Source organism: Hypanus sabinus, chromosome 6 (genome assembly GCF_030144855.1).
Source record: "Hypanus sabinus isolate sHypSab1 chromosome 6, sHypSab1.hap1, whole genome shotgun sequence".
In the NCBI taxonomy this organism is placed as follows: Eukaryota; Metazoa; Chordata; class Chondrichthyes; order Myliobatiformes; family Dasyatidae; genus Hypanus; species Hypanus sabinus.
Window position 1 is genome coordinate 88,778,141 of NC_082711.1, and position 246,648 is coordinate 89,024,788.

At 40.6% G+C, this 246,648-nt stretch overlaps 1 protein-coding gene across 3 annotated transcripts; it reads right to left on the reverse strand.

Annotated features, from left to right (window-relative positions):
• Nucleotides 1-27,220: 27,220 nt before the first annotated feature.
• LOC132395679 (cytoplasmic dynein 1 intermediate chain 1) lies at nt 27,221-232,408 on the reverse strand. Of its 3 annotated transcripts, XM_059972583.1 has the most exons (18): nt 232,262-232,399; nt 197,466-197,536; nt 195,787-195,904; nt 189,645-189,759; nt 185,709-185,799; nt 172,793-172,852; nt 172,295-172,407; nt 111,241-111,327; nt 100,780-100,942; nt 99,403-99,502; nt 97,299-97,424; nt 84,379-84,525; nt 80,165-80,278; nt 68,014-68,147; nt 56,901-57,045; nt 47,203-47,343; nt 35,016-35,141; nt 27,221-27,854 (listed from the first exon to the last, which is right to left on the reverse strand). In XM_059972583.1, exons 2-18 carry the CDS (start codon nt 197,480-197,482, stop codon nt 27,735-27,737), a joined length of 1,917 nt encoding a protein of 638 aa, XP_059828566.1. In that variant the 5' UTR covers nt 197,483-197,536; nt 232,262-232,399; the 3' UTR covers nt 27,221-27,734. The 3 variants fall into 3 exon arrangements, with proteins under 3 accessions (XP_059828566.1, XP_059828567.1, XP_059828568.1); XM_059972584.1 differs by lacking the exon at nt 197,466-197,536 and having other exon boundaries at nt 232,262-232,408; XM_059972585.1 differs by lacking the exon at nt 197,466-197,536 and having other exon boundaries at nt 232,281-232,403.
• Nucleotides 232,409-246,648: the final 14,240 nt, after the last annotated feature.

Consider the following 246,648-nt stretch of genomic DNA (forward strand, 5'->3'; position numbering starts at 1 on the left):
TCAGCCTCAGAGATGACCAGGTTGCAGGTTGTAACAGTGGCTTTCCTTGGAGGCTCAGAGTTAGTAAACTGAGCGTAAATACGATTGAGCTCATCTGGGAGAGAGGCCGCAGTGTTGGCGACACCACTACGTTTGGCTTTGAAGTCTGCGATGGTATGCAGCCCTCGCCAGAAGTCACACGTGTTATTTATTGTGAATCTTGACTCAGTTTCGCAGCCTTGACAGCTTTGCGCAGATCACAGCTGCTTTTCTTGAGCTCCAGCTGACCACCGGTGATGGAAGCTCAGATCACAGCTGCTTTTCTTGAGCTCCAGCTGACCACCGGTGATAGAAGCTCAGATCACAGCTGCTTTTCTTGAGCTCCAGCTGACCACCGGTGATAGAAGCTCAGATCACAGCTGCTTTTCTTGAGCTCCAGCTGACCACCGGTGATAGAAGCTCAGATCACAGCTGCTTTTCTTGAGCTCCAGCTGACCACTGGTGATAGAAGCTCAGATCACAGCTGCTTTTCTTGAGCTCCAGCTGACCACCGGTGATAGAAGCTCAGATCACAGCTGCTTTTCCTGAGCTCCAGCTGACCACTGGTGATAGAAGCTCAGATCACAGCTGCTTTTCTTGAGCTCCAGCTGACCACCGGTGATAGAAGCTCAGATCACAGCTGCTTTTCTTGAGCTCCAGCTGACCACCGGTGATGGAAGCTCAGATCACAGCTGCTTTTCTTGAGCTCCTGCTGACCACCGGTGATGGAAGCTCAGATCACAGCTGCTTTTCTTGAGCTCCAGCTGACCACTGGTGATAGAAGCTCAGATCACAGCTGCTTTTCCTGAGCTCCAGCTGACCACTGGTGATAGAAGCACAGATCACAGCTGCTTTTCTTGAGCTCCAGCTGACCACCGGTGATGGAAGCTCAGATCACAGCTGCTTTTCTTGAGCTCCAGCTGACCACCGGTGATGGAAGCTCAGATCACAGCTGCTTTTCCTGAGCTCCAGCTGACCACCGGTGATAGAAGCTCAGATCACAGCTGCTTTTCTTGAGCTCCAGCTGACCACCGGTGATAGAAGCTCAGATCACAGCTGCTTTTCTTGAGCTCCAGCTGACCACCGGTGATAGAAGCTCAGATCACAGCTGCTTTTCTTGAGCTCCAGCTGACCACCGGTGATAGAAGCTCAGATCACAGCTGCTTTTCTTGAGCTCCAGCTGACCACCGGTGATGGAAGCTCAGATCACAGCTGCTTTTCTTGAGCTCCAGCTGACCACCGGTGATGGAAGCTCAGATCACAGCTGCTTTTCTTGAGCTCCAGCTGACCACCGGTGATAGAAGCACAGATCACAGCTGCTTTTCCTGAGCTCCAGCTGACCACTGGTGATAGAAGCTCAGATCACAGCTGCTTTTCTTGAGCTCCAGCTGACCACCGGTGATAGAAGCTCAGATCACAGCTGCTTTTCTTGAGCTCCAGCTGACCACCGGTGATAGAAGCTCAGATCACAGCTGCTTTTCTTGAGCTCCAGCTGACCACCGGTGATAGAAGCTCAGATCACAGCTGCTTTTCTTGAGCTCCAGCTGACCACCGGTGATAGAAGCTCAGATCACAGCTGCTTTTCTTGAGCTCCAGCTGACCACCGGTGATAGAAGCTCAGATCACAGCTGCTTTTCTTGAGCTCCAGCTGACCACCGGTGATGGAAGCTCAGATCACAGCTGCTTTTCTTGAGCTCCAGCTGACCACCGGTGATGGAAGCTCAGATCACAGCTGCTTTTCTTGAGCTCCAGCTGATCACCTTTGATAGAAGCTCACTGTCATGTGGTAAGTGCTGCTCGCATGGAAATATTGATCTAGAGTTTCTGGTTCAGGAAGACCCTGACCGACTTCCGGGGGACAACATCGTCGATGCACTTCTGGATGAAGCACGAGACTCCATCCGTGAACTCGGAGATGTCCTCATCATGAAGACATTGCAGTTGACGTCATCCAAGCAGTCCTACAGCTTGGAGACCAATTGGTCGGACCAGCAGTGGATGGTTTTAACTATGGCTGCCTCTCGTTTCAGCTTCTGCCTGTACGTCGGCAAAAGCAGGATTGAAGGGTGATCTGATTTTCCAAAAGCTGGGCGAAGGAGAGCTTTGTAAGTGTTGCGGAAGGGAGTGTAGCAGTGGTCAAGTGTGTTACCTCCACAAGTGCTGATAAAACTTCAGAGCAACTTTCATCAGTGATGCTCGATTAAAGTCAGTGGCAATGATGAAGGCAGCCTCTGGGTGTGCAGTCTCCAGCGTGTTGATGGTCTCGTACAGTTCCTTGAGAACCAGCCTGCGGTGGAAAGTGCACTCACCACTGTGATGATAATAGCTGTGAACTCCCTAGACAGCCAGTAGGCTCTGCACAGCAGCACCGGCTATTCCAGGTCTGGGGAACAAAAGGGTTTGAGGGCATGCACATTCTGGGGGGTCACACCAAACATTGTTGACCATGAAGCATACCCCTCCTCCTTTACTCTTCCCAGAGAGAGTTTTCGACTTGGGACGGGGAGAGGGCTCGATGGCATGATCCAGTATCTCCTCCGTCAGCCAGGTCTCCACGAAGTACAAAACATTGCATTCCTTTGTTTCCCGCTGATAGGAGATTCCGGCTCTCAGTTCACAAAGCTTGTTATCCAGGGACTGAACATTGTCCAGGTGTCTGCTAGGGAGCAGCGGTCGATTCGCCCGCTGTCTTAGTCTCAGTATGACACCGGCGCTTCTTCCAAGGTAGTGGCGGTGCAAGAGATGAGTCTCCCATGGATCGCGCAAGCAGGGGATCCCAGTGTAGGAAGGGCGGCACACAGTGGGTAAATGCTGTCATTCCAATGTTCAGAAGGGTCAGTCTGTCGTATCTGCTGTGACTATTTAACCTAGGTTTGCAATATTTAAACACTAGGCATGGTGCAATAATATGAATATTCCTCATTATTTTTGTTCTTTCCTGCATGACAGCAATTGGATTCATCTTGATGTATTTATTATTATTGGAAAGAGTGATGTACTTGTACTCTTTTTGTCACTGAATCTGCCAATTGTGCTTACAGAGGTTCTCAGAAATGCACTATTAGCTGTGACTGTGCCTGTAAAAGAACCACAATATATACACTCTAAGTGTAAAACATGTTTGCAATTTTGAAGATCTTAATGGGATTTACTTCAATATTGGAAAAAGATTTGCCAAATCCACAGTAGTTAAACACCATTTCAGTCTTGCCTGGATCAAACCAGAAACAACACCTGGAATTGACTTTCTGAAACAAGATGCTTGTTCAAATTTCAATATTCAAAGACTGGGAATATTAGAAAGAAAAATCCTCAACAAGAATTTGATGCTTTTGAAATATTATCTCTCAGAAATCTTTCTGGTTTACTGCAGAGGGCAGATTACTACACTTAGCATGCTATGACAGGAAAGATCTTTACTCTTTCTTGTTATTCACCTCAGTTAAGACAGATTTGTTATTGATTTTAAATGGCTGCACAGTTTTCATTGAATCATGTTGTATTTAACCAGGCCATTCTGTCCATTCTGGCCACTGTGCATCCTTCTGCTTTAACCCTATGGCCCAGCATTTGATCTACGGCCCTCAAAGCTGAGGGATCTAATTGCCCATCTAGGCACTCCCTAACTGCCATCAGTGACCCAGATTCAACCACTCTCTCACACAGGACATTCAATGTACTTTACCACACTCAAAGCAATGAAGGTTTAGGGTAAAAGGGGGAGAGATTTAATGGGATCTCAAGTGGACCTCCTGTATGTCCTCTAGTTTTATCCACCTCTGATGTGGGGAAAAGTCTATTTAAGTCTCCCCGATTCATACGCTTTGATTTTGTCTACCTAAGTCATGTCGTTCTCTGGCATCTCCCCATCCACCCACTCCTTAACCTCCTCTACTCCAGTGAGTAAAGACATAGTTTTTTTTTTCAGTATTTCCTCATAACCAAACTACTCCATTCCAGACAATATCCTGATGTATCCCCTTTGTATCCTTCCCAGCACTGTTATGTCCTCTCTACACCTCAGTGACCAGAACTGTATATCAGGCTGAAGTCTAAATAAGTTGGAATGTTATCTCCCTCCATCTGTACTCACTGCCCCAACCAATGGAGGCCAGTATCCCATACACTCTTCTAGTCACATTGTCTACCGGTGCTGCAATCTTCAGATGTGTACTCCAAGGAGTCTTTGCTCTCCAATACCCCCTAAGAACCTAGCATATCCTAGCTTTATTAGTACTCCCAAAATGCTTCAACTAATTTGTCTGGATTAACCTTCTTCTGTCACTTTTCCAGCCTATTCCACAAAAATATCAACCCAAGACTACATTCCACATGATAAGCAGTTCTACCAATCTTCATGTCATCTATAAACCTATTCTTCTTGCCTTCCAAGTTACAACCTGGTCATTCACTTATATTAGAAACAACAGTGGCCCCTGTGCCAGCCCTTCTGGGACACCATCAATCACAGGCATCCCTCTACTACTAAAACAACTGTCTACTATTATCCTCTGTCTTCCTGTTGCTAAGTCTCCTTTGGATTCAGTTTGCCAACTTGCCTTGGATACCTCTTCAGCCTTACATGTGAACCCACCAGACATACTTTTCACCCAGAGAGTGGCCAGTATATGGAATGAGTTGCCAGAGGAATTGGTTAGGGCAGGTACATCAACAACAGTTATAAAGATACTTGGACAGGTACATGGAAAGGGAAGGCTTAGAGGAACACGTGCAAATGGGACTAGCTGAGATGGTCAGCTAGATAATTTTGGTCAACTAGGATTTACTAAACTTTAGCCTTAATCAAATCACATCAACTGCCCTGTCATTGATACTTTTGTTACCTCTTCATGGATTACAATCAAATTGGTCAGGCAGGATTTGTCCTTGACAACACGATGTTGGCTGTCTCTAAATAATTAACAAAAAACTTGGAAATGCAGGAACTACTCTTATTTGTTCCAAACTTAAAACTGCTATGGTGTCAGGTACATGTTCTCTCACTCCCTGTAAGTATTTTTCAATTTGTTTGGTGACACCTGCTGACATTATCAAAACACGATGACAGGTGACTGTACAGTATGTGAAGGGCGAACCACGTACATTGGATTGGTGAAATGTTTTTGTAAAAATTCTACAACAGGAAAGGAGCAGCAGGTTTGCAAGTAAATCTCTATTTTTATTTGCCTGGAGTACGTTGATCTTAGTAACAATTATTCCTTACCTTCAAAGCTTGTGTGTTCTGATCTTCATCTGAGTTTGCTGTTATTTTGTCGTCTTATGAACTTTTTCAGAGTTGGTTCCATATTTATTATGCAAGTAAGTATTATTGGTACTCTGTTCCCCCAAACTCTTCTGGAACTTATATTCTTGTGTAATTAATTGTATGTTAATTGGTAGAGGATTCAATATTCCTGAATTTTAACTTTTAACCTAGCACCTGGCTCCCTCCCACCACCTTCTTTATAGAGCCCCTGCCCCCTCCTTCTTCAGTCCTGATGAAGGGTCTCGACCCGAAACGTTGACTGCTCATTTCAATGGCTGCTGCCCGACCTGCTGAGTTCATCCAGCTTGTTTGTACATGTTAAATTGATGCCACCTGTCTGAAGTTGGAAAATGCAATTTGTGATGGAGAAGCTTTAGATCCAAAGATGCTTAGCATTAGTCAATTAAGCCATAATTTGCTACTTTTAAGAATAGTCCATACAAGTCAAGATACAAGTAAAGTGATGAAAACTAACTTACGGGGAGAGATCCTAGCAAAAACATTTTTGCAATTGTGGTCAGCAACTGGAATGTTGGCAAAGCCGTTATTGGAGATGGAAATGTTGAATTCAAATGGTAGTCCGGATATTTGTTGTTTGGAGAGCAGTCTGGGGATATATCTCCTCCCCAGGCTGCTTTCCAAACAACATATATCCTGATGTATATCCTACATAGAAGGACGAGGGGTGATTGATAAGTTCGTGGCCTAAGGTAGAAAGAGTCAATTTACAACATAGTCCCCTCCTACGTTTACACACTTGGACCAGCAGCCCTGGAGCATACAGATCTTGGACCTATAGAAAGTGTTCACAGATAGGTGATTGTTAAGTTTGTGGCATCAGGTAGAAGGAGATGAGTTATACAGCTCTCGTTATAAACACTTGCAGTTCAACTCCTTGAGTGATTATGCAGGAAGTTAGTAGTTAATAACGCATCCGGGTGATTGATAAGTTCATGGCCTAAGGCAGAAGGAGATGAGCAGATGTCAGAGGCAGCTGACATAAGAAAGCAATGGCTGGAAATGGCAGGGCTGAGGGACAGCCAGAGGCGCTGCTGATGAAAACAGGCCCAGAGCACAAGAGCAACAGAAGCTGGGTCTATAACACCAGATAGACCCAGGATGCAGACTGTGCAAGGAACCTGCTGAAACCATCCAGCACATAGTAGCAGGGGGCAAGATGCAGGCAGGGACAGCACACATTGAATGGCACACCCAAGCTGCAGGAAGTACAGGAGCATCTGCGCTGAGTGTGGATATGATTTTATTTGTTTCTTACACTTTAAGTAAAGCAGTTGCACAGTTGATGAATTTCTTTTGCTATGGAATTTATGTACCCATCATCTAATTATTATGTCCCTTTTCCTTCCTGATGCGAATACAACACCAAACACACAAAGGATTAATTGCCTCATTCACAATTTAGTTTACCTGCTCCAAATCCAGACTAAGTCAATGGCTACAAATCAGCCATTATCACATTTGCTGGAATTGAATGCAAATTTGGACATTATGTTCCATGATTTTCACCATCTGATGCATGATCAGGCAATCTAAGAGCAGCACAAAAATTAACGAACACTGAGAATTAATAATAAAAGAATGATCAAACACTTCATTTAAAAAAAAGAAATAATCAATTTATCAGCTTTTACTTGAATTGAATTGATTTTATTACTTACATCCTTCATATACTGGAGGAGTAAAAATCTTTATGTCTCCATCTAAATGAGCAATGTGCAATTTATAGTAATTTATAATAAATAGTATGTACAACATGACAGTCAATATAACATAGAAATACAATTGTATCAGCATGAATCAATCACTCTGATGGCCTGTTGGAAGAAGCTGTCCTGGAGCCTATTGGTTGGGGTTGAGTCAGGTCCCCAATTATCGTTCGGGCCCTTTTTACACATCTGTCTTTGTAAATGTCTGAATAGTGGGAAGTTCACATCTACAGATGTGATGGGCAGTCCACACCACTCTCTGCAGAGACCTGCGATTGAGGGAAGTACAGTTCCCATACCAGGCAGCAATGCAGCCAGTCAGGATGCTCTCAATTGTGCTCCTGTGGAAAGTCCTTAGGAATTGGGGGCCCAGACCAAACTTCTTCAACCGTCTAAGGTGAAAGTGGCGCTGTTGTGCTTTTTTCACCACACAGCTGATATGTACAGACCACATAAGATTCTTAGTGATATGTATGCCGAGGAATTTAAAGCTGTTCATCACCAGGTCCATTGATATCAATAGGGGTTAGTCTGTCTTCATTCCTCCTGTCATCCACAACCAGCTCCTTTGTTTTTTGCAACATTGAGGGAGAGGTTGTTTTCTTGACACCATTGTATCAGGGTGATGACTTCTCTGTAGGATGCCTCATTATTAATTAAGATTAGGCCAATCAGTGTAGCCTCTTCAGCAAGTTTAATTAGCAGAATGAAGCTGTGGGTGATGACACAGTCATGGGTATACAGGGAGTAAAGGAGTGGACTTAGTACACAATCCTGAGGGGCACTTGTGTTGAGGGTCAGAGGTGAGGGAGACCACTTTTATCACCTGCTGGCAATCTGACAGGAAGTCCAGGATCCAGCTACACAAGGCAGGGTGAAGGCCAAGGTCTTTAAGCTTCTTATCAAGCCTAGAGGGAATTATGGAGTTGGATGCTGAACTGTAGTCCAAGAACAGAATTCTCACATAAGACTCCTTCTTCTCCAGATGTGTAAGGATGGTATGTAGAGCCGTGGCTATTGCATCATCTGTTGATCAGTTGTGCCAGTAGGTGAATTGTAGGGGGTCAGGTTTGTGTGGTAGCAAGCTGCAGATGTAGACCTGGAACAGCCTCTCAAAGCATTTGCTTGTTATTGAGGTGAGTGCAACAGGACGCCAGTCATTCAGACGTGTTATCTGGATCTTTTTAGGTTCAGGAACAATAGTGGATGTTTTGAAGCAGAAGGGCACTCTACACTGGGAGAGGGAGAAATTAAAAATGTAACCACTCCTGCCAGTTGTGCCGCACACGCTCTGAGTACCCGCCCTGGGATGCCGTCCTGTCCTGCAGCCTTGCGACTGTCCACTTGTTGGAAACACCAGCATACTTCAGCCTCAGAGATGAGCAAGGTGCAGGTCGTATCAGCAGCTCTCAGGGGCTCCGTGTTGGCAACATCGAATCGAGTAAAAAAAGATTTAGCTCACCTAGAAGAGGGGCAGCAATGTTGGAAACACCATATCATCATTTACATTGTTTATTTCTGATTTATGTAAACTACTTGTCTATTTCCTGCTGTTGTGTAGATTGTAAATAGCTAAAAGAACTTGATTTAATATATTGATGAGATTTGAATTGCTTGAATTAATAGTTCATTAAAGGAAATTACAGTGGTCCAATTAGTGGAAATATTGAAGGTTTACATGTTGAAATGATTTGGTTTATATTTTGTTACGAACCCCGTAACTGGGTCACTTACCAGCAAAGATAGAGAGGCCCGTTGAAGTCTGATGGTACTATTTTTAAAAGTCTTTATTTATAAAGGGGCACAAAAATAAGATTAATACAGACATTCGGATAAAATACGTCGTCAATACTCAATCTAAAATGCGGGTATAATAATAATCATCAATTAAGCAATAGTTCTATCGTTTGTCTAGGGGATATTGTATTGTCCGATGGAAAGATAAAAGTCACTGTCCTTTCAAGCCGCAGCTCTTTGGGTTAAAGAGAGACGGTTTTAAACTTGCCCGGGTCTTTATGAGGCCAATCCATTGAGTCGGGGGAGTTGGTTCCCCGTTGTTAGTTCCAAGTTGTTTTCCGTGGTACCAGCCACCAGCCCCCAGGCAAGGGAACCGAACGCACATGGCTTCCTTCAAATGGCTTCCCGCTATTACGGGATCACTAGCGTTTCTTCTGGTGTGTCTGAGGGGCTGTCCCTACAGCCCCCCACCTTTTACCTTAACTCACCGGGTAGTAGATGTCAATCAGGTTGGGGTGATGCAATCTCTCTCTCAACCAGCCCACTTTGCCCGAGGACTTGCACATAGCATAGTCCCCAATCCACAAACGTTGTCTCCAGGAGACAATGGCCAGGTCTTTCTCTCTCATTTCCTGGGTCCTCTGACACAACCCAATAACGCTCTTGCGATTCTCACAAAGGAGGGGGCTCCCCCGCACCCTTCGGCCCCTCAGAGCTGTGGTACATTCATAACACCTCCTTTCTTCAAAGCGTTTTCACCAGTGGTGAAACGAAGTAGTACAGAGTCTTACATGGTTTTAGAATCTAACACAATACAAAAGTTTTTTTTTCTACAGAGTAATACAGTGATACATTCAATTCAGCATCCAAATGGTTAACGATTACAGAGGCATTTCTATTAATTTTTTTAACATCTTGTACCTTACTAAAGTCTTGTAGCATCAGACTTCAACTTAATAACCACCTTTTTTTTCCAGCAACAAAACTAAGGAGTTGTGATCTTAGCTTATGTGCATCTACAAAAGTTTATGTGAATACTAATCATTTCGGTCGTTTTCACTTAACAGGCAGGCTTCCAAGGGGATTGTCTTTATTATTCACAGGCTTTGGCAAAATCCCGTACAACCTGCTTTGCTATTTAAAATGGCATCCGCATTAACCGTCGCCTCTTTTCCGGTGAGTTCCCACGTGGGGAACTTGAGTAATTTGGTGTGGTAAACTCCCGCCCGCCTTTTTCATAGGGGTTATTTTATCAACACCGTGCCCCAAACTTAGACTATTTCCATCCAATTCTTTAATTTTACACAGGTGGCTAGCCCTCTCGTCAGGACCCTTCAGGCTATTGGTTTTTAATTTGAACTCTTTGTTCAAGTAGCATTTCGAATTTGGCCTCTTCACACCACATCCTGGCATAACAATAGAGTGGGGGGCCCCGCTATCCCCTGGCTTACTCTGTAAGCGATCTGCCGGGTTTAAAATTTCTTCATTTGACTTGGGAACTACAGACTTTCCGTTTCCTTCAATAATAATTCTTATCTCCCCATTCTTAAATTCTGCATTAACTTTAAACACACCTTCGAGCACAAACACCTGGGAACTCTCACTTCCCACTGTTACCAAGGTTAACCCTTTTTCCACTGAACCAAGTCTATCTGACCCACAAGGACGGCCACTGAATCAAATATCTCAGACTTTTTCTGAGCTCCGTTACTAGATAGTACCACGTGCATCCCCATCTTGGACACACTCAAATGGGATATTGGCCTCTTCCAGGCTTTCAATACCCGTACCCTTTTCAAATTCTAAGTTCTCCCGTTTCTCCCAGGTACTGTCTGGGCAACTCCCTTCTGGAGTAAACTCAACCCCGCGGGCTGAAACAACCTCATCTGCCAACCCAGCAGACTTCTTCGAGGTAAGGGCACCCTTTTCATCTAGGGCTGCCCTCATTTCATTATCGGGAACACCTTTAGAAGTTTCAACTTCCTCAAACAGTTCTGTCAAACCAGACAGATCATCCCTGTCCAACTCTGGACCTCTTAACCACTCTATCGGTTCCTCATCATTATTTTCTGCCTCTAGGACCTTTCTCCTTGCTAAGGGAAGATCTACCTCCGCTCCCTTACCCTCTTTCACTTTACTACTCTTCATTTTACCACCCTCTAAACCCTCATGGTACAGGGTCGGTAGAAACGTCTCGGCCAAATCAAAACTGACCAGATTTAAACTGCTCTCGTTCTCAGCTGCCTGTCTCGACATGCTGCGAGTGACCGCGCATGCGGGATAGATCTGGGACTCTAGGGTCGGAGCCTCAACACTCACCGGCTGGCCGGTCCTCGTCATTGCTGCCCAAACCGTACCACCTGCTAAATCATTACCGAGAAGGACGTCCACGTCAGTTCTCGGGAATTCTGATGGCACCCCTATTTCAACGGGTCCAGACACCAGCTCACAATCCATAATGACCTCATGTAAGGCCACCATTTCTATCCTTTTACTTTTTCCGCTCACCACTACCATTCCCGTTTTCCAACCAAATTCTAGTACCTTACTGCTGATCAACGACAGCTCAGCCCCCGTGTCTCTCCAGATTCGTATGGGAATTGGTGGGTCCCCCTTCCTCAAAGACATGGTTCCGTGTGACAGACAAAGCTCAGACCCTTCTCGTACTCTGTCTCTTGTCGATTTACTGATTACCACAGCACATCCAAGAGGGACTGCTGCTTTCCCTTTTCCCGTCTCCCTCCTCAGAGCATAGCACCGAGACGCAACATGCCTGCTCTTCCCACAATTAAAACAGGTCAAGCCCTGAAATCTCTGGCCGTCTGGCCTTTCCTCCTCAACCTTACCACTAGCTCCCGGTGGGACCTCTGCCTCAGTTGGCGGACTTTATTCGAGGAAAACTTTGTCTTGTGGGTTAGGGCATATTCATCTGCGAACCTAGCGAATTTTGAGATGGACTTATTTGGCTTCTCATTCAAATACATCCGGATCTCCTCCGGAACACAACCTTTAAATTCCTCAATCAAAATTAACTCCCTGAGATGCCCCTAATCCTCGCCCACTATTTCTGCAGTGCACCAACGGTCCAAGAGCACACCCTTCTCATGGGCAAACTTGGTATATGTCTGATTCCACCATTTCCGTAAATTTCTGAACTTTTGACTATAGGCTTCAGGTACTAGCTCGTAACCCCAGAGAATGGCCGCCTTTACTTTGTCATAACTCTCCTCCTCCATGGACAACACCGCATATGCCCGCTGTGCCTTCCCTTTTAACACACTTTGTAACAACGCCACCCACTGTGCTCTGGGCCACTCCTGATTCACTGCCACCTTTTCAGAAAGCAAGAAATAAGTATCAACTTCCGTCTCCTCGAATGGGGGTACTAACCTCAACGCCCGACTAACATCAAACCACTCCTCTCGGTCTGACCCCTGACCTCGTTGCTCTTGCTTTAACTTCTCCATCTCCAAATCATGTTTCCTCTGTCTCTCTGCCTCCTTCTCCTTCTCAGCTGCTTCCAGCTTTTTTAACTGAAGTTCATGCTCTCTTTGCTTCTCAGCTCTTTCCTGCTCCCTTTTCACCTCTAACGCCCTTAGCTGGAGCTCCTGATCCCGTTTTACCTCTAACTCCTTTAGCTGGCGTGCATGCTCCCTTTGTTTGTTGGCCCCTTCTCTCTCTCTCTTGGCTGCTTCCAGCTGCTTTAACTTGATTTCATGTTCAAGCCTTAATTTCTCCAACTCTAACTGAGCCGTCCCACTAACCGATACCTTTTCAGGGATATTTTCCAATACCTCAGCTGCAAACACATTCTTCCCAATATAATACTGGGTTATTGCCCTTCACACCTCCTGCTTTTTCATGGACGACCTCACCTCTGCGAGGTTTAACCCCTTTGCCAAATTTACCAAGTCTGATTTGGTGGCCGCCTCTAGCGCCTCCAGAGTTGGGTTTTCTATAAATTCATCCACATCCATCTTTGCTGGTTTCCCATCTGGCTACCCGCGTACCAGATCCAAGTTTGGACTTACAAGCCCGATTCACTGGCACCATAATTAAGTTTCAAATCCCGGATGAGCCCCCAATTGTTGTTACGAACCCCGTAACTGGGTTACTTACCAGCAAAGATAGAGAGGCCCGTTGAAGTCTGATGGTACTATTTTTAAAAGTCTTTATTTATAAAGGGGCACAAAAATAAGATTAATACAGACATTCAGATAAAATACGTCGTCAATACTCAATCTAAAACGCGGGTATAATAATAATCATCAATTAAGCAATAGTTCTATCGTTTGTCTAGGGGATATTGTATTATCCAATGGAAAGATAAAAGTCACTGTCCTTTCAAGCCGCAGCTCTTTGGGTTAAAGAGAGACGGTTTGAAACTTGCCCGGGTCTTTATGAGGCCAATCCATTGAGTCGGGGGAGTTGGTTCCCCGTTGTTAGTTCCAAGTCATTTTCTGTGGTACCAGCCACCAGCCCCCAGGCAAGGGAACTGAACGCAGGTGGCTTCCTTCAAATGGCTTCCCGCTATTACGGGATCGCTAGCGTTTCTTCTGGTGCGTCTGAGGGGCTGTCCCTACAGCCCCCCCTTTTATCTTAGCTCACTGGGTAGATGTCAATCAGGTTGGGGTGATGCAATCTCTCTCTCAACCAGCCCATTTTGCCCGAGGGCTTGCACGTAGCATAGTCCCCAATCCACAAACATTGTCTCCAGGAGACAATGGCCAGGTCTCTCTCTCTCTCATTTCCTGGGTCCTCTGACACAACGCAATAATGCTCTTGCGATTCCCACAAAGGAGGGGACTGCCCCGCACCCTTCGGCCCCTCAGAGCTGTGGTACATTCATAACAATTTAAACAAGAAGTTGTTTCAAAACGGACTGTTTTTGTTGTGAAACTTGTAGTTTGATTTCTTAAGTTTGAATAGCTGGAACATAGATTCAGCCAGTTATATAAAATTTACTGTTCCTGTTAAGTTGAAAACAATGTTGTTGAAGCCTTTTATATAAATTATGATGGATTGCAACCAGATAAATATTGTGAAGATTTCTGATGTTGATTATAACATGAAAACTTGCGTAGCATATACTTTTCTCCTGGTGATACCTTATCCACCTGTATGTTTCAGGTTGAAGTTCTTTTTGAATAATTAAATATAAGATTAGGCAGATTTTTTAAAATATATATTTTAATGCCACAAGTACTCTTAGCCTTCACTCTAACTAGATAGGAATACATGCTCTAAGGCTTTTTCAGCTGTGTATGAACATTTGTTATTGATGTGTAACAACGTTATTTTCAAGATTAATTCCATTTGTCACATGTACATTGAAACAGTGAAGCATGATGTTTGCACCAACAACCAACCAGCCCACAAGTGTTGCTATGCTTCCTGCATCAATATAGCATGCCAACAATTTAACCTTAAGCTGTACGCCTTCAAAATGTGGGAGGGAACTAGAGCATCGGGAGAACACACAATTTCCTTATAAGCAATAGCAGAAATTGAACTCTGATCTTCCAATCACTGGTCTGTAAAGTGTTACCCTAACTGCTACACTATCATGTCTCTCTTATCAGAAATTCCTTTTGCTCCATCCATTGCCCTTCTCCATTTTCTCTGCACATCTCTTTCTCAGATTCTCAGACCTAAAACATTAACTATTTCTTTCCACAGATGCTGTCCAACATGCTGAATTAGTCCATCATATGGCCTTTCTTGCCTTTTGCACAGAGAAATTTATCTACTTTTTAACAATAGCATTTTATTGGGTACACCTGCTCGTTAATGCAAATCTCTAATCAACCAATGGTGTGGCAGAAACTCAAATCCATAAATGCATGCAGACATGGTCAATAAGTTCAATTGTTGTTCAGATCAAATGTTAGAATAGGGAAGAAATGCGATCTAAGTGAATTTAACTGTGGAATGATTGTTGCTGCCAGACATGGTGGTTTGAGTTTCAGAAACTGATTTCCTCAGATTTTCATGCACAAGTCTCAAGACTTTACAGAGAATGGAGCAAAAAGTGAAAAAAAGATTCAGTGAGTGGTATTTCTGTGTGCCAAAACATCTTGTCTATGAGGAAGGTCGGAAGAGAATGGCCAGTCTGGTTAACGCTGCCAGGAAGGCGACCCTAACTTAAATAACCAAGCAGTACAACAGTGATGTGCAGAAGAATGTCTCCTAACATACAACATGTTGCACTTTGAAATGGATGGGCTACAACAGCAGAAGACCACACTGGTTCCACTCCTATACTTCATAAAGTGGCCACTGACTGTATTCAGGATCTGGCCTCTACAGTCTTTTGCAGTCTGGTAGCATTGACTAACATCCCTTTGATTTAAATTTTTGCTCATCTCAGGGCCCGAACCTCTGCCCAAGTTAGTGGCACTGAATAATATGTCATAATTATATATATTTCCATAAGACCATAAGGTATAGGAGGAGAATTAGGCCATTAGGTCCATCAAAATGAAAATGAACAAGGGAAAGCCAGTGGATGTAGTGTACCTGGACTTCCAGAAAGCTTTTGATAAAGTCCCACATAGGAGATTAGTGGGCAAAATTAGGGCACATGGTATTGGGGGCAGAGTACTGACGTGGATTGAAAATTGGCTGGCTGACAGGAAACAAAGAGCAGTGATTAACGGGTCCCTTTCGGAATGGCTGGCTGTGACCAGTGGGGTACCGCAAGGTTCGGTGCTGGGACCGCAGCTGTTTACAATATACATTAATGATTTAGATGAATGGATTAAAAGTAACGTTAGCAAATTTGCTGATGACACAAAGCTGGGTGGCAGTGTGAAATGTCAGGAGGATGTTATGAGAACGCAGGGTGACTTGGACAGGTTGGGTGAGTGGGCAAATGTATGGCAGATGCAGTTTAATGTGGATAAATGTGAGGTTATCCACTTTGGTGGCAAGAACAGGAAGGCAGATTACTATCTAAATGGAGTCAAGTTAGGAAATGGAGAAGTACAACAAGATCTAGGTGTTCTTATACATCAGTCAATGAAAGCAAGCAGTGAAGAAAGCTAATGGCATGCTGGCTTTTATAACAAGAGGAATTGAGTATAGGAGTAAAGAGGTCCTTCTGCAGCTGTACAGGGCCCTGGTGAGACCCCACCTGGAGTATTGTGTGCAGTTTTGGTCTCCAAATTTGAGGAAGGATATTCTTGCTATTGAGGGAGTGCAGCGTAGGTTCACAAGGTTAATTCCTGGAATGGTGGGACTGTCATATGTTGAAAAATTGGAGTGACTGGGCTTGCATACACTGGAATTTAGAAGGATGAGAGGGGATCTGATTGAAACATATAAGATTATTAAGGGATTGGACACACTGGAGGCAGGAAGCATGTTCCAGCTGATGGGTGAGTCCAGAACTAAAGGCCACAGTTTAAGAATAAGGGGTAGGCCATTTAGAACAGAGATATGGAAAAACTTTTTCACCCAGAGAGTGGTGGATATGTGGTATGCTCTGCCCCAGAAGGCAGTGGAGGCCAAGTCTCTGGATGCATTCAAGAGAGAGTTAGATAGCGCTCTTATAGATAGTGGGGTCAAGGGATATGGGGAGAGGGCAGGAACGGGGTACTGATTGTGTATGATCAGCCATGATCACAGTGAATGGTGGTGCTGGCTAGAAGGGCTGAATGGCCTACTCCTGCACCTACTGTCTATTGTCTATTATCAAGTCTAATCTGCCAATTCATCATGGCTGATCCAATTTTCCTCTCAGCCACAATCTCCTGCCTTCTCTCCATACCTCTTTATGTCCTGACCAATCAAGAATCTGAATATAGAAAGAGAATTTCTATTAGATCTCCTGTCATTCTTTGCTCATATAATACAAAACTTACTCAACCTGGTCTTCCCTTTCTTGTGAGTCCCAGCAGTTTTAGAATCATTCTAAATTTCAATTTTCCAGATAGCAAAAGCAAGTATCGTCAGATTCCCTAGTATACTGTAATTTATATGGACATCAGAAGAACTACAAGATCAGAGAAGACCCCTATAAAACAACATATCTAGAAATTCCTCACTATTTCGATTAAGTATGGGGTATACTACCGTCTCCCTTTGATATTTTATTTTTGTTATTTATTTACTGATAGAATGATAGAACAGTTCCTTCTGGCTCATTGAATTGCACCATTCTGCAATTTCTATTAAGCAGCATTTTATTTCCCTTTAATGTGCGACCAAGTATTATGCAATGGCAGCAAAGTATTCAAAATAAGACATGGAAAGGAAACCAATAGATCACAACAGTAGCTGCATATCGAAACTATTTGAATTACCAGGGACATTTAGGAAGGTATGTAAAAAGGAGAGTACAAATCCGATAGTCTTTTCCTTCTACTTCAAAAAGACCCCAGGATCGCAGAAAATTCATACCATTCCACAAATTGCCAGCATTGGGAAAATAAACATATTCTCCAATATTGAAGTAACATTGGTGATTTTAAGTTGCCAAACTGTAGTTTGCCAGTTGGGAAAGAGACTGGCTCCCAATGCAGCTCAGGTGGAGGAGAGTTGAGTGAGGGATGATTTTGAAAACCCTGCATTCCTCATACCAACATCACTACGGACCTCAAAGAAAAATCTGAAACAGATACAGTGATAAGGATCCAGTGAGCATCTTCTGTTCTGAGGCCTGGTATCAAGCCATGGTATCACCAAACTGCCTAACAATCAATCATATTAAAGCATTCTAACAGGTAGCAGATGACACAGGAAAAAAAGTAGATAATTTATAAGATATTTTATGACATCATTGTGCTCAATGAGTTGGAATATAAAGTGATTAAATGTTTATTTTTTTCACCATCTGACTTAAAATCTAAGAAAAACAATCAAGTCATAAAATTAGATTTTAGATCCAGAAACTAATTATGGCTTAGTGATAGTCTTCAGCACAGCCTAACAGTTTTAGGGGATTTTGAAGTCAAACTATTTAATAGCTGTCTTGCATTTGCCCCTCCAATGACACAGTGGTGATTATAACTGTCACATGCAAGTGTTTCATTTGTAGCTGGCTTTCCTCGCTAATCATGACTTTTTAATCATGACATTGAAGTCTTTCAGAAAGATCAGTTTGTACCCTCCAGAACATGACTCACAGTTTTAAGGTTAGAGTAGAAATCCTCATTCCTTAAACAATTGGCTTCCAGAATTGGGACACGGTGTTCTAATAACTATAGCATGCTGGCTCTATTAGTGATCCTGAGGATCAGTTGAATTTGCTTATAAGACCATAAGACATTGGAAAAGAATTAGGCCATTCAGCCCATTGAATCTGTTCCACCATTCCATCATGGCTGATTTATTGTCCACTCTCCTGCTGCCTTCCCCCTGCAACTTTTGACACCCTTTCTCGTTCTCAGGATCATTCTCATTAACCTCTTCTGGACCCTCTCCAATGCGAGAGAAAGTAAGGAGTCCAAAACTGGTCACAATACTCCAGGTACAGTCTTATAAAGCCTCAGTAGTACTCACTTGCTTTTATATTCTAATCCTCTCTAAATGAATGGTAAAATTGCATTTGTCTTCCTTATCAGTGACTCAACCTGCAAGTTAACCACAGGGAATCTTGCACAAAGACTCTTAGGTTCCTTTGCACCTCTGATTTCTGAATTTGCTCCCAGTTTAGAAAATATTTCTTCTACCAAAGTGCATGATCACTTATTTCCCTACACCATATTTCACCCACCACTTCCTTGCCCAATCTCTTCTTCAGACTCCCTGCTTCCTCAACACTACTTGCCTCTCCATCTATATTGTATCGCCCACAAACTTGGTCACAAAGCTATCGATACTGTCATCCAAATCATTGACATATAATGTGAAAAGAAGCACCAATACCAACCCCATGGAACACCACTAGTAGGCACCAGAAAAGGACCCCTTCATTCCCACTCTTTGCTCTTGCCAACCTTCTATCCATGCTAGTATCATTCCTGTAATACTGTGGGCTCATACTCTATGGGCTCTTGCTTAGCAGCTTCATATGAGGCACCTTGTCAAAAGCCTTCTAAAAATCCAAGTAAATAACAGCCAGTGGCTCTCCTTTGTCTATCCTCCCTGTTAATTCCTCAAAGAATTCCAACAGATTTGTCAGGCAAGATTTTGTCTTAAGGAAACCATACCGACTTGTGCCTCAAGTACCCTTAAATCTCATCCTTAATAATGGATTCCAACATCTTTCCAAACACTGAATGCAGTGTAGCTGGCCTATAACTTGATTCCTTTTGCCTCCCTCCCTTCCCAAGGAGTGGAGTGACATTTGCAATTTTCCATTTCACTGGAAGCATTCCAGCATATAGTAATTCTTGATAGATTTCACCTAATGCCTTCACAATCTCTTCAGCTACCTCTTTCAGAAGTGTAGGGTGCTGTCTTTCTATGAGACTTATTTACTGTACCTTAAGACTTGGCAGCTTCCCAACATCTTCTCCTTCATAGTAGCAACAAAACTCACTTCTGGCTGACACTTGAATTTCTGGCATACTGCTGGCATCTTTCACAGCGAAGATGGACACAAAATACTTAAGTTTGTCCACCATTTCTTTATCTCTTATTATGACCTCTCCACTGGCATTTTCCAGCAGTCGACCATCTACTGGCACTTCTTTATTCTTATATACATGATAAAATGTACAGTATCCTATTTTACATTGTATTACATCTTTCCTTATTGCTTTCTTATTTGCCCTCTGTTGGTGTTTAAAAACTTTATAGTCCTCTAGCTTCCCATTAAAGTTTGTTAAATTATATGGTTTCTTTTTTTGCTTTTATATTGTCTCTGACTTTTCTTGTCAATCATAGCTGCCTTACCCTCCTTTTAGAATACTACTTGTACTTTGGGATGTATCTATTCTGTACCTTCTGAATTGCTCCCAGAAACTCCAGCCATTGCTGTTCTGCCAACAACCCTGCCAGTGTCCCCTTCTAATCAATGTTGGTCAATTCCTCTCTCGTGCCCCGTCATTCTGTTTACACTGAAATACTGATACATCTAATTTTAGCTTCTCCCTCTCAAACTGCAGGGCAAATTCTATCATATGATGATTACTGCCTCTTAAGGGTTTCTTCACCTTAAGCTTTCCATAATTGCAGTGGTGCTAATCTACAAATAAGAAACTATTGAACCTCCAATGTCTCAGTTCTGGAACGAGAATGACTTCAACCTTGGCCATCAAGCTACTGTATGCAGCTGATCTTCGTGTCTGAACACATTGAGAAAATGCTCAAAGTTAACTTCAAGCTTGTGAGAGAATGGCTCTTACATTAAACAATGCTCCTCTACCAACCACTGCACAACACTTCCCTCCAATGGAAGAGGTATACAAAGTTCTGGAAAACATGAAGCTACAGCATAAGTGAAGCAGACATCGATAAGAAAATTCACCATCTCCAGTACACCAGTATAGCCTCACCTGTCAGTCTTATGATTTATTCATCACAGTTACAGAAAGTCTATGATTCATAGTAGGGCAGTAATCCACATCTTTCATGAAGCTTCAAAAATGCAAAATAAGCTAAATGCAGGAGGCACCTGGGAAGGTATCACCAGCACTGCAATATGCTCTAAACTCTAGTTACACTTAGCAGGCCACACTGGATACAGGTTCAAAACCAGAATCCCAAAGCAGGCACTGTTCCAAGCTCCACCACATGAGATTACTAGCACAGAACCTAGAAGCCTTTGAAAAAAGTAAAAGTATGCTATTCTCAGCAACTTGAGCAAATCCCTGCTGTGTCCAGATAAGGTGGAGATGGAACACCTGGGAGATGCCTTGATTCTATTTGTTGAAGGAATGCAGAAGCCCAGTAAATTCACACCTGTCAAACTACTGACCTATCAAATTCCTCATGTTGCAACTATAGCAGGATCAGGTCACACATGGCCTTCTGAACTATCTTAGAACTCACAGAACTGCAATGGGCGTAAGTCATTGTTGACTCCAAGAAAATGGCTGAAAAGGCTAGTTACTAAATGCAAAAAGTGTATGCCAATTTACCCAATTTCTTTCATTGTGAAGGAAGCTTTAAATAGTTTAGTTAGTGGAGGAGAACTCAGTAACTGACAGCAGCTTTGGTATTTCCAGGAAAAGAATGGATACACAGAAAGGTTTAAGTTGCTGCAATTTCCCTTGTGTTATCCAGCATCAAAAGCTGTGATGCCAAAAAGCATTTTGTAGTTTTGTATAAATAACGTGTGGTTTTGTAAATGAAATTAACATGACTGACTCTATCCACTATAATAATCCTGCTTTAATGTTTTCACTGCTGTAAATTTGACTCATTAGGTTGAAGGGTCACCAACCTGAAATATTAACTCCAATTCCTTCTCCTGATACTGCTGGATCTAGTCATTCAAGCTTCTTCTATTTCTATTTTAGACTTCCAGCAGCTACAGTTTTTGTCTTTTGTAATCATTTCTATAAGGAGTGAACACCAATAATAGAGCAAAAATTAGTGGGAAGTTAGAAGACTGGGAAGCTTTTGGAAACTAATAGAAGGCATCTAAAAAAGTTAAGAAGAAAAAGATGGAAAAAGGTCAGATTGCTAATGAAATTAAAGAGGATACCAAAAGATATATAGAAGTGTAAAAGAAAGGCAAGGGTGGACACTGGACTGCTGGAAAATGATGCTGGAGAGGTAGTAATGGGGGACAAAGAAATGGAGGAAGAACTGGATAAGTATTTTGCATCATTCTTTGCTGTGGAAGACATTAGTTGGGTACCAGAAGATTGAATGTGTCAGGGGGCAGAAGAGTGTGCAGTTGCCATTACTAGGGAGAAGATACTTGGGAAACTGAAAGGTGTGAAGGGAGGCAAGTCACCTGGACTGATGGTATGCACCCCAGGGTACTAAAAGAAGTGACTGAAGGTATTAGTAATAATCTTTCAAGAATCAATTCATTCTGACATTGTCCAGAGGAATAGAAAACCACAGATGTCACTCAACTCAAGAAGGGAGAGAGGCAGAAGAAAGGAAATTATAGGCCAGTTAGTCTGACCTCAGTGGTTGGGAAGATGTTGGAGTCAATTGTTAAGGTGGAAGTTTCGGAGAATTAGCTGACGGATGCAGAGGCTGGTGGGGTGGTATGAAAGGACAAGAGAAGCCCTATCCCTTGTAGGGTGGCAGGAGGATGGGGTAAGAGCTCCAAAACTTCCGCCAACTCCAACAGGATCCCACCACCAAGTACATCTTTCCCTCCCACTTTCTGCATTCCACAGGGATCACTCCTTCTCTGACTCCCTTGTCCTTTCGTCTCCCTCCACCAGGATCTCGCTCCTATACCTGCCCCTACACCTCCTCCCTCACCACCATTCAAGGCCCCAAACAGTCCTTCCAGGTGAAGAGACACTTCACCTGTGAGTCTGTTAGGGTCATTTATTGTGTTTGGTGCTCCTGCTGTGGCCTCCTGTATTTTGATGAGACTGAACATAGATTGGGAGACCACTTCACTGAACATCTACACTCCATCTGCCAAAACAAGCGGCATCGCCCGGTGGCCACCCATTTTAATTCCACTACGCATTCCGATATGTCCACCCATGGCTTCCTCCATTGTCATGTTGAGGCCACACTTAGGTTGGAGGGACAGCACCTTATATTCCATTTGGGTAGCCTCCAACCTAATGGCATGAACATCGATTTCTCAAACTTCCAGTAATGACCCCCCCACGTACTTCTCCATTTCGCAACCCCTTTTCCCCCTCTCACCAATCAACTTCTCAGCTCTTTACTTCATCCCCCCTCCCTCAAGGTTTCACCTATCACCTGGTGGTTCTCCCTCCCTTTCCCGCCACCTTTTAAATCTGTTCTTCAGCTTTTTTTTCTCCAGTCCTGCCAAAAGGTTTTGGCCTGAAACATCAACTGTATTCTTTTCCATAGAAGCCACCTGGCTTGCTGAGTTACTCCAGCATTCTGTGTGTGTTGCTCAATTGGGACTTGGGACTCCATGTGCAGGTTTTTCTAAATATTAAATTGCAATTTGAGTTGGTGGCGACAATCTTGTCATATGAAGAGCATTTGGTGGCTTTGGGGCTGTGCTCACTGGAATTCAGAAGAATAAGGGGTAACCTCATTGAAACCTGTCAGATGTTGATAAGCCTTGATAGAGTGGATGCGGAGAGGATGGTTCCTTTGGTGGAGGAGTCTAAGACCAGAGGACAGCTTCAGAATAGAGAGGCATTCTTTTAGAATGAAGATGAGGAGAAATTTCTTTAGTCAGAGAGTGGTGAGTCTGTGGAATTCATTGCCACAGGCAGCTGTGGAGGCAAAATCATTGGGTATATTTAAGGCAGAGGTTGATAGCTTCTTGATTAGTCAAGGCACGAAGGGATAGGGATATCAGGAGATGGCAGGAATATTGGTGTTGAGACAGAAAATGGATCATCCATGAGAAAATAGCACAGCAGACTAGATGGGCCAAATGGCCTAATTCTATTCCTTGATCTTATGGTCTTAAATAGTGCAGTGTTTCTTATTTCAGACATCTAAGTCTTTGAAGAGCATAAATTAACTTTCTTCAGTGTGCACTAAACACATGCAGTAAAGTACAGGCATTCCTATCAGCCTCAGCAGAACATGGCCAATACAAGTACGTTGTTGCATCTGGTGTTTAGCACTTGCAACAGAGGATGAATTTCAACTCCTAGCTGTGATAATATGCATGCTGGTTTTAGTTCCTGAATAATAAATTTTAGCAAAGCTTTCAGGAATCAAAATGCAGCTCAGTGTGATGCCACGAATTCAATCACAAAATTGTAATTAATTTTTGCTAAAGACATGAACAAAATCCTGTCAATATTCAGCAATTCGGACAGCACCTGTAAAAACACAAGAAATGTCAACATTTGGACCAGTGATTTGTTTGTCTGAACTGACATATCTACAAACACCAGAGATTCTGCAGATGCTGGAAATCCAGAGCAGCAAGAACAGAGAAACTCAGAGGATCAGGCAGCATCTATAGAAATAAACAGTCAACGTTTTGGCCAAGACCCTTCTTCAGGACTGAAAGGGAAGAGAGAAAGACACCAGAATAGTAAAGGGGAGGGGAAGAAGAACTAGCTAGAAGGTGATAGGTGAAGCCAGGTTGGGTTTGGTAAAGGGGAGGTGTTAGGCAGGTGAGGAGAGTGGCCAGAGTGGGGAATAGAAGACAGAAGGAGGAGGTTTAAAAGAAAATTACTGAAAGAAGTAATCAATGTTCATGCCATCAAGTTGGAGGCTACTTAGACGGAATATGAGTTGTTGTTCCTCCACCCTGAGAGTGGACTCAGCATGACAAAAGAGAAGGCTGATGTGTCGGAACCAGAACTGGGGCAGGAATTAAAATGGCTGGCCACCAGGAAATTCCATTTTTGGCAGATGGAGCAGAGGTGCTTGACAGAGGAATCTCCCGATTTAAGTTGGGTCTCACCAATTGTAGAGGAAAGTGCAGTGGATCCAACAGACTCACAGGTGAAGGCTGCCTCACCTGGAAGGACAGTTTGGATCCCAGAATAGAGGTGAGGGAGGTGGTGAATAAGCAAGTGTAGCATTTCTGACACATACAGGAATGTGTCAGAAAGGGACAAATGGACAAGGGAGTCATGGAGGCAGTGATCCCTGTAGAGAGTGGGGGTAGGGGTATGTTTGGTGGTAGGTGAAGAGCAACTCCATTATTGTTAAAGGCAGCTGGAAGACGGGGGTGAGCGTGGATGTCCAGGAAATGGAGGAGGTTAAGTTGGAAGACTGCATCAATGATGGAAGAAGGGAAACACTGTTCACTGAAGGAGGACATCTCTGATGCTCTGGAAAGGAAAGGAAAGCCTCATCCTGGGAACTGAGTAGAAGCTGAAAGCAAAGTTGATGTAATTAACGAACTCAACATGGATGCATAAAACAACATCAAAGTAGTCATTGTTGCAGCGCAAGTAAAATTGGGAAGCATCACCAAATAAGGCTTGGAACATGTACTTTTCTCTTAGGCACTGAAAAGGCAGTCATGGCTGGGGCCCATACGGGTGCCTATGGCTACCTATTGAGTTTCAAGAAAGTCAAAGGAAAAATTGCTAATGGTGAGTACCAGTTCTTCCAGAATGGAGGGTGCTGGAGGAGAACTGATAGGGTCTTTAGTTGAGAAAAAAGCAGAGAGCTTTAAAACCTTCTTGATGGGGGGGTAGAAGTGTACAGAAACAGGACATCCATGGTGAAAATGATGTGGTCAGGGCCGAGGAATTGAATGTAGTTGAGGAGAATGAGAGCATGTGAAGTGTCATGGATACAAGTGGGGAAGGACTGAACCAAGGGGGCTAGAATGGAGTTGAGGCACGTTGACACAAGTTCAGTGGGGCAGGAGCAGGCACAAGCAGGAATAATGGGCCCACCTGGACAGCCAGGTTTGTTAATCTTGGGTAGGAGGTAGAAATGAGCAGTGCAGAGTAACAGAACTGTGAAGTTGGTGGCAGTGGATGGGAGCTCTCCAAGGTTGATGAGGTTAGTGATGGTGTTGAAGACAATTTTCTGATGGCCCAGAGTGGGGTGCCTATCAAGGGGCAAATAAGAGGTGGTGTCTGAGAGTTGCTACCTGGCTTCAGTAAGGTAGAGGTCAGTCTGTCACACTACATTAGCACCCCCTTTACAGGTTTGATGGTAAGGTTGGGATTGGTGCAGAAAGAATGCAGGACAGTGTGTTCCACAGGGGCAAGTTTCTAGGAGGAGAGAGGAGTGAAGTCAGGCTAGTTGATGCCTTGTGGGCAATTAGACATGAAAGGATCCAGAGCAAGCAGAGAACCGGAGTGGGGTGTCCAAGAAGAGGAAGAGGGTTGGAGATGGGGAAAGAGGTCATAGTAGTGAGGTGGGGTCTTCTTGCCAAAGTGGGCTCAGAGATGGAGGCTGCAGAAGAAGAGATTGGCATTATGGCAGGTGAAAGACTCACTGAGGTGCAGGTGAAGGGGCAACAAAGGAAAGGACCTTGCTGAGGACAGAATGATCTGTCTCAAAGAAGGGAAGGTTAGAGGGGATGGTGAAGAGAGGGCAGGGATTACAGCTGGGGTCTGAAGGGGAGTGCTGGTGGCATCAAAGGAAGGCAGCTGGATTGTGTGTCCAGGGAAGGAAGGTGGGAGGACCCAAGAAGTGACAGGGGGTCTGAGTCCAAGAAGAGAAGGAGAGTTGGAGATGGGAGAAGGGGGGGGGGGCACCTGTATCAGTTTCTTGTACCTTGATGGTACCAGGCCTGCTGAAATTTCAAGCATTTTCTTTTTATTTCAATTAGAACACCCAACATACTGATGTTTATAGACTGGCTGATATCTACAAGTAACACATCTGGGAGCATGTTTTCATATATTGAACTCAAATTCTTATTATAACATCCTACAATACTGCCTAATTTGTCAAATACAATAGCCTGCATGTTGAATACTTGTCACTAAAGGTGATGATAGCTTAGAAGTTGAATTAAACGTTTGAATGAAGTTGTTTCTAAACCTTGTCTCCCTGTACTGCTCTTCAACAGAAGTGCATATAGGAAGAGGCATTATCCATATTGCAAGGCCTATTAGGCCATAGTTTACTACAATACTACCAATTGTATTTAGATATTTTATGAAGTCCTTATAGAACCAAGTTCACTTTTATAAAAGTCAGTGCATATTTTTATATAACCACTGCTTAAAGTCAGACATTTTTATCATTTTCCTTCTCTATACACTGACCTCACATGTATTTCAATTAGGAATAAGCATTTTAATAGTATTGTGAAACCTTAATGTACAAAGAGAGCATGTAACTTTGGAGGAGAATTGTACATAATTAAATTTACCATACGTTTCCCTGAAATATGCAAAATTCTGATAGAACTAGACAGACAGCAAAGAGGTTGTTTGCCCTGGCTGTAGGATCCAGATTAAGTAGTCACAGTCCAAAATTACAAGAACAATGAGAACAAATATGAGGAGAAAATTCACAGAGTAGTGAACCTGACAAATTCCCCAACACAGAAGGCATTAGATGCCAGGATATCATATATAATGGGGTAACATTTCTAGAAACAAAGGACGTAAAGGGTAAATGACATTAAAACAAGGATCAGCCAAAAATCATATTGGGGTCGCGAAGCTAGAAGGGCTGAATTGAAAACCCCAACATCCACTTTGTGTCTTCATTTAACCACAGCAAAACATGTTTAACACAAAAAGTCAGATTCCATGAGAGATGGTCATTAATATTCAAACCTTGAAGTAGATTTAGGTCACGCTGTTAACTCAAGCCACAGTATTAGTTTATTCAGTAGAATGTAGATGACAGTGATGGTACAGCAAATATACTGGAACCTTTAAAACTCCTATTTAAATGAGAGCTACTACCATATGATTTGGGTGATGGTTTGAAGTGTTCTCTTAAATGAAAGCTAAATATTTCAGCTGACTGAGAAAAACTGAAAAGCACAGAGACAACAAAGATGGCACATGTTCTAAATTAGTTTAATCATTTTCTAGTATTTCCATACAGTAGTTTAATAAATATGAAGCAACCTAACTCAGTACAACCATTCATAATGTGTGCACTATGAATGCACATTTCAAAACACCACATTTGAAATTCTTGGCTTACTCTTTTACAGCATGACTTGCTACATCTGCACATCATATCTGGCATCATATGGATTTAATAGATCTATAGCATACAAGCCTGCCAACACAAAATTTAACTATTGGTTCATATCATTAAATAAAAGCATCTAATTACAACTCATTAATAAGTATTTACTGTATAGTTTTAGAATTTAACACCCATTTAACAACACAGAACCCAGAAGTTTATTTCAATTTGCAATATGGCTTTTGAACACTTAACATTTTATAAAGAAGTGCGAAACAGAAAAAAATAATAGCAGCAGCTTTTAATCTTAAATGGCACTTTACACTGGCATATCTCGGATGGCATCATTGGGTGAACAAGGCATTGGTGTAGACAAATGCTTACAGCTGCGCAGACAGTTCAACTACACTTTCTTCTTCAGCATCTGCCCGGTTAGCCCGGATTTCCACCAAGGTCCGAGCAAAACGAGCCCATTCATCACTGTGAGGGATTGCCAATTGCTGTGAATGAGAATAACGTGGAAGAGCTTCACCTTTTAAAAAATCTCAAATTTTCAAAGCTTCCTCATTTCCTGTTTTATTTTTATTCTGTGCACTGAAGATCAAATTGTAGTTTATAAACTGATTAATTACCGTATAACATGAATTACCGTATAACATGAATAAAAGCACATTACAAGAATAAAACATTTAAGAGTTTAATTACTATATCTTGGCACATTGCTAAACCACTGGCCTTAAATATATGTAGCTTAACAACCATAAGTTATCAACTATATAATATGTCAGGAAACTTCAGGATTCTGCACTTTCCTGTTATGGAATTTAGACAAGAAGCCATTCTTTCATTCTTATGGAAGCAAATTTAGCAGAAACAAATAGGACGATACTCCGGAGGCTTGGTGTAAAGGTCATATATGATGCAAGTTTGGCTAGTCTTGACCTACTCCCTAGTGGATGTAGGCCTGCAGGCCAAAAAAATCCCCATAATTTGACACAACTTAGTATTTGTATTCAAAAGAGTACCCCGAAGATGGTTACTGCAGGAAACTAAAGGCAATGCGGAGGGAAATAGAGATGGCATTGAAGTACACTAGGCTTAAATTTCTCTTAATAGGTAAAACAAAAAACAAATCAAAGCTCCTCTGTTTAAAAAAAAGGTTTGATTCCATAGTCAGTGGAATAGAAGGATTTAACTGTGGCTCAGTTTATCCAGCAGCAGAGATGTGGTTATATAAAACCACTTGCATTTTGTCAGCATTTCTGGTCATCTCAGCAGGAATTGTACGTTGTTTTAAAATTTGCCAAGAAGCCATTACCTAAGCCAATACACTAAATGCAAGGGCAATTCGCCTCCCAGAACTCAAATTTATTAAGTGAACTCCATTCAAACTTACCTTTGAAGATAGGACATTTATGATTGCATATGGTGACAGTGCTATAGCTTACCAGATGACTTGAGTAATTCCTGTCAATCAAACTTGAACATATTCCTATAATTAACCGAGATTTATTTTTCATATAAAGCTTACAGTGGAGTAGTCCTCATACACCGCATTTTCCAGAGGAGGTACCCCACTTTCATTATGAAATTGTAATAATTTGTCTTCTCTGCTCCTTAAAGAAGCTATTTACTGAATTAGACTGATATACAATAAACTTATTGTTTGCTGAGAGTCATATTTATTCATGCCCCCACTCCCAACTACTCCTTTACTATTAACCAGTCATTGGTTGAAATGCTTTATCAACCATCCCATGCAAACTAAGATAGCAATGCCAGACTTTGTTGTACTCTGAAGCATCACAGACAGGCCCGATTCTATCTCACTGATAAGATCAGTAAGGACACTGAAATGCTGTCCAACAGGAATCCCCCTAAGAATTCCCCCATCACAATCCTGTAATGGCTCAGAAAATGCTATATCTCAACAGCAGTTAAGCTAATTTGAGAGTGAAAGTTATGATATGCTTATATTAGGATCACACAATAATGTACCTGTCATTAGAAAGCGAGTCGGAATGTGCAATAACATTTCCGCTGAAATTATGCTGAATTTAATTGCTTCAATGTACTGTATTTTAAATGAAGATTCTCATACAACAGTGAGTGATTGAGAATCAGATTTTATTGTGGCCATTAAACTGCTGATCTATAGCTTCAGATGTCTACATTTGGCCACCATCTGCCTGACCAGGTGGTAAAGATTACCTTACAAAGAGTTAGTGGCTATCTTCTCTTCATAAACATGTGTGCTAAGAGTTGCATACAAAAAAATCTAAAACAGTTCTATTCCTCCTCTACACCTACGCTAAAGTGCAGTCTGAAACATTTATTTCAAAAATTACAAGCTAACGGAGTTGTGAAGAAAGTTCTCGTGATGACTTTGACACCTGTATAAGAATAATGAGAAAATTGCCGAGCTTAGACAGTCAGCGCAGTGGAATGGAAAATGCACACAATGCCCAGGAAAACAAATTCAAGGGAATGGATAGCTGTATACCAAAGGGGCAATTACTTCAGGTGAGATTGGGTGAGGTCAGAGAACGTGCTAGCATCTGGTCAGGAAGGTTTGATAAGGATGTAAACATTATTAGATTCGAGGCCATGGAGAATGACTTGTCCTTTGTAAAGCCAAGTGAAAATGCAAAAAGAAGGAAGCCAGTGATCTTTGCCCTACTGGAGATACTGGAAGTAGATTAGCATAGCTAAACCTGGATGGTGAACTACTTGATGCAGGTTCAGCGGCATCCCACAAGGAGACAGAAAAATAATAAAACATCACCACTACTGATTTACACCTTCATAGACGTTGGCCAATATATGGGTAATCATTCTTAAATACAGAAGGAAACAAAACCAGAACTTACTGGCAGACAGACACACACCCACACTTAATTCATTCAAATAAATTATTTCCAAAAGGCATCACAAATCAACTACTTCTAATTAATAGAGAAACAGGGTTGCTTATTTACAATGTGGTTAAAGTTTCAGGAAGATATTGCAGGTGCAGAGTTTCGACCCGTAAAGTCAACAATTCCTTTCCTCCCACAGATGCTGCTTGATTCGCTAAGTTTCTCTGGCAAAATGTCTGCTGTTTGTTTACAATATTTATAATGTAAGCAGTCGAAGAATAGAAAACCCAATATCTGGCTGAATGTGAAATTTGGACATGTGGCTTACCCAAAAATTGGACAATTTGATATTTACATCACTTGGCTGGAAGCTGCTTATTGCTTTTAGCCTCTCCAGAGTAATGGAGAAGACTGTGGATAGAGAGACCGGTGTGAAAGTAGTAAGGAATTAAAATAATGTGCAACTAGAAATTCAGGCTGAACATTGCAGACAGAATGCAGATGCTCTACAAGACAATTACCTAACCTATGCTTAATTTCACCAGTGTAGAGGCAGCACATTTTGTGCACCAAGTGGTTTATGAACTCAAATTTCCATTTTCAATGTACCAAAATAACTTCATTCCATGTCATAAGGAAATACAAAAAACAATAAGAAAACTGTTCTGTAGCAATTCAGATTTGGTCTCAGCCACACTCTGCACAGTTGTTGAATGACGTCTATGACTTTACATTCCATCCTGATTGAACAACTGATTATGATAGAATTCTCTGATGTAACTGTCTCAACTGTTAAAAAATTTGATGGAAATGGAGACCCAGGATGTAGTTTTACTCTAGATCAATTCATCACCTGAGTCTCTATTACACAAGTTTTATTTGCATTATAAATTTATATATATATATACTGCTCCAGGTTTCAGAAATTTTAATTCGGAACAATTGTCCCAGACTAAGATCATACTCTCAGAAAATTGCAGATTTTCATCAATAAATAGGGCAAGAATTTTTAAAATTAAAATGCTTCTCTATCTACACATCTCAATAGTAATTATTTCTATTAGTCACATACATTTTTTAAAAAATGAATAGGGAGAAACAGATTGGAAGATATGCTTGCTATTTAGCACAAAAATCATTATTCTCTAGCTAAACTCTCTGCAGCAGGGTTGGAGGACACAGTTCTGAAGGAGGTTAGGGGTTCATGGACAGAGATCTTAGAATGTACAGTATGTACAAGGGAAGATTGAGAAAATAGTTAAAGTAGCATCTGGAAGGCCGGATACAAAAATAAGATCATAATGAAACTTTATTACACACTGATTAAGCTACAACTGGAGAATGGTCTAGTTTTGGCATCATAATTCAAGATACATGAAAGCTTTGGAAAGGGTGCAGAATTATCCTCCAAAACGATTCAAGGAATCATTTATTTAAATACACACACTAGAGAAGCTGTTATACAAAGCAAAGCCAAGTTGGTGGCCGATGGGAAATGGAAGTGTTTTTTAAAGAAAATGGTTTATACATATATAACCTTCCACATCCTCTTCTATCTGCTCTTTCAAGTCCTGGTATTTCTTCAGTTTCTCATATTCTTTCTTGCTGATGTTACTGCCATTCAGGATTGCCACATCTATCACTATTGCTATATAACTAACTAACACACACACACACAATAAAAGGAAAAAAATTATTCCTACCTCATTTTCTTTTATGATATTTGATATTAAACAGCTTAGGCATTAAAATTAAATTTTGCTATTGAGAAGTAGTCTTTATAGTGTCACTTATTCTACACAATTGCCCCTTCATGCTAGTATTTTCTCTGATAAAATCTGGACGTTGATAGAAGACTGTTTTAAATCAGGCACAAAGTAATGCCAGATCCTGTTCCATAAAGACTTTGAAATCAGGAGGAAAAACAAAATTGAAAGGCAATGCATATTGAGTACATCATAAAATGCATGTCCAAGTTTCTATAGTTACTAAAAATGTTTGGAGAAACTTTGATTTACAAAATTTTGTATTAAATTCCAACGAACAGATCCCCATTTCCTGAATCTATCTTGTTTATCATGATTACTATAAACATAATGAGGATAAAGGAAGAAATACAAAATTAAAATTAAAACTCTGAAAATTTCTGTTTTACACTGTCAATTACTTTTATTTTCAAATGCATGTTATTAATTATTGTATTCACTTAAAATCAATCTTGATAAAACATGACAGGCACTTTTATCAGATTTATAAAACTCATCTAAATGCTGAAAGGAACAATCTTCTCTCATATTTAATAAAATGAAAATGATGATACAAGCTCCCAACTCCAGGAATCTGGGTTTGATCCTGACATGCATGTGAAGTTTGCATGTTCTCCCAATCACTATGCAAGTTTGTTCCCACGTCCCCAAAACTTGCTAGTAAGTTCATTGCCAACTATAAAAGTACCACAATGTACGTGGTAAAAGAATGAGAGGAAATTTACTGGGCATGTAATAAAGAACAAATTGCAAGGATATGGTGAGGTTGGTGGGGTGGGGGTGGTGATGAGATTCATCTGTTGGAAGCCAATAAAGGAAATGGCCTCATATGTCAGAATAGAGAAAAGCAGAATCTTTTTAAAAAAAATGTACAGAATGAATTCTTAAGAAATAGCTTATATCCTCTACATCAAAGAGACCCGATATAGACTGGGGATGGATTCATCAAACAGCTTCGCTCTCTCCACAAGAAAAGGTGGGCTTTCCTGGTGTCTACCCATTTTAATTCCACTTCCCATTAATATTCTGCCATGTCAGTCCATGGGCTTCTCTACTGCCACGGTGAAGCCAGTCTCAGGTTGGAGAAGCAACAACTCATATTTTGTCTAGGTACTCTCCAACCCAACAGCATGAATACTGATTTCACTAACTTCTGGTCATTTTGAAACTACCACCTTTTCCATTCTAGCTCCCCTCTTACCCCTTGTCTTCTCCACACCTACCCTACACCTTCTTCTGGTGCCCCTCCTCCTTCCTTTTCTCCCATGGTCCACTCTCCTCTGCTAACAGATTCCTTCTTCGTCTGCCGTTTACTTTTTCCACCCATCACCTTGCAGCTTCTCGCTTCATTCCCACCTCCCCCCCCCACCTACTTTTCCCCTAACTTGGCTTCATCTGTCAGCTTCCAGCTTATTCTCTTTCCCGCCCTCCCACCCTCTTATTCTGGCTTTTTCCACCTTCCATTCCAGCCAGGTGAAGGGTCTTAACCTGAAAGGTCAATTCTTCATCTCTCTCCATAAACGTTGCCTGACCTACTGAGTTCTTCCAGCTTTTTGTGTTTTGTTCCTCTTAAAAATAGGGTTGGGGTTAGGGTTCAAGGATATAGTCAATGCATACAAAGTTCAAAGTAAATTTACTATCACCACATACAATGTTGAAATTTTATTTTCTTGTTGGCATTCAAGTAAATACAAGAAACACAACTGAATCAATGAAAGACCAAACCCAACAAGACGGACAAACAACCAGTGTGCAAAAAACAAATTGTGCAAATACAGAAAGAAAGAAAAAATAAATAATATTAATAACAAATTAATAAGCAATAAATGTCAAGAACATGGGATGGAAAAGTCCTTGAAAGTGAGTCTGTAGATTGTGGGAACTGTTCAGTGATGGGGCGAGTGAAGTTATCCCCTCTGATTCAGGAGCCTGATGGTTGAGGGGTAATAACTGTTCCTGAACCTGGTGGTGTCAGCTCCTGCACCTTCCTCCTGACGACAGCAGTGTAAGGAGAGCATGGCCTGAATGGTAGGTGGGTCCTTGATGATGTATGCTGCTTTCCTGCAACAGCGCTCCACGTGAATGTGCTCAATGGTGGTGGGGAGGGGGGAGGAAACACTTCACCAGTGATGGACTAGTCTGTATCCACTACTTTTTGTACGTATTTCTGTTCAAGGGCATTGGTGCATCCATACCAGGACATGAAACAAACAGACAATATACTCTGCATCACACATCCACAGAAGTTTGTCAAAGTTTTAGATGACACCCTGAATCTTTGCAAACTTCTAAGGAAGTAGATGTGCTACCCTACTTTCTATGTAATGGCACTTACTTGCTGGACCCAGGACAGATCTTCTGAAATGATAACACTGAGGAATTCAAAGTTTCTGACTCTCTCCACCTCTGATCCCCCAATGAGGACTGGCTCTCGGACCTCCAGCTTCTTCCTCCTGAAGTCAATAATCAGCTCTTTGATGCTGACATCGAATGAGAGATTACTGTTGTGAAATGCAACATTCCTATTGATTCTCAGGAACCTCAATCCTCAATTCTCAAATTTGAGAAAGAGCATTTGGACTAGTATTGAGAGACCTCGAGGCCATGCAAGGAGGTTCTACAGGAGCCCTGTATTATAGTGATAGGATACCAGTTCAAAAGCTGTCTCATAGGCCATTTTTATCTACACTGTTGAAGGGTCTGCAATTGCCACATTATCCTCATTAGCTAGCTCAGCCAAAATGCCATCCTCAATCCAGAGGGACTGCCCAAGAAGAGAGCAAGTGGTAACCTGTAGTCATAGCTGATTGTCAGAAGTGTGTACATAAAGTGTGGCATTAAATCAGCATATATAAAAACTTGGTGTGGGTATATGCAAACATACTTGTCCTTTGTATTCGAGTAGAACACAAGTGTAAAAATGCTTTTCCAAGACTTAAGATGTGAAATGTCAGAAATTCAGAGACGTACAAATAACAGGAAATCAGACTTACTAAAATGATTTCAAAGACATTATAAAGAAATGTTTGTTAGTTACCTCACTGACATCATAAACCCATACATGTCCTTCTGAATCTCCAACTGCCACCTCTCTGCCAGTTGATGCCCATCGAACTCTATTTAGTGCAGAGGTTCCCTCCACTGCTGCACTGGCTGTTGGCACCTAAAATGAAATAATATTAAAATGATGTTTTTATGAGAAATATAGGTCATTTTTGATTAGCTTTCTTTAAGCAGCAAGTTTTCATGATTGAATTCAAAAGTAAGTTAAATGTATCCAGTGAATTGCAAACAGGTAAATAAAATGTCTACAGTGTTATTTTGCTTCATCACTGCAGATTCCACAACCCCCCCACCCCACCTCCAGTGTTGTTAGTGGACTCATTCTAACAAGCATTTGGGAGACCAGCAGGATGGATTTTTCTCTCTACCATGGGACTGCAAGCATCTTCTGCCAGCGCTTTGACGTGCTGCCTCTCTCTCTCCCACACAAACCTCATCCCCCAAACCACAAGGGGTTGAGCTGAGCCGAGCAGAGCTGAGTACTGAGCAGAGTCACTCGTTCACTCGAGTCAGCCGGCAGCTGCTCTCCCTGTACCGGCTTACTCTCCTGGCACAGCGGTTTGTGTGCTCCTCTCCCACATGACGATTTTTAAAAATTTATTTCCACCTTTTTGGTTTTAGAAATGAAAACACCATCATAACCTGGGGGCTGCCTGTATAAATTATAAACCTTTCTTTTCAAACTGCTGTGACCAAACTTGTCCCTCGTGAAAACCTCGGCAGAGATCTATCAACCTGTATTTGATACACGAAAGAGAACAGCCATTAAAAAATACCTGAACATTCAAGCAACATCTTCCAAATAAGTCACATTATAAAAAAGAGAAAACCGTTGCATATAACAAATTGGGATGAACATAAATGACCAGCAATGTTGGTGCTAATTTGAATTTATTAAATTGTAATTAATACATCTTGTTTTACATAATGCAGTGACAAACATTTAAAGCAACCTAAAATGTACTATAACACAAGGAAATCTGCAGATGCTGGAAATTCAAGCAACACACACAAAATGCTGGTGGAACACAGCAGGCCAGGCAGCATCGATAGGAAGAAGTACAGTTGACATTTTGAGCTGGAACCCCCCCGAAATGTCGATTGTACTTCTTCCTATAGTTGCTGCCTGGCCTGCTGCGTTCCACCAGCATTTTGTGTGTGTTGCTAAAATGCACTATAATAGCTCTGAACTATTTATCTCACAGGTTACAAAGGGATTTTCTATCAAATACATTCTGATCACATTTAAAAATTTGTCTTCAGTTTTGATTGTGAATTTTGACACTCAACAATATAAAGAGAAGTTATCCCATTTTGGGAAGCTTGTGGTAACAGAAGATATTGCAGTTCAAGCTGCTGTAGCTGGGATTTAAATTGTGTCCTTGGAAGGACTGGATAGGGGGTTCAAGGCTTCTCTTGTCTTTTCCTCCAATCAGGCTGTTCATAGTTGAACAACTCAATCCATTCTCCCACCTGTTTCCATAATCCCCAATTCTCCTAGTGTACAAATTTTGAATGATCCACAGTTTTTTGGAATAAAGCAGTCCAAAGATTTACAATCACCTCAGTAATTTCTCACAAGGTTCAAATTGTGCTCAGCAACTTTTCCCTACTTTTAAACTCTGCAACTAAGCCACAAAACTCAGCCTTTTAGGAGCTCGTCATCCTTAATTCCTGCACATTCTGTGAGCCAACTGTCATTCTGAACTTTTGTCAGTTAACATATTCTACTCAATCTCTCTTCAAAGGAAAAATCTTATTGCAGGAATCTGCTAAATTTAAGCTACCCCCTCAGAGGTAAGCATTTCTTCAGCCATCAAGTCAAAGCTCCACAAAATATTGTAGATGCTGCCAATATGACTGATCTATATTTGTACTCCAACCCTCTAGCAAACTGGACCCACAAACAACTTGACTCGTAAACCCTTTGCAATAATTGCTGTGGATGGCACATAGCACAGCTGTTAGAGCTACTGCTGCCCAGCCCCTGTGGGTCCAGGTTCAATGCTGATGATGCTTGTGAGAAGCAGGCGTGTTCTTAGTAAAGAATTAGTCAAGGTAAAAGACAAATACATACAGAACAGAAGCAAAAGAGGATACAAGTTTTTAGAAATAGAAAGAGGAAAGAGTGGCAAGACAAATGCTGCCTCTTACAGACAAACATTGGGGAATAGGAAACACCAGAGGATTAAACAATTACCCTGTGTTTGTCTTAATGGTAGAAGCCACACAAAATTCCTGCACTTTGTCTTTTCAGTAGCCTTTACATTTTATTGTTTTACCTTATTCTAGCTCAATGTACTGTGTAATGATCTAATCTGTATAAACACTACACAAGAGAAGCTTTTCACTGTATCCTGGCACATGTGACAATAATGAATCAATGCCATTATACATATTGGAAAGGGGTCAGAAGCATGAACTGAAATAACTATACATCAAAAAAAAATTAGAGCTAAAGAATTGATGAGCTAAAAAGCTTATGTATTCCAAGGACCTGAATTTTGATAGAAGTGGTTTTAAAAACAATAGTGGTTTGGGTGTCACCTTGCAGGGTTCTGTAGATCCCACATTTGTTCTTGCAGGTGGCAAACACACCCTGACTATTTTTGAACTATATGAGAGAGAAAACAGGGAACTATTGATTTGGTAGCCAAACATCAATGGGAGGGAAAATGCTGGAAGTTAAAACAGAAGTTATAACACACTGACAATAATAAAAGGATTGAACAGATTCAATATGGACTAATCAAGAAAAAAGCTGACATTAACTTTAAGAGTTTAAGAGCTATTTCAGGATATAATCTGATTAAGAGGGATGTGGTGTACGTGGATTTCTTGAGTGCTTTTGATGTGTTTCTGAACCAGAAGCTGGTTTAAGATGGAAGCACAAAATCTGGAGTACTGTAATGATGCAGATGGAGAACTGGTTCTTGGACAGAAAGGAAGGAGAGGAATAAATTGAACTTTCTAAGGAAGTGACAGGTCTGCCCCCCCCACCCGCCCCCGAGGTCGGTGGGCCTGTGGGGCTGAGGTCATTTAGCAGGTCCAGGGTGGGATAGGGGAACAGGGCCCTGGCAGGTCCAGGGTGAGATAGGGGGATAGGGCCCTGGCAGGTCCAGGGTGGGATAGGGGAATAGGGACTTGGCAGGTCCAGGGAGGGATAGGGGAATAGGACCCTGGCAGGTCCAGGGAGGGATAGGGGGATAGGGACTTGGCAGGTCCAGGGTGAGATGGAGGAATAGGGCCCTGGCAGGTCCAGGGAGGGATAGGGGGATAGGGACTTGGCAGGACAAGGGTGAGATAGGGTAATAGGGCCCTGGTAGGTCTAGGGAGGGATAGGGCTCTGGTAGATCCAGGGAGGGATAGGGCCCTGCAGGTCCAAGGAGGAATAGGGGAATAGGGCCCTGGCAGGTCCAGGGAGGGATAGGGGAATAGGGAGGGATAGGGGAATATGGAGGGATTGGGCCCTGGCAGGTCCAGGGAGGGATAGGGGGATAGGGACTTGGCAGGTCCAGGGTGAGATAGGGGAATAGGGAGGGATAGGGGAATAGGCCCCTGGCAGGTCCAGGGCAGGATAGGGGAATTGGGCCTTGGCAGGTCCAGCTTGGGAATGGGGGAATAGGGCCCTGGCAGGTCCAGGGTGGGAATGGGGGGATAGGGCCCTGGCAGGTCCAGGGTGGGAATGGGGGGATTGGGCCCTGGCAGGTCCAGGGTGGGATAGGGGAATAGGGCCCTGGCAGGTCCAGGGTGGGAATGGGGAATAGGGCCCTGGCAAATCCAGGGACGGAAAGGGCCCTGGCAGGTCCAGGGTGAGATAGGGGGATAGGGCCCTGGCAGGTCCAGGGTGGGATAGGGGAATAGGGCCCTGGCAGGTCCAGGGTGGGAATGGGGAATAGGGCCCTGGCAAATCCAGGGACGGAAAGGGCCCTGGCAGGTCCAGGGTGAGATAGGGGGATAGGGCCCTGGCAGGTCCAGGGTGGGATAGGGGAATAGGGCCCTGGCAGGTCCAGGGTGGGAATGGGGAATAGGGCCCTGGCAAATCCAGGGACGGAAAGGGCCCTGGCCGGTCCAGGGTGAGATAGGGGAATAGGGAGGGATAGGGCCCTGGCAGGTCTAGGGAGGGATAGGGCTCTGGTAGATCCAGGGAGGGATAGGGCCCTGGCAGGTCCAGGGAGGGCTAGGGGAATAGGGCCCTGGCAGGTCCAGGGTGGGATAGGGGAATAGGGAGGGATAGGGCCCTGGCAGGTCCAGGGAGGGATAGGGGAATTGGGCCCTGGCAGGTCCAGGGAGAGATAGGGGAATTGGGCCCTGGCAGGTCCAGGGTGGGATAGGGGAGTAGGGCCCTGGCAGGTCCAGGGTGGGATAGGGGAATAGGGCCCTGGCAGGTCCAGGGTGGGAATGGGGGGATAGGGCCCTGGCAAATCCAGGGAGGGATAGGGGAATTGGGCCCTGGCAGGTCCAGGGTGGGATAGGGCAATAGGACCCTGGCAGGTCCAGGGTGGGAATGGGGGAATAGGGCCCTGGCAGGTCCAGGATGGAAATGGGGAGATAGGGCCCTGGCAGGTCCAGGGTGAGAATGGGGAGATAGGGCCCTGGCAGGTCCAGGGTGGGAATGGGGAGATAGGGCCCTGGCAGGTCCAGGGTGGGAATGGGGGAATAGGGCCCTGGCAGGTCCAGGGTGGGAATGGGGAGATAGGGCCCTGGCAGGTCCAGGGTGGGATAGGGCAATAGGACCCTGGCAGGTCCAGGGTGGGATAGGGCAATAGGACCCTGGCAGGTCCAGGGTGGGAATGAGGGAATAGGGCACTGGCAGGTCCAGGGTGGGAATGGGGAGATAGGGCCCTGGCAGGTCCAGGGTGGGAATGGGGAGATAGGGCCCTGGCAGGTCCAGGGTGAGAATGGGGAGATAGGGCCCTGGCAGGTCCAGGGTGGGAATGGGGAGATAGGGCCCTGGCAGGTCCAGGGTGGGAATGGGGGAATAGGGCCCTGGCAGGTCCAGGGTGGGAATGGGGAGATAGGGCCCTGGCAGGTCCAGGGTGGGATAGGGCAATAGGACCCTGGCAGGTCCAGGGTGGGATAGGGCAATAGGACCCTGGCAGGTCCAGGGTGGGATTGAGGGAATAGGGCACTGGCAGGTCCAGGGTGGGAATGGGGAGATAGGGCCCTGGCAGGTCCAGGGTGGGAATGGGGAGTTAGGGCCCTGGCAGGTCCATGGTGGCTCCTGATGTCAGTTGGCAAATTGAGGGGGAGGAGACCCCCAGGGTCAATTAGCAGCTCGAAGGAAGGGGGAATCTGAGGTCAGAAGGCAGGTCCAGTTGAAATCCAACGGAGGTCAGGTGTCAGCTGATGAAGACTTGAGATCATTGAGGTTAAGGACTGCGGTCAGCAGGCCCAACCACCAGTGATCCCCAATGGGAAGTGTGTTGAGGAGGGGGGGGGGAACACAGGAAGGAGTTTGCATCATTGGTGCTGAGTCTGTCTTGTTGTATGTTGGCTGTGTATTATTCTACAGAACATTCCGGCAATTCTGTTTCACAGGCAGCATGGTGACACTTGTGGGTTGCCCCCCGCCTGCACATCCTCAAACAACACATTTCCCTGAATGTTTTGATGTACGTGACTAATAAATCTAATTTAATCATCTAGATCAGCAAACTGGCCAATGAGGTGAAATGTCAAATTCCAAGATTTGCAGGTGACATTGTTGTGGATGCAAAGGAATATATAAAATGAGGCTTTGTGGGGCTGTGGACAATCCAAATGAGCAAGAACAAGGCAAACGGAATACAGAATAATGTGTGGTCACCTACTCTGCTGCACATAATGCAAGATTGTATTTCATTTTGAGAGACTGGCAGTGTGAACCTACAAGTTTCTGAAGGCCATCATACATGTGCAGCAAAGGGGATGAAAAGAGGCACGTTAACCTTTATTACAAGTTAGTCCTTTCCTCAGGAATAAGAAAAACTTGTCCAATTTGTAGAATTCCTTAACGAGATTACAGTCAAAGCGTCATGTACAGTTCTGATCTTCTGACCCAATAAAGAATGTAGCTGCTATAGAGAAGGTGCAGTGAAGATTAACTGGAGTAAGTCCAGATTTGGCAGGTTTGCCATATGAAGACTGATCAAGCAGTCTTAGTGCAGAGATTTCATTGAAGCTTGCTGGCAGGACATTTACCCTGACCAAGGAATCCAAGGTCTCAGGGTAGAGATAGAGAATGAGGGATAAATTACTTAGAAGAGGGGAAAACTTCTTCACTCAGATCTTTAGATTTCTCCTTCTTGGACAACTGTGGAGATTCAGTCATTGTGTTCATTGGAAACAGAAATTCATAAATTTCTGGACACTTAAGCAAGCAGGTGATGTAGATATTGTGCTGCAAAATTATGCTGAGGTACAAGACCAGCCATTATCTCAATGAATGGTAGAGCCTGAGCGAGAGACCAGATGGTCTATTTCTCCAATTACTTACGGACTGATAGTTCTCACAGCATCACTCCTAGTTGGTTAACTGGTATTGTAAATCGTACCTTGTCAAATACCTTACTAAAGTCCATGTAGACAACATCCACTGCCTTCCCTTCATCCATTTTCCTGGTAACTTCCTCAAAAAAATCTAAGATTGATGAGACATGACCTACCATGCACTAAGTCATCTTGACTATCCTTAATCATTTCTTGTCTATCCAAATGCTGATAATCTGTTCCCTTAGAATATCTTCCAATAACTTTCCCACAACTGATGTCAGACTCACCAGCCAATAATTTCCTGGTTTCTGTCTAGAGCCTTTTTAAAATAGTGGAATGATACTGGTTTTCCTCCAGTCTTCTGGTACCTCTCCTGTCACTAAGAATGTTTTAAAAATCTCTGCTAGAGCACTGGCAATTTTTAAACTTGCTCCAAAAGAACACCTTGTCAGGCCTTGGGGATTTACCCACCCTGATTTGCCTTACAGGTAGCAAACACATTCTCCTCTGTAATCTGTACAGGGTCCAAAAGTTGATGCTGCTTTACATCACTTCTATAGACACTGCATCTGTATTTGCTTATGGGACAGATACAAAGAATGTATTTAAGATCTCCCTCATCTGTTTTGACTCCTCACTTGGATTATCATTCTGGTCTTCCAGAGGACCAATTTTGCCTTTTGTAATCCTTTTGCTCTTAACATACCTGTAGAATCCCTTAGGATTCTCCTTCACCTTGTCTGTTAGAGCAACCTCATGCCTTCATTTAGCCCTCCTGATTTCTTTCTTAAATTGTTCTCTTGCATTTTTTGCACCCCATAAGCACCTCATTTGTTCCTACTTGCCTATTTCTGCTGTGCATCTTTTTTTTCCTTAACAAGGGCCTCGATATCCTCTGAAAACCAAAGTTCCCTACACTTGTTATTATCTTTTATTCTGATACACAAGCAAGCTTTGTACTCTCAAAATTTCAATTTTGAAGATCTCCCACTTTCCAGGTACACCTTTGCCAGTAAACAGCCAGTCCCTGTCCACATTTGCCAGATCATTTTTGATACCATCAAAATTGACCTTTCTCCAATTTAGAATCTCAATCTACGGACCAGATACCTCTTTGCATCCAGTGACCACAATGCCATCAGTTTCAAAGAAAATATGCTAAGTGTTCCCCTACACAAACTTCTGTCACCTGCCCTGTTTCATTCCCTAATAGCAGATCCAGAATTGCACTCTCTCTCATGGGGACATCCACATACTGATAAAGGAAACTTTCCTGAACACATTTAACAAACTTTATCCTTTTACAGTACAGGAGTCCCAGTCAATATGTGGAAAGTTAAAATCACCTACTATATAAACCTTATGTATCTTGCAAAAGTCTGCAATCTCCTTACAAATTTGTTCCTCTAAATCCCTCAGACTGTTGGGTGATCTGTAATGTCGTGCCGTTGACGTTCTTAATTCTCGGATTCACCCATAACGCCTCATTAGTTGAGTTCTCCAGTCAGTCCTGACGGAGCACTGCCCTGTCATTTTCCCTAATTAGTACCACCACCCTTCTTCCTTTAAACCCTCCCGCACTATCACGTCTAAAAAAAAACAGAACTCCGGAATATTGAGCTGCCAGTCCTGCCCTTCCTGCAACAAAGTCTCACTAATGGCTACAGTATCATATTTCCATGAGTGGATCCGTTTCCTGAATTCATCCGCCTTTCCCACAATACTTCTTGCATTGAAATATATGCAGCTCAGGATACTACTCGCACCATGCTCAACCTTTTGATTATCGGCTTTGTCTGAGGTCTTACCAACATCTGCCTCCAAAACCTCTCCACTAACTGTTCTGGCACTCCGGTTCTCATCCCCCTACAAAACTAGTTTAAATCTGATAATCACCTTATGTTTTTCCACAATGTACATGGTCATCTTTTAATCTAACTTTTTAATATCCCTTTGCAGACTCCTTGTCACCTCCTCAAGCTCCGTTCACCACCAGCCGAGTATTACAGCAATGTCAGATACGTGACACTCTCCTGTCACCCAGATCCTTAATACTTAACTGACTGCGGTCTGCCAAACCAATCATCTGTTTTATTCCTACTTCGGTTTATTACTCGCAAGAATTCATTAACCACAATCAAGTGAACTCCTGTCTGATTGAATCTCTTTTAAACATCCCAATGCATTTAAAATGTTCTGATTCTCCTTACCTACTCTTAGTTATACCCACAACGAGATCCGTTAAATTTGTCAGTTTTTCTTTCACAAATCACAACATGCCATGCTCTAAGAAACAATATCTTAACAACCTAAAATTAATAGTTTTCAGAGCAGACAATCTTAACAAAAGCCTACTTTTAAAATTTATTATATTGGCACTTACTTGACAACACGCTGCAGTTCACAGTGCAAGTTTTGATTTCTATGATATACAAGACTGGAAGTACTTTTAAGGTGGGAAAAGTACTGAGGATCTGTTCTGGACCCAACGCGGTGCAATCATGAAGGCCACATGGAGGAGAGCACTCCGACTGGTTACATCACAACCTAGGCCCAGAATATAAATGGGCTGAACAGCTCCATCCCAGACACAACCCTCCATGACTCAAGGAGGTGGCATCCATCAATAATAATTCTCTCCATCCAGAACATTTCCCCTTCTCTTTACTACCATGAGGGAAGGTGGTACAGGGCCTGAAGACCTACACTCCATGATTCAGAAACAGCTTTTCCCCCTCCACCATCAGATTTCTGAATGGACCATGAACACTACTTCATTATTCTTTTTTTAAGCACTACTTACTTTTTAATTAATAGTAATTTTGTGTCTTTGCATCATACTGTTGCTGAAAAATAACAAATTTCACATCATGTAAGGCAGTGATGATTCCCAAGTCTAAATCCAATTCTAATTCCTATCCAAATTTTTCTGTGATCTTCTCAGAAATACTTCCATAATTTAATCAGAATATTTAGCTGAAGTCACATTTCTCTGGAAGAGAAAATGAATAAAACAAGTGGTGCTTCAGAGTTGGAGGCCAATCAGTGCTCTTGTCAAAAAGACTTGCACGATTCCAGTGGTCAAAAGCAGCGACAAACTATAAAAATAATGAATTAAAATCTTTGACATGTTTTCATTATATCCATCTGTAGATTTTACTGATGTGCAACAGGAATTATAAATAGGAACCAAGCTGACTACAGAAAGTTCTGTTCATCACACTAGAAGCAGTATACGATGATACTGGAGATTCATGCAGAAGAGGTTCATCAGGAAGTGGCCTGGGATGAAGAGTTTCAGCTGTGAGGAGAAATTGGTTGGGCTGGGTTTGTCTTCCTTGGAGCAGAAGCTTGACTGGACTGCAGAGATACTTGTACCAGGGTATAGGTTCAAGCCTAAACTTTTAAGGGGTAGAAGAATGGGAAAGGATGTAGGAAGTATTTTTTCCTGAGTGATTGTAACCTAGAACACACTGCCGCCTGGTCGACATAGATGCACTCACAATATTTAAGCAGTATGTGGAGAAGGCTACAGGCTGAGTGTTGGACAATGTGATTCGTATAGATAGGAAACGGACATCTTACGTGGATGTAGTAGGCCAAAGGGGTCATTTCTGTGCTTTACGACACCGACCACACTGGATCGATTCTTGCTGCACTGAAAGACGGGTTTAAAAAGATTGAAAGCTCTCCAAGATATTCTAAGGATTGACAGACTAGATGTAGAGCATCTCCTGCTTCCTTCGCACATGAATCTAAGATTTGCCTGTTTAGTTTCAGGATAAAAGGTAAATGAATAAAACCTGCAGATGCTGAAAATCTGAAAGAATAGAAAATGCTATAAAACTCAGCAGATGAGGCAGTCTGCAGAAAGAGAAACTGCTAACATTTCACCTCAGATATTAATCGTTTCTGATTATTGCAAATTGTTTTGTTGTTTAATTGTTTCTTTTTCCACAGATACAGTTGACCTGATTTTTCAGCAGTATTTTGTCAGTTATCTTGAGCTAAAGGTTTTAGGGCATGTAAGACTGAGATGAAGGCAAGTTTAGATTAGTTTACTGTCATAAACACCAGCGGTGAAGACACTCCTGGCTCATATGAAACTTACAGTACACATGGTAATAACAAATACAACAATAAATAGTAATGGGGGAAAAGCAGAATGGTGCAAAGCGTGGTGGTGCAAAAAGAAAAGCTGAAGTGACAATAATGGAAAGGTGGAATTAGAGGTTTAGTGAAGTGAAAGGGATGTTAAAGAGGTGATTGCTTTCCATCTGGAAGGATGTGAAAGATGTGTTGAGCTTAGAAGCCTAAGAGCCGTGGAAAGACATTGCTCTTTAATTTTCTCATCTGGGCTTTCAAGCTCCAGTACTTTCTACTCGAATGTAGAAGACAGGAAAGGGAATTGGCTAGGATGGCAGGCATTTGTGGCGGTACCCCTTACACAGACAATTGCTAAGCTTTGAGATCATCGCGGGGGTGGAGAAGTTCAATCTTTTTTGCACACTAAAGGATTCAGCACACCAGTGGAATCCGAGGGTGTAGGGACTAGGTGGAAATGTGGAAGGGGTACTGGATCAGTCTCCACCTTACTGAACATTGGAACTAGTTATAGGGATTGTTTGATCTAGTCGAGCAACTAATTTGCAAGTAAATTGCACGCACCTAGAAGCATAGGCTCCTATAGACACAATTCTATAATATTAAGGTGGTATTTGATCAAATCATATAGAGCCAGTATCTTAACTTTAAATTCTCAAAATACACCAAATGCAAGCATCTTAAAACATCACTAATGTATTTACTTGAGCTGAACTAACTCAAAATTGGGAGTAGTTATAAAACCATTTTACATTCAAATATTGGAAGCAACTGGAGAGATATTCTGGTACCAAACTGAGATGAAAAGGTTAAATATACAAGTTTCACTAAGAAAGTCATACTACAACAGGGAGATGACCAAATCATACCATGATAAATTTATCTAAATTTGGTCAATTACTGAGTTTCACAAAATATACCTGACAGCACTACAACCTCCTCCTAAAACATAGCTGCTGCAGAAAGAAACCTCCTCCACTCATATCCTGCAGCTGTGTAACTCATAATTAAAAAGGCTGCACTGCTTCCTGCTGCGGACACTTCAAAAGGTTTTTTTCCGTCTCCAATCTGTTGACGTCCAGCTTGAAATGACTTGCCCACATTTTTGAGTTGCATTAAATAACAAAATTATATGTGAACTATATATTGATAAAAGTGGGGGAAAATGTCAGGCTTAGAAGAATGAACTGCTTTATTGTGACCCAAAATCAGCAAGACAAAAAAAAGGTAAGGTTGTAAGTAAGTGTTTTGGATTTTTCTTACAAGTAAACAAAACCAATGATGAAGTTCCAAAGTGCTGTGATATTACTACATAATGTACAAATTAAAACATCCAAGAGTAATCAAAACAAGCTTTAATCTAAAAATGTGATATCTCCCTGATCTTTTACAAGCAAGATTGGAATTAAATAATTTGCAAATGTATATATCCCATACCTGGGTGAAATCTTGTAGTTTAAAATTAACAAGTACAGAATTGTGCAATGAAGATCCTACATTTGCATTCAATGACTGAATGGCCGCAATTACTCCAAAATAAATTTTTCAAAAGTTAAATCATAAAGGGTTAACTTCTTCCTTACCTCAGTGTCATTATTGAGGTTCCAGAGGTCTAATCGTCCCATCCCATCCACACAGGCAAATAGTGCAGGGTGCACTGGTGACCACATGACGTCGTAGACATAGTCTGCATTGTCTTCAAAGGAGTAGAGAGGCTTGTTGTGCTGTAAGGCAGAGAGAGCAAGACGACTTTGTGGCGCTAGTACTGCCCGAGGCTGTCTGGCAAGTCTAATTAAAAACTTTGCACATTTTCAAAGTGTCATAAACCAATGAGATGAAAGTCTGTAAAGGTGGGAGTAACTTCAACAGCTGCCTGGTAAGATAAATAATATAATTTTAAAAATCCACAAGGGCTTCATGAGTATGCCGCAGACAGGTAGACATTTAGGCTTCCAACTCACAATTCATTCACGACAAGTAGGAGGCTACATGTCCAAATGAATCAAACTGTGGTAAACCTGCTTTAAGTGAAGCACGCAGGCGAATTAACTACAGACTTCCAGACAATAACTTGGCTTTATAGATACAGAGTGCCATCTAGTGAAGAAATATTGTGCAGCAGAACTGTTCAAATTGAGGCAAACAGTTTCCCCAGGGGCCATGTTACCTGCTCTACTTATCTCTACTCCAGACATTTCATCTACAATGCGGACAGCTGCAAGGGCAAACCAGCAATCAGAGCCAAAACAATTAACTTCACAGACCAACATACTGGCTACTGCTAATAATTGTCATTCTCTCCCAAGAAAAACATACTTGAATAAAAGATGCTTCTCCCATATTTCTGTCCTTAACCGTCACACATTCAAAGGCACATGCTAACTCATGCTTCCCCCAAACCAACACAATCACTCTCGCACCAGGAAATGCCTTCCTCAGAGGGCAAAATTGTCATTTTAGTGGAAAACTAAAACAGGGATATTTTTGTATACATTGACAATGTCATTGAATGTCTTTAATTGTTGCACCACACTTCAGATCAGATTAATCTTTTTAGTCTTCCCAACACCTTCTACCACTTCATTATCACAAGAAGGTTTTCACACACAGGCACTTCAGAATACGCACCACACTTAAAAATGAACACATATGGCTTTTGCACCAGAGGCACAATTTTATAGTTTTTGACTCATTAAACATGAAGGGACTCACCCTGTGCATATAAGTCTAAGCTATCCTGGTAGTATGTAAGTATCAAGTTATTACTTCTCCTGCCACCTCAACCAAGGGCAGAAACGTCAAAGACTTTGAATAACTAGTGTTATACACTTGTATTATTCAACTGACCGATCAAAATCATGAACTACCATCCAAAAGCAATGGAGCTTTTCATATAGTACCGTAGGTAGTCAGATAGATCAGCATATGATATTAATTTTTCAGAATCCAATGGTTAACTTTGTAAATTACATGTTATCCTTTTGAGTTACATTCTTATAAATGTAACTGCTTATGGCCTTAAATGAACCAAATGTGCAAGATTCATGCAGATTCGTCAACCCAAGTTCATACTGACCATCAAGCACCCATTTGTACCAATCCCACTTTACTCTCCCCCACATTCCCCATCAACACGGCCCTCCCACACAAAGCTGATACCATTCAGCTACACACTAGGGGCAATAGTGTGGTGGCCAATTGACCTTCCAATCTTTGAAATATGGATGGAAACAGAGGCAAATCAAGGAAACACACTTGGGCCACAGGGAGGACCTTTAGAATTTGGACAGAATTGGAGATCAAGACAAGCACACACTGATGGAGTTATGAGGCAGCAGCTCTGATACATAGCATTCTGTGCCCAGCACAACGCTACTGTCTTAACTAAAGAGTTGTAAAGTAAACTGCTATTTTCCTGATCTTATTATGGTGGCTCACTTAGTGCTGCCTTGCAGAATGCTGATTCATTATAGAGCTGAGATCGTGGAGTCTAAATATTCACTGTCTGTACCTGCCGTCAGACTGCCTGGATTCTACAGTCTCACTGATAATCACCAGTTGGATGTGATGCAAACCACTGCCGCTCCCTGTCTGAATACACACCTCTCCCTAGCTCAGAGGCTTCTCAATGGTGACAAGTTCAGCATTAGTCACCGGAACTGAGCTTATTACCACAGAGGGGTCTCCAACCTAGGGAGAGCTGTGCAGCCAAAGAACTCAGCAGCTTCCACTGCATCCCGCGCGTTCCATCAAGATTAAGTCACATGATCATAGAATTAACCTGCAGGAAGATCCATGCCAGCTCCTTGTAGGGATATCTACCAATTATCATTGCTTCACCCTTTCTCCAAAGTCCAGCAAATAACTTTTGCTCTAGAGCCAGTCCAAATTATTTCAGAAATCCCAAACTGCATTACCTTCCAATTTACCCATGTATTTTGTGTAGGGAAGAACTTCCTGACAACAACCTGCATATTTTGCCCATTATGTTCAATCTGTGTCCCCCATCTCTCACACGATCAACAACTTCTCCCTATACATCCCATCCAAACCCATCAGAATTTTATACAACACTGCCAGCTCTCCCCTCAATCTTCTATGCTGCAAAGACAACTTCATCTCCTCCAGTTTAAACAAAACTAAAATGTGTTTAACCTTTTCACTAAATATTTTCTGCACCCTCTTTCCATCCTTCCTAAGATGTGGAGACCAGAACTGAATGCAATGGTGTCAAGGTAACTGTGATCGGCCATGACTAAAGACCCCAAAATACTTTGGATAAGGCATCATGGAGAAGGTTTGTGCACCTAGAGAACCTTAAGCATGACAATGGATTGCTAACAAACAGTCAAGAGAGATGAAGATGCAGCCAGTGAGATGGTACCAGAAGCAACTATTAAAAAAATGTATATTATCTAGGAGGAACAGTGTGCACCAACCAAATCTACAGACAATTCAAGAAAGACAGTAAAGCAGCTTGCTGGGAGTAGTATTTAATGCAGATAAAAAAAGAACAGAATATTGTGGATAAACATTATGGAAGCTTGCAGTACTGAGAAACCTGGAAGTCCTCAGACATGAAATACCAAAAGCTTGTGGGCAGCTACAGGAAGTAATTCGGAAAGCAAATGGAACAGTGGCCATTATTGCACAGGGGATGCAGTATAAAAATAGGGAAGTTTTCAACTCAGTTCCGTTAACTGTTCTTCAGGCTGAAAGATCAACGACTTTTCTACCCATAAATACTGTTTGACCTGCTAACCTTTTCCAGCATTTCCTGTTTTGATGTCTGCAAGAGCATGGGGGAGACAACAGGTGCAGTTCTGGCTGCATGGATTATATTGAAGGCAGTTCAGTAAAAGTTCACCTGGTTGATTCTTGGGTTAACCTTTCAAGTAGACAACCTTTAATAATGGAGATTTAAGTAGGTTAGGCTAATAGTCAATTAAAAACAGAAAATGCTGTAAACACTTAACAGATCAGGCAGCATTCGTGGTAAGAAAAATAGCTAACATATCCAACCTGCCAAACCTGGAACTGAGCTCATTGATACTTCGATTTACAAAATGGAAAAATGAGCTTGCTGAAACATACAAGATTCTCAGAGAGATCAACTGGGTACAAATAAAACTCCAATAGTCTAGCACCCTAGGGGCTCTGGTGGTTTCAGACAAGCAAACTTTATAGACTCCTGTCAGTTACTCCTTTAAAAAGCCAAGCATACTTTTATTTAATCTTTAAAAACATATTCCACAGCAAATTTTGCAATGAACATGTCAAGTTTAAAGAGAATGTGAAATATACAAACACTCTAGACCATGGCTCCATCACTTTGATGTTACTGACCACTGGTGTTCTGGATCCTGACCTGCCTCGGACTGCACTCCTGTTCCACAGTTTGGGAAGTGGCCTCAGCTGCCCCCCCCCCCCACTGTAGTAAATTATATTTGCCACACGTCAGCCTACATTCACTTATGGTCTATTATGTTCCACTGTTTATCACACTTCATTTAACATTCCAGAGTAATAAATGAGCTAGGTGTCGGACCATCAGGATTCCTGAAAAACTGGATACCAGCTTGGAGTTTTACTGTAGATGCTAAGGTGGCTCTTTTTATGGATTAAATAGAAGATGCCTTTTCAGAAAAATCCCCCATGCTCTAGTATCCATGTCTTCCATATGCCTTCTATCTTTATTACTTTTCAAGGCCAGATCATTTCATTTTACGTGCTTCTGTGTTTTCCATTTGCCACTCATCCAGTTATCCTATAGCCTACTGTACCTTCTCCTCGGGCCTATTATAACAGCAATTCCAGGTTTGGAGATCTGTGCAAATTATGAAAATTTTACCTTACACACCCATGTCAAAGTCATTAGTATATAATCACACAACCAGCAGAGATTCCTGGGGAATGCCATCATTCACCTTCACCATCTAAAAAGCAAATGTAAGGCTAATTTCTTTTCTTTTAGTATGAGCCCACAGCTCTGCTAAAACAATCTTTTATGTGGCACTTGGGCAGACACCGTAAAATCCATGTATATCCACGACTTTCCCCTTTACTTTGTCATATTGCCCCATTACTTCTCATAAAATTTGTGCAGGTTAATTGAGCATATTTAGTCTCTAATGTGTGTGCTAACTGACCCTTCTTTATTAACAGAAACTTGTCTCTACAAATGACACCCCTATTCACTACCCACACCCTCATCAAATCACATTCACTTGCTTCTGAAACTTCCCCATTCCCCACCATCAAGGATAAACTGATCAGTTTGTAACTAACAGGCTGATTCTTGCCCCTCTTTTAGAATAGAAGCATCACTTTTGCCATTCAGATTATTCCAATTGCAACAGAAGTGTCTAGACTCTTCCACAGATTTTCAAACAACATGCTGATCATAGCATGACAATGATTCTATAAACAGTGGTTACAAATCAAGAGAAATACTTTGCAGCTTGGTAAACAGTGGACTCAGGTTAACCATAACTAAACATTCAAAAATACGTGCAGGCTGCATCGGTTACTTTTTTTGAGGTTTGTTCTTTAAGTCAATGCATTCTTGACAAATTAGCTTGAGAAATGAGACACACAAAAAGCAATGATCAGTCTGATTTTCTGATGTGAGAAAAATCAATGCATCTGACAAAGAAAAGGAAACAATGTGCTGAGAGAGATACCCAAACTAGGGTGTCAAACTAGTAAAACAACAAAGGGCAGAGTCAGGAATGCCTTTGTCAGCCATCATTTTGCTAGTTTGGAAGTTAGATATGACCCTTATGGCTAAAGGGATCAGGGGGTATTGAGAGAAAGCAGGTATAGGGTTCTGAGTTGGATGATCAGCCATGATCATACTGAATGGCGGTGCAGGCTCGAAGGGCAGAATGGCCTACTCCTGCACCTATTTTCTATGTTTCTATGAGTCTAAGTGCTACACATACCACAAAACTACTCTCTGCAGACCATTGCCAAAAACATGATGGGTCAGGACTTTTTGGCATTTTCTTTCCCTCAAAAATGGCAAACACTGATACTTCTCTGCTGACTAGTAAAGGATGGATTTCTCAAGATACTCTGTTCAAGCCTGGAATTAGAAAGCTAACTGAAGACAGCATTCAAAATCGCCACACATAGCTTGGAATTTCAGCAACTGGTATTCAAATTTGTAAAGTGATAATCACATTTATGAACAGAAATCCAGTACCTACTTCAAACAGGCAACAATCATACCAATGCCCAATAAAATGTGGTAACTGCCCCAAAGACCATCATCCAGTAGCACTTAGATCCACTGTGATGAAGAGGTTTGAGAGGTTGGCCATGAAGCATATCAACTCCTGCCTGAGGAGTGACTTGGATCCACTCTAATTTGCCTACCATCACAACAGGTCAGCAGCAGATGCTATTTCACTGGTTCCTCACTTAACTCTGGAACAACTGGACAATTAATATGCATACATCTGGATGCTCTTAATTGACTTCAACTCAATATTTAAAACTACCATCCTCTCAAAACACATCACTAAGCTCCAAGACTTAGGCCTCAATACTTCCCGATGTAACTGGATCCTTGCTTTCCTTACTAGCAGACCCCAGTTAGTAAAGATTAGCAATAACATCTCCACACTCACCACCAGTAGAAGTGCATCTCAGGTATGATATAGTGAAGGGAGGCAGAGGAGCACTTACAGGACTGTTTTAAAGTCGGTGGGCTGAACAATATTCAGGGATTCATCTTCAAGTCTAAATGTATACGCTACAATTGTCCCTGGCTTCATCAAGACCTGTATGGATGAGTACCTTCAAGAACATACCGGACATACCTAAACCACAAGCCGTTGATGAACCAGGAGATTCACAGTCTGCAAAGGGTTAGATCTGTGGCATTCAAGACTGATCATCCAAAACTATGTAAGTAGTCCAGGTACAACCCACAAAAAGATATTTTATGGGCAAAAAATTGATGGAGGACAGAGATGGAATCAGATGCACACCAGCTCTGGAAGAGTTTGCAGGCCAGTACTTCCTACATAGAGAAACCTAACATCATGAATGGTAGTGATGCTTCACTCCTAGATGAGAATGCTTTTTATGCATGCTTAGAAAGAAAGAATGAAACTACCTCTACAGCATCTGATGACCCTGTCATCTCTGTCTCAGAGGCCGATGCCAGAACATCCTTCATGAGGGTAAACCCGTGCAAGGCATCAGACCCTGATGGTGTATCTAGTAGGGCTCTGAAAATTAACTGGAAGGAGTGTTCAAGGGCCTCTGCAATCTCTTACTGTTGTAGTTGGATGTTCTCACCTGCTTCAAAATCATACTAGTGCCCAAGAAAAGCAGGGTGATCTTCATCAATGACTATTGCCCAGTGGCAGAAACATCTACTGTGACAAAATCCTTTGAGAGGTTGGTCAGAGCTAGAATCAACTTTTGCTTAAGTAAGGACCTGACCCCCTGCATTTTGTTTACGGCCACAATAGGCCTACAGAGGATGCAATCTCACTGGCTCTCCACTCAGCCTCGGATCACCTGGACAATAGTAATACTTACATCAGGCTGCTGTTTATTAATTACAGCTCAGAGTTCAATACAGTCTTACCCTCAGTTTCAATCAAGAAACTCCAAACATGGACCTCTGTATCTCCCTCTACAACTTAATCTTTGACCTCCACACAAAGAGACCACAATGTGTGTCAGAAATAACATCTCCTCCTGGCTGACAACCAACACTGGCGCAATTCAAAAATGTGTGCTTATCCCACTGCTCTACTCTCTTTATACCAATGACTGTATGGCTGGGCACAGTTCAAACGCCTTCTATGAATTTGTCAACAGCACAATTATTGTTAGCAGAACATCAGATGATGACAAGGAGGCGTAGAGGAGCAAGATAGATGAGCTGGTTGTGTGGTGTTGCAGCAACAACCTTGCACTCAATGTTAGTAAGACCAAGAAATTGATGGTGGACTTCAGGAAGGGAAAGTCAAAGGAACACACACCAGTTGTCATTAAGGGTTCAGCAGTGCAAAAGGATGAGCAGCTTCAAGGTCCTGGGTGTCAACATCTCTGAGGATCTATCCCGATCCCAGATATTGATGCAATTACAAAGAAGGTGCAACAGTAGCTCAATCTCGTTAGGAGATTTAGGGGAATTGGTTTGTCGCCAAAGACGCTTGCAAATTTCTACGGATGTACCATGGAGAGCATACTAACTGGTCACATCACCGGGGCCACTACACAAGATCATAAAAAGATGCAGAAAGTTACAAAGGTGGCATTAAGGACCCCCATCTCGCAGGATATGCCCTCTTCCTACTGCCTCCATCAAGGAGGTGGTACAGAAGCCTGAAGGCACACTCTCAGTGATTCAGGAACAGCTTGTTCTCCTCTGCCATGCAATTCCTGAATGGACATTGAACCCATGAACATCACCTCAGTTTTTTTAAAATGTACATATTATTTCAGTTCTGAACTATTTTAATCTATTTAATATACCATACATATTTATATATACTTACTGCAATTGATTTTTTTTCTTTCTATATTATTGTGTTGCACTGTACTGCTGCTGCAAAACAACTCATTTTACGATAATGCCAGGGATATTAATTGTGATTCTGGGTGATTAAACAACAGAAGTGACATACAGTATGCATGGCTTCCTCAGTCAGAGGACTAAGTATAAAAATTGCAGCTGAACAAAACCTTAGTTAGACCACATTTGGAAGATAGTGCACAGTTCTGGTCGCCACATCACAGGAAGAATACAGAGGCTTTGGACAGGATGCAGAGGGGGGTCATCAGGACACTGTCTAGATTAGTGAGTATTAGCTATAATGAGAGGTTGGATAAACTTGGATATTTTACTCTGGAGCGTTAGAGGCCAAGGGTTGGCCTAACAGAAGTATAAAGTAAAATTATGAGAGGGCACAGAGTAGATACTCAGAGTCATCCCCCCCCCCCCACCCAGTGCAAATGTCAACTACCAGAGGACATCTTAAAATGAAATAGGGAATGTTCAAAGGAGACTTGCAAGGCAAACATTTTTTTAGTTGACTGGAACATGCTACCAAGGGAAGTATTGGAAGCAGGTACAGTAGCAACTTTTAAGAGACAGACTTGTTAAGACAGACACATTAACAAAGAAGGAACCAAGAATACAAATCAAGTGCAGGCTGATGGAATTACACAGGCATCATGGTTGATGCAGGCATGGTGGGCTAAGGCTTGTTCCTGTGCTTTCTATGTTCTAATATAGTAAAATATAAAAAGAGGAGGAAGTACATAAGATCCCAAACAACCAATTCATCCCCTAGACTACCTCTGACCCGAGTCTGTTGATCCCATATAGAACTCATTAGTCAGCAAAAAACCCACAGAACGAGTGAAAGCAAAGTCATCCTCAATCCCAAGGGACAGCCTAAGCAGGAAACACAATGAAGAGTGCACAACATTGAAGTTCCTGCTTGCCAATCTGCAAGAGTAATTGTGCTGTATCATCCCATTGTTAAGCTCTAAAAATTTTCGTTTTTTAAAATTTAAAACAAAACCCATTTCAAACTTGAACCCCCTTTTCAACAATTACTTTAACAAATGCAAACTACCACAGTGATTTTCACAAAAAAAATACTGTAGTGGGAAAGCAGTTATTTCTGCTTGGAGTATTTCCTTCTATTGACCTCCTGCAGTTACTCTTGCCAGCTTCAAACCTCCTTTCTTCGCTCGCCCACAAGCTGTCAGTTTTTCTTTCTTCATCCTACTCACCCAGCCTAAAAACGCAGGATTTCACTCACTAGACGTATCATTTAAAAATAAGAGAAAGCCACAGGGAGAGATCAAGAAACACTGCAACCAAGTTAGAAATGCTTCAACGTGTACTGGCAGACTCAAGTCACACTGACAAGATCCACAGATGTCTTTGGGATGAGAAGATTTGTACTTCAAACTTGATGAAGCTACTAAGCTACACTATTTAAAATGGCAGGGGTGCAGGGAGAGAGGTGAAGATTGACTGCTTTATTAAATGTTGAATCAATACATTGTAGAATGACCAAAAACTGTAAAATGCATCTAGATCTATGAGCATGATATAAATATGAAAAAACAAATACCGAAGTATTCAAACACCTAACAATGTCAAAGCTTTCCCAACAATTTATAAATTAGATGATAAGTAAAAAAAAATGCACGTCTCAGTAAAGAAATGTAGGCTCAGAAAAGATTCAGGCAAAATTCTCATAGTTCCTATTGTTGGGTACAAGAAAGTACATCTTACCTTTGTGGTCCATAATTTGACTGTCCAGTCAAACGAAGAGGTAACAAAAAGATGAGAGAAATCAATCTGTCCCACAGCCATGTGACAGTTAATACAAGTCACTGGACCCTGATGGCCCTCGAACATTTCACCAATGCCGGCCTTACTGAAAAACAAGTTTTAGATGAAATAACTCATTAACTAGAAAAACAAATATAACTGTTTGAAAGATACATTATTGTGACCCATCAAACACCTATCACCCAAGATTTTCCATGTTTCCGTAGTTGCAAAATCACAAATAAAAGCCCAGATGTTTCAGCCTATGATGTACATTAATGAAGGAGAAAAAAAAATCTGTGACAACTAATCGACGTCAACACAGGATGCAACAGGACTTTCCAACACTTTGAACTGTTTATTCCAGTATACAGCAGAAACATGTCCATAAGTAGTAAAATTACACAGCAGCTGTTGAATTTCTATTTTAATCTCAGGAGTTAACAATATATTGCAGAGTTACAAATGCAAGGAATCAAACATCATGATCTTCACAAAACCACCATGTTTTGATTAAATAAAAACGCAAAATGCTGGCAGAACTCAGCAGGCCAGACAGCATCTATGGGAGGAGGTAGTGACGACGTTTCGGGCCGAAACCCTTCATCAGGAGTGAAGTAACATGGGATGGTCGAGGGGGGGGTTAAGAAGTGGGGGGAGGGATAAAGTAGAGAGCTAGGAAGTGATAGGCTGGAGGGAAGTGGGCTAGGGGGAAGGTGGAGAATTATGGGAAATAAAAGAGAAAGAAAGGTAGGGCTGGGGGGAGATTATAGTGAGGGGGGGAAAAGGGAGAGAAAGAGAACCAGACTAAAATAATAGATAGGGATGGGGGTAAGGGGGGGGGCAGGGGTATCAACGGAGGTCTGTGAGTTGGATGTTCATGCCGGCAGGTAGGAGGCTACCTAGGCAGGAGATAAGGTATTGCTCCATCGACCTGCCAGCATGAACATCCAACTCACAGACCTCCATTGATACCCCTGCCCCCCCTTACCCCCATCCCTATCTATTATTTTAGTCTGGTTCTCTTTCTCTCCCTTTTTTCCCCCCTCACTATAATCTCCCCCAGACCTACCTTTCTTTCTCTTTTATTTCCCATAGTTCTCCACCTTCCCCCTAGCCCATTTCCCTTCAGCCTATCATTTCCTAAGCTCTCTATTTTATCCCTCCCCCCACTTCTTATCCCCCCTCGACCACCCCATGTCACTTCACTCCTGATGAAGGGTTTCGGCCCGAAACGTCGTCACTTCCTCTTCCCATAGATGCTGTCTGGCCTGCAGAGTTCTGCCAGCACTTAGTGTTTTTATTTATTTCCAGCATCTGCAGATTCACTCATTATGTTTTGATTAAACTCTGGGAGGAAACCTTTATAAAAATTATTAGATAATTTTTATGCAAGTATCAAAATATTTTAACATTGTGTTTAAAGGGTGATTTCATCAAATGCTTGAAACTAAAGTAAGTCTTGTCAGTAAGGGATGGCTCAATTATTCCATGCCTGGCTACCCCCAAAGTATGAAAGTGTTGGTAGGGTGGCTAACAAGGAAATCATTGACATAAAATCTGATTTCCCAATTAGTTAAATAAATGCTTTGAAAAATCCCACTAAATACCTGCGCTATTCCTGTAAACACAATTCTAGGCTCTTTTCTATCCATATAGTGAGCCTGCAGAATCAGTCATTGAATTTGAAAACTTGTAGCAGGAACAGGGAGATAACCAAGAGGAAATTGATTCCACCCAAATAAAAATAATTACATTAATAATTGGGTAGGTTTCTGAATAAACCCAGAGGAAAAGTCCTAAGGCAGCCCTATGTTGAGTTCAACACTGACTGGCAACTCCTGCAATGCCACTGGTACCAAACTGTTATCTGTCTCTGCTGTTCTTTTGGATTCACCAGTTGCGTAGAAGGGCAGCCTGCTACATAGGCAACAGTTTGCTCTGCATATCAAACTGCCCTGGCTTACATATCTCATAGACAGCTGGAGCAACATCCATGGTCAATTCTGACCAACAGAGGGCCTCAGAATAATTGGGTAACAACAAAAAGTAAAAGATCACACTTCAATGAAATACTGAAATCCATAATGAATTTGAAAACTTGTGTAGCATTCACAAAAAAAAAGCTTACTTTGAAATGCAAACCCCCAATTTAGTCCACATAAAAGTTCACTGTACTTAAAACGGGGAGAAAAGGTTTAGTTTGGTCAGCTTTCTGATCAACCATGTTTAAGAGTGGGTTCAAATATGAGACTGCATTCTTTAATAGCAAGTTCACTCAGAGAATTATTTAAAGCTTTATTTATTTTGCAAGCTTTATCAGAGGATTACAAATGTTCAGAACTTCAAAAGTTTGAACAAAGGAGTCCAGCATCTGCTTGCTGAGAAATTCTAACGGGCCAGTATTTGGCTCATTCGTTAGCCTGGAATACGACCTGGGTGGCCTGGGTGTTTCGGGAGTGTAAAGCAGTCAGGGTCTGTGTATTTCTACTTCCTGCTCCTAGCCTCAGCAGGTTCACTGGAAAACATTATGCAACTGTGTAACCTGATAAACAGTGAAACAAAAATGTGCTTGGGTAGTAATAATATCTAATAGCCCCAGAAATCTGCCAGTCTGGTATTAAAATCACAAGGGCACTAGATTGTTGGAGTTTTATTAATGTAGGTTCATTTCAGCAGCAATACTTACACAGCATCTTTAAAAATGTAAATCATCCTAAAGTGATTTCACAGAACTGTGATCAAACATAGAACTACAAGTCACTGAATTGGCAAAATAGTTGTGAAAAATACTTAGTAAAACGAACATACCACATATTAAAAGAGCCAAGAGATTAGGCAGCTAGAGCCAATAGCATCAGTGCTGTGTCATAAAGATCAGGTTATGCATGAAGCTGGAAGTGTGGGGGAATACAAAGACCTTAGTGGATTGCAGAGCTGGAGGAGGTAACAAAGAGGTTACCATCTATTTAATCAGGTAACAGAATTTAACTGCTATGCAGATGTTTTAGAATCGGCAAATATACTCTTGCAACTTGTATCCAAACATCGAGTTGGATTTTTGGCAAGTGGCTTTGGTAAATTGGTTTATTATAATTACATTTACACAGGTTCAGTGAACAATCTATCTGTGGGAGGAACTCAAAAGGTTGAGCAAGATCAAAAGGTAGTAAATGAAAAGTTGCGACAATGTGCTACACGCAGAGCTAGAAATAATGACATGCAGTCTGTACATTGCACTCGAGACTAGTTTATTCAAATTTCGAGGCACTGGCTTTTACGTAGTTCCGTTCCCACCCTCTCTGGGCGGAAATGACGTCAAAGGTGCATTACAAAAGTCTCTTGCTGCGTGCGGTCTTGCTCCCCTTGCTGGTGAAGAAGGCCCAGCACCATTTTGGGGCTGGCCTCTCCGCCAACATGCACACCATTTTGTGAGCCGGTGTTTGGGCGGTCTGCCTCTGCGCCGCAGTGCCTGAACCTCGATCGGCTGCACCAAGTCCACGTGGGTTGGTTTGAGTCGGTCCACCATGAAAACCTCCTCTTTGCCCCCAATGCCCAGAACGCACGTGGACCCGTTGTTCCTGATCACCTTGAACGGCCCCTCGTACGGCCGCTGTAGTGGTGCCCGGTGTGCGCCCCTTTGTACAAATACAAACTTACAGTTCTGCAGGTCTTTGGGTACGCAGGTCGGGATCTGTCCGTGCTGTGGTACAGGGTACAGGGGCCAGGTTGCCGAGCCTTTTGCGTAGTCTGTCCAGGACTGCTGTGGCTTCTTCCTCTTGCCCCCTTGGGGCTGGCATGAACTCTCCTGGGATGACCAGGGGCCATACCATGACCAGCTGTACACCAGCTCAGCCGACGAGGTGAGCAGATCTTCTTTGGGCACTGTGCAGATTGCAAGCAGGACCCAGGAAAACTTGTCCACCCAGTTAGGCCCTTTCAGGCAGGCCATGAGAGCCGACTTCAAGAGATGGTGGAAGCGTTCCACTAGTCCGTTCGACTGTGGGTGGGTAGGCAGTTGTGTAGTGTAGCTGTGTTCCCAACTGGCTGGCCACAGCCAAACAAAGGCTGGAGGTGAACTGGGCGCCTCTGTCTGTCCCGAAACGTGCTACCTAGGTTGCAATCAGCGCTCGGGCGCAGGAATCGGTGAGCGGGACTATCTCTGTCCATCTCGTGAACCGGTCTACCATAGTTAGGAGGTACCACGCTCCTCGCGACACTGGCAGGGGCCCCACGATATCCACATGAATGTGGTTGAACCTCTGTCGGGGCTTTGGTGTGCTGCTACACCTTGGCTGCGTGCACGTTTTGGCTCATTTGCTGACCCATTTGCCAAGTCCGTGCCACTCGAACTTGCTGGAGACTATCTGGATGGTTGTCCTGATAGATAGGTGCGCAAAACTGTGTATGGAGTCGAAAACTTGCCGCCGCCAGGCTGTTGGGACGATGGATCGAGGTTGGGCGGTAGCCATGTCACACAGGAAGGTCCTCTCACCTGGGCCTACTAGGAAGTCTTGCAGTTGCAAACCCGAGACTCCATTCCTGTAGCTGGACATCTCGTCTGCCTGCTGCGCTTCTGCCAGTGCTGCATAGTCCACCCCCAGGAACAGGGCCTGGACAGCTTGTCTGGAGAGTGCGTCCGCCACGACGTTGTCCCTCGCCGAGACATGCTGGATGTCTGTCGTGTACTCGGAGATGTAGGACAGATGTCGCTGCTGGCGAGCCGACCAGGGATCGGACATCTTCGTGAACACGGTGAACAACCTGCCTTCTAAGAAGTACCTGAAATGCCGGATTGCCAGAAATAGTGCCAACAGCTCCCGGTCGAAGGCACTGTTCTTGAGTTCGGGTGGCTGTAGGTGCCTGCTGAAGAACACCAGGGGTTGCCAGCGCCCCTCAATGAGTTGCTCCAGCACCCCACCGACTGCTGTGACGGATGCGTCCACTGTGAGGGTGGTTGGAACGTCTGTTCTGGGGTGCACCAGCATCGCGGCATCTGCCAAGGCTTCCTTGGCTTTAATGAAAGCGGCCATGGCCTCCTCATCCCAAGTAATGTCTTTGCCTTTATCCGACATCAGGGTGTACAAAGGGCACATGATACAGGCTGCTGAGGGGAGGAAGCAGTGGTAGAAGTTCACCATACCAAAGAACTTCTGCAGGCCTTTGACTGTGTTGGGCCAGGCGAAGTGGCAGATTGCATCTACCTTGACAGGCAGAGGTGTTGCCCCGTCTTTGGTAATCCTGTGGCCCAGGAAGTCGATGGTATCGAGACCGAATTGGCATTTGGCCGGGTTGATCGTGAGGCCGAAATCACTCAGGTGGGAGTAGAGCTGGCGGAGATGGGACAGGTGCTCCTGATGACTACTGCTGGCTGTGAGGATGTCGTCCAAATGGATGAACGCAAAGTCCAGGTCGCGTCCCACCGCATCCATTACCCGCTGGAACTTCTGTGCGGCATTCTTCAGGCTGAACAGCATTCAGAGGAATTCAAACAGGCCGAATGGGGTGATGAGTGCTGTTTTGGAGATGTCTTCAGGGTGTACTGGGATTTGATGGTATCCCCGGACGAGGTCTACTTTGGAAAAGATGCTTGCCCCATGCAGTTTTGCTGCAAAGTCCTGTATGTGTGGCATGGGGTAGTGGTCAGGAGTTGCAGCCTCATTCAGTGGTAGTCACTGCATGATCTCCAAACCCCGGCTGCTTTGGGCGCCATGTGCAGGGGGAGGCCCATAGGCTGTCAGACCGTCGTACGATCCCCAATTCCCCCATCCTCTCAAACTCCTCCTTCGCCAGGTGGAGCTTGTCCGGGGGGAGCCTTCGTGCGCGGGCGTGGAGGGGTGGTCCCTGGGTCGGAATGTGGTGCTGTACTCCATGTCTGGGCATGGCTGCTGTGAACTGCAGTGCCAGAATCGATGGAAAGTCCGCCAGGATTCTGGTGAATTCATTGTCAGACAGCGTGATGGAGTCCAGGTGTAGGGCCGGCAACTTGTCTTCACCTAGGGAGAACGTCTGGAAAGTCTTGACATGTACCAGTCTTTTCCCTTGCAAGTCGACCAGCAGGCTCTGAGCTCGCAAGAAGTCTGCCCCCAGGAGTGGTTGGGCCACCGCGGCCAGAGTGAAGTCCCACGTGAACCGGCTGGCGCTGAACTGCAGCTGCACTGTGCGGGTGCCGTAGGTCCGTATCGTGCTGCCATTTGTGGCCCTCAGGGTGGGTCCTGGCTTCCTGTTGCGGGTGTCGTACCCTGTCGGGGGCAAGACGCTGATTTCCACTCCAGTGTCAACCAAGAAGCGGCGTCCTGACTGTTTGTCCCAGACGTACAAGAGGCTGCCCTGGTGGCCAGCCGCCATAGCCATTAGCGGCAGCTGGCCTTGGCGTTTCCCAGGAACTTGCAGGACAGGCAACAACGGCGGGCTTCTGTGCCCCACCGCTGGTGGTAGAAACACCACTGTTCATTGGTCTCCTCACTCCGTTGCCAGGTCTGGTCTGGCCTGCTGTTGGGCTTGTGGCCTGGTAATCTGACTGACGGATGCCACGCTCTCCCTCTTGGCTTTCCACAGCACGACTGCCCGGCCGCCACCTTCCAGGGGGTCACTGAAATCTGCGTCGGCCAGCAGCAGATGTATGTCCTCAGGCAGTTGCTCTAGGAATGCTTGCTCGAACATGAGGCAGGGCTTGTGTCCTTCAGCCAGGGCCAGCATCTTGTTCATTAATGCTGACGGTGGCCTGTTCCCCAAACCGTCCAGGTGTAGCAAGCGGGCACCCCGCTCATGCCGTGAGAGGCCAAAGGTCCCAATGAGCAGCACTCTGAATGCTGCATATTTGTCTTCTTCTAGGGGTGACTGTATGAAATCCTCAGCCTAGACGGCTGTCTCCTAGTCAAGGGAGCTCACCACGTAATAGTAACGCGTGGAATCAGAAGTTATCTGCCGAATCTGGAGCTTGGTCAAACCACACACGGCATCCAGAAAGTTGGCAGTTTTAGCGAAACTGCGTCAACAGATGAAGAGTAGATTGTATTTGGTCCAAACCCCGTTTGGACCGTCGGGGTCACCAATGTAGCAATGTGCTAGAAATAATGACACGCAGTCTGTAAGCTGCACTCGAGACTAGTTTATTCAAACTTCGCGGCACTGGCTTTTACACAGTTCCATTCCCGCCCTCTCTGGGTGGAAATAACATCAGAGGTGCACTATAAAAGTCTCTTCCCGTGCGTGGGCTTTCTCCCCTTGCTGGTGAAGAAGGCCCAGCGCCATTTTGGGGCTGGCCTCTCTGCCGATGTGTATGCCATTTCGCCTGCATAGAAAGTGGGTCGCCACAAAGCCAACATTTTGGGATGAAGTCCTTTGTCAAGACTGAGAGGGGGAAGGGGAAATAGTTACATAACTAGGAAAAGGGAATGGCGATATAGAGGCCAGAGGTGATTGGTGGAATGAGGGGGTGCAGTGACTCTTTAAAAGGTTTCTGAAAAGTGCCTTTACAAGGGCAGTTAAGCAAAGTTAAAGTTCTGTGGTACAATAATTAAGCACATATCAAAATATCAGTTCATTAGGTTTTCGATTTTCAAAAATAAACAGCCTCAATTAAAACATAAATATCAATGTTCAGTTACTATATTTAAATTACATGTGCTAGTAAATTCCAAATTAAAGTTATTAATAGTTAAATCATCAAGATAATTAATAAAATTATTATATGTTATTACTGGATGTACTTTGAGAACCATGATATACAAAATGAGGTAGTAAATGGCTGCCTCCTTAACTGGAGGCCTGGTACTAGTGGAGTGCCACAGGGATCAGTGCTGGGTCCATTGTTGTTTGTCATCTATTTCAATGATCTGTATGATAATATGATAAACCAGCTAAGCAAATTTGTGAATGATACCAAGATTAGGGGTGTAGTACACAGCGAGGAAGACTATCAAAGCTTGCAGTGGGATCTTGACCAGCTGGAAAAATAGGCTATAAAATGGCAGACTGGATTTAATGCTGGCAAGGATGGATGTGGCACTTTGGGAAGACCAACCAGGGTAGAACTCACACGGTGAGTGGTAGGGCACCGAGCAGTGTGGTAGAACAAAGGTATCTGGAAACACAGATCCACAATTCCTTGAAAATGGCATCTCAGGTAGATAGGGTCAGAAAGAAAGCTCGTTGCACATTGGCCTTGATAAATCAATGTATTGAGTACAGAAGTTGGGACATTATGTTCAAGTTGTACAAGACCCTGGCGTGGACTAATTTGGAGTATCATGTACAGTTTGGATCACCCACCTACGGCAAAGATATCAATAAGAATGAAACAGTGTAGAGAAAATTTACTTAGAAGCATAGAAAACCTGCAGCGCAATACAGGCCCTTCGGTCCACAAAGTTGTGCCGAACATGTCCCTACCTTAGAAATCACTAGGGTTACCCATAGCCCTCATTTTTCTAAGCTCCATGTACCTATCCAAAAGTTTCTTAAAAGACCCTATCGTATCCACCTCCACCACTGTTGCTGGCAGCCCATTCCACGCACTCACCACTGAGTAAAAAAATTGACCCCGGACATCTCCTCTGTACCTACTCCTCAGCACCTTAAACCTGTGTCCTCTTGTGGCAACCATTTCAGCCCTGGGAAAATACTGGGACTTGAGGACGAGTTATAGGGAAAGGCAGAATAGCTTAGGACTATTCTCTAGAGTGTAAGAGAATGAGGAGAGATTTGATAGAGGTATACAAAATTATGAGGGAGTTAAATAGGCTAAATGCACGCAGACTTTTTCCACTGGAGGTTGGGTGGAGGTCATGGGTTAAAGGTGAAAGGGGAAATGTTTAAGGTGAACATGAGGGGGTACTTTTTCACTCAAGATGGTGGTGACAGTGTGGAACGAGCTGCCAGAGGAAGTGGTGGATGCAGGTTTGATTTCAATATTTAAGAACACTTTGTACAAATACGTGGATGGGAGGGGTATGAAGAGTTCTGGTCCGGGTACTGTGGTGTTCTAATGACTATGACTGTAACCACCACGTAAGCCCTGAAACTCACCCACAGGGTAAGTCAGTCATGAGGTGTTTGTTCCTTCTACACATGGCCATATGGGTTTCTTCTGGGTGCTCCAGTTTCTTCCCACACCCCAAAGACCTATGGGCTAGTGAGGGTCAGAAATTTGTGGGTGTGCTAGGTTGGCACCAGAATCCACAGAAACGTTCGTGGGCCGCTCCCACATCCTTGGAATGCATTGGTGGTTGATGCACACATCACAATGTATGACTTTGTATGTTTCAACGTAGATGTGGCAAATAAAGCAAATCTTTATCTTGAATTTAATCACTACTGTACCACCAAGTTTCTCATGCCCTCCACCCCATTCAAAACATAACTTCAATTTTAATCTATTTTTTCTCCCTCAGATTTTATGGGGGGTGGGGAGTATAAACAATGACAAGATATTTGTCACTGAATAGTAGGCTTTTCCATCAGCTTTCCCACTTGAGCTACTGCAATGAGTTTCGTAGGGTGTGGGGGGTGGGAAATAGGTAATTTGGAGGGTGGAGGGTCTTGGAGTTGAGAAGGTGACTTCACTGCAGAGCTGAAGTTAATGCTGAATTTTCCCTGACCACTGACTGTTGGAAGATTCATTCAACACACTAGAGTATGTCAAGATATTAGCAATATGTTTTTATCGCTTGCACTAAGTAATAAGCGATCATTTTACAACACAGGATTTTCCACAGAATGTCAATATTAACCATCTGTTACACTAACTTGTAATCCATGCTTTAAAATAGAAAATATAGCTCAAATTTTCTTTTGACACCCTTCCCACATAAGGAATCCAAATCATACTATTCCTTACACCATAGACAAAAATATTTGCCAGCTACCACTCCTAAACATTTACTCCAAAATAAAACATGTGACTCCTGTATTCCAGCCTCTTGAACAAGCAAACGAAGATACTGAGTGACGTTACAATCTCTATTGGAAAATTAATTGAATGGGTGTTACTTAATAACTGCTGTACCAGAAATGGAGACAGTGTAACTTTAATATAAAAAGCATATGGCCACAAGAATATGGAAAATGTTACTAAGCATGATGCACTCAGAGGGATTTCTTCCTGTTTTTTTTTAAAGTATCTCACTAGTGTCACCATTAATAACAAGGGGGAAAAATCATTTAACTTTACTACCATTTACTTTCAATTTAAAAACAACTTCCAATTTAATTATTTACAATATAGCTATAGTGAACATATAACCAGATGATAATCTTTATACCTCCAGTATTGGCAAAAATTTGCTTGATGCAAGTACTTGGTTATAAGGAGAACATAACTTTGGATTAATGTATCAGTGATTGCTCCTGAGCTTTCTGCAGTCCAACAATAAACTCAGCCTGTTCAGCCCATGACCTTGCTTTGATCCATACAACTACTGGAACAATTCTAATTTTCAACTTAACATTAAATTTTGATGCTGACTTGAATCCTACACTATGTCCATCCAAATAGTGCCCACTTTAACATACTGTACAAAATATCACCCATCTTTGTGCAATAGTCACCCTCACTACTGAAGAATTCTTCCTTTGCCCCTTCATTCCAGATTGAATCTTTTCATCACTCTTTGCTGGGGTTCCAGACTGCACTCTGGATCATTTCCAGATTTCTAGCTCAAACTGTAATAATCTCAAGGTAGAGTTCCCCAATTCTCAATGTATTAATTTTAAAATACTCATTGTCCCTCAAACAGCTTTGTGGCCTCACTCCTCAGCTTCCCTTCTTCCAAGTCCTATACTGTTTGATTCTCAACATTTCCAACAGTGGTCTGCTGTTCTTTCCCACTTCCCTACACTCAATTATCAAAAGTTATTTCCATCTTCTCAACTGCAGCTCTTAATCCTAAATTGTATTTGCATCTTTTGATGTAAAAATGTATTCTGTAAATGTGAGCTAATGTATTTTGCTCTGTTAATAGTAAACAATCTCTACATCAGCAAGTTATTCTATTTGCTAACAAATGCAATTTGGAAGCATAATAGAGAAATTGATTTTTCATTGCACCTTATAAAAGGTTACAAATGTTACCTGCCATGGCGACATGCAGTGTAAACCATGCCCTCCTCACTGCCCACAACAAAATTGTTGACATCTCCTGTTGGAAAAGCCATGCTAGTGACAGCCACAGGCTTTGACTTGTTGTACACCAACTCCATATTTTCCTAAATTAAAAAGAAAACAATCAAGTTAGATGCTTTTTTCTTTATTTTTTTTCTCATTGGAGTTGATTTTCTCATTGCTCATATTTACCACCTTCATTTCTCCCAAACTTATCCTCTCTGAATCCGGAATGCAAATCTCATTATCCAGATGAGCCATAAGAACATAAGGCATTTGGAGCAGAATTAGGCCATTCAGTCCATCGAGTCTGCTCCGCCATTTGATCATGCACCTGGAGCCAAGCAGGGAGTAGTGACAACAGGGCCTTCAACATGGAATAAGATGATGATGGAAAGAACATACCAATCTCTGCTGAGAAAACTCCCCCAGAAGTCTTTGACAGACAGCAAAATTTTACCACCTGTCAAAGTTCTTCAATGGTTATAAATGTTCAAAAACATTCACAAGATTGATATAAGTAAACATTTTAAAATTAAAAAATGTAACATTCACAGGAACTACGTGTGCTTTAGGCTATGTAAGTGTTTATGGATCCTGCTCTGGCATTGGACCCTAAGGGGAACTTTGCAGTGCAACAAAGTGAAAAAAACCACCTCCAATGCTCAACAAGAAATATCAGCCCTTCCTTGAAAAGAACTGTCCTGAAATACACTTCAGAAATGCTGGCAGTTCCTTGTGAGACTGCTAGCAAAACACAGCAAAATCCAACTATCACAGGTGGCTGGCTATATATGAAAGTACCTGAAGCACTACATTTACATGCAAAACTTTCCAGGAAGTTAGGAAGCTATACAACTATGAAGCTTTTGGATTGCCCTCAGCACTCACCTTTGATGCTTAAAAACAGAGCTTTGCATGACTAAAGATCCAAAAGTACAGCTGATTCTCCTTCTCTTAGGCAGGGATACACAGGGTAGGTACAGTATATGGCTCCCTATCCCTAATTCTCTGGTAGATTTGTTTAGTCTTCAGTCTGAACTCTGTATTATGACTTGGTTAATCACTGACTAGACTGAATCTTCAAGACATGCATCTTTATTAACTGGAAACTCAACAAATTTTGTGACATGCCCTGAATTTGAAGAGAACCCCCCCCCCCCTCCAATAATACATCTCTCCTTACAAAAAAAATTTAATATTTTGCAATCACATAAATAGAAAACAGTTTATTTTAAAAATGCTGCTTAAATAGTGAAGAATCTCCTTCTGCTCATTCCCGTCAGCCCTTGCTTCCATGCCATCCAAGTTTGAATTGGTTCCTCTCCTCAGATACAGTTTAGAACTACAACATAATTTTTAAAAATCCTCAATGCATTTGCTTTCATTAGCCAGTGCAGGATGGATTGATATTTCTACAGTTCCATTAAAAACTCCGAGTCATTTCTAGTGTAGATGATGCTGGACAGTTATCTGTGGATGCTATGTAGAATGGAACAAGCTTTCTACCAAACACTGAGGTAGTAATTTAGTTCAAAATTGCCACCTATAGATTGCTGTGTGGCCACTGTGTATTAAAGAAAATGACAACTCTTGACGCTATGGAGCCAGCCATAAACTACTGGGAAGACAGCCCAAAGAAACTTCAAATTGAATTCCACATTCTATGCAACTGCAATCACTCCAACATCCTCCATTACCTGGTGTCTGTAGTCCTATGCACGAGACTACCTTAAACCAGTTTCCCTCTTTCCTATTCAGTTGTAGTCAGAGATGTACAAAAACCACAGTGAGCTGTCAGGCCTGCAGAAAAGGCCACTGCCTGCAGTCTACCATTATTGTAGGACTTATATGTGTCCAGTACAAAGAAGCAGGCAGGAAAACTCATTGCAGACAGCACTCATCCTGCTAACTGCCTTTGCCAAAAGCTCTCTCTTGGGAAGCACTATAGAGCCATTAAAACAATACCTTAACATCACCTTAAAATCGCTTCCCTCAAGCAGTTAATCTGATCAACCATTTTAGTCAGACCCCCCCCCCCAACCCCCTCTATATTTTACCTCAGTCACTGTACTGTGGACACTTTAAACCACTTCTTGCAATGCTGTTTACGTTGTGAATACATGCTGGTATTTATTTATGCCCATTTTATTCCATATCTGTCCATAATCATCATGGACCTAATAAAATTATTTGTAAGTCGGGCATCTTAACCTTGGCCTTCTAAATCCATAACTTCAGCATCAGCAAAACTGTAGACTTGTAGGGCAAAATACTCTGTGCTTGCCCCTCATTGCACATCTGACACCCACAATCCTCATCTGCAGAATGCACCAGTGTCCTGTTGGGGTTTGGAGAAGATGACAGAGCACTGTCATGTAGAATATTTTCTTGTTACTGCACCGCTTGGATAGAACAACACTTGGGGGGGGGGGGGTCTATATATCATTGATCTGAATTCTGTAATACCAGAAACCTAGCAGTCTCCCAGCAGTAAATCATCTTCACTGCAATATGGGGAGGCTTCCATGGTGGCTTACATTGAATAGGTTGCAGCAAGGCCACTCACCGCTGCACTCTGGGCAAATCCTGCTTTATCACTGACAGACCACTGATGTCTGTCTCATGCAAGCTGCTGACTTACCCTCCTTGTGTCAGGCTGTGATGCTCCAAGAGCAGCAGACGGTACAGAGCTCATTTTCAGAGAGAAATCACTGGGCTTGGGAGAGACATCCAGCTCTGAATCTGGCATCTTAGCAATGAACTCCACTTGGCCCACACAAAACCAGCCTCTGCACACCAACGCATGGGTAATTCTTCGAATCTGCACCAGATTTCAATGCCCAAGTTCTTGGCCTAGTAAAGCAGGGGATCATGCTAAGCTCCCAGTTCATAATGTAACTCTTTGTATAATTCTAAAGATGACCCATTTTAATGTCAATATCAGTGCTCCTTTTCCTGGGTAATACCTCAAGAGCATTCTGAACCATTCTACTGCTTCCCTAGTCTGCCTACCAACATCCATCTTCTAGTGAGTTAAACCAAAAAAAAAGTCTAGTAATTGCAGCCTAACTGCCCACAGCTCCTGCTCTTTTATGCCCAGAATGGCATTGTTTGCCACCCACCATCACTTTGGATATTACAGATCTTCATCTTCAATTTATATCTTTGCCCAGCCTCCAACCCACACTGACAGTTTCTCAATCTCCTTAATCTCTTCCAGTTCTACAATTCACCAACTCCTTCCAACATTGCATTTTTCACAAACCTTACTCCACTATCAAGCCCATGCCTCTAACCACTTGAAATAGAAGTCTCAATTTTTCATTTGTATTTTAAGACCCCTCTTAAAACCACTCTTTCAACAAAGCTTTTAGTCATCCATTCCCACCATATCCTTCTTTGGCTCAGCTGACTCTTGTTTAAATTACAAAATACATTTAGAAATTTTTATTCTGTCAAATGAGCAACTCTGGCTAAATTTAGTCATCATGAAAGGAACTGTCCATGTAAATTAAATGGTGTGCATTAATTGATACTGCTGCTACTTTGTGATATACAAGTAGTAATTGAAACAAAGATAACTACAGTTACTCTATTTTTATGTCAATAATAAAGTTGTGAAATTCTTAACCCTATTAAAGACCTGAGCTACATTGAACTTCGGTTTAGATGAGGATTTAAATAGCTGGGAAACAGGAACCAAGACGGCGCAAAAGCTTATTTTGACGTTGCCAATCATGATGGAACACAGCAGACCACCGTTTGGGTGTTCCAATACCTTTAGTGCCTTGAAGTCTATGTACAATGTAATGGTTGAACTGCAAAACAAAACTATTCCTCAAGTTTACGTTTTCACCTAATGCTGTGTTCTGTGCTTCCTTTATTGCCCCCAAATTTCTCACAAAACCATGGAAACATTCCATGCCTGGACATCCAAAGCCCTGAATCAGAGCTTATTAAAATTTACAATGCTCCAATAAAAAATATTCTCAGTCTTAAAAGAGGCTCCCACTTAGTCCGAGACTGAAATCCTCTTTGGTCTTAATCTTTCCTTAAGACAGTGTCTCAGCATTTACCTTCACATTCCCCGATACTTAGAACATCACTTTTATAAATAAAATAAAATAAAATAAAATTCTGGCCATATTTACTCTTCAGTGAATAATGCCCACCTCCTAATAATTAATATGCTGAATCTACAAGATCTCCTCCAATTCCAAGACACTTCTGTCTTCAGATAGAGACTAAAATACCAAAATCAGGACTCACCAAAGCTCTATTCAAACTCCAAACTCCTCAAATAATGTCCAAATTTCATGTCACTCAAGAAACAATATCAAGATTATGACACTTCAGATTACAAAGAATATAGAACAATACAACTCTGGACTGGCCATTTGGCCCATAATATTATGCTGATCTTGATGCCAATTGATATTAAATTCCCTCCTCCTCCTCCTGTGTGTCATCCATATATTTTATTCCCTTCATAATTCATTTATCTAACCAAAAACCTGAAACTCCACCAAAATACCTGCCTCCCGTACTACCCCAGCAACCTACTCTAGGCACCTACCATTCCTTGCATGAACAAATGTCCTTCACATCACCTTTATACTTGCCCCCTCCCACCCCAATCTTAAAAGCATGTTCTCTGGTATCTGACAGTTCTATCCTGGGGAAAAGATTCTGACCATCTGCCTCATTCTCAATTTTAAAAATATCTATCAGATCTCCCCACAGTCTGATACTGTAGGGAGAACAACCTAAGTTTGTCCAGCCTTTTTTATAACTCGTACTCTCCAATCCAGGCAGCATCCTGGTAAATCACTTCTGCACCCTTTTCGTAGTTTCTGTATCCTTCTTATAATGGGTGACCAAAACTGCAGAGAATTTTCTAAATGCAGTCCACATGAAGATTCATATAGCTGCAGCCCCATTTCCTTAATCTTATCCTCAACACCCCTACCAATGAGGACCAACATATCACAGGCCTTCTTGACCGCCTTATTCACCTGCACAGCCACTTTCAGTGAAGCGTGGACTTGGACCTCAAGATCCCTCTTTACTGCAACACTATTCATGACCTGTTATCCATTAACTGTATAGTTTCTGCTTTCATTTGACCTGCCAAAGTGCAACATCCCCCACTTGTCCATCTGCCACTTCTCTGCCCTTATCTGTACTTGATCCATAAATCACTGTATTCTTCGATAATACTTTACACTGTCCACAACTAAGCCAATCTGGTCATCATCTGCAAACTTGCTAATCTGCTCATCCACATTACCACCCAAATCATTAACAAACATCATGAACAGAGGTCCCAATAATTATCCTTGCTAGTCACAGACCACTTACCAGAAAAAACAGCTTTCCACCCCTGCCCTGCCTTCTATGGACAAACCAGTTTTGAGTCCAAATTTGAAATTCACTATAGATCCCATGTATCATTATCTTCTGAATCAACCCACCATGAGGAGCATATCAAATGTCTTACAAAAGTCCATCCAAAGTACATAATAACATCCATTGCCTTACCCTTAACAAGCACATTGCCACCTCTTCAAGAAATAACTATCAATTATGTAAGGCATGACTTGCCCTGCACAAAGCCACGCTGACTGTATCTAATCAGGCTGTGCCTTTCCAGATGCACTTAAATCCTATTCTCAACTGTCTTCTCCAATAATTTCCCTACCATCAACATGATGCTCACTGGCTTATAATTACCTAGATTATCCCCATTTCCCTTCTTGAATAAACACGCAATACTGCTGTTCTGCATTTTAAATTTGGTGCCTAGTTCCTCAAATTTTCTCAGCACAACTTCATTCCCATTTCTAACCACATGTAAACCAAGACAATCAGGTCCTCCAACTCCTAACTTAAGACTCTTTCTAGCACCAAATTCCCTTAATTGTGGGAATGAGAAGGAAAACCTTGAATGTGGCTGCAAAGAATACTACCCATTCTTCTGTCAAAACAGTTTTTTGCCATCCATCCTGGTTGAAGTCTGTTGCACACTATAGTTATGGTTGAATGCCCATCTTCTCTGCAGTCTTTGTTCACATCTGCATAAACATTAAAAACCTGGCAGAGTAATGTAAAATATGAATTCTCCTATCAGTGTATGCTGAATTTCTTTTACATTGCAAACTTTACTGCCAAATCCAGATCGCTACTTAACCCAAAGCCTTGATTGCCTTCCAGGTAACTCTCCCCATCTCTACTGCTCTTTATTGATGCTCTTTCACTCTAGCTCAAAAACTCCAAAGCTAATACAGACATGCACTAAAATGAGTGCACGTTATGATATAGACATGTACTAAATGAGTCATTTAATTGGTCCTCCTACATACTGTATTGGTAATACACTGCATTTCCAGGATAGACTGAAATATTTATGTTTACTATTTAGCAATTTAACCTAGTTAATTAACAGTTAGTGATCTTACCCTAACCTTCACTTAGCTGCAAGCTTGAAAATGGTTTCTGTAATATGTCCCAATAACTTCTAATGCTAGTGAAATGTGTTCTCTGACCTCTCAAATGCTAGTACAGTGAATTCCTTAATTTTGGTTGTGCAAGCATGGTGTGTTCTCCAAGGTCAGTAGCATGTAGACAATGATTGAATCTAATTACATATTGCAGAGGCCCCGATTATTCTTCTGCAACCTGGAGCAAATTACACATTCCAAAATGTTGGGTGAACATTATCCTCCTACTTCATGTCACTGAGATTAAAATGTTTGCTGTTCGCAATGCAGTTATAAAAATAGGAGTAGTTCTTACTATTTGTCAAAACAAATAGAAAACTTATTACAAGCATACAAAGTTTTACCTGATGTAATTTCTCAGAACAGGTAACACTATACTGCTATTGACCAAAGTATATTATTCCCAAATTGAAATGCCAGATTTGGTCTTTGATGGGTTTACAAATCTCAATAATTCAGTCTCCAATTGTCACAAGCATGCTAACTCCTAAGCATCTATAGTTTTAATCAGAGTATTGTATTCGCCAACTTGATGCTCCTAGCTGACTTGAAGCATCCTGGACTCCAGTATCATGGCCCGAAGGGTGAAAGAGGTACAGTACACGGAACACTGAAGCCCATCTCCACAGCATCCTAGAAATCTTTGTTAAAAATGCTCTTCTCATAACTTTACTCTCTGACTGCCAGGAAACATTCAAAACATCAAAATTGACATACAAGGTCAAATTAATCACACCACCACATGGCAGCACCTAGAGATAGGCATAATGGCGGGATGTAAGATCTCTCCTCTGGCATTTACCATGGCAACGGAGATCATTATCCGAGCAACACAATGGGTGGTCGGAGGGAAACGCTTGAAGAATGGGCTGTGTCTTCCTCCAGTCAGGGCGTACATTGATGACATGACCACAATAACAACAACAAAAACATGCACCAAACGCCTGCTGGATTAACTCCAGGGAAACATCAAATGGGCACAAATGGAGATCAAACCCAGTAAGTCTCTCAGTATCTCAATTGTCAAAGGCCGGCTAACCAACATAAGGTTTTGTATCAACACTGAGCCAATACCAACTGTCCTGGAGAAGCCCATCAAAAGCCTTGGATGTTGGTGCAACGCAGACCTCAGAGACACCGAGCAGGTGGAACAACTAAGGCAGGATACAATCAGTGCACTCAAGCTAATCAACAACATGGCTCTCCCAGGGAGGTTGGAGCTTTGGTGCTTTCAGTTTGGACAGCTGCCTCGACTTATGTGGCCAATTGCCATCTATGAGGTCATGATGCCTCTTGCAAATCGACTGGAGAGGCTGGTGAACTCACACGGGGAAGCGGCTTGGGCTACCGAGATGCCTTAGTAGCACAGGACTTTACGGGAACAGAGCCCTTTCTCTGCCAATTTCTAGCCAAATGTGCCAAAACAAGGCTGGAAATGACACTAAAAAAATCTCAGGACCCAATCGTAAGAGGCGTCGCTCCTGCTCTAGCAACAGGGAAGTAAAAGACTGCAGCCACAGCAGTACTGGACGCAGAAACCACCCTCCCACACTGGGACATAGTGAGCTATGTCCAACAGGGCAGAGGAGGCTGTGGCCTTGGAGTAATGAAACCTACCAGGCAAAGGGCTACTACAACTGAACGCCAGCACCTGGTGGAGGAGGAGGTGTGCCACCAAGGAGAAACAGCCAGATGTGCCAAAGCAATATCCCAAACCAAGCTAGGCTGCTGGATGAGGTGGGAGGGTGTTGAGAGGAGGGAAATCACATGGAGTGAGCTGTGGAGCATGGGAGTCAAATAGATTGAGGTTCATCATCAGAGCAACATATGATGTCCTGCCCTCTCCTACAAACCTAAATCTTTGGCTGGGAGAGGATCCAGCCTGTCCTCTGTGCACAGTTCTGGCATCCCTCAAGCACATCTTGGTTAGTTGCAAGACCAGCCTAATACAAGGCAGACACACCTGGCGACACAACCAAGTGCTGAGGTGTTGGCAGCTGAACCTGAGTGTAAGAGAGTAACCACCAACGCTAGGCCTCTCGATGCCCAGACAACGGTCCCACAACTACCATCCTTCATCTGGGAAGAAGAGAAACCGGGGGCTAACCCCTTGCCTCATGACTCATGCCCACCGAGTGCAGCCAGGGACTGGGAAATGTGAGTTGATTTATGCCAGAAACTTACCTTCCCACCTGAAATTGCAACGACCAACCTGCGGCCTGACCTGGTCCTTTGGTCCAACTCCTGTCGGCGCATCTTTATCACTGAGCTGACGGTCCCCTGGGAGGATGCTGTGGATGAGGTTCATGAACGGAAAGTTGAAGCAGAGGAGCGAGGCTGGAACGTAAAAGTGCACCCAGTTGAGGTAGGGTGCAGGGGCTTTGTAGCCTTATGGTGTAGCCAGTTCCACCATAAGGCTGCCGGGGGAGGTAGGAGTCAGAAGACAGACCCACAGGAAGGCAATCAAAGCACTTGCTAATGCCACCAAAATGAGCAGTCACTGGCTGTGGCTGAAAAGAAGGGATGGTGTCTGGGCTGCCAAGTGACCATCTAGAGGCTAACCATGTAACACACACCCAGGTCTGATCAGCCTGTGGTGGGCCCGCCTCGGCTGAGGGCGTCTTGTGATAAAAGGCCGAAACACCCAGTGATGTCACGGTACACAACTGAAGATACGTCATAACGTTAGTAACATCATCTAGTGGTCATCTTTAAGAACTACTTCTGCCAAATCAAGTGCAGTGCAGAAACTTTAGGGATTGTAACATCCAGTCCTATTAATCAAACTTCTAAAAAACTCAAAGCTTAAAGATGACAAAATAATAAGACAGAAGTAATTTGGCTCACCCATTACCTTCTCACACACTGCCCAATAACTCCTAAAGGGATGAATGGGGTCTCAGGTCTTGCACTAGAACCTCAGCCAGACAGTTCAGTCCAGTCTTTACACAGATACCTCAGACTTCAGTCTGAATAGTTAAAACACTGGTTGCACTGTTGCTCTGTTCAGAGCCACGAGCAAAATCAATCTGGCCCATAACCAATTACATTAAAAAATAATGGTCATCTAAAGTTCTCTGAGCAGGTATTGGACCCATCATCATTTCTCCCATCCATGGGGAGGTTTTGTCAATAATAAGCAGAGGCTGCAGCTGGTCTTTCATGTGACCCCTGAATTACCCATTCCCTGACAACCCACAATGTTCAGTGAAGTACATACAGCAGCTAAAACAATTGTAGCAACTGATACACAGTAGGAGTGTTCCAGAAAACAATACAACTTGCAGCTGTACACTTGAAGCACCAAAACCTGTTGGAGCTCTTCCAGTTTCTACTCCGCCCAAGATGATGCACTGCATTAGATTCAAAAGTGTTTGCACTTTTGAATACCACTTCATTAACCGACTTGAGGCAGTGACCTGCATGGAGTGGGGACCAGCAGTTAATATAAAGCCATACCAACAAATTACTTGGATGTGCTGAACTCTCATCTGCTACTATGGAGGCAGACCTTTGCACCTCAGCTTTTTAAAAAAAAACACCTCCTAGGTTTTTCTTGCAGTGATATACTCCACATCGGCCAATGTGCTCATGTTCTTTGAACCACCTTCAGTAGGGACTTCCTACACATCGATGAAGGGAAGGCAGTGGCTATTGTTTACATGGACTTCAGCAAAGCCTTTGACAAGGTTCCACATGGGAGGCGGTCCAGAAGGTGAAGTTGCTTGGCATTCAAGATGAAATAGTCAACTGGATTTAATATTGGTTTAATGAGAGAAGCCAGAGAGTGGTAGTAAATGGTTGTCTCTTTTTGGAGGCATGTGATTAATGATGTACCACAGGGATCAGTTCTGGGTCCATTGTTGTTTATCAATATTCATGATCTAAATAATGTGGTAAGCTGGATCTGCAAATTTGCAGAGGACACCAAGATTGGGGGTGCAGTGGACAGCGAGGAAGGTCATAAAAGCTTATAAAGTGATCGGAGCTAGCCGGGAAAATGGAATGAGAAACTGGAGATGGAATTTAATGCCAAGAAGTGTGAGCTGTTGTATGTTGTCAAGACAAACCAGGGCAAGACTGGCACAGTAAACCGCAAGACTCTAAGGTGTGTGACAAAACAAAGGGACTTGGGAATACAGATACACAATTGCTTGAAAGTGGCATCACAGGCAAACAGGGTCATAGAGAGCTTGAGGCACACTGGCCTTCATAAATTAGGGCACTGAGTACCCGAGTTTGAAATGTTATATTGAAGTTATATAAGACTCTGAGGCCAAATTTAGAGTGCCATGTGCAGTTCTGGTCACTTGCCTATAGGAAAAATATTAATAAACTTGAAAAACATGTTTGAAAGCTTGAAAACAATCCATGAAACTCCACACCAGGATAGATTAAAAAAAACTGTTTCTTCCAACTCCTCCATTAATGGAAATAGTTTCCTCTTGTCTAGAGCCACTCATTACTTTTAAACTTTTCATCTCTTTGGTGCCTTCTCTACTTTAAAGACAATTTTTCAGCTGCTCCAATCTTTGCCCACTCTCCAGATCTTCACATGCTTCAAAATTTGTTGTATGCTATACTCCACTGTGACAAACTATGCTGAACTTTTGCAAAATACAGAAGGTCTCGTTCTTTGCTTAGGAAGTTGAGGATCGCAAGCTGTCCTGACCAATTCAAAATGCCATGGATCCATACCATTAAGCAAAGAGTCCGTGGGCCCAGGTTGGGAAATCCCGATCTAGATGGATCTACAACTTCAAGCATACATATGGGATGAACCTCTTCTCAAAGCGATGTTAGGAAATTGAGGAATTCTCCATCCCAGAGAGAAGGGTAGACCTTTTATGCAAGGCTGAAACAGACCCACTGAGTTAGAGAAAGCAAATATTAAGGAGGGCACACAGGACATTACAGTAAGGCAATTAGATCAACGATGAACTTATTAAAAGGCTGAGTAGACTTGAAGGACCACATGGCCTATCTCTGCTTTTTTTCCAATGTTGTCATGCCTCTCCTCAAATTTGTCTTGTATCGGTTCATAGCACAAACAAACAATAACTTTGCCATTGATCCTACCATTCCATACTATATATCTGATTGCTCAATACCAAGTATAGACATACTTCATGACACAAATCCACCTGAAACACAATTTAGCAGGACATGAAGCTTCATCATCTCTGCATACATCAAGAAATGAGAGATGAAAACAATTAATTTTTGTTTACATTTTTATTTACAGGGATACAGCATGGAACACACCCTTTTGGCCCTCCAAGCCACACTGCCCAGCAATTTAATGCTGGCCTAATCATGGGACAAATTACAATGACCAATCAAAATACCAACCAGTACATTTTTGGCCTGTGGGAGGAAACTGGAATACCCAGAGGAAATCTACTCCATTGCAGGGAGAACGTACAAGCTCCTTATAGGCAGCAGGAGGAAATGAACCAGTGTTGCTAATGCTGTAAAAATGTTGTGCTAATCAGTACCCTACAATATTGCCCCTTTAGTTATATTTCTTCCTGCCTATAACAATAAATCAGCTACTTTTACTTTTGACAAATCAATAACTACCAATCCACCCAGACGAATGTAATGAACCAGCTTACTTGTGGTTGAGTCAACATATCCAGGCTCCAGGAACACATTTTTCCATCAGTGGAAACTGTGATTAGATTATGAGCATTCTGTGTTCCAACGACATTCACACAATACACAGGATGCTGAAAAAAAAAATGAATAATGGTAAAAATTCTAGCAAAGAGCAATAACAAACTAAAGCTCTGACCCCCTTGATGTTAACCTATTACTTTTCAGATTAGAAAGTCTGATATTTATATCAAATCATCAAAACACTTTACTGAAATTATTTCAGATACCGTTTTTCAAGTTACAGCAATAGATACCTGTGAGGTTCATCTTTGTTGTTACATAACTTACCTTTACTTTGTTTACTGCCCTGAATTTCCAGGTTCTCTGAAGTAGTAGGTCTCGGAACTTTGGTTCCATTCTTATTTAAAACTGGTGTTGGCATGTCATAGTAACAAAATTAGAAAACTTCCCATTGTATTACACAAAAGTTAAGATCACATGTAATCTCAACTGAACTGGAATCTGTTGGTAGGGGATAATTGAACCATGCATTCATAAATGAATGCACATTCTGAATAATCCACATTGTTTTTTATTACTTTTATTAAGTTTACTTGATACTAATACTAGATAAGGGAGTCAGTACCAAGTATAATATTGAGGCAAAACAAGTCTTCAAGATAATTAATGAGGCTTCAGAAATAGTTTATAACTGCACAGTTATGCATTACACTTACATCTACAAAGATTCGTTATGCTTCCACCCATGGGGAAAGTGCACAATTACACTGCGACATGTTTACGCAGGGAGTTTCCAGTCTACACCCGGCACACAAATTTATAATGGAAACTCCACAAAAATACGACAAACATTGCACGATAACACACAAAACGCTGGAGGAACTCAGTGAACTGAAGAGTTGACATATCGTACTAACACCCTTCATCAGATCATGAGATGTTAATTCTCAGCCTGAAAAGACAACTGTTTATTTCCCTTCGTAGATGCTGTCCGTGTGTTGTTGGGCTAGTAGCTAGTAAATAGGGATGCAGATTCTGTGAATGTGGTAACAGGGAATCATAGACAGGCGCATAGACCTCAAAGCAGGCGCATGGAATGCAACAGTGAAGGTTCAGGAGTATCGTTAATCACGTTAGAGGCATGTACCCATTGTTGTAATAGAAAATTTAATCTATTGCCAGACCTGTGGACAATCATTTTACTCTGTAGCAGGATCTAGTCCGTTACTTAATTTAAAGTCTTCCTGTAGCTAGCATTCTGTTATCAAAATGTGGTTTTAATGGTAATCTTATCAACAGGGAATTTAAAAGCTCTACCAAATTCATGCTCAGCTAGATCAGCTTTGACTGGTCTCCTGGTACATACCAGCTTGTAATAAATCACCCATTATTGTGACTTATCAACTCCATGTGGCCTTTCACTTTGCTCCTACAGTGTATATTGCTCAAGATTTCCAGCATTTACAGAAACTATTTTGACAAACATCTTATAGATGAGAAATGCGTACACACGCAATTTTTAATACATTATATGGTAACAATATTTTGGGCCTATATTAGTTCAAAATCATATACGATGCAAAAAACTAATTTAAAAGACTGATCACAAATAAGTGAAAATCTGCAGATGCTGGAAATCTGAGCAACACACGCAAAATACTGGAGGAACTCAGCAGGCCAGACAGCATCTAGGAAGAGTGCAGTCGACATTGTGGGCCAAAGCCATTCGGCAGGATTGATGCAGTTCAGCCTTTCTTAAATTGACTTTTCCTTGAAGAAAAACTGTAATAACCTTCATTAATTTTATTGTCTGTACAAGAAAATTTGGGTGGCAGGGTGGAGATGCGTCTCTACCAAAGGAGGTGTAAGGCACATCTTTCCTCTGCAAGCCTGCAGGTCACCCTTGGACAAGGTGTAGCACTTGCTTAGCCCCCCAACTGGGGTCATCTGCAGCTGTGGGACCAGGTGGTGGATGGTCATATGAATAGCCGGTGCATATCACAAGTCCTGATTATGCGACCATTGACACCAGGCAGATAATCTCTAAAAAGCCCTGAGAATGGATAGGGTCACCTATCTTGTAAAGACCCTGAACAGATGGAGGTAATAGCAAACCACTTCTGCAGAATTTGCCAAGAACAATCATAGTCATAGACCACGATTGGCCACATCATACGACATGGTACATAATGATGGTAATAAGTGACTGGCTGAAGTGGCCAGAGTTATACAGGCCATATCAAAAGGTTTATAAATAGAGGGGAAGAGGCACGTTGTGCTCCTTCTGTTTCATGGGGTATTGCCAGCTATCTCCTCCTCTGTCCAGTTCATCTCTGACTTCCTATGTATTGGAACATGGCAGGCAGTTTATAAATACCAAGTAAATAAATGACTGTGCAATCATTATTTTAGGAATGTTGGTTAAGGGTTCAATAGTAGCCAAGATGTTGGGAATAATTTACCTGCCGTTCTTCAAACTAAAGACAAATATCTTTTCTCTCCCATCTGAAACAGACTTCCACGGCTAAAGCTGGACTCAACACTGCGGGTAAATTATTTGTGGTCTGTCCCAATCTTAATTGCTGGGACTTTTCAATTAAAAGAACCTCAAATGCCATCCGGTGTGTTTTCAAGTGGGGCCGTGACAGGACTTTGGCTCAGGACTAGTTGGTAATTATAGGTCATTCCATTCATTGGCATACTCAGTCTGAAAAGTTGAAAGTTTATTTCCCTCTAGAGATACTGCCTGACCCTCTGAGTTCTTCCAGGATTGTGTGCATTGCTCCAGATTTCCAGCATCTGCAGAACCTCCAACTTTCAGGTATGGAGGGTAAACTTGCTGGCATTCTGTACTGAGAGCAGGTTGATGTATGCAGGTCCAGTGTTATGGCTCAATGTGCTAATGCAGTGCAGTAAAAGAGATTACATCAATGATGCTAGCAATTAAAGACATAGTCATATAGAGTAACCAGAGAAAATAGGATTGTTCCTTCAGGAAGGGAGCTCAAAAATCCCGAAGCACACTGACAGAACGAATGTTTGGAAACTGTTTATGGCAGCAGAAACATGATCTAATTGTCCAACAACAGCTACCAAAATTAAACATTTCCAGCACATAATTTTTCAATGAAGTTTGTCTGTCAAAGTTCAGCACCTGCAAAATCATAATTTTGAAATTCAATCTCGGAGATGTGAAACTACACTCAACACTTGAATAATAACATTAAAAATTTGCGATATCAGCCTGCCATCAGCTGGTAAAATACAAATGTGCATCAAAAGAGCGAAATGAGCTCCTCCTATTGAAATCACTGCTGTGTATCAGTGATGCTTGGCTGGTAGAACAATCATTCAGAGTCAGAAGACTGTGGAACCAGTTCCCACTACAGGGACCACCAGTGCCGCTCCCACCAAATACAAAATTCCACTGGGGCTCGGAAGGTTTAGAGTGCTATCAGAGGTATCATCTTTTGGATGAAACGCTGAACAGAAATTCAGTTCGCTCTCACAGAAGGTTGAGAAAAATTATTTTCCACTATTTTAAATAACACAGGTAATTCAACCCCTGCCTCTTGGCCAGTATAAACTTTAATTAACATTCTTAAAAAGTTGATCGTTGACTTCAACTTACTGTATAAACTATCAGTGATAAAAGTTTTAGAAGATGAAAGATGGTTCAAAGTGAAACAATATCACTGCCCATTAAACGCTTGGAAATGTTCTAAGATTGTGAATGCTGTTCAAGAACCGTAGATCTTACAGCAATTACATTCATAGTTATTTAGCAAATAATACTGTCGGGTCAAGTTAAGAGACAACTAAAAAGCATCAAAGCGACTGAACCCGATCTTTGCATGATGATTTAGGCGCTGGGCCAGATTGAAAAGATCAGGGTGTCAAGACCAGAGGAGAGGGATGGGCCAGTTCAGCGCACTGTTCTACTCTGCACTGAACTAAGGGTCAGTGGACAGAACTGCCTTTGTGGACTTCAGTTCAGAATGCTATTTGCTTGCGTTCATCGTTTGCATGATTTGTTTTTTTGTCTCTGCACATTGAGTGCTTGCTGGTCTTTTTTTAAAAATGGGTTCTTTAGTGTTTGTTTTTGCTTGGAGTCTGCTTGTTAGGAGACAAGTCTCGAGGTTGCATAATGTATACACACTGATAATACTTTGAAAAGTTACGCATTTAAGAGTAAGAATGGTTTACTTACAGTGTGAGCAGCAGCAGACAGTGGGGTTCGTTGAACTGGAGCTCGACGGTGGCTGCGGTTGTCCCAGAGAACTACTTGTCCAGAGTAGGTACCACTAACTACCAAATTCGGGTGAAATCGGGCAAAGCAGACCGACATTACTGGAGACTGCATATAATCAGCACATTGAAATTAATCAATTACAATCCACTTCATGTGGTCATACAAGTTTAATAGATACAGGAAAGAACTTTGAGGCAAATCCAGAGATGGTTTTAAGGTGTATTTTAAGATACATTGATCTCTTTCAGCTATGACATGTCATACACTTGACAGAGTTTATTGATACAAGTCAGTCACTTGCTCCTGTACACCAATCAGAACCACACCCTGAAACATACTAAGGAAATAAATGTGTTATTACTTTGATCAAATTGCTTGTTTATTGAATATACAACCAAATCCAAATTAGACTCAAATCGAGATGTAAGAAACATGGCCTTTATTTTTTGATGCTGCCAAATTAGTATCTGAAGCATGCAGTGAGAATTGCAGAGAAAAATATCACTGGACAGCACATTTGCCAATGGCTTTATTAAACAGTAGATGACATCTTCCCCAAAACTAGAAGCATCTAAATGTCTTTCAAAAATAATCCCCAAATTTAAAAAGGCAACCATGTCATAATGCACAACTACATGATTGCCTCAGTTATTGGGGAATTAGTTAAAAGGTTAGCCAGTAGTTAAACAGAGTCAGAGTGATGGAGCATGGAAAGCAGCCCTTCAGCCTATCGCAAACACCTATGCACACTGATTCTACATTAACCCCGCTTCTTTTATCCCCATATTCTCAGATTCCACATCTTGTCCACACACAATGGCCAACTGAGCTACTAACCTACGTGTTCTATGGAATGGAAGAAACGGGAAACTCATGCAGTCTGAGTATAAAGAGTACGATGAGTTGGAGAAAAAGGAGGACCCAGGTGACATGGTGTCATGACAATTACTTTTACCAATAAAACAAAAGAGCTAGTCACTGTTTTCTGCAAAGGAGTAACAGTACGGAACCTTCGGACCACTATGTTGTACTGACTTTTTAATCAATCTAATCCTTCCCTTCCGCATAGCCCTTCAGTGTTTTCTTTCAACCCTGTGCTTAAGGGTTTCTTAAACATCCTTAATATATCTGCCTTTACCCCCTTCCATAGCAGCGTGCTCCCCACACCCACCCTTCAGTGTAAAAAAGAAAACCTACCTCTGACACCCCCCCCCCATACCTTCTTCCAATCAATTTCCCACCTCGTATTAGCCAGTTCCATCCTGGGAAAGTTATACAAGCTGTACACTCTATTTGTGTCTCTTATCTTCATCACCACTATCAAGTCACCTCTCACCTTCCATTCCTCAAAAGAGAAAACCCTAACTTGCTCAACCTATCCTTTTAGGACATACTCTCTAATCCAGGCAGCACCCTGGTAAATCTCTTCTGCACCCTCTGTAAAGTTTCCATGTGCTTCCTATAATGAAGCAACCTGAACTAACCACGAGTTTTATAGAGCTGCAACATGAATGCAGCTCTTGAAGGCCACCACAAACAACTTATTAACCACTCTATCAACTTGTGCTGCAACTCTGAGGTCTATGGATGTGGACCCCAAGACCCCTCTGTTCCTCCACACTGCTAAGAATCTTGCCATTAACCTTGTTCTCTGCTTCAAATTCGACTTTCCAAAGTCAATCATTTCTCACATCTCTGGGCTGAACTCCATTTGCCACTTTTCGGCCCACCTTTGTATCCTATCAATGTCCCACTGCAACCTACAACAACCTTTTATAATACACCCAAAACAACAACCTTCAAGCTATCTATAAACTTACTAACTCACCCTTCCACTTCCTCATCTAAGCAATTTATAAAAAACACAAAGTGTAGAGGCCCCTGGGGAACACCACTGGTAACCAATGTCCAAGCAGAATACACACCATCTACTATCACCCTCCGCTTCTGTGGACAAGGCTATTCTGAATCCATGCTGCCACATTTTCCTGGATCCCATGGCTTCTGACTTTCCGAATGAGTCTACCGTGGGGAAACTTACTAAAATCCATATACACTACATCCACTGCTCTACTTCTAATTTGTTTTGTCATTTCCTTTAGAATTCAATCAGACTCATAAGGGTTGACCTGCTCTCAGAAAGCCATGTTGACCATTCCTAATCAGACTACGTTTCTCCAAATGCTCATAAATCCTGTCTCTACAAATCCTCTCCAATATTTTGCCCACCAATGATGCAAGCCTCACTGGTCTATGATTCCAAGGATGATCTCTATTCTCTTTCTGGAAGACAAAAATAACTTCTGCCACCCTCCTATCTTCTGTTACAACATCCGTGGCCAGTGAGGACTTAAAGGCACAAAAATCTCTTCCATCACTTCCCCTCATAACCTGTGGTATATCCTGTCTGTCCTAATGTTTTTCCAGCCTCTCTTCTTTCTTAACATTTGCATATTTCAGCATTTCAGCTTGTTTTACACCGTCCATTCATTCATGAACTTCTATCTTACTGGTGAATACTAAAGCCAAGTATTCATTAAGGACACCCCCACCCCCCCAGACTCCAGGAACATATTTCTTCTTTTATCCCTGATTGGTGCCCTCTCCCTGGTCACTCTCCTGTTCTTCACATACGTTTTCCTCAATCCTACTCATCAAGTCCTTCTCATGCCCCTCCTAGCTCTCCTGAGTCCTTGAGCTCTTTCCTGACTACATAGCATCTCTCTGATCATTGCTTCCTAAACCTTAAGTGTGCTTTTTCCTTCTCTTGACTAGACAATTCTACTTCTCTTGTTAACCATGATTCCTTCAACATCGCATTCTTTTCCTGCCTCAATGGGAAAGTCCTCTCCAGAACTTCATGCAAATATTCCCTGAACAACCTCCAAATTTTCATTGTGGATTTACCTGAGTACATCTGTTCCCAAGTTGCACTCCCAAGTTCCTGCCTAATAGCATCATAATTTCTACCCTAATTAAATACTTTCCCATACTGTCTGCTCCTATCCCTGCCCAAGAGTGGTGGTTACTGTCTCTGAAATGCTCACCCACTGAGAGATTCTTTGCCTAGTACCAGATCCAGTATGGCCTCTCCTCTCGTCAGTCTGTCTATGTACTATGTCAGGAGTCTTTCCTGGACATACCTAATGAATTCCACTTCATCTAAACCTTTTGCACTGAAGTGGTGCCAATCAATATTTGGGAAGTTGAAGTCACTCATGATAACAACCCCAATATTTTTGCACTTTCCCAAATCTGACTCCTGGACTGCTACTGTTGCTATGGGATGGAGAATAGGGGTCTAGAGAATACTTCCAATGAAGTGATTGCATTCGTGGTAAGATTATTTCATACTCTGCTGGAGTTAGGAAACGAACTAATTCTAAAATATTAACATTGGTTGATAAAATCAAAGCAATTGATAAGATTTATTCAGTGACCCCCAGCAAAGAACTTTATAAAGAAAGAGTGGAACTTCAAATGGAGCATAGTTTGTTATTATCCTCTTCGATTGAAAATCAGTTAATTAAATCTAGAACCCAGTTTTATGTATATGGAGATAAGTCTGGCAAATTATTGGCTAATCAATTGAAAACTGCTTCGGTTAAACGACAGATTACTAGGATTCGTAAACAAGATGGCACTCTGACGATCGACCATAAAGAGATAAATAAAGCCTTTCAAGATTTTTATAATTCCTTATATCAATCAGAATTTGCTGACGATTCTTCTATAATAGATGAATTTTTAAGGAAATTGAATATTCTAAAATTAACAGTAGAAGATAATGTATTTTTAGATACACCTATTACGGAAACTGAAATAGAAAAGGCTATTTTTTCAACGAATTCCGGTAAAGCTTCTGGTCCAGAAGGTTATACTGTAGAATTTTTAAAATCTTTTTCCTCTATACTTTCTCCTTGGCTTTGTAAAATTTTTAAAGATGCGTTAATTATAGGCAAATTGACACAATCTTTTTATGAAGCTTCTATTTCTTTAATTCTTAAAAAAGATAAAGACCCTATTGAATGTGCATCCTATCGGCCTATATCCTTGCTGAATACGGATTTTAAGATTTTTAGTAAAATTTTGGCTACTAGATTAGAAAATATATTATCTCGAATCATTTTTGAAGATCAGACTGGATTTATCAAAAATCGCTATTCATCTTTCAACATTAGAAAATTAATTAATATTATTTATACTCCTTCACCCAAAATACCAGAATGTGTCATTTCTTTAGATGCTGAAAAAGCATTGGATAGAGTTGAATGGCCACATTTATTTAATACGTTGCAGCATTTTAATTTTAGTTCAAAATTTATATCATGGATTAAATTAATATACTATAAACCCTTGGTTTCGGTTTTTACCAATAATTAAAGATCTCCTTTTTTTTCAGCTATTCTGTGGTACAAGGCAAGGTTGTCCTTTAAGTCCTTTACTATTTGACATTGCTTTGGAACCTTTGGCTATAGCCATTTGGGAATCACCTAATATTTTGGATATTACTCGTGGGGAGGGGACGTATAAGTTATCATTATATGCTGATGATTTGTTACTATACATATCTGACCCTGAGAGATCTATTCCTGCTATTTCGTCCTTGTTTGCTCAGTTTAGTAACTTTTCTGGTTGTAAATTGAATTTTAATAAGATCAAATTATTTCCATTAAATATGCAAGTTCCAATTTATAAACATTTACCATTTAAAGTTGTTACAAATTATTTTACTTATTTAGGTATTAAAATTACTAAAAAACAAAGATTTATTTAAAGCTAATTTCTTACCCTTAATTGACCAAATTAAGCAACTTGTTACCAGGTGGTCTCCATTATCTTTGTCATTGGTTGGTCGAATTAATGCTATTAAGATGATGGTATTACCCAAATTCTTATATTTATTTCAAGCATTACCAATTTTTATTCCTAAAACTTTTTTTGATATTATTGATTCCAAAATATCTTCTTATCTGTGGCAGAATAAAAATCCTAGACTAGGCAAAAAATATTTACAGAAGCCTAAGAAGGAGGGTGGTTTGGCTTTGCCAAACCTGAGATTTTACTATTGGGCAGTTAATATACGATATTTAATATTTTGGACACAAGAATCGACTATAGCTGCTTGCCCACAATGGGTAAATTTGGAATGTAAATCTGTACAAGATTTTTCATTGTTTTTAATTTTAGGACCTTCACTTCCTTTTTCTTTATCTAAATTGAATAAACAAATAACTAATCCTATAGTCATATTTACATTGTGAATTTGGTTTCAATTTCCTAAATTTTTTGGTTTGAATAAGTTTATTTTAACATGCCCTATAACATCTAACTATTTTTTTCGGCCCTCTTTTATGGACCAAGCTTTTCTTTTATGGAAAACAAAATGTATAACATGTTTTTGTGATTTGTTTTTGGATGATAGCTTTATGTCCTTTGAACAGCTATCTAATAAATATAATTTACCTAAAACCCATTTTTTTAGATATGTGCAAGTTAGAAATTTTTTGTATAATGAGTTAGTCTTTTCCGAAACTATGTCCATTGGACAGTACGTTAAGAATTTTAGCTCTGAATCCTGTCAAAAGGGTTTAGTAGCTATCATTTATAATATGATCATGAAAATACAGCCATTAGTATCAGAAAAAATTAAGAAGGAATGGGAAGAAGAACTTCATTGTCTTATATCCACTGAGCAGTGGGAGAAAATTTTACTATTAGTCAATTTGTCCTCTATTTGTGCTAAACACGCCCTAATACAATTTAAGGTTGTACATTGAGCTCACATGTCTAAGGATAAACTTGCTCGACTTTATTCTCATGTTAATCCAACCTGTGACAGATGTCATTCTGATATTGCTTCATTGACCCATGTGTTTTGGTCTTGCCCTTGTTTGCAAAATTACTGGAAAGATATTTTCAGTATTATTTCAAGAGTTCTAAATATCAATTTCCAACCGCATCCTATTACTGCAATTTTGGGTTTACCAATGGTGGATAATAGTCGTTTATCCTCTTCATCTCGACGAATGATTGCATTTGTTATATTAATGGCTAGAAGATCTATTTTATTGAATTGGAAAGAAATTAATCCTCCAACTATATTTCAGTGGTTTTCTCAAACTATCTCTTGTTTGAGCTTAGAAAAAATTAGAAGCGTTGTTTTTGATCCTTCAGTTAAATTTGAAGAAACTTGGAGACCATTTATTCAACATTTTCATATGAGTTAAATTGTCTTTTCCTAAACCTCACTTTTATTATTTGGATGGAGGTTCGGAGTTACTGGCACTACTGTATATATCTAACATTATGCAATGACCCATGTTGGTTAGTGTTTTTTTCTTCTTCTCTGTTTTTGGGTTTTTTTTTCTTTTTATTTCTTCTGTTCATAAATACTATGAGTTTGGGAAGCTAAATATATTGATTATTGTATATTTGAATGTTTACTTAAACTATCAACTATGTATTCTCAAACACTTTGTAATCATGTTTCATTTATGTTTGCTTAAAAATTAATAAAAAGGTTTAAAAAGAAAGAAGTGATTGCTCCTTTCATGTTTCCGACTTCACCCACACTGACTCAGAGACTGATCTCTCTACGGCATATGCCCTTACTGCAACTGTGATACTATCCCTAGTTAACAATGCCACTCAAGCGACTCTTACTTCCCTTCCTGTCCCTTTTGAAACAACTAAACTCCGGAGCATCCAGCAGACATTCCTGTCCCTATGAGAGCCAAGTCTATGCACACAGTGTCATGTACTGATCCATGCTCTATGTCCATCACCCTTGTTTCTGACACTTCCTGCAATTAAAACAGACACACATCAACCTGTCCAACTGACTGCAATTATGTCTGTCTTTACCCAGTCTCTCTGAATGCTGCATCTCTTTATGGCAACTGCTCCACCCTCTCATCTAGCATCAGTGATTCCAGGTTCTAGCAAACCTATTCATGAGGATATTGATCCCCCTCAAGTTTATGTGTAACCCATCCCATTTGTACAGGTCATACCTTCCCCAGAAAAAATCCCAATAATCTACGAATCTGAAACTCTGCCTCCTACACCAATTCTTCAACCACACATTCAACTGCCATATCAGCCTATTCGTACCCACACTGGTACATGATGCAAGCAGCAGTCCAGAGGTTACCACTCTTGTTGTTCCCTTTTCAGATTCCTACCTGGCTCACCATATTCTCTCTTCAGAACCTCAAATCTTCTTCTTCCTACCTATGTACCACCACCTTCCCCTGATAATGCTTGCGGACCTGATCAGTGATGTCCTGACCCTGGCACCTGCACAAGGTACAAGTTCTTGTTTACGTAAACAGTGCCAAGGTTCAGAGCTTCAAGTACTCATGAGTGAACAGCACCAATAGCCTGTCTTGGTCCAACTGCCTTGATGGCATGGCCAAGAAGGCACACAAGTGCCTTCCTCAGGAATTTGACATATCCCTTTTAACTTGCACTAATTATTAATCAATGCACGTAGAAAGCATTCTATCTGAATGCATCACGGCTTGGCATGCCAACTTCTCTGTACATGACTGCAAATAAACTGCGGAGAGTTGTGGACACAGCTCAGCAAGTGACAGAGATCAGTCCATGGGCTCTATCTACACTTACCATTGCCTCTGAAAAGCTGCCAACATAATCAAAGACAGGAAGAAGGCCAAGAGCACCAGGCACAAGGACATATAATCCCTGTTATAAGACTTGAACAATTCCTAATGCAATAAAATGGAATTTAGACCTCACAATCTACTTTGTTCAGCTTTGCACCTTATTGTCTACCTGCATTGCAATTTCTGTGACTGCAGCACTTTACTCTGCATTCTGCTATTGTCTTCCACCATTCTACCTCAATGAACTATTGTAATGAAGTGATCTGCATGCAAAATAAGTACTTCACTGCACCTCAATACTAGTAACAATAAACCAATTTAATCAATGTTAAATACAATTATTTCCAGTTCCATCCTTTTTATGAAACTGTTTTGAGAATTTTTCCAAATCCAAAGCTCAACTTGTATCCTTACTACGGAGACACAAAATACTGCAGATGCTATAATGTGAAGCAAAAATCAAACTATTCAAAAAAATTCAGTGAACAACAGCATCTGTGGAGGCAAAGGAATACTCAATATTTTGTGTCAAGACCTTCGGAGCATAGAGGGAAAATGGCCAATAGATACAAGTGAGAGGAAGGGGTTAATCAGAGACTAGCTAGTGATTGGCAGGGCCACGCAAGGGGGAACAGGGTGATAAACAGATGGAGCTACTTTGTTTGGGGGAAGGGGTGTTAGCGGTGATGGAGGGGGTAATGAGTTTTGCTATCAGGGCAGTCAACATTCCTATTATTGATTTGTAGGCTACCCAAGTGGATATGAGGTGTTATTCTTCTAATTTGCTTTTGACCTCACCACAGCAATGGAAAAGGTCAAGGATAGATAGGTCAGTGTGGAAATAGGAGGTGAAACAACGTGCAACTGAACATTTGTGATGGCTGTTCCTTAATCACCCTGTCCCAATCCACTTTTACCTGTTTCCATCAATCACACACTAGAATAATGTTGCATATAGTACGCATCCATTTTGTTTTCAAGCTTTCCCAGACAAAGTCTTTTTATATACACAGAGAATGGTGGGTACATAGGATGAGCTGGCAGAGGAAGTAGAGCAGGTGAGTACAACATAACATTTAAAATGCATTCGAACAGGTTTATTAATAGGAAAGGTATAGGATATGGGTCTAATGCTAGCAAGTGGAATTGGCTCAGGAAGGCATCTCAGACAACATGAACGAGTTGGGCTATTTTCATGCTATAGTAGTGCAATTACTTGAGTTGAGTAGGATGTTCTCTGAAGGGGTTGTCTATTAGTGGGTCCGCGGGTGGCTGTAGACGCCACATATTGTGGTGCAGAGTGGGCAAGAGCAAGTGGTGGCTGTGGTCAGTGGTTGGGTCTTTGGGTTTTCCAGTCGCTCCTTTAACAGCTGTCGCTTGTTCTCTGCGGCACAGTGGGGGTTGCCCTCCTGTAGTTCAGCTCCCTCTTCAGCAGATCTCCTCAGGTGTATTTATTGAGTGCAATGTCTTCCCAGTTTCTAGATGTAATGTTAAATTTTTTAAGGCTAATTTTGATGTTATCTTTGAAGCATTTCCTTCGCCCACCAAGGGCTCGCTGACCTTCCTTCAACTGGGAGTAAAGGATCTGCTTGGGGAGATGTGAGTTAGATATCCAGATGACATAACTCATCCATCAGAGTTGGCGTTAATGTTCGTGGTGGAGATGCTGTCCATACTGTATAATTTTGTAACTATGACTCACTGGGTCAGATAGCTATTCATCCAAAGCACAGAAAAATTTTTATTTTGTTTTTAAAGTTGGTATAAACCACATAGACATGATCGAAGACAGACCAACATATTCAAACAAATGGGCTTTCATGGTAAATTGAAGGAATTTTAGAGAGGTCTTTATACAGCAAAATAAATGAATGCATTATACCAAATTGCTATACGCTGATAAGCACAAAACATCACTTTTTAGACCACTACAACCCTCAAATGAAACATAACCAGATGAATACTACAGCAACTAGAGAATTTAGTGTTGTATATTTTAAGGGCTAAGTTTATTATAAGTAGCATTCATTTCTAACACCAAAGAGTTACTGGTTTGCCAAAACCCTAATCCTTTCATCAGCAATTACAAAAATACCAATTACCATGGCAAAATTAATTAGCTTCTTTCAACAGACACAAAACACAGTCCTACACTGGCACTTTTTAAAGGAGGGCTTTGCAAACAAATTATGACATCAAGCCACACAAGACATTTGGAAAGGTGAGCAAAAGCTTGCCCAGAGAGCAAGGTTTAAAAAGCCTTTTAAAACAGAAAGGTTAGGGAGGGAATTCCAGAGCTCAGGGCTTTCAAGACTGACAGCATAATCTGTTCGTGGCAGCTAACTAAATTCAAATATTCTCAAATGATCAGGAATAATATCAGAATCTTAGAAGAAATAGGATGAGACCAAAGGAAAGAACGAGGCACTAGAAAGTTTAGGAACAACATATGGTTCCTAAACACCAACAGAATCAACAAACTCATTCGTAAGGCCAGTGATGTTGTGGGGGTGGAACTGGACTCTCTGACGGTGGTGTCTGGAAAGAGGATGCTGTCCAAGTTGCATGCCATCTTGGACAATGTCTCCCAACCACTCCATAATGTACTGGTTAGGCACAGGATTACATTCAGCCAGAGACTCATTCCACCGAGATGCAACACTGAGTGTCCTAGGAAGTCATTCCTGACTGTGGCCATCAAACTTTACAATTTACAACTCCTCCCTCGGAGTGTCAGACACCCTGAGCCAATAGGCTGGTCCTGGACTTATTTCCACTTGGCATAGTTTATTTATTATTATTTAATTATTTATGGTTTTATATTGCTATATTCTGCACTACTCTTGGTTGGTGCAACTGTAACGAAACCCAATTTCCCTCGGGATCAATAAAGTGTGTCTGTCTGTTAAACTTGATACCAATGCAAGTTAAGGAGCAGAACGATGACTCAGCCTTGGCAGTTGCAGTTTGTTTATATTTGCACATTTGTGATCGTGCAAAGTACAGAGCACCCTCTTTACGACTATGGTATCACTTTCTAGGTTGGTGCTTGCCAAGGTGCATCTATGTGACTGCAGATCCAGAATCATCAAGAGACATTGGAAGAACAAGTGACAAGTAAGTTGAACAACAGCACGGCAGAACAATTAAAATTCAATTAGTTGTGCTGCAAATGGAACTGCTTCAACGAGAGGATGCAGTAAAACAGACATTAACAGGAAATACAGAAGATTAATGTGATGTGGGATCTCCAGATCAGGGTGTCCCACATGCATTTCTCACCCCGATCCTGCAAAAGATATTGGGAGAAAAAACTTAGTGATTTCGCAAGCACAGAAGATAAAGGCCCCTGGAAATCACTAAAACTAAAGTGAGAGTCGTTTCGTTCTGGGCCATTGTACAATGCGTGATAGAATGCACGTTTATATCATTCGGTGCAAACAGTCTTTTGAATATATATAAAAACAAGATGCACTGGATGTCACAGGTTATACCACATGGAAAGTAGCCATTCAGCCTACCATGTCCACACCTAGCAGCAGGCACCTATTAACCCCAACTTCCAGCACTTGGCCTTCTCTGTCTAGGCAAACCAAGTGCAGATTTAGACACCTCTTAAATGCTGTCAGCAATTCTGCTTCCAGCACTCTCAGGCAGGAACTCACCACTCTTCGGGTGAAAAACGACCCTCCTCAGATCCCATCTTACCCCTCCTGCTTTTAAACAGTATGACTAGTTATCTTCCCCTGTGTCCCCCTGCATTTAGAGATACAGTGTGGAACAGGCCTCCCCGGCCCAATGAGCCACAGCACCCAGTAACCTACCTATTTAAATAGGCATAATCTTCGGACAATTTATAATGACCAATTAAATCTCCTAACTGGTAAGTGTTTGGACTGTAGGAGAAAGCTGGAGTACCAGGAGGAAACCCATGCAGTTCACAGGTAGAACTTACAAGCTCCATACAGATGGTGCCGGAATTGAACTCCAGTACACCCTGAGCTCTACTAGCATCACGCTAACCGCTACGCCACCGTGAAGCCTTATTTTGTGATTGTTTTTAAATGTATTCAAACGTTCAAATATTTAGAAATAATTTTTGGCAATTCGCTAAGACAAAAGGAGAGGCTTATCTTGTTGTCAAAGCTTCTCCATTGCAGCATCTTGGGCAGAGCCTGTTGCTTTTCGATAATACCCCTACACCAATCAAAATGTGACAGGAAGACATTCAGCAAACCTTGCCATGATACAGCCTTGGTACCGAGGATCGCGACTCACTCATCTATCAAGTTACCACGTGTAACTTATAAGTGTAGACTTTTGAAGTTCCGAAGTGCATTTACATATCTTGTTAGTCACTGAAAAATCTTGGCCATTTCTACGAGCTGTGCTCTCTCTACAGGTTTCAACACATTTTCTTTTTTCTTTCTGAAAAGAAGGAATTAATAAAAGGAAATGGAAGCCATAACAGTGGCATGCTTTTCCCGCAGGATGTTGGATATATCTCCTGCTCCGGTGATGACACGCGTGTGAAGTGTGTCCAACTGCAGCTCCCAGCTGATTGCATGGAGAAGGAATGGCGATCCTATGGTACACGCAAAATATTTGCTGACACGTGGCATGCAGTGTTGCCCCTCAATTCTTTAAACTCCACCCATAATATAAAGACACATAATAATTATCTTTACTGCCAAATGAAGCAGCAATTTTTTTTACAACCTGAGAGCAGTGAGATGTTTTTACAGGAAATGTCTCACGCCAGCTTGGCGCCAGTTAGATAACGGCAAGAAGTGACATTAGTTGATATGTTTTGAAATCCTCGCAGACCCAGTGTATACATCAGTAGTTTAATCGTACATACAGTAATAATACTACTTAGAAATGGTTATTTTTCAATTGTCTTTTTTGAAGATTAATATAATTTTGAATAGGCTTTCTAAAATGCTTCATTTATTCCAATCTGTTAATTAGAAATCAGCAACTGTGTGAAATATAAAATGTACCAAAAGAAAGTCTGTTAATCTCCATGTGGGTGGGCCAAAATATCTGAATGGTTGGTTTAGGTGGTATACCAACTTTCAACACTGCAGATGCTATCAGTATGTTTTAATGAGTGCAAATGTTATCATTAAAAAAGTGCTTTACAATTTTAACTCAATTGGAAGAGCAACAAAAGAACTATTGAACACAAAGCATTTCAGTGTGCAGCTATATTTATAGGGTTGCTGCCACATGATGAAGCCTTACCTGACAATGGAATATATATTCTGGAGTGTTTTTCTTAAATTTCATATTCCAAACCAAAGCTACCCCATCTGGCTCATGCGGGGCATCTTCATTGTTACAATAAGAAGCAACCATCAGTTCAGGATACTGAAACAGATAAAAGGCTTTGATTCATTCCCAAATCAAGTTCACCGATAAACATTACTGGCTGAATACTATCCAGCTCACAAATAAAATGGTGCGCATTGGAATTTACTTGACTGCAAAATTAACTTAACCCTTACAATTCAGTTATCATGTAAACACATTTCAATTAACTTACTGGTAGAGTTTCAACCATTTAAAAATGGGTCAGACTCGATCATTACTTAGTTCGTAACCAGTGGAAGTGGCTTTCAAATGAATACAAATTAAATATGGTCATCACAAAGCACTTCCTGTATGTCTGTACATGGATTATCTTTATAATTATAACTTTCCAACCACAGTATGTATTAAATTAAAAAACTCAAATCTAGTCGCATAACTTTGCATCAAAGATTTGCTCTGGAATGGTCTAGAGTGGAATGCAATTTCAAATTCATACAAGAGACACAGAAGAAATACTTCATGTTCAAGCCATGATGAGAATTCAGCAAACAGATTTGGTGATTTACTTTTATTGAACTTGTTGCTTTGCAAATCTAAAACAGACTGCATCAAAGTAGACATTGAAGAACTACTCACTGACTTCATATTTGAAGATATCCCTTCACTTAAAGTCCCAATAGGGAACAATTCTAGAAGATCCTTTTACAGTTCACTTCACATTCTCATCAGAATATTATGTACCAGATTGCCTAAAACTGGATAGGTGACAACCTATCCTGCCATTTTATTACAGGATTTCCACAACTCATGAAATCTGCACATTCTGATTGCCCAGCGACTACCATCACCCCAAGGCAATTTTGGTTTCAATCCAAGAATGATGGCTGTTTTCTAGGCTTAGGCATTAAAGAACATGGAGCATACCTACATAAGTAGGGATCAGCAACAATTTAACTCAACAGCAGAATAGACTTGAAGAACCTAATATATATCCATATTGCCTTTGAAAAAGGTTCTCTTAACCCACTGCTCATAAATATTCTGAACCAAAAATAACAAATTGCAAAATTCCATTAAGGCTCAAAAATCATAAATCAATTATGGTGAGCCATTATTTTAAACTACTGGTTTGAATAGTTTGACTCGTGTCCTAACAGTTTTTGGCCACATTTTCCGGCAGCAAAGATGTTGAGGAAAATATTTTACAGGTGCAATATTTTTCTGAGTTTACATATATTTAACTGATAGCTCAGAGGCAAGCTTGGTTCCCATTGAATTACTACACGTCTAGGTGCTCACTTGCCACCATGGCAAGATACTGCTAAAACCTGATGTTGCTGTTTAAGAGAGTATGGCACCTACTAACTTGCACAAGAACAAAACGGATTCACCATAAATATTAAGTCTACACTGATTCATTTATATAAATTTGTTTGGAAGTTTTACACAAAGGCAAAATATTATTGCATAACTTGTCCTAAATAATAAGGCAGTGTAATTAAATTCAGTCTATCCAAGAAACAACTAAACTAATGTTATCTCAGAATAAGTTTCAGAAATAATTATATAAAAACTCAAAAAATGGAGTACCATCATTCATCACGTTGCATTTGGATATTTCAAGAAAATATGTGCTATAATTAAAATCTGAAAATGTACACAATAGATGTACAGGTGGTCTACATTTCACACCAGATATTTTGGATGAAAGCTTTTCAGTAAATTTGTTTTTTTATTATACTAGAATAGAAGTTAACAAAACATCAAACTTGGTGCTAACAATGATGACAGGTCGCAAATCAAGAATGGAAGTATGGCGCCTTCACCTGCTCTTCATGCATCAATTTTGGCTACTGAGCTTTTGAAAATGGGCAGGAGCTTTCCCCATTTCTAATGTGCTAGCATTCCTACTATCTAGCATTACATTTTCAAAAGTCATGCAGAAAAAGGCTTAAAAATCTTTAAGCTCATTGCATCATAATCTTCTCAAGCAGACTTAAAATACAGAATTTACTATATTTTATAACTCATTTACCTGAAGTGACCAATCTAAACAGGTTACAACACGATGTTTTGACCAATGTTCATCATAAAACTGGCGGTTAAATGAAAGATTTAGTCCAGATTGAAAGTCTCTGCAACAAAACAATAAAATAAAACAGCTCGCTCATATGGCTATTGCTCATTCTTTGCTCTTATAAGACAGCTACGTAAATGAGAAGCATTATCGTTGAAGGTGACAGTAAGAACTCCAAATTATTCCTAGATAGATATTTTAAATCTTCAACTCAGTAATGTAAAGATGTGACAGCTAATATTTGAAATATAAGATTGATTTATAACCAAAGAATTCATAAATTATACAACCTTGAGACTTGCTTCCTTACAGGTAGCCAAAGCAAGAAACCCGAAAGAACCCAAGAAAAAAAATGTTTTTTTTGTGTGTGTTGTCTTGTTTGTTGTGTTAATACAGCAACTTCTGTATTTTCTGAATAATATAAGAAAGTACAGGAAGGTAAAAGCTGTATTTCATGGTATTAAAATGCAAATAAACATATTGTGGCAAAACAAAATAAAAGACCAACATTCAATGGTCAGAGAAAGATATAAAAAAAATAAAAATCAAGCCAACAACTGAAGTGAACAGCAGCATTCCCATCCAAAATTGAGTCCTCAGATCCGAACCCCAGCGCAGCCCAGAGTTCGCCCAAAGCCTCGCCCATCAGGCCTTATTGGCGGGCAGGGAGCACAGCAGCAGGGGCAGTCTTCATTGCCTCAGCGCCATGGAGTTGACCACTGCAGAGAACAAGCAAAATCGGCTCTTGTCCCGATTGATACCCTGTCTTTTCAGTCTATCTGGGCCAGCGTTTAAATTGTCTAAATAGCGTAGTCCCCTCCCCCCAAAGTGCAATGATTTATGTAATGCTCCCGATATTGAACTAATATGGCCTTAACACTGAACTTTATGACACATTTATCAAAAAATCATTAAAAGAAAATACTTTCCCTTGTATTTGCATACTATTTCTGTGTGCAGTTCGGTAATTGTAAAAGGAATGAAATTTTGACGGCTCACACTGATTCCCATATGTAAAACTAAAAAAAATCCAGAGCTTTACATTTGTTCTTATAAATAATATAAATACAAGAATTATCTTGTGTATCAGTATTTTTGTTGGCACTACAAATGATCTAATGAGTCACTACTTTAATCCAGAAATACACATTTCTTTGAGCCACGGGTGCTTTAAAATAATTCAAAGTTTCTAATTTAGTAAATAATTCAGTCACTAATTTGTATTAGAGAGTGTGTACTTTATATACTGACAGCTGCTTTTTTTAACACTGGCATCAGTCACTTGGTTTTTATATGAGGAGCTGTGAAATAATTATAAAATAGCATAAAACATACCCTTCTTTTTCATCCAACTCTTTACCACCATAGTCAAAAAAAAGGCTGGAATCTTCAGCAAGAGCACGCTCTATAATACGTATGTTATGGTCAAAGAAAGTCAAAAATTCTTCTGAATGAAGAATTTGTTGTTTCTCCTCTTCAGTGAGTTCCCTTGGAGAAGCTTTGAAAAGCAAGAGTAAAAAAAATCACAACATTGAATAAAAAGAATAAACAACTGACTTCTTGATTATTAGAATTTGGAAAACATTAAAACAGTTAAATATCAGTAGTAACTCTAATCATAACGTGCTCCTTCCAAAGTGGATTAGTTTTTATACAAATAATTGTCGATCTTAGAGATCTGGAAATGATTAGCTGCAATGCATAACACCACCTTTAAAATTGATCAGATCTGTCGGTTTTGCTTTAGTATTATAGTTACCAAGTAGATTATCAAAATTAAATGCTTGCCTGCAATTATTATTTTGTTAAAAACATACACTGCATATTATCTCTATTTTCTGACCGCTACAAAATTGCAGCTACTGTTAAAGAATGCAATCTTTCATTTATTCATTCAAAAGATTCAGACAATACCGTGAGACAGATTGTCATGCAGAAACAGCTGTTGTCTTTATTTGTATTTACATGGATTACAGGACCAGCAGTTGCAAAAACCACATTAAACCTTTAATTTAGATGCTTAAGATTTTACAAATATTCAGACAAGTCTGTGTGGAGCCAGAAGAATCAATTTGGAAAAAAGACAGTAACATGTACTGAAAACTTTTAATCAGCACAGAATTCCTGGTTAGCCTTCAAGAGAGGAGTCTTTCCTTAGGGGAAAATGTGTACTAATAACATGAATCCTACTCATTGTAGAAATCATACAGCATAAAATTATGCTTAGAACCATCAATCACTCTATCATGATGTTCCATTTGAATTTGGATTGATAGAGACAGCATAGCTGGTAGGAACGTTTGATCTCCTCTAAATTTAACCTACAAGTGCCAGAGACCTTGCCAATTATATATTAATTTCCAATGGTTAGAGTTTCCCAGAACTACCACCATTGGGTGGCATTTAAGAAACTAATTTACTTACTCTAAACTCATGAACACTCCCCCTCTGATCCTCGTTTCACTGAACATGGTCATAGCCAAGAACCAAATACAGCAATACTATCTTCCTCATTGGACTAGAAACTTACTGATTCAGAAAGCTCTCAGAAATGCTTTTTGCTTTTTAATATAATTATAATCCCAATCTATAACTGAATAAAGTTCCTCCTTTTTACTCAAAACCTTCCACACATCTCCACAATTCCCCTGTGCATTTGCCTCAGATCTGTTTTATTGCACATTACAGTCTGATATTGTTAATTATGCCTCCAGCTCACCAGTCTCATTTCATGCAGGTTGACATATGTGCTCTATAAAACTGTTTTAAACCTTCTCTTTAAAAACCCTTAGTTTTTAGTGTTCCCAATAGAGATGGGAAAGGATCCAAAAGGACAAAGTGGAGGGGAGCAAGGCAAGAATGCAATAGAGGAGACTGAAGAATGGAGATAGAGAGATAGTGAAAGATAGTAAGACAGGAACAAGAAAACATAGTGGAAAATGAAAAGGAAGAAATATATACTGATGTATATTAACCTTTAAATCCAACTTCAGAAGTGAGGTGGTTTCTAAATTGAGAGGCTTTTTCCCCACAAGTGTTACAATTTTCCCTTATAGGTTGTATGAAGGAAAATAGGGGAGTGCACAAAAAATGGCTGACTTTCCATGACCAATGTTGTTAATCTACTCCCAAAGAGATCAATCTGACTATTTCCATCTATAAGACAGAGGTGGGGGTAGAACCTGTTTAAACTATGTTACAGGCTCTAACTTCAACATGAAGCTGAGTAAAATAGAGACACTGAAAGAAATGGATGTTCAGCTTTATTCCTGTTTCCAAAGGATTCACTGCCAACAGTCTACATTCCCTACAATCCCCATCCCATGACTGCCTAACAAAACCTCCAGAAAAACATGCAGGGTTGGTGTATCAAGTTGGGGGCAGAAGGAATACCATCTCCTATTGAAAAAGACTGAAGGTCAATGTGATCGATCCCAAATCAGGTTATGAGCTAGGAGGTTCTAGGAAGGGGTAGGATAATGAAGTGAAGCAGTGGACAATGTAGTCACTTTAAGAATAGTGGTAAGGCACAAATACTTTGAGGCACATTAGTAAACTACTATGGGCAATGCTTATCTGGAAACTCTCAACCCAAGTATGGACTGGGCACATCCCCTTCCTAGTACACATGATATTAACCTATCACAAAAGGCATGTGAAAATCTCAAAACTGAAAATGACAGCAAGGTAAGAGAAAAAAATACATGGAAAGGTAAAAGCAGGCTGAAAAAAAGGAGAGAGAAAACTGGACATCGGCGACTAACGGAACAATTAGTATATAACCCAAATGTGCCACAGAATATCTACCTGGACCAAGAATCTAAATCAGTGAATTTCAGATTGACGATAAAAAGAAAGTGGAAGACTAAAGATAAATGCAAAAAACAATTTATCTTCCTAGCATTATCAACAAAATTTTTACAATTTTGTATTCATTTAAAAAATTATATTTAAAATGGCAATGTATTTAAAATTTTGCCTATGGTCATAAAATACAACTTAATCCTCTGACCAACGGTAGAGCTATGTAAGGGTGTGACAATAAACAGCTATCTTAATTGGAATAAAGAACTTAAATTTCTTTTCCTCCAGAGTGAAATTAAACATTAGACAGTGTGTGGGACGTCCACATTCATGTATCAAGCTATTTGTATTTAAATACTTGGTAAAATTATGCAACTGTTTTGCAGAAATACTGCAGATGGCTTTCAAATGGCTTACTGCAGGTATTTGTGTTAAACCATTAAATTTTAGTACACTTTAAATAACAGAACCTTTGGGTTGTTCAACTTTAGGTTACTAACAACTTATTATTGCAGGTAATGTTAAGAACATTTTCATTTGCTACAATTCCATAGATGTAGTAACTGCTTTTAGAGTAAAATTTTTAAGAGCTTTGATGCTACCATTTATTATGACTGAAAATATCATCCAAATATATCATATCCCCCTATTCCTCTTAATATACTTTGCTTTTTTTGTAAATTGGCAGCAATGGATTATTTTGCTAATACCTATACTGCAGGATTATATAACTAGTTATCAGTTATGGCTCCAAGCTTAATATTATTTAAAAATATCATTTACAAAATGCTAGTGAATTTTTCGACATTTTGACAAGTCAAAAGAAAATCAACCTTTTGCAAAAATGGTGCATGGAGACTCGATTCTTGCTTGTATACAGTACGTCAACATAACCACAATCTCCAATGTCTATGCTGTTCATGTAATCATCTATAATTTTTTTCTTTGGTAACTAGTACTGTTAAGTGCACTTTGATCTGTTTCCTTGTGTTTCTTATTTTTTCTAGAGAAGCTAGCAGATGCACAAATGACTGATCAAAGTATTCTACTGAGAAACTCTAAAGGATAAGTAAGGCCACCATGTGGCAACAAAACCACCATTTGATAAAACAGTATTTCCTTAGGAACAGTTAGTTTTTCCTCTTTGGAACACAGTAATATCCTGTTCTTCTTGATATTTAATGGAACTCCAATGATGTGCTGAACGTGCCCATGGTTTGCGCAGGCATTTAGCACGCCCTCAATTCTCAATTTATTAAAAGTCAATAAAAAAAGTCTTAAAACAGAAATATAACCAACTTAGCCTCAAAAGAATATTTTTATCTATTAGCTCTATCTTGATCTTTCAGTTAAAAAGTAGATGGTTAAACTGAATTAATACATTCCAGTTTCCCCACGCAATTACATCTTTATACAAATATTTAGATTCTATAGTAATGTCTTCCATAATGTTATTTATATACAGTATATTACATATTATAAATACAGTACTGTGCAGAAGTCTTGGGCACACATATATAGCTATGGTGTCTAAGACTTTTGCACCGTACTGTATATGTCAATGTGGAGTAGACAGCAAGTTTGTAAATTGGGCAGGAGCAAAGGATGTTGGGAATGGTGAGGGCGAGGCATGGGACAGGGGGCAGAGAAGGAATGCCAGGGGCAGGTGGTGGCATGGGTGCAGACACGCCCAGCCCTGAGTCACCAGGCAAAGTAATTTGATTACTAACAATTTGCTTATTGATCACTGCAGAATCTCTCTCTGGTACCTCCCACTCCCTCTGCTCTCCCTTCCCTTTTCCCAACCAATCATGATTCCACTCTGCCTGCCCCCTTCCCTCTCTCAGTTCACAATAGAGCCCCATATCAGAATCAGGTTTATCATCACCCACACATGTCTTGAGATTTGTTTGTTTCATTAAAGCTTACAAAACTGTTATAAGTTTTGCAGGGTAGACACAGATGTGTTATATCCCCTGACTGAGGAATCTAGAACTGGTGGACACAGATTGAGAGAAAGGAGTAGGTAACTTTGTACCGTGATAAGAAAAATTTTATCTCTCAAAGGGCGAATTCTCCACTCTGGAGAATTGACCATCAAAATGATGATTGATAGATCTGTGAAAAATAAGAGTTGAGGAAGAAGATCAGCCATGATCTTGAAAGATGATGGAGCACGCAGGTAGAGTCACAAGGCCTACGTCTGCTTATTTTCCTTGTTCTATTCCACTACAGGGAATGTGGAATATAAGGTGCTGAATAACATTATGTGAATCTTATCCCCAGTGGAAGCACACTTACCCCTGAATCAACAGGAGGAGGATTCAAATTCTGCCATTGTGTTCCCTTCATTTAATCCTCTTGCACAGCACTACTGTTGCAGCTCTACCAATAAGAGCAATTACCAATCCCTTTCCATTTCTCCCCGCTCTACCCGATCCTTAAGAGATTAATTTTTTAAAAAAAAGAATGCCACACATTGACAGATCTTTCTCTTTTTATCTCACGTACAAGTAGGTTAACATTTTAACTGGCGTTTTAACCCTAACCTTCTGATAGTTTAAGCAACCATAAAAGGCATAGGGGAGGTCATTTTTATTGACAAAACAAAGATATAGTTCTGTAAACAGCTACATGCAGTAGTCTACTTTATTGGAATGTGTGACTCCTTGATTCCCTCAGCTACTCTCTTAGCCATTGTCTCCTTCAGTGCTTTATGTCAAGAATCACCAACCTACCAATAACATTAGTAGGTAGAGTAAATACCATAAAAATGAATATATTCCCTAGACTACAATACCTACTTCAATCATTACCAATACAACTACCTCAGAAGGTTTTTCAAGAGTTAAACAAATATGTAAGGAAGTTTCTTTGGAAAGGTAAGATGTCAAGAATATCGTTGGAAAAATTGACATGGAAATTTGATCTAGGAGGGTTACAACTTCCAAATTTTAAGAATTATTATAAAGCAAATCAACTTAGATTTATTGCATCTTTTGTTGAGAAAGATAAACCTGCATGGATTAGAATAGAACTAGATAAAATAGGAGAAAATACACCAGAAGATTTTATATATAAATGGGAATCTAAATGGATACGGGAAAAGAAAGAATCTTCTATATTAAAACATTTGATTGACTTATGGAATAAGATAAATGTTGATGACGAGACAAAGAAAGCTTTATTAGCAAAGAGATCTTTAATTCAAAATAGACTTATTCCTTTTACAATGGATAATCAACTTTTACATAATTGGTTTCAAAAAGGGATTAGATATATAGGAGATTGTTTTGAAGGAGGTATATTAATGTCATTTGATCAATTAAAGAATAAATATAAAGTATCAAACAATACTCTTTTTTGTTACTTCCAACTAAGAGCTTATTTAACAGAAAAATTAGGTCAAACAATGTTATTGCCGAAATCTAATGAAATAGAAACTTTAATTCAAAAAGGAAAGATTAAAAAATTTATTTCTTATATGTATAACTTGATTCAAAAACAGGCAATTAAACAAGGAGTCCATAAGTCAAGACAAAAATGGGAAAGTGACTTGAATATTAAAATTGAAGAAACAAATTGGTCAAGACTATGTCTTGATAGTATGACAAATACAATAAATGTCCGGTTAAGATTAGTGCAATATAATTTTTTACATCAATTATATATTACACCGCAAAAAATAAATAAATTAAACCCAAATTTATCCGATCAGTATTTCTGATGTAAACAAGACAGCGGTACTTTTTTATATTCTACTTGGTCGTGTTCTAAAATTCAACCTTTTTGGACAAATTTAAGAGTTTTATTGGAACAAATTATTGGAACACAACTTCCACATAATCCAATATTATTTTTACTAGGCGATATTGAAGGGATAAAACCGAAACCCAAATTGAATAAATATCAGAAAGAATTTATAAAAATTGCATTGACAGTATCCAAAAAGGCTATTGCAGTTACTTGGAAATCGGATACATACTTAAGTATAGATCGTTGGAAGAAGGAAATTTATGGCTGTATTCCACTTAAAAAAAATTACTTACAATTTAAGAGATAAATATGAAACATTTTTGAAAATTTGGCACCCTTATTTACAAAAGACAGGATTAAATATATAGGTGCTCCGAAGATGAAATAATTGGTTATTTGGAGAAATAAATAAATATATACACTGAAGTTATTACGAACTCCATGGAGCATGTGGGGATCTTCTGACATTCAGGCACTCTTTCTTTCTTTCATTTTTATATAGGGATGTTAGGGGGGAGGGGTTAGGGTATATATATATTTTTTTCTCTCATATATTTTCTTTTATTTCTGTAATTATTTGAAAACCCAACCTCACTATATTCCTCACCATTATCTACTATTCCAGAAATCTGTTCCACAAGTCACTGTTGTGATTATTATTATATTTTGTAAATTGGAGTTACAGCGTGGAATGGGTCCTTCTGGCCCAATGAGCTGTGCTGCCCAGCAACCCACCTATTTAGCACTAGCCTAACCACAGGACAATTTACAATGAACAATTAACCTACACGTCCTGGACTGTGGGAGGAAACTGGAGCACCCAGAGGAAATCCATGCACTCAGGGGAGAACATACAGACCCTTTACAGATAGTGGCAGAATTGAACTCCAACGCCCCGAGCTGGAACAGTGTTGTGCTAACAGTTATGCTACCATGGCAACCCACATTGATTTTCCCCTCATCAGTTTTCAAATCTTAAAAAAATACCAATGATCTAGCCCCGAACTGTTTTCACCTACTCTAACCACTGCCAGAACAGCACAAACACAACCTTCAAGGGCAGTTTAGGATTCAGTATAGGTTCACCAGAAATGACCTATTCCCAAAAGCAAACTGTTTTATATAAAAGAACAAATCAGAATCTTGATAGTCAAAAGCATTGAAAACAGAGCGCTTTAGCTGCCAAAATGAATCCCCACACCATTTTAGCCTCAAGCCAGCTCACATTTATATATTACAATTTTTGTGAAATCTTGCTGACCTCTGGAATTTGATCATAATGGACACTGAAGCTGCTACTTCTTTCCTTGTGCTCTCATAACAAGATCCGATTTCTCGCTCACATTTCTGTGGTTCTTTCATAACAAAAAGCACCTCTACTTAGGTTAGACGTTTTTGATGGCAGCATACTGATAATACAGTTAACATATAGTGCCCTCCCCTGCCAGAAGTTGTTAATACAGGAGTTAAAAGATATCAAAGGGCTATGAGCTCAATCTAGACCTTAAAATAGATTTTCTGCACAAATGAAATTTACATTCAAACCCATCTATCACCAGAATTTTTTGTTCTGCACTGGCATGAAGGAAGCCCTCCAAAATAAACAAAATACTGTGTTGCATAACATTTGGCCAACACCTTCGCAAACACATAACCATTTCTTTGGATCTAGTGTTTTTGTATGAAAATACCTACAATTTGTTCATTGTGTCTCACAATTACTAAATATTAATCTGCTAATCATGGAAGAATTAGTTTAAAAGGTTTTGCAGAAATCACATTATTCTAAAGATCATGTATTCTACATACAATATTGGCAAATATTTAAAAAGCTACAGTATTTGATAAGTTTCCATCGGTGACTTCACACCATATGGGCATCATGGTGGAATGATGTTATTACCAATACCAGAAAATTACTGAATACAGATTTAAACTTCAAAAATAATCCTGCAAATGTTGCTCAATTCACCTGATACAAAATTATAAAAAGGATGATCAATTCAGTAAAATCCTTAAAAGGAAATCCAGCAAATGTTACCTGGACATGACATTAAATCTGTAGCAATATAGTCTACTGCTAACTGCACTTTGAAGCAGGATATAGACTTAGAATTTGCTTCAAAGTTTAAAAATGTTGCATTCCACCATTATCTCAAAGTAGGCAAGGGCAGCATTTATTACCTATGCAAGTAACTCCCCCACCACTACAGATATTTGTTTTTAAAACAGTTATGTAAAACGTATGATCCAAACTCAACTAAGTGACATACCTGAAAACCATGGCAACTACTGGAAGGGAACGATAGTCCAGTTTTGAAGTCACAAAAACAGGAACTAATGTGACAGATTAAAAATGTGTCCAAATTGAAAACTATCAGCATGCAGTGGTTCCCTTGGACCTTGTGGGAGACTACTGTAGAAATTGCAGGGGCCCTGGCAACGTCCTTAGCAACTGATGAGGCCCCAAAGATAATGTTGCTCCATTGTTCAAGAAAAAATATAAGGATATATATAGATAGATATACAGACAGATATATATTAGATTTATTTTCTTTTATTACGGATGGATGAATGGGGCCTGATGAGGGATAACCAACATGGCTTTGTGTTTGGGAGGTAGCGTCTAACCAATCCTGTAGAGTTTTTCCAAGGAGGTTACCAGGAAAGTTGATGAAAGAAAGGCAGTGATGTTGTCTATTTGGACTTTAGCTAGGCCCTTGACAAAGTCTAACATGGGAGGCTGTCAAGAAGATGCAGTTGCTTCGGCATTCAGGATGTAGTAAATTGGATTTGACATTGGGAGAAGCCAAAGAGTGGTAGTGGACGGTTGACTCTCTAACTGGAGGCCTGTGATTAGTGGTGTGTGGCAGGGATCAGTGCAGGTTCCATTGTTGTTTGTCATCCATTTACACAACGTGAATAATGTGGTAAGCTGGATCTGCAAATTTGCAGATGTCACCAAGACTGGGAGCATAATAGACCGTGAGGAAAGCTATGAAAGCTTTCAGCAGGATCGAGACCAGTTAGGAAAATGGGCTGAAAATGGTCAGACAAGTGAGAGGTGTTGCAGTTCAGCAGGGCCAATCAGGGTAGGGCACTGAGGAGTGTGGTAGAACAGAAGGATATAGGAATACAGATCCATAATTCCTGGAAAGTGATATCACTTGTAGATAGGGTCATAAAGAAAGGTTTAGGAACATTGGCCTCATAAGTCAGCATGAATACATGAGTTGAGATGTTGAAATTGTAAAATTAGTGAGGCCAAATTTGGAGTATTGTGTACAGTGCTGATCACTCATCTATAGGAAGGATATCAAAAGATGAAAGAGTACAGAGAAAATTTACAAGTATGTTGCTAGAAACTGAAGACCCAAGTTATAGGAAAGGTTGAATAGGTAAAATCTTCATTCCCCAGAGCATAAAAGAATGAGAGGAGATTTGATAGAGATAAACAAATATTGATGGGGCATAGATAGGGTTAATGTAAGCAGGCTTTTTCCACTGAGGTTAGGTGGGGCTAGGACGAGAGGTTATGAGTTAACAGTGAAAGGTGAAATATTTAAGGGAAACCCAAGAGGGAACTTCTTCACCCAGAGTGTGGTGCAAGTATGGAATGAGGTACCTGGGGAAGTGGTATATATGGGTGTGAGTAAACATTGAAGAGAAGTTTGGATAAGTACAATCACAGGGATGGTCTGGGGGGGGGGGGGGTGCAGTTGTGCCTAAGCAGAATAAAAGTTTGGCATGGACTAGATGGGCCGAAGGGCCTGTTTCTGTGCTGTAGTGCTCTGACTGACTACAAATCCAATCTTCGTAAAAGGTAGCCACTTTAATTCTTTTTTATCTGGTTTACTTGTTTATGTTTCAACTGTAGAAACTAAAAATTGCTAACCAAAATTACCTAGCATCAGTGATGTTAAACATATTTTTAATCCACTATTTCAACAATTTGCACAATTTAATTGATATTTGCACAGGCAATTCTGATTCTACAGGACGGGAGTCTAAAACCAGCCACCACCTGACATAACATTCAATAGCAAATTATGTAAATACTCAGACTGCAGAGCTAAGATTTCGCTTTTAGAACCCTGTTTGCCACCTATCCCTGAAATCAATTCTGATACCATTGGCAGGATCTCTGTCATTTCATGTTAAGCATGGCTTAGCGTAAAGAACATTTTTCCCACCCACTAGGCGCCAATGGATAGCACACATATTAAAATGATTTACCTTCTTTACTTTCAGGTTTTGATTCTTGGTTCTCCAACTCAGACTCAATTCCAAGATTCAGTTCAGGCATCTCATCATCTTCATCTTCTGCAAGATAAAAGGTAGATAAGGTAGTTAAGAAAGCTTATGGAGTGTTAGCTTTCATAAGTTGAGGGATAGAGTTTAAGAGACGCAATGTAATGATGCAGTTCTATAAAACTCTAGTTAGACAAACTGTGTCCAGTTCTGGTTGCCTTACTATAGGCAGGATGTGGAAGCATTGGAAAGAGTACAGAGGAGATTTACCAGGATGCTGCCTGGTTTAGAGAGTATAGATTATGATCAGAGATTAAGGGAGCTAGGGCTTTACTCTTTGGAGAGGAGGAGGATGAGAGGAGACAAGATAGAGGTGTACAGGATATTAAGAGGAATAGATAGAGTGGACAGCCAGCGCCTCTTCCCCAGGGCACCACTGCTCAGTACAAGAGGACATGGCTTTAAGGTAAAGGGAGGGAAGTTCAAGGGGGATATTAGAGGAAGGTTTTTCACTCAGAGAGTGGTTGGTGCGTGGAATGCACTGCCTGAGTCAGTGGTGGAGGCAGATACACTAGTGAAGTTTAAGACTACTAGACAGGAATATGGACGAATTTAAGGTGGGGCGGGGTTATATGGGAAGCAGGGTTTGAAGGTCAGCACAAAATTGTGGGCCGAAGGGCCTGTAATGTGCTGTACTATTCTATGTTCTATTATCACATAGGTCTGTTAATTTCCCTCCACTTCACACATTAACTTTTCTGCATTTATGTACAAGAACAGAATCTACAGATGACAGCAGGTAGCAAAAGGCAAAGTTTTTAACCAAAAGTTCTTAACTTTTATTCCCATAGTTAAGTGATAACTCCAGAACAAGCTTAAAAGAAAATCCAGTCATTAGATCATTAAAGCAGAGTTAATGTTTTAGGTCACCTGTTGTTACGATTGCAAGTTGCTTCAGATCTGAAAGAAGTAAAACTCTCTAAGTGTAATATCAAGGAAGCAGAAGAGCTGTGGTGGGGCCAGGTGGGTAGAAGGTAACAGGCAAACGCATAAAGACCTATGTTGGAATGGAAGGAAAGGTAAATTAAAAGGCAGATTAAGGAAAGGATGATGCTGTAAAGTGAAACAATGAGAGAAGGTAATGGAACAAAAGTAAATGCAGAATATCAGGAAGGAGAATGGAAATTCTATTCCCAGTCCTGCTCTCTATGGCTGACGGGTTGGGGGGTGGGGGGGAGGAGGGGTGAGAGGTTATGGGAGAAACAAACAGATGTCTTGATGAAGATCTGAAATGGACAAACTTATAAAAAAGTTCAAGGGAATATTGTTTCTTGAGCTTCCTTCCATCACAATAGGAGTTGAACAGCAAAAACATCACAGTGAAAGTGCAAAAGAGATGTAAAATAACAAGCAACCTGAAAGATTGGCTGTTCATTGAACGGATGCGCTGAATAAAGTGGCCATTGTTTTCACCACGTGGGACGCAGTAAATGCACCATTAAAGTGCAAGTTATACAGGTAAATATTTCACACTAAAGGAATAAAAAACATAGAAACACAGAAATCTACAGCGCATTACAGGCGCTTCGGCCCAGTGTTGTGCCAACCATATAACCTACTCTAGAAACTGCCTAGAATTTCCCTACTGCATAGCCCTCTATTTTTTTAAGCTCCATGTGCCTATCTAAGACCCTATTGTATCTGCTTCTACAAATTTTGCTGGCAGTGCATTCCATGCACCCACCATCTCTGTGTGAAAAACATACTTCTAACATCCTTTTGTACCTACATTCAAGCACCTTAAAACTCTGCCCCCTTGTGTTAGCCATTTCAGCCCTGGGAAAAAGCGCCTGGCTATCCACACGATCAATGCCTCTCATCACCTTATACACATCTATCAGGTCACCACTCATCCTCTGTCGCTCCAAGTAGAAAAGACCAAGTTCACTCAACCTATTCTCATAAGATATGCTCTTCAATCCAGGCAACATTCTTGTAAATCTCCTCTGCCCTCTCTCTATAGTATCCACATCCTTCCCATAATGAGGTGACCAGAAATGAACACAGTACTCCACAGTGGGGTCTGACCAAGATCTTAAATAGCTGTAATATTACCTCACGGCTCCTGAACTCAGTCCCGTGGTTGACGAAGGCCAACATACCATATGCCTTCTTAACACTGTCAACCTACGCAGTAGCTTTGAGTGTCCTATGGACTTGGACCCCAAGATCTCGTTGATCCTCCACACTGCCAAGAGTCATATCATTAACATTATATTCTGTCTTCAAATTTGACCTACCAAATTGAACCACTTCACACTTATCTGGGTTGAACTCCATCTGCCACTTCTCAGTCCAGTTCTGCATTCTATCAATGTCCCATTGTAACCCCTGAGAATCCTCCAGACTATCCATGACACCTCCAACTTTTGTGTCATTAGTAAACTTACTAACCTACCCTTCTACTTCTTCATCCAGGTCATTTATAAAAATCACAAAGAGGAGGGGTCCCAGAACAGATCCCTGTGGAACATCACTGGTCACCATACTCCATGCAGAATAAGAACCATTTACAACCACCCTTTGCCTTCTGTGAGCAATCCAATTCTGGTTCCACAAAGCAACATCCCCTTGGATCCCATGCCTCCTTAATTTCTGAATGAGTCTCGCATGGGAACCTTATCAAATGCCTTACTGAAATCCATATACACTACATCCACTGCTCTACCTTCATCAATGTGTTTTGTTACATCCTCAAAGAATTTAATCAGGTTTGTAAGGCACGACCTGCCCTTGACAAAAGCCATGCTGACTCTCTTTAATTAGATAATGTATCTCCAAATGTTCATAAATCCTGCCTTTCAGGATCTTCTCCAACAACCTGTCCACCACTGAAGTAAAACTCACTGCTCTAAAATTTCCTGGGTTACCTCAACTCACTTTCTTGAACAATGCAAAACGTTTGCAACCTTCCTATGGAAGATAACATTGTGGGATTGATAAAATTACCATAGGTTGCTTTTGGTCAGTTCAACCATGGTTCTGCTGATTGTGTACAAGTCACAATCATCTGAGTTCATGCATCCGTAGTATATTTCAAACTGCTGTCTCCATATTACGTCATGGCTTGTACAGAGGAAGAAGCCAGCTTCCACAATTTCATGGGGAAAGAGGAACGTGGGAAATAACCTTCATTCTATATCGGTGGGGAGAACAAAATAATTAACCTTAAAAGTCGGAGCCTGATGATTCAGGAGAAAAGTTAAGAAGCTTCTTTATAGAAAGGGCTGTTTGAATGTATAACTCACAAAAACCATGGACGCAAGTTTAAATGAGACCATTTTTTTTGCTAGATAAAGGAACAAAAGCAAACAAAAAGAATATGGAGCCAAGGCAGCTGGATGGAGTTAAGATACTGATCTTATCAAAAAACCGAACAGGCTTGAGGGCTTGAAGTCTATTCCTGTTCCCAGACTTCTCTGTTCAAAATATAATTTTCTAAAGTTGTACAGTTCATTATAATGTATTACTATATTACAACTGCAATATTTACTCAAAAACAATAATGAAATACACTTCATAGCAAAGGTCAAGAACACATTTTGTTAAGTGATTGTGTTCCCTTTTCCTAGTTAAATTGATGATGAACGAATAAGTGACATCTTTTAATCATATGTCTTACTAATGACTGCTATGGATACTTCATTGTTTACAAGGACTTGCTACGTCTATGCCGCAAGCCTGAAATCACTAACTGAAACCTGTGCAAACATTTGCCTGAGAAACATTCTGAATCTGATCACCTATCACCCAACAAGTTGTTATATATGCTGTTCTCACCAATTTTTTTGTTAATCAGCTTGCTTCTGGGCAGAATGCTTTTCTGAACTAATTGCTTTGCTTTGGGGTCACAGTTTTAATAGAGCAGAGCATTTTAGATATCAGAACAATCAACAAGGAATTCAGAAACTAATATGAATTTTAAAAGATTGTATTAATATTCCAAACCTCCCCATAAGTGGTACAATGGGATATCAGAAAGGGGGGGAGGGAATCAGGAAAACATGCTTCACGCAGATGTTAATGGCCTCAACAGCAATATCTAAAATTAGTTCTGTTCATTCTTCAGCTACTACAAGTAGAATGGAACAATATTTTTCACCTGGAGAAGGCAATATTTGATAACTGCATTTGAGTTACGTTGCAACCCATCACTATGAAGAGATTTTCTAGAGCAGCATGTAATTTGGACTTTTCAATTTGATCTATATTTAAACTGTAATTTACTGGAACATTGCTGCTGTGGCAAGATTAAGGACACAGTTAATGTCTTAACCCATAGACCAACCACACGACACTATAATAACTACCAACAGATGTTGCAAGTGAGACTGCGGAGAGCAACAGGGAGGTAAGTGAACACCAGATTACAAAATGCACTGAAGTTTATTTTAAAAGAAATACTTTATCCCTAACCTACAGTTTCCTGATGTTCCAAGATTTGGCTTGGAATAGTTTTCACAAAGGGCATATTTAGCAGATAATCAACTTGCTAATGCCAATAACAGGTCCCTCATGATCATTTGGGTCTCAACTAGCTAAAATTAAGTGTAGAATTTGAGTTAATGGTAGTGTGTTCTGTTGCATGCACATCACTGTAATTCCTTAACTTGCATTAGAGATCTCCACTACCTGACTTGAAACCGTATATAGATCAAGGACTGCCATTGCTTCAGACAAGATCTCGTAGAAGGTAGATTGAGGACCAATTTGTTTACGAGCATCACATGCAGAGTTCCACAAACAATTTCTCAAAGAGGAAGTCACCTATGCCCACTGTGCAGAATCTGCTGAGACTGTTCTATCTCTCAATAGTTTTGTTCTGCTCCTTCTCCAGTTTGTCCAGAATTATCAGGAACACCATCATTTCAGCTTTCTCACATAATGATATTGTTAGGGTGCTGAATGTAATTACCTGCAGATACTAACAGGGTAGACGCTTGCTTTTTAAAAAATCAAGAATCAAAATCTAGCAAAAGTAAATTGGTGATTTGGGGAAAATAATTTTTAAAGTTTTTTTTAAGATTGAGATTCTCCACTCCAAAGGTTTTCCTTTGTTGAACTCTCAGTCAGAGACTAGCTGGCCATAAATTACAATGGCCATTACTTAGTTGGCAGAGCTGAAATACAAATGGTACCAATCCACAAACCTGCAAAGCAGCACCTCTGACACCAAGTGGGAACCAGGAAAGACATACCAAATGTGGCAGAAAGCAAAAGACACATTCTATTGAATTTCAAATTCATATTTAGTAGATTACTCAGTAAAAACTCTGCCCAATGTCAGCTTTTAGAAGCAAACCCAAAGGGATCAAAGAAAATACTTTGAATTCAGACTCATCACCATTTTCCCTTGAGTACTATATTGAGAAATAAATGATGTCATACACACTCTCCAATATTTATGAGCTCAAAGGTGCATTGCACATTTATGAAGAAAGTTTATTTAAGAACAAAAAGGCAAGTGATCAAGGTTTTTAATGCCACAAGAAGAGAATTAATTATTACCTAACTCAGGTGAACTAATAGATATCAACTTTCAAAATATCAAAACAATTCTTAACCAGAGATAGTAATTTTTAATAAAATCACACAAATTGTATTTTTCCAATTAAGGGCGGGCATGTTCATTGTACACTTGAAGTTGTGGAAAATATACCAAAAGGCTAAAATATTTTTTCTTGGGAAGATGGGAAAAAAAAAAGAAACACCCATTACACAATACTACTCCCTACCGACAGATGATCCCACCAGAACTTTATGCCATCAATTTTGCATGTAAGCTTTAGTCCTTACAGAAGAAGCATCTGTTCCACTACACCGATTTTAATGTAGTATTACATAATGGCCATCTTTTACTCATTCTGCCTTAGTTGAAAGTTTTAATACTAAATCAATAGTGGACAGAATTAGATCATTTTGATTGTACCACCAATGTGAGGAAACCTCTGTGAATAAACTACTTAAATTTAAAATGAATACCCAATACATAAGCAACTTAACTGTAGATGAAAAGCTAATTGGCAAAATCTTAACTTGTGTACCAATTGCTTGGCATTCATACAGTATATTGGGCTTTGACTATATTCAATCTACAAGCAACAGGAACACATATTTCTACTGAGCATTGTTTGTGGGAGGTACTGTACTGGGTGTAAGAAAGGTCATGTGATACATCCTCAAAAAGGCATCCTAAAAAACTGTCCTACAGGGTTTCAATCATTATCACAGCAAAAAAGCAGAACAAATACAAAAAACTTCCAGAAATATCAGATGTATTGTTAAATAGGATGTTTCATAAATGGGCACAACTCTTCTCATCCAATGATTGCACCATCTGTAAAAGATTTTTTTTACCTATCGGGTTGATCAACACTATGCAACACTATAATTCAGAGTCAAACTTCCTGTTCAAATACCCTCACTTAAGAGTAGTTTATATTTTAACAAAATATAACCATGTATTTCTTCTTACCAATAGTAAGGTGAACTGGGAGAATCAGGTTGGTGCTGGACCCCAGGATAGGGAGTCTGTAGAGTGCCTACAGGATGCATTCTTGGAACAGCTTGTACGAGAGCCGACCAGGGACAAAACTATTCTGGATTTATTGTTATGTAATGAACAGGATTTGATAAGCGATCTTGTAGTAAAGGAGCCTTTAGAAGGTAGTGATCACAATATAAGTTTTTATCTGCAATTTGAGAAGGATAAGGGCAGCTCAGAGGTGTCAGTGTTGCAGTTGAACAGGGGAGACTATGGAGCCATGAGGGAGGAGCTGGCCAAAGTTGACTGGACGGATAGCCTAGCAGAAAAGACAGTGGAACAGCAATGGCAGGTATTCTTGGGAATAATGCACAAGGTGCAAAATCAGTTCATCCCCCAGAGAAGGAAGGATTCAAAGGGGGGAAAGGGGCCACAGTGGCTGACAAAGGAAGTCAGAGATTGCATAGCATTAAAAAAAAGGAAGTATGACAGAGCTAAGGTGAGTGGGAGGACAGATGATTGGGAAGTTTTTAAAGAACAACAGAAGTTAACTAAAAAGGCAATATGGGGAGAAAAAATGAGGTACGAACGCAAGCTAGCCAGGAATATAAAGGAGGATAGGAAAAGTTTTTTTTAGGTATGTGAAGAGAAAGAAGATAGTAAGAACAATGTTGGGCCCTTGAAGAATGAATTGGGTGAAATTGTAATGGGAAACAGAGAAATGGCAGAAGAATTTAACGAGTACTTTAGATCTGTCTTCACTAAGGAAGACACAAGCAATCTCCCAGATGTATGGATGGGCCGACATAGGGTAACAGAGGAAATGAAACAGACTGACATTAGGAAGGAAACGGTGATGAGTAGACTGACGGGACTGAAGGCTGACAAATCCCCAGGTCCAGATGGTCTGCATCCTAGGGTACTAAAGGAGGTGGCCCTGGAAATTGTGGATGCATTGGTAATCATTTTCCAATGTTCCTTAGATTCAGGATCAGTTCCTGAGGATTGGAGAATGGCTAATGTTATCCCACTTTTTAAGAAAGGATGGAGGGAGAAAACAGAGAACTATCGACCTGTCAGCCTGACATCGGTGGTGGGGAAGATGCTAGAGTCCATTATTAAGGATGAAATAGTGGCATATCTAGATAGCAGTGATAGGATTGGGCCGAGCCAGCATGGATTTACCAAGGGTAAATCATGCTTGACTAATCTGTTGGAGTTTTTCGAGGTTGTAACCAGGAAGTTAGATGGGGGAGATCCAGTGGATGTAGTGTACCTCGATTTTCAGAAAGCATTTGATAAGGTCCCACATAGGAGATTGGTGGGTAAAATCAAAGCTCATGGCATTGGGGGGGGGGGGGGAAGACATTGACATGGATAGAAAACTGGTTGGCAGATAGAAAGCAAAGGGTAGCAGTGAATGGGTGTTTCTCGGAATGGCAGGTGGTGAGCAGTGGGATGCCACAGGGCTTGGTATTGGGACCACAGCTGTTTATGATTTACGTCAACGATTTAGATGAAGGCATTGAGAATAACATCAGCAAATTTGCTGATGATATTAAGCTGGGTGGCAGTGTGACATGTGATGAGGATGTTAGGATAATTCAGGGTGACTTGGATAGACTGGGTGAGTGGGCAGATGCTTGGCAGATGACGTTTAATGTGAATAAGTGTGAGGTTATCCACTTTGGGAGTAAGAACAGGAAGGCAGATTATTATCTGAATGGTGTAGAGTTAGGTAAGGGAGAAATACAAAGAGATCTAGGAGTCCTTGTTCATCAGTCACTGAAGGTGAATGAGCAAGTGCAGCAGGCAGTGAAGAAGGCTAATGGAATGTTGGCCTTTATTATAAAGGGAATTGAGTACAAGAGCAAGGAGATCCTCTTGCATTTGTACAGAGCCCTGGTGAGACCACACCTGGAATATTGTGTACAGTTTTGGTCTCCAGGGTTAAGGAAGGACATCCTGGCTGTAGAGGAAGTGCAGCGTAGATTCACGAGGTTAATTCCTGGGATGTCTGGACTGTCTTACACAGAGAGGTTAGAGAGACTGGGCTTGTACACGCTGGAATTAAGGAGATTGAGAGGGGATCTGATTGAAACATATAAGATTATTAAGGGATTGGACAAGATAGAAGCAGGAAATATGTTCCAGATGCTGGGAGAGTCCAGTACCAGAGGGCATGGTTTGAGAATAAGGGGTAGGTCATTTAGGACAGAGTTAAGGAAAAACTTCTCCCAGAGAGTTGTGGGGGTATGGAATGCACTGCCTCGGAAGGTAGTGGAGGCCATTTCTCTGGATGCTTTCAAGAAGGAGCTAGATAGGTATCTTATGGATAGGGGAATCAAGGGATATGGGGACAAGGCAGGAACTGGGTATTGATAGTAGATGATCAGCCATGATCTCAAAATGGCGGTGCAGGCTCGAAGGGCTGAATGGTCGACTTCTGCACCTATTGTCTATTGTCTAATAGTATCTCTCTACATAGACTGAATTTCCAAAAGGGGAAATTTTGGAATGGAAAAACAGGATGAAGCCAAATTTTAGAGAAATAGTTTTGGAGTTATTTAGGAGTCAAACGCTGTGTGTAAAGATTGTAAGCTTCATCCTGAAACAGCTCCAGAGCTAGTCCTATCTGGGGAAAAAAATCCTGAAATTTCACCCTGAATAGGGTAACAAAAGCATTTTTTTAAAGAAAATGTACAATAGTACTTAGCAGTGCAAAAGCTAAAAACTATTACCAGGCTCGTGAATGAAACTTTATACCTTTCCTGCAGATTGAATTGAACATCACTGCAGTTCACATGGGTTAATTAAAATAATTCCAAGAATAAAAATACTACATTTATGTTATAAAGAAAAAAGGATCCATAAAAAACCATCTGCCTACAGAGGCAATTCACAGCAACACATTCCCCTCTCAACTTCCCAAACCATTGCTTACCACAACTAGACAACCTAGTTTTCTGTGAAGCAAGAAGATGTTCACAAACCATTTGGAAAACAGATAATTAGGAAAGCTGCAGACTCGGATGGGGTCTGACCTGGTACTCTAAGGCACTGAATGGGTCAGCTAGCACCTCGCTTCACAGAGGTACTTAACAACTCTCTGCAATTATGCAAGGTTTTGGACTGCTTTAAAGTTGCTACAATTGTTCCAGTTCACAAGAAAAACAAGATCACTAGACTTAATGATTCCTGGCCAGTCAGTTTGACTTCAGCAGTTATGAAAACCTTTGAATGTCTGATGTTGGCCTACCTTACGTCTGTTACTGATCCTCTGCTACAGGCTGCTTATAACACAAATTGCTCAGCTGAGGATGCAGTTAACTTGTGCCTTCATTACATTTTTCAACATTTGAACACCTTTATGAGGATCTTGTTTCTGGATTTTAGCTCCACCTTCAATGTTATTGTTCCAAAGTTACTCCACAACAAGCTACCCCAGCTAGCTATATCCTACAATAGCTGTCAGTGGATTATGAGCTTTCTGACTGGAAGCCCCGAAGCAATATGCAAGGCTGGGCTCCTACTTGTCCAATCCAATGTTAGCCCTGGGGCTGAGTTCTTTCACCCTTCCTGTTCTCACTTTATTCAAATTACTTTACCTCCGCAGACAAATCCATTAAATCATAAAGTTCACAGAGTCTAATCACTAATAATGATGTGACCTGCTATAAAAGAAAGGTAGACCATCTTGCAGCATGGTGTGCATGTAACAACTTGGAGCTGAATGCTATCAAGACAGTGCAAACAAGGACTGACTTCTGCTGCCAACCCCCTACCCCCTTGGAAATTAATGATCAGGCTGCGTCTGTGATAAAGTCATTCAAATTCCTGGGGACTACCATTACCAGCACACTAAAGTAGGACAAGCAGGGTATGTTCAGCACTAGGAAGCCCAGAGGTTGTTCTTCCTCTGTCACCTTAAGGAAATTTAACATTTCAGGGCGTATCCTGATGAATTTTTACTCAGCCATCATTAAGAGTGTTGTGACCACCTGTATCACCATTTGGTTTTCCGCTGTCTCCACCCTCTCCAAGTCCAGGTTGCACTGACTGATCCACTCAGTGGAGAAGATCACTGGCTGTCAGCTGCTGACATTAAAAGACCTGTTCATCACCAGAGTGAAGAAAAGAGCTGGAGAAATTACTGCTGGCTTCTCTCACCCTAGCAGTCATCTATTTACCAAATTACCATCAGGGAGACGCTACAAGTTCATCACCACCAGGACTACACGTCACCTCCAAAGCTTCTCTCCTGTAGCTATCCAGCTTCTCAACTAAACTCACTCAGGTGTAGTACCATAACTGTCCCTGCACAACATCTGTTAAATGCTCATTCCTGCTCTCCTTGTTCTGTTGATAATTATTGAGTCTGTTTACACGTTCACATTTATTTAAGTTTGATTATTGACATTTGCGCATGTGACCGTTCTGTTAATTGGCAATTGTTCATGGCTGTTTGCACGGTTATCTTGTAAATTGTCGGTTGCTATTATGTTATCTGTATGATATTATCCTGTGATTTAGGCTTGGCACCAAACCATAATCAATTAATATACTGACAATAAAGTGTTTCTGATACTAGGCAAGAGATGACCATAAAAGACAAACAGTATTTCAATATCACTTCTAGAAACAGGTAACTGCATTGTGTGCAAAAATGACCAACTAGTGACACAGTGATGAACTAATGCAGCAGATTCATTATTTTATATACAACATCTGCATGCACATCAAATTCTGTATTTTCAGAGTTGCAATTTGCACTTTCCCCTGCTCAGCTTAAATACATGCCCTCTAGTACTAGACATTTCAAACCCAAGATTGTGGCTGTCTACCATCTGTGTCTCTCATAATCTAATAAACTTTTATTGAATCTCAACCATCATAGAGAAAAAAGCCCAAGCTTGTCCAACCTTTCCTCATAGCACATCCTTCAAACCAGGCAGTATCCTGGCCAATCGCTTTTGCACCTTCTCCAAAGCCTCCACATCATTCCTTTGTTGAGGCGACTAGAACTGAACACAATACTCCAAATGTGGCCTAAACAGAGTTTTTAATAAAGTTGTAACATAATTTCCTAGCTCTTGAACTCAGTGCCTCAACTAATGAAGGCAAAAAAATGCCATATGCATTCTTTACTATGCGCAGTCACTCTCAGGGACCATGTTACACATTATATCAGAGGGATAGGAAGGCAGGCAGAGGGGGTGATGTGGCTCTACTGGTGAAGAATGGCAACAAATCAGTAGAAAGATGTGACATAGGATTGGAAGATGTTGAATCCTTGTGGGTTGAGTTAAGAAACTGCAAGGGTAAAAGGATCCTGATGGCAGTTATACAGGCCTCCCAAGAGTGGGTGGAAAGAGGACCACAGATTACAACTGGAAATAGAAAGGGCGAGTCAAAAGGGCAATGTTATGGTAGTCATGGGAGATTTTAACATGCAGGTTGATTGGGAAAATTCAGGTTGGTAATGGATCTCAAGAGAGTAGGTTTGATGAATGCCTAAGAGATATGTAGCTTTTTAGAGCAGTAAATGCCTACTGGAGCAGTAGGCATTGAGCCTACTAAGGGATCAGCTATACTGGATTGGGTGTTATGAATGAACCGGAGGCAATTGGAGAGCTTAAGGTTAAAGAACTCTCAATGATCACAATATGATTGTGTTCAACTTGAAATCTGATAGTGAGAAAGTAAAGTCTGATGTAGCAGTATTTCAGTGGAGTAAGGGAAATTACAGTGGTATGAGAGAGGAGTTGGCCAAAGTAAATTGGAAGGAACTGCTGACAGGGATGACAGCAGAGCAGCAATGGTGCGCATTTCTGGAGAAAAATGAGGAAGGTACAGGACATCTGTATTCCAAAAATGAAGAAATAGTCAACTGGTAAAATAGTACAACTGTAGCTGACAAGGGAAGTCCAAGATATTGTAAAAGCAAAAGAAAGGGCATACAACAAAGCAAAAAATAGTGGGAAGATAGTGGATTGGGTTTTAAAAAACCTACACAGAGCAACTAAAATCATTAGAAGGGAAAAGATGAAATATGAAAGCAAGCTAACAAATAGTATCAAAGTGGATAGTAAGTTTTTTTCAAGAATGTTAAAAATGAAAGAGAAATGAGAGTGGATATAGGACCGCTAGAAAGTGAGGCAGGAGAAATAATAACGGGGGAGAAGGAGATGGCTGATGAACTAAGTGAGTATTTTGTGTCAGTCTTCGCTATGGAAGACACCAGCAGTATGCCTGATGTGGTAGTGAGAAGGAAGAGAAGTAGGTGCAGTTACTGTTACGAGAGAGAAACTGCTCATGAAGCTGAAAGAACTAAAGGTACATAAGTCATCCGGACCAGTGGAACTGCACCCTAAGGTTCTGAAAGAGGTAGTATTAGAGATTGTGGTGGCATTAGCAATGACCTTTCAAAAATCATTGGACTCTGACATGGTGCCAGAGGACTGGAAAATTGCAAATGTTTCTCCACTTTTTAAGAAAGTAGGAAGGCAGCGGAAAGGAAGTTGTAGAACAAGCGGAGTTTCAAGATGGCGACGTAGACATCTGCCTTTTAGGCGCTCTTCATTTTTTAAACTATAATTACCCTTTAATCAAATCTTTTTGTACTTAATTACATGGGTTGATATTTACGATTTACTTCTTTTCTAAAATAATACTTGATTTAATCTTTTCAAACTTAAAATGTCTGTATCTAAGAAATCGTCTAAAGACCCTCTATCTCTTGAGGCAATTTCCAGTTTCCTGGATGCTAAACTGGATACTAAACTTGCAAGTCCGGAAAATAAGCTTACTGCGAAAATGTCTGAGCTTGAAGAAGTCGTTAGATCGTTTGATACCAAGCTTCAATCTCAGGCAGCAGATATTGAACGGCATGAAGAAAAGTTTGCGGCTCTTGACAAGTTAATTTGTGAAAAAATACGTACAATTGAAACTTTGGAGAAGAAGGTCCTGTCGACTGCTAAAATAGTGGAGCAGAATAAGTTTAAAATCACCGATCTTGAAAACCGATCTCGCAGACAGAACTTGCGAATTATCGGATTTCCCGAAAATGTTGAGTCTGGTGACTTAACTGAATATTTCTCTAACTTATTGTGGGAAATTTTTGGCGAGGACGCTTTGCGGGCTAAACCTACTATTGATCGTGCCCAAAGAGTTTCGAGATTTTCGATCTCGAGAGACAAGCCACGAGCTGTGATTGTTCGCCTCCATTATCCTCGGGAGAAAGAGCTTTTAATCCGATTAGCGCGTCAGAAAGATATGATTTCTCACAGAAACTACAAGTTTCGTATTGTTGAAGATTATTCATTCGAGGTGATGAGGCCGAGAATCGCTTTTAAACCAGTGATGGCAGAGATTCATTCGATTGGACTTAAACAAGCTTTAAGATACCCAGCGAATCTCAGAATTACGTTGAGTGACGACAGTCAGTGCTTCTTTAATACTCCGGAAGAAGCAAAGAAATTCGTCGAAGAATATCGGTCTTCTAGTACAAGTTGAACTATGTGTTATGTTGAAGAATTTTTGGAGAGAAGATGCCATTTCGTTTTGGGCTTTAACTTATGAAACTGCGGTATAGCTTTTTAATTTTGGTCTGTAGACCTGGTTTTTTTTATTATCATGGTTTATAGATGCTCTTTTAATTTTACTATAATGTCTTTTTTCTTAATTTTTTTTCTTTGAATTGGATATACACGTTAATACTTTGTAATAATGATTTATTTTTTAAGATGTCGTTTCTTCTTCCCATAAGACTTTGCTTTCCGTAAGCATTTATTTGCTTGTACTTGAAAATGGGATGAATGTTTTGGATTTTTGGACCTTTTTTTATATATTGTAGTGATTATTGAATTCTTTTTTAATCATATTTTGATGACTTTTTTTAAAAAAAAAAATTTTTAACAGATTGGTGAATTTACATTTATATTCTGTAATATGGTTTTTTCAAAATGTCGTTTCTTCTTCCCATAAGTCTCTGTTTTTGAAATGTCATTTTCTTGTATTTGAATATGGAATCTTATTTTAAAGGCATATTACACTATTTTAAACTTTAATGTTTATCCTTTTTTATTAATGATCTTTTGCTTTATTATATTATTTTTTCATTTTGATTGATATATATTCTTTCTTTTTACAACCCTGTATTTATATCTGGGAGTTATATAGTCTCTTTTTTTCTTTTCATGGAGTTGCCATCCTGAAATGGGGGTAATATTAGTATTAGTTTGTGCACCTGCCGCTTGGCTTTCTTTCGAGGGGTGGGGGGAGGGGTAGGGATCTTTATTCCCGCTTTTGCTTTTTATTTTTTTGCTTTTAGTTTATGCGCCGACTTTAAATTATTAATATTGTTGAAGTGTCATGTTCTCTGGTTGCTCCTGAATCATTTTTCCTTCTTCCTGAATTATGGGTTGTGTGTCTTTTTAACCTTTTATGATATATACAATTAAAATTGGCATGATGGATAAGTCTATTAACTTTATCTCTTGGAATACTAATGGTTTAAATCATCCGATTAAACGTAAAAAAATATTTAAAGTATTCCATAGACTAAATGCTAATATTATCTTTGCACAGGAGACCCATATTAGGAGGGAGGATAATCAACGCTTTTTTAGGTTCTGGAAGGGTCAACAATTTCACTCGAATTGTACTGCCAAAATTAGGGGTGTGTCTATTTTTATAGACCCCTCAATTTTGTTTACACATCATGAAATTATTTCTGATCCACAGGGCAGATTTTTGTTGATAACTGGTTCACTTTTTAATTGAAAAGTGGCTCTAGTTAATATTTATTCTCCAAACTTTGACTGCCCTGAATTTTTTAAACGTTTATTTACTTCCTTTCCTAATCTAAATGAAGAGATGTTGATAATGGGTGGAGATTTCAATTGTTGTCTGAATCCTTTGATGGATAGATTTAAATCTATTAGAATTCTTCCGAATAGATCAGCCTTACTTATTAATTCCTTTATGGTTGATTCGGGAATTACTGAAATATGGCGGTTTTTGAACCCTAAAGATAAAGAATTTTTGTTTTTTTCACATGTATATCACAGTTATTCTAGAATTGAATATTTCCTTATTGATCATCGTTTATTAACAGATGTTACTGATTGTAAATATGATTCTATTGCCATTTCGGATCATGCACCTTTCAAGTTATCTATCAAGATTTCGGACTCTTTCAATAATACTAGATCTTGGAGACTTAACGCTACTTTGCTTCAAGATCCAGAATTTATCACCTTCATAAAACAGCAAATTGACTTGTTTTTTTCAACAAACTATACCGAAGAGATTGACAGAGGAATACTTTGGGACTCTTTTAAGGCTTTTATCCGTGGACAAATTATCTCATATTCCGTCGGTAAAAGAAAACAAAGATATTTAGATATTGCTTTATTAGTGGATAAAATTAAAGAAATTGATAAGATTTATTCCATGACTCCTACCAAAGAACTTCATAAGAAGAGAGTTGAGCTTCAAATGGAACATAGCTTATTATTATCCTCTTCAATTGAGAATCAGTTAATTAAGACCAGGGCTCAATTTTATATTCATAGTGATCGAACTGGTAAATTGTTAGCTAACCAATTAAAAGCTATTTCGACTAAGCGACAAATTATTAAAATTCATAAACAAGACGGTAATCTGACTACTGATCATAAAGAAATTAATAATACTTTCCAAGATTTTTATAAATCTTTATATCAATCAGAATTTGATGGCGATCTGTCCATGACGGATAATTTTTTTAACAATTTGAATATTCCCAAACTGACAGATGAAGATCGGAGCTTGTTCGATGCTCCTATTTCTATGGCTGAAATAGGAGAGGCTATCTCATCAGTGAACTCAGGGAAAGCTCCTGGTCCTGATGGTTATATTATAGAATTTTTAAAAACATTTTCTTCTTTGCTTTCCCCTTGGTTATGTGAAATCTTTAATGATGTATTTACTAAGAAGAGATTACCCCAGTCTTTTTATGAAGCTACTATCTCTCTAATTCTTAAAAAAGATAAGGATCCTACTTTATGTGCAGCTTATCGCCCTATATCGCTATTAAATGTAGACTCTAAGATTCTTACAAAAATTTTAGCTATTAGATTAGAAAAGTTACTATCACAGATTATTTCAGAAGACCAAACTGGTTTTATTAGGAACCGGTATTCCTTTTTTAATGTTAGAAAATTGATTAATATAATTTATACTTCTTCACCCACAACCTCAGAATGTGTTATTTCATTAGATGCTGAAAAAGCTTTTGATAGAGTTGAATGGACATACTTATTTAATGCCTTGAGAAATTTTAATTTTAGTCCTAATTTTATATCATGGATTAAATTAATATATTATAAACCTGTTGCTTCTGTTCTTACAAATAATTACAGATCCTCTTTTTTTCAATTATCTCGTGGTACGAGACAAGGTTGTCCCTTAAGTCCTTTATTATTTAATAAAGCATTAGAACCTTTAGCCATTGCTATTTGTGAATCCCCTAATATTTTTGGTATTACTTGTAATGAGAAGTTATACAAGTTATCACTTAATGCTGATGACTTGCTGTTGTATATTTCTGATCCTGACAGGTCTATTCCCACTATTTTATCCTTGTTGGTTCAATTTGGCAGTTTTTCTGGTTATAAACTAAATTTGGATAAGAGTGAAATTATTCCCTTTAAATGCGCAAACTTTATTGAATGACAGGATACCATTTAAAGTTGTTACTGATAACTTTATCTATTTAGGTATAAAAATTACCAAGAAATATAAAGATTTATTCAGATTGAATTTTTTACCTATGCTTCATCAAATTCAACAACTTACTACAAGATGGTCTCCTTTATCCTTATCATTAGTTGGTCGGATTAATGCTATTAAAATGATAATTTTACCAAAATTTTTATATTTATTTCAAGCCTTACCAATTTTTATTCCTAAATCTTTTTTTGATAACATTGATTCAAAAATTTCCTCATTTGTGTGGCAAAATAAAAACCCTAGGTTAAGTAAAAGACAATTACAAAAATCTAAAAAAGATGGTGGTTTAGCTTTACCTAACTTTAGATTTTACTATTGGGCGAATAATATTTGAAACTTAATATATTGGAAATTAGATTTGGATTCACCATTGTGCCCACAGTGGGTAAATTTAGAATGCAATGATGCACAGGGATATTCTTTATTCTCCGTTCTTGGTTCTTCTCTTCCTGCTGATTTAGTTAAATTCAATAAACAGATATCCAACCCTATTGTCAAACACACATTACGAATTTGGTTTCAATTTCGTAAGTTTTTTACTCTGAAAAACTTTGTTCTTGATAGCCCTATCTTACTTAACTTCTTTTTTAAACCTTCTTTAACAGATCAAGCTTTTAGCATATGGAAAAGGAAAGGTATAATATGTTTTCGTGATCTTTTTTTTTTGAAGGTAGTTTGAAGTCTTTCGACCAACTTTCCAACAAATTTAAGTTACCTAAATCTAATTTTTTTAGATATTTACAAATCAGAAATTTTTTATATAAAGTTCTACCATCCTTCCCCAATTCAACTTTGATAGATTTTTCAGATATGATTTTTACCTTGAATCTTTGTCAGAAGGTATTAGTGGCTCTTATTTATAATATGATTATGAAGATACAACCAGAAATATCAGGTAGAATTAAACAAGAATGGGAAAAAGAACTTCAATATAATATATCAACAGAAAAATGGGAAAAAATTTTACAAATGGTTAATTTTTCTTCTATATGTGCTAAACATGCTTTAATACAATTTAAGGTTGTACATAGAGCTCATATGTCTAAGGATAAGCTTGCTCGATTCTATTCTCATATTAACCCTCAATGTGACAGATGTCATTCAGATGTGGCCTCATTGACCCACATGTTTTGGTCATGTCCCACCTTACATAACTATTGGAAGGACATATTTGCTACCATTTCCTCAATTTGGAATATTGATTTACAACCTCATTTTATTACTGCAATTTTTGGTATGCCAAATGAGGATGGTAATCGGTTTTCCCCTTCAATTAGACGAATGATTGCCTTTGTAACATTAATGGCCAGAATGTCTATATTACAAAATTGGAAAGATGTAAATCCTCCTACCACGTTTCAGTGGTTCTCTCAAACTATTTCTTATCTGAGCTTAGAAAAAATTAGAAGCACTATTTTTGACTCATCAATTAAATTTGAAGAAACTTGGGGACCGTTCATTCGACACTTTCATATGAATTAATTTGGCCTCTTCTAGACCTTTTCTCTTTTTATTCTTGTTCTGGTATGGAGTTCCGGAGTTTTTGACACTATCATATACATATAAACTGTTATTACTGCCCATGTTAGTTTAGTTTAGGTTTAATTTTTTTTCAATATATATTTTTTGTTCTTGTATTTTTAATTTTTTTTTTCTTTTGATGATTATTCTTACTCTTTTTCATGTATAATTAATATAGGTTTGATTGATTAATGTACTTTTTTTACTGATATTTTAATAAGATATTGTTATCTTATTACTAATTCAACTTCAAGTCTAGTGCACTTATAACCTATTCAATATTGTTATGTTTTTTTAATATATGAAATTCAATAAAAAGATTGAAAAAGAAAAGAAAGAAAGAAGGAAGTTATAGAACAACTAGCCTGACCTCAGTGATTGGGAAGTTGTTAGAGTCAATTGTTGAGGATGAAGTGACGGAATACTTGGCGACACAGGACAAGGTAGTACAAAGTCAGCATGGTTTCCTTCACGGAAAATTGTACCTGACGAACCTGCTGGAATTCTTTGAGGAGATTACAAGTAGGATAGATAAAGGGGATGCAGTGGATGTTGTATATTTGGACTTTCAGAAAGCCTTTGACAAGGTGCTTTGACGAGGCTGCTTATCAAGTTAAGAGCCCATGGTATTACAGGAAAGTTACTAACAAGGTTAGAGGATTGGCTGATTGGTAGGAGGCAGTGAGTGAGAATAAAAGGATCCTTTTCTGGTTGGCTGCCAATGACTAGAGATGGTCTGCAGGGGGTCAGTGTTGGGACCACTTCTTATGCTGTATATAAATGATTTAGGTGATGGAACAGATGGCTTTGTTGCCAAGTTTGCAGATGATATGAAGATTGGTGGAAGGACAGGTAATGTTGAGGAAGACAGGTAAGCTGCAGACATTTTAGGAGAATGGACAAGAAAGTGGCAAGCAAAATACTATGTTGGAAAATTCAGGATTATGCACTTTGGTAGTAGAAATAAATGTGAAGACTTTTCTAAACGGGGAGAAAATCCAGGAATCTGAGATGAAGAGGAACTTGGGAGTCCTTGTGCAGAACACCCTGAAGGTTAACTTGCAGGTTGAGTTGGTGGTGAGCAAGGCAAATGCCATGTTAGCATTCATTTCAAGAGGTCTAGAATACAAGAGCAGGGATGTGATGCTGAGGCTTTGTAAGGCCCTGGTGAGGTCTTCCTTTGAGTATTGTGAACAGTTTTGGACCCTTCATCTTAGAAAAGATGTGCTGGCATTGGAGAAGGTCCAGAGGAGGTTCACAAGGATGATTCCAGGAATGGAAGGGAACGTTTGATGGCTCTGGGTCTGTACTCACTGGAATTCAGAAGGCTAAGGGGGGGATCTCATTGAAACCTTTTGAATGTTGGAAGGCCTTGACAGAGGAGATGTGGAAAGGATGTTTCCCATGGTGGGAGAGTCCAGGACAAGAGGGCACAGTCTCAGGACAGAGGGGCGCCCTTTCAAAACAGAGATGCAGAGAAACTTCTTCAGCCAAAGGGTGGTGAATTTGTGGAATTTGTTGCCACATGCAACTGAGGAGGCTATGTTGTTGGGTGTATTTATGGCAGAGATTGATACGTTTTTGATTGAACATGGCATCAAAGGTTATGGGGAGAAGGCCAGGGGCTGGATTTGAGGAGGAGATTTAAAAAACAAAAGGATCAACTACAATTGAATAGTAGAGCAGATTCAATGGGCCAGATGGCCTAATTCTGCTCCTTATGTCTTATGTACCTGGAACCCATGATCCTGCTGTTTAATGATGTTCAAGATAATTAACTGAGTATTCTCCTTTTAATGTTGGATTGCCCAAAGTGTAGCACCTCTTATTTAACTGGATTAAGTTTCACCTATCACTTCTCTTCTTCTATCTGTAACTAGACTACATCCTTCTGCACCCTCTGGCAAACTTCTATGCAATCCACAATGTCATCGATCTTTATACCATCTTCAAGTTTACTCACCCACTCAACTACATTTTCATCCAAGTAATTTACACACAATCATACATAGCAGAGGTCCCAGTACAGATCACTGTGGAACACTTGTTACAAATCTCCATCCAGACAATATCCATCCATTATCCTGAGAGAGTCAATTTTGAATCCTAACAGCCAAGTCACCGTGATCCCCACGCATCTTACTTTTGTGGGTGAGGCTATCATGCAGGACCTTGTCAAATGCCTTACTAAAATCTATGTATACAAGATCCATGATATACTTTCATCAACCACTTTCAGCATCACCTCAAAATACTCAGGTTTGTCAGACATGACCTGCCCTGCACAAAACCAGGCAGATGGTCTTTAATTAGATCATGCCTCTGCAAAACGCAGAAAATACACAGTCTAATCTCTTCTAACTGAAGAATTCTCCACTTTCTGACAAGGAATAAATTATCACCAGAGGGCAGGTCTGTACACAATATTCCAAGTACAGTCGCAACAGGACCAAGCACATCTGCACCAACACCAACGTATCCCGGTAATCAAATCTCTTGCGATGAAGAACAACATAACAGCCGCCTTCCTAATTTCTTCCAATAGCTGCAGGTCAACTTTCAGTGCTTTATATGCAAAAACACCCAGGACACTCCATACATCAATCCTTACATCCTCCTCCACTCACAGCACTAGCCATCTAATGAAGGGTCTTGTGATATGAAATGTTAACCATTTCTCCTTCTACAGATGCTGCCTGACTTGCTGAGTGTTTACCTGCAGTTTTTTTTATCTTTGCACCTCTACCCAGTGTTTGGTCACTGAATAACTATTGCAATATACTAGTAACAGATGCAGAAAAAAACCCACTAGTTAAAACTATTTTCTTTTTAACCAATACACACTACTCCTATAACTAAACATTCTTCAGTTTTATCCTTAAAACATTTCAACTGTCTTTCCTTTCCTGTTTGTCAATAAATATTCCTAAAATCTACCTTATACATGCACTTCATGGCTTCAACATGCTTTCTTATCCTGCTCTTTTCTATTTGAAAATACCATTTTTGATTGCTTTTCCCTCCCATCAGCATAAATTCTGAAAGATTCCCTCTGAACCATCTCTATCCAGAATCCCCCCCTCCTTTTATGGATCAGCTCTTCCCTGGGCTTGGGTGACCACAACCTAGCACAGCCAGCTCTAATCATGCAACCGTACAGTTTGGTTTAGTGTCTGAGAATTAAGTCGACTGATTCAGCAAAATAAACTGGTGTCCACTCTACTTTCTTCAATTTCTACCTAGAGTGGGAATGCAACTGTCAAATATGGGTTATGTGTTCTGTGACACATTACTTACATCCTTCTGTTTAGACTAAGCACAGACAAGTGAAACTAGTAATTTTCTCTTGTATAGAATACATCGGAAGGATCATGTTAGCTGCACAGTAATACAAGTAATATTTTTAAATTAATTCAAGCAAATGTTACCATGAGTATTTGAATGTCAGTTGCTAGAACTCCTACAGGTACATAGGTACAGTATATGTATACATTACATTAGCTTTTTGCCATTACCAACATCTCTAATGGTGATATTCAATTACTTTTCCCACATTTTTTCAACAGCCTACAAACAAACTTATAATGCTGACCCTTCAGTGATGCTCTTCTGCGAGCAATGTGCAGCTGTAGTAGCTGATATTTTATTATAATACACAAATCTTTGTTACTGTTTTCTTTCATTTGCAAATTCCTGCTAAATATTTTAATTTGTCTCCCCCACATTACACCTAGTCAGAAAGAGAGAGAATGCAAACACCCCAAGGCAGCTTGGTGGAGGTAGGTTTCTCCATTTAAAAATTTTAGTATATTGTTGAATTGATTTAATGAATCCTTAATGGAGACTTTGCCTTCACACAAATAATGCCAGCTTTCTCTGTGTTGACTTTCACACTCATTCTGCTTAATGGCATTCACCCCAAAATTGAGTCATGAGCCAATCTCCTTTTATCATCTTAATCTGATGCAAGACCATCAAAACGACGTAGGTCCTTCCCTCCTATGCGCAGTGTTCTGTGGCCCTCTTACAATGCACATGCAATCTCACAGAGAGCCACAAGAGGACAAAGGTATCCTATTGGGTACCTCAGAGACATACAGTATGAAGTTTATCTCCTTAGCTCTGTCAAATGAGTGACTCATATGAGTGACTTGTCCTGCTTCAGGTTCATCAAAAAATAAAATCTGAGACCTTATACAAAACCAGGCTCCCCAGAGAGGTAGGTTCTAGCTCCAGGAGGACAACCACCTATTTCCTAAGCCAATTATTCAGATTACCTGGTTCACTGCTGTCATACCAATGTGGAAATCACAGGAATCCCAGAACAAACTACAATTATATTTAGACTGACATATTACGGGGTTATCTTTCCTCTATTGAACATCCCTTTATTTCTGCACAGAGCTGCAGAGCATAGCTATTACACAACCTTCAAAGCAGCTTTACCCATGTGCTGGAAGAACTCTACAAGTCAAGCAGAGCTGGACAGTAAGAAAAACTGGTGGACCAAGGTTCAGTATAAACATTTTTTTTTAAAAAATCAATTTTATAAATATCTCTAAAGAAAGAGAGCAAGCTCTTAGATCAGAAGAAACAAGAAGAAACATCTGGGGAAATTGTTATTATTTATAGTTGGTTTTTCAGCATCTGATCTTAAAAAGAATTTAGGTGCGTGGGCAATATAGTAGTAGTTATTATAAAGTGAATGGATGTTACATAAAAATAGAAATATTTTTAAATTTACATGGTTCTGAATCTGATGGATAGTGAATGAAACTACTGATACTGTAGAGATAGGAGTACAAAGAGACCACGTGACTCAAGGCTGCTCCTCCCTTATTTTACTTTGTTTAAATTCATTTCCCATGGTATATTTATTATATTCATCATGATATGTTTTTTGTTGAATTACTGAAGCATTTACAAAATGCCACAGGTTGCCATAATGAAACTGCCGACTGATTCAGTCCTAAAAGACCACAAGAAGCACTCAGTAGCAGGAAGAGAATGCATGAGGGTGGGGGCAAGGGCTGGGGGTTAGCAGCAATTGTGTGTAACAGGTCAAGTCACACACATTAGGACCCAATGTCTTTCTTCATTGTTAGATATAATAACTGCCTAAAACCAGATACCACTGATAATGACATTAGCACTCTTAGGCTACATCCACACTAGACCGGATAATTTTGAAAATGCCGAATTCGTGTAAAAACAATAGGCATCCACACTATACGTTTTTGAAAATATCTCTATCCACACTGAAACGGAGATTTCCGTGAATCTCCTCCTGCTGCGCATGCGCAGGACACATCTACCGAAAACAATCGACATGTTTAGTGTCGAATCTTGCTGTAGAAGTGCACGTTTGTGTAGATACAGACTAGAAAAACTTAAAACGATGGACAGCTGTTGGCTGTCACGCAGGAGAACTTAAAACTAAAAAATACAAATACTGGAGCGTACAGCTGCAACCGACAGAGAGTTCATAGACAGATTGACCCGGCTGACGACGAACATTGAAAATCTGACTAACTCTGTTGCATTAATGAAGCACCTTGTTAAATGTATAAAACATGTCTGCATCAGTATTATCTTGAATTTCCATACAATGTTACACATCTATTGTCAGAGAAGCATAAATAGGTAAACCACCTTCATACGAGCAGGGACAGAAAATGGCAAAGTGAGTATACTTATTTATTCAGTAAGTTATGGATCAAAGTATTTGGTGAGTACATTTCTAACTCTTCTGGCTTCAATCTCGTTGTCGTCTGTTTTGAAATTGTTAGGTTGCGTTCAAGAAAACAATTAAAAAGTGCGCTGCCGTCTGATAGCGTTTTCAGAAGGCTCCGGTTATGCCGTCCACACTGATCTGCCCGAGCAGCGTTTTCAAAAGTATCCACCTTGGAAAGCGTTTTTGAAAAGCTCTGTTTTCAGGAGACGAAAACGCTGTTTTAGTGTCGACGTAGGGTAAAAACGAAGAGAAAAAGCTTCCGTTACGGATTTATCTGGCGTAGTGTGGATGTAGCCTCAGAGTCAAACACATATTTATAATTTAAAGAAAACTAGAACCAGGAATCAGATTGGGATTGAAACTGCCTGCTTGGTTGGCAGCCATTCCACATCAAACCCCCTCAACCCAACTACCAAATGATGTGAAGGACATCCTGCCCTATCAGAAGTCAACTTTCATACCAAGCTCTAGGGGCTAGGATATGCTCAGACAGGTCTCATTTAACCTCATATGAGACCTCATATCAGTTGTGATAGCTGCATTAAAATAAAGGAAACACCTTTCAGATTGCAAACGATTACGTTTGCCCTGAAATTTCCAGGCATCAAAGCATCAGATGCATGGAGGAGCAGGAAAAGCGCACAGATTAAAATGCAAGATTATATTTACTCTAGTTCAACCACGGTGCACTTAACTGATGTGCTGTGAAGTAGAATTTTGAGGTCTAAGTACCTTTCTTTAAAAAAAAAGAAACCTAATTAGTTTGGGCTTTAATGTTGTTTACCTTCTCTCTGCAAACAAAAGAGACCAAATGCAGTATAAAAAAATTGTAATTTTACAAACATATGTAAAGTTTTATTCTTAAGTTTAGGTTTTAACAATATTTTAGTGATTTCTGCAAGAAGATATCAAATGATTGTTTTATTAAAACATGGCTAGAATACACTTACCAATCACACAGACTTGAACCACAGTATGTAGCAGTACACAACTGTTATCAAGATATTGTCAAGCTTCTGAAGGTTGTTATGGCTACAACTACCAGATTGGCAGTGAGTATCTGGACCATGTGAATAATAGAGAGAATGATGCAGGTTTGGAAATCATCTGCTTGAAGACTTTACAGCCTCTGCTTTGTACCCTCAAGCATTTGGTCAGAGATTACTTATTTATAGAGCGGTTTCTGAAAATATGTCCAATTTTCTGTAGCAACATTATTCTTTGACAACGTACAATTTGGAGAACAAAGAAATTCTTATGAAAAATGTGAACACATTTATTAAAATGCCACTGAGCTTGCGCTTCAGACTCTGTGATGGAACACCCATCTAGAAACTGCCACGTTTCTGTGGGCATTGAAAGTTATGGTCCCACTACTTGAAAACTCACTGATGACTAGAGCCTGATATAAGAGACACAGCACTGAATGGGCCTTGTACACCTGTCAATGTGTGCCTTGCTCTTTCTGCAAGAAATATCAAATGAAAGCTGTACAACTCAGGATATGAGTACAGTGTCACCAAAAGTTCGATAATTCTGTATGTGATTAAAAAGGGTCAACGAATACACCTTTAAATGCCATATTGCATTAATGGAACCACCTGCCTCTAACATTGTTAGACATACGATGCTAAGTTATCTACTTACCAATAATATTTCACAACTATATTCATAAAGTCACACTACACACTTATATTCTCACCATTACTTTAACCTTTAAAAGTACATCCAAGAGTTTAAACATACCAACAATTCAACCAGCATAGCCACCTAACCCAAAACTCAGTGGCCACTTTGTCTGAGCAGGAATGGGATCTGGTGTGGTGTTTTGCTGCTGTAGCCCATTCTCTTCAAGGTTCTAAGTGTTGTGCATTCAGAGATGATCGCCTGCACATCACTGTTGTAAGGTGTGGTTATCCGAGTTACTGTTGCCTTCCTATCAGTTTGAACCAATCCCACCATTCTCCTCTGACCTCTCTCATTAACAAGGCATTTTTGTTCACAGAACTGCCACTCACTGATATTTTTGCCGTTTTTTTCCTCAACATTCTCCATAAACTCTCGAGACTGTTGTGTGTGAAAATCCAAAAAGATCAGCAGTTTCTGAGATCCTCAAACTACCCTTCTAGCAAAAACAATCGAAGTCAAAGTCACTGAGGTCACCATTTTTTCCCCATTCTAATGTTTGATTTGAACAACAACTGAAACTTGTGACTATGTCTGCATGCTTTTATGCAATGAGTTGTTGCTAAATGATTGACTAGTTAGATATTTATATTAATGAAGTGCACAGGTGTCCCTAATAAAGTGAGTGTACCTTATAGTGTCAGTTTTCCATAAGAGTTGTCTTAGCATTTTTGTGAGAATACTATCCATTTCTGCATTCCCCATGACAACAATGAGATCACAAAGGTGAGGATATACTAATATCAAATCTCCACATCCTACTTAACCCTCGCACCACATCCCTTCTGATCTAGGTAAAGACTATATTTTCCCTTTTCACATACAATAATGATTAAACAACCTATGGGAGACAGCTGTTGAATTTATAAAATGAAAAGCAATGCAAACCCAACTATCATGAAACACAACTTCTTATCAGACTGCATTACAAGCAAAAGCCACCCAATATTTTGTACTACAGTGAAGCTTCAACTTGTGACTGGTAAAGCTTATCCAGCCAAGATTCAACCTCAGACTATCACAATCTTGGTTTCGAAAGAGGTTATAGAATGTCACAATATTCTATAATGCTGCATTACAGAATTAAATGCAGCATTATAGCACCCTTTCTTTTAAAAACATATTCTGAGGCACTCAAGGCTGTGGAGCAAAAATATGCTGAACTTCTGAAGCTGAAACAACAACACCGTCCTTTTTGTCCTCATTCCCTGCCCATCACCAAGCTGCATATGCTATGGAAATGAACCAACACTCCTAGGGCTGTTACTGTGCTTCACTTGCAGAATATTTGTCCTTGTACAAGAGATGGGAGCTCAAGCATATCTTTCCCTCCTCCCCTCTTTCTGCAGGGATCGCTCCCTACGCGACTCCCTTGTCCACTCGTCCCCCCCGCCATCCCTTCCCACCGATCTCCCTCCTGGCACTTATCCTTGTAAGTGGAACAAGTGCTACACCTGCCCTTACACTTCCTCCCTCACCACCATTCAGGGCCCCAGACAGTCCTTCAGTCCTTCCAGGTGAGGCGACACTTCACCTATGAGTCGGCTGGTGTGGTATATTGCGTCTGGTGCTCCCGGTGTAGCCTTTTATATATTGGTGAGACCCGACGCAGACTGGGAAACCGTTTCGCTGAACACCTACGCTCGGTCTGCCAGAGAAAGCAGGATCTCCCAGTGGCCACACATTTTAATTCCACATCCCATTCCCATTCTGAAATGTCTATCCATGGCCTCCTCTACTATCAAGATGAAGCCACATTCAGGTTGGAGGAACAATACCTTATATACCGGCTGGGTAGCCTCCAACCCGATGGCATGAACATTGACTTCTCTAACTTCTGTTAATGCCCCTCCTCCCCTTCTTACCCCATCCCTGACATATTTAGTTGTTTGTTTTTTCTCTCTCTCTCTCTCTGCCCATCACCCTGTCTGTTCTCCATCTCCCTCTGGTGCTCCCCCCCCCTTCTTTCTCTCGAGGCCTCCCGTCCCATGATCCTTTCCCTTCTCCAGCTCTGTATCACTTTCGCCAATCACCTTTCCGGCTCTTCGCTTCATCCCACCCCCTCCAGTCTTCTACCATTTCGCATTTCCCCCTCCCCCCACTACTTTCAAATCTCTTAGTATCTTTCCTTTCAGTTTAGCCCTGACGAAGGGTCTCAGCCCAAAATGTCAACAGTGCTTCTCCCTATAGATGCTGCCTGCCCTGCTGCGTTCCACCAGCATTTTGTGTTTGTTGCTTGAGCACCATCTTATATTTGGATTTCTCTCACCCAATTAGAGGAAGACCGTCAAAGTCAATAGACTCATGACAGATAATGTCATTATGAATAAAAGGTAGTTGCTTCATTACCACAGAACATAGTATGAGGCAATTACCAACAATTAAAATAAGATGAGTAAACAAATAAAGCAACTGACAACTGGGAAAGAGCTGGAAGGTTCCATTTAAGTTTGTGTCTAAACATTTTACGTAAATGATAGAAATGTCGTCTGACCTGCTGAGTTCCTCAGACACTGTGTGCTTTGCTTTGGATTTCCAGCATGTGCAGAATTTTGAGTATATACTATGCTTTTATGTTTATTGCAATATTGAAATTACATCTATTCCGAATTGCAGTTCCTCAGATTCCTGAAGCCAACTTAAAACTGACATAGGACAAAGATATAACTGGTTACTCACATTAATTACTTTGGACAGACTGCAAATTATTAGTTGAATTTTTAAGTGCAGTTTTCTGTAATTAATTTTCTCTAAGATTGCCAAATGTGAATTAAATCATAGTTGAAACACATTCAAGTTCTAGTCATAATTTTCCATGGAAATTTAAAAACAATGTCACAATTATTTTATTAACTCAAAAAAAATTATAGTTTTTGCTGTAACACTACTCACTCCATTTATATGCTGAGGTGTAAAATCAGATCAAAAGTTAGAAATAGTGCTGAAATGCACATAAATCAGTAGTCTTTAAATATCCTTAATGAGTGTTGTGCCCTGTGCTAGTAGAGGCCTCAAGTGATTACCAAAATACATATGAAAGTAAACAGCACTTTTATTGTTCCAGCTCTCATAAGATGCCAGAGCATTTTCTCCATTACAGAGCTTATTTACAATTCCCCAAGGACTACAGAATATTAAGAAATCAAAGAAATACATGGGAATGACATGTCACATTGCAAAAGAATTTATAACATACTTGCATTTGCAGTCATTTGGAAGCAAAAATATATCAAATCCTCACTTAAGCTCAGTAGCTACAGTGAACTTGCAGGTAACTAGCTAGTTACCACTCTCACAACCTACTAAGCAGATAAAAAATGTTATATTTCCATTAAAGATCATCAATGGCATTATACGTTTAGCGGCCGCTTTATTAGGTACCTTATTTACCTAATAAGGTGGCCTCTCAGCGTACGTTCATGGTCCTGCTGTAGCCCAACCACTTCAAAAGTCGATGTGTTTTGCTTTCCGAGATGCTCTTCTGCAGATCACTGTTGTAACTTGTGGTTATTTGAATTAATATTGCCTTCTTGTCAGCTTGAAACAGTCTGGCCATCCTCCTCTGACGTCTCACATTAACAAGCCATTTTCGCCCATAGAATTGCCACTCACTGGATTTTTATTTTTATTTCTCACACAATTCTCTGTAAACTTTAGAGATTTTTGTGAATGAAAATCCCAGCAGATGAGCAATTTGAGATACTCAAACCACCCCGTCTGGCACAATCATTCCACAGTCAGTCAGATCACATTTCTTCCCCCATTCTGATGTTTGCTCTGAACAACAACTGAAGCTCTTGAGCATGTCGGTATGTTTTTATGTATTGATTTGCTGTCACTTGATTAGATATTTACTTTATGGACTTTAGGAAGACCAAGCTTGCACTGCTTTCTGTTACTATTGATTGTGAGGACATAGATATGGTGAGGACCTACAAGTACCTGGGGGTGCATTTGGATGACAGGCCCGAGTGGAGTACCAACACAGAGGCTGTGTAAAGAAGGGTTAGAGTTGCCTCTACTCTCTGAGGAGACTGAGGTCCTTTGTAGTATGCAGGCCTCCCCTTCACATGTTCTACCAGTCTGTTGTCACCAGTACAATCTTTGTGGTGGTGTGGTGGGGCAATGGTATCAACACAGGTGATGCCAACAGGGTCAGTAAACTGATTAGAAAAGCTGGCTGTTATAGGAATCAACCTGGACAGACTAGAGACTGTAGTAGAACAAAGGACTCTACAGAAAAACCTGGCAATTCTAGACAATGTTTCTCACCCTTTGTATGCCACCTTGGCTGAACAGAGGAGCACTTTTAGTGACAGACTAAGACAACCATGCTGCCCCCAAGAGCGCTACATGAGGTCATTTTTACCTTCACCATTAGACTCTATAATGAGTCAACTTATAGCCAGGGGAGTGATGATCCCCTCCTGTTAGAATAAAAAGTAAGTTACCTCAAACAGCCTTTCTTCTTCTAGTGTTTATACCTGTGCACATGCAATGCAACTGCAACAATGCCATTTTCTTTGGGATCAATAAAGTATCCATCTATTTGCATTAAAAAGGTATTACAGACATACCTAATAGTGTGACCACTGACTGTAAAAACTATTAACCAAATTCAGTACTTGACCATTACTTTTAGCATGAGTAGGGCATTTACCCAAATGGAACCTATCTAGTTTATCTTGGCAATATAAGTTTATATGGGAATGTTTACCGCTGAAATATGGTTGCATGAAGATTTAAAAAAAAAATCACAACACAATGTGTTAATATTTCCTCAATTAACTCAGACCAATTTTGTTATTCCCTTCCAAGTACAGAATAAATCTTGTTTCACCCCACACCAACCTTAAATTCATTATGTGTAATTTTACAGCACAGAAAAGCCCTTAGCCAAGCAAGTCAAGTATTACTCACCCACCATTACCCTGCATCATTACATTTCTCCCTCATTTTCTTCGATAGTGTCTCAATTATTCCAACAGCGGCGAGCTCAATGTTCAGCTCTGCAAGTTCCTCTTGAAATTTGTTATTTGCTAGTCTATGTTATAGCTCCAGTTTGTGATACACAGCATTTTCTCTACAGTTATCCTACTTTTTTGTTAAGATCTATGAGATTACTCCTCAGTGTGCACATCTGAGAAAGATTAGGTCTGGGGCTTTTTTTGATCTAACCATTCTGTTATCATCCTTGTAAAATCTCTTATACACTTCACTACTCCTTTCTATAACCTGGAGTCAAACAGTTCATAGCACATCTACTATGGTCTATAAGACTCTTCACAAATTGGAATACAACTTTCCACTTTTGAATTCTATTCCCCAGTGTTTTGTTTACAGCATGTAATAGGCTGGATTGTTTAATGAACAAAGGCATTCTTTGCTGAGTCTCTGCCATTATAGCATGGAAAACTGCAGTGAAACTCGGATGTGTGCTGCTAATTCTTCTCTCTGGTATTGAACTTAGTGGAATCTGCTGGACCTGTTCTTGTTACTGCATGCCAGGTAACAACAATATGATTTGAAGACAGTTGTAAATGAACCTTCATCACTGCTTTGGTTAGCTATGAAATATTACAGTTTTCTTGCAGTGAGCAATACCTGTGGCATGATGTATTTAGTAAATTCATTCAAGGTGACTTGTACAGTGTGGATCTGAACATGTGAAAGCTCTGAAGGCAACATGCCATTCACATTGATGGGACGGTACAGTATGAAACAGAACAACATAGCACAGGAACAGCTACTCGGCCCACAATGTTGTACCGAACCAACCAAAACACACAAACCCTAGTGCCACCTATCTACACAATGCTCATATCCCTCCATCTTCCTTACATTCATGTGCCAATCCAAACGACTCTTAAAAGCCTCTAATGTATTTACCTCTAACACCCTAACCAGGCAGCACATTCCAGGCATCCACCTAGTTTAAAAAAATAACTTACCCTCACATCCCCCTCTCACCTTCAATATGTGCCCTCTGCTATTAGAGACTTCTACCCTGGGAAAAAGATACACCCTGTATACTCTATGCCTTTCATAATCTTAAAAACCTCTATCAGATCTCCCCTTAGCCTCCGCAGCTCCATAAAAAATAACCCAAGTATATCCAGCATTGTGTTATAGTACATGTCCTCCAAACTGGGCACCGTTCTGGTAAACCACTTCTTCACCCTCTCCAAAGCCTCAACATCCTCCCTACCGTGGGGCAACCAGAACTCTATGCAATATTCCAGATGTGGCCTAACCAGAGTTCTATAAAGTTGCAGCATTACTCCTTGACTTTGGAAGTAAATACCTCAACTAATAAAAGCATTCCATAAACCTTCTTAACTACCTTATCGACCTGTGCAGCCACTTTCAAGGAGCTATGAACCTGGATTCCAAGATCTCTCTGCTCAGATCTTGCCCTCAGCAGTATCCTGTCTCCTTGCATTTGCCCTATCAGGGTGCAACACCTCACATTTATCCGAGTTAAACTCTATCTGCCATTTCTCTACCCACATCTGCAACTGATCAACATCACACTATATCCTTTGCCTGTCTTCTGCACTATCCACAACTCCACTTAACTTGGTATCATCCACAAACTTAATAACTCACCCAAATACATTTTCATCCTGGTCATGTACATAAGTCACAAACAGAGGCCCCAGCACAGATCTCTGCAAAACTCAGACCTCCTGTTCACATAAGTCCTTTCAATCACTGCCCCGTTTCCTATGTGCAAGCCAGTTCGGAATCCAAACTGCCAATTCGCTGCGGACCCCATGCATCTTAATTGCCTGGATTAGCCTCCCATGAGGGACTTTGTCAAATGCCTTACTAAAATCCATGCAGATTACATCCATTGCCCTACCCTTATTAACCTCTCGTCATCTTATCAAAAAAAAAACTCAATCAAGTAGATAAGGCTCGACCTGCTCCACATAAAGCTATGATGTCTCTCTCCAATTCAGCCATGGGTTTCCAAATGCTCACATATCCTATGCCTAAGAATTTTCTCCAGCAATTTCCCTACAATTGACATGAGAATCACCGGTCTGTACTTCCCTGGATTTGCCTTTGTTCCCTTATTAAATAGGGGTACAACATTGGCCACTCACCAGTCCTCCAGGACCTCAACTGTGGCTGGAGAGGATACAAAGATACTGGTCAAGGCCCAGCAATCTTGTCTCTTGCTTATTTCAATAATCTGGGGTAAATCCCATCAGGCCCTGAGGACTTATCTACCGTAATGCTCATTAGGCTCATTAATCCTCCTCTTTGACCTCGAGACACCCTAATGCATTTATACACTCAGTACTGATCTCCTGGTCCTCCATGTCCTTTAACTTGGTAAATACTGAAGCAAAACATTCATTACATACCTCGCTCACATTGTCCACATTGGAGCAAATATTCCCTCCCCCCTTTATCCTTGAGTGGTCCCACCCTCTCCCTTGTTATCCCTTTGCTCTTGATGTATGTATAAAATGCCTTGGGATTCACCTTAATCCTACTTGCCAAAGACTTTTCATGGCCCCTCCTGGCTTTCCTAATTCCCATATTTAGCTCTTTTCTGGATTCTTTATACTCATGTGCTTTGTTTTATCCTCTTGACACCACTTCACTTGCATTTCCCTTCTCTTGATAGTGAGTTTCCTAAAATGAGTGGCAATTGCAGTGACTTTACAGCCAATGCTTCAGCATAAAGGCCAATTGCATGCATATCAGAAAAGCACGATGCACTGCAAACTTCTTCCTTGATGTCATATCCTCAGAATGTAGGTCTGTCCTTGTTTCCATTTCTGTTGTGTGGAGTGCACAGCACTGCTATGGATAACTGGAAGCTTCATTGGTACTGGCTCTTTAAATTGCAAGCATCTGCCACAAACGTGAGGTCTGCAACTTAACAAGGCACCGAAAGATTCAAGCAATTGTGATTAGCAAGTTCTGTCAGTACGATAACACATCTTGGAGTGGAATAGAATTCAAATCTACATTACTTAAAAAGATAAACATTTTTGCAGCATTAATTGAACAACATAACTACTAGCACACAAAAATATTCACTCTGTGTTTTTCTTCCTCAGGATTGAGGGGACTTGTTTTCATTTCAATTCTGAAGTTGCTGAGATGATTTCCCACGCCCACCCTGCCCCACTCCGTCTGCCTGGCAATGTCTTCCCATGACAAATCTTGAAATAGAGTATCTGTTTTTAACTCTGGTGGCAGGCAGGCGAATGACATGGCCTGCCCAATTCAGCTGCTGAGCCTTGATGCTGGAAATGTTGGCCTAGGAAAATGTATTCTTGCTGGTCTGTTTATTCTTCTGGTGGATTTGAAAAGCACCGGCCATATCTTCCCGATGCCTCAAGGCAGCTGCTGTAAATAGTGCAAGTCCCAGAAGTACTGAGGAGGACAGGGGTCACTGCTGTTCCGTTTCTGTGGTGTGCCTAACATCCTGATCCTCATGCACACTTTTCTTGAGCCAGCTAGTGCATGTGCTGGTGCACTGAAGGTGGTGATAAATTTCCACATTCGCCTTCACTGAGAGGTGGTTCCTGAGATAAAGAGAGCATTTTCCATGATCTATTTGTGAAACTACAGTTTACAGAGCAAGACACTGTACAGCAAGGGCAGACTGGTTGAGGACAGTTGCCCCACAAATACTTAGTACTAGGCCAACACTTTTGGATGATGATAAAGCTCAGGCACTGAACACAAGTAAGGCTATGTACTGCACTATCTTTCAAACCAAAATCGAGTTTACAAAGTAAGTCATGTAGTTCTCCATGCATACACCAAGGCTAAAAGAAACAGGATTTTTGATGCGCTGCTAGCAAAGAGGATTTCAGCAAAACGTGCCACTAACATGATTGACAGAAGGTACAACTACCCCAATAGCAGTACCCCACAACCCCCTGCTTTTCCTGCTCATAGTTAAAACATCCAAAAAGTCACTTTGTTTTGGCAAAACTACACCAAACATGGAGAACCCTTTGTGCAGTGTTCTCGCACAGAAACATTTATTTGATGAAAATAATCCTCGCCAAACCTAACATGTTTGCAACAGTAATTAATGCGGACCTTCGAGGAGGACAGGGCAATGTAGAGGTAGAGGAAATTTTGCCAAAAATTTCAAAAGAGAAACTGAGAAGAAGATAAGTCATGCCAAGTGTAGGCACGAAAGACAAAGGGAGGAAAGGAATATCAGCGACAAGAGCATTGTTCGGGGCTTTGGAGCAAGTGCAGCAACAGGGATGAAATATAAAAAAAGAGAACTTTGTAAAGGATGCGTTGGCCAATATAGGGCAGTGAATGCAGCTGTGACAAGTAGAATTTGAAAGTGGGGTTCACAGAGCAACTGCATTTAAAAAGTACAGGTAAATAGAATTTAGGCACAGATTGCCCATATTCTAAAAAGAACTGGGAGACAAAATTTAAAAAGCACTGGGTTGGATAATATGGTAAAAACATATTGGCAGTAGCAGGGAGTAACCGGGAATATTAGAAAATGCACCTCTGTCCAATTATCAGTCCTAGGTTTTTGAGTGCTCTTTCAATGTTGAAGGAATGCTGCTCTCTGTACTTAAAAATTACATAATTACTAAAGAAAGCTGATAACTGGAAATAAACGTCTGTTCATAATTTTAATCAAGTTCTGCTACCATAACACTCCTTTGAAGACAGGGATACAAGAAGTGCCAACACAGAAGTTGCCACTACTGGGCAAAATAGCACTTGATGATTTCTTCCACAAGGATAAAATAACTTATAAAGTTATCTACAACTTCTGACAATCACACACTTTATTCAAGAAATTACCTTGAAACTATACATTACAGCATTTTTTCAAATCAATCTATCATTTGAAAATAATTTAGAATTAGATATTATACTTCTAGATTCTAATTCTAAACAACTTTACAATCATTTGGCAGCATAATTCTGAGGTATAGTAGATTTTACAATAATGATAAAATTGCTGGATTAAAAATACAAAAGGTTCTTTGTCTTCTACCATTCTGATAGTCATATGATACAATGGAATCACTGACCGATCAAAGCAATCTTTCTCTCAATTAGTGTACACATTTAATTAATCCTACCTTCTTGGGAGAGAGTACATGGTTGTATGGCTATAAGTATCCCCAATAGGATTTCAATAAAGCCGAGGGGCTTAAACTTCCCTTATGCTTTATTTTGGGGAGCACAGGTGAAGTCCCAAATAATTCCAAGTAAATCTAAAATCTAGAACTTTCAAACATATACTGTAGAAGAAAGAATAAAATCTGTATATCTTAAGAGAATAGGGAGCAGTGGTCACGAAAGCATTTGTGTGCATTAACACCCACCAAATCCTGAACTTGCTGCACTTACACACAGGAAATACCAATATTTCATGACAAAAATAAAAGGCACCACTTAAATTTCATGCAAGACACTGTATTTTTGTTCAAGATGTGCTTCTGGTCAAGATGGCACTGAGGAACAGTCGTCATTGAGGTTGCTGCTCTGACGTAGTTTGGTTGTTAAGATTTATAGGGATTGTTTTGGGGGCAATGTGGTGAGTGAGAGGTCTTGTTAGGGTTTAGATATAAGGATGTAAGGGAATTACAAGTCAGGTCAGAGTCCAGGCCACTACTCCATGCTCAAAGGCCAGCGACATAGATGTGTGATGAAGTACCAGAAAGGATGAGGGCTAATGGCCTCCCCCCTGTTCAGGTCACCAGAATTCCATGAGGACAAGCATCATGAATGCGCTTACTCCCGAGTACATGAGCCTACTTTTTGGAGTTCATATCAGTGAAGAGTCTGGAGTTCAGGTTCCTCGCTCATCATTAGCAGCAGCAGCCAGTTCCAGGGCCGATACCAAACACCGAAGCCTGAAGGTCGTTTTGGAAGTCAAGGCCCGATGGCTGAAACCCAGGGTCAAAGGTCCAATGTCTGCACATCTGCTGGAAACTCCTACTCTGGAGTTAGAGGACAGTCTGTAGGTGGAAAGGAGGAATGGCATTTGTTTTGCTGCTATCATTCTGTTGGTGTTGTTGCTTGTGGTGTTGGACACGTTACTTTGGCACCAGAATGTGTGGCAGCATCCTTAAGTTGCAACGTTGCTAACATAAAGGATGCATTTCACTGTATGTCTCAATGTACTTGATAAATAAATGAATCTGAATTGTAACAGAGGTTCTGATGTTTGTGCTGAGCATTTGAAAAATCTAATAATTAAAAATTATATTTTTAAAATTCACTGCAAGAACAAATTAACCTCATGATATGCAAAAAATGTAATTTAAAATTTCCTAAGCTTGGGCCTCTTGCAGGTGGGCTTATTTTATATTCAGAGCATTAGCAGTATATTTTCAAAGTTTTCATTAGGGCAAGGTTACCAGAATGATGGACAACTTGCATATATCAGCACATGTGGGGTACAGAAAAGTGGAAGGTGCACAAGCAACAAAAACACACAGCAAAACTCTGTTGCAAACATAGCTAAAGGCTATGTCCAATCAAAGGGTTGTCACTGGTGTACTCAATGAATAAATGAGCTGCTTTGACAGGAAATTCCAACAGCAATTTTAATTCTGATCAGGCTTCAGGAAGTGGAAAGAATAAAAACACATCAATTATAATGACAGGAAGTCTTAAATAACATGGCAAACAGCTGCTGCCAGCAAACATGATGGCCTTTTCTTTAATTATTTAAAAGAAATGTTATACATGTAGAAAGCAAGAAATTCCACCTAGAACGGAGTACAGGTCACAATTTTTTTTCCCAAGGGTCAAGTTACTTATTCACAAAATAATTTTGAAAAGAGTGCAATATGATTTATTTTTCCACTTAGGTGGAACACTTGAGTAAACTTCAACTTTGGGCTGTGGGAGGAGGCATAATTTCCCTTCGATCTCCATCTCACAAATTTTCACTTGTCAGATTGGAGTATTTGACCGTACAAGTAATGTGTACAAAGAACACATAAATGTGGCTTTATAGAACTGCAGAAAAAAAAAGATTTTCTTCTCTACTAATCTCCTATGTATAGTTGGTTTCAAAGTGTTATGAATGATGTTATGTTTGCAGAATGCTTTACAACATTGGGGCTGCAGGAAAATGAAGTTTTGTTTTGATGTTTAAAAAATGCACAATCAGAATCAGTTATTTCCAAATAATGTTGTATTTGCCTTTTAGACATTCTTAAAACAGTATTCATTTCTTATGTCACAAGGTATCTTCATTTTAATATGTTTTACAAATTTTAATTTAATAGAAAAACTTGTTAAATTGAGATTCTAAAACTAATTTCAGAGCTCTGTAACAAAGTCTGAAAGCAATATAGAAAATTTCTCTTTATTATACAAAGTTAAACAATGCAATTCTGCCAATTCAAAGATGTCAAACAAAATAATCCATATCTTCTTAGGAAAAATGGCACACATGCTATTCTGCATAGGATTTTGCTCACGATTATTGTGCTTGAATTCCTTTTGAAATTGTCAATGTTTTTAAAGAGATGTATATACAGTATTGATAATTTGAGGATTCCCCACTTATGGCTACATGAAAAACTCATCTATTTCATAGTAATTTTTGCCTAGCATGCAAGACAGTAAATCTTTCAAAATCAACTTACAATGGGCTAGAAACTAAATCATAAAGCAACTTTGTGCACTACACAACTCATTTACAGTTCAAAATCTACAGGAACCTTAATGCGCAATTGAGTTCACCACCACAAAGAGCTTAGCGTCTGCCCTTTCACAAGGCACTTTCTCAAGAAGTTCAGGGTTTGTAACGGTGCAAAGTACAAAGTAAAGGCTCTTCCCTCTGCTGTATCCAGTGCAAAAAAAATTAAGAACATGGATTGTAGTGTGACTCCAAATGTTTCTTTTGATTAAAGGCACAAATCTGCAAATAACTAATTTATCATAAGACTAAAAGATTCAATGTGTTAAAACAGGAAAAGATTGTGCAAGGTTGCATTTGAAAAATGGGTATCACGAATTCAAAATGATTTCTGCACTGTCCACTTCTCAGCTGCCAGAGACATTTATAAGAGCACAATGTGAAGTGAAATAATTAGCAATAACATGACTAACTAGCATAAAAACTACTTCTGGGCACTGCACTGATGATACTTGTGGAAGATATCCCGTATTTCTCAAGTAATTAGAGACTCTCCAGACACTTGTTCAGAAGACAAACAACAACGTGGATACATTCCAAGAAGCTGTTCATTGACACAATCAACATGCATATCCAAATGCCATGACCCTCCAAACCCCATCAACTGTTCACATTCCCATCATTTATTTACCAACAACTGCACCAATTTGGGCAAGCTGGGACTGGCAGTAGAAGATGGGAGATGATACTGGCCATTCAAGAAAAGGCAAGTTGAGGCTACCAACATTACCTTTGAGGGGTCAAAGGTACCTGCTCAGGTAATTCCGTATCATCCTACAACCTTGTTACTTACAAGCTGCAAGTGCCAGAAGATGATATTTTTATCTTCCCTTCCCAACATCACGGCTAACGCCTTGCTCTTTTACTTGTCTCAAAACTGTATCCCTTATGGTCAACTAAGGAAGAGAATGGAGACACTGAAGATGAAATCTTGTGTGTGTTTTTTTCCACTCACAGTTCAGATACAGACACTGCACATAATTTTGAAACGGGGTTGCTGTGTGACAAGACACTGGGGACAAGTACATGCTGTCTGAAAGCAGACGACCCAGCTTGTACTGGAGCATAGGGGCACCACCCAGTAGCCGCTCCAATGGCGCAGAGCCCTAACTCATTAATCCACTCATTAGCAAAATGGCTGCATGTGCTACACCACTCTGAAGTCCACTTTACAGTTGATGTTCTCCAAAACCTTGCTGCATATTTAGCTACAACACACAAAATGCTGGTGGAACACAGCAGGTCAGGCAACATCTATAAGGTGAAGCACTGTCAACGTTTCGGGCCGAGACCCATTGCCAGGACTCATATTTGGCTTCCCAGTGAGCACATTTCCCCTCCTCCTATTGGTCCTGATGAAGGCCTCAGTCTGAAATATCAACTATACTTTTGCTCCTCAAATGCTGCTTGACCTGCTGAATTTATTCAATAGTATAAATGCTCTCCTCCTTCCCCCCTTCTAGAAGCTTCTTCTCCCAGTCATAATGTACAATGTACAGAAAGCCACCTATCAAACCATAATATCAGAGAGTACCTGCTGCATTCTGAAGTCACCAAAGCAGCTCAGTTCATGTCACACCACTCCCTCAACACTGACATTTTAACTAATAAAAATTAAGCATCTGAAACTCAATAACCTGCAACAACATGAAAAAAAACACAAAGCCATTGACCATCCTTTAGATAATGCTGGGTGGGATGGGATAGATTGGGTCTGCTGTGTCTGTACACAACTACAAATCAATTAAATAAAAGCACCGATGTGGGAGATAGCTTTAACTGATGTATTCACATTGCAGAAAGTGTGAGAAAGAAGCAATGCCTATACGTGGACAACAGTGCATGCGTAGACAACAGATCAATACATAATGCTAAGGCGGGGGCATTGCTCTAAAAGAAATTGATCCATACATTACAAGTACATGCTGTCTGAAAGCAGAGGCAACAAACACACTGTCTGAAAGCAGATGACCCAGCTTGTACTGGAGCATGGGGGCATCACCCAGCAGCCGTAGACAACAGATCAATACATAATGCTAAGGGGGGGGGGGGCGACACTGCTCTAAAAGAAATCGATCCATACGTTACACTTCCTCCCCCTTTAGATTAATGCAACATAAACTGTATATGTACAATACATTCAACTTCCCTTTCATAAACCCATTATTGCAAATAAACTGCTTTCACAATAACAGTCCATTATTAACTTCACAGTTCTAAAGGTTCAGTCTTTTGGGTGGCGTTCTGTTTTTTTTAGGATAAATAGCACCTCTGGATCTGTGGAGTGGAATTTAGGGTTTGACAGGTATCTTGTCTAAGACAACATTCTCAGGTTCCTGTATCACATTGCTATCAGTGACATGATCACTGAGAGGCAAGTCTGATGACTGTAATATGTCCGCCTTGGATGCAGTTGACTCAGGTATGTTCTTCAGTTGAGCATCCGGTATCTGGTCCACACAGTGTCTCCATGGCTGATCTCCAACATCCACTGTGTACACCAACGGTCCAGTTCTTGTAGCTATCCTACCGGGTGTCCACTTGTCTTCTCAGTAATCATGTGATAAGATTTCCTGTTCGATCTTGAAGCTCCTTGCTGCTTCCCTTGGCAACTGGCTGAACTGTTTATTCTGCAATTTCCCCTGTAGATCTGGTTTCGGGAGATGTATGTGAGATCTCATGAACAGCATTGCAGATGTTAATATTTGTTGTCACAAGAACAGTGTTCTGATACACAAAAAGGAGTTGTCCACCCTATACTGTAGAGAAATGTCTTCCTTGTCCATCACTTTAAAGATCTTCTTGAAGGTTTGGATAAACCTTTCAGCTAACCCATTCATTGCTGGATGGTGAACAGCTGAGTTGAAATATCTGATACCTTTTTTCTTCATGGACAGTCAGAATTCTTCTGATGTGTATTGTGATCTGTTGTCAATCACAATTTGTTCCAGTAAGCCGTTTCTGGCAAAGGTAGTCCTCAGGGCAGACTGTCTTTGCTGAGGTGGTTATTGCTGTCATTGAGATGTCACCTCCAACCACTTGCATCTGCAGCAATCAGAAACATGGATTCCACGAATGGCTCAGTAAAGTCAATATGTACTCCTTGCCATAATGACGACGGCCACTCCCACAGATGTAACAGTGCCTATAGGGATGCATTCTGAGCGTTTTGGCATCCCAAACAGCTTTTGGCCAAGTCTTCAATCTGTTTATCTATTCCCAGCTACCACACGTAGCTTCAAGTGAGACTCAGCTTGACTGTACCCAGGTGCCCTTCATACTGATTCTCGAAGACTCTGGTGCGCAGTTTAGAGAGGACCACAACACGAGATCTACACATCAGTGTTCTTTAACATACCGACAATTGGGCTCATCTCACTGAGAACTCTGGAAACAAAGCTGCCATGAGTTGGCCATCCTTGCATGGTGATGTCAAAGACGTTTGACTATGTCGGGTCATTCCTCGTTTCCCTTTGTATTTTAGAATTTGTTATGGGCAATTAACCCACCGAAGACATGTGGAACACTTCTGCGTGGTCAGAGTATGAAGACTTTTCTTCTTCAGTTGCCAATAGTGGAAGGCATAAGAAGCCATCAATGCTGCTGTGTTGTTTGGCACTTTGAACTCTGTGTCACAATAGTGGGCCCCTAGGATCAGTGCCCAATGTTGTAACCAGGTAGCAGTCATCACTGGAATTCCCTTCATGGGATTCAAAATGGAGACAAGGAGCTGGTGATCTGTCACTAACATAAACTTTTCTCCATAGAGGTAGTGGTGGAACTTCTTTATTCCCCATACTAGACTAAGGGCCTCTCAGTCAATCTGCGTGTAGTTGCATTCTGCACTCAGTGATCTTCAAGCAAATACAATCAGTTGTTCAGATCCATCTTACATAATGTGACAAAACAGCTCCAATGTCATAAGGTGGCACACCGCACACCAGTCTGATGGGCAGGGATAAGCCATAATGGGTGAGCAGTTCATCAAATGTTGTTAGTCTGTTTCCTTGAATGCTTTTTCACATCTTTCTAAGCAGTCCCACTTTGTACCTGTCTGTAACATTGCATCCAACGGATGCAGCACTGCAGCAATGTTTAGGAGAAACTGGTGGTAGTAGTTTACATGGCCCAAGCATGACCAGAGTTGTGACACATTTTCTGGTTTGGGTGCCTGTAGAAATAATTCAATCTTCTCATGGCTTGTGTAAGCCATACTTGTCAATAACATATCATCATTCTTGCCAGTCATGATGACATCATCAAGGTAAACTTGTGTTCCGGGATATCTTGGAGCACTTAGTTCATTACTTGTTGCCAAATTACTGGAGCTGATGTGACGCCAAAGATGAGATGATTATATTGGAACAGTCCCTTGAGAGCGAATTTCCTGCTCAACTCCTCAATCTCCATTTGCACATAGGCCTGTGACAAGTCAATCTTTGAAAACCTCTCCCTACCGGCCAAAGATGTAAAAATGTCTTCTATTCATGGCAGGGGATACTGCAGCAAGGTGTTGATGCTCAACTTGAAATTGCCATGTCTGCGAACGGCTCTAGCCTTCACTTTCTTGATCATCAGGACAACAGGCATGGCCCAATCGCTCCACTCAACTTTGGAGAGAATCACAGACCCCTCCAAGCACTGGACATGCTTTATGGAATCTTTATGTTGCTGTTACATCCAATTCAATTCTGGCTTTCATGCCTTTGAGTTCACCAAACCCTTCTCAAACACCTTCTTATTAACATTAAGCAACTGTGTCAGTCTTTGGTTTGTGCTACCATTTGGGCTGCTGTTGCCTGTTGATTTCATATTGAGAGCTTTGATTGAGTTCCAGTCTAGTTGGATTTTCCTTAACCATTCAAGTCAGAAAATTGTTGGCCGTTCACTTTTCAATACATAAAACTAACTGTTGTATTTGGCCTCCATACACCAAATTTACTTTTAGTTTGCCTTTGAGAGACACTTTTTTGCTTGTGTAAATATTTAGCATCACTGAGGTCTTCTCTAATGGTATCTTAGAAAACAGTCTGTTGTAGTCAACCTCTGAAATTATAGACAAAGCTGATCCTGTGTCCAGTTCCATTTTTACACTAGACACATGTATTGTGATCCAGATGATTTTGTGATCTGCTGCAGTTATACTATGCTTCAGTATAGTATGACAGTTCACCCCTGTCAGACTATATTGTCAGATTTTGTTTTACATTTGGTAGCTTTATGCATCTGCTTATTTTTGTGTTTGAGACTTTTCACTGGGTTCTGCTTTCTGTCTGCTTTGCACACTCTCTGTGTGACCATCTGTAACACTTCCTGCGGACTTTTTCTTTAAACTAACAGTCATTTGCCACATCGGTAACGTGTTTGGGTACTTGTACCATTCAGGGATACTTTGTGCATTTCACATTCTAACCTTTTCTGTAGTTCTGTTGCATCCTTTGCTGCAATCTCTAACAATACTGTAATGGTCAATGCCCGTTCCAAGGTTAGCTCTCTTTCTGCCAGAAGCGTCATTTGAGTGCTTTGACTATGCATGCCACATATAAGCATGTTCCTTAAAGTCCATCTCTAAAGTTGAAGTACTGGGAAAGTTTGTGCAGTTCTGCAATGTATTCATAAATACTTCCATCTATTGACTGGTTTCTTTTGTAAAATCTAAATCTCTCAGCTATTGCCAGCGGTTTAGGGCTCAAGAGATTTTGTAAAGTTGTAACAATTTCATTGAACATCTTGGTTGGTGGCTTTGCAAGGTTTACTAAATTGCATAAGAGACCGTACATTCTTGCACCCATTAAGCTAGGTGCAGGGGCTTTCTTTTGCTCCTCGACATTGTTTGCACTATAATACCATTCAACCCTCTTGATACACGACTCCCAGCCTTCATTCGTGTTATCACATTCGGTATCAGTTGGGAAAGTTGACATCGCAACGTTATCTTCACTTTAAATTCAGCGTGTCTTTCATTGTTAACATGCTTTTGTTAGCGTCTATGGTGGCTTTCTCATGCTGTTTAACTCTTGCTGCTTCGTCCCGTAACTGCACAGTTTGTGAAAGTTCCTGACATTCAGGATCCCATCCTCGTCACCAATTTGTTGTGTCTGTGCACAACCACATATCAAATAAAAAGCAAGGACCCGACAGATGACTTCAACTGGTGTATTCACATTGCTGCGAGAGTGAGAGAAACAATGTGCATCCACAGACATCAGCACATGCACAGACAACAGGTCAATATGTAGTGCTGGGGGAGTGTGGGGGGGATCATTGCTCTCAAAGAAATACATTACAGTATCCTACCACCAACGTTCAGTCAAGGAGTTTGTGTCAGTGCTCCAAAATGATAAGATGTCCCTCTTCTGCACACTTCTAAATGATAAATGCAGACACTAATCAATTTATCAGAATAGCAGTCTACACACTTAACATCAAATGGGAATGTGTGCTGCAGACACCACCTTGGAACCCTCAGGGCCTCAAAGAATTCAGGAAAGGCAAGGTAATTTTGCTCTCATCATCTTTAATGCATCACAGAACTGGTGTTATTTATAGCCAAAATGTAACTTCAATTGCTAGTCACTGAAACATATGCAGGCATTCTTAAAAGCAGCAAGCAAAATATTTATCAACAAAAAAAGTCACACAAGATGCATGCATGATATTTAAATTGATTTCAACAATTGCACAAGATGTACAGTCTTCCATCAGTAAAGAACGGAACTGAGAAACCAACTCTCACTTTTGAACATTTAGACAAATTCTGGTTTCAAAGCTCAACTTCTAACCTTTGATTTCTCACGGTGATATCACTGAAATTACTGGTCACTATCTTCTGACCTGATCTCAGTATTTTAACCCCATTCCCACAATTATCTGGATTTTCTTTTAAATGGACAGGCACATCAATTCTGCAGGAAATTACATACTGTATGTATAAATGGAGAAAGAAGTTAAATCAAAAAGAAAAAGGGGAAATATGGTTCCTGGCAAAAAAAAAAGCTCTGTCAATGATTTGATTTATTGCATACATGTAAATTACTGGTTGACTCTGATCAATGCTTTCCTGCCTTGTTCACAATGGCATAGATGAGACCTAAAAGTATTCCAAACAAATTGTGCAGTCCGTACATCTACTGCACGAAACTGAGGTCCTCAAGAAGTCACAGATCAGATTTAGTTGTTTTTATTAAGGCTCGTAGGGATGGTATTGGGGACAGAGAGGGGATTTAGGGGTCAGGGGGATGTGGGGAAATTAGAGGTCAGGCCAAAGTCCAAGTCTAGGCTGTGTTCAAAGACCAGTGACACAGAAGAATGACATCCATATTTGGATATAAGATGCTGGACCGGCAGGAAGTAGATAAGGGCTCCCCTAGGACAGTGAGTTGACTGTGGGATCTGAAGTTCAGTGTGGGCAGAAGGCATCAGTTCTTATGACTCTCTGCATTCACAAATTAATGGGGCGGGAGTCTTTGGCCTGGTGTTTGAGGCCGAGCGTTCAGTGATCGGCGTTTCCTGGAGTTAAGCTTGAATCAGAAGTGCGGAATTCGAGGCCCGTTGGCCAGAGCAGTCTGTGAATCTCTGGAGTTCATTGGAGAGGTAGAAGCCTGGTGTCTGCAGGCCAGAGTCCGTGTCTCAGGAGACAGGAGGCTGAAGATCTGCCCTATGGGTAAAGGACGGTATATGCTTCTGGCTGGGAGACAGGATTATGGTTTGCTTCTGCTGGTGTTTTGCTGCTTGTTGTGTTCTGTGCAGTTATGCCAAGCATTGTGGGCATACTACATTAACACCAGAAAGTGTTACGATGCTTGCAGCTGCCCCCCAGTATACTCTTGGTTGTGTTGGTTGTTAAAGCAAATGACACATTTCACTGCATGCGTCAGTGTACACATGACACAAACTTGAATTTTGAAATTTGAAATCTGACAGCACTAATTTCTACCCTATATACAATTCTAATATTTGGATTAATTTAACAATTAGCATCTTCCTCCTAAATTTCACTATAATAAAAGAATTCTGAAGCTATCTATTATGCCTGATCAAACACGTTAGGGTCCTCATGCATTTCAGTACTGAGGCAGCATAGTAGTACAGCTAGTACTATGCTGTCTCAGAGCACTGGAGACCAGAGTTCATTCTTGCCATTGTGAAGTTTGTACATTCTCCATGACCCCTGTTACATACACCGTGGGTATCTTGTGACTGTCTCATGACCATGATATAATTGAGTATCTGGTGAGCATGATGTAATGGTCTTGTGATGGTGGGGAGATGTAATTTCCCACCAATGTGAGGTCACATGATGCAATTTTCCCGCCAGTGAGAGGTCATGTGATGACCTGTTTCAACAGGTATAAAAGGGGAAAGCCTTGCTGTGACGCAGGTCAGTTTGTGGTTTAATTCATCAGTTACTCCGTTATGCTGCGTATTCATCTCATGACGAAGTTTTGTTTTAAAGTGGGGTTTTACTTTCTGCCTTAAGTCTCAAAGGTTATTGCCGGCAGTCTCACAGAACACTGCCAGTTTTAGTCCAGTCGGAGAGTGAAGAATTTATCGAAGTATGGAAAACTCAAAGGATCGAGTAAAGTTGGTGACATCAGCAGTAATACAGGATCGACCTTATTGAATCCTTATTCATAAGGTAGCAACCTGCATCCGAGATAGCTCCTGCATTGTGAAAGCAGAAAGGGCTGGATGCAGCGGTATTCGCCAAGGAAAGGTCTGTGCCTTTAAGCCGTTTTAATTTCCTTCATCGTAAATCCTTCGGGCAAGGCGTAGTTCAGTTGGGATCAGCAGTAACATCACGTCGTTGAGGAATTTGTTACTTCAGGAAAGTCTCTCCTAATTGACTGTATAAATCATTTTGGACTTTCGTAGTTACCACTTCAAGAACTGTGCTCGAATTTATCGCTTTAAGAACTGTTTGAATTTCCATGTAGCAGTTCACTTCCAGTTAAGTTAGTCATTTGTTTACTTTTCATTTGTCGTTGAGCTGAGTTTTACATGAATGTTTTATTTGTTTGTACAAATCAGTCTCAATTCTATATTCATTGTTGCTGTATCATAACACCCCACAATGTTCCCCAGATGCAAGTTTCCTTCTCATCCCAAGGACGTGCCACCTGATGAGTTAATGGGCCACTGTAAATTGCCCCCAAGTTTACAGGTGAGTGATAGAATCTAGAGGGAGGTGATGAGAATATGGGGTGAATTAAAACGGGGATTAAATTGGTGGCTGATGGTAGCTATCAACTCAATGGGCCACAGGGCCTGTTTCTCTGCTCTCTCAGCAAATATGGGAATGATGGAATGCACACTTTTATCCATCATTTGCCAAGAGTCTCCGCACCTCAGTCTCATTCTCATTTCCAGTCCCGAGGGGAATCTGGAACTAAACACCTATCTTAATTGTGGTATGGCAAACAGTACAGGTTTCATGACAAGCAGCAATAATTTTTCTTGGGTCAGAGTATTAATAAACCTGCTGATGATTATTTTCTGTGCAGAATATACGTTGCCTGAGATCCCAAAAAAATAATCCAACATTGTAGTTACTGTTTCATTCAAAAGCAGTGTTTCTAAGCAAATTAGTTACATTAGAATTCAAACATGTTTGTGTCATGGTTCGTCACATCTTATTAAATGTGCTACTTAGCTAAGTTCTATAATTGTAGCATATTTACAAGACTAAGTATATGGTGACAGATTAATATATTAAAAGGACAACAGTGGAGCAAGTGCAGAGGCGACTCAACAGAATTGCGCCCGGGATGGTATATATATTCATGCAACAAGTATCTATAATCAAAGGACATCGTATGTATATTTAATTAAAGGGGAAGAAGATTTAGTAGGAAAATTATTTTTCACCAAGGTTAATTGAAATTTGGAATGTGTTGCTTGAGGGTACACGAGAAGTAGGTACCTTCAAACTGCAAGGACTGGAATGAGCATTTGAACAGCACAGAAGGCTACAGGCTGGAAAATGAGATTCCTATGGATAAGTGCTTAATGGCCTGCACAGACTGTGAACCAAAGGTCTGTTTCTGTGTTGTATGACCCTATAATTACCTGTACCACAAATTAATCTCCAATGAATTGGACAATTACTAAAACAGTAAGCTAAATTTTTAGAACCTTAATTACCAAGAATCTTGGCATTATTTCAACAGAACCTCTATAGTACCCAGGCTCTAATTAATTAATATCTTAATTATTCTCAAAATGTTCACAGCCAAATATTGTCCAACTCTTGCATAATTCAGTAACATCAATCCACTGCTACCATAATTCCCCAAAAGTTCAAAAAACACAAAAATAGGTTATAGACTATTAACCACATTGTTATTTAAAGAATCAGATGTCAAATCAAATAGATTGATTAAAGACAAACTTTTGTTGTTTTAAAGCTAAGATAAATGACAATGCAGCCAAGATTATTCAATATTGTATACATATTATTCAGACCAGATTTTTCAGGGAACTAGCAATATTTCCTTGCACAAATGCCATAAGTTTGGGACTCTTGCACATGTGGTAAAGGAAATTCCCTTATTCACAGAGAGGACATTCAAACTCCATACAAACGAGACTGAACTCTGGTCTCTGCATTACTATCGCAGTCGGCATTTACTGGCAACAGTTTCCAGCATTTCCACCCTAACTGGCAAAAAGAAAAACAACTGCACAAGCTACAGATGTCTATTGGATCTTACGCAAGAGTCGTGCTGTGTTTTCTGATTTGGAAATCTGGTTGTGAGTGATCAAGGTGTACATTCCTAGAGTTCAGCACTTTGACCAAGGCTGTCAAGAGGTCTGGAACAGAGTGGCTTTAGCAAAACGCAGAGCTGCTTCATAATGCTGTCAATGATACTGCCGACCATTGTGAGTAGACTAATCAGAAAAAGGGGCAGAATTAGACTATTCAGCCCCAAGATTCCATCTTGGCTGATTTATTACCCCTCTCAATTTTATTCTCTCGCCTGCTCGCCATAACGTTTGACACCCTTACTAATCAAGAACCTATCAACCTCATGCCCACTGACTTGGTCTCCACAGCCATCTACGACAAAGAATTCTATATATTGCTAAAGAAAATCCTCACTGTCAAGCTGGATTTTTTGTTCTTCTTTGAATATGTGCGGCTTCCCCACTTGAAAGAGATTGAATGCACCTACCCGAAGGTTTTTTAAACGGGGTTCCACTCAAAGACCAAACAACTTTTCCTTTTTCCTCCTTATACTTTTTGCAAGTGTGGCAGTTTGATAGTTCCATCAGTCATTAGTCCTTAGGTGAAAAAACTGGCTGCCTCTCCGGGCTTTGTAGATTGATTCCGACCTGCACAGTCTACATTTGTCAATAGACTGTTATGTTTTCAAACCGGGTGAACCCTCCCGAAAGTTCCCAAGCTCTTCTTAAACCTCGCGCCATTTCTGAGAAGTGTCTGCGTGCGATGATCCCCGTGACGAAGCTAGCGCTAACCCAAACACAGTGACAGTTATGCTCTTTTCCATGAAACAGTCTCTCAAGTTATTTAAAGTTCAGCATCTTACCGCAGATTCCAACGCTGCTCCCAGACTGCCGTTGTGACGCTGTGGGGTTCCCCTCCCCCCCCCCAGTGTTCCGGGCAGAAGCAGCACTCAGGCAGTGGGTTCCATCCAGTCTATCAGTGGATTCTTGCTATTACTTTTAAATTTTATTTTCTTTTGCCTCTAGGTCCCAATACTTTCTAAGAACTCTAGTTCGACTTGACACTCATCATCTCTGCACTAAAACGGTGTCCTTATATTGAGGCTTTTACTCTAGTTCTAGACTCCACCAGAATAGGAAACCTCCTATGCACATCCACTATATCTAGGCCTTTCAATATTCAATAGGTTTCAGTGAGGATTCCCCCCCACAACCCCAGTTTAGAAGAGTCTACACGTTTAATGCTTCTACCGAAGTACATGACCATACACTTCCCTATACTATATTCCATCTGCCACTTCTTTGCCCATTCTCACAATCTGTTCCAAGTCCTTCTGCAGACTCCCAGCTTCCTCAACACTACCAACCACTCCACCTATTTTTCCATTGTCCACAAACTTGGCCACAAAGCGATCAATTTCATCATCCAAATCATTGACCTTTAATGTGAAATGAAGCGGTTACAACACCAACCCCTGCAGAACACGAGTGGTCATTGGCAGCCAACTAGAAAAGGCCCCCATCATTCCCATTCTTTGCACACTAGTCAGCCAATCTTCTATCTATGCTACTATCTTTCCAGTAATAGCAGGAACAGTATTAATGGCCAGTAACTGGTAATAAAGTTTTCCAAGTTTAGTTTTTGATGATCAGTCCTGAATATATTGAATGGCATAGCAGACTCAAAGAGCACAGCAGCTTTTTCTTATTCCTATCTTCAGTTTCTGCTTTTTAATTTATGAAAAAGCTTTAACAGCCATAACATACTGTTAAAATATTTGAGTTGGAATACCAGGAGACATGGCTCTAATCTTGTATTAACTTTATGAGTTGCTAAACAGTTGTTGCTATGGTTACTAACTGGTTCCACCATGTCATGGTGTTTGTAGTCACAAGCACCTGCTCTTCTATATGTCCTTGCCAGGACCAGCTTACACTTTACTGATACCTGGGACATCACCTGAATTCAAGAGCAAATACTGCATTAGTCAATAGTAAGATTGGTGACTGTACGGTAACTTGCCAGGAAATTCTGACCTGTTACAATTTGACAATAATTAATGCAGTGGATTCTAGTTATTGGGACATATCGGGACCAGTACATTTTGACCTAAGCGGATGCCCAATTACTGAAGTTTCGTGGAAATAGTTGTAAAGGTACAAACTGGCAAACTACCATCTGAGGAACAATTTATACACTGAAGTGAAACACAGAACAAATCTGAATACTACCAATACCACTGCAGTGCTGTTAAATTGTATTAGTTCCTAACACTTAATGATGACGGATTCATCCGTGTCGCATTCTTGACTATAAATGAACAAAATCAGCACAGATACCTGGTGTAGGTAATGGACTGACTTCATACAATGCTTCATTGTACGATACATTGATTAAATCTTCATTCTTTGCAATATTCAGATTAATTGTGGGTATCTTCAAAATTCTACATAGTTTCTAAACTGAAGTAATGATATCATTTCATTTTCACTCCCAGCCATTTCTGGCATCTCCCAAGCCAGAATTTTTGAAACCACAATGAACAAAGCAGTTGTGAATTGACTTTCAAATAATTTCTTGCCAACTATCAAAGACAAAATCACTGCTTTTTAAACACACACACACACACACACACACACACACACACACGACACTACTTAAAAACTGTTTGTTCTAAGCATGGTGTAGTGTCTACTGGCCATGCAAGTTAGTTAGAAACTGTTCAACAAACATGTCCTGGCCCAATTAAGCTGCATAGTGTCCCAGATAAAGAAAAGGAATCCCAGCTATTTTCTCAATTAGTTTTTGTTCTTTTAGAGTTGCCCCAAATAACCAGTAGACCTGATTACCTGTAAGACCAACTATCTACTGATCCTATACAATTTGATTAGTCCACAATTTAAAGGCCAGGTACCATTCCAGTTGCCTTTGTATAAAGAGTAATAAAATCAAAGGAGAGGAAGCTAAGCATCGATTCACAGGGAGAGTACCAGAAACAAAGTGATCACATACATCGGGGAAGTACAAATACGCAGAGTCTCTTCCCTTAAAATTGTTTTTAAAACCTTTGTAGGTTGGTACTTCAGCATTTGTTTAAGTGCTGAACTAATTCCTAGTGTACACACAATAAAGAAAATGCACAAAGTCAACAGACATGACAGATTAATTTGTACCATGGTCTTTGAAACAACTTTTAAAGACCCATATTCCAGATCCACCAGGAACGCCGTTCAATGTGATCCCGGACATTTCAAAAACAAAGGCATTTTTCCACCTTTGCACACCAAAATTAAATACAACAGGATCCAATTTACCTCCTTTATCTCATTCTCCACAAAGCAGCAGGCTTGATTTCAGCTAGCAACAGAAATAAAGTTTTTCCTTCAAACAGGTAATCTTTAATTTCTTAAGAGATTCTGCAAATGCTGTTAACCTTGAACAACACACAAATATAATGGAGGAACTCAGCAGGTCAGGCAGAAACTTTGGTAGGATATGGGTCAATGTTTCATGCCGAGACCCTTCATCTGGACAGTCCAGATGACAGGTCTCAGCCTGAAATATTGACCGTTCACTTCCCTCCATCGATGTTGCCTGATTTGCTGAGTTCCTTCAGTATTGTGTGTGCCAGTCTTGGGTTACAGTTCTCATCTTCAAGCCACATAGTACAAATAAGGCAACATATCTATTAATAGATACACAAACTAGGTGAGGGGGACCATCAGTGGCAATGGAAGGAAATGATGATGGACTTTAGGAAAACCAAGCCTGCACTGCTCCCTGTTACTATTGATGGTGAGGACGTGGATGCAATGAAGAGACCTACAAGTAACTGGGGGTGGGGGTGCATTTGGATGACAGACTTGAGCCAAGCACCAACACAGAGGCTGTGTACAAGAAGGGCCAGTGCCACCTCTATTTCCTAAGGAAACTGAGGTCCTTTGGAGAATACAGGCCTCTCCTTCACATGATTTAGCAATCTGTTGTCACCAGTACAATCTTCTATGCTGTGGTGTGCTGGGGCAATGGCATCAACACAGGTGATGCCAACAGGCTCAATAAACAGATTAGAAAGGCTGGCTCTGTTATAGGAGCCAAACTTGACACAATGGAGGCTGTGGTAGAACCAAGAACCCGATGGAAAATCCTGGCATTCTGGACAATGTTTCTCACTTTCTGCATGCCACTTTGGTTGAACAGAGGAGCACTTTTAGTAATAGATTGAGATAACTGCGCTGCTCCAAGTAGCGCTATGTGAGATCATTCTTACCCTTGCCCATTAGGCTCTATAACGAGTCAACCTATAGCTAGGGAAGTGATGACACCCTCCTGTTAAATTGTTTGTGATAACTTATTTTTTTATTCTTTCTACTTCTCTTCTAATATTTATATCTATGCACTTGTAATGCTACTGTAACACTTTAATTTCCTTTGGGATCAATAAAGTATCTATCATTCCTTTATTAGGAAAAGTCTAAATATTGGCATTCTCCCTCCAGTACCACCATGTACATTCAACATGAATATCAGCCAAGACAGCCCAAACAGGTGTGATGCCCTAGTAAAGGTTTCACTGCTAACATAACTGTCCTTCCGTAGAAGCAGGGTTTGGGTTATGGTTAGAGGTAACGAGTGCTTTGGAGTGTGAGTCATCCAACCAGGGGAGTGGGTTTTTTTGTCTGCCTAACATCGGTATGAGCAGGGGTCTTTGTTCGGTGGGAGATGGAGAGAAGATGCTGAAGACAGCCAGTTGTAGGATTTGACCCGGTGGGGGACTGTGATTCAAGCAGATGTCTACTGAGGATTGGTGAATATGACTGTTGGAAGAGTTGAATTCCAATTTGTGCATTTGACTGTTTGATTATAATGGGTCCTTTTTGTTTTTTTTCCTCTTCTCTTTACTAATTCTTTAGTTAACATCCATAAATGCAATTCCTTTAATCACATGCAGTGTGCTTTCTGTTATTTCTTGGCACAGAGTAGTAACAGGGCAGCAAATTATACAGCATTCACATAAACTGGGGTATGGGATGGGAGAGTCATCCCAGTCTCACGGGTTTGGTGGGACCAGAGCGAGCATTCCCTAGACGTACACAGCCCAAGGAAACCAGGGTTTCATAAAATACACATGAACCTGCAAATTCAGGATTGTGATGATATATCAAAATAAATTTGGGATCAGACTTGCATCTACCAGAGATCCAAGTTAACAAATTTCATGATACATGCCAGTGATAATAAACCTGATTCTGATTCTTACAGGTTTGGCATCACTCCTCACTTGACTTTATCCCAAGAGAAGTTACTTAGCATTTGGGTCCACTGAATATCCCTAATAGACACATACACTTCACATTAAATGCGCTCATGGATGCTCACCAGTTTTATGCATCTTATAAGAGTGGAGAAGAGAAAGAAATTGTTGACAGGATAACAATAAGCAAGATGGAGATTCTTGTGGGGTGCAAACACATGTACAGAGCATTGGTTCAAAATTACCAGCTATTCCAATGTCAGTTTGCAAGAAGAAATCATAATCTGGAAACAACAGCACTCTCAGGAATGTGACATTTCCGAAATACAAAAATGAAAAAATAAATCAGCCCATTAAAGAAACTTTACAAATAATTAGCTTGCTGTAGCAGGAAAATAACTTAACATGAGAAACTGGGTTTCTTCACGAGTGCTGACCAGTTAGGCCAGATAGTGCTAGCTACACCCTGAACTTAAAGGAATCACTGGTGATCAAGAAAAAGCAACTCTCAGATTTGTTGTTCTGCCTTCATCTGTTAGGGGATTAATATCTGGGAACATAGGACAATCAGAGCTGGTACAGAATTAGAACCCCCATTAAACATGGAGATTGGGAAAGACATTTTTTAAATTTACTTTTTTAATCTGTTACTCCTTTTTAAGTATTTGTTGCTGTAAACAAAAAAAAAGCAAATGTCTTGGAATTTTGGCAGACAGCAAAGCACCACACCCATTCTTGCTTTTTGTCACAGACACTGTCAAGTATTGCAGACAGTCCTGACGAAGGGTCTCGGTCCAAAACATCGACAGCACTTCTCCCTATAGATGCTGCCTGGCCTGCTGTGTTCCACTAGCATTTTATGTGTGTTGTTGCAAGTATTGCAGAGGCAAGTCTTCAATCTGCTAGCCAAAGCCAATTCACTAAGAATTCCTAATCACCCACATTCCAATAATCAGGGCAAAAGAGTCAACTCATCCAATTCTCTTTGTCTAGGGCAGCCCCAGAATAGGTTGGTAGGCTGCAAATCCAATAAATTTTCTGCAATAATGTTCAACATATGTAAAGAATATGGAAAGTGGCAATGAAGTGATTTACAACTATAACGAAGCAGAATTGCATTTTATAAACTCATTTTATCTTAATGTGAGATCACAGATTTCCCTTGAAATTAGCTTTAAAATGAACATGTACCTCAATTAGATGATTGCATTAAAGATAAATTATTCAAATTATTAACCTCAACTCACCAACTTTAAAAACAGATATTTGACATTTTAACTATGGAAAGTAACAGTAGACTTCTATTAGACTTCAAACTAAAATCACTAAAGATTCACTTTCATTTGAAAACATGCAAATCTAAACAGCAGGATTAGCAAAATCCTTTTTTTTTTATAAATCTGTTTTCATCCTTTTTCTTCCCTTCTCTCAAACTTTGAGATCTAACTAGCAACAGGATTTCAGATCAACAACAAATCAAACTATCTTTCTTATTATCCTCAAGTCCGAATAACACTGAATATCCCATAAATAATTTGGGTTTCCATCAGCACTGAAGAATAGTGAATTTTAGAAATCCTTAAATTGCTTTCATTGTAAAAGTTGAGATCTTAACGTTTGAGTTACCACAAGGAACAATGAACATCTTATTCCCATACAGTTTTCAACAGATTCACAAAAAAGCAACCCAATTCAAAGACACTATGCCAATGACAGCTTGACCTCTCTTCCCTCAAAAAAATGTACAAAGAGAAAGGCCAAATTCTTTGCAAGTTCTGAAAACTTGTAGCCTGTTATCTAGGCTGTGAGTAAAGGAATAGGACAAAAATCTTCTGTTTGGGAGAAAAATTGATAAAATGTGCATAAAAGCATGCAATGTTAGTTAAACACTTTTATTATAAATAAACTTCAGTCACCACCACTAGAGGGTGCAATCTATTTGTTTCACAATTTCATGACTGAAGAAACAGTAATCCATTGTTGTTAGTCATTTTGTACTTGTTATCCAAGCTTCTTGGTAGCCATAAAAACACAATGTATACACCATACTTCCAAAAATGTTACTGCATTCATGAGAATTTATAAACAGACATCACAGATACAGCTCAATATATATGCTTAAATCTGATGTTTCTTGAATCAAACTAGACTGAATTTATACCAGATTGAAAAATCATTCCGACCCCACAACTATTTTCACATTTTACTGTCTCATTTTCTAAATCTAAAATATATTGGGGGATTTTTTTGAGATAATTTACAAAACTTTGTGCATCATAACAAATCAAAATAAATATTTCAAAACCTTACAAGAATTTACTAAAAGTTAAAAACCAAAATTTTGAGACTGGAAAAAAGTATACCCCTCTTTTTGTAATTACTACACTAACTTTTCTCAGCTGCAATGTACACATTACCTTACCAGCTCAGCCAATTTGTTGATCTAGAAAATTAGAAGTTCACCTGCTTTCAATGAATTAATAATAAATACCTCCTTTCTCTGTAAGGCCCAAGATTAAGGTAGATTGTCAACAGACCAAAGAAAAGTCAAGGAAATGATAATAGAGAAGCACAAATCCAGGGAAGGATAGAAGACCATCTCAAGAGGTACTGAACATATCTCAGAGCTCAGGGCAGCCCATCGTGAAAAGTGGAAAAAATATGAAGGCACAGCCATGCCGCCGCGGCAGGCTACCCCTCTAAACAGTCACCAGAGAGCAGCAGCACTTGTAAGAGAGATTACTGTGAAACCAACAGAAGTCAGTGGCTGTAACTTGAAATGAAGTGCATTGCTCCACAATCTCCAAGGTCTTGCACTAAAAGCCTATTTATGGAAGAATGGCAGGAAGCAGCTCTGGCCATAAAAAAGGCATATCCTTGCCTGCAAAGACTCTGTAAATTGTCACTTATAGATACTACAAAAATGTGAAAGAAGGTCTTGTGGTCAGGTGAGACTAAAGTGGAACTTACTGGCTTCAAAACTTAGCTGTGTGTGTGGCATAATTCTAACACTGTGCATCATGCCATCCCTTCTGTAAAGTACGGTGGAGGTAGCATCATGCCATGGGGATGCTTTTGAACAGCAGGTCCGGAAAGTCTGGTGATGATTGATGGGAAGATGAATGCTGTTCAATACAGAGAAATCTTGGATAAAAACCTGCTAGACTGGGAAGAAAGTTAGTCTTTCAGCAAGACAATGACCCAAAGCACACTGCCAGATCAACCATGGACTGGACTCAAATAGAGAAAATTAATGCCCTTGAGTGGCCCAGTCAAAGTCCTGACCTTAACTCAATCAAATCTCTAGCAAGACCTCAAGTCTGCTGTTCACCACTGCTCCCCAGCTGACCTGGCACAGTTTGAACAATTTTGCAAGGAACAAATGGCAAATCTAGCTCCTCCATCACATTATGCAAAGCTAAAAGCAACTTATCCAAGAAGACTACCTACTGTAAAAGTTGCAAAAGGCGTTTCAACTGAGCACTAAACAAAGTGGGATGAATACTTTTGAACTGCTGACATTTCAGTTTTCGAATTTTTAGTTTTTTTATGCTTTACAATTTTTTTGGGCTCTACTGTGACAAAAGGTGCATGTGATTGACAAAAAAATTCTCAGTTAAGTTGATCAAAGTCCTTGGTTGCAATACTCATCTATGTGAGCAAAGGGTTGGGGGTTGAATAATTTTTCCAAGGCATTGTATATTCACCATATCAGGAACATCATCCTTCTCAACTACATGCAATTTTAATTTTTATTATTAAAATGGTCTTTTCCTTTTAAGAAAACTAAACTGAGCTAAAGCCCAAATTTCCTTTCTACCAAGAGCACTCTCAACCCTCCCTCTGCTAAAACAATTCCCAGCAAATATCATGCAATATCATGAGACACAAATTTTGTTAGAAGTCCACCAAGGATTTGACTTGGTAACTCTTGACAAAGCCCAAACTTCTTTTAAAAAAGCATGTTACCAATAAAAATCTTTGCAAATGTCATAATTTATGCAAAAGCTATCTTAATTAAGCATGCAGTTTTTAAAAACCTCTCACTCTTAAAGTACATCAATGTTATGTTTATGACATCAGCCTTTTCCCATTTTGTTCAACCAGGCAAAAAAAAAAAAAAAAAAAAAAAAAACCAGGCAAGCTTTTGCCATTATATATTAGTTCCCAGTGAAGCTGCTGTTCACTATTTGGCTGCTTGATGGTGAACACTGTTCCATCAAAAGCTTATTGTTGGAAGTACAGATGTACAAAAAAATGCACAAGATAAATTTCATTGAAGATGGCTACTTTTCAGTGAAATGGCCAATTTTGCAGCAAAGTTTCTCGAATATTCAACTACCGGATAATCCAGCTCGTATGCAGGAAAGTTAATCAACACAAGGAACTCTACAAGTTTCAGCTTGAAAATTGTATGAACATTAATCAGAAGTCAAATGCCTCCCACTAGCAACAATGTTGATTTTTTGCACGTCTCAACTACAGTACTGTATACAAATTCAGATTCATTCCCCAATTGCAAAACCACATGTACATCTATAACATGTTCTCATTTCATGAATTCCGTATTTATAAACACAAGAAAAAATCTGCAGATGCTGGAGATTCAGAGCAACACATACAAACTGCTGTTGGAACTCAGCAGGCCAGGTAGCATCCATGAAAAAGAATAAACAAAGAGTGCTGATGAAGGAACTCGGCCCAAAACATTGACAGTTTACTCTTTTCCATCGATGCTGCCTGGCCTTCAGAGTTCCTCCAGCATTTTTGTGTGTGTTGCTTTATTGTTACGCTAATAGTTACTATACTTAACAGTAACTATAATGGACATTTTATGTGTAAGCAGTTCCACATCACAGTATCTGCAAAGTAGGGTTGGGTTCTTGAGCTTTCAGGTAACCATAGCAACATAGTGTTGCCCATGATAATCCAAATTTATGAGGCCACTTGCTCAATGCTTTCACTCCTACATTTTCTCATTGTCCTTGGTTTACCTCCCACTTTATTGAATAGTTGAATCCAAATTTCCATCCAATTTCCAGCTCCTTTATCTTGCTTTTCACCCCAACCCACAAAAAAGTTATTAGCTAACAATTTATCCTAATTTAGAGTAAACCCCATTCTAATCCCAATATTCCTGTGATTGAACAACTCTGCCTGCTCTTGCAAGTAATGAAATGGATAGTCATATGCATTAAGATTTAGGAAGAATGAATTAAGCTTAAATGTTAAATGTAACACTTCTTGAAAAGGGAAGACACTATTGAATGGCATTCCAGAGCAGACAGTGAACACTGATTCATTGCAAGTTCTTTTTGACAATAAAAATAAACTGAAAATGATGTAAACTATTGACCAAAATGGGGCTTAAGGTGCAGTATATGAGGTATGCTGAATAGATTACTAGTGGGGCAGTATGTGCGGTGCAGTGAGGGGAGGGGGTAAATCAGGGAAACCATGTGGGATAATGGGAAGTCCGCCAAGCAACGGAACAATTGCTTACGAGGGGTGATTGATAAGTTTGTGGCCTAAGGTCGGAGTCAATTTTAGAAAACCTAGCACATTTATTTTTCAACATAGTCCCTTCCTACATTTACATACTTAGCCCAGCGGTCATGGAGCATATGGATCTTGGACCTCCAGAAAGTGTCCACAGCAGGGGTGATTGATAAATTTGTGGCCTAAGGTAGAAGGAGATGAGTTATACAGCTCTCGTTACTTGCACATGCCTGTCAACTCTTTGAGTGATTGTGCAGAAAGCTTGAAGTTAATAACTCATCTCCTAATACCTTAGGCCACGAACTTATCAAATACTCCTCGTATCTTGTCCAGAGTACATAAAACAACATAAAAAGGTTCATCGAAGGTGCTGAAAGAAAATAACGGAGAGTAGCATGCGAAATAGTAATACAAAGGGGAGAACATGGAAGGGGACAGCAACTAAGTTATAGAAAGTGGGGAACAGGAAAAGCAGTAGGTTAGGAATAGCAAATGCACAGAATGGAATGATAAACAATAGACACAAGGCAGTTAATGAATTCTATCAAATGCTTGGGAGGTGAACAAGCTACAAATAATATTCTGCAGTCTACATTTTACTTACAATACATTTTTAGTTCATCAATATTTTCTTAGTTCAGATTAGTAAAACAAGATACCTTCAGGCTCATGAGCAACTGGCGTTTGGGTCTCTTTGGAGTACGACACCACCTCTCGAGGTAAAAAATCAACTTGAGTAATTTTTGAAATCACAAGTTTAGGCAAGCGGCGGCTGCATTGAACAGTGGGGTAAATATTATCATTTCCACTTATGAAATTGCTGTCATTTTCTTTAAAGTATACAGTGAACTTCACTCACTCCAACAAAAGTCACATATAATTTTCTCTTTATTTTTTAAGAACAATGTACTTAAAAAAAAAAGCAAATTCTCAACATTGCATATCCGATGTTCCTTTACCAGTAATCTCAACAATTTTCTTTAAACAAAAAAGGAATATCTATGCGAACTACAAATTTAAATACTGTTACCACTTGAAATTATATGGGCAACATTAAAGTTCAGGCAATTAGCAAAAACATTAAACATACATACATCACAAAAGATCATTCAATAGTTTTTGTACAACATCATGGTGAATATTAAAAAGTTACATACCCAAGATCAGAGTCAGATTGAAGCTGCAGTACAGAAGGATCGGTATCCCATTGTAGTGCCCTAATTAGTTCATCCAATAAGACAAAAAAAAAGAGACATTAACTCAGCAGAACATTAACCAACAATACATGTTTAATGACAGGAAAGAATGCAAGTTAAAATTAACAACACTTAATATATTTGGTAATATTTCCAACAAGCTCAGTAAGAAGTTAGTATATTTATTTCAGACTTCCAGTACAGGTCGACCTTCACTAATCCGGCACCATTGGGATCTGAGGAGTGCCCAATTAGTGAAAATGCCAAATTACAGAAGGATCACATTAAGCAATAGCTAACTGCCTCATCATAACTTTAAAATATTATGTATATCAGTACAAGTTAGATCATAATGAAACAGAAATATTAAATGAGTAACAAGTGGAATTTTAATAAAGTAATATACTGTACAGGCACAGATAAAGTAAAGGGTACAGGTAAATGTGCAGGAATTAACTTGCACAGAAAAGTTGAGCACTTCCACTTCTAAAGTGGGACGTTTAATAAACCTTCAAGCAAAGTTACATGTCTGCAAGTGTGGGGTTGTCAGGATCATCAGCATCTTCATCTTGAAAAGTGAGTGAAGCATCAGGAACTGGTGCTGAAACTGGCACAACATTGTACACCTGCTCGGGGCTTAATTTTTCCATCAGAGATGAACTTGGAGAACTCATCAACAAACTCTGCTGCTGCTTCCTTGTCTGCTGAATGTTTTTCACCACACACTGCACAAAACTGTAAACCATGACGCTGCTTGAACCGATGAAGCCAACCTTCACTATAATCACTCTCATAATCTAGTCTTAGCTCTTCATGAAACACTTTTGTTTGTTCCTTCACCATATCTCCAGATAGTTCAACACCTTCACTTCACCTTCACGAAGATTAAACCACATTATCAGCACTTTATCTAGTTCTGAACTTCTTCCGTCTTTCATTGTTTTTCTTACACGTTTCTTTGAGCCACTATCAGCGAAAAAAAAAGTAGCAGTTTTTCTGTTTCTTTATAAAATTGCACACTGTGGAAGAGCCAATGTTGTAACACTCGCACAAGCTTTTCACCGATATACCACTTCAGTTTTTTGTTCCAACAGTTCAACCTTATCTTTAATGGATAATGTGTGGTGTTTTTGCTTCACAGCACAAGGTGCATTTCCTTTATTCATGGGGGCCATAACTGCAGGAAAACAAGCAGGAATCGCCTGTCTGTGCTTACAAGAGCACGCCAACACGTGAACAGATCTAGCGCAACCAAAACAATGCACAGCAGATTGGTACAGTGGCCCGGGAAATTCAAAATTACAGTTGCGCAGAAAATTTGAAATCAGTGCCGGATTATCGGAGGAACTGGATTACAGGTAGCCAGATTAGTGAAGGTCGACTCTATCTGCAAATAATTGGTTTATGTTAAACACAGAACTCTGGGTATTTCTATTAATGATAAATAGTGGCATTCATGAGTAACCCGGCTAATGACTTCAAGAAACTGAGAGACACACATCAGTCACAAAATTCCAAAACATGTTGACTTATTTTTTTTTATTGTCTGCCGTGTGCAAAAAAAGTTTCACTTTGCCAGCTGATAACAGAATTTTAAGAACATGCAGGTTTTGTACATCAAATTCCTTTTTAAACTTGCCTCAAAAGATAATTAACAACCCAAGTACCCTTTAAATATGATCATTGTTATTGTATTAACATTTAAAGTGCTCAATCTCATTCCAATGTGCAAAGAATTAGATGCTGAGATTTATTTTACATTTATTTTTGTCTTTATATTTCATTGGCCTTTATCTGACTTCAATCTAATCTGGAGACAAATTAGCCAATTCAATTTCCATTTCACTTTCACCTGCTTCCCCCATATTAAAACCAACTTTCTAGATCAGGATAAAATTCAGTAAGCAGCCAAGTCTCTGTTCTTTCTGGTGTCCAATACATAAATACTGATGTTTGAAAATCACTTGTAAAGTTTTTAAATGGCAGCTTTCAACAAACTGAATATCCAAGCATAAAAATATGCAGGATGAGAGGAAAATAAAACAAAGTATTAGTGGAAGAAGTCAGTGAGTTTTCCTGAAAAGACAAGTTCATCATGATGTATGGTAGCTTAAAGGAGCTTTCTAAAAACCTAAAATAGGGTAGTTGATTGTCTCTCTGTGTAGCAAAGGTGGCAGGAAGTAAATGATATTTCATTCAGCACTGCCACATTCATTGCAATGGTGAAATCCAGTAAGGGTCTTGTCTCAAATCACTTTCACTGCCAAATACCCAATAAACAAGAAAAATAAATTACAATTTTATACCATGTTTGATCATTGTGTACATCTTGGTCACAATAAACGTTCCATTTTCTTTTTAATTTTATGTATTGACATACAGCACAGAATATGCCCTTATGGCTCTTCATGCCGCACCACTAAGCAACCCTATTTTAATCCGAGCCCAATCAATTTACAATGACCAATTAACCTACCAACCAGTATGTTTTTTGGACAGTGGGATGAAACTGGAGCACCCAGAGGAAACCCACACAGTCCAGGGAGAACATACAAGCTCCTTATAGGCAGCGATGGAAATTGAACCCGGGTTGCTGGCACTGTTAGAAAATTGTGCTAACCACTACAGTATGGTGCCATCCCCTTTTGGTTGTCCAATGGGTACGTGAAACCTTCGGCTTTTGACCATGAAGAAGTTGAAAATGAATACTTTTGCAGATAACATATTATACAGTCACAAAATGCACATCAAGTGCAGTTTTTGTCAGATGATTGTAATCATAGTTGGACTACTCTGAAATACATTAGTACAGTTGCACACTTACAAAGTGAGCACAGGGAACTGTGTTCAGTTAAAGAACAGGACCCATGCTATAGCTAGCGAGGCTAGAAATGGGAAAATAATATTTAGTTCAACAGGTGGCTAATGAGATGGTGCAGGAGAGAGGGCTAGAAATATTCTTCTGGGCTCTCTTCCAGGAAAGGTGGGATGTGTACAAACGGGATGGTTTGCATGATAACTGGAAGGGAACCAATATCCTTGCAGTAAAGTTTCCTAATGCTGCTCTGGTGAATATTAAACTGCAATTGCAGGGGGATAGGAACAAGAGTGCCAGCAAGGCTAGTGAAGTGGTTGTAAGAAAAAGCAGACATTAAACCTACATACAAAAGGACAGGAACCAGAAGGTTGAGTATGATGGGACTAATGTTCTGAGTTGTACTAATTTCAATGCAAGGAATATTGTAGGCATGGCAAATGAGCTTAAAGTATGAATCAGCATGTGGAATTGTGATATTGCAGTTATTAGTGACACTTGCTTGCAAGATGGGCAGGACTGGTAGCTTAGTGTTCCAGGATTCCAATGTTTTAGATAGGAGAAAAGGGGGAGGGATGGGATTACTAGTCAGGGAAAATATCACAACAGTGCTCAGACAAGCAGACAGGATGGCTCATCTACTGCAGCGAAATGGGTGGAAACATGGAATTAAAAAAAGGATGGCTATGTTAATTGCGTATTATAAACTACCCCACAGTGAGCAGGATTTAGAAGAGCAAATTTGTAGAGTGAGTCAGACGGCCAATGAAGAAAGCTGCAAGAAAAATAAAGGTTATGATAGTAAGTGATTTTAACTTTGCACATAGACTGATAGTCCAATACTGTAAAAGGAATAGATGCAATAAAGATTGGCAAATATGTTTATGAAAGTTTCCTTCATCAATATACAAAGGTGTGTGAGAGAGCGAGAGCAAACAAGAACCATACTGGATTTCCTATTAGTGAACAAGACAGAACAGTGGGGGAAACACCTTAGATCTAGTGATCTTAATTCCATTAGTTTCAAGATAATTATGGACAAGGATAGGACTGGTCCTTGGGACAAAATTCTAAATTGCAGAAAGGCTAGTTTCGGTGGCATTGGAAGGAATCTGGCAAGTGTGGATTTGGACAGGTTGTTTTCTGGCAAAGGGATACTTGGCAAGTGGGAGATCTTCAAAAGTGAAAAATTGAAGAGTACGGAGTTTGTAAGTTCCTATGAGAAGAAAGGACAAAGATAGGATAACAGATTTATGGAACTTTGATTTAAGGGGTATAGAGGCCCTTGTGAAGGGGGTGCAAGGCAGCAAAGATCAAATGAGTCGCTGGAGGAATACGAGAAATGCAAGAGAATACTTAAAAGGAAAATCAGGAGGGCTAAAAGAAGGCATGAGGATGTTGTGGCACACAAGGTGAAGGAGAATCCTAAGGGCTTCAACAGATATATTAAGAGCGAAAGGACACTAAGCGACAACATTGCTGACTTGACAATCAGCATGGTCAGATTTTTTTGCATCTGTATTACTCAGGAGACAGACACATGGACCATATCCAGATTACAAAAGAGGAGGAGCTTGCTGCTTTGGGGCAAATTAGGGTGATGAGCCTCAAGGCCTGAAGAGGTGTCTGAATTTAGGAAACCCAAGCAAAGAAAGAACATGCAAATTCCACACAGAGAGCAGCAGAGATCATGACTGAACCTGATGTTCCACAGTAGCAGCTCTTTCTAACATCAAATCATAAATGCCTCATTCACTCTTGCACACAACACACAAGAACATGTCACCTTCTCTACTGGTAATCATTTGAGACTTTCTAATTAACATAAGGGTTCTCTCTGTTTGGGGCTACCCCACCCTATTTGGCAAAGATAATTCATTGTGCTGGTTCAGAATGAGGTTTTCCTACTTTAATATAATGATTTAAGGAAATGTGACCTTTTTTAAAAAAAAATTTGCCAACCATGTACAATTCATCAGATCTGTTTTGTGAGGCACAAATACTACTTCCATCAGATTGTAGAACTCAGATATAGAAGGGTCTATATCAGGGGTGGGCAAACTTTTTGACTTGTGGGCCACAAAGGGTTCTAAAATTTGACAGTAGGGCCGGACCAGGAGTAGATGGACGGAGTGTTTTGGTAATACACCTCATAAGAGAAAATAAAATATCATGGGATATGTAGAAAACATGTGCTTTAATTTCAATTGAAAATGAACAAATGCATTACAACAAAATATCTGTCTTTGAAGTCCCATGGTATTTAGCTATTTATTGAAATGACTTTTAAAACACTGAAAATTAAATGAATAAAATACAGCTTTTTTAACAGTTATTATTTTAAAGCACTGAAAATTCTGTTATCCTTCAAGATATTATCATCATCACTCTCCTCCTGACTGTCTTTATTTCAAAAACGGTAGGATGCAGGTCTACTTGTCCTGCTCCTTCTTATTCAATTGTCCCCTGTGCCAAAACTCAACAACGACCAGCACAAAGACAGAACAGTGACAGTGCGCCAGTATGCGGAGTGCGTTATTTGATCTGGAGGGCATTTTTTTATTTTGAGAACGTACGTGCAGCTGCGCACTACTCAGGTCCATCACTTAACAGAAATGACATGTAAGATGTAAGGCTTATTGAAAAAAATATTTTCAAATGCATTTTTTTTTTACATAACACAATGAAGAAACTTATTTTTAATTTCAGTGGGAACAGTGTTGTTGGTCTCCCTTTTTAGCCAGCGCATCAAAGTCTGGATTTAGTTTTGTTGTGGCGATTCTCAGGATGGATCTGAGGTGTTGGTCACTTAACTTGGATCTGTGGCTGGCTTTGTTGATGTTCATGACGCTGAAAGCCTGTTCACACAAATAGGTCGAGCCGAACAAAGAGTAAAGCGCAAATGTGGAGTAATACACTGCACCTCAACAAAGGTCAATGTATATAGAATGCGTCATGTATTGGGAAAACTCAAGAATTGTGAGGGGAAAACCATAAACAAATGCCTTGTCTAGATGTACACACACACACACACACACACACAAGTTGACAGAATGGTGTACATTGCATTCAAATTCAATATAAATATAGGAAGGCTATGCTTCAGTTTTATAGGCATTGGTAAAAATACACGTAGACTATTATGTTAAATATTAGTCTCCTTTTGAAGTAATTAATATTAATGTATTGGGAGCAGCTTAGGTTTTACAAGAATGGGCCAACTGTGTAATGAGGAAAGGTTGAATCCATCTGAGTTGGTAAGAGCATGAGGAAACTTGATTAGTACAAGTGATTGAGAAGTTGCAGAACCTGGGCCTCTGTACCTCCCTCTGCAATTGGATCCTCATCTTCCTAACCGGAAGACCACAGTCTCTGTGGATCGGTGATAACATATCTTCCTCGCTGACGATCAACACTGGCGCAACTCAGGGGTGTGTGCTTAGCCCACTGCTCTACTCTCTATATACACATAACTGTGTGGCTAGGCATAGCTCAAATACCATCTATAAATTTGCTGACGATACAATCATTGTTGGTAGAATCTTAGGTGGTGATGAGAGGGCATACGGGCGTGATGTATGCCAACTAGCGGAGTGGTGCCGCAGCAACAACTTGGCACTGAACGTCAGTAAGGCAAAAGAGCTGATTGTGGACTTCAGGAAGGGTAAGACGAAGGAGCACATACCAATCTTCATGGAGGGATCAGAAGTGGAGAGAGTGAGCAGCTTCAAGTTCCTGGGTGTCAAGATCTGAGGATCTAACCTGGTCCCAACATATTGATGTAGTTATAAAGAAGGCAAAACAGTGGCTATCTTTTATTAGGAGTTTGAAGAGATTTGGCATGTCAACAAATACACTCAAAAACATCTATACTTGTACCGTGGAGAGCATTCTGCAAGACTGCATCAATGTCCGGTATGGAGGTGCTACTGCACAGGACCGAAAGAAGCTGCAGGAAGTTGTAAATCTAGTTAGCTCCATCTTGGGTACGAGCCTACAAAGTACCCAGGACATCTTTAGGGAGCCGTGTCTCAGAAAGGCAGTGTCCATTATTAAAGACCTCCAGCACCCAGGCCACGCCCTTTCCTCACTGTTCCCATCAGATAGGAGGTACAGAAGCCTGAAGCCTCAGCAATTCAGGAACAGCTTCTTCCCCTCTGCCATCCAATTCCTAAATGGACGTTGAAGCTTTGGACACTACCTCACTTTTAAAAAGTATATAGTATTTGCTTTTGCATGTTTTTAAAAACCTAATTAATATATGTAATTGATTTACTTGTTTATTTATTATTATATTTTTTCTCTGCTATATTATGTATTGCATTGAACTGCTGCGGTTAACAAATTTTACATCACATGCTGATGATAATAAACCTAACTCTGAAGAGGAATGCAGATAATATTGTAAGATCCAGAAGTTCGGTATAGTGAAATATAGTAGGAAATGTATCATGATCCTACACATTCTTGAATCTTCTGTAGTTAACAGACTGGCTTCCTTTGCTATGTGAAGAAATACTTAGCTAAACAGTTCTGTAACACATCTGTTATAGTATCTGCAATTTTTAAACTTGGCATTAACCCAGATAAATTTAGTGCTGCTTCAACCTTAAAATGAATTGGGGATTAATTTCACAAATGCTGCATACTTATAACTTGCTTTTAAAGGATGTTCACCTACTTGTATTATGTGGTTTGATCTAGCAAGTTATGTCGCACCAAATGGAATTTTATAGCATCTGATTTTTCCCTTTGTATGCAGCATCTGCTTGCTTTCAGGAGACAATTTCCATTATTCATTTTGTTTTCATTTTCTTGGGATAAGCTTGTCATGGACAATGCAAGGATTTTTTTTATCTTCCTTAATTATCCAAGAGGAGGGGCTGTAGTTCACTGTGCAATTGGGTAATAATTTAATCCTTGCAGTGATAGAAGAAAGTCAACAGATTTCAATGACAATACTGTGTATTTGGAGGGGATTTGTAGTTGGGGAGCACCAGGTCAGTTAATATTTTAAGTTTCATTCAGTGCTATGTTCTGAAGATTAATGATTAGTTCCCCCCTTTTACAAGATCATTGGTTTGGATACATCATTTTCCATTTTTCTTGCAATTCACAATAGGATCCTATCCAAGCCTGTTGCTTTTGTACTTCTATGGCTGATCTGATTATAATCTTAATTCTGTGTTCTTTCCAACTATCAGTAACTTTTCACTCCTGGATAACAGAGCCTCAGCCTTTAAAATACTCACAGACTTTCTTCCTCAAACTGATAGACCCAGAGGGAGGAATGAAATCACTTGTGTCTCCAACTGGTGACCCTTTTATTAACTTGAACGGAGATCACTAGTTCCAGATTCTCCCACCAAGGAAACAATATCTCCACATCCTTCCTGTCAAAACCGTTCAGGAACTCAGAGTCAGGTTTATTATCACCAGCACGTGATGTGAAATTTGTTAACTTAGCAGCAGTTGTTCAATGCAATACATAATCTAGCAGAGAGAAAAAAAAACAAACAATAATAACAAACAAGTACATCAATTATGTATTTTAAATCTATTCAATATACATGCAAAAACAGGAATACTTTATATTTTTAAAAAATGAGGTAGTGTCTAAAGATTCAATGTCCATTTAGGAATCGGATGGCAGAGGGAAAGAAGCTGTTCATGAATCACTGAGTGTGTGCCTTCAGGCTTCTGTATCTCCAACCTGATGGTAACAGTGAGAAAAGGACATGCCCTGCGGGCTGGAGGTCCTTAATAATGGACGCTGCCTTTCTGAGACACTGCACCCTAAAGATGTCCTGGGTACTTTGTAGGCTAGTACACAAAATAGAGCTGGCTAGATTTACAACCTTCCGCAGCTTCTTTCAGTCCTGTGCAGAAGCCCCTCCATACCAAACAGTAATGCAGCCTGTCAGAATGCTCTCCACAGTACAAATATAGAAGTTCTTGAGCATATTTGTTGACATGCCAAATTTCTTCTAATTAAGTATAGCTGCTGTCTTGCCTTCTTTATAACTACTTCGATATGTTGGGACCAGGTTAGATCCTCAGAGATCTTGACACTGAGGAACTTGAAGCTGCTCACTCTCTCCACTTCTGATCCCTCGATGAAGATTGGTATGTGCTCCTTCATCTTAACCTTCCTGAAGTCCACAATCAGCTCTTTCGTCTTACTGACGTCGAGTGTCAGGCTGTTACTGCGGCACCACTCCACTAGTTGGCATATCTCACTCCTGTACGCCCTCTCGTCACCACCCAAGATTCTACCAACAATGGTTGTATTGTCAGCAAATTTATAGATGGTATTTGAGCTATGCCTAGCCACACAGTTATGTGTATATAGAGTAGAACAGTGGGCTAAGCACACACCCTTGAGGTGCGCCAGTGTTGATCGTCAGCGAAGAGGATATGTTATCACCAATCCGCACAGATTGTGGTCTTCCGGTTAGGAAGTCGAAGATCCAATTGCAGAGGGAGGTACAGAGGCGTAGGTTCTGCAACTTCTCAATCAGGATAATGGGAATTACGGTATTAAATGCTGAGGCTGAGCTACAGTCAATGAACAGTATCCTGACATAGGTGTTTGTGTTGTCCAGATTGTTTAAAGCCGTGTGGAGAGCTATTAAGATTGTGTCTGCCGTTGACCTATTGTGGCAATAGGCAAATTACAAATCTCTTGTCGATTAGTATGGGGTGCTGTCATAATGATGCAGCATTTTACACTTTTTTCCTCTAAAGGCCAAATAGTGAGCTATCAATTCTAATTATTAAAATACAATTCATAAAATACTGCCTGCATAAAGCAAATTAAATACTAATGCTACTAAGAACATGATATTGATTTAACTTTACTGATCTCTCATGCAGGCTTATGTTTATTGACTCTTGCATTACTATCTAATTAATACTCAAGGCTGTGAACTTGTTGTTGAGCCAGGAATGAAATCTAACAACCGTTTTAATTTCCTTCAACTGTTATTCTTCTCTAGATCTCCCAACCACTAGTACATTATAAAAAGCCTAAACTCTTGAAATTTTACATTTTGCCACCATCATTTAACCCTCTTTAGTATTTTGGTTCCAATATGAATACTGCAATCTTTGGTTTCCCTGTTTCAATAATTAATGACTATTCCTGGTTCTGTAATCAGAGTACAGACACGGCTTGAGTTGACAATTCTGCACCAACTCCACAAATGCAGCTTGCACCTGTCCATAATCCCAAGTCACAATCTCACACGTCTCTAATCTGAAAAATAAGTACAAGCTCACATAGACTCAATGCTTCCTACAACTGTCCATATCATCATGCAGTTAACAATTACACTAACAATTAGTATTCTATATTATTTATATAAAGCATTCTTTTTTATGCAAAGTAATCTTCTTCATGACTAGATAACAATTAATCATGGAAGTTAAATAAACTCAGTGGCCATTTCCAGGAATTGCAAAAGGAACAGATCAAGAACAAGAACAGGCAGACTGATCTGTAAAAAAAAAATCCAATAAATAAAAACAGATCATCAAATTTAAACAAGAAAAGTTGGTCACTGCTCGTCTTGGAGGCCCAAAAAACAATCCAAATTTAAGAGCAATGCCAGCATGCAAACACGAGTGACAACTCCATTGCTTCAGGTCAAGTTATCAAAATGTCCTTGCAACCCACATACAAGTAAAAATCCAGCTTCAGAGACAGTAGAAAAGAAGACCACAGTAATTTAAACAAAAAATGCCTGATTCATCGAAAGTTATTTTCCTAGTTTGCTACACCTTTTTCCAGATATCCAACACAAGATATTTTGCTTATAAAGTAGGAACTTAAGTATTGCGTTTCCTTATGCCAACCTAAAAAAATAATCTAATGAATTAGAATACAAAACATTCCAGATCAGAACTGAAACTCCAGCCCATTACTTTAATCAACAAGGCAACTAACCATTAGAGGTAGCACAGTAGCGTAGCCGTTAGCACAACGCTTTACAGTATCAGCAACCCAGGTTCAATTTACACCTTTTTTTTTAAAATTACAATGAGCCTGCAACATCCTCCTAATGATTGTGTAGTTTAGCACAATACTTTACAGCATCAGCGACCCAGGATCAATTCCCACCGTTGTTTACAATGAGTCTGCAGGTTCTTCCCATGATTGCGTAACTTTCCTCTGGGTGCTCCAGTGTCCTCCCACAGTCCAGTTAGTAGGTTAATTGGTCATTGTGAATTGTTCCTTGATTAGTCTAGGGTTAGACAGGTCAATTGCTGGGCAGCGTGGTTCGAAGAGCCAGAAGAACCTACTCTACACTGTATCGCAATCAATCAATACCTTATAAATAATTAAATACATTTTTAAATGATGTAACTGGGTACAAGTGAAGCCTGGTTATGCTAGGTTTCAGATTTCCTAATCACAGGGAATAAAATCCCATACCATAATTTATACATTTTGTTATAAAATTTTGTCATAAAATAAAATTGTTATTTTCCTTCACCACCCAACTCCACAAATGACCCAATTGACTCTGAAAATTCATTAAAGTGCCAGTTCACACCCAAACATTTTGCAAGTTAAATAATCTGCCATTACTAAATACCCAAGGTATTCCTATCAGAATACTTAAAAATGAAATTGACGAAATAACTATGTTTCTGTATCATTACTACACTCAATGAAAAGTTACATAGGCGAGGTGTATATTAGTGATTCTCTCCCAAAACAAAGCATGAAGGGTTACACATTGAATATGCAAGTGTCCTTTGTCACATGGTCTAAGTGTCCCATAGAGAAAATGTGACAGCACTGTACTCTGCTTATGTCATGATTCCTTTGATGACAAAGTATGGTTCTTTATTTATGTAAAATATACTGCATATGTAATCAAAATGGCTTCTTTGGTTTGCTAGAGTAGGAATGCTTTTATGTCTAATAAGTATTTTTTTCTCGCAGTTGTTTAGCTTTGGACTTGCTGATATGGGGATTGTATTCATTTGTTAACCAATGTGGAATGTTATTTTGTCTTATGGGGTTGGGAGCTTGGGGGGGTTTGTGGTCTTTTGAGTGGAGGCGGGAAGGAGACGCTGAGGAAGGTGGACGTGCGCTGCACTGCTCGGTTGACCACCAGGGTGGTCCCAGGTGCAAGGACGTGGAGGTCGGAGGCAAGCGATGAGGGGTTGAATGGTTCGATGGTTGAGCTCCAACAATGTGCACTAAACTGACTGAACTTTGATAAGTTGGTGCCTTTTGCTTTATTTTCTTTTCCTTCATATATACTGTATTGCATAGTACTCTTTTAGTTTTAGTAAAATCTTTAAAGTGTATTCTGTAACGGTATGTGGTGTGAGTTTGATATTGTGTGGTACGCACGGCATAATCTTGATTCTCACAGCACCTGCATGTACGGGAGGTGGGGTTGGTGAGTGGCTGAATCTCCTTTTCCCCTAGACATATACCAGCCTGTTGGGTAAGTGTTACATTTATAATGATGTTACTTGATCTCCTACTAACTTCTTTTAAAAACCTGGTACAAAAAATATTGTGCCTTGTATCACTCTTTTGGTGCCATTTAAAAAAATATCACAGTTGCCTGCATGCATCCATTTTAGCAAGATTAGTTACACCTAATACGAGTTTCTTGTCTCAGCATAAAGGCTCAGATCGAAAGTCTGTTATCAGAGTTGCAAGATCTACAGTAGAATTTAAAGAGCAGGATCTCAAACAAAAGCAGGACAACATTCTCTTGGTAAATTGATATATCATGTGCTAACACATACAAGATCAACAGACCATAATCCAAGTAGAGGAGAAATAGTATTTAAGGACTTCAGATTTTTTGGGATGGAGACCTGTTCTCAGAGTAGAGGGACATATTCCAGGTAGTCACAATGACTTTTAGTACAACGTTAAATAAAGTTTAAGATATTGGGAGTGTTTAAATAAATTTGGTAAGGGATGACCTTCAGCATGAAATAGAGGTAAGTGTCGATGCTCTTTTCAAAGCCACAGTGCAAAAGACACCCAACAAAAATGAACAACAATTGACAATAAAAGCTAATTACCTTCCAACATGTCCGCCGTCTGCAGAATCTTGGCTTCCAGCTTCACTGGGTGTGCTCACTGATTTCGAGGAGGGAGACATGGGGGTTGGAACTAAATAATGAAAATAACAGGCATCCCATGTTACTAGCTGCAAAGGTTGCACTGATGGTGAGTAGTGTCAGACAAGAAAAAAAAAGAAACCAAACCAAACCCAAAATATCAAATTAACATGGAACATGGAAGAAAATAGAATTGCAATGGCAAAATTCAAAAGAATAAAAGGCAAGAGGAAAGAAAAAAAAGAGGGAAGAAAGTCAAACGAACACTGAATTTCTATCTCTGCAAAAATAATCATTCAAAATGAGTTTGGAATGCGCACAATTGCATTAAAATGCAGTAGGGTTTCAACCTTCACCATAAAATAGCCAGGAAACAATCTAAATGTGCAAGTAGTCCAAATGTTTCCAATTTGTGCAATGAATTCAGAGACTACTATCATCACACAGGCAAGAAGCCAAATCAAGCTGCCAGGAACAAAGGAACAAACATTGTGTTACAAATGACCAACCCAAATCAACAAATTAGGCTGAAATTCTCTTGCCTTATACAGAGAAACAGATGATATCTGACGCAGCTGTTGGAGCTACAATGTTAAAACTTCCCATTTTAATAGTTACAAAACAAAAGAAAGAAAATTTTCCACTAATTATTTTATAGGCTTTTAAAAGATTTTGGATACAAGTTATTGAATAGATTTACAGCTGAAACCCTCAAAAAACACATAATATATATATATACACATACAATATGTAATTAAATGCACATTTATTGTTGGGTATTTGCAAAGAACCACTGCTAACACAAACACCAGAATGAAATCAAAAATATTTTGAACAGCTCAACAAAAGGCAACAAAATATGTAAACATACATTGTAAAGCTCATATTGCAGAAAGCAGATGATTTAAATAAAAAAAAGGTTTAAATACAATTAATACCATGACTTCTTCAACTACCTACTTGCCTATTTAACACAAGTGTTAACAAATTTAATAAACAATCTTGTCAAAGTTAATGTGACCCCCATTTAACTGGCAAAGACAAAGACATCAAAACCTTATTAACTGAAAATGCTGACACTAACCCATATAAACATATTTTGGGGTAAATAACCACAAAATTAGAGGTCAATTTTTAGGATTAGATTAGAATAATTTATTAATCACCTGTACATCAAAACGTACAGTGAAATGCATCTTTTGCATTAACAACTAACCCAATATGAGGATATGCCTACAGTGTTCAGCATCTTAAGGAGGCAAAAGAAATAATAATTACCAGAATAGACCTTTGGGATTTTATACTGAGATGTTATATTAGTGATAGAGGAGACAGTCAGTGACTAGCTAGATAGAAAGAGAATCAAACAATGGTGATTCTGCCCAGATGGGGAGGGTGATAATGGTCATCCATGCCAAAGGCTGCAGCCAAACTGAAGAGGAGGAGTAGATTACCTCCATAAACGCAGGGGAGCTCATGAATGACTTTAGTCAGAGCTGTTCCAGTGTTGTGGCAGTGACAGTAACCCAAATGGAAGAAATCTGCAAGGAGCCCAGAGTTAAAATGTACATGAACAGTTCAGAATCACTTATTATCCCTCATCCATCAGGCTGTTGAACCAGAGTGAATAACCTCACTCACCCACCACTGAACTGATTCCACAGCCTATGGACTCACTTTCAAGGATTCCACAAACTCATATTCTCAATATCTTTTATTTATTTATTTTCTTTGTTTGTATTTGCATAATTTGTTGTCGCTTCCACATTGGTTGATGTTGTTTCTTTCTGTGTCTTGTGGTGCATTGTGTAGCAATCTTGCTGTTTCTTTTGCATTTTGTCTGTGTGTTTTTTTTAAGAAAAGGCTGAGTGGCTAGCTTGAAGCTCAAGCCAGCACAAATAGAAAGCATGCAAGTAGCTAGCCAGATTCGAACTCAGGAATACTCATCGCAAAGTTCAGTGCAAATGCCATTAAACCACCAGCCAGTTTTACACATTGGTTGTTTGTCTGTTATTGTGTGTGCAGTTTTTCATTGATTCTATTGTGTTCCATACACTAACCTCAGAGTAGTGTTTGGTGACATATGTAATTTGATAATAAATTTACTTTGAACTTTAGAATCTTTGAATTCAGGAGGCTACAATAGAAGAAAGAATGGGAGGTGGAAGTTGCTATTGCCAACAGTTAAGAAATTTGAGAGAATTGGGGTGGATCAATTTGAAGGATAGGGGAAAGTACCAGAGAAGAGATTTAGGGTGCATAAGAGGATGCTGTTAAAAATCATTATTTAACATCAGACAGAGACGTCTTCAGTCTTCCAGAAATAGAAAGCTTGAGAAGCCACACATAAATATCATGGACAAAGACATGCCTGGTACAATATGTTAAAGAAAGAGGTAATTTCCTTTGGTAGAAAACCATTTCTTTAAAGAAAGGTTAGAAGATAATGATATTCAGGAAGGATCAATAATCTTTGTACGAAAAAGTACAGGTATGGCAAGCAAATAAGACAATTTTTAGGCCCTTATTAGCATTATTTGAGTAGTTATATAGGGTAATTGGAATACTGTGTACAACATTACATATCCTACCCAAGGAAGAATATAATTGAAAAAGAGATTGCAATAAAGGTTTACCAGATTTAAAAAAAACTAGCATATGGAAAAAGGACTTGGGAAAGAGCAGTTTTAATCTTTAAGCCAGAGCTTATAAACATGATTGGTGATTTCACTAAGACATACAAAATTCTCACTAGTCTACTTGACATGCTAGATACAAAGATAACGTTTCTTCTACCTCACTGGTCCAGAACTAAGTCAGGGTCATAGCCTCAAAACCAGAGGTCAGCCATCAAGACTAAGATGAGAACATCTTTCACTCAGCAGGCAAGGACTTTTTATAGTTCTTTGCCAAGGTCAAGGGACTCAGAACATTCAAGATAGCAACTGACTTTTAAACATTTATGTTTATCAAGAAATATGGAGCCGGTGCAGAAAAATGGTATCAAAGTAAACGATCACACTAAATGGCACTGTAGGCACAAAGAAACAAACCTACTACTGACTATATTTTATTTTATCTAGCTTATTAGCTCTCCCATTGCTTAGCAGGTCTAAGGCTTGTCAGTTTACAATCTATGTGCTTTTTAAAAAATTCATCTAATTTTGTCTCATCTTCTAATTTTAATTTATTCATTTGTTTTCCAAACATTGCCAGCTAATCCACAAATTTCCTGTCAGCATCACTATTTTCCAAAGAGAATTATAATCACTAGCATAACTTTCCTGCTGAACTCTTTAAAGTATTTTAACATTCCAGTATACACCTATCCAACCACAAAAATGTTAGAAATGAAAAATTTCTTTACAGGTGTTAGGATAATTAAACACTAATGAACACTGTAGGGACATAAGGCAGGCTAAGCAGAAATGAGACTAATGAAGCTGTCAAGGACCCAAAGGGGCAATTGGCAATCTGTATAATAAGTGCATTAAAAATATTGATCACCTGTTTGCCTAGCGGGCACAGTTTCAACAATTAGATGAGGTGATTACATGAAGGAATACAGGGTCAATAAGGGTAATGGACTGGAATAAGAAAATAAAATCTTGATTTTGATCAGATTAAGTTTTAAAAGTCAAAATGAACACAGTTTATACATTTTCAAAGAAGCTTGTAAAGTACAATGTCAAATTCCTGAAAATAACACCAACTAGGTCATCAACCAATACCAAGATGCCCCTGAACAGGTATGTTCTCCTTACTTATGCACTATTTCTTTAAGCTTACTCCCAGGGTTCCTCACTTTTAAAATTACGAGGGAGGAGGAAGAATCTGGAATATATGCAAAATTGTCAGCCTTAACAAGGTCACACAGTATGACAGCATGCTCCTTACCTAATGCTGGCTCTGGGGCTATACCAATGCTCTGCAACAAAGCCTCTGTCTCTCTACGTTTGCGGTCAAGATCAGAATCCTCTGGAGGAGTCTCTTTCTTTTGATGCAACTCAGCCTGAAAGGACAACAGAAAATTCTACAAGAGAGTTCTGGATAAAATAGATTTTGTTTTTCTGTGAATCAAAAAAAGAAATTCCACACTAAAGCACTTAATCATACAAGATGAATAAAACATGAACCAAATGGAATGGTACAAGTTAGGCAGGAATATTCAGTTTTCCTTCAAAGCTTAAAGCCCACTTAGCAAAATATTTATCACTCCACAAATATAACTGAAACTTTAAAAGGAGTCGACTGTAAGGCAAAAACTCCTTTACTTCACTGGTCGTCATTTAAATTCTCTGGGCAAAGCACCAAGGAAAATTGTGCTGATTGGATTTCTATCTGTTTATGAGCCCACAATGTGTAACTGCCCATAGAGTGCACAAAATGAAGAATCTCTTAGAAGTTTGACCTTTCTATTATGCATTACCAGCACACAATACAATAATCCACGAAAATTCACACAGTAAACATCTGATCATCTGTAACACTGGAGAAAAGTTTAAAAGTAATCAGACATGGATTTCTCCCCTGTTATAGCTGCTAAATTCCCATTTTAAGCTCCCACACAGATACGGTTGATCTGTTTCCCCATTCTTTACATGTGAAGAACCAAGCAATTTTTCTTTCAAGTTACTAGATTGTTCTGCTTAGGCTTCAATTGCTTCGTGAGCCGGCAGAATCTGGATGGGTGAAAATGGTACCATGAAGGCCTAGAGTACCAGGAAATCCTGGAAACTGCTCTTCTGATTCTCTAAAAATGGTTATCGAAAACCAGTAGTATTCAAAATGTAATGAGACTAATATAGATATTTAACTAGAAAACAAAACTCACTTAATGGACTTTGCCTAAGGAACTCAAAGGTGCAAGGGATTATAATAGTTCAAGATGAAATTACTGACAGATTGGACAGTGAGGCTTTATGCGTAGAAATGAGAAACACAAAGGAGTGACTACTATATTGGGAGTGTACTGTAGGTCCGCTCCCAGTCAACAGGAATTATAGAAATAAATATGCAAGGAGATCCCAGAAAATTGCAAGAAAAACAGGATTATCATAGTAAGCTATTTTATCTTTCCAAAAATGAGCTGGGAGTACTAAGGGCTTAGATGGTGTGAAAGTTGTTAAGTGTTCAGGAAAGTTTCCTCATACAAAATATTGAAGGCTCTATCAGAGAAAGGGTAAAGCTTGATCTAAACAGGGCACAAGTGGCTGAAGTGCCAGTAAGGGAATACTTTGGGACCAGAGACCACTGCTTTATTAACTTTAGATTGGTTATGGAAAGGGACAGTTCTGGTACACAAATTAAAGTTCTAAACGGGGACAAGACAAATTTTGACAGTACGAGACAGGAATTTGCAAAAGTTGATTGGAGTGGGTTATTTGTGCAGAAAGAGACATCTGGAAAATGGAAGACTTTTAGAAGTTAGAGAAGAATTTCAAGACCTGCTTTTCCCTGAAACAGTGAAGGGTAACACTGGGAGAAGTAGGGAATGTGGATGATAAGGGATACTGAGGCTCTGATCAGGAAAAAGGATGCACTGGTCAGGTACAGGCAGCTGAGATCAAGCATGTCCCTTAAGTATAGGAGGATGCAAGATTGTACTGCAACAAGGGCATAACAGGGGCAAGAGATAGCTTCATAGAGAAAAACCAAAAAGACATTTACTCAGTAATGGAAAAGGAGCAACTAGGGAGAGAAAATAAAGACCAAAGTGAACATTTTTGTATAGAGTGTTACAAACCCCGTAACTGGGTCACTTACCAGCAAAGATAGAGAGGTCCTTTGAAGTCTGATGATACTATTTTTAACAGTATTTATTGGTAAAAATACACAAAAATAATATCAATGCAAACATACAGATAATATACATCGTCAATACTAAATCTAAAAGTGCGGGTATAATAATAATCAATAAGAAATAAGCTCTATCGTTGTCGAGGGGATAAATGTATTGTCCGATGGAAATATAAAAGTCACTCAGTTCATGCAGGCTGCAGCTGTTGGGGACCGCTGTATTTCAATGATTGGAGAGAGAGAGAGATTTGGAGAAAAACTTGCCAGCTTTCCTTTTATGATTTCGATCCGTTGGAGTCTCGTTGGTGTGGCCGTTCACTTGTGGCCTCTCCTTTAGCTAAGCCGTTCTTCCATGGCAAGCCTGCCAATCCCAGGCAAGGGAAGGACGCACACGAGCCCCCCACTGGCTGTCGCTATTAAATGCTGTCACGGGATTTCTAGCGTCTCTCCTGGTGCGTCTAAAGGGGTTGTTCCCCAGACCCTCTTTTATCCTTACTCACGGGGTCTCAGATGTCAATTAGGTTGGGATGATGCAATCCCTCAACTAGCCCACTCTGGTTGTCCCGAGGGCTTCAATGAATAGTACAGTACTCAATACACAATTCCGTCTCCAAGAGACAATAGCTGTTATCAGTGGCTTTGTTTCGCTGAGGCCAGGACACATTCCAAACCTCGTGGATTCTCTCCCATTTCCTGGGTTCCAGACACGAATTAATAGCGATCTTGCGGTTCTCAAAAAGGAGGGGGCGATTTTGTACCCTTCGGCCCCTCAGAGTTGTGGCACATTCATCACAAGAGCCTTAGGAGATAGGTATTCCTCCTCCGTTTTTACAGTGGAGGAAGACTTGAACAATTCAGACCTTGAGACAGTAAATGGGAAGAACTTGGGAATTACAAGAGATATTGCATGTCTTAAAACTTAAGGTAGATAAATCTCCAGAGCCTGATCAAGAATACAAGAAGCTAGAGAATAAATTGCAGGAGCTCTGGATGAGATTGGTGTGTGCATCATCGTTGGTGATGGATGAAATGCTAGAAGACCAATGTTGTGCCTCATGAAAAACCACAGAACTATAGACCAGTAAGCTTTCCATCATAGGTGGAGAAGATATAAGAATGGATTCTGAGGGATAAGATAATTTGTGTGTTTGGAAAGACATCAATTGATTAGGGATAGTCAGTAACAGCTTTGTGTGTAGAAGACCATGATTCACTAATTTGATTTGCATTCTTCAGGAGGTACTCAAAAAGATTGATGAGGGTATGGTAGTAGATATAGTCTGAATGGACTTCATTAAGGACTTTGATCAGATTCTACATGGTGGGCTCCTATAAGTATATAGAACTACAACTCAGCATTCAACAAAATTATCTCATCCAAACTCACAATTAAGCTCCAAGACCTGGGACTCTGGGCCCCTTGCAGCAACTGGACACAACTTCCTCATTGGCAGATCTCAGTGAAGCTTGGTCACAAGTTCCCCTTCTTGCTGACCATCAACACAGGTGCACTTCAAAACTGCATGCTTAACCCCCTGCTGTATTCTCTACATACACAAATGTGTGGCTGAGCACAGCTCTAAATGGTATATAAATCAAAGGTGGTGTGACTGTTTACCAGAGACAGAACACCTGATGAATGGTGCTGCGACAATAACCCCTCGCTCAGTGTCAGTAAAACTAAAGAGCCAATTCAGCAAGGGGAAGCAGGGCAAATATGTGCCAGTCTACATGGGGAAGGTGGGGAGTGTGGGGGAGAAAGGAAATCAGAGAGAATCCATTTTAATTTCCTGGGCATTAACACATTAGATCACCTGCCCTGGGCTCTACATATAGATGCAATCACAAGAAAAAATGAGCCAGTACTCTTACTTTCTTAGCTTGTCATTGAACATTAACAAACTTCTACAGACATACTACTGAAAGTATCCTGTTTGGTGACATCATGGTCTGGTACAGCAATTCAATGTGCAGGAACATAGTAAGCTGCAGAGTGGTGTTGAGCATATCACAGGCACATCCTTCTGCACCACTGGAGGCACCAACAGAGGGCACTGCCTCAGGAAGGCAACATATATCTAAGATCACCACCGTCTGGATCACTCCATCTTCTTGCAGATATCATCAGGAGCAGGTACAAAAGTCTCACACCACCAGGTTCCAGACTATGACCTCTTCACACTAAAATGGATTTTTCTTTGTTCCAGTTGTGTTTTCTCTTGCAAAAATTGTGTTTACAGTTGTCCTGTGGATGCTGGTTATATAAGGTTATATGCCCATGACACTGTTCCAAGTTAGTTACTTATTGTCCCTGTGTATACGTGCACTTGGGCATATGACAGTAAACTCGACTTTGGCTCGATTACTATATGGAATAAGCTGCCAAAGGAAGCAGTTGAAGCAGGTACATTAACAAGACTGAAAAAGTACTTGGGAGAGGTAACGCATAGGAAAGGTTGAGGAGGGATATGGACCAAATGGACTAGCTTAGATGAAATCTTGGGCCAAACAGCTTGTTTCCATGCCATATGGCGCAAGGACTGAGGTTTTTGCCTCTTCTTTTGATAAATGATTGGTTTTGCTTGAGTTGCAAAACTTGCAATATCCACTGACCACAGCATACCCTGGAGAAGTTCCAGCATGATTAAGTGGAACTGTTGGATATATGTACTCTCGGTTACACTAAACAATGAAGTAATATCTGCAGGGTTGCTCATCCCAGAGAAGTCAATGTCAGCAATAAATAAAATTCGCAGGACCCCCAATGTCTAGAAAATAATTCATTCACAACAGCACCACTATAGACAAAGCAGGAGGGAAGTTATTCCTGCTTTACCAATCCTTCCTAACCAACTCTCACAATTTGAGAATCTATTCCACTTTCACCTCTAGAGGTGCTTAAAATGCAATTTTAACAATCACTCAACGCTGAGATTCAATGAATCTATGCAAGAGGTCATAAAGTACAGGCAGTCCCCAAGTTACGAACGTCCGACTTATGGACAACTCGTAATTATGAACTGAGGAAGGAGAACGTTGTCCACCAATTTAAGTTGGATGGCGACGCTGTCCGCCACTTTAAGCCGTTGCTGTTGACACTGTGTTGAGTGTTTAACTTTGTATTTGGCTTAAATTGTTCTTAGTAAGATTGACCCTGACCCCGCCCCACCCCCCACCCCCACCCCCCGTTCCGGTCGGCTGGTGACGCAGTGAGATCAGCGCCAGACTGGAGAACGGAGGTTCGCGAGTTCAATTTAGTGACAGACTGCTCCCGTGCTAGGTTGATGTCGATCCAGTGACTCCCGTACCAGGTTGATGTCGATCCAGTGACTCCCGTACCATCCGTGCCGGGTTGATTTCGAGCTCGCAACTCGACCACTTAAAAACACAGCCACCTCCAGTTTAAATTCCCACACAGAATATTGTGGAGGATCAAATACCCAAATCCAGCACAGCTCCCACTTGTCCCATTTGGCCCTTCTCAGTGCGGTGGTCCTTAGGACCCAGCGAACTCAGGAGCCGGCGCAGCTCGGGACCCACCACCCGCAGTGTTTCTGTTCCATTGACGGGAAGCGATCACGATTGAAAATAAAGTGGAAATAATAAAGTGTTTGGAAAGAGGTGAAATGGCATTGGTCATTGGAAAAGCATTAGGCTACAGTTGGTCAACAATCGGAACAATTTTAAAGGATAACAGATAAAGTGAGAATAATGGAGCATTTGAAAGGCCCTGCCCCGATGAAAGCTACAATTATTACTAAGCAACGCAGTGGTTTAATTATTGGAATACATACATTTCTTGTGTTTTGTATGCATAGAAAGGTAAAATATATACTATATACTAAGACAAACGTTTGACTGATGCTAAATAATACCGGATGTACTTGTTCTGATGTATGTACAAATCCGACAAAGATGGACTCAAGAACGGAACTCGTACATAACCTGGGGACTGCCTGTATTTGGCAACTTGAACCTTGAATCCATTCGGGGACCTATTAGGTGAATACTTCAATAGGCCGATACCTGGTGGAAGGGTTGAGGAGGGTTCCTGATGAAATGTGGAATAAAGAGCTTCATTTGACAGCTCCAACCAGCAAGAAATACAATAAAATAAATTGACCATTATACCAAGTAATCTTCAAAATGTGATCCCTGTGAACTTGTTCAAATCAATTACACTACCCATTTCTTTTACCTTAAGTGTTCTACATCAACTATTGTTCCCACATTGACTGACCTCTTTCTTTTTCCGTTCTTCCTCTTTTCTTTTTTTCTCCTCTCGTATCTGAGCCAGTCTTTGCTTTTTGCGCTCCAGTTCTGCTTTTAAATCACTTTTGTCTGACATGTTGATGCACCTGAAAGACCACAGGTAAATGGTTAAAAATATTAGACTCCATGTACAATAGATTAAAAATGTACCAATAAAAATCACAAGTAATTTACTCCAGCATTAATCACTTAAATACCATTTCAGGACAATCTGGATTTTGCAATCAGGAAGTAAGTTTGTTGTAAGTGGAAAATACCAACTCAAGTGATAAATATTGCTTTACTACTATACAATATTCCAACCCTTCAAGCACTAAGTCTACACACATGGGTGATGAGATGCTTAACACTTAACAAAACGAAATCCCAAACAGTCCTTCTAGATGAGCCAACACTTCATCGGCAAGTCTGTTAGGGTCATAGCTCAAGGAGTCCTTCCAGGTGAGGCAACACTTCACCTGCAATTCTACTGTGTCTAGCACTCCTGATGCAACCTGCTCTGCATCACTGAAACCGGACATAGAATGGGAGACCTCTTTGTCCAGTACCTTCACTCTGTCCACAAAAGCAAAATTTCCCAGTGGCCAACCATTTTAATTCCATTTCCTGTTCCCATTCCAACATGTCTATCCATGGCCTCCTCTACTGCCATGATGAAGCCACACTCTGGTTGCAGGAGCTTCATCTCCCTTCTCCCAACCACCTGGCTTCACTTACCACCTTCTAGTTTGTACTCCCTCCTCTCTGCCAACCTTCTCATTCTGGCTTCTGCCAACCTCATTTCTAGTCCTGATCTAAGATCTCAGCCTGAAATGTTGACTGCTTATTCCTTTCCATAGATGCTGTCTGACCCACTGAGTTTAATTTTGAGATACAACACGCTAACAGGACCTTCCAGCGCAATGAGCCCATGCCCACCCCATTACACCCATTAACCTCCAGACCCACACACCTTTGGAACGTGGAAGGAAACTGGAGCCCCCAGAAGAATCCAGAGTCATGGGGAGAACATGCAGTACAAACTCTTTGCAAATAGCAGTGCAGATTGAACCTGGGATCGCTGGCACAGCAATACTGTTACACTAACTGCTACATTACCGTGCTGCCCTCCAGCATTATCGTACACGTTACATAACTGAACTCCTGCAAAAATCAAGAAGGGCAGAACCACTGGGTCAGGATCAGTGTTCCTCCACAGGCAGATTAAATTAAAAATTTCAACTGTGAGTCACAGAGGCAGAAGAGGCCTCCACAGCTGGCCATGGTAATGAATTACACAGATTCAAAATCCTCTAGCTAAAGAAATTCCTTCTCATCTCTGTTCTAAAGGGATGTCCTTCTATTCTGAGGCTGCGCTCTCTGGTCCTAGATTCATCATATCTACTCTATCCAGCCTCCTAGGTGCCAGTTTCAGGCATATCTCAGATCTGGTCTACAGCATTCTGAAGACGGTAGGTGAACAGCCAGAAATCATGGAACATATGGATACCAACAACAAAGACAGGGAGCAGGATGAGGTCTTCAAGGGAGAATACAGGGAGTTAGGTAGGCAGCTGAAAAACAAGACCTCAGTAATCTCTAGTTTGCTACCTGTGCCACTTCCCAGTGAAGGGTAAGAATAGGATGATTTGGCAGATAAATGCATACCTGAGGAACTGGTGCATGGGACAGGGTTTCAGATTTCTGGATCATTGGGATCTCTTCTGGGAAGATACGACCTGTACAAGAAGGACACAATACACCCTGAACTCGAGGGCCCTCAATATCTTTGCAGGCAGGTTTGCTAGACCTGTTGAGGACAGGGTTTAACCTAATTTGGCAGGGAGATTGTGATAAAGTAGATGGCATAAAAAAGTAGACGCAGTACTTATTTAGACTGGGAAATAATAGGGCAAAATTGTAGTCATGGAATGAGTTGAAGTGTAATATGGGGGGGCAAATCAAAAGGGTGATGAAAAAGGACTGAAGGTGTTATATTTGAATGTACACGATTTTGCGGAGTAAGATAGATGAATTTGTAGCATAATTAGAGATTGGCAGGTATGACGTTGCGGGCATCACTAGGTCGTGGCTGAATGAAGATCATAGTTGGGAGCTTAACATCCAAGGATATACATTATATTGAAAAGGCAGGCAGGCAGAGTGCATGGATTGCTGTTCATAAAAAATGATTATCAAATCCTTAGAAAGAAGTGATATAGAATCAGAAGATGCAGAATCCTTTCTAGGTAGAGTTAAAAAACTGCAAGGGTAAAAATTACTTGATGGAAGTTATATACAGGTCTCTGAACAGTAGCCACAAATTACAATGGGAGATAGGAAAGGCACATCTAAAGTGCAATACTATGATAGTTACGGGGTATTTTAATATGCAGCTAGATTGGGAAAATCAGGATAGTGCTGGACCCCAAGACAGAGAAGTTGAAGAGTGCTTATAAGAAGGCGTTTTAAGAGAAGCTTGTAGTTGAGCCCACTAGGGGAAAGGCAATTCTGGACTGGGTGTTGTGCAATGAACCAGATTTCGTTAGGGAGCTTAAGGCAAAGGAACCCTTAGGAGAGTGATCATAAAATGATAGAATTCACCCTGGGGAGGGATTGAGGAGAGAGACACACAGATACTAAAGTCAGACCTATCAGTATTACAGTGGAGTAAGGGGAATTACTGAGGCATGAGAGAGGAGCTGGCCAAAGTCATTGGAAGGGGATCACTAGCAGGGATATCAGCAGAACAGCACTGGCTGAAGTTTCTGGGGACAGTTCAAAAGGTCAAAACACTTAAGATAAAGTTGTATACTAAAGGCAGGTTGAGGCAACCATGGCTAAAGAGGGAAATCAGAGATAACTTAAAAGGGAAAGAGAGGGAATATAATATAGCAAAAATTAATGGGAAATTAGAGGATTAAAACTTAAAAAAAACTAACAGTAGACAATGAAGAAAGCCATAAAGAGAGAAAGGATAAAATGCAAAGGTGACCTAGTCAATGATATAAAGACCAAAAGAGTTTTCAGATAAAAAGAGCAAAAGGGAGGAGAGTGTGGAAATCGGACAGTTGAAAAATTATGCTGGAGAAGTAGTAATAGAGAACAAAGAAATGGTGGACAAACTTAATATGTATTTTGCACCAGTCTTCACTGTGTCAGGGGACAGAAGTGATTGTAGTTGCTATTATGAAGGAGAAGGCGCTTGGGGAGCTGAAAGGTCTGAAGGTAGACAAGTCATCTGGACTAGATGGACTACATCCTAGGGTTTTGAAAGGGGTAGCTGAAGAGATTGTGCAGGCATTAGTAATGATCGTTCAAAAATCAAAATGGCTCCAGAGGACTGGAAAGTTGCGAACGTCACTCCACTCTTTAAGGAGGGAAGCAGAAGAAAGGAAATTATAGGCCAGTTAGCCTGACTTCCGTGGCTGGGAAGAGATTAGATGTGGAATCCATTATTAAAGATGAGATTTCAGTGTACTTGAAGGTACATGAAGAAACAGTCCAATATTCAATAAGTTTCAATGCGATTTCCCCAGCTCCACATTACAAACACTCATATGTTAATCCTTTCATTCCACGAATAAAGCTTCTCGTAAAGAATTTTTACGAATTCTCATAAAGCTCCTCTGGATCCTCTCCAATGCCAGCCCATTTTTTCTAGATAATGGGCCCAACACTGCTCACAATACTCAAATGTGGTTTGACCAATGCCTTATAAAGCCTCAGCATTTCATCTTTTCTTTCATATTCTACTTCTCACAAGATGAATGCTAACATTACATTTGCCCTCCTTTCCATCTGACTCGGTCTGCAAGATAACATTTACGGAACCCTGCACAAGGACTCTGAAGTCATTTGATACTTCTGATTTTGAATTCCCCCCCACCATTTAAAAAATAGCTTATGCTTTTATGCCCCCTACTGAAGTGCATGACCTTCCAATTCCATACACTATGCTCTATCTGCCACTTCTTTGCCCATTCTCTTAATCTGTCATTCTGCAGACCCGGTTTCTTCAATTCCTGCCACATTATCCGTGGATCTTTGTATCGTCTGCAAACTTGGTAACAATGTCATCGATTCTATCATCCAAATCATTGACACATAACGTGAAGTGGTTCAAACACAGACCCCCTGTGGAAGTCAACAGCACTAACTGCCAACCAGAAAAGGCTGAGACAGAGTCATGTAGAGAGGAGGTTTCCTATAATGGGAAAGTCTAGGACTAGAGGGCACAGATTTAGAACAGAGGGATGTCCGTTTAGAAAAGCGATGAGGAGAAATTTCTTTAGCCAGAGTGTGGTGAATCTGTGGAATTCACTGCCACCAACGGTTGTGAAGGCCAGGTCATTGGGTATATTTAAAGCAGAGGCTGATAAATTCTTGGTTAGTCAGGATGTCAAAGGTTGGAGGGAGAAGGCAGGAGAATGAGGTTGAGAGGGATAATCAATCAGCCATAATGCACAAGAGGAATAGACTCAATGGGCCAAATGGCCTAATTCTGCACTGAGATTCCCAAGTACCTTTGCACCTCCAATTTCTGAATTTACTCCTTATATAGAAAATTATCGGTTTCCGGTGACGTCATCATCGAGAATGGCAGCTTAAGTCACTAGCTCCTCTGGAAAAGCGCGTATTAAGCCCCGTTAACCCATCATATATAATATTTTTTGAAAAATATTTGAACTGAAAAGAGGGGCAAGAATTGGGAAAAGGAATGGAAATTTAAAAAGCGACACTGCGGCCGGGAAGAATGCAGCGAGCAGCTCTCCAACCCGACCGCATGCTAGCGAGGCAGACGCCACGCCTCGTTCAGGCGAAGTGGCGAATATCTTCAAAATGCTGAAAGAAATAATGGAGGTCCAGAAAGATATAAAGCAGCAGCTCCATGATATCAAATCAGAGCTCGCCAGCGTCAATCAAAAAATGGCGGTGGCAGAGACTCGAATTGATAAGGTGGAAGATCGCGTTCAAAACGTGGAATGGATACTGAGCAAGACAATAAAAATATTAAATCACCAAGAAGATAAACTGCTTGACCTGGAGGGAAGATCACGACGGAAAAATATCAGAATCTACAATGTTCCCGAAGGAGCAGAGGGCTCGTCTATGACAGAGTTTGTCGGAAAGTTACTGCGAGATGCTCTGGATCTTCCCTCGGCTATGGAGCTGGAAGTCGAAAGAGCCCAAAACCTACCCAGGATAGAAAGGCACACTCAATGATAATTAAATTCCTTCGGTACAGCACCAAGGTGGAGATTCTACCAAGGGCCTGGGGTAAGAAGAGAGTGTTTTTAGAAGATAAATTAATATACTTCGACCAATATTACCCCCCCCCCCCCCGCTGTCCTCCAGAAATGCAAAGAATACTCCGAAGTAAAGCCAGTACTAAAGCAAAATAAGATTGGATTTCAAACTTCATACCCTGCTAAACTTCAAGTGTTTTATGACAACAGGACATGGCTGTACAAGACAGTAGAAGAGGCGACTACAGACACGAAGGCCAGAGGGTTGCCCGTCAGCATGACTAAAACGAAGGAAAGCCTAGCTGAGGAATTATCCCGCTCGGCTTGGGAAATAGTGTGAGAAACAAGAAGGCAGGAGACAGGAGGAAGCCGAGAGAAGTATATCAGGAAGAGACCGGGAGTTTCCCAAACACAGTCCTCACCCCCTTCAGAAGAGCCATAAGGTTTGGCTAACTTTAAAAATGTTGAGAAGCTAAACTGAAGCAGAAGTAGACGGTGATATACCTATCTCGAAAAATACTTATTATAATGTGGATTTTATATTACTTAGTTGTTATTCTTTATTCGCTCTCTTACTCCTTTTTCCCCACCAAAGTGGGTATATATGTGTGCATATATGTGTATGCATGTAATGTGTGTGTATGTATACACACACACACATATATATATAAAAAAAAATAATGTTAATTCCTGTTTTACTCCCCACACTGAACTGGGCTCTAAAAAAGGCACAAATGTCACCCAGTTGGAAGGAAGCCATAATCTCAGCTATACCGAAAGAAAGTAAGGATAAAATGGAATGTGGGTCATTTAGACCAATATCCGTTCTTAATGTAGATTATAGGTTATTTACCTCCATCATGGCCAAACGATTAGAGGAGTTTCTACCTATACAGATACATAACGATCAGACAGGTTTTATATGACAATGCCAGACATAAGACAATATACGAAGGACACTTCACATTATGGATCATATACAAAAAAAAATCGAAGCAATAGTGATAAGCGTGGACGCTGAAAAAGTATTTGATTCGGTTAATTGGAATTTTCTTTACAGAGTTTTACATAGATTTGATTTCCAAGACACAATTATTAAAACTATACAGACACTATATGACAATCCTACTGCTAGGATTAAAATCAATGGATATTTATCAAATAGTCTTACCCTAGAAAGGGGTACGAGACAGGGTTGTGCATGGTCACCACTACTTTTCGCGTTATATCTGGAACCATTAGCTCAATACATCAGACAAAATGAAAATATCGGGGGAATTACTATTAAAGGGACAGAGCATAAATTGGCTTGTTATGCGGATGACATTTTGATCTATCTAGGGCAACCAACATATTCTTCACTTAAACTGATGCAATCCTTGGAATAATATGGTCAATTATCAGGATATAAGATCAACATAGATAAAACCCAATTACTTTCATATTACTATAGCCCACCAAGAGAAATTGAAAGTCGATACCCCTCAGAATGTAATTATCAGCCTTTATATAAAAAATTTAAGGAAGATGTGGCAAGATGGAACCTGATTCCTTTTTTCAGTCTCAGTTCAAGGATCGAGTCTATTAAAATGAATATACTGCCCATACTGTTGTATCTCTTTCAGACCCTACTGTTACAAATGAGGAACAACTCTAATGGGCAGAAGGGTACAGAATCGCCAATGCCTCCCCCCACGGAGAATCACAAATCGCTACTATTCCGATGCTGTTATCAAAGGAAATGAGAGAGATAAACAGCTCATACAAATTTATGAGAGAGGCGCACAGTGCAGGTTGGAATGTCTCCTATTGACAAAGAGAGAGATTACTGCTATTGTCTCTTGGAGAAGGGATCGTGTGTTGAGTACTGTTCTATTCACTGAAACCCCTCAGAGGGCAACCAGAGTGGTCTGGTTGAGGGATTGCATCATCCCAACCTGATTGACACCTGAGACCCCGTGAGTGGGGATAAAAGTAGGGTCTGAGGAACACCCCTCAGATGCACCAGGAGAGACGCTACGAGACTGGTGGGGGCTTGTGTGTGTGTGTCCAACCTTGCCTGGGTGACGAGTCCTCCACGGAACGGTCTAGCTAAAGGATGGAGACGGATCAAGATCATAAAAGGAAGGTCAGCAAGTTACTCTCTCTCTCTCCAACAATTGCAACACAGCGATCAACAACTACTGCAGCCTGTATGAACTGAACTGAACTTTATATTTCCATCGGACAATTCATTATCCCCTAGACAACGATAGAGCTTATTTCTTATTGATTATTATTATACCCGCACTTTTAGGTTTAGTACTTATGACATATATTATCTGTATATTTGCATTGATATTATTTTTGTGTATTTTTACTAATAAATACTGTTAAAAAATAGTATCATCAGACTTCAATGGATACTCCTATCTTTACTGGTAAGACACCCAGTTACGGGATTCGTAACAACTTGGGGCCTCATCTCGAGATTTGATACCAAATTGGAGGGCCAGTGCATCGGGCTTTTAAGTCCAGATTTGGATCTGGTTGTGCGGGTAACCAGATGGGAAACCAGCAAAGATGGATGTAGACAAATTTACAAAAAACCCGACTCCGGAGGCACCAGAGGATGCCACAAAGTCGGACCTGGTAAATATTGCGAAAAGATTAAAACTCACAGAGGTTAAGTCGTCAATGAAAAAGTGGGAGATACAGAGGGCCATAGCTCAGTATTATGTTACTAAAGAGGTGTTTTTGGCTGGTAGTGGAACCTACCCCTGAAAAGGTACCAGCTATTGGGATGGCTCAGTTAGAGTTGGAAAAATGAAGGTTGGAACAGAAGAAAAGGGAGTCTGAGCTCCAGCTAAAGGAGTTAGAGGCGAAGAGGGAGCATGGAATTAGGTTAAAAGAGCTGGAAGCAGCTGAAAAGCAGAGGGAGCATGAAAGAGCTGAAAGGGAGAAGGAGAAACAGAGGTAGCATGAGCTGGACATAGAGAAGTTAAGGCAAGAGAGAAGGGTCCAAGGGGCAGACCGAGAGGAAAGGTTTAATGCCAGTATGGAGTTTAGGTTAGTACCTCCGTTTGAGGAGACAGATGTTGATAGTTATTTCTTGCATTTTGAAAAGGTGGCAGTGAATCAGAAGTGGCCCAGAGATCAGTGGGTGGCGTTGTTACAAAGTGTGTTAAAAGGGAAGCCAGAGCGGGCATATGCGGCGTTGTCTATGGAGGAGGAGGAGTCTGAGAATTACGAGGAAGTAAAACAGGCCATTCTTCGGGCCTACGAATTGGTACCTGAGGCCTATAGACAATAGTTCAGAAATTTAAAGAAAGTGTGGAATCAGATGTATGCAGAGTTTGCCTATGAGAAGGGTGTGCTCTTGTATCGTTGGTGTGCGGCAGAAAGGGTGGAAGAGGATTTTCGGCATTTCAGAGAGTTAATTCTGATTGAGGAATTTTAAGGTTGTGTTTCGGATGATATCCGGATGTATTTGAATGAGAAGCCGAATAAGTCCACATCCGAATTTGCCAGGTTCGCAGATGAATATGCCCTAACCCACAAGACAAAGTTTTCCTTGAATAAGAGTTACCAGAAAGACCGTGGGAATGGTAGAGAAAGCCCGGCTGAGCCAGAGATTCAGCCGGGAGCTAGTGGTAAAAATAAGGAGGAAGAAAGGCAAGATGGCAGGAGGGTTCCTGGCTTGACCTGTTTTAATTATGGAAAGGTGGGTCATATTGCATCTAAGTGCTTTGCTCCGAGGAAGGAGACAGGAAAAGGGAAAGCAGCAGTCCCTACAGGATGTATTGTGTTGATCAACAAATCGACGAGAAAGCCCCAGGTAGATAGAATACGAGAGGGGCGTGAGAAATTTATTTCAGAAGGGACCGTGTCTGTGAAAGAGGGAGAAACACCAGTTCCAGTGCGGATCTGGAGAGATACTGGAGCTGAGTAGTCATTGATTCTCAGTAAGGTACTAGATTTTGGTTCTGAGACTGCAGAGGTAGCTTTGAGAGGCATAGGAAAAGGGACAGAAGCTGTACCTTTGCATAGGATCATTATAAATTGTGATCTGGTATCTGGACCAGTTGAAATAGGGATGCGATCAGAATTCCCGAGAGAAGGCGTGGACGTCCTTCTTGGTAACGATTTAGCAGGTGGTGACGTGTGTTCAGCAGTGAAGCTGACGAGCAAGCCTGTAAGTGTTGAGGACCTGCCCCTAGGTTCCAAGATCTATCCCGCATGCGCGACCACTCGCAGCATGTCGAGAAAGACAGCTGAGAAAGAGACCAGTTTAAATCAGGCCAGTATCGATTTGGCTGAGATGTTTTTACTGACCCTGTACCAAGAGGGGTTAGAGGATGGTAAAACAGAAAATAGGGAGGTGAACGAGAGTAACGGAGAGGAGGTAGACTTGCCCTTAGCCAGGAGGAAATGCATAGAGGCATGGAGTAAAAATGAGAAACAGATAAGGCTGTTAGAAGGTCCAGGGTTGGACATGGATGATCTGTCTGGCTTGACAGAACTGTTTGAAGAATTTGAAGAATTTAAAGGTCTTCCCGATAATGAAATGAGGGCAGTCCTAAATGAAAAGGATGCCATTACCTTGAAGGAGTTTGCTGGGTTAGCAGATGAGGTTGTTTTAACCTGCAGGGTTGAGTTTACTCCAGAAGCGAGTTGCCCCGAGAGTAACTGGGAGGATCAGGGGAACTTAGAATTTGAAAAGGGGACGGGTATTGAAAGCCTGGAAGAGGCAGATGTCCCGTTTGAGTGTGATCAAGATGTGGATGCACGTGGTACTGAACCTAGTAATGAAACTCAGGAAAAGTCTGAGGTATCTGATTCAGTTAAAAAGGAATGCAGTCCTTGTGGGTCAGATGGACTTGGTTCAGTGAAGAAAGGGTTAACCTTGGTACTAGTGGGAAGTGAGAATTCCCAGTTTTTTGTGTTAGAAGGTGTGTTAAAAGTTAGTGAGGTGATAAAAGGTGGTGATGTGGATATTATTATTGAAGGAGAAGGGAAAAATGTAGTTCCTAAATTGAACGAAGAAAATTTAAAGTCTGGATTGGTGTCAGAAGCAGTAACCAGGCTGAAGGAACAATGGCTTGTTAACAAGGTGCCTGCGAATCAATTACAGTTTGATTTGGAATGTAAAGGTACCCCACTTGCTAACCTTATTCAAGGGTGTGCTGTGAAGAAGCAGAATTTGAAATGTTGTTTGGACAAAGAGGGATCGCTTGCAGATATTAATCTGAAAACTAATAGAATGACGGGTCCTGAAGATAAAACTAACGACTTGCTTAAAAATAAAGAATTGTGTGGAAGTTTAGAAGATGGGCTAAGTAACTCCTATGAAAGGAGTATGCGAAAGCCTATTCCACACTGGTGAGCAAGCTAACCACGTGCAAGTTAAGTGGAAAAGGGGCGAAGGTTGACGAAATGCCACTTTAAAAAACAGAATCTGGTTTTAAGGGACTTCGATAAAGCATGTAAATAATAAAGACAACACCATGGAAGATTGACTGTTGAGTTTAAAAGTAAAATAAAGATTAGTATTTGCATAAACTTTGGTAATGTACTACAGAATAATCACACATGTATTGGTTCACATTTTGTAATATACACTTGAGCTAGGATCACAACCCTGTTTTGCTGAAGAAAAATAATAAAAATAGGTGGTTATTAAAATGGAGTCTGATGCTACAGGAATTTTATTAGGTACAAGATATTAAGATATTAAAGGAAATGACAATATAATCACTAAATGTTTAGATGCTAAATTGAATGCATAACTGTATTACTCTGTAGTGAAAAACTCTTTTGTATTGTGTTAGATTCTGAAATTCTGTAAGACTCTGTATTAGGTAATTTTTCCCTGTGGTAAAAATTCTTAGAAGGATGGGAGTGTTACGAATGAGGAGCAACTCTGATGGGCAGAAGGGTACAGAATCGCCAATCCCCCCCCCCCCCCGGAGAATCGCAAATCGCTACTATTCCAATGCTGTTATCAAAGGAAATGAGAGAGATAAACAGCTCATACAAATTTATGAGAGAGGCGCACAGCACAGGTTGGAATGTCTCTTATTGACAAGGTGAGATTACTGCTATTGTCTCTTGGAGAAGGGATCGTGTGTTGAGTACTGTTCTATTCACTGAAACCCCTCAGGGGGCAACCAGAGTGGTCTGGTTGAGGGATTGCATCATCCCAACCTGATTGACACCTGAGACCCCATGAGTGGGGATAAAAGCAGGGTCTGGGGAACACCCCTCAGATGCACCAGGAGAGACGCTACAAGACCGGTGGGGGCTTGTGTGTGTGTCCACCCTTGTCTGGGTGACGAGTCCTCCACGGAACTGTCTAGCTAAAGGATGGAGACGGATCAAGATCGTAAAAGGAAAGTCGGTAAGTTACTCTCTCTCTCTTCAACAATTGCAACACCGCGAACAACAACTACTGCAGCCTGTATGAACTGAACAGAACTTTATATTTCCATCGGACAATTCATTATCCCTGAGACAATGATAGAGCTTATTTCTTATTATTATTATACCCGCACTTTTAGGTTTAGTACTGATGATGTATATTATCTGTATATTTGCATTGATGTTATTTTTGTGTATTTTTACTAATAAATACTGTTAAAAATAGTATCATCAGACTTCTACGGTTACTCCTATCTTTGCTGGTAAGATACCCAGTTACGGGGTTCGTAACACTACCAATAGAAATTAATCAAAATCAATTCAATGAATGGAACAAGATGCTATCAAGGTATATTTGGCAGGGTAAAAGGCCTAGAGTTTGTCTCAAAACTTTGCAATTAGCAAAGGAAAAGGGGGGATGGGGCCTACCTTCTCTTAGAGATTATTATTTTGCAGCACAGTTGAGAGCTGTGATATGTTGGTGCAACCCATCGTATGACGCTCAACGGAAAAACATTGAGGAGCGGGTACTTCCCATCCCCATACAAGCACTTTTGGCTGATAACAACCTGCAAAGGTACATAAACACTATTGATAACCCAAGGGTGAAATTGACTCTTAAAATATGGAAAACTACTATAAAAGAATATAAACTAGAGGGAGATATTGCAATTCTTAAATGGTGTGCATATGACTTGGATTTTACACCAAATAAATTGGATGCTAGATTTAAGGACTGGACAGCTAAAGGAATAACAGTTCTTTGCAACATAATAAAAGAAGGAGCACTGTTCAGTTTTGAAATGCTAAAAGAGAAACACTTATTAGAAAAACAAGATTTTTTTAAAAATCTGTATTTACAGATGCAACAATATGTTAATAAGATGCTTAAAAATGTAACCAAGGCAAATACATGCTTGATAGAGCTCTTTAGAAAAGCATATAATTCAGATAATGGCAGAATCATTTCAAGCATGTATAAGGGGTTGTCAAATCTTAAAACACATTTGACTTCATACATTAAAACAAAATGGGAGAAGGAAGGAGATACTATATATCTGAGGAAGAATGGACAACAATATGGAGATATCAATGGAAGTGTACCAGTTCACAGAAATGTTGGGAGTTTGGATGGAAAAACTTAATAAGATATTTTATTACACCCTCTCAGAAATCCCATTATGATAGTAACCTCCCTGTTTGCTGGAGAAATTGTGGAAATCAAAATACAAATCATTATCATATTTTTTGGGACTGCCCTGCTATCAAAAACTATTGGAGGGGAATATATAATGCCCTACAAGACATCTTTAAATGTGAAATACCCTTGGAGAGTAAGAGCATATATTTTGGATATATACCTCAAGAATGGTTGAAAAGAGAAATACTTAATGAATATACTGTGGATGGCTGGTAAAAAGACTCTTACTAGGAAATGGTTATCACAGGAGAGCCCAACTTTAAATACATGGATGAAAATTACAATGAACATTTACAAAATGAAGAAGATAACAGCATCTGTTAATCATAAGCTGGAACAATTTGATTCATACTGGGAAAAACGGTTTAACTACATAATGCTTCATAGGCCTGATTTTATTCTCACAAATCAATGAATCTGTTGTAAAAAAAAGATCACTCCCTACTTCTACATAGTTCTTTCCTTTTGCTTGTTTTTTCTTTCCACTCTTTTCTATAAGTGTATACCCCAGATAAATACTTTGTGGAGATTTGTGATATATATGTACAATGTCTGAAATACATCTTATGGAAATGTTTGTTTGATGATGAACCTCAATTAAAAAAATTACCAAAAAAAGAAAATTATCTATGCCTTTATTCCTTTTACTAAAGCACATGACCATATATTTCCCTACACTGTATTTCAGCTGCCTCTTCTTTGCCCTTGCTCCTAAATCTGCTCAGGTCCTCCTCCAGATTCCCTGCTTCTCAATACTACCTGCCCCTCCAACTCTCTTTGTATCATCTGCATATTTAGTCACCAATTATATCATCTACATCATTAGCATATAACATGAAAAGCAGCAGACCCAACACAAGTCCCTATGGAAGAGCACTATTCACTGAAAGCCATCCAGAAAAAGCCCCCTTTATTCACAGCCTTTGCCTTATGCCAGTCAGCCAATCTTCCATCCATGCTTGTTTCTTTCCACTAATACCATGGGCAGGGATATCTTGTTTAGCAGCCTGATATGCAGCAATGTGTCAAAAGCCATCTGATAATCCAAGTAAACAACATCCACTGGCTCTTCTTCGTCTGTCCTGCATGTCATTTCTTCAAGATTTGTCAGCAAGATTTTTCCCTCAAGGAAACTATGGTTTAGCTACCTTGATCATGTATCTTCAAGTATCCCAAAGCCTCATTTAGTAAAGAATATCCTACCAACAACTAAAGTCGGGCTAATTGTCCCTTTACCTCAACCCAGTACCTCTAGTTATATTTCTGCCAAAAGAAAATTTTCTCATCATCCACCCAGGGCTACTCAATCTCGTACCTTCTAAATCAGGTCTCCTTTTAGCCTCTGGTGCTCTAATGTAAACAAATTCTGCCGCTCTAGTCTCTACTCAACAGTTAAACAATCCATTCTGGAGAATCTCCTCTGCACCTTCACCACTGTAGTCACATCCTTCCTGTGCCGTGGTGACCAGCAGTACAGTTTAACTGCTGTGTAGGAGTGAAGGTGGTGAATGGGCAACATCAAAGCTTTATAAAGTCCTAAGGGCATAGATATGGATATATGGGGATGTCAAAAACTAGAGGAGGGTTTAAGGTGTGAGAGGTAGATTTCCAGAGATAATCAGTAAATTGTTGTCTCGTATATCAAGATAGTGAAAGTTTGTTTGCATGCCATCCAGATAATCTATACATACACACATTGAGGTAGTACAAAAGGACAAACAATAGCAGAATGCAGAATAAAATGTTACAGAGAACAAATAAGGTGCAAGCACCATATTGAGGTAGATTGAAGGATTTACTATTCACCTTGACCAGACGTCCTCCCTTACAGGCACCGATAGGTATATAGAACGAGCTGTGAGAGAAAGTGGTCAACTGAACAATTACATGGATAGGAAAAGTTAAGAGGATATGGATGAAACACAGGTAAATGGGAGACATGGTGTATCCATTTTACTAAACATGCAAATAAGACTAGCTCAGATAGTCAAGGATGGGCAAATTTGGCCAAACTGCTTGCTCCCATGCTGTAAAACTCTGTAATTATGTTTTATACTGTTGCACCACAAATCCCTCATCTCATATTTTATCATACTGCTTTAAATCTTATGTAACTACACTGCTACCTTCAGAATTCCATGAACATAGACACCAAGTCACTCTGTTTCTCAGCACTTCATAGCCTTATTAGTCCTTCCTAAATGTATCACCTTTTTAAAAGGGTGAAATTATTTTTGGCATTGCCCTACTCATCAATATCATTCTGTAGCTGAAGGCTACACTCTTCACTACACTCACACCAAACTTCATGTCGTCTACTAATTGAACCTCCCATATCCAAATTGTTAACATATATGACAAACCAGGATCATAGCACCAATCCTTGAAGGTCACTGATGGTTAAGGGCTTCTGAACACAACCAGTCTCTACCTACCACAACCAATTAATTTCAGATCTAATAATCTCTTACTTTTTGGATCACTCCCCATGTGGGACCTTATCAAAAAGGCCTTACTGAAGTCCATGTAGACTACATCAAACACACGCACCTTATTCATCCCCAGTTACCTCTGAAGAGTTCAATCATCAGTCAGAATCTCCGCTTAGCAAAGCTACGCTGACAGTTCTTTATAACCCTGACACTCAGAAATCTTCCCGATAATTTCTCTAGCTCTCATGTTAGGCTCACCTGCTTCTAATTATCTGGCTTATCTTTGCATCCTTTCTTGAATTGAGATAATGTATTTGCTGCTGCTTAGCCACCAGGCATCTCTGTGGCCAGGGAAAATTTGAAAATTGCAGCCTCAGGAAATTCCTTCCTCTTATCCTGAAGTAGCTGGAATTTTATAAATCTATCAGGCCTTTGGGATTTATCCACCTTTGAGCCCTCAATACCCCTTTCAAGTGGTAGTTTTTTCGCTAGAGTTTCACCATTCCCCTCACCGAATTCTTCAGTTACACTGTCTTTCTCCTTAAATGAATAATTCTTGCTTGTATTCAACTAAGACCTCACCTACATTCTCTTACTGCACACACTGATCCCCAGAGGCCCCTCCTCATCCTTACTTTAACATACTTACAAAATGATTCCGGATGGACCTTAATCTTGTCCTCAGTGTTATTTAGTGCCCTCCTTTGCCCTCCTCAAAATCCCACCCGTCTGAACTCCTTGATGCGTTAAAGCAGCATTTTAGGGATACATTTATGATAGGATACACACATTGACACCTGCACTGCGGGATTTTTAAATCAGCCAGCATACATTAAACTTTTAAAATTTAAAGAATAAATCATGGTATGGTTAAAAAGGTTTGTTTCCTACAAGGTGACACTATGAATGGTGAAAGGTAATCCAGCCCCTACATTCATCTGAGGCTGCTGTTCACACCAGCCTTTTCCCCTCAACCAAGTCCAGTAATTCCAGGATGTCCAAAATACCACCCGTTTGCCAACTCTCTTATCAATTCAGGGTAGCGAGAAAGAATGTTCAGGAGTACCAGGCCTTACAACTTCAATGACCAGATTGCTTATAACTTAGATTTTGAATTATAATGCAAAGCATTGCTACACAACTTTCAATAGCAAATAGTGCCCTTGATATAAAGTTGCTGAGTACTTTTCTTCACTTGGAATGGAATCATACAGTTTGTAAACCTGTACAAAATGTGACCATCCATAACAATCTGAAATTCTAGTACACTGCTTGAAGGGACACAATAACATAAAAGTCAAGTTTTTTTTTGCTTTATCTGTGCTTGAAACTTCCTTGGCAGTGGTAGTGGAGCAAGAGGGAAAAAATTAAGCACTTCATTTATTATTTTCCATTCTTACAATGAAAATAGCTAGTGCAATCGACAAGCACAAGTAGTTGTGCCTATTTACTGTAACTTCCAAAAATTCTGTAAAAAAAAATCAGATGCATTGTGGCATTTACCTGAAGACAGACAACTTTAGATCAACCAACACACACAAAATGCTGGTGGAACTCAGCAGGCCAGGCAGCATCTATAAGGAGAAGCACTGTCGACATTTTGGGCCAAGACGAAGGGTAATGTAATGGCTGATGTTTTAGGTTGAAGCCCTGCAGAATTCATAGTATACTGTACTAACTGTTTGTTCACAATAATCTTGTCATTATGGAGGAGGGCTCAAACATTATTTAGGCTCCATTCATGTTAATTCCCTTCTTCATTCCCACATTGGCTTTTGTTTTTGGCCTACTTTATTATTCATTGACTGCGATAAACTCCACGAGGTTAGACAGGGTAATGAACACTTTCCTTCATTCATATGCCACATTACCACCACCATAATTCTTACCTAAATTCTGGCCCGGTTCCAGCTGGAGGAAGTGTAATGCTGCCAGCCTTTAACCAGGAAACTGAGCTCAAGGCCAGAGTCACCTTATGTCCTAGGAAATCAAATAACCTCAGAGGTTAGGGTTATATACCAACATGAACAGTCAGACCTATTTTTGAGTGTTTGCATTTGCGCATAGGCAGTCTGCTTCATTTAATCCTAGTGCCGCCAGATAATAGCTGCTAGCCATGCAACTTTCATGTTAAAATGCGATTATATGCATTACTGCATACTAAGACCGAAAGTATTATGTTTTTTTAAAGGCAGTAGATGAAATAAATATTAATTTTGTCCTGCCAGTCATGCTATGCATTATTCAGTAACGTGCTGTACAATACCATTACAATACACTGACCTGAGAATAAAGTATTCAAAGTCAACAGCAGAATGGCAACCAGAAAAGCATATTTATATCCCAAAAAACTGAGTAAAATAGTACAATGACAAAGGTGAAATAAATGAACAAACTACATCTGTGATTTCCCAATTACACTCTAACCTCACATTAAAAAGTTACTGGACATGAAAACATCAGTCCATCAGGATCATTCCTACATTTGTAGATCTGGTCACCTTTTGTAAATGAAAATAAATGAGTCATGAATGTCTTTAAGATTCCCAAATAATCCAATATTGCATTACTAAAGATAGATTTATAATGTCTCAAAGAAAAACAAGGAAAATACTGTGGATTCTGGTTAATTGGGCATTCCATTTGTCAGGGCAGTCGCTTATTCGTAACAACTCTTAAAGAACAAAAACTAATTGAGAAAATAGCCGGGTTTCCCTTCATTTCGTTGTGAGACTAAGCTGTTTAATTGGGACAGGAAACTGTTACGAAACAGTTTCTAACTAGTGTTAGGTGCATGCACTTGTATAGCCGCAAAACACTACTTCATATTTAGGGTAAACGGTGTTTTTTTTAAAAAGAGCCCCAGATGCATATTTGTGTTCAAAAAGCAGTGATTTTTGTCACTGATAGCTGGCAAGAAATTAACAGCAAGACAACTCAGAACTGCTTTGCTCACTGTAGTTTCAAACATTTAGGCTCAAAGATGTCAGAAACAGCTGGGAGTGAAAGTGAACTTATTTCACTACTTCAACAAAAGGTATTGACAATCATTGTGAATGTTACAATGAACACAAAGATTTGGAGGATGCAAATGTCAAACGCACTGTACGAAAGCAGTCCATTAACTGTCCACAGAGGGGTAGCACCTCTGGTGAAATGGCTAATCATGTCCACCATGGGGCTGGTCACTCACCTTTGGTCCTCACCACTCAGAGCTCATCAGTGGCTCCAAGTAGCTGTTTGCATTGCAACAGCAACCACACCTCAGTACACCACTTTGACAGGCAGGCTAAACCATGTGAGGGTAGCTGACAGATCTCATGCCCCAGTGAGACAGGGACATGCTTGTCTTAGCATGTGAAATCAGCTCTGGTGTACTGTGAGATCAAACAGCCAGGAAGGCGAGTTCACAACACTTCTTGGAGAGTGAAAGGCATCGTCAGAGCAACATATCAATTTTATGTCTATTTTGTGATACCATTATTACGGGTAATCTGTCACGTGGTAGAGCCAAATGAGTGTAGTTACATGTTCATGCTTCGGGTTAGTTAGTTGTTAGCCAGAGGGAGTGAGCAAGGGGGAAATGATTTTTTTGTTGACCACTTAGTAAACTTCGCTAATTGGAATGCTAATTTAATTCAACTGCTAATTATGCTTTGTATTGCTGTTATATTGCTAATTAGAATGTTTAGTTACGCTATTTGAATGCTAAAATCACTAATTTAGATTTGTTGTTTTCTTTATAAAAATTGATACAAGATTGTTGGTCTTTGCCAGTTCCATAATAAAGGATACCTTTCGGGAAATTCGTCATACAGTGTCGATTACCCTGGCTTAGTTTCTCAGCTGTTTTGGTTTGTTTTCAAGTAACTGCTACAAAAAGAGTTATATCAAACAAACACAAAGGATTGTCTCAGACCCCTTAGCAAAGTTAAATCATAACACTCAATACATCAGGAACAAAAGCAGCTTGTGGTCGGATTATCTGCGACCTTTTGTTGATTCATGCTGTGTGTTTGTGACTTGAACACAGCTTTGGACTGTCAGTGCTGACCGTCCATCGGAGACCATTGTTCAGTCATGTAGTGTTTGCCTAAGGGTCCATCACTTTGTTTTCTTGAATTGCTGAACTATTCCAGTTGTCAACGTTTGAATTGAAAGCTGTTTGTTTGGTCTGGTTTGTTTGTTGACTTGGTTATTTAATCAAATATTGCCGATGTTGCAGGCAAAGAAAGAGTTAATTGCAAGTCGTGCAACTAGAGAAAGTAACACAAGTGTATCAAGGCATGGTTTTGGAACCACCCACCCAGGAATGCAGGCTTGCAAAAGAGAAATTGAATCGAAAACTAAGGCTAATCCAAATGAAAGTCTTCAAAAGGAGTGTGAACCAAATGTGATCAAAATTAAAGGTTTAATACCATCTACTAATGAAAATTGAAGAAAATGCCTTACAAGTGCAACCTCATCTTGAGGATTTCTCCATTCTCTGTGAGGCTGTTGCTATGCAACATTGCGTACTAATCTTATTACTTCCCAAGGCCAAACATGAAGAACAGAACCAATGTTTTTCAAACATTGATCGCTATTGCAGTGCATTCATAGAGGATACAAAACAATGGTTGACCCAAATGTCTTATATTGAAGGGCATGTTGCTGCAACAACAGAATACATTGTCCGAGGGAAATTGAGACAACGTTTCTCAGTTTCCAAGGCATGTTTTGAGCATAGAGCACTTGATCCACAGGATGACGTGAAACAGGACGACAGTGTGTCCAACATCAGCGCTCAAAGTTCTGCTGCAGTAAGAAAATCTTCTGCATCTACCTCCTCTGCCTGCATTGAAACACAAGCTGATTTAGCTGCATTAATCACACATCGACAATTATTGAAGGACAAACATGCACTAGAAGACTGAGCTGTCCCTCTCAGAACAGCCATGGAAAAGGAAGGAAGAGTTTAAATTGGAAGAAGAAATTATTACACATGTGGCCAAAGTTAATGTGCTAAGAGCTTCAAGTGTGGTGAGTGCCTATGTCATACTGAATAGCTCAAGGTACTCATGGGGACATTAACCTACTACACGGAAACAGTCGTTTTCAGTGATAAAGGTCAAAATAGTACTACTGATATGAGGAAGCAAAATAAAATAACAACCATATTGATACAAAAGCAACACATTTCATTTTTGCCTAAAAGATTCAAATCTCCGATGGAAATCCATTGCAGTATCATGCATTCATGAGGGCTTTTGAAAACAGTGTTAAAAACAAGCCTGACAGTTATTGAGTGCCTCCATTTCCTTGAACAGCACACTAGAGATCACTCTTGAGAACATGACAGAAGTTACCAACATGCTGAGCCTAAGAGAGGGCACCTAAAAGCTAAGGCTTTACTACAGGAGCATTTTGGTTATGTACAGAAAATTGCATCTGCCTACATGCAAAAGGCTTTCTTGAGTACCTATCAAATTTGAAGATAGGAAAGCTCTTCAAAACTAGTCATTTTTCTTAGAGGCTGTTGCAATGCCATGGAAGAGACACAGTACTTGCTTGAGTTGGACATGCCTGCTAATATGCCGGTTGTCATAAAGAAATTGTCCTATATGCTTAGGGATAAATGAAGAATGGTGGTCTGTGAACTGCAAGAAAGACAACTGTAAGATTACTTTCACTGACATTGTTGATTTTATTGAAAGGCAAATAAAGATTGCGACACACTTGGTGCTTGGGAAGAAATAAAATGCTCCATCACCTGCAGTAAGCAAAGCTGCACGCAAAACTAAGTCACAATTTTGTTCTTAAGCTAAGGGAAGCAACTTTGCCACCAAGTGAGAAGTACAGCTAAAACTAACAGGAGAAAATCTGCAGATGCTGGAAATCCAAGCAATACACACAAAATGCTAGAGGAACTCAGCAGGCCTGATAGGATGAACATGGATTTCTTGAACTTCTGCTAATGACCCCCATACCACCACCTTTTACCATTCCCCATCCCCTTTTCTCTCTCTCACCTCATCTCCTTGCCTACCCATCACCTTCCTCTGGTGTGCCTCGCCTATTTCTTTCTCCCATGGTCCTCTGTCTTTGCCTATCAGAGTTCCCCTTCTCCAACCCTGTATCTCTCTCATTAATCAACTTCCCAGCTCTTTACTTCACCCCTCCTCCTTCCCGTTTCACCTATCACCTCCTCCCCACCCCCCTCACCTTCCCACTCTGACTCATCATTATTTTGCCAATCCTGTTGAAGGATTTTGGCCTGAAACGTCGACTGTACTCTTTTCCATAGATGCTGCCTGGCCTGCTGAGTTCCTCCATCGTTTCATGTGTGTGTTGCAAAGCTGAATCTGAACCTGGAACTAATGGAAGGGAAATCATCTTGTCAGACGAAGGGGGTTTGTCTGTTCTGTGAGGGTGAACATACCTTGGATTTGTGTACTCAGCTGGAGAGAAAAGGTTCATAGTGAGAAGACTGCTCTCCTAAAAGAAAATGGTGTCTGCTTTGGCTATTTTTGTACAGGACATGTCAGCAGAGAATGCAACAAGCCTCTTTCATACAAGGTTTTGCAGTGGCAAGCATCCCAACATACCTCACATTCACTCTAACGAAAAGAGTGCTGAATCTGAATAAGCTGTGAAACAATCAGACTCAACAGTGGTATGTAATGGCCTTACAGGGGCTGGTGATCGTGCCCATAGTTTCAATACAAGTGAAGTCTACAAAGGGTAACAAGACAATGGTTACTTATGCTTTCCTAGATCAAGGAAGTACAGCAGTGTACTGCTAATGAATAAGCTCAAACTCTTAGCATTCTCTTACGCACTATAGGTCAAGAGAAGGTTTGAGTAGCTATGGTGGCATCTGTCGGTCTCGAGAGACCATGGAGATCCTGGAGTTTCCAGGGCGCAGGCCTGGGCAGGGTTGTAAGGGAGACCGGCAGTCGCCCAAGCTGCAGGCCTCCAAGGGAAGGGCACTAGGACCCATGCAGCTTGGCACCGGTGACGTCACAGAGCAATGTGTTGTTAAGTGCCTTGCTCAAGGACAGAAACACGCTACCTCAGCTGAGGCTCGAACCAGTGACCTTCAGGTTACTAGTCTGATGCCTTGCCCACTAGGCCACGTGCCAACTGTAGCTATATTGTGTCAGGATTAGAAGTAGCTGGCTTAGATAGTGAAAGCTATTGTGACTATCCAACATCTATACACAGGGAAGTATGCCTGTCCAGAAAGAGAACACACCACAACCAATGTACCTCCAGGGAAGGTCTCACCTGAAAATTGTCCACTTGCCAGAGATTGATTCAGAAATTGAGCTGCTGATAAGGACAAATGTGCCTAAAGCACTGCAGCCTTTCCAAGTGATTTGCCATGTCAATAATGAACCTTATGTAATTAGAGCACTACCTGGTTAGTTTACTTTTGAGAAAGAAGCCCGTTAACATGCCAAATAACGGGAAGATTGCTGAACAGCATGCTCTGACTCCAAGAGGTTTATGAAGGAGTTGTCATTTCGCACTGACCATGCAGCTTTCATGAAGGATATCATCTCCAGGTTATGCTGAAAGAGTGCCAGCAGAGGATCTGCAATGTAGTGATGGGAAAGCCTAGTATATTCCGCATCATGGTGTTTATCACCCCCAAAAAGGGAAACTTCACATTGTGTATGACTGCGGAGTGACTTCTCAGGGAATATCACAATGCTCAGCTTTTATAGGGACCTGATCTTACTAACTCTCTGATTGGAGTCATTACCAGATTCAGAAAAGAACAAGTGGTGATCATGGCAGATACTGAATCAATGTTTCATCAGGTTAAAGAACCAGCAGAAGATGCAGATCTGTTGAGGTTTCTCTGGTGGCCCGATGGTGACCTCAGCCAAGGTATGGTGGACTTTAGGATAATGGTACATCTCGTTAGAGCAAGATCACCAATCTGTGCCAACTTTGCCCTTAGAAAATGCACACAAGACAATGGAAGACCAGTTCAGCTGTAAGACAGTGGATAGGGTTTTGCATAGCTTCTACGTTGATGACTCCTTTGTGTCAGTGTCCTGAGGAAAAAGTGGTGTCCCTCTGTCATGATCTTGTATCCATTTGTGCTAAAGGCAGCTTTCAACTCACAAAGTGAATAAGCAACAGATATAGCATGCTAGCAGTGATATCAGAAAAGCAACAGTAAAAGACATGAAGGACTTGGATCAAAATATACCTTCAGTGGAGAGATTACTGGCTGTGCAATGGTGCATACAGTCTGATACTTACAAGTTTAAGATCATGATTCAAGATAGACCACTCACCAGAAGGGGGATTCTCTCCACGTTTAGTTCCATTATGATCGTTTAGGAACCTTGAGTCTGGTCGTGCTATCTGCTAAGATCCTTCAAGATCTACATAAGGGACTTAGCTAGGATGACAATGTGCCAACATCAGTTGCTCATGAATGGATAAACTAGCTGAAGAACTCTGCCAGTTGGAAGACTTCAAAGTTGTTAAATGTTTGAAACCCCTGGATTTGAGAGAAGTTAATGCTACACATTTATACCACTTTAAAGACACAAGCATGGCTATATAGCAGTATCCTACTTCCTGTTGCACAATGCTTTTATCATGGCAAACCGGGGATCCCTGTTTCCATCCAAGGGGTCAGTGTGGACATGGTGGAGGTTTACAAATACCTGGGGATACGAATGGACAATAAACTGGACTGGTCAAAGAACTCTGAGGCTGTCTACAAGAAGGGTCAGAGCAGTCTCTACTTCCTGAGGAGACTGAGGTCCTTTAACATCTGCCGGACAATGCTGAGGATGTTCTACGAGGCTGTGGTGGCCAGTGCTATCATGTTTGCTGTTGTGCGCTGAGGCAGCAGGCTGAGGGTAGCAAACACCAACAGAATCAACAAACTCATTTGTAAGGCCAGTGATGTTGTGGGGGTGGAACTGGACTCTCTGATGGTGGTGTCTGAAAAGAGGATGCTGTCCAAGTTGCATCCACTCCATAATGTACTGGTTAGGCACAGGAGTACATTCAGCCAGAGACTCATTCCATCGAGATGTAACACTGAGCGTCATAGGAAGTCATTCCTGCCTGTGGCCATCAAACTTTACAACTCCTCCCTCAGAGTGTCAGACAGCCTGAGCCAATAGGCTGGTCCTGGACTTACTTCCACTTGGAATAACTTACATACTATTATTTAATTATTTGTGGTTTTATATTGCTATATTTCTACACTATTCTTAGTCGGTGCGACTGTGGCGAAACCCAATTTCCTTCGTCATCAGTAAAGTATGTCTGTCTGTCGTTTCTATCCTTCGTATGGAGCTGACTGCTACTACAATGGCATGCTGTATAGACACATTGTGGAGGAAGTTTTACAACTCAGTGTTTTTGACCAATAGTACTTCAGTGCCGAAATATATCAGGAATCAAACTTCCCGGTTCTGAACCTTTGTTGCAAATGGTTTCAGAAATTCTTAAGGTCTCTCAAACATCTCAATGGAGGGATGTAAGAACTTCCAAGTAACCTGGCAGATATAACCTCTAGAAGAATGAGACAAGGGTGTCATGCCTCAACGTCTTCTTCAGACAAAGAAAATGGCTTGTGAATCCCAATTGTTCTGGAGAACTTCTGGTAGATTATCTGGAATCAAGTGTTATAATGAATGCCAGGCAGATTGAAGAGGACACAGTAACATGGATTTTCCATCACTTCTTGTCTAGACCCATTTGAGGATGACAATGGCCTGGATTCTTGGAGTTAAGAACCTGCTCTTGTTTCTTTGTCAGGGAGGAAGCAGTTGAACATCGCTCCTACTCAGTCTGACTTGGATGAAGAACAACAAGGGTATTCTTTGGAGAGAAAGAGAGAGATGGAGAAGACCAAAGGACAGATCGGTCAAGTCTGTCTCTCAGTGGAGGAGCTCAGAAAGGCTGAATTCGAGATCACTGGGCTTTGCCAAAAGAAATTTTCAGATGAATTCTTAATTTGCAAAGGGAAGAGAGTGCGGAAAGAATCAGCCATATTTTCAAAGCAACATATATATATACAAAATGCTAGAGGAACTCTGCAGCCCAGGCAGCACCTTTGGAAGAGAGTAAACAGTCGACGTTTCAGACCGAGACCCTTCATTGGGACTGGAAATTCAGGGAAGAAGTCAGAATAAGATGAAGGGAGGGGAGAAAGATGTACATGGTGGCAGGTGATTGGTGAAAGTGGGAGAGGGGGAGGGGATGAAGTAAAGAGCTGGGAAGTTGATTGGTGAAAGAGATAAGGGGCTGGAGAATGGAGAATTTGATAGGAGAGGGTAGAAGACCATGGAAAAAATAGGGGGAGGAGAACCAGAAGGAAATGATGGGCAGGTAAGGAGATAAGGTGAGAGAAGGAAACAGGAATGGGGAATGGTGAAAGTGGAGGGTGGGGGGGGGGGGGGCAGTTACCTAAAGTTCAAGAAATTGTTGTTCTTGCCATCAGGTTGGAGGTGTCTTATATGTAATTTCAGGTGTTGTTCCTCCAACCTGAGTGTGCCCTCATCATGGCTGTAGAGGAGGCCAGGAACTGACATGTCAGAATGGGAAGTAGAATTAAAATGGGTGGCCACTGGAAGATCCTGTTTTTACTGGTGGACAGAGTGTGGGTGCTCGTCTCACCAATATACAGGAGGCCACATTGGGAGCACCAGATACAGTACCCCAACAGACTTGCAGGTGAAGTGTCTCCTCACCAGGAAGGACTGATTGAGACCGTGAATGGCAGGGAGGAGGTGTAGGGGCAGGTGTAGCACTTATTGCACTTATAAGGATAAGTACCAAAAGGGAGATCAGTGGAATAGGATGAGTGGACAAGAGGGTCTGCGGAAAGTGAGAGCAGTGGGAAGGAAAGGAGATGCTTGGTGGCGGGATCCTTTCGGAGATGATAGAAATTACGGAGAATTTGGATCTGCAAGGCAGGTGGGGTGGTAGGTGAGGACAAGAGGAACCCTAGTGTGGTGGCAGGAGAATGGGGTGAGGGCAGATGTGCATGAAGTGGAAGAGAACAGACCAGTCCAGCACAGAACTCTCCTTAACTTCTGCCATTCCACTTTAAAAACTCTCCTACACATCTCCTCTCGTTATTGCAAATAACGGACAACCATTTTCATCATGTGTCTGCACTGATTTTTCATTTCGTCACTCAAAAGAACACGGCACTGTACACCAGATGAATTCCTCCACCAGTAACTATTAAGAACTAAGATTTACAGCACTGTGGCAATATTGGCAGTGTTCTAATTTGTTCTGTATTTCATTCAAATACATAATTTGTAACTCCGCTAAATGGTAGTTTGTCTTTCATTTTAAAAATATTTCTGAGCAACTTTGGCTGACTGAGGCAGCCGCTTAATTGGGCCAAAATGCAATCCCATTGTGTCCCAATTAATCAGAATCTACCAGTATTTAAATTTAACTTATAGTTTGTATCTTAAAGCAACAAGGCAGAGATAGTATTGATGTAGATCTTTTTTTTTACAAAACTACTGTACTTGAAACAATTGTATTAATTCAGTGGATTCCAGTTAACTGGGACACATCAGGACCAGTACATTTTGCTCCTAATAAGCGGATGTCCCAATTAGCAGGTTTCATGGAAATATTTGAAAAGGTATATGTAACTCCCTGGGTCGCCTCAGGCTCGCTCGGCTCGTTCTTGTCTAGGGGGAGCAGCCTTCGGCCCCGCCAAACTGGGTAATCAGCTGGTGTGGATGCTGTGTGATGTCCCCGCCTCGCCCAAAAACAGACAGTACACCATATGCGATTAAATGAGTACAATTTATAAAGGTTACTATAACCAAGTGATTAATAACGATACAGTATATATGAAGAGAAAATTAAAGAAAAGGCGCCAAACTTATCAAAGTCCAAACCACTTCGTGCACAGCCGTTGGAGCTCAATTGCTGAAGTCTTCTGGCCACCATTCGATCCCCTCCGAACTCCTCGACTCGCAGCTCAGGACCCTCCAAACTCCTCGACTCGCAGCTCAGGACCCTCCGAACCCCTCGACTCTCCAAACAGCTCAGGACCCTCCGAGTGGTCAACCAAGCACATCTAGCTTCATCCCCCCCCCCCTCGGAGAATCTCCCGGCCTCAGACCCCCCTTTGGGGTCCGATCCTCGCCCAATTTACAGCATTACATCCTCTCTCTCGACCCCCTCGCACCGATCTGCCCAAAAACCCGTCAACAAAAGCTTACAGACTCAGAAGAAAGAACATTAATCCCCATTTGGTTTACAAAGGAATACCATTCTCGTTATCAGTAAATTAGCATTCCTGCTAGTTAACAAAAAGAAGAAACCCTCTTTACTCTCCCTCCACCAAATAAAAGTCATGTCCTCATGACTACTAAATAACTCGCCACCTTTCCTGCCAACACACCGTAACCCAAGCACAAACAGTGACATCTCCTCCCCACACAGTAAACCTCACGCCCTGTTTTTCAGGCGCTACTTAGGCCAACTATCTGGGAGTTCCCTAACCCTTCTGAGACCTCCGTACCCCCTCACCTAAACCCTTCAGGCTCAGACACAACTGGGGATACCTTGGGCCCACTACCAACTCCTTTCTCAACCTCTCACTCATGCCCCACAGTGCACACAGCTAACCCTCCCTGGTACACCTGACTCAATGGGAGAAGGGCCAAAGGTCTCTTCCTCTATCGAGAGAAAGTCAGCAAAAGGCAGCATGTACCACACATCCAGCACATCATCCATCGAATCTGTATTCTTCCTCATTTCTGCGATCGGTAGCTGCTGTTTGATCTTCTCCAAATGGAAACACGTGGCCTGCACTGCTCCCGCAGTCTCTTCAGCCTCCTGTTCAGTATTCACTGCACTTCTCTCCAGCTTTTTCTTCCTCATGACTTCTTCCAGATCAACTTTCAGGTTTTGCACTTCATTTGAACTGTCGATGGTCATCTTCAGGTTCCCTTCAAACTTCCGCTTCTCTCTTCTGAGATTTGTCTGTAATTTCTTCACCACCCCAAACTCCCCTCTCCGGGTTCTCAGTTTGCTATTACCCTCAGTCAGACAACTTTCTTCATTCTCTCCAACTTGTAAGTCTTCCGAATGGTTCCAGATCACTTTCTCCAGTCTCTCCGTCTTCATTTCAAACTTGATTCTGTAGAGACAGTCACTCACGAGCTGCGACCTTCGCCAGCCCTGGCACTTGTCCAGAAAACACTTTAACTCGGTAGTTCTCAGCTGCTCCTGCAACGACCTCACTTCATATTCTCCTGAGGCAAATCCAAATACCAAGAGATCATCCACATACACCAAAACTCCAAACGCCTCCACATCCCCTATGGTCTTCCACCTGCCCCGCAGGAAGGTTGCAAGGGCTCCAGATATGCCCTGTGGCATCTTTTCGGACCGGAAGACTCCTAGGGTATTTATAACGGCCGTCTTCTCCTTGTCGGCCCCACTCATCAGGATCTGGCAACATCCACTCCTCAGATCCAGCACCTTAAACCACATCGCACCACTCAGATAGGCCATCGCCTCTCTGGCCCTCAGGGCCATATTCTGGTCACTGACAGTGCGCCTCTTCAACGCAATACAATCCACACACACGCTGCCTTCGTCTTCCACGGCTGTAGGGGCCAGTCGCCGCAACCTCTCTCTCTCCGAGGTGTCTTCAGCAGTCAACTCCCTTCCCTCGTGGTATTTCGCAGCGTCCACTAAGAGGGTCTCACCCTCAGATACTTCCCCCAGGCCGTACCACCACTGGCTCTTGTTTGAATTCGGTATCAGCCCAATGCTGCTACACACGTCTGCACAAGCAGCTTGAAACTCTGGGTGCATCGACAATGCCTCCAAACAGCGCTCACCCGCCTCCTCCGGGCAGGCCCCCAAGCGCACCAGCAGGATATTGGTTCTCTCCAGAACAGAAACGCTGCCCGTCTCAACAGGGTCCGGACACATCAGCATTAACGATTCACGAACCTCAGTCTCCTCCACATTTGCCTCTAAGAACTCCATTTTCACTGACCAACAACCGTTGTCTGGATAATCACCGGCACTGGTACCCCGAATCTCCAGTGTCCTCAATGTTGTCAAGAGTAAATGCTTCCAATAACGGTTATAAAACAAAATGTACAGCAACTTAACCGGCGCCCCGGTGCCGAGGATGGCTTTAACTTGACTTCCATCGATCCATAACAACATCTGTGCGCATGGCCCCTCTAAGCCTTCAGGAATAGGGTCTGCTCCTTTCGGGAGTTCGTTGGTACATTGCTGGGACCATGCTCCCCCAGAGACCCCAAGCCGTTCCCCCACTGGGCCTCCTCTCAGTTTCCCGACACCTCTCGAATCAACGGAACAACTGATCCCCATGACAGATCCCCTTGGCACCACAAGCAATTTATCTGCCCCCCTAGGCAAAAAGGGATACCCTAAAAACTTCCCACCAATCTCCTGCCACGGATATGATAAGCCCCCCAGCTGCAGCATTTGACTTCCAGTCGAACCACACGCATTTTCCCACACTTTCCCAGAACTGGCAGTGGTCACTTCGAGGTAATTGCGCCTGACAGTTCTAACAAAGTCACCAGCCCGCCTACTCAAACTTTCAACCCGTCCCTGTCGCTTTCCCTCAGCCAAGCACTGCCACTCACCCAACAACTGAGGGGTCCACTCCGCCCACGCCTCCACCCCTTTAGGGCTGGACATTATTCCAATAACCGGGCGGAGCCCACCACTGCTGAAACATCCCAACCTGTCACTCCTCACTCTCCAAACAGTACGGACAACCCATGGTCCCACCACCATTTCTTCAGCACTAGTCGGAACTCGAACAACGACCTCCAGGCTACCAACAGCAGCCACCCCACCCAACACACACGCAGCGATAACCAGCAATCGCACACCCACAAAGGCACACCAGCTCTTCGCCGCAGACACAATTTAAATAGGGTGATCACACAGCTTCCACAGAAATCAATCCCGGACGAGCCCCCACATTGTAACTCCCTGGGTCGCCTCAGGCTCGCTCGGCTCGTTCTTGTCTAGGGGGAGCAGCCTTCGGCCCCGCCAAACTGGGTAATCAGCTGGTGGGGATGCTGTGTGATGTCCCTGCCTCACCCAAAAACAGACACCATATGCGATTAAATGAGTACAATTTATAAAGTTTACTATAACTAAGTGATTAATAATGATACAGTATATATGAAGAGAAAATTAAAGAAAAGGCACCAAACTTATCAAAGTCCAAACCACTTCGTGCACAGCCGTTGGAGCTCAATTACTGAAGTCTTCTGGCCACCATTCGATCCCCTCCGAACTCCTCGACTAGCAGCTCAGGACCCTCCGAACTCCTCGACTCGCAGCTCAGGACCCTCCAAACTCCTCGACTCTCCAAACAGCTCAGGACCCTCCGAGTGGTCAACCAAGCACATCTAGCTTCATCCCCCCCCCCCCCCCCCTCGGAGAATCTCCCGGCCTCAGACCCCCCTTTGGGGTCCGATCCTCGCCCAATTTACAGCATTACGTCCTCTCTCTCGACCCCCTCGCGCCGATCTGCCCAAAAACCCGTCAACAAAAGCTTACAGACTCAGAAGAAAGAACATTAATCCCCATTTGGTTTACAAAGGAATACCATTCTCGTTATCAGTAAATTAGCATTCCTGCTAGTTAACAAAAAGAAGAAACTCTCTTTACATATATAAAAATGAAAAATTAACTGATTATGTATTTAAATGAAATACAGAACAAATTAGAACATACTGAAACTAATACAGTTCTATAAAATGGTATATTTGTTCTTAATAGTTATCGACAGAGAAGTTCATTCAGTGTACACTGACATGTTCTTTTACTTAACTGTAAATGAACATAATCAGTGCTGACACCTTGTTCAGACAGTGGAATGCCTTCAAACAATGCTTTCAACTGTTGTATCTTCCAAACCTTCATTCTCTTGTATCATTCAAATTGTTCATAGCTCTTAATTTGCTTAAGTAGCAAAAATTATTTCATTTTCACTCCTGGCCGTTTCTGGCATCTCCAAGCCTGAGTGTTTGAAGCCGCAGTGACAGAAACAGTTGTGAATCATCTTCCGGCTTATTACTCGCTAACTATCAGTGACAAAGGTCACTGCTTTTTAAAACACAAATACAGAGACTGTTTGCTTTGAGCACGGTGTAGTGTCTAATGGCCACACAACGTGCCCACAACTAACACCAGTCAGAAACTGTTCCTCAACAGTCTCCAGATAAGCAGATTAACTAATGGCCCAATGAATGGAATCCACTGCATACACTAAAGAATACAGTGCAAAAATTTTGCAGTAATGTTAACATTTTTAAAAGTTCAGAGCACTGTAGCCACTCACATGCCCTCCCCCCCCCCCCCCTCAGGGTGATACACCCTTTCACGAATCCATCACGGTGACCAAGTTCAAAGCAGCTTCCAAACCAGCCTGACTTTGTCATTTACTATATGAAACATGATCATTATCGTATTTGCTCTCCATTAGTAACTGGGATATTTTTATACTCAAAGTTAGCTCTCACAATACTAAGTTTGGGTGTCTGGGTTCTCAATCCTCTGAAGCTTTTACCAACTGTGTGCATTACTTTGCCCAGAAAAGGTGTTTGAGTATTCAGAGGTGTGCTGTCAGTTACCAAGTACACCTGTTATAAAAACCCAATTCAACTGAATCATTTGTCACACACAAAATATTGAACAATGTCAGTGCAACCACTGAAATTGTATCCAATTACTTGAATTAACAGTATAAAAACTTAACGTACTTGGAGTTCAGCAAAGTTTGAAAGGATCTACTAGAGAATGCCTACTTGTTTTGATCAACAAAGGTTTTTTATATCACCAGTATTATCTCTCCAGTGATTCGGTTCATAGTTACAATTCAGGGATCTAAGCAGCCTTTCCAGGTCAGGCAAAGATTCATGTGTATTTACTCCAATCTCGTCTACTGCAGTTGATGATCTTGACATGACCATCAGCACAAACCAGGTGATCAATTTACAAAGCCTGTGTGTCTATCTGCAATGGCAATCCTAAGCTGCCAGTTTCATGCAGCTTAAATTCACCTTCCCACTGACTTGATCATCGTCAGCCTCGTCAACTGTCAGTATGAGACCCACCACAAACTAGAAGGATGATACCTCATTCCACCTGGGTAGTCCACAAACCAATGCACGAACATCAGATTTTCTAATTTCAGGTTACTGTCAAAATTGGTGTTCCCTCCCACCCCCACCTCAAATCCACTTTTGTCCCTTTCCCTAACATTTCCACCCCCCAGAATTCACCAGTGTCATCACGCTTTCCCTTAGTTCCATCCACTTAACACCCACATTTCATTTAGCAGTTCTTCCCCCCCAAACCCTCCCTCCACCATCCAAATGGGTTCTGACTGCATCTGCCTTTCGTCTCTCCTCCAATGGCTCCCACTATGATCTTACTTAATGATCAGACACAAGCACTGGTAGTCTGTTTCAACTTATCACCACACAAACCCCCCCTTCCCCCCCCCCCCAATGTCTCCACCTTCACTCTTCCTGTTCCCCACCTGGCTCCATTTGTCCTTCTTAGTCTGCCTCTATTTATCACCCATTTGCATCATCTCCCAACTCTGCCCCTCCCACTGCCCTATCTAGCCCGGTCTCCCCATCCTTCCTCTCACGCCACCAATCACCTCTGGTCCCCTCTCACTACTCTTTTTTACTCCAACTATTTCCCCTCTCCACTCATCCAATCAGCCCTGATGCAGGATTTGACCCAAAATGCTGCCAGTTCTTTTCCCTCCACAGCTGCTACTCGACACACTGAGTTTCTTCAGCAGAATGTTTATCGCTGTAGAATCTGGTATCCGAAGTCTTTCATGTCTGAACAGTAGCAGGAATATAGTATTATCAGGTACAACATTCAATTCTGAACAGGCCACAAGCCCATAAACACGACTTCACTATTTTGTTCTCAATTTGCACTACTAGTTTTTTTTAAAATTATACAGCGGATTCTGGTTTATTGGGGCACATCGGGACCAGTACGTTTTGCCCAATTAATCAGCTGCCCCAATGAGCTGAAGTTTCATGAAAATAGAAGTATAATAAAGGGAAACTATCATTTAACTGAGTAACAAATTAGGTACCTCTACAGTACTATAAAAACTGCCTAAGTTTTATGGATTTAAAAGGAAAGTGAATCTTTGGAAAAATCACGTTGCAAAAGGAAATCTTGAAATGCTTCCACTGCTGCTTGGGCTTGATAGTGAGAAAGGATCATAAAGTCTTGAGTCTTATTGAAGAACTGCAGAACAAAACTGAACATTTTTCCTCCTTTTCAACACAATTGTATGATCGGGTGAGGGACCTTTTCTCTGAATCTTCCCCTCAGTCTGAGACCTTGACTTTAAGAAGAACTTTGTGAGCTGCAGCCTGATCGTGCACTCAAGATGAGACAGTGACCTACCCCGGACAAGTTCTGGATTTCTGCGCAAGAAGAGGATCCTGCAATTCATGGAAAAGCAATGAATATCTTGCTGCAGTTTTCAACTTGTTACATGTGTGGGCAAGTATTTTTCTTTGTTTAACAAGAGCAAGAATAGAAATTGTCTCATTTCAGTTGAAGGTGCTTATCTCAAGTTTGACCCAGAATGGAAAAATTGTTTGCCTTGTGAGTTTATAAAATTTATGAAAAGAGATTAATTTCAAGAAATGTAAGCTAAACTACCTGTTTTTTCCCCAAGAAAGGTTGGCTAAAAATTCATTTTCCACGCAAAAGAACATTGACAACTATTTTTGGATTATTATATCTATAACTCACTGATCACACTAATATACCGTGAGCTGTAGACAGATTTTTATGCAGGGAATTTATTCCCTGAGATCTGAAAATTATTTCAAGGGTGCCTCTAGGGCAAAAAAGTTGAGAAAGGCTGTTCTAAACTATTCTGGCTCAAATACCTTCTTTCTACTGTAGCAAATGTTACAAAGGTGTGGTCGAATTGGTGCATTGAGTTGTTTAAACACCATGACATCTCATTTGCAACCTACTGTTTTAGGTTTCATACTTACTGTATTTCATTCCTCTATTACTGCTCTTCAACTCAAAACTGCATCACACAACTACATAATTCTTTCAAAAGAACTTAAAACCCACTAAAATATACCAAATCACATTGTGCCCTTCTCTATGCAAGTTTCCCTGTTTCAGAAGCAGTATGACAAAAGGTAGTTTTTTTAAATTGTTAATAACACGTGAATGCCACTCAGAATGCCTGCATCTATTTCCATAGTTAATTACCATCGACTGAGGTGGCCTTAACTAGTGAACTACGCTGATGTGCTGGAGTTAGATACTCCTCTGAATGGGCAAGGCCTGCAGATTTCCTATCCTGAGTAACATTAATAAACCACAGATAACTAACCAAACACTTCAAGATACTGTGGCTAAGATCTTAATTTTTTTTAAATTTCCAATTCAGTTATTTTGAATGGTTGTAGTGAGATTCTACAGATCTGATCAACAATCCAGGACTCTATTACTACAGTAATTTAACTACAATGCTAACACCAGACATACAACATTAGCTTTAGGGGTGAACATTATTTCAACCCTTTATAAAGCTCCTGTAACCTGGTATCTGATTATTTAGAAATCCAAATGATTCAGCTCCCGGATCTCCTAGCGATGTTTCCCAGGCTCCTTGAAACATACCGTGACTCACTCACTGAATATCTACTAGTTACTGGAAATTTTATAAGACTCCATGACATCTAAAAAACTTAAATTTCACAGAAAACAGGCTCTTCTGCTTATGACATCTGGCCAGCTATCAAGTACCTCTCAATACTAATCTCATTTACCAATATTAATGCACTGGCAATTCAGGTCTCACCCAGATGCTTCTTAAATGTTGTGGTTTACCTTCCTTCTTCACCTTCTCAATGTATACCAGATTGTAATGTCTGTGGGGGAAACTGGGGCATTAAAAAAATCTTCTGATCCCATTAAATCTCTCACTACTTACCTGTGTCCTCTGGCTTCAGAGGCTACTGCCATGTGAAAAACTCATGATTTACCCCCATCTGTGTCTATCAATTTGCTTATACCTTCTTCAGCTCCCTTCTCAGCCTCCTCCACACCAAACAAACGAGCCCAGCTTATCCAGTCTCATCTCCTCAGAACTGTAACATTTCATCCCCAGCATTAATACCAACATTGAATAATTTGGAAAATTTACCAGTCCAACAAAGCAACTGGAGTTTTACTGTATCCAGTTTTTAAGGTGCACTGCAATAACCGCTCAGATTATTTGTTTCTGAAGGGAAATGGACAGTCAACATTTCAGATCAAGATGGTTCACTTGGCCTACAGCAGCTTGTTTCTTGCTCCAGATTCCAACATTTGGTCTCATATCTCAGGCTTTCTCACAAATATTTTGTCTAGATACAAGTTTTTATTCAACCCACCCTTTCTTCTTCGCCTCAAGGGAAGAAGAAATCTCATTCAATACCTTGTCAAAGGCTTTTGGAAAGCTAACTTCAATTACAATGGCATTTGACTCATCCATCAACACTTCACGTCAGTCACTAATTAATACCCAAAGATTCAAATTATTTTTATCTCAGAGATATTTGGTTCCTTTTTTGATAAAACTAAAGATTTCCTTTCAAAATATTAAACAAAATGGCTTCTGATTTGTCAAGTAAATTGGAAAGGGACATTAATTATATTGGCTATTCTAGTACACACATACAAGGGGAATGAAATGGTATTTTGGATCAGGGTGTTTTCTTTGATTATGGGCGTTAGATAGCCACTCCTGCACTTATCCACGGACAAGGGTGGGGGGGGGGGGGGGAGGATGACATTTACAGACAAAGTGGTTTCATTGCAATCTGAAAAACTTACACTTTCGCCTATATGCATTCAATTGTTAAAACTGGTGGAAAAGACAGAGAAGTAGTAAAATACAGAAGGTGTCAGATACTGCAAACATAGCAATATATAGGCTGGGAAATGCAAAAGACCATAGCGCAACACAAAACAAGGCCAGACACACGCAGTTTCTTAAATAACCTCGGCTACTCTAAACAAAACAATCAAAAGGATAATGAAATGAATTATGAGTAAGGGATGGGCAAGAAAAATCACGATGATACAGCAAGATTCAAATACATATTACCTTACCTATTTTAACCCAACTCACTTAAAATTGTACTGGATGAATAACAGGGCATTTCCTGCTGAAATGATGCTGGAATAAATAAATTGAGAAGGATGCAGAGCCTGACCCCTCCCTCTCGGTCTGTCGGCAGTCAGATGGCGCGCATGGGCATCACACCGCAATGATACAAGAAGCCCTTCCACGGCTGCGCCCCGGTCTATTGTTGCCGAGGTGCAGCTGCCGGCCAATCAGCGGATGGGAGCGGCCGCGCGCCGCGGGGAGCCATCGCGAGCACGTGCTTCTCACCGGGAATTTACTGCTGGCTTCAGGAATAATTTAAAGCAAAAGTTCAAAAACCATACAATTTTGAATTGAAAAAAAAATGGTAGCCGTCTTGTTTTGGAAGAAGAAATCAAAATGCTGTGTGTTACAGTGGAATGTATTTCATACTTTGTTGGTAATAAAATGAATTATGATTCGTTTTGTGTATTGATCTGTAAGGAGACTATAAAAAAAACCCATTTAGTCACAGAGGAAACATGCAAACTTTATACGGCAGCAGTGCAAGTAAAACTGATTACGCTCACTGAGCTAATTATGTGAGCTGCAGCACCTGTCGCCCACAACAGGTTTTTGAGAACAGCAGCAGTCAACATGACAGAGATAAGTTACCAGAGTGAACAGAAACAAAAATTACATCTTAGTTTTTAGCTTCCCAAATTTCTTCCCATAAGAACACAAACGGTTTCCTGGTGGTACAATAGTTTATATCTTCCAGTGAGAACATTACATTCTCAAACAATTAAGTCAGCATTTTTCTCACAGTAAGGAGCCAGATTCTTACGTTAGTTTTACAGTTACGGACTGAGACACTTACTTTTCAGCATGCTCCTAATCAATACCTTAGCTAACAACTTGTACTCGGATAACATTTTTGAGGTATTAAATGTCTCAAGAAACCGATACGATCTGTGACATTCAAACCACATTAGGAAATATAACGAGATATTATATCCAATTACTTTATTGAAGAAAAGGGTCATAAGTAGTGACAAAGAGGTAGATAATTGTAAAGACGGAATTCTAGATCATAAGGCTACAGCAACAAATAATGCAGCTATTAACAATGGAAATTCGCAGAAGGCTAAAACAGTGATGTGGAGATCACAGTGGATTATAGAGGAGGCTGCAGAGGTTGGGAGGTGACAAGAACAAGGGGCAGTTCTTAAGCAAGTATGAACATTGTAAAGTTGAGGTTTTGTTTAACAGATTGTCATGATATTGGGTTTGCTTACCGCAAAGTTCTAAACTTAAACAAAAATCATGAGCCCTATCTGATATATATATAGGTATGGATACCGTCACTAAAGGGAGGGTGTACCATATCCATCTGTCAGGATTGACAGCCCATATCCAGTTGGATTTTGTCAACCAAATATACAGATATTTCTTGTAACATTAAGTGTAACACAAATAACAGTATTAATAGGCCTAGTGGTCCTGTTTGTTACAGTGTTGGAGTACCACAAACACAATATATACCTATGTTCAAATAGTAAGCGAATAACAAAACACTTTCCAAATAGTTCTACCTTGTAACAATACAATGCTTTGTATGTCTTGGGGGCCAGTACCAGTTTTGAATAAATTACAACAGCATAAGTAAAAGAAGTTGTCAGGAGTAGGGCGTTCCCCAGGGGTAGCCATCTTCTCCTCCTGGTAAGTCTTTTACCATTGTAAAATCAAATGTGTAAACCATAATGATATAATAACATCATTAGCAAGGAACAACATATTTACAAAGTACATTATCTCAAATCTTAAGAACCATAATATATTAAAAGTTAACCATGAGAGAAAGTAAACATGTAATATCCAAATAGGTGAGTGAGAAATCATTGGCAGTTCCACAGGGGTCAAAGTTAAAATCACATTTATTATGAGTGTACATATATATCATCATATACAACCCTGAGATTCATTTTCTTGGGGAGATACTCAATAAGTCTGTAGAAAATAACCGCAACAGAATCAATGAAAGACCACCTAACTGGGGTGTTCAACCAGACTGCATAAGACAACAAACATTGCAAATAGAAAAGAAGAAACAATAATAATAAATAAATCAGCAATAAGTATCAAGAACATGAGATAGAGAGCCCGTGAAAGTAAGTCCATAGGTTGTGGGGGGCACTTCAATGCTGGGGTGTGAAGTTGAATGATGTTATCCATTTTGGTTCAAGAGCTTTATATTTGAGGAGTGGTAACTGTTCCTGAACATGATGGTGTGAGTCCCGAGGCTCCTGTACAACCTTCTTGATGGCAGCAACAAAAAGAGAGCATGTCCTGGATGGTTCGGGTCCCTGATGATTGATACTGCTTTCCTACACCAGTGCTCCATGTAGATGTGTTCATTGGTGGGGAGGGCTTTACCATGATGGACTGTGCTATATCCACTATGGATTTTCCATTCAAAGGCATTGGTGTTTCCAAACCAGACTGTGATGCAACCAGTTAATATACATACAGGGCCAGGACAGGTCCTCTAAAATAATAACACTTGGGAACTTAAAGATGATTCAGCACTACCTTTGATTCAGCCTACAGCCGTAGTGTCATCAGCAAAATTGAATATGGCGTTGGAGCTATGATTAGCCACTGTTAAATGTAAACTGAGTAGAGCAGGGGACTGAGCACACAGCCTTATGGTGTACCTGTGCTGATGGAGATTGTGGAGGAGATGTTGTTACCAATTCGAACTGACTGGGAGGAAATTGAGGGTGCAACTGCACAAGGGGGTATTGAGGTCAAGGTCTTGAAGCTTATTGATCAGTTTTGAGGGGATGATGGTATTGAATGCTGAGCTATAGTCAATAAAGAACATTGAGATGTATGCATCTTGGCTGTCCAGAAGTTCCAGATTTGGCATCTGCTGTGGACCTCTTGCTCCAGCAGGCAAAGTGGAGTGGATTCAAGTCTCTTCTCAGGCAGGAGTTGATATGTTTCATCACCAACCTCTCAAAACACTTCATCACTGTGGATGTAAATGCTACTGGGTGATAATCACTAAGGCAGGGTATCACACTCTTCATGGGTGCCGGTGTAGTTGCAACCTACTTGAAGGAGGTGGGTACCATACACTGCGCAAGCGAGAGGGTAAAGATCACAGTGAACACTCCAGCCAGATGATCTGCACAGGTCTATAGTACTGGCTCAGGTACCCCATCTGAGCCGGATGCTTTTCGTGGGTTCACCCTCCTGTGGTCTACTCATACATTAACCTCAGAGGTCACTTCTTTTTATGTTGTATGTCAATGACTTGGATGACAGAAATGTTAGATTTGTGGCTAGGTTTGCACAAGATACGAAGATAGGTGGAGTGACAGGTATTGTTGAGGAAGTAGGAGAGCCAGGGAAAGACAGACAAATTGGGAGAATGGGCAAAGAGGTGGCAGATGGGATACAGTGCCAGCAAGTGTATGCAATTTTGTTTGCTAAAAAGCAAGTAGCAAGTAATGCAGCACTGAATAGTATTGTCTTGAGCATAAATATAAAACGTAAAGTATAGCAAGTGCAACATTTCTTCCTGGAGTTTGAGTCATTCCTACTAACACCATAAGACATAAGAGCAGAAGAAGCCACTTGGGCCAACAAGTCTGCTCTGCCATTCCATCATGGCTGATTTATTATCCCTCTCAACCCCATTCTCCTGGCTTTTCCCTTAACCTTTGATGCACTGACTATTTAAGACTATTGACTATTTATCCACTTCAGATCATCCCATTCCATGTCACCGCTTTCTAAGGATATGATTTCATTTTTTACCAATGGAGCCCCTCTGCGTACCTGCCTGTCCTTTTGATACAATGTTAAGCTCTCAGCTATAATCTTTCAGCTATGACTTAGTGATGTCTACAATGTCATACCTGCCAAACTGTTTCAAGTTCATCTACCTTATTCCATACCCTATGTGCAATCAGATATAACACCTTTAGTCCTATATTCATCACCCTTTTTGATCTTGTCCTGGTTACACTTCAACTCAACCCACTGATTGCAATTTTGTACTGTCGTCTGCCTGTTAATCCTCACAGTCTCACTACATACCGATTTACTGGTATCCCAACTGCCCCATTCAAAGCCCTATCACTCCCGTTCCCATCCCCTTGTCAAATTAGTTTAACCCCCCCAACCCCCAAACAGCTCTAGCAAACCTGTTCCTGTGGGTTCAGGTGGAACTCGTCCTTTTTGCAAGGTCATACCTTCCCCAGAAGAGATTCCAGTGATCAAGAAATGTGAAACCCTGACCCCTGAATCATTCTGTCAGCTATGCATTCATCTGCCTATTCATCCTAACTGGTGGGTAGTACAGACAGAAATCAAGAGATTACTACCCTGGAGGTCCGGTTTTTCCAGCTTTCTACCTGACTCCCTATATTCTGTCTTCAGAACCTCCTCCCTTTTCCTAACTATGTCATTGGTACCAATAAGTACCATGATGACCGGCTGCTTACTCTCCCCTTTTAGAATTCTGTGGATGCGATCTGAGACATCCCTGACCTTTTCACCTAGGAGGCAACATACATCCCACCCTTTCACTTCCTCAGAATCTCCTGTGTGCTCCTCTAATATGGAATCAGAATCAGAACCAGAATCAGGTTTATTATCACCAGCATGTCATGAAATTTGTTAGTTTAGCAACAGCAGTTCAGTATAATACACAATATAGAAGAAAGTCAATCAATCAATTACAGTATAGATATATTGAATAGATTAAAATCATGTAAAAATAGCAATAATATATATTTAAAAAGCAAAGTAATGTTCATGGGTTCAATGTCCATTTAGGAATCAGATATCAGAGGGGCAGAAGCTGTTCCTGAATCGCTGAGTGTGTGCCTTCGGGTTTCTGTACCCTCTATCTGATGGTAACAGTGAGAAAAGGGCATGCCCTGGGTGCTGGAGGTCCTTAATAATGGACGCTGCCTTTCTGAGACACCGTTCCTTGAAGATCCCCTGTCAGGTACTGCACTTCTTTCTTCCCCCTTCCCTTCTGAGCAACTGAATCAGACTCAGCACCAGGGAACTGGTAGCTGAAGATCTCCCTGGTAGCCCTCCCATCCCCAACAGTATCCAAGCAGAATACATATTATTGAAAAAAAAATGGCCAGAGGGGTACTTAGCACTGTCTGCCTATTCCCTTTCCTTCTCCTGACAGTCACCCAGGTGCCTGCCTCCTACAATGTAGAGCTGACTACCGTCGTGTAGCTCCTGTCACCTCCTCATTCTCTTGTGTGTCAAAGGTCATCCAGTTGTAGCTCCAGTTCCTTAACACAATCGCTAAGGAGCTGCAGCTCGATGCACTTCATGCAGATGTAGCTATCAGGGAGATAGGAGAGCTGACCCTGAACCTATTCTAACCTCACTAATAGACAGAGAGAAAAAATTATTAGAAACTTACTTTGATGTTCTGCCTGTTCTCACATAAGCCTTTTGAGCCAAAGCTTGACCACTCTAACACAGTTCACTCTAACAATAGCTGTTCCACTTACACCCTTTTTATTAGCCTTTGCCCAATGCCTAATAGATTATTACGATTGCAACCCACTGAAAAGTCCCAAAAGGCCCAGAGTTTTTTTACTCTGAAAACAACACATTTTGGGTGTATTATCCCAGGGAAATGTATCTATGAGATTTTCCTCGTGAGTAGGAAGTTTTACATTTCTTTTTCGATCTAAACATGTTTTATCATTTCAATACGTCTCACTCACCTCCCATTGGGATGGTAGGGGTTCTGTGGTAGACCCATGTACTAGTTTAACATAAGGGTTCTGGAGGGATGATTCCCTCTGCGGAAATTCTGAGATTATCTTTGGAGATAACTTTACTCAGTTTGTTTCCCCTCCCAGTCTCAATTACCACAGTCCTGTTGTTAATAACCTGAGTAACAAGACAAGGAGGTTTCCACCTAGGATGGAAACTAAGGTCAGAATTATTTCATGGAATTTCTTTTCTTGGACTCAGTCCCCTTTTTGTAATATCCAAACTTTGTCAGGTTCTTCAGCTTGCTCGTCAATTCCCAAAAACTCTCTCAAATCCTTGAGGAGAGTTATATTGGGTGTAGGAGATGGTTGGCCTGAGTTAGTGATCAGGGTTGTATTTAGGTGGACATCATACATTAAAAAATAAGTCTCAAAATTCTTGTGTACTCCTATTTTCAGACAGTTGCATTTCAGGGGCAAGTGTAACCCTTCTTTTGGCTTCTAGAGTGAATGCTTAATCTCGTTTAATCTCCTGATTCCTTCACTCCACAATGCCCTCAATTGGCAGTGAAATGGAGTGCTACAATTCACTTGTATGCCTGTTTGTTCAGAAATGGTCTGAAAGCAATTTCAGACCAAATCAATGGTCTGATCGAGGGTCTTCCATGAAGGAAGACCCCCGATCAGCATGTCTACTGGTTGCCAGCAAGTGGAAGTATGGGGTTTTGGATTGCTGTGATGGTTGCGGCCTCACTACAAGAAGTCATGGGAACAAACAAGTATATCCCACACAAAGATCAACTATCACAAGAATATCCCTATGAGATTTCCAGTAAGGTTTTGACAGTGCTTTGGGAAGACCAGATGGAGGATGCATTTGAGCATAAGAAAGCCAAATACCAGGAAGCTGTAGAGCAGTGCCAGAGACGTGGGTGGAGGGCACGATGCGAGCCTATACACTTGGGGCATAGGGGTTTTGCTGGCTATCTGCTCTGCAGAGCCTACTCTCTCCTTGGCATTACAAATATAAGAGCCAAAAGGACCAAACGTTATGTGGTTTTTCTTGTGTGGTCTGTTTTGTGATATCATTCTGGAGAACATTGTCTCATTCTTAAACTGCATTGTATATTGTGGTTTATAAATGACAATAAACTGAATCTGAATCTGAATTGCAGAGGATGCTGAGCGAGCCTCCAAATGGCTATGAATCAAGAGGTGTGACCTGTGGACTAATGTTGCTGGACACAAGCTAAGGCATGATCAACCCTGGCTGAGTCACCTGGACAAGGATGTCTGATGCTGAAAGACCCGAAACACCCAATGACCCCAGGGTACATCACTGATGATGTGCCCTAGCACATCCTAGGATGTATCTCAGTGTCATGCCACGTTGGGTAATGGCGAAGATGGTTCAGTATCTCCCATGACAGCTAAGGACTGGAAGTCATAGCTCACAGGAATGTATTCCCATTTTAAGATCATTCTTCATCATTCCAGTCTCTGACTTGAATAAAATATTTATCATGTTCAATGAGGAGCAGTTGCGGAATTATTCCATATTTCATATTCATAGTATTGACCAGCATTTGCCTGTGCAACTTTGGAACCAGGATGTCAGCCAATTTTAGTACTAGGTGGGGTGCCTCAGCACTTGTCAGACACAGTCTGAGTTGGACTACTGCTAAATAATAATTTTTTCTAAAATAATACTTTTGGTATAACATGACCACTTTGGGCACCAACTATGATGGTATTGGGTTTGTTGACCATGAAGTTCTAAACTTAGACAAAGATCTTAAGCCCTTTACAATATAGATATCTATGGGTACTGTCACTAAAGGGTATCATCTACTCTTCAAATGCTTGTTAACTTCCCTGTTTATCTTCCATGGTGAATTTAACTACCAATATTCACTATTTGAGCAGTGCGACCCTCCTCTCTATCAAAGAGGAGATACTGCCAGATAACAAAGCAGTTCAAACACAGGTCATTTATTTTTAGTGATACAAATTTAAATTTAGATTCAACACATTTTAAACTCATTGAGAAGTTCTACATTGTAAAATAATTCCAAATTATGAATAACTTCTAAAACAAAAAGTATTTCCAAAACATGTACAATTCCTATAAGCTAAAAGGACATACAACAAATTGCACACGAATGAATTGTCTAGCACAGAAATCAAAGGCAGAGAAATAGATTCTAGATCGCCCTGTCTTTCTGTCATTCTTGCTATTTCTTTGATCATTCCTAATAAACCAGACTGCTCTCTTACATTTATACTGCTTATTTATCATTTGGTGAGTTCACACATGTAACACTTTTTTCAGATACCTTTTCACACAGATGGTCTAAAGGCTTCCAGGGACAGAGTTCCCAGATACATACAATTAATTCTGTAAATGCTGACTCGCTGAATAAAGAGCCCTTCCAGTTATTGATAGATCAGTTATTTGATGTGCTAAGTGATAGCATCAATCTTGTCTGCAAATTTCCCAGAGCTAAATAAGTTAGCCAATGTTGTTTGGTTTGATACAGGCCCTATTAACATAACCCCATTATCATACACTGAATCTTTTGAGCTATCAATCCTTAGCTGTGGGCTACAACCTGTGCTCTATAGACAGTGCTATTTGTTTGTAAATACTTTACCTTCAGACACATTATTATTTGCCATTTACATTAAGAACCGAAGACTCTGTCCCATTTACGACAAGGAACTGAACAAAGAACATTGGTTGAAATTTAACTTACTCAAAAGCTATTCTTTGATCTCTAGAAGTGTCAGCTGCTTTGTTAGAAAGCTGAGTTTGGCATAAAGGCCCCCTGCCCTAGACAGAGAATATCCATCACAAGAGAACCGAAGAGAGTCTGGAGAGATAATGGATAGGATCTCTGTGACTCAGAACATGGGCGACATTTTTGGTACGTTTAAATGAAAGTGGGAGTTGGGAGTCCACCAGGAAAGAAATAAGCATCTCAGCAATAACTGAGCTGAAGCAGGGAGGAGATTATCTAAGTGACAAAGATGGAAATAGGCAGTCTTATCAGAGTTTTAATGAAGTTGATTCTGCCATCAAATACATAACCAAGGTAGTCAGCAAATTGATTCAGTCAATATTGCCAGGGGCACATGTAGATTCAAATGGCAGGCACTGATGCATTCCTGCAGCATCATTGAACTCCTTATCCTGCTGCGTATTCACTCTTCTTTAATTATCAATCTTCTGAGATTGAATAGCGGTATCCTGCCTAGGCCTTTCAAACAATGGAATTGGTGCTTCAGGACACCTACTTTTTATTCTACAGCTGTGCAGGATTTCACCTGACCTGAATGGGAATGCCTCCAACATCAATAATTTCACCAGGAAATGTGGCATCAACTGTGTCTGATGAAGAGAGCTAGAGTCTATCTTAACCAGTAACCTTGGATGAAGCTGGAGGTCTACCATGTCTTTCAGGACAGATGACCCTGCATCGTGCAAGAAAGCCAAGCATGACCTCCATAAAGCTAGCGGGGTAACAGAGAGAATACTAGACTAAATTATAGATTTAATTCAATCCAGCAGATGCCAGGTGACTGTGGTAGGGCCTAAACACCATTATGGGATATAAGTTAAATAAGGCAATTTCTGACAATAATTTTGTACTACTGGAGAAACTCAGCATGCCTGTTTTGAACAGGCAAATAAAGCATGGTGGCTCTGCAGGATCTACACCCTACCAGATCCCCACACCCACCGCACTCCCAGAGTCAGAAGCCACAACGGTAAACTCTCAGCTGAGCCAGGTGCAATCCCTGGATGAGTTCTGAAATCACGCACCAATCAGCTAGCCACTATTTTTGCTGACACCTTCAATCTCTCCCTTAAACAGCCTACTACTCCCATCTGCTTCAAGGAAACTCTATCATGGCCATCCCCCAAAAAAGTGTCATTTCTCAATAACTACCAACCAGTAGTTCTAACATCGACCAGAATGATGTGCTTTGAAAGACTGGTAATGGTCCACATCAGCACAACCTTCTTGCACAATCTAGATATCTTTCAATTTGCATACAGGAAAAATAGGTCATTGGTGGACACCACCTCGCTGCTCTACATTCAGCTCTGACAGATACATATGTCAGAATGCTAGTTATTGTCCTCAGTCTTCATCACCATAAAACCAAATAAACTCATCACTAAACTGCTAGACCTTGGCCTTGGAGAACCAATCTGTAACTGGCTTCCTGACTGGCAGACCTCAGTTGGTTAGAACTGGCCATGACATTTCATCCACTCTTGACCTTCAACACTTGTGCTCCCTAGGGCTGTGTGTTCAGTCTCTGCTCTACTTCCTGTATACCCATGACTGTGTAGCCAAATACAACACCTACTCTATCTTCAAGTTCACCAATGATACCACTGTAATCAGCAGGATCAACAACAATGAGGAGACATAGTACAGGGAAGAGATTGTAAATCTTGTGTCATGGTACCACAACAACCTATCTAAATCAGAGACCACTTCACCAGGTAGGAGGAATAAGTTACTGCAACACTGCCAAGTGGAAAATGCTGATTATCTGTAGACATAACTGTGCCAATATTATCATATGCACGTTTCAGAAGCAGATTTAAAACTAATCACAAGGCTAATAAAAGACACACTAATTTTCATTTCATTTTACACATAATTGTTCAAGTAAAATGCGATATTACAGATATATAGTAAAATTATTTGGTGCATGTTAGCATCTGTAACGTTTTTAACAGGCACTAAAGTAATTACTTGTCAAGATTATGAATTAACAATACAAGGTTAGAGGCTAAACAAACAGCAAATAATGTTTCTGTGATTATGTTGAAAGCATATGAGATAAGCAACACACTCCAATCACTGGAGGAACTCAATAGATCATTCACTACCTCTGGAAAGGAATAAACAGTCGACGCTTTGGGCCGAGACTCTTCTTTGAGACTGGAAAGGAAGAGGGAGGATGCTAGAATAAAAAAGTTGGGGGAGGGAGATAAGCTAGGATGATAGGTGAAGGCAAGCAGGTGGGAAGGGGGTGTGAAGTAAGAAGCTGGGAGGTGATAGGTAGAAAAGGCAAGAACGAGTCTGACAGGAGAGAAGGATGGACCATGGTAGGGAGGGAGGGAGGTGAGGAGAAAGGGTGTTAGGCCAGAGTGGGGAAGAGAAGGAAGGACGGAACAGATTAGGTACCTGGAGACAAAACACTACAAATTACATAAAAGGAATAAACTAATCATAACAAGTGTAAAGTCAAAGATATCCTTCATAAAATAACATTTTCATCCAATTAAATTGTGGAACGCAAACTTAGGACAAATGTATAATGATTTGCACACCTCACCATATGGTCACAAATATTTAGGATCTGCTCAGCAACGTAAGTAGACGATAATAAACATGAAAAAGTCTGCAAATGCTGTAAGTCCGAAGTAACACACACAAGATGCTGGAGGAACTCAGCAGGTCAGACAGCCTCAATGGAATATTTAACAGCCGACGTATCGGGCCAAGGTCCTTCCTCAGGACTGAAAGGAAAGGGGCAGACAACAGAATAAAAAGGTCGGGGGGGGGGGGGTGGTGGAAGAAAGCAGAAAGTGATAGGTGAAGCCAGGTGGGTAGGAAAGGTAAAGAGCTGGAGAGGACAAGTTCCCAGGAAGGATACTTGACTGTGGTTGTGAGTCTGGATGAGTACGTGGTCAAGGAGTCAGAGGACATTGTTGGTCTAGATAACCAGGTATGTTATCAGGTCTTACATCTTTACGTAGGTTGACCCTGTAGGTATTTCTTACATCAGCTGCAGCCAAGTGCCTGATCCTCAGGAGGAAGGGGGAGGCCTTCCTCACCAGCACATCGTTCCATACATCAAACTAAGCATAAAAGATCGGCCTATCAGGAAGTGTTGTTGTCGTCAACACACAGGTTGGATCTGTTATGGTCTGAATGCCCTGCCACATGCAACTCATGTCTCTGGCATCACAGAAATGATTAGATATTCTCCGTGAATTATCCTTTTAGCCTTCCTGATGGTGCAGGAAAGCACAGGTCAAAGTTCATAGTAAATTTATTATCAAAGTACATTTATGAAGGAAGCAGTTAGAAGAGAGCCTGACCAGGGTGGAGAGGGATGCCGCTTTCCTGCGACAGTGCTTGCTGACCTGAGAGCTGTCTTATCCCTGGATATGAAAGCAACATCCTGATCTCTCAACTGTGCCTGGATCTTTGCTGTCTGTCATGGCTTCTGATTTTGCCCTCACATAGATGTGCTTAATAATGCTGATGCCCTCAGTACACTTCACAATGTAACCAGTTACAAATCTTTAATATTCATCTATGTCGATATGATCTTTGGTAGCCACCTCCCTGAATATGTTGTAGTCTGTGTTTTCAAAACAGTCCTGTAAAGCTGATTTGCTCCTTCTGGTCAGATCTTTATCTCCTTTTGAACTGGTCTGAAATGTTTAATCAGAGGGTGGTATGCAGGAATTAGCATAACAGATAAGCAGTCAGAGAATTGGATGAGGGGGAAAGGAACGGCTTTGCATGCACTAGAGATGTTATTATAAAGCAGTCTAATGTCTTCTCACCTCTGGCAGCAAAGTCAACATGCTGATATAATTTACCTAGGACTGTTTTGAGGTTATCATGGTTGAAGTCACCAGTAACAATAAAGAACCCATCGTAGAACTGCAGGGTTGCGGGTGGTGGGTCGGATAAGATACCTGGTTGGGTGCCAAGGGACTCTGCGGCTTAGTTAACTGAGGTTGTAACAGAAATAGAAGCATAGAAAGCTGACAGCACAGTTCAGGCCCTTTGGCCAACAATGCTGTGCCAAACATGCACTTACTTCAGAAATTACCTAGGGTTACGCTTATCCCTCTATTTTTCTAAGCTCCATATACCTATCCAGGAGTCTCTTAAAAGACTCTATCATATCTGACTCCGCCACCATCGCCGGCAGCCCATTCCACACACTCACTACTCTCCACATAAAAAACTTACCCCTGACATCTCCCCTGTACCTACTTCCAAGCACCTTAAAACTGTGCCCTCTCGTGTTAGCCATTTCAGCCCTGGGAAAAAGCCTCTGACTGTCCACATGATCAATGCCTCTTATCATCTTATACAACACCATCAGGTCACCTCTCATCCTTCATTGCTCCAAGGAGAAAAGCCCGAGTTCACTCAACCAATTCTCATAGGCATGCTCCCCAATCCAGGCAACATCCTTGTAAATCTCCTCTGCACCCTTTCTATGGTTTCCACATCCTTCCTGTAGTGAGGTGACCAGAAGTGAGCGCAGTACTCCAAGTTGAGTCTGACCAGGGTCCTATATATATAGCTGTAACATTACTTCTCGGCTCCTAAACTAAATCCCACGATTGATAAAGGCCAATACACTGTATGTCTTTTTCATTACAATGTTAACCTACCTAGCAACTTCGAGTGTCCTATGGACTCGGACCCCAAGATCCATCTGATCCTCCACACTGCCAAGAGTCTTACCATTAATACTATATTCTGCCATCATATTTGACCTACCAAAATGAACCACCTCACACTTATCTGGGTTGAACTCCATCTGCTACTTCTCAGCCCAGTTTTGTATCCTATTGATATCTGGCTGTAACCTTTGACAGCTCTCCACACTATCCACAAAATCCCTAACTTTTGTGTCATCAGTAAATTTACTAAGCCATACCACCACTTCCTCATCCAGGTTATTTATAAAAATCACAAAGAGTAGGGGTTTCAGAACAGATTCCTGAGGCACAGCACTGGTCACTGACCTCAAAGCAGAATATGACCCATCTACAACCACTTTGCCTTCTGTGGGCAAGCCAGTTCTGGATCCACAAAGCAATGCCCCCTTGGGTTCCATGCCTCCTTACTTTCTCAAGAAGCCATGTCTGGGGTACCTTATCAAATGCCTTGCTGAAATCCATATACACTACATCTACTGCTCTACCTTCATCAATGTGTTTAGTTACATCCTCAAAAAATTCAATTAGGCTTGTCAGGCATGACCTGCCTTTGGCAAAGCAATGCGGACTATTCCTAATCATATGCCTCTCCAAATGTTCATAAATCCTGCCTCTCAGGATCTTCTCCATCACTTTATCAACCACTGAAGTAAGGCTCACTGGTCTATAATTTCCTGGGCTATCTCTACTCCCTTTCTTGAATAAGCAAACAACAACCACAACCCTCCAATCCTCCGGAATCTCTCCTGTCCCCATTGATGATGCAAATATCATTGCCAGAGGCTCAGCAATCTCCTCCCTTGCCTCCCACAGTAGTCTGGTGTACATCTTGTCTGGTCCCAGTGACTTATCCAACTTGATGCCATCCAAAAGCTCCAGCACAACCTCTTTCTTAATATCTACATGCTCAAGCTTTTCAGTCATGATAAGTCATCACTACAATTGCCAAGATTCTTTTCCATAGTGAATACTGAAACAAAGTATTCATTAAGTACCTCTGCCATCTCCTCCAGTTCCGTACACACTTTCCCACTGTCACACTTGATAGGTCCTATTCTCTCACATCTTATCCTCTTGTTCTTCACATACTTGTAGAATGCCTTGGGGTTTTCCTTAATTCTGTCCACTAGGCCTTCTCATGGCCCCT

What these genes read in the sequence shown, in the direction of transcription:
- LOC132395679 (XM_059972583.1), bottom strand. An exon ending in ATATGTTGACTCAACCACAA is followed by an intron (nt 68,148 to 80,164) that starts GTAAGCTGGTTC and finishes TTTTTAATTTAG; the next exon opens with GAAAATATGGAGTTGGTGTA. An exon ending in TCAAATTATGGACCACAAAG is followed by an intron (nt 47,344 to 56,900) that starts GTAAGATGTACT and finishes TCTGCCTTACAG; the next exon opens with CACAACAAGCCTCTCTACTC.